Source organism: Balearica regulorum, chromosome Z (assembly GCF_011004875.1).
Source record: "Balearica regulorum gibbericeps isolate bBalReg1 chromosome Z, bBalReg1.pri, whole genome shotgun sequence".
NCBI lineage: Eukaryota > Metazoa > Chordata > Aves > Gruiformes > Gruidae > Balearica > Balearica regulorum.
In genome coordinates this window covers 29,857,193-30,145,550 of record NC_046220.1, presented here as the reverse complement: position 1 = coordinate 30,145,550, position 288,358 = coordinate 29,857,193, and the positions used below count along the sequence as shown (strand labels likewise).

General features: G+C 38.3%; 3 protein-coding genes across 6 annotated transcripts; 2 read left to right on the top strand and 1 right to left on the bottom strand.

Moving 5' to 3' along the window:
- Window positions 1–70,033: 70,033 nt before the first annotated feature.
- ADAMTS19 (ADAM metallopeptidase with thrombospondin type 1 motif 19) lies at window positions 70,034–224,984 on the top strand. 3 transcript variants are annotated; one of them, XM_075740363.1, is made up of 23 exons: window positions 70,047–70,460; window positions 71,464–72,074; window positions 104,896–105,061; window positions 112,754–112,926; window positions 113,870–113,953; window positions 114,993–115,150; window positions 124,527–124,570; window positions 148,928–149,033; window positions 163,943–164,083; window positions 165,253–165,403; window positions 175,778–175,879; window positions 178,443–178,573; window positions 180,149–180,318; window positions 184,488–184,615; window positions 186,618–186,738; window positions 188,734–188,814; window positions 195,643–195,800; window positions 196,643–196,796; window positions 199,655–199,790; window positions 202,105–202,309; window positions 204,339–204,491; window positions 221,269–221,446; window positions 224,504–224,984. In XM_075740363.1, exons 1-23 carry the CDS (start codon window positions 70,376–70,378, stop codon window positions 224,653–224,655), a joined length of 3,588 nt encoding a protein of 1,195 aa, XP_075596478.1. In that variant the 5' UTR covers window positions 70,047–70,375; the 3' UTR covers window positions 224,656–224,984. The 3 variants fall into 3 exon arrangements, with proteins under 3 accessions (XP_075596480.1, XP_075596478.1, XP_075596479.1); XM_075740365.1 differs by lacking the exon at window positions 71,464–72,074 and having other exon boundaries at window positions 70,034–70,460; XM_075740364.1 differs by lacking the exons at window positions 221,269–221,446; window positions 224,504–224,984 and adding an exon at window positions 206,055–206,200.
- A 6,773-nt stretch (window positions 224,985–231,757) lies between these two features.
- MINAR2 (membrane integral NOTCH2 associated receptor 2) lies at window positions 231,758–240,398 on the top strand. The gene is made up of 3 exons (XM_010303703.2): window positions 231,758–231,976; window positions 239,174–239,419; window positions 240,219–240,398. The coding sequence occupies exons 1-3, from the start codon at window positions 231,812–231,814 to the stop codon at window positions 240,396–240,398; spliced, it is 591 nt and encodes a 196-aa protein (XP_010302005.1). The 5' UTR covers window positions 231,758–231,811.
- A 20,370-nt stretch (window positions 240,399–260,768) lies between these two features.
- On the bottom strand, window positions 260,769–276,540 carry TRIM14 (tripartite motif containing 14). 2 transcript variants are annotated; one of them, XM_075740469.1, is made up of 6 exons: window positions 275,874–276,280; window positions 270,434–270,529; window positions 269,296–269,529; window positions 268,040–268,202; window positions 266,700–266,792; window positions 260,769–262,080 (listed from the first exon to the last, which is right to left on the bottom strand). In XM_075740469.1, exons 1-6 carry the CDS (start codon window positions 276,054–276,056, stop codon window positions 261,545–261,547), a joined length of 1,305 nt encoding a protein of 434 aa, XP_075596584.1. In that variant the 5' UTR covers window positions 276,057–276,280; the 3' UTR covers window positions 260,769–261,544. The 2 variants fall into 2 exon arrangements, with proteins under 2 accessions (XP_075596584.1, XP_075596583.1); XM_075740468.1 differs by lacking the exon at window positions 268,040–268,202 and having other exon boundaries at window positions 269,343–269,529; window positions 275,874–276,540.
- Between the last annotated feature and the right edge of the window lie 11,818 nt (window positions 276,541–288,358).

The following is a 288,358-nucleotide window of genomic DNA, read 5'->3' as shown; positions in this document are numbered from 1 at the left end:
AGGCACGAGCCTTCTGCAGGAGATGCACAAGAAGCTGGGAAGGGACACAGCCAAGACAGCTGACTCAAACTGGCCAAGGGGATATTCCATACCATATGATGTCATGCTCAGTATATAAACTGGAGGGGAGTTGGCTGGGGAGGATTGCAGCTTAGGAATTAGCTGGGCATTGGTCAGTGTGTTGTGAGCGATTGTGCTGTACATCACTTGTTTTGTATATTATTACCAATATTATTAATAATTATTATTATTACCTTCCTTTTCTGTCCTATTAAACTGTTTTTATCTCAATCCATGAATTTTACTTTTTTTCAGTTCTCTTCCCCATCCCACCGTGGGGCAGGGGGTGAGTGAATGGCTGTGCGTTGTTTTAGCTGCCTCCCAGGTTAAACCACAACAAGCATCAAGTCAGTCTTTGATAATTTAGAAATATATTGACTTGAGTTTGATTTAGGACTGTGCAAATTTCAGAGGAATATATTTCTATTAGATATGACTTCTCTTTCTCTACTTTTTATTCTATCTCTCTTTTAATTTGTGGTTTACTATCAGATGAGAAAAGCTCTCTAATTTCTAGGATTTACAGACTGTGCACCTGGTCTTTGCAGAGCAAGTCTTGAAAGTGGTAAAAAAATGAGAGGAAAGGAATTAAGGTCTTTTGGCAAGTTCAGAACCATTGGTTGAATTTTATTTTTGAATGCTAAATTACAATAGGACTTAATTGCCACATTCTGGAATAACTCTTCAGTATAGAGTAGCATAAAGATTTTCAATCTTACAGTTTGTTAGTTGAGGTTTTTTGGTTGGGTTTTTTTTTTCTCCTTTTTTCTTTTCTTTTTGGCAGAGGTCATTTTGATAAATTCTCTTCCCTCCTTACAACTAGGAACAAAAATATTCTAGAAGTGAACACTGAATTCCTTCACCCAGCCAAAGTCTTGCAAAGCAGCTAACAAAGCAGCCCACAATTTCCTTCCAGTTCTTCAGCTGGTGTCTGGCAAGTCTGTAATCCAGTAATAACCTAAAAATCCCAGTGAAATGAGAGGTCAGTACCTAGAAAAGAATAGAACTCAGCTACCACTTCTTAAATGATCCTGTACGCTCCATGACGTCTGGGAAATGCCAAGATAAAGGGGTCTGCCATCCCCCAAAATATTTTTAAGTGTGGGGCTGAGGAAGATTAAAACAGTAAAAAGCCACAGGACATAGAAAGAATACACCTGATTCCTCTTCTTTTTCTTCCTTTCTTTCTTTGCGTGTGTTCCTTTCTCTCTGTCTGTCCCTTTTTCTAAAGTAGAGAAATGTAGTAATGTGATCAGAAAACATGAAGTAAATAATAGTTCAAAAGATTTCAGTTCTAGGGTTGAGTGAAGATTTAGCAAAGAGACTATGATATTTTGTGTTATGAGTTCACCCCATTAGTATCATGTAACACTGTGGAATCTGCTATAAACCAGTATTCCAATCCATAAGATAAATATTTTTTAGTTCTGTAAGCAATATTGTGAATGAGAATATGTGGCTGAAACAAATGGTCATAAACCTCTTTTTTCACCAGGTCATATCAGCATGAAATATGTGTTCTGTCATTTATAACAAGGGTTTTCTTATTAAAGAGTTGTTTATTCACATACATTACAATTTTATATAAAAATCACAAAAAATTGGCTTAAAAGAACAAATAACATTTGCAAACACTATGCAGCTGTTAATGTCAGTTTGTCATTGTGATTTTGTTTTGTTCATTATGTGGCAGCTGGAGATTTGTTCTTCATGGGCTTTGCAGAGGTCAAAAAACTCTTTCTTGTGATTTTTCAAAGGTTCTATTCCTGTCTTTAAAAAGAGCTTAACTTTCAGGACACAGTCCAATTTGCTAATACCAAACTATTCTGTACAGGTATATAGTTCAGATATGTTTTCAGATGAGGTATTTTTCATATATATATGTTTATATGTAATGCTAAAGATGGAGATTCTTAAGCAGTTTTGATTCTGATTTTCTTGTAGACTCTTAAAAATCTGTTTCCCTTACCAAACATCATTTTCGAGTTTGGGCTTTATTTTAACTATTTATTTGAATGGTATAGTAAAGCAGTGGGATCAATTGGTTATATGGCTAAGCAACTCCATTTGTATTTCATACTTGGTTCTTCCTTACAAATTTGAACTGTAAGTAACTGAAACTCACAAAAAATTTAGATGTTTCTATTTCTTTTGGAAAAGATCTAGTATGGTGGAATGAGTACATGTGATCTCCATTCCTTTCAAAACTGGAGTAATAATAATGCGGTAAAGGATTGATCTAGCTATAATAGGAAATGAGAATGAAACAACTAATTTTAGTTTCCAGATTTCTTTTACAAGTCTCTGAATGTGCTTGTGTGTATACACAAAATAAATACTATTATTTTCAGAGGTTACCTGCAAATGAGAGAGACTTTGAAGTTTTCTTTAGGAAGCAGATCGAATTTATTTATTTATTTATTTATTTATTTATTTATTTATTTATTTATTTATTTATGTAACTCCTCACATTTAGGAATGTCATTTTATTTTAACATTTTTCTTCCTTATTTTGCTTTGAGGGCCAGAAGAACTGGAGACATTTCAGATTTTTGTTTTTTCCACACAGACCAAAACATGTAATCTGAAGTTGCTCATTTGAGTGTAACCTATATCTTCAGTGGAGAAAAGAGTAAATTTCCCATTTAGTTATTAAGTAAGGATTGTTTTCTTCAGAGGGACTTGGAAGCTTGTGGGGTCAGTTGCTTGCACAAACATAAAGGTTACACTTCTTTGAAAACTTCACACTGAGTATGTGTAAGTTTGTATGAATTGTTTTCAGAAGAATTCTGGTACAAAATAGTTAGCATTTTCACAGAATTAAAGCAACGCAGGAGAAAGAAGAGGCTGTTCTCCTATGTAGTCTTAGATCATATTCTCTGTCTTCTTGACCTTTGTTCATTCAGCCTATCAGGACCCAGACTCTTGCATACTATAATAATTTGCAGCATTTTCCAACTATTTTGAGTTGTTTGATTTTTGTCAATTTCCACTGTAAGTCCTAGAAAGAGTTTTCAAGATGACCTTTGTATTTCAACTACTATAAGGAATACCTCCCCAAGGAATTACACACATACATTTCAGCCTAACACTTTTCTGAGACACTCTTCATCAACTTCTAAAATTCCTATCTGTGACACAATTTTAACTTTTGAAGGGACTTGGCTTATTTGTTTGATTATTAGCCAGTGATGGTAATGACCTAATTTTATAATAAACATTTGGATACTATGACATACAACAAGATGACTGTATTAAAGCAAATAAAAATGTTTCCTGAAATGAAGATTATAATATCAAAAGCAATTAGTTTTCCAAGATGTACCTCTTTCTAATTATCATTGTTACTAGAAATCTGGGGAATATGCTATTTTATATAGAAGAATGAAAATAGGCCTAAAACATTAATGTCCTTCAACTTTCAAGAGTATAGAGCAACAACTTCATTTGTTAGATTTCATTCATTTTCAAAATCACTAAACAGTTCAATCTTAATTTGTCTTCCAGATTTAACAGTGTGAGCAAACTAGCTTATCTTTTTCTCTGATTGTTATTATTTTCTTTTTTTTCAAAGAAATAATCTACTTTTCTACTTGAGACACAAAGTTTGTATGAGGACAAGCATAACTTTTGTTCCAGATTGACTTTTATTCCAAGTATGTGACTACATTTATGTAAAGCACATAGGAATACATAACTTGGATTAACATTTAAAGATCCTTTTTTAGCAATACACATACCTTACATTTCCATACTCCACATTTTTCACATTTTTACAGGCATTATTCAGTATTCCTTCAATAATGCAATGGAAGGAACAATCAGTTTCTTTGCTGAACACCATTTCATCTAGAATTCCTAGTATACATTTTTTTAACATTGTGTTAGAGTGTGTTGTAGCAGATGGCTCTAAAAATACTTGAAGAACATATATTTAGAGTAAACCGATTCTTCAAAGAATACATAAATAGTATATTTTGCCAGGCAAAGCAAATTAATTTACTGTTTTATGTATACATTATGTATGTGTTTACATGTTATATTTTGGCTTTAGAATCAAGAGGTCCCCCACTATATTGTCAGATGTCTGTGTGCTCTGGAAAGTCTAATTCCTGTACATGCTTGATTCTGCTTCCATAATGATGTTTTAAGTGGCATAGTAGTGTATGTACACATTTTTAATTTTTTTTAATACTGATATGCTGAAAAAATGATGTTACTTTATTATTCTACTTTCTTGTTAATAGGCTCACAAACTGGACAGACAAAAAAGTCAATAAGCTGTTTTCACTATTTCTTTCATGATGCATCTAATCAATCTCAAAGTATTCATCAATGTAAACAGTAATTTTTAAATCAGTCTTTTAAAAGATCTGCAAAAAATTTCATCAGATACATACAGCCTTCCTTGAATTTATTAGGATGATGCTAAAATAATTATACCCACAATTACAGGAGATTTCAAAGGAACACTGCTGCTTTGATCTCTGATTCAGTGGAGTACATTATACGGTATTGCAGATTTATACCTAACAGTTCTTAAATCTTTTGCCTAGGTTCCTTGTAACTTGAGTAATTTGCAGTATCACTGAAATACAGCAAAGAGTATTGAGCAAGTACTCAATACCAATCTTAGAAAATGTCCTTAGGAAGTGACTATTAGTAACATTTTGATGTTACAACTCTGAGCTATTATTATGTGGTATCAAATAATTTCCTATTAATTAAAATTTTAAAATGTAAATGCACTTGCTCGTTACCTGGCTCCTACTGCTTGTAACTTACATTATAAAAATTCCCCTTTTTTTGTGAAAGGAATTGTAAATTGTGGTATCATTAATATCTATACAAATCATGTGAAATTGACTGTCTTAAAAAATATTTCTTTATCAAGGAAAAATGACTTTGTAAATAACTAGGTAAGCCCTATATTGGTAGTCATAAAAAATAGATAGAAATAAAAATATGTTTCAAATAACCATGTCTTCATGTGCAATTAAAGCAAGACACAAAACATTGTAAACAACTTTTTAATCTGCCAAAACATGAGTTCAGAGCGATGCTTTTCTTTTGTAATAGATGACCCCACAAACATCCAAAACACCAATACAAATTTGCTTTTCATATTTGCTTTGCATATTAGAGATGCCATCAACTACATCTGGAAAGAAAAAACAAAACCAACAACCAAAAACCCAGAGAACCACCAACCACATTCATTACCTCAGGTTTTGGTATTTAAACTAAGAAATAATAAAACAGCTTGCTTTTTAAATGTATTTTTAAAGCATCTATTAGTGATTCTAAATTTGGCTAAAACTTGAAGATCTTTTGCATTTTAGAACAAAAATACTTTAGTTTACCTTGAAATTAAATTTAATGGTATTTGCTGCCTGAATATTGAAAGCCACTTTAAAAATGTAGGAATATGACATCAAGTCCCTTTCCAGATAGGTAAGGCAGCAGCTGTCCCTGGCAATACTAGCACAGAGCGAGGAACTCAAGTAAATGTACCCTGCCTTCAACAGCTCCAGTGTCCCTGTTGTGCATCCCCTACACCAGGAGCTCAGTATAGAAACAATCCTAGGCACTTGGGCCAGAGGTACATGGGCCCAGTTCAATTAGTGCACTCTCTGCACCAGCTGCACTGTATTGCTGAATAAATGGATGAGGATGAGAAAGAGATGATGGCCACAGCAAGAAGAAGGGAAGAAAACAAGCAAGGAGTGGCAGATGCCCATGAGCAGCTATAGAACATTGCTTGTTTTCTCAGGTTACAAAAATGGCTGGAAAACAGTGCTGTAAGGCTGCTTGCATTTATCCTTGTTTTGCATATAAGGGAGGTCTGAATACTGTCACTTGGGAAGTACTGAGTGTGCAAATGATTTGATAGATAGGCAGACTGCTATTTCAAAGTGCTGGTAATCATAAGTATATTCTCTGAAGATGAAATTACTGAGTACAAATTAGAAATTTGTATATTTCTTTTTAATTTCACAGTATTTTTATATTTTTGTTTATTCAAAGTGTAATAAATAAAGAGGGTATATGGGCCTTGGACATTGAATATTAGCATATAGTTTAAACATATTTAAAAGTTATGAATTTAAATATTTATTGTGGTCTATTTATACTGCCAACTGCAATAAAAACTTTCAGCAGTGCTGAAAAATCACAGTAGAAAGTTCATAGATACTTCTGTCTGAAAATTATTATTTCTTATTCTTTGCTTTTACTCCTGCTTTTCAAAATCTGCAGTTAGAAATATAAGTCAGTTGCTCACAGTAGGGAAGTGTTGCTTGCCAATGTTTTCTGAATTCCTTTTAATAGCATATTTCTGCATATCTGTATTTTCACATGATTGGGATTTCAGCTGTGTGAAAATCAGCACAGTTGTGGAAAAAAAAGGAAAAAATAAAATTCAAAGTGGGTTTTTTTGGTATATAGAATGAATGTAAAAGAACTGGTGAAATGGCACATTATGAATCTAGTCTCCCAATAATCTAGTGGCAATGTGTATGTTAAAATCACATGGGAATTAGACTATGGAGATCTAATATAAAGTAATTAAAAAAAATACGTAAGAGAGAGCTTATATGTACCTCATTTTTACCCACAAAAGGCACAGTGGAGTCTCAGAGAAATCCGTGGTTCTATATTCTAACGGACAAGCTAACTAAACAATCTCAGGTATTTTTGCCTCTTTGCTTATGCATTTTCCTGCATATGCATGAGAATTCATACCAAAGAATGTATACTAAGGTAAATACATTTCAAAGTAAAGTGAAATGACTAATAAAAGTGAATCTTCTCATCAAATGTAAATACTGTAACATAGTAAAGGGAAGAAAAATTTCCACTAATTTCTCTACAGGCTACTTGGAATCGGACACCAATTCCAAAGAGTTCTACCACCTTTTCTTGTAATACAGTTTTCACTGCAAATTTGAGTGAACTCCTCTCTGCTTTGCTCAAGCAGAGTTGTGAAATAGCTAAAGGCACACTACGAGCTCCAAAATAAGGTAGCCAGTTTTTACCCTGAAGGCTGAACCTACAGATTCAGTGCCTGCAGCACACTTGCTGTTGTTGTCTATCCATGGAGCCTGCAGGACATTTACAGGGGCCATGGGAATTGCTGAGATGTGCTGCAAGTTCTTATCTGCTCCTGCAAATTTTTCTGAGCTATGTGATTATATTTCTACATGTCCTTATTGCCTTTGAAATTGTGTTTCTTTGAAGAAAAACTGCTTTTTGCTGTGCCAGCTTGTCCACAGCAGGCTTGAGCACTATCATGTGCCCAAGTGTAGACGTAGGGGCTTTATTTGTATTACTAAATAAAATAAACGAGGCTTCATATTGTGGCTCCAAAGGCAAGTAGCAAAGCCTGGGATGAGTCCACACATCTAAACTTTCCTTTTCCTGCATGCAGCTAGATCTCCTAAAACAGGACAATCATGCTGGGGTCTTCCTAACTGCAATAGTTATTGGAGTTTGCTATTTTCCACATTATGCTTGGGAAAGCACAAGCTGGCTTCATCCAAAACAGTGCCAGGGAGCATCCTAATGACAAAACAGAGCAGGCGGGTACAGGATAGAATTCACACTATCTCTATATTAGCACACAGACCCATCTTTTTGCCTTTGGGGTTCTTTCAAACTTGCAAGATCCTTGTACAGGACTCATGGAAGACTGGCCCCTACTGAAATAGAGACCTTGTGGAAAACACTGGGACCTGCTACTTTACTCCTCTCTTGCAATGAGTTGTTGTAGTGCTATTTGGACCTTATTCTGAATTATCATCTTGTTAGAAAGAAAAGTCATTTGTGCCTACTGAAATGTAAATATATAATAGAAAAGAATAAATTATTTTCCAGCAATAAAGCAGATTGCCTTATTTCTATACCTTATACTTCAATTTCAGATGGAGTGATCTGTTACTAGTTCATGGTAGGCATCGTTTCCCAGGTAGGGCTGATCAAATAGGACTCAATTCTATTCCTTTAGCAGGTGTGTAACTAAATTTGTAGATTATTTCATTAATGTCAATAGGATTGTTCACATTTTTAAAGTTATGAAGATATAAGGCAGTAACTTCAGTGTATGCTTAAACTCTCTCCCCTCCCCATTTTTGACAGTTTTCAGTCATAATTTGATAACAGGTGCATATTTGCATTAACACTTCTTGAGACAATATGTCTAGACAGTCCCTCTCATATGAAAAAGAATATTCTTTCCTCTATGCTTACTATTTTTTATTTCATATTCAAGATACATTAGCCTTCTCTTCAACTAAAAACATAACATGTGATCTGTAAGTCATGAGCAAAAACCACAAAATATCAGACATACTATAGAGTGAGTACTGTGCAGATACTTTTGTAGAAATTGGAGGCATCTGTAAATATTTCTGGAAGAGAATGAAACCACAATGTGTGACAGAGAATTTATCTGGGACGACATTCTGAGCTGGTCTAATAAGAACAACCTCTCTTCAGGAAGAGATCTGCTATTGCCATGAACTGGTTTATAAGAATTGATAATTAATAGCCATTTATCATTTTTGCAGCTATTGGTGCTGATTTCATTCAACTGTAAGTTGTGGAAAGCATTGACACTCCAATCCAAAATAATTGGTTTAGATAGAATGGGTTTTTACTTTTCTTCTCATTTTGTGCATTGAAATCTTCCTCCAAACAATAGGTCATGTAGGTATTTCTTCTGCTCATCTTGAGGACTGCTTAACAGTTTGGGACATTAAACATATATCTCTAGGCACATTTTTAGCCTGGTTTTCTGAGGAAACAAGAGTTAGGCAGTCCTGCTGTCTGTGTGTCTGTGTCTCTCTCGCTAGTACCCTGGCATCCCTTGGACAAGTTCAAAAAAATTTGACAAGGACATCGAGTTTTCAAAGATACTAAGCTCTATCAACTGGTCTGCACAAAATATTGCCCAAGGACCTCATTCAGGCTCCAGAGCTGTTTGTCTGATCCATCAAAGTTGAGTTATTCTGTTTAGGCTCACGCAGCAGCCAAGAAACTGCAACCAGCGGGGCAGTCAGGTCATGGAGAGCTGCCAATCACTCGGCATGGCTGCAATTTTCACCAAGCCACAGTTGCCAGGCTGTCAGGCCAAGAAAACGTAGATAAGTACCTAATGAATTGTGGGCAGGCTCATGTAAGAGTAAGGATATGGCTGTATAGGCCTGTATGGAACTGTAGAGCACTGGGATTCAACCATTCTCTATATTAAAAAAAAAAAAAAAAAATCAAGAGCAAAACCTCTATAGTTTTATTTGTCTCTTGTCACAGAACTACTTAAATCATGAAACAAAATACAGGGTTCAGCACACACTAGCTAGCATCCCAATAATGATTCTCAAAACTGTGTGCACAATGCATGTTAGGAAGCAAACAATATCTAAAAGCTAGAGGAACAGACACACACATCCAAAATATGTGTAAGCACGTGTGTGCATGTAGATATAGATGCATACTTGCATATGAATGCATTAATCCTAGAACCTTCATAACCTGAGGTACATAGTCCATATAAAGAACCTCAAATTCTGTGTTCTTGTTATTTCCAGTGCATTTTAGCAACAGCACACTCGTTTGCTAATTCACCTATAGATGGTGGAGTAGAGTATTTGACCACTAAGACTAGGGTCAAGCCCATCAATTTTACTGTGAAGCTTACTGATTTGGTTTGTGTAAGTAAGATTTTTGGATAAATTATGTTGTTTGTGACCAGCAGGGCTCATATTACATAATTATGATTTAAGCTACAAATAAGTTTTGCAAGGGCAATTGTGTCACAGAAACATTCTAGTAGTTCTAGTAAGCAGCTTTGTTTCAGAAAAGTCAGAAACTATTTCACAAAATTTTTTCATTGCCAAAAGTCTATCTTAAAATGTGTTAACCATTTGCCTTTACTCTGTACTGTGAACTGCTGTCTGTCTTTGGTTAAGAACTAAGTGATTGGAGCCAAATGTTTAAGGTAACAATTTAATATTTTTGTTTCATTTCATGAAAAGTCCATATTAAAAATTAAGAAAAAATTGAAGGAAAAAAAAAAAGCGCATTTGGAGGGCACAACAGAGTGGACAGCAAATGTCCCGTAAGTAACGCCAGCAGGCAGGAAATAACATCTATTCAATTCAAAGCAGCCATTCGTGTCTTCACTCTCTCCAAGAATGCTAGTATAAATCCAGTTGGCACCTCAGGTAGGTTCTCCAGCCACATCTGCCTGACGCATTTGGCTGTGTCTGATACTTTTTTTTTCTTAAGGAAAAGTCTGAATGCTAAGAAAAGTGTAATTCATTTATTTCAGGATTTCAAGGAACAGATAATCCACCACGTGGCAACATTTCTCCTCATCAGCTTTTTCCTACTGTTGTAATGCTCAGCAGGAACAACTGAACAGCTACAACTGCCACCCTTCATATTATTCAGAGAGGCATGGCTGTATTTCTGTCATGTATTTGCACTGTTGTTTTCCTTATCCAGCAAGATGCCCATTTATTATCCTGAAGAAATGTTAAATTTTTGATGTTGCACCTAGAAAGCCCTGAAGCAAAGACAGTAGTACATGAGCAAACAGGTGCTCATTCTGACCACATAAAGCACTCGCTGGTTAGCACTGAGTCAATCCAAAATGTTTTTATACGATACTAGAAATCATTTTACATCCCAAATTATTTGGCTAGATCCATCCTTCATTTAATTCTGTTGACTTTTGGCTTAAAATCAGGAATGATTTGGATAACTCTGGCTAGGAATTTGCAGCCTCAAAATGCAAATCTTGATTTTCAAATTCCTCTAACTTGGAAGGGGGGATTAGTTACAAGCTGTCTGTCTTTGTAACAGCAGGACAACATGGGATTATAGAATTTAAATGCTTTGTATTTTGGTTATATATTTTTCAGCTCATGAAAGTACAAGCTATTTTTCTACTTGAAATAAATGTCTTTTGTTTATCTTCCTGCATGCAGTCACCTTGGAAAATTATATATAAATTCCCAGTTCAGTTTGAGTTACAACAATACTCTGTTGCACAAGAAAGAAACATTAACAATGAAGAAGTGCATTATTCAATCCATTTCTTTATGTCTGCACAGCATCAGGCAAAAAACCAGCTCTCAGTAAAACATAAGAAAAAACAAATAAACACAAGAGAGTACAACTGAAGTAATCCCAAAGAATTAAGGCCAAATAATTACAGCTTTTTAGATATACTGACTATAAAGAAGTGTTTTCCTTGAGGAAACTTGAGGTTAACCATATGGCATACTGACCTAATCTTCAAAAGTAGAAGAATGAGAGGCTTTTCATGAAGCATGGCATTGCTATCTACATCTGTGACACAGGATAACAAATTATGTAACTCTGTAGATAATTTGGTAGTCTTTATTAATAATAGTAGTTATGTAAGTTAATATGGCAAACATTCAAGTATAATGTTTTAGGATATAAACTGAGCAGTGATGTAACCAGGAAATAAAGTCCCCTATGTAGAACAGTGACTCACTGCAGTATGAATCATTTATGTCTAAAAGCAGAACTGGTCCTATTATGTTTTGCATTGTGCCAATACTTCCATGGTAAATCATTGTTTTCAGGGCTTCTAACCATGGAAAATGGATTTTTTTATTAAAATTGGTACACAAAACAACAACAATGTTAATTACTGTAAGTAATAGGTGTTTTCCCATGCAAAAGCACTTTGGGTCAGTTGTATAGATGCTCAAGACAAATTTGATTTTCAAATTAATATTTGAACCATATTTAAATTTTGTGAACTTGAAAGAAAAAAAATCTGTGTATTTGACTGTATCTCATTATTTAGCATTTATATTTTTGTTCATTCTTTCCAGTATTTTTCTCCCAATCTTTTCTACTTTGTATCACAGACGTGTTTGCTTCAGGATTTGTTTAGCTACAGGTGTAAAATCAGTGAACTTCTGAGGGCCTTTAGTCAAAACCAGCAGACTTTTAGCTCCCTGTGTGTTTCTTGTCATTGGATTTATACTCATGGTTGATTTCCTAAACATTTAGTAACAGGTTTAATGAAAATCTGGGCTGCAAGTCTAAATGTTTTTAGTCCATGGGTATCAATCAAACCTTCATGATGAGAACAAATTCTTTCTCAGTAATGACAGTACATGAATAGTCCTACATTTGCCAGACACACAGTTTGAACCCAGATTTCACTGGTTTCAGGTTTGCATGTGACTGAGATAACTAAAAATTCAGGTTTGACAAACTCCTACTCCTTAGCGAAATTATAGAGATGGAGGTGGAGCAGATTTTTCCATCCAGTTTCAGAGATGGATAAACGGGACATTTCTATGTAAGCCAGTTACCCATGTATTAAACATCAGTAATACATCTGTATAATTTGAAGATTTTCCACCATGAAAATTACTTTTTTTCTTACCTCCTTTTCTCCAGATTTCAGTGCTTTGGGCTCTTGTATGCATGCATTTCACTACCGGGCACCTATCCTGAATTAACTAGGGGCTCCCCGACACAGTTTGGTGAAGGTAGGGGGAATCTAATAAATGTTGAAAAAGATTACTAGTAGTAGGGCATCATTATATTCTGACCCCTGTGAAATTTATTATAGTACAGTCTATGCTGTGAATATTTGAAATGTTGTCTAATTCAATGGAGTTTTGTCTCTGGGGTTCTATTTTGATTCTTTTACTTTTTGGCATGATGCAAAATAACTAGGTCAAGTTTATGCAAAAAAAACCCCAAACCTACCTTATACAAATTTTTGTCAAGATGAACTTTTACCTGTGAAGATATTATGGGGTTTAGACACTTTTTTTTTTTTTTCTCAGATGTGCTGGTTTATACTTACAGTCTGCTTGTTATAACCTTCACCTGTCCCAAAACTTTAGAAGCAGTATTGTTTTGACAAAATAAAGAATTATCTTTTCGTCCATGACTATATCTATTGCTAAGGCAAATAAAATTACCACCTCACAATTATGACAATAATTACTGAAATTAATAATACCACTCAAATTATCATTAAAATGTGTTTGGAACAGCAAATCTAAACTCTAATAAATACAGAGGACAAAATTTAATGATAATATTATAACTAAATACTGGTATTCTACCACTTGCCGTACAATATGAGAAAGTCAGGTCCAGAGTTAGAATGAAAGTACAGAAATCTAAGAGCAGTTAGCAGGATTTAATTTTGCAGTCCTCAGATAAAACCCACACAGAAGAGAGAAAATGAACTTGCTTGGGACTAGATGTTTCAGTGTTTCCAAATAATTAAAATAAGACTAAAAAGAATCCAAGAAGTATGATCTGTAATCTGACATTTTTGCTCTGATTCCAATGTTATCTTGGAGCTCTGAGAATGGGGACAATTATTCTTTTGTTATTATTATCTGATTTCTCAGCATGAAATGATGGGACATTTTTTTCTTTTCTTCTAAGATGGACATTTATAGCTAAGGTCTGCCTAGATCCTCCTCTTTGTGCCATCTGGCATACCATGACTTTCTTTTCAAGCTCTTCTCATTCTTTCTTTCGAGAAGTCTTATAAATTTCTTCCACTGAGGTTAATACTAAAACATTCACTGTCTGCAATATTAAGAGCTTTAAAAAGAAAACCTTTTAAGTTTTGGTAAATGAAAAGAACAACACAAAATGACTACATAAATCTGGTGACTTCACCTTCATCATCACCTATTACCCATCCAGTCATCTTCTATCACTTGTCTCATATAGTTCCCTCTATTGCAAAGAGATGTGCAAAATCCCAAGGAAAATAATGAGGTTTAAAGATCTGTGGTACAGCTTTTTTATGTAGGGTGCAGAAACTCTGTTCTTGGTTTGTAATCTTCAGTGTAGATTGGGAAATGTTGGCAGTTACAGCTTCTTTCAGCTAAGAATCAGATCCAATGTGGATAACCCGATATTTTCCTTGTACATCCATACTTGTGTAAAGAACAGGATGAGAATTCCATAATAACAAATTAAGATTATATATTTACTGTACTTAATACTTTAAAATAATCTGATTAATTATTTACTAAATGAATAGGTTACTGAGTGGCTCTTTGAGTGAGGTATGGGAAAGATTACTAACCTCAATTTACTCTGGCCATTTCATAGTCCGCGTGTAACCACAGGGAGGTAAGATGGCCCTCAATTGAGAACCATTACTAGTAAAACTTTCTTCTGGAAATTACTGACGCAATTTGGATCACCCAGATAATTAAGCCCAAGAATTGCAATAGACTTTGATTCAGATATTCAGAATCACCTGCACCCCCCACTAACTGGCAGGCAGTTAAGAAAACTTTTATGCATCCAGCTACAACCGGGTGCAATTAGCAGCTGAGGTGCAAACAGTATGGGGTGCAAATATGTACTCAGTTATTTTTCCACACAAAATTGAATGCACATTTTAAAAATCTATTTTTGTTCCTTAAAAGAGAATTCCATCATCTCTGGAACCAATATGTATGATAGTAGGATAGTCTAAAATTTACCATACTTTATTAATTTGAAGTTGTAGATTTTTCCAAAATTTCCTTTTTCCTTGTACTTCTCCAAAAGTTATTATGAAATAAACAAGCTTCAGTAACAAAAAAGGGAAAATACAGAAATAAAACAAATACCAACTAATGACCACTGAATAATTGTTTTTAAAGTGTCAAGAAAAATATTATTTTATGACTAGATATTCAAGTGTAAAATTAAGAAGAAGATGAAGATTTTTTTCTAAAGTTGCCTTTCTTGTCTAAAAAGCTAACATGTTGAACTCTTACTGCCACTTCTTATTTGTGTGGGAGAAATCTTATCTTTCTGGTTTATTTTTTTATTTTCCTATTCTGGCCTAAATGTAAAAGTATGAGTTCAGGTTTTAACCTGAAACAACTCAGGGGAGAAGATGAGAGAAATCATCATCCTTCCACTTCTTGGAGTGGAAGATTACTGACAACAGTGCACCAGCCTACACAAAACATGTGGGAGAAACAGATGGGAGTAAAGATCATAATATTATTTTCTTCTCTCTATGAGTCAGAAGACCAATTCCTTGCGTGGGTGATATGTACTTCATTCGAAAGGACGTAACATTTCCATCTTGCCCTTGCAACACAAGAGACAAGAGATGTACATATGTCACAAAGCTTCTGATCCAAACAAGGAGGAGGTGGTCGCAATGAAGAGAAACAGATAAAAGTCTTCTTAGGTTTCCTGTAGTATACTCACTGTGGATACTATGAGAAAATATTTCACACCTGCTATAGTCGTTACTTTTCCAAAAGGAGAAAATTTTCTCTGAAGTATTAGTCAGTGTCCCATGGATATGTTATCTCTGGCACAGATTATCTGACTGCATCTGTAGGGGGAGGTTGCTCTGTAACCTTTTAGCAAAGGTCTCACAAGAGACACTGGGAGCTCCCTCCAATACTTTACTGTGTCATTTGATTATTTAATCCTTGAAGCTGCCAAGTGGAACTTTAGCTAATGCCTACAGATGATTTAGCATTATAATACTTTGCCCACTTCACTCCATGACAAGGCAAGCCTGCATAAGCTAGGATTTCTTTGGGATAACTGTTTATTTTGGAAGCTTATTGCCATTAATAGGAAACACTTTCCTGCCCTCTAAGGTATGCATGATTCTTGCCATACCCACGTTGCATTCAGAACTCTGTCTGGAGTTTGCAAGTGAGTCCTTAGTCCAAATTAGAAGTGTTTTATGCTATATTCATAGAGACCTGAGTTTTCTTAAGTGAAGATTAACAAAGCTATTATGGATGCCAAAGAGTGTCAGCTGTCTGTTCAGGTGAAAACTAGGTATTCAATAACAGGAGTCCCTGTGCTGCAGTTTGCTGTGCATAAAAGGATGTAGGTGAAAAAGGATTTATAATGTCAGCATAACAGGCTCTTGAATCAGGTGAGGTAAACGAAAGAGTAAGTACCTACTACTTGTGTGCCTCAAGGGGAGGTCTGTTATATAAATGCACATCTATTAAAATATTGAGTAATATCTTCACCCTTGGAGATATCCAAAGCCTGACTGGACACAGCTGTGCCCTGAGCAACCTTCTCCAGCTGCCCCTACTTTGAGCAGTTGGGTTGGACTAGCTGATCTCCACAGGTCCCTTCCAGCCTCAACCACTCTTTGATTTTGTGTAATACCATGTGATAATCTGCAAAATCCAGTGGACTATGTGTTTACTTGGATGCCTGTCCTTCCTCACCTATATTCCAATTGCTAATTAATCTCCTTTGGGATGCTTGCAAAAGAAAACAAATCAAACTTTGTCTAATTCTAGCTTCTTTCAATTTTTTAAAGCTCTAACTCCAGATAAAAGCAACTTGGGAATTGTTGTTCTCCCAAAAAACTTAAAATGCTTTCTGGTTTTTTGTTATTTACCTTTTTATGTAATTTCCTTTCAATAAAATGATAATTTTGTTAGTTGTAATTTGAATATCTCCTCTGTATGCCATGCATTCACATATAGAATTCAGTAGCAGAATTAGCTCATTTGTGGTTCATAGTTAGCAATATTTGTCCTTGAGCTTCTGTAAGTTGTGCCTTGCCAATTCTTGTTGATCCATGTCCGTCTAGAAATAGTGGATGAAAAACTAACTCTCTTTCATTCTTGAAGTGCCAGTACTAAAAGGCCAACAGTAAAAGTTCCTGAGATATGAGATTTTATAGTTGTGGTTTTTCTGGATGAAAAATATAGTGAAAGTCATTCTGGATTTTTAATAACTATCTAATTTTGAGCCCAGGGGAGCTGGTTTCACAGTAATTAATGTACTGGGCCTTAAAAATTCAATACAGAAGCTGTACACTAAATTAAATTGAACTTCATGCTCAATTGCAGTAGGTAGTTGGTATATTTTTGTTCCAGAAATTTGCAGGCTTCTCTTTTAAAGATTATTGTTTCAAGTTGTGGGTTTAGGGGTTTGTGCATTTGCACTTAGCTAATTAAGAGCATTGCATTGTGGAAAGATACTGATATAAATATTGTAGGCAATGGGGCTGGATAAGCTATCCTAAAAAAGCAACCAAATGGCCAGTTTCATATGTGTATCTGGGGTATTTTTCAGGTTTTAGTTGTTGTTGTTTTGCTGCAGTTTTTTTAAAAATTACTTTATTCTATTTAGTTCATGCAGATATTTTGCCTTTCAAGAGTTAAATCAGACACCACACAGACTTTTATTGACTAAAGTGTCTCCCCCATCCTGCTTCCATTAGAAGCCTTTGAACTCAGTTCACGGCTGCATCCGACTTTCATTACAAAGTAATGTCAAGATCTCTGCTAAGATTGTGTCCTGTTTAATGTCTTCTTTGTCACTTAGTTAAATCCTAGTGTTTGACATTTAGAATTATCTCTAATAGCTTTACCACTTTCCTAGGATCTTTGTCCCCATTCAGCATAGCCTTTGTATAATCTCTGCTAAAATACTAAGCCTAAAAAACCCCACCATGTATGTTACATAGATTTTAAAATTGTAAAAGGCTATGTAAACATCAAGTTCATGGAGATTCAACTACGTAATTTCAACTCTAAAGAAAAGAAAACAGATGCTATACACTAAACTACCTTAATCATAAACAGAAAAGATTAAAAAGGGAGAAACTAGTTGTTGCTGTTACTATTACTCCAATCAACTTTAAGATCACTTCCCCCAGTTCTCCTCTTTTTAAAATCGAATTTTAAAAAGATCTGAGCAGATTACTTCTAATGAAGAATTTATACAGTTTCTTTTCTTAATATACACATTCTTTAGTAAAAATGCTTTTCCCTGTTATTTCATTATCAATATGAATTAAGTGAATATTTCCCACTACACTGCAGACTTGATTGTAGAGTAGTTACATTAATCTGATATCCAGACTAAACTTCTATTGATGAGATTAGTCATTTAAATCACATGCTGTTTTACTCTGCAATCTAGATCATATTTCTTGGGCTAAAACTTCACTATTTAGATAGAGAGTGAACTTGTTTGTTAGAATGTATTTTTCAGAATTTGTCAGAAGCATTTGAGACACAAATCCGTGACTACTTCCTTCAGGGAGCAAAGCTGAATGAAAATGTACCCTTCCCCTCCCCTAGCCTCCAAATGGTGCTTCTGTTTCTGTGCTCCAGCATACCTTGGTTGTTCCTCCGCAATTCTTTGTGGGATAGCATTGAAAATAAAGCCAATGAAATTATCTGTGTTTAAAGTGCAACAGACAAACTTGAAAGACTCATCCATTAGCAAGTATAACTATAGTGGTGGTGAGGGACTCGGCATCAGGGACATCCTGGCTTCTTGGTGTTGTTCTAACTAGGAACAGCTACGTGTTTTATCTAGTGACAATAACATACAAAGATTGTGGTAAAGCATTCATTGCAATACAGTGACTCAGTCTAAAATGCAATGGAGAAGTACTTGTTCCTGTGTTTACAGAAATAGGAGTGGCCAGAGAAGAGAATAAAAGTGTACATCATGTACATCAAATTTATTTTTCAGCCATGAATAAGGAAACCCATGTCAATAGAGCTTGTTGTGACCTTCTGTGGGTGCATGATCTGCAATTAGCATGATGAAAATGCCTTCTGAATGGCACATATTGCCCCCTGAATCATAGTGAGATGCTAACTTACACCAAAATAACTAGAAACAGCACAATCCATGTCTGTGGCTGGCTGGCTGCTTTCAAATAACCCTGGCATTTCTTTGCCTAGCAGAAATCTCCTGTTGGCTAGCTTCCTTACCAAGGTAGAGTGTTAAAACTGATGTCCACGGGAACAAGTTTCCTCAACCTGACATTTTCCCCAGACTCTGAGATTTGTGGCACAGTCCTCTGCCACCCACCCTGGTACAGAGATTTGTTGTTTTATTTAAGCTTTTATTGACAGCAGTGTCTGACCTTAAAAACAAAGCCAGTTCCTAGGATACCCATGAGGAACTAAGTCAAATCATCAAGTCAGGAGGGCAACCATACTGATGGTGATAGACTGAGCATCACAGACATATGGGGTAAGACACTACCACCACCATGCAAGATGAGAACAAATGCAAGCAGTCAGGGCCATAAGGGACAATTTTGTGGCAGATACTACACACAAACACTTCATTATATGCTTCATCTAATGTATTCAAAATACACCTATTCCAGATTCGGTTTATATTACCCAGTGATCAAGCAGTGCAAATATCTGATATCAGACATCATTAGATCTTGTCAGGAGTGGGAGGGAGGACGCTATAAGGAGCACCTTTGCTTGCACAGGAGAGATTAATTGTGCTTAAGGAATGCATTTTCCATATCCTAGGCTCAATGTTTAAATCAATTTTCAGCAAACTTTTGAAAGTTTATGAAGAATAGAAATGAAGAAAATTACCTTAAGTGGCCAGCTAAATTGTGTCTGGCTTCAGCATTGTTGAAGTCTGGGTATGACTGCAAATACTCTGGAGAATCTATTTTTGGTAGTTCTGTGCTGTGGAAGCTGGACATGATCCTTTGCTTTGAATCAAACACTATATATGGAGCTTAAGAGCAGTAAAAGAATAGAAACGGAAATCTTCAAAGTGCCTGAGAACTGATCAAAAGCTAAAGGAGAAAAGAGCTTTATAAACCGAGAAACAAAAAATTAATTAACTCATTCTCTCCATTAGAGCTAAGAATGCTGCAGTTGTGTTGGGGTTCAATCCAGGACATATGGTATTAGTTACAGAGAAGTATCTATATGATGTATCACAGAAGCAAATGTAGCTGCTGCTGGTCAGTGTTTTTTGAAGTATGATTTGTATTCCTGGTCACTATGCAACACAGTAGGAAAAGTACCATGAAAACTTTACAGAAGTTGTTTCTAGGGAACTGCCTTTGGGCAAGGTGACACAACTGATTGTACAAGCACATACATTTATTACTGGAAAGGTACTGAAAGAGTACATTTACTACTCAGAACTCATGTTAACTCTGACAAACGCATACCCAGTACAATCAAATTAACACTATATTCTATATAGAATACCAGAAATTGTATGGAAATGTGTTGTTTCCTGTATAGACAACAACAAAACACAACTTATAAAATAACAAAGCCATGCAGCACAATCTACTCAATTGTCTTCACTGCCTCTGTCTTAAAATGAGAGACTTAACAAACTCGGCATTACGTTGTATCTGGCTCACAAAGGGGAAGCATGTAAAGCTGAGATTTTTTTTTAAAAAGAACAACTCCCTGCCGAAGTTCCCTTCTGTAAGAAATGAAATTCCAACCTGAGATCACTCAGGTTGCAGCTGAGGCTGTACGAGCTGGGTGGCAAGGAAGCCTGAAGCAGACTTGGGTTCAGTGTGCCCCATACCTTCCGCTCTGTCCAGATGCACAGCAGAGCCAGAGCACGTTCTGCAAATCGCTGTCCCTAAAGGTTCTAGTGGGAAATGCAATCTACCAGCAAGCCCTGAAAGCCTTTGCATTCTGCTCTGTGTTGGAGTAAAACTACAGTAACCTCATATGCGGCTACCTCACAGTCACAGAACTAGGAAATCTGCCTACAGTTTCCCAGTATTGGGAATTTTTTGATGAAAGGTGCACCCACCTTGTATCGAATGCAGAGTAATCAAACCCAAGCAATGCTTTATGTAGCCTTTATCTTAAACAGACGATAAATTGCCATTTCTGAAGTGAGGCTGACCACTTCAGTCCGGCGGGGCACCTGTTTACCATTACACTTAGAATGAGTCCCAACCAAACTGAGCAAAAAGAAACTAACAGCAGCTCTCCTCAGCCTAGTGGAGACCTGTAATTTCGTCAGATTGACACACTGTTGAGCTAATCCAAGCCCTGCTCTTTTATCATGGGTGTTCAGTCACCCTCCTTGACTGCATCTCTGGCTGCCTTCTAGCTGTCAGCTCAGTAACTGCGGTAATGAAATACCTTTGGTTTACAGCATATAGGTAGGTATTAGGACTCCCCTGTCGGGCTTTCCATTAATTCCTGTTGTCTTGCTGGAAGCAACTTGGTTCATCATGGTCTGCTGTGACACAGCCTGCAAGGAGATGGCAGCAGACTTATGCTCCTAATTACCCTTCCAGCCCTTGGGAGAGCTGGCATTTTGGTTGTAAGAGGAATTTTCTGAACCACAAAAGGAATGCCATCTGTAATACAAGTTGAGCACAACACTGCAAGCATTCTGCTTTGTTCAGTAGTTGGCAATGTTAAGTATAATGTAAGAGCAAGCAATTATGTGTAGCAAGAAATGGAGACCTTATTGCAGAGCTTTGGCCTGGCATGTTAGATTTGCTTATTTAGAAAGCACATGTCAAATCATAACAAGTATTTTCTTTCTCCTGTTCAGATCATCTGCATGTAGTGTATGTATAAAACAATTTGTTTTTCTGAAAATTTAGGAATAAATTATATGTAAAATTATATAAAATACTAGTAAAATTATTATAGTTTTTAAAAAATAATTTTTAAAGCATGTGCTTTTGTTGATTTCTGGCATTTTACCCATCTCTAACATTAAATCTCTTTAACATCTCAGTCTTTCCTACTAAATATGCCCTGCAAGTCTCACACAATTCAGCCTTTCCCTACTTTTAAGTCCCTTTTCTATCCCTCACCTATTCCAAGACAATGTGAGTTCTCAGATTTTCTTGCCTTTCTACATTAACCTGTTTTAATGGGACACTATTGCTAAATAGCAAACCTCTGTCTGCTTTCAAAACCCATTTCTGCTTTCCTTTTAAATACAGTTTTGTTGACTGTAGAGACAAGCCAAGCCATGAACAAGCTTGCCCTGAAGCACTGTACTTATGTCTAATACTTTTTTGGCTATTACACGCCCAACACAAGACCACCCTGCTATCTATAACCAGAATAAAAGAGACTTAGAGCATAGAGCCAAGGCTTATTTCTGCTTTAAAAAACCCTCTAAAATATTTGTGCATTTTTATAAACATAAACTGCTCCGTACAATTATTTAAAAAACTGCCAACATGTCAAGCCTGCCCAGTTATCTGGCTCACCAACTTTGCATACCGTCAGTCAGATTATCCATTTTCTGCTGAAATGTCCCTCTTCTTCAGCTGTCACTGTAAAGTCCTTACAGAGTCATTTCAGTGTATATTGTCTGATGTTCCACATATCTCTTAATTGTTAGTTCTCTTTGTACAAAGTATTTCAGTCAAACAGATATTAGAAAAAGCTGTACCAATTTTAAACTTTTGCAGATGGAGAAGGGAATGGCTGTTTGTTTTTTCTTCCATAGAAGTAGGAAATATAGAATCATGTTTTCATTCAAATTAATGACCTGAACAAGGAGTATTCTTGTAAGATTTTTTTTCAACATCTACTGTTTGACAATGTTAATGACAATCAATGAAATCATTAAGTGATAAGACTTCTTTTGCAGATAGTTTTTTAAAGTTCTGTGGTGAAGAGATAAATTTGCTCTGAACAGCTTGGTCTGTTTCTTTTTCCCAAGTCTATGTGAGACTATGAGATGCTAAAGTGATTGTGATTATTCTTAAAGCACTTTTAGTTCAGATAGAGAAGGTTATAGAATTGATATGGCACGGCTATATCACATATTACTGACAGAATGGATGGGTATATTTGGGGGGGGGGGGGGGGGGAAAGGCTTTCATATGAAAAAGGGAAATACAAAAAAAAAATAAATCAAATTTTCTCTAGCTGTGTTCTCCTAGCATTGAGAAAATAGGAAGGGCAATCCATGCTGAGATTTTCTGTAGACCTGGGATTTTTCCCTAGAGACTTGTTGGAAGCCATTTTTTCAGCCAACCACTGACTGAAACAAAAAAACAAAACCAAAACTTTTATATTTTTAAGTTGGTATAGGATAAAACTCTGATTTTGCAAAAAGAGAAAATTAAGTTTCTAATGTATTCATAGTCTCAGAGTACAAATTACATTTCATACTTAAATGAAAACAGTAAAGAAGCTATGGGAATAATTCTGGATGTGTGTACAGAAAAAAGAGCAGAATCCAGAAAACACACATATTTGTAGACAAAGGTTAATGAAGAAGTAACTCAATGAAGACAAATTTGCTCTAAATCACAGAATCTAGAAATAACGGTAAAATAAACAGAAATGACAATTCATTTAAAACCTTTGAAAAACTTGCCCTTTTGAATTTTTTAGATTAAAAGGATCAATCAGAATGATCTATTCAGGGATTCAGCACAGAATTCTCCTCTTTTTTTGCCTACACTTGCAAACTGATGATGATTCTAAGTGGTAAGGTTCAAAAAGCTGAAACTAAAGTATCCTTCAGATCTTCAGTATCTGCAATAGCTTGCCTTTAACCATCTTTCTAAACTTTAAAATCATTCTAAAGATGTTTTTAAAACATCTTTCAGACATCCAATGCGACTTAAAAAAAAAAACCCAGCTATTGACCTCTATCAATACATCTGGAAGACTGATGAGGGGGAGGGATACATACAGGAAAACCAAATGAGTGGAAACTTGTAATGAATAAACAGAGACTGGAAATTAGATTTCTAAGAATTCAAGGAATAAGATTTTGGAGGAACTTTCCTAGAGGGATAGAAAGGGACAAATTAATTTTAAGTGGAATTGTACATGTTTATGGAAGAGAGGACATAAGAAGATTATTTGCAGTAAAAAGGGACTAGGCAATATTCCAAGAGGATATTTCCAGTTTTATGTTCCTACATCACATTAGAGAAAACTGCAAGTTCATGAGTTGCATGATTTTTATTATGCAATTGCTAAAGCTCTGCACATGAAAAAGTGTTAAGTATTTAACCCAAGAGAGTCTGAGTTTGTTTTTGTAAGGGATAATACTCAGCATATTACACAATTGGAACTACTGTTAAAATGTTGAAAAGTACCAAAATGAAATTCCCCTTTTTCAAGAAATTACTACTTAGGAACTTATATCCCACTGTCTTAGATAAGTAAGTCACTACTAGAAATAGGATTTATTTTCTTAAATCATCTGGTTGCTTTTGAAATCTGTACTCATTAGTTCCTGTAGGTGCATGATCAGAGAAACATTCTTTTTTTAAAAAAAATATTTTATTAAAAGCTCAACATAAAAAGATAGATCTGGTTTTTATTTCTATGATTTACTTTCTGGGTTTTATGATTCAGCATAAGACTTGATGTGATGTATCAGCTTCTTTTTATACATCTAAAAATTGGATAATTGTGAAATCTTAGTTATCTATCTTGCCACAGTATAAAGTCGGTGCCTTTGAATGAGAAGCACTATAGTTATGTAATATATTAAGCAATTTTACTATTTCTGTGTTTATTCAATTCATCAGAACAACATATCAAAGTTTGTTGCTGTTTTAACTTTGCCAGTGACTATCTGTTATTTTTAGGCAATTTTTTAACTGACAATTTAAGCAAATTATTGCTTTTGCTGACAATACTCCATAAGTTGTGGCTCAGCAGACATTTACTACATCTATATGCTTAAATAGTACAGCTTGTGATTCTTAACTGAATTGATGGTTAGGCAAGGTATACCTTCTAAAAGAAAAAACACAGGCAATTAAGCCAGGTTGCAACCTTGCATAAACCCTTAATTGAGAGTAGCCATGACGAGGGAGCAAGTAAATAGTGTATCAATATTGGGCTCTTTTTTCCTGTGAAAAGATCTATTTCTGCCTGTGAGTTTCACTTTTCTCCTTCCTGTCCCAGTACATCTGAAGGCGAGCAGTGGATGCCCCAAGGGACACTTTCTCCTGGTTTCAAGGCATAGTTCTATCTCCTATTGACAACAGCTGACAATTAATCACAAAAATCCCTGTGCTATCCAGACACATTTATATTCCAGGTGTCCTCCTGCAAATTTAGGCTGTGAATGAGATTATGTCTGCCTTTTTTATGTTGCTTGCTCTGTTGGCTTTGCAGTACAGTACCCCCAAGTGGCCTGTTTAAGTCAGAATTCAAACACAATAGTTCACTGATGGTTTTTAAATGAACAAAGCTAAAACTGATCTAAGATTAAAAAAAAATAAAGTATCAGGGACCACTTCAAAGAATCCTATGCAAACAAAACTACAGGTCAGCAACCACGCCAAAGGAAATTAATGTTTTACTTAAAATCATACAGAAGACAATTACCCAAATTTTCAGTTTGCAATGCCTTTCAGTGGCCTGTGGGTCCTGACTCATGGTTTTGTTCAGTGTCTGTAAAGAGGTACACTAATCTTTGGAAATAATTTTTTCCCCCTTCATGGAGGTTTTTTATGATCATGAGCCAAGAAGGACTGGGTAGAGCTCAAACATTTTATCATGGTTATCACATGGCATATAAAACAGCAGGGCAAATGGTAGACTGATGACAATGACACCGAGATGATGACAGGAAGGAGAGGAACAAGGAGAGGGAGCTTCATCAGGGCACTTTTTTTTTTTTTTTTAATTGACAGTTCCCCCTAATGTTTATTCATGAACTAAAATGTAGTACATTTTCTACTGGCAACTTCTGCTTCAAGTAGTCAGTCAGCCAGCAAGTCAGTCAGTTCAGCTTTTTACTCTGAAGTAAAAAATTTTTTGGATAGTTGTCATCAAGTGTTTTGATTGAAACCATGTTTTTCTGAACAGATGCAGGGCTATATTCTGCAAGGAGCTGAGTACTTAACAGCTTCACTGAATTTACTAGGAGATAAAGTCATGCTGGTATCAGGGAGCATGCAGTACCTTCTTCAACATGTAGCCAGTCAGAGGTACAGGCTCCGTAACCGGCTGGGGACTGCCGAGGACGCTGAAAACACCTCTTGCTGTAGCATTTACTGCCCAGTGAGAATTATTCTGGACCTGAATGTTGAGGCAGAGGGCAGGGGAACACTTGTTATGAGGTCTGCTTGGCCCACGTATGATAATAAGGATGTTTGCATCTGATTCGTTCCTACCATTGGCATAATTATTACATAAAAGCTTCTACATACTGCAGTCACTCTGTCTTTCACTGCAGTGACGTGGTTTAGGCCGAGTCGGCAACTGAGTACCACGGGCCGCTCGCTCACCCCTCCCCCGGCGGGACGGGGAGGAGAACGGAAAAGCAAGGGCAAAGCCTCGAGGGTTGGGATAAGGGCAGTTTACTGGGACAGCAAGGGAGAGGGAAAACAATCAACAACAGTGCTAATAACAGATATTCACAATGGGTGATAACAGAGAACGATTTACTAACCCACTGACCCGATGCTCAGCCCGTCCTGACACCACGCCGCCCCTCCCCTGCCCGACTGGCCCCGTTTTATGGTGAGCATGACGTCACATGGCATGGAATAGCCCCCGGCCAGCTTGGGTCACCTGTCCTGGCTCCTTGTAAAATTAACCCTGTCCTTGCCAGAACCAGGACATGCAGTATGGTAGGTTATCATGCCTTGAACTGAGGTTTCTGGGATATAACCCTCTTTAAAGTGTCAGTCAATTCAGCTGACAGAAGGGCAAGATGAAAATGTAACTGCAAACAAAGGCTTTCATGTAATATGATACCTTTAGAATTGTTCCTCTTGTTTTAAAATATGAAATATATAGCACTGTGTGTGATTAGGATTTGGTGTCAAAGGCATATTTTACCTCATTGAACACAATGGTTGAATAATACTGCCAATTAAAATAACCAAGTTAAAATAAACCACATATTCTCAGAGTCCACATAGTGGTTTATACAAGAACTGATATGCTGGGTTAATATTGCTGTTTCAAAGGTGATACCAAAAATGGCTGGATGGAATTATAGTAGCAGTAGTTACAAGTTAGCAGCAACTTCTATTTTAGATTTTGTTTCTTTTTCACCATGAAATTATATCAATAAATACAAAGAAAATAAATAGCAAGCTGAAAATAAATGGAAGACTTAGGAATTGATACACTACTATACACCACTCTGAGTGCTCAAGGGTCTTCTATTAAGGGTCACATTCAAGAAGCTCTGTTCAGCTTCCCCACCATGCAGCTCACGCACAGCCAAGGCAGCATGGCTTGCATGGGCTCCTGCAAGCAGAACTGGTGAATCTGCATCTTCATTTTTAGAAAACTGTGCTAGTCCAGAAATCTCATAACTTTCTGACAATGATTGCAATAATGATAATGAAATGTCATATGGTAGATTAAAGGGCAAAATATTGAAAACTGTGTGGGGAAGCTATAATCTACCCTCTCCATTTCTTTTGTTATCAACAGTGTTACCGTTTAGATGTTGCCAACATACACAGGAAAATAAATTCTCTGCCCCAAAGCGCTTACAGTCCACAGACCTGATCCTGTGTACTGTTGTATATGACTGTACAGAGGTATATATGTGCTAGTGTATATTTTCTGTTTGCCTGTAGACTAAGATGCCTAAAATTACAGTTTATTCAAGAAAAGCTACTACCTATATCAAAGGTAGTTCTGATAGACTGAGTAATGCATTTTTTGAGTACTAGCTAGTACTAATATCTATTTAAAAATCCATATAAACTGACTAGCAAGTATAATGATGTACATCCGATTGTAGGTTTGTACATCTGTGTAATAAAATGAGCATTTCCAAGTAGTCCTATAACTACTTATTTCAACTGTTTTGATAATGTGGGTTTTCTTTTGTAAATCACTTGGGTTTGCTGGTTTGTTAACTTCCTCAGTTTAGATTTCATTATATGATTTCTATAGTTTTCTAATTTTACCTCCCTGCTACTGGATACTTTTCCTTCTAGAGTCCTATCATTTCACTGAAGGGGATATTAAAGGGGAGATTACACAATTTTGATTATGTTATTTGTTTGGGTTTTTTTCTGTTATTGCTGTATTGGCTAAGAGGGCCTGCATAAAATATATTTATTCATCAGAACTGAAAAAGTATAGCATTTCAGCATTTTTAAACGATTCCTGTAATTTTTGTATAATTTCAGCCTCATATGAGGCTGGCAGAATATTTTCTTGCATCTTGTAATGGAAATCTAAAATTAAATGTTATTTAACTGGTATAGCAGTCAAACATCAAATTTTCGAAGGGTTTTGAAGTTGAAGATTCTGCAAACTGTAACAACTTGCCTATGACAATTGGAGAGTGAATGCTGCATATTCTGTCCTTTAAACAAGAACTCATGAAGAGAATAGTAGTTGTGTAGAAGCAATTATTTTCTCAGTTTGTAGTCTTTGTTCATGGACAATCATACACGGTGGTGTTCTTTAAGGAAAATGTAATAAGCAGTTTGTATGAGATAGGAGTGTAAAAGCTCTGTCATGCAAGAAACTTGAGTATTCCATACGATTTTCTTTCAAGCTGTCCTGTTTAAACAACATAGTCCTAAAATACATAACTGTCTTCATTCTTCTTAGTTTTCATATTTAGATAAAAGAGCTGTGAATAATCTTGGTCTTCCAAGAAACTTTTTATCTTTTTTTTTTTCTGTAAATTTTCCACCTGTGGAACATTGCCTGCACTACCTTTCATTTGCTGAAATTCTCAGTCACACATTAATCAATTCTTATCTGAACTATTGTTATTCCCTCTTTATTGTCTTTATAAATCCTTACTGTCTCAACTTCAGGGACTGAAGTATCATAGCCAGACAGTTCTGTCTACCCATTGAATTCACTGTATCAGCTTCATCTGCCAGACCATTCCCTAACTTTCTACTTAGACTGACCTTTTAATCAACCCCACAATGGTGCTTTTCAAAGTGTTTCATAAATTATTCTAATTCTCTATATTAACTTCTTGTCAAACTACACCTAACTTTGTTCTTCCATCTTGGTATCTTCTCTGTCTGTGCTCCATAATTTGATCTGACTACTAAGGTGTCATTCAAGATAAATGAGGTTCTCCATCTTTGCAGTGTCTCTGTGACCAAGTAATTTTAAAACTCACATTACATTTTTTTTAGCATAAGTTGCTTTATTTGGTACAAATCCTTGTATGATATTGCTTTATACAGAATTGTATTTCAGACTTTGCCAGTATGAAACTGCAGAATAAAACAAGAAGATAATCCTGTGTAATTCAGTAGTTTATTTCATTTCACTTCATACCGGATGACTTAAGCTGACATATGTGATTTCAGTATAGCTTTTGTTTACCTGAGTCTCCCCAAAATGGTCCATAATATTTGTTCTTTTTAATCCCCAAAATTGAAAAGGGAGTATACATTAAAAACACACATATAAAAATATAAAATCTATAGCAGCATGATTAATTTGAAGGTTTTCAATTTTATAAACCAATGCATTTTAATCGTATTTACTGCATTTAATTTCTGAGTCTTAGGCACGAAAATAGAAGATTTGAGCAAGCAAGTTTGGTGAGGTTTTTTTTGTTTGTTGGTTTGGTAGTTTGGGGTTTTTTTAGTTTTCGCAAGAACGTTTAAAAATCTTTAGCTCAAGATATGAAACAAATTTGACAAAAATTCTCTGGTATGAAGCCTGATATAAGTTGTGAGAAATGTTTTATAGAAGGAGAAACTAATTCAGTGAAAGAAATTAAATAATAATTCTTAATCCCAATGCTAAAATCAGCATTAGCTTTCTCTAATACAGAGGGGTTTGTGACTAATTCCCCTCCAAGCTGAGTAAATGACCACTCCTCTCTTCATAAAAGCAACAAAACTTTGTAAGGCTGTGCAAAAATGACATTTTAGTACAGCCTGAAAGAACAGATTTATGACTGTTCAAAACCACTTCATACTGATGGCAAGCTGTAAATTTACCTCAACACCCACTTTTTGGCAAACTTACACTTATATTCCAATAAATGGAAAGGCATATCCCCGCTTTGAATCATCCTTTGAGGGATTTTATTTCATTCTTTCTACTGGCCACATTTTGAATAGTATATTAAAAAAAATACAAAAATTCAAGTGTAGATATTTTGTTTGATGAATTCTCATCTGTGTCACAATAAAGCTAACTTATAATATGTGAGCTCTGATTTCTTTCATTTTGTAAAATGTTGACTTGTGACCTGAAGTAGGAAGTAATTGCACTGTTGCAGGCACTTTCCACTGTTTTACTGGTTATACATAGTTTTACAGGAGAATCCTTCTTCTCACCAGACTAATTGGAGGGATTTTTAAAAAAAACAAAACAAAACAACAACAACAAAACCCCCAACAACCAAACACTTGGGTTATTAAATACTGTATGATTTAACTTGAAGAGCTGCTCTGTAAGATCTAATTTAAAGTCATAAAGATGCTAAAATCCAGGAAACTGTACTTATGAAACACCATGACTTTTCAATGAGGTTCAAATGTCACATGGTATATGAAAGCTGCCAGTAGAAAAGTAATAGAAAAGAAACAGAAAGCAGGGACAATGTCAAGTCCGGAATATTTCAGAGACTTGGGAAATGACAGATGAGTGTGATAGAGGCATGAAGGAATAGATTCCTGGAAACTTATTTTATAATTCGAATATACGTCCTGAGTATCTGGTGGCCACTCTTCAACTACAGCTAGGTTATCAGCTTAAATAACTTGTATTCTTTTAATATAATGGCAAGGTCACCACAACTTCTCATGTTCAAATCGCATTAAGGCACACAGAGTAGTGCACTGTTCACCATTTCTTTTGTAATTCAGACTCTCCTGACTAGAAGACAGAATATTGGACACAAAATATCTCAACAAAAGGAAAAAAATATTAGAAATCAGAATTGTGTGATTTCTCCGGAGGTTGCACTGTACACATTTAAATTAAATGCCAGTGCAGAGGCTTGGGTGATGATTTTTCCACCATTTAAGAACATGTTCTGACAGATTCAAAAAGGATTTAAATAAGATTCTGTGAATGCAGGTGAATTTAATCTGTAATTAACACTTCATAATTTTAGAACTACCAACCGGGAAACATGCCAGTCTTTTCCATAAAACAATGTGATTTAGAAACTTAGTATTTTTCCCTCTCTACCTTTCTATTTCTCTACCACGATTTCTAGATAAAGCCATGTGATGTGAAGAAACATACCCAAATGCGAAAACAAACAGAATTTTTTAATAATAAAGACAGGAAAAAAAATAATTTGGAAAATTAATTAACAAATTATAAGATTTTCTAATATACCTAAGAAATAGGTTGAAAGAGACTTGTTGATGTGACGATAGTACAACTCAGGGGAAGGCTCAAGAACCATTAGCTTAATGAAATTTATTGACTATTGCTTAAGCAGTTGCTGAGGTATGTCTGTAAGCTTTCCATCTACCATGAAATAATGAATTTTATGAGCACTCTTTCAGTGCAGAGTTAAACAGATTGGTTTCCTTGGACCATTTCAGCTTCAATCCCCAAGGAAGCCAATTTGAGAGGCAGCAACAGTGAGGAGCCCCAGGGACAACAACTGCAATTGCAAAAATACAGCAATTAGAGTGAGAATTTTGCAACAGAAAATAATTATTGTAAAGACACCAACAAAAGACATAAAGATTAGTTTAAACATGAACAAAAGTCAGGATCTGCAATTATCTTAAAAAAATATTACAAGTCCAGATTACTCAGAATATAGGCTAGAGAACAAGCAAAATACTCTGCTGTCATTCCACTCTATTTCTCATCTGAAAAATAAAATTAAAAAAAGACCACCCATGCACTCTGTTACATTAATTAATATGTTTATTACATGAGGTATTACTAAATGGTATGCTACAACTTACAGGAGCAATCTCTTCCCAGAATTTAAGCCAACAAGAGCCATTTAACTGTCATTAGAAGGTCACAGAACCCAAGCTAATAAGCCCTGCTGTGAGAGCACTGTATATTATTTTAGGAATGATGCCATGCTAATGTGGCATGGCTTGTATTGGTTGAGAGTGCAAAAGAACAAGATTTTTTGCTAGCTAAACCCCATGTAAACAGTCATAACTACAGCAAAGTATTTAGGTTGCTCAGGTAGCTTAGTTGTATAATTTTAAAATTAATATTTTGCACAAGTATGGCCAGAGCTCCATCTAAGAAAAAAGATGAGTTACTGCCGTGTTTCCATACAGAAGTCATGATATCTGCTACCTAACTGATTTAGAATTAACTTAATTAAATCCCTTTTTTTTCAATGGTAAGCTACAAAATTCCATTGCTTTTTAACTATTGTTAGACATGATGATAGAAATTTGGGGGAAGTGAGATTGCAGAAAAGTTTACCTGATATTTCTCCCTCTCTTAAAATAATTGAGATCCCCCAAAACTACCATAAATGCTAAATTTTTTTACTTTGCTAAAATTACATGTTTTAAATTAATATTGATTTGCAAATAATGGATATATATTCTTAGAAAATATACTCTATACTTAGAGACATTGCTATGATTTTTTAAAAACTCTTCACTTCGGAGGATAATATTACTTGCTGTGGAGTCTTATGTAGCTTCAAGGCCGCTGAAACCGAGATACTGAAGGAAGCAGATCTGCAAAATCAGATTGCTGCAGAGCATTTCATTCTGTACTTACATTTAAATGTGTACCAGTACAAGCTAAGATTTTCAGACATTGGCTTTATGTTTTAAACTCTCTTGTACTAAAACATATATTGTGTTTAGTAGTTTTCCAATGCAACAGGAAGATGTAGGAAGGTATTTACATTATGTGCTAGCACTGTCTTCTATAGTAAAGGAACATATGTGTAAAAATACAAAAGACAAGTAAAATGGAAGAATCTGATTCTTAACCTGCATTAAATAATTTTGTAATTTTGTCCTGGTCTTAGCCTTTTTAAGGCTGAGATAGACTACTCAAAAACAGGAACAGAGAGAGATTTCTAGAACATCCATAAATAATATTTGGCAAAATATTTAGAAGAAGTTGTCATAGTTTCCTGCATATGCCATAAATGAAGGGAAAATCAAACAAAATAATCTGGTTTTGCAGTCTGAGCAAAGACTGACAAAACCCAAAGCTAAGCAGACAAAAGCCGGTACCTTGACTGGGGGTATTTGGGAGCCATACCCAAAGCAAATCTACAGTCCACACCTACAGTAAACTTAGCGTCCCTAGAACTTCCCCAAAAGGCCATAAATGTCACTTTACAAAGGTAAGTTTGCTAGAAAACAGAGCTGATTTTGCACTCTATTTTTCAAGACATGGTATATCTAACATAGCTACAATGTATAATGCACAGACCAGTGAGCGTGACTTCAGGTACTGAAGTTTGGGGTTAGGTATAAGATCAGTCATCCCAATCCAACAGGAAAATTATGTCAAAATAGCAAAATACCTTTAGAAAAATGATGTGGAATCAGTCACACTTTGCACTATCAAATTATATTTTGGCATCAACCAAGTACAGCTGTCATATTTAATTGAAAACTGGATGCAGTGAGCCTGTAAAATTTAAAACTGATGCCAGAGGAAATGAGGAATTGCAGAAGTACAAAGAAACAAAAAAGTCCAGACAGAATAATATGGTGCAGTATCTGAAGGTCTTTGTCATACAGAAAAAGATACCATATATCTTACAGGGGAAGAACAACAGTAATAGATGGTAGTGGGGTTCCCAAAATTTGGCAACAAAAACTGAGGAAAGGTAGGTCCTATCATCCCACCATCCTGCAAAAAATGAAGAGAAGGCGTAATGGGAACCTGCCAATTTGTACAAGAACGTCTTAAATAACAGTGATAATAGGTTAGGACTAATGCCTCTACTAAAGCACAGATCCATTAAAGATCTGTTTCAAAAGTAGTGTCTGGGCCAGAAGGGGAATCCACAGATCCAAGCGATCAAGACATATCACAGATACATCAAAAGTACCTGATATGCTTTATGCAGTGCTCTGCAGTCAAACATCTTGCGTTAACTACACACAACATGCCGTATTATTTGTGTTTAGCTGAGTCTGAAAGTCTACTACTTTAGCACAATATCACCAACAGAGCTGTGTCCGTAATAATCCTCATAAATTGTTAGTAAATGCTGCCTCTGCAGGTAGATTTCCTGCAACTATCAGCAATGTTGTGCCTCATAAAAATATGACTTAAAAAATCCAATTGGGCTCCTACTGGGTTTTGGTATTTCTTTGTCTTGGACTGTCTTGGACTGTCTGGACTGAATTGGTTTGTTCTGCCTTTGCGCTCATCTTCCCTGACATCTAGGGAACCACAGTATGTGCTCATGTTTTTCCTCATGAGATGTAGCTATTCACAGAATGGAGCTTTTCAGTCCTTGCTTCCCAGTTACCAGTTATATTCTCAGTTGATTCCGTTCTGTGTGGCTCTTTTATGAAATGCAATCAGCTTATAAATGCTGCAGTAATGATGTTTCACTTGTTGCTTTCATGATAAGCATCTATGCTGTAAGTTCCCCTTGACAATACTGTGGAAACTTTTACTAAAAAAAACCCCAAAAAACACAACCAAAGAACTTCACAAAGCCCTTAGGAGACAAATAGATCATGATTAAAGACCAAGTAAACTTTTTCAGGCATAACATAGCAAATGAATGTATTTTTATAAAAGGTGTTTATTATATCTATAAACACAAAGATTTTTGGAATATACTGACCACATTGTCACTTTTCAGATTATGTGTAAGTTTGTGAAACAGATTTACTCCATTTCCTCAGGGGTAACCGAATAGTTGAAAACATGAGCATTAACTTTTGAGTGTTCTTGCTTTTCGCATGTGACTTGACCTTGTTGCTTTTCTGCAGCTGGGTGAACATCAATCCTGCAATTTGGGGGAAAAAAAAAATTGAATACCTATCAAGGGGGATGAATTTCTTAGGAAAATAAAATTCAAGAATTTTAAAAAGAGGGAACAGATAATCATGATTAGATTGGGTTCAGAATTGTTCAGGCTTTACCTAAAGCATCATATCTAAAAATAAAATACAGCTACTGCTGCGTTTCATTCAATTTGAACGTAATTTCTCTAGCCAGATGTGTCGGGTTTGTGTGGCAAGGTTTTGGTAGCGGCTGGGGGCATGGGCTACAGGGGTGGCTCCTGTGAGGAGCTTCTAGAAGCTTCCACAGTGTCTGATAGAGCCAATGCCAGCCAGCCCCAAGATGGGCCCGCCCCTGGCCAAGGCCAAGCCAATCAGCGCCTCTGTGATAACATATTTAAGAAGGGGGGAAGTTTTTTTGCAGCTGGAGGGGGACGTGCGGAGATGTAACATAAAGGTCAGTGCGGGAGGAGGGAGGCGCGAGGCGCTCCAGACACCGGAGCAGAGATCCCCCTGCAGCCTGTGGTGAAAACCATGGTGAAGCAGGCTGTCCCCCTGCAGCCCATGGAGGAAGGATGAGGGGGTGTAGAGATTCCACCTGCAGCCCGTGGAGGACCCCGCGCTGGAGCAGGTGGAGGCACCCGAAGGAGGCTGTGGCCTGTGGGAAGCCCGGGCTGAAGCAAGTCCCTGGCCGGACCGGTAGACCCGTGGAGAGGGGACCCCACGCCAGGGCAGGTTTTGGTGGCAGGACGTGTGACCCCGTGGGAGACCCATGCTGGAACAGTTTTCTCCTGAAGGTCTGCACCCCATGGAAGAGACCACGCCGGAGCAGTTTGTGAAGGACTGTAGCCCGTGGGAGAGACTCCATTTTGGAGCAGGGGAGCGATGAGAGGAGTCCTCCCCCCGAGGACAACGAAGCGGTAGAAACAACGTGTGCTGCACTGACCGCAACCCCCATCCCCCTCCCCCCATTTCCCCCCCCCGCCGCTGAGGGGGGGAGGAGGTTTGAAGCCGGGAGTGAAGTTGAGCCCGGGAAGGGGGGAGGGGTGGGGGGAGGTGTTTTAAGGCTTGATGTTATTTGTTTTTTTTCATTCCTCTATTCTGCTTAGTAATAGATTAGATGAATCCCTTTTTCTAAGTTTGTTTTGCTCGTGATGATAATTAGCTTCCCTGTCCTTATCTCGACCCGAGCCTTTTGTTAACTTCTCCTCCCCATCATGCTGGGGAAGGAGTGAGTGAGTGAGTGGCCGCGTGGCGCTCAGCTGCTGGCTGGGCGTAAACCATGTCACCAGACTTGCATAAAAGGGAAACATAGGTATATACTGTCCAGCTCAAAACAATACGGCCACCTCTTTGTCTGGTTTATTTAATTGCTTTCCTGTCAGGGATTGTGGGAAGTCTCTGTCTTTCCTGAATGAGTGTCCCATGCCATTTAAAATACACCAAATGTTTTAAATTTACTGATCTGTAAATGTCTGTCCAACCCACAGCTATTGACACTAGAGAGTTACATACGCTGTCTCCTCTGTGGCAGGCTTGTGCTGCAGCCTGTTTAAAGTTTGCGTTCTATGAGCATCCACTGAGGGCTGTTTGTAATAGCCTCCTCATACATGTTCATGCTGCTAGACACCAGGCCACTGCTCACATCAAGCTGAAGTAAAGAACCATAAGCAAGCTTCTCAGTAATTTGTTTTTAAATCTATACATCTCACAGAATAGCCCAGATCTGGTTTTGTACCTAAAGCATGAAGAGGGTAAGAGTTCTTCTTAACAATTGAAATTGGGTATAGTATAGGTCAGGATTTTTAGATGTTTTTGAAAAACTGTCAAAGGAGCAGATAATTGGAGCATGACACAGCATTGTGAAGCAGGCTGTGCAGAGAAAGACAACAGAAGACTATGAGAGAGGAGCAAAAACAGAGGAGGGCATGTGAAGGACCATGTGCCAGGTTCCTCATCTACCACAGCACAGCAGTGGTGCTCAGCACTCCCCATTTCCTTCTTGCGGTGGCACTCTACAACAGATAGCTGGCAAGACTTGCCGTTCTTCTGGGAAGGTCCCTGAGGTCCTTTCATAAGGATTTTTAGCAGCTTGAACTTGGCTTGGGTTCATCCTGTTTGCAAGAGAAATGGGACTGTAAGGTGGCTGTAAAATCACAAATGCGATGTAAGTGTAAATAGTTTCAATCGGATGCTTCTGAGCGAGAGATGTGCATGGAGGAATGCACGTCCTTCAGCTAAGGTGAAGCTTAATCAGTCAATATTTGTACAATTAAAAATGTACAAAGTAATAGAATTATCACGAAGACAAAGCACAAGTAAACTAAAAGATCCCTGTTACCTTCACTGGACATAGTACTGGCCCCATGAATAAACCCATTTGCTGTTGTTGCAAGCTAGCCCTTTTTGAATTTTAGGCTGATGATAGATACCTGCTTGCTTACATGGGCTTGAAAGTCTTGAGGCTTATTACAGAGTTGCATTTCCCCGTCATGCTTTGTGCTGTGTTGCAGCTCTAAACAATTGAAGGCTACAGTTTCTTTACCCTAAGAATATGACAAATCCTGTTCTTACTTAGGACATTGTGTGATTCAGCACAACGAAATCAACCAATAGACCAGGATTTATCCTATGAATTTTCTAAGAGAACTACAAGCAAAAAGTGAAGATTTATTAAGAAGGGAAATTGTTTGTGGTTTAGCATGTCATCTAGCACTGTAAGTGATAATTCTAGTTAATTTTGAGTAAAGCAGAAATAAAATGTTTAGTGTATAGTAAATTCCCAAATGGATGTATTATGCTGGTGTTTAATTTGTTCATGTCAGAAAAATTAGATTGGCTTGTCTGGCAAATCTTAACAATAAAGCTACACAATGACTGTCATTAATCATTTCCATGTTATACACACATTTGTAAAAAGTTTATATATGCCTGAAATTAACCTTGCATGTATTGTTTTGGTTTCATAGTAGCATGTTTGAGTTGGTTTTTTTTTTCATTTCCAAATGGAGAAAAAACTAAGAAGTTGTTTTGCAGCAGGGCTTTTTTTTAAACCTCTGTTCATACTCCTGTGGTCTGGTTGGCTGCTAAGAATGACAAACCCCTGGTTTTTGGCAAGTATGAAAAAGAGCACCACCCTGTCAAACAACTTCATACAAATATCTGTACATATAAGGATCTTTTCAATATACATATCAAATGCTGTTACTATTCCTGCTACCTCTTCACTACAGCCTCACTTTTCCAGTGCCATACATACAAGAGTTTTCCTTCCTGTTCCAACACTCTTACAGTTGAGTATGAATAATAAGGACAAGGAAGCCGAGGAAGACATCAGGGTGGAGACAGGACAAGGGACAGGACTTGAACTGGGTGAGGAAAATGGCTGCAAGGGAAGGATTTCTTGGTTAAAACAAGCTGTGGGAGATAAACCAGTCCGGTAGGGCAATGATGTGGAGGAGGGGAAAGGCTGCTGTGATGGTGAGAGTCAGAAGGAATTTGGAAGAGCTCAGGAGCTGACAAAAACTACTGACATCTGTTTAGGCAGAGCTTAAAAGGGTAGAATTTCAGTAGTTGGCTGCACGTTAACCATTCTGGGAAACACTTGTCTTTTGCTGGTTGGAAGAACCCAAAGATAAAGAAAAAAAAGATGTTAGAACAAGGACAGTACTTGTGGTAGCATCTTCAAAGATCAGTAAATACGTCACCAAAGTAACTATGCAGCAAATGATCCCACCTACCAAGTGTGACTTTGCTACAACTGCAGAACGAATTCAGGAGGTAAAGTCTGCAACAGGGAAGCAGCCCTACTTTTAGAGTTACATTCCAGTGCAGTTTGAAAGGCAGAATAACTAGTGACCTTTCTTAACTTCAGGGAAAAAAAATACACTTCTGTCTATATCTTGGTAAAATGAAAATGGAAGGTAAGTCAGTTGAAGAACCATAACTAACTGCTACTACCAGAGCTGCAAGCTGTGAACAAATCAGACCCAAAGCAAACATTCAAACCATTAAGGCTTTGGGATGGGCTTAAGTGTCGCCAGTATTTTTCTGCATCAGTACGAAACAGGATATTACTAGTACCAGTGCCAGTATGTATTTGAGAGGAAGATGGTGTATGAGGTGAAGCAGTGCTTGTAAGGGTGAGTTCTGCAGCATGCAGGTGCTGAAGCCAGCTTAGCAAATGTGGAAAGTAAAAGCTGTGTCCTGTCGCTGTGAGCTCAGCCTCCCCTCCAGTGTGCTCCCTGGGGTGACCACTGTGAAAAAAAGGGGTGCCATCAATGCGGTTCTGGCTAGAGTGAGAGAGGCAGATGTTGGACTGCTCAGCCTTGTAGACACCAGCTGTGTTTTGGGTTACAACTATTTGCTGAGCAGGGTAAAGGAAGTCGGCAGCCTTGCAATGTGTGAGGGAACAGTTTGTCTAACATGTAGCTTGTTTTTCACGGACGTGAAGTAGTGGCAGCATTTTCCTTATTCCCCATGGAAATGAAGGAGGCCATCAGTGGACTAGCAGCTGCAAAGCATAATTGCTATTAGTCTCAATCTCAAATGAGGTCATAATAATAAATAGCATAAACATTCTAGAGTACATTTGATGGTCTCCTTCAACATCTGCAATTTGCTTAGTACTTGTGGCAGCCATCGCTTTTTGGAACAGGAAAATATAAATATTTTTGCTAATAAAAATTGGTCTAGTTTTTCTCTGTTTCCATCTTCCCCCTTCTCTATTCCTACACTAACTCTCTTAATCTTTTCTTGAAGTAATTTGCTGTTCAGATCCTTTTTGCTAAGGACCAGTATCCTGCTAAGAAAACCTTATGGAGGGAGAGGGAGTAAGAGACCACGATATAGGGCAGACACTGTTTTGCAGCAGAATTTCTTAGATTCTGGCATAACTGTTTCTCTGCAGTGAATGTATGTTTTCCATCAGACTTTGCTCTACCATATGGCCTAATCTTCTTGGTATTTTGCCCAACATATTATGAGCTCAAGCTACTATTTCTTTCCTTTGTACAAGCCAGTAATATAAATGCTAGAGCAAATGGTATAAACCCCAATGGAAAACACGTATCTATTTCATTGAGGTTATTAGTTGCCAATGGGAATAAACAGATTTTTGTCTTTGAAGAGCTCATTAGCTTCTAAGAAAAAAAAGCAAAACAAAAAACTTTTCTAAACTTGTAAATCCATTGGGACCCAAACCCAAAACTTCATTTAGCCTTTTTTGGGAGCGTCTGCTGACCTTGGCTTCAACAAACCTTGTGAGCTGTAGTTTAGCCCACACAGCTTTAGATCCTCACAGTTAGAAGATATCCATTACTGCTTGTGTCCAAACTGAAAAAGGGTGTTGGTTTATAAAACAACTGCCTGAGCTTTCACGATGAACTCTTCTATTAGATCACTCCTATTGCTACCTTTTTCCTACTATTTGAATACTTACCATTTCTTCAAGGTTGGCCAAGGGAGTATCTTTCTTGGACAGTGTAAGTCATCCATCAATATTCTCTGAAAATCCTATCCCTATACAGAAGTACAGCGTATGCAGGAGGTGTGAATCCCCAGCTACCTGTCTCACTCTCTTTTTCTATTTAAAAACAAACAAACAACAAAAAACCCACCAAAATCCACTAACAAGATATATTGGGTCAAATATTCTGATCCTTACTTGATCTAAATCGCTACTGATGTTGAAAGGAGGATTTTTCAAGAAAATACCAGGAAATCTACTGGTTTTGTTTTCCCAGAAAGCAGTCACATCCTGTTGGTGGTCTTGTCTCCAGACTGAATCTCTAGAGGGAATTCTAAAGAACCACTTTTAATCATATGTACTTCAGAATACAAATAATTTTACAAACTGGAAAAAGAGGCTATGGATAAACAGCAGATATCAGAAAAAGATGGGAAAAATATTTTTTACTAGATATCAATTTTAGTAGTTCAATACAACTTAAAGTAATGGCTTTAGGATGAAGAATACTATGTAGAAAGAATCAAGTACTTAAACTTAAAGGGAATGGTTTTCATCCAAAATATATGCATGTGAGCTTGGAAATGCTGGCAAATTAATTAAAACTTCCAGACTTGTAAATACAAACCCCTGAATAAATTTTGTAAAATTTAATAAATAAATTTAATTTTACTGCTAAATCTAATAAATCACATTTTCAAATGGATTTTCAAAGCTATCAAGGGTGAATGAAATGTATTTGAATCTAAATTCAACTTTCATAGTCTAGGCTAAGTAGTAATTACAACACCTGAGTTGTTCACAGTTATGTATACGAATGGCTGTATGAAAATATTTATAAAGAGTTTTAAGCACTTAAAGAATATTTTCTTCTGTATCAGTAGAACTGGTCAGTGAATATAACTTCAGGTTTTATTGAGATATGAAATGGCCATAGATAGTGTGACTATTAGTGCTCCAAGAACAAACCCATGGTAACCTCAGGATTCAGATTTCTGTCAATACCATCTCTACATTGTCTGTCTTGTGGCTGCCTTACACTCCCACACGCTTGACTCTCTGCTTAAAAATAACTGTTAAAATTAATTTATTACTGCAGAACATGAACAGGGTCTTTCTTTCACTTCAACTACTGTTCATGAGTTTGTTTGAATTTCATGCCCCGCCATTCTCCTAGCACAAGCATTGGATTTTTTTTATATATGTAGTCTCATCCTCACTGAAAATATGGCAATATGTCATCAGCTGTTTCTTTTTTAATGTAATGCCATTGGCTGTTATTAAGAGGATCCCAGTAGTGAGCACTGAAGGAACAAGATCATGTTCATCAACTGTAGAGAAAAAAGCATGAGGGAGAATTTGCCTACCATGTTTGAACCATGTTTTCTTCAGTAGTGCTGATATTTTTCCTCCCCCTATCAGGACAGTGACAGGATTGTGTTCAGATTTAGTGACCCAGCTCACTGCTCACTGTCAACTGTGTGTTGTCATGAAGCAGAACCCTTGACACTTTTATGTGTTTGCACAATGAATAGTAATAGTCCTGGGCTGCATCAAAAGAGGCGTGTGACCAGCAGGTCGAGGGAGGTGATCCTGCCCCTCTACTCTGCTCTTGTGAGACCCCACCTGGAGTACTGCGTCCAGCTCTGGGGGCCCCAGTACAGGAGAGACATGGAGCTGTTGGAGAGAGTCCAGAGGAGGGCCACGAAGCTGATCAGAGGGCTGGAGCACCTCTCCTATGAGGACAGGCTGAGAGAGTTGGGGTTGTTCAGCCTGGAGAAAAGGCGGCTCCAGAGAGATCTAATTGCGGCTTACCAGTACCTGAAGGGGGCCTAGAGGAAAGCTGGAGAGGGACTGTTTATCAGGGAGTGTAGTGACAGGACAAGGGGTAATGGGTTTAAGCTGAAGGAGGGTCGATTTAGATGAGATGTTGGAAAGAAATTCTTTACTGTTAGAGTGGTGAGGCACTGCAACAGGCTGCCCAGAGAGGCTGTGGATGCCCCCTCCCTGGAAATGTTTAAGACCAGGTTGGATGAGGCTTTGGGCAACTGTCACGTGAAAGTCTGAAGTGTGGCTGAGGGAGGCCCTCCTGTTGAGTCACGAGGTTCAGAAAGGACCCCCTTGCTTTCTAAACTTCTCAGAGAGGAGCCTAGGTGTGGCTAGGTCCAGTCTTAGTCCCAGACTTGGTCAACGGTTTATGTCTAAAGGATTATGTGTGTAGCCACATCAGAGTCAACATTTTCCTGTCAGAGCCCCACTAGGACTTTCACTGAAACAGTTTCGCAAAGTTGAAAAGAAAAATAGGTAATTTATTGAAGCGACAGATATAAAAGTTCAGAATTGCTGTTGATAAATGCACTTACTGCAACAATTTTGAGCTCAAGTTAATCGTTCAGCACTTTCGTTAATGATAGTTTTCCCGGGGTAACATCCGACATAATCGGAGGCGCAAGTCTTACCAAAGAGGCATCCCTGCTCGGGGAGGAGAGAGGTCCAGGCCCATCAACTTGTCCGGATAGTTGGAGTTGGCTCCCCCTCACCCCAGGCATCACTTAGTTGATTGAGGAGTAGACCCATCAGGCACTGCATCTTGTTAAGATGAACAAATTGCTCATCTCCTGCCCCTGTTCAGGTCCAGTGCTTATCAGTGCAAGATAAGCAAGTTGCTCAATCCCTGCTCTAGCCCAAGCTGGACTCCCCCAGGGCCCCTTCTGCTGGCTCATAATGGCCCTGTATTCGGCACCAACAAGCCTGGACAAGTCTGGCATCCCACATCATTAACGTGGTCTAGTGGAGGGTGTTTCTGCCCATGTCAGGGGGGTTGGAACTAGATGATCTTTGAGGTCCCTTCCAACCCAAATCATTCTATGATTCTATGATATTTTTTGTAGACCAGGCAACTTTCTCTCTCAATTTCCAGCTATGTTAAAAAAAGTGTTTACCCTTCAGAAAAATATTCAGCATTTTGCAGCATATCTATGTCAATACAATAACTCCACAACACCTTAAACATCTTAATAAAATAAAAGAAATATAATCATAAATAAGTATTCACATGCAATCCCTTATCGAGGCTCTTTGCTTCTGAACAAATACAGTGGTTTCATGTGTACCATAGTCCCAGAGTTTACATTTTTGTATGGAGACAAAAACAGAATCAGAAGATCTTGCACAGAAATTTGAATCCAATGATAAAATTTCTTTAGTAATGTAAACAAAAAGAGCATAAAAGTTGTGACATTATGCAGTGAAGATGGAATTAAAAAGGAGCAAAATAAAGCCAAATTTAATTAGTATTTTAGCTTTCCAGAACGATGTTAACATTGAATTCAAGGGCCAGGACAGGAAGACTAGACAGCATGAGAGTATGGAACAAGAAATTATTATGTTAGAGATAAAAATATAATTTCACTAATTTGCTGTCCCCGAGTCAGGGGAACTTCAAAATCTTCACTGCAGAATCCTGAAAAGCCCTCCCCTATAGTATAATAGGGCTCAGAGGAAGGTCTTTAATATAAGATAAAAATCTAACCTGGTTTTTTGTGTGCATGTGATTCATGTGCTTCATGTTTTTGAATTATAACAGTTTTCCTTTTTAAACTGGAGGCTAAACTTTTGGAAGCAGGGAAAAAGAAAAAAGGCATAAAGCTTATTGGATTACTAATCATAGCAATGTGATGGGATACTGTTGCGGTTGCAGCAGATGCTATCCCAAGCTTTACTAAGTAAAGTTGTTTCCAGCAGAGATCAAGAAACGCTGTTGTTTTTCAGTTTATGCAGAGTGAGGTCCCACCTGTAAGGAAGATGGATGCAAAGTGAAATAGGTGATGAGAAGGGATTTTTTGACGAATTGAATAGAAAGTGTTTCACAAAATAATAATTGAGCCTTACAGATACATAAGCATTTGTGGAAAAGATTACTTCATGTGCTGAGCAGATGGCAGGACTCAATGCTGCATTAGGACCCCCTTAGTCATATGCTTTTCAGAGTGTAGAGACCTGTTCTTGTCTGTTATAAACAGTGCAGTCAGTGAATTTGTATTTCGTGCTTGCAAATACTCTTGTAAAGTTTCTTCCACACAGTACAAGATACTTTAAAAAGAAGAGAAATAATTTCTAGTCTAAGTGTCTGTGTAAAAAAAAAAAAAAAAAAAGAGAATCTAAAAGAGAAAAATCAGTAGAGTTGAGTGAGTGAGGAGTTGTCCCCAGAATCTTGCTGAGTCAATGATATCTTAGTGTCTGAAGGAAGAACCACAGGTAGACTTCCAGGGATGTGGGATGACACCTGTAATTAGCTGAGTTTTTTGGAAGTGTGCATTAAAGAAGGACAAAATATCAAAGGTACCAGGTTTGAAGGTATAGCAATCTCAATCAGTGGACTCATACTAGCATATCCCTAAAAACTGCATATTTAAGGATATCTTAAGGTGCTTGCATCTTTCCTGAGTATGTGTCATGGTTTAACCTCAGTAAGGTTAAACAGTTGGGGTCAGTTGTCCCAGCTGTGTCCCTCCCAAATCCTTGTACACTCCCAGCCTACTTGTTGGCAGGGCAATATAAGGAGCAGAAAAGGCCTTGACATTGCATAAGCACTGCTCAGCAATAACTAACACATCCCTGTGTTATGAACACTTTGTTTTCATCACAAACCCAAAATGCAGCACCATACAAGCTACGATGAAGAAAATTAACTCTGTCCCAGCCAAAACCAGTATAGTCTGTCCATAATTTCTATCATTCATCTGTCATCTATTTACTAAAAATATTTTCCTTTTAAGGCATAGCTGTCAACATGTAAATAAAGACAGGTACTGCCATTTTGGGCATGGAAGCCCAGTTTGGGATGGTTTCCAGTTCAATAAATAAATAAATAAATAAATAAATAAATAGAAGCAACAGATGCCTCAGCATTTCTCTGTCACATTCTGAGGATCCAACCCTGCAGGTAGACCCCATGGGCAATTCCTGTTGAAGTATGAAGTACTTTTATAATCCATGTGTGAATTGCTTATATATAGGCCTAATCAACTTTTATAGTATGGTGAGAAATTCTTTGTGGAATGAATAGTTCATTCCTTGAGTCATATGCATTTTCATTAAGTTTATGTAAGCTTGACAACGTGATTCAACAGAAACTTGTCGATTCTGTAGGTACTGTGATTATTCCAGTGTGACATCTTTTTTCACATGGTAGAAGTAATGTACCTCAGTGGTACTCTTAGAACAACAAAATTAAAATTTGAACACATTCATGTCCAACTGAGTCACTTTCTGTTGCTTATTAGGCTGACTGCATCAAGATCCATCAAACACAGGTTGCATTACAATCTCAGCAACTTTTTTAGCTGCTGCTGCTTCTTTTCCTGCTGGGCTTCTCCAGAAATCCTGATGCCAAGCCCAAACTGCTGAGCCCAACAGCCTATTAATTCCGGTTCCTCTTCACACACACTGTATCTCATTTAATATTAGGGTGTTAGGTTCATTGGAAGTAGTGATCCAGTGGTTTAATATAACATTATAGTTTCAGGTACAATTTTTAAGCATTAACATTCACCTTAATGTTAGAGACAGACACCACTTGTCAAGCAGTGGTACACTGTAAGCACAGTAACTTCACTACTGCAATTGCATACTTTATCTACAGTAATAACCACGAGATATCCTCAGCATTTCTGAATGGCCATCATATATTCATAGCACTTTGCTGTCAATTTATTGTGCACTTTTAGAACTACTTACAACACCACGGATGAAATCCTGGCCAAATGAAATGACTGTGACGTGGTTTAGGCCCAGCCGGCAGCTGAGCGCCACGCGGCCGCTCACTCACTCCTTCCCCAGCGGGACGGGGAGGAGAACGGGAAAAAAACAAGGGCAAAGCCTCGAGGGTTGGGATAAGGGCAGTTTACTGGGACAACAAGGGAGAGGGAAAACAATCAACAACAGTGCTGATAACAGATATTCACAATGGGTGATAACAGAGAACGATTTACCGAACCAACGACCGACCGACCAGACACTCAGCCCATTCCGGAACCGCGCCAAAACTGCGCCGCCCCTCCCCTACCCGACTAGCCCCCCCCCCCCTTTTATGGTGAGCATGACGTCACATGGCATGGACTAGCCTCCGGCCAGTTCGGGTCACCTGTCCTGGCTCCTTGTAAAATTAACTCTATCCTTGCCAAAACCAGGACAGACTGATGAACTTTCCCTGCTCCAGTAGGTTACTGAAGGTATTTATTTTAGAGTTTTTCAGTTTTCTATTTAAATAAATAGCAAGATTTTGTTTAAAAGTAAATATTGAAATAATTTCATTTACCTGAGGAAAATACTTCTACTTGAGCTGATCAAATGTGAAGAAGCTTACTGCCCTGGGCAACTGTAATACCCATATGAACACCAAATCCTCAGAACAACTTCAAAAATTCATAGCAACAAAAGGAATAATTAAGGTCATTACAGACCATGCATATTTAGTGTGTCTTTCTCTGGATCTTCCTTTTGATATAGGACTGGAGATAGCAATGGTGCAGTATACAGAGTCCACATTCTATATAAACTGCAATTAGAAATCACCCTAATACGTTATGATTAAGGATTTCCTTGTTATAGTCTGGACCATTTGCTGATTCAGACTGGCTGTAAATAGCTCTGAAGAAGATCTGTTTTGCTGCTTATTAAGTTACTCTTAAATGGATGTGCTCACAGCTATAGGTGCAATGTTGCCTAATAATCCCTTTCAAGAATTAGTATAGCAAAGTCCTAAATTATCACAGGACGTAAGTAGAGTGTCAGTGACAAGGATGCTGGTAAAGACTATGTTTTATGCCACAACTACACACAAAAAATATATGAGTTTTCTTTTCCATGACATCTGTAACGTCTCAGTCAGTGACTCGTTCCAAGTAATTGTCTGCTCTTGGGGTCGGTTGAGTGTTTCATGATGAGGAATTTTTGTTATACTTGGATAAACTCACTAAAACTCAGACTTGACTTTTGGCTTGCAAAGAAAAAGACTGGCTTCAGAAAGGACAGATTTTTTTTTGGCTTAAGTTTTGGTCAACAGTATCTCTTGGTGAGACTCTGGAAGCACTGGGGGAGTTTCAAGCTGATACATAATCTAAACACACAAGTTGCTTTTGATCAATGAAATTACTGAGAGAAAGCAAAATACCATTTCATTTGTAGTTAAAACTGGTGAAAACTTGCTTTAGTTCTGATTTCTTTGTGCACTGACAATTCTGTAATTACCAACTTGCTATCAAATATTCCTTCTATGACAGCACAAGGAGTCAGAGGGAAAAAAACACCAAATCCTTGTTTTTCTCATGTTTTGTGGCACAAAACTGCACTGGTCTTTAATGCCTGTTTGCCACCTCACAATAAATGAGAATAAAGAGTGTAAACTCTAGCCATTGATGTAAATGAACAAAAGGGATTATAATCATAGTCCAACATGACAGAGACAAATCCAACTTTGAGTATTTTTTTATTGAATTATTTCATTAAGGCTAAGAAAAATCTAGGTCTTCTACTCCTGTTTTCAAGACAATTTGTGATGCTGATAAAATAGTAGTCTTTGTATCTATTACTCAGATTTACATTGTAATTTACTAGGTACAATACCAGTAGTCATCTTGTCTCTTTTGTTCAGGACATGTATGCAGTTAAATTCACAGGAATGAAAATAAGCAGAATAATCCTTGTAAAAACTCATCAGAAGAGCTAATGGCATTGTCCTACTTTCTGTTAGGAGGGGTTGTAATTGGAGACTCTGTCCCAGAGCTTTCAGCTGAAAGGATTACAGAGACTGTTAGCAAGAGTTTCTCAGAAAGCAAACTTCTGCAATGTTCAGCTTCCACTTAATTTCCAGATGTAATACAAAGTTTGGGTTTGTATTGTGTTATTGGTTTTGGTTTTGTAATCCTTTCTCCTTAATTTCATTGGTTCCTATGTGACTCAAAGAGAGCTACTCTATCTCTGAAGAGGGCTACCAAAGCAGATGGGAATGTCTTCAGTGGCCAAGCTAAGACTGACTGTTTATTCATGAGAAATTGGAAGCAAAGTCTTTTTGAATGAAGGGATTTTTATAGTTAAAAATCCCAAATGGGGTTATTGTAGTCTTTTGAGAAGATGCTAACTTCTCAAGTATATGTGAACTCCTTAAGAAATTTCTGTTTTTCACAAAAGGAACTCCAATTCAACTATGCTAAATTGTAATCATTACTAGGATAATCTTGGCAGAACTAACAAAGATAACTGATATATTTTGCCCTCTGATCCCTGATGTGCCTCTTGTTTGGGTTACAAATGATCAATGTCCTGTCTTTGCTGTGCCTATAGTGAGACCAAAAGGCCTAGTCCTTTGACATAAATTTTCAAGCATAATACTCAGGGACTCGCCAGTCTTTTCCATATGGGGTTAGACATTGCTGCATGCATGCAGTTCTACTGCCGCGTGAGTGGGTTTGCCACTAAGCATAATTTCCAGACTCTTTGTTGTTGTACATATCCCCTTTTGGAGTAAATCCTGTTGTTGCAGTGCAGTTTACTTGACTTTCATTTATTTGACATCTTCTAGTATTAGGTCTGCTTGCTCAGTCATTATTACAATTTTTCTCTCTTTTACTATAATGACTGTTTCTTTGTTTTCCTTCCTGGTCCCTTATTCACTACTCATAGTGCCCAGGGGGACCTCTTCTCTTTGCCAAGGAAGATAAATCTCCATTTGACTCTTCCTCCTTACAGCCTTCTGTTTCAATTTCTTGCCTGATATTCCTCTGATTTTTCCTCCCTGGGACCCTCAAATCATCCTCATTAATTTTAATTATTCAACACATTCATCAGTTGAGAAAGGGGAACCCAGAGGCTGTGTTTGTGTGCGGGTGTATCCACATGTAGTACAGGTGCTCCTTTTACTAACAGGCCTGTGGGTTTGTCCATATGCTTGGGCAGTGTTCCCAAATACCTGGATGAACCAGAGGAACACAGAGCAGGTCTCTGCTCTTGGTAACCTCCCTGGAGCTGTATTTCAAGCCTAATGCCTAGTTTGCCGTTGGTGTCTCTGCCTATCAGTCCATTAATGCATGGATCCTCCCAACCTATTACAAATTCCTCTACAAACTCTAAGGTAAAGATCCCATTTCTTCCTTTCAACTGAATAGTAGGATGATGTTTTTCTGTGTGTGAGTGTGTGTATCTGTCTGGTCCAGATGCCTTTCACAATCACTTACTAAAACCTACTGAAAGTATAGTATTTGGGGGTGTGCCTGGGGGGAAACTATTCATGATCTCAGTGGATTTTAAATTGTTCCTGGTATTCTTGTTTTTGTTGAACATGATCTAAGGCAAGCTTCAAATATATGTCCCGAACAAACCTGGACATTGAGTTTACTCTAACTTTCATGGCACAAATTCAAAAACTTGTTATGATTAAAGGGGAAAAATGGCAATTCGCACAAATATCTTTCTGTGCAATTAAGCCATACCTCTCGATTGTTCCTGGCACCCCATGGCCAGAATCCTCAGTTCATACTCAGAAAAATACAAACTTCTTGGTCTGTGTCTCCTCACTGTGAACAAACACATTATGTTCACTGCTGATTCTATATTGTTGTTGCTTAAATGAAAACTGAATCTTTCTAACTAGTCCACATCACTTAAAATTGAAAAATGTCAGCATTTATTGTCACCAAACTAAAAGCAAGCCCACTGCATAAAGCAATACAGCTTTGGTATGGGAAATTGAGATAATAAATCTTCAAGGTAAACCAACTTCATTTCTGATTTAAGAAATCATTTGAAAGAAATAACATGTTAAACAAACCCCCAAAAAACCCAAATCCATTTTTCTCCTACATTAAATGGTTTTGAAAAGATACCAGTGGATGGACCACTCGATGGATAAGGAATTGGCTGGATGGTCTTACTCAAAGAGTTGTGACCAACGGCTCAATGTCCAAATGGAGAACAGTGATGAGTGGTGTTCCTCAGGGGTTGGTACTGGGACTGGCACTGTTCAACATCTTTGTTGGCAACAATGGACAGTGGGATCGAGTGCACCCTCAGCAAGTTTGCCGACTACACCAAGCTGTGTGGTGTGGTCGACACGCTGGAGGGAAAGGGATGCCATCCAGAGGGACCTGGACAGGCTGGAGAGGTGAGCCCATGCGAATCGCATGAAGTTCAACATGGCCAAGTGCAAGGTCCTGCACGTGGGTCGGCACAATCCCAAGCACAACTACAGGCTGTGCAGGGAATGGACTGAAAGCAGCCCTGAGGAGAAGGACTTGGGGGTATTGATTGATGAGAAGCTCAACATGAGCAGCAGTGTGCGCTTGCAGCCCAGAAAGCCAGCCATGTCCTGGGCTGCATCAAAAGAGGCGTGTGACCAGCAGGTCAAGGGAGGTGATCCTGCCCCTCTACTCTGCTCTTGTGAGACCCCACCTGGAGTACTGTGTCCAGCTCTGGGGGCCCCAGTACAAGAGAGGCATCGAGCTGTTGGAGTGAGTCCAGAGGAGGGCCACGAAGCTGATCAGAGGGCTGGAGCACCTCTCCTATGAGGACAGGCTGAGAGAGTTGGGGTTGTTCAGCCTGGAGAAAAGGCGGCTCCGGGGAGATGTAATTGCGGCTTTCCAGTACCTGAAGGGGGCCTAGAGGAAAGCTGGAGAGGGACTGTTTATGAGGGAGTGTACTGACAGGACAAGGGGTAATGGGTTTAAGCTGAAGGAGGGTTGATTTAGATGAGATGTTAGAAAGAAGTTCTTTACTGTTAGAGTGGTGAGGCACTGGAACAGGTTGCCCAGAGAGGTTGTGGAGGCCCCCTCCCTGGAAGTGTTTAAGGCCAGGTTGGATGGGGCTTTGGGCAACCTGTTCTAGTGGAGGGCGTCCCTGCCTGCAGCAGGGGGGTTGGAACTAGATGATCTTTAAGGTCCCTTCCAATGCAAACAATTCTATGATTCTATGATCCTATGATTTCTTTTGTCCAAACTGTTGTGCTTGTCTGTATTGTGGAGAGTAAGAGACAGTAATTGTGATCTTACTGTGTTACCATTCAATGCCATGATCCTATTTAACTAATACAGACATACCTCTACTGCAAAAAGAAAAGTAAATCCTCTTTGACTGCCACCTGCTCCAGCATTTCACATACACTTCTAAGCTTGTATCTGGTCCACAGATCATACACAATTTCTTTTTGCTATTGAATACATGCACACGTATCCATGTGTGTTGTAGGCAGACAGTGTATCTCCACCAAAGGCTACCAAACAGGTTAAAGGATAGAATTATCTGATTCTGTGTTAAATGCTTACTTTAATCACTCTGCTGCTGGATGCTGCAATGGTGAACCAGGAAGGTGTTCTGACTAGTTTCTAGGGAGAAATGATGAAGCAGCTCAGCAGCCTTACTAAGCCATTGCTGAGGCCTCCCCTTGTAGCAAGAGGGAACAGAGACAGAAGGTTGGGACACAGAGGAAAATGTAAATTTATAAGAAAACAAAAGGATGATGAGTAGGAGGTTTATAACTACCCTTACAGAGCTTGAGAACCTGACCTTTCCGGCAAAATTATCACTTTCCTCCAGAGGGTGGCTCATGAAAATATGCTTGCACTATGTTAGCACATTTATTCTGTGTTCTTGATTGCATGACCCTGAGGTTGAGAAAACCAGAATAATAGTTGCCAGTGAAATTAAGTTTGGGTTACTTTCACATGAGCATCATGTGATATTTCCAAAAACCACAATGCCAGCAGTAACCACGATGTTTTTAGAAGCAGACATTTGGTGATATCATTATATTTGCTTTCAGTTAGATTAGATTAGGTGAGATCATTATAAAAACAGGTGATTTTTAATTTTTTTATTGTGAATTTTCTGCTCTCTGTGGAACTACTATGCTCTGACTATTTAAAAATTGTAGTTTACAGTATCATATTTTTAGAAGTTCTTTCTGTTTGTTTGTTGGCTATTAAATTGAGAGAGAGGTTTACTAAAATGATTGTACCTACCATTTCTACAAGCAATTGAAACTGAAGGCCATTTGGAAGAACCAAGTCTTATAGCTGTCACAGGTTAATAAATTCTCACGTGGATAGGCATAACTTTTTGACTTATGACTACAGAATCTGCTAAGGAGAATAACAAATCACCATAATGTTTCCTAACGCTGAATCTGAAAGATAGGAGAAATCATAGGGAGGCTGATAACACCCTATCAAATATACCTTGAGGAACTTTATATGCAGTTTATTCTAGCTAATACCTCACGCAGACATAGTAAGAATCCCTCATTATCATTCTTAATTCCACTCTGACAGCAAAATAGGGGACATCAAAGAGTGCTCTGTGTGCTAATTTCACCCTGCTCTCTTCCCCTCACCCACCCCCCCGCCCCCCTGGCCCCCTCATTTTCCTTGGTCTTTTGAATATAGCAAAATCTATCATATTTCTATGTGTCTTTACTTTTGCATAACTTTTACTATAGAAGAAGAAATGGTATATTTTCCTGGAATACAATGTACCAATACTGACTTACATCACTTAGTCATTTGGGAATGCATCTACTATGAAACAACACAAGATAAGTATGTTACATAGTTAGCTCTCACACTTACAAAAGATTTAAGTCATGAGAGTTTTCTTGTCTGGGATCAAGACCAAACTCTATGTCAACAAATTTCTATAAGGGTTGCTGGATGCCTTCTTGTAAGTCCTAAGTTGTTGTGCTTTTTTTAAAGCCAAGGAAACAAAATATTTCTAAGCGCTTTTTCTTCAAGTGTGGTGTTGATGAAGAAAAGCATGGGGAAGCACTGAAAAGAAACTGAACTGTGGTGTAAGATCCTCCTGTTGAACAGAATTGTTCATCAAGTCCAACAGTAGCAGAAAATAAATGAAAATGTGACCTGAATCAGCAGCTGAAAAAAAGAGTAGAAGCCCACTAGAAATGCTTCTGTCAGGTTTTTGGCATAGTTCTGCCCCTATATTATATGTCTAAAATACTCAAGGTATGTTCTCAAAATAATAATAATAATAAAACTGTAGCAAACATTAAAGCAATTTTTCTTGAAGAAGCAATAGAAGTTTAATTGAAACCATCTGTTAAGATCCGTGGACTCAAGAGGCCATTGTTTTAGCTGGTTTTGATCTTTTTCTGTGATATTTTTAACATCAATTCTTTGCAAAACTACCCTATTTAAATAATTTCTAAATTAGAATATCTGTATTTTCCCATTTTAAGGGGGGAAAAATACAATCATGCTGTACTTTTATTTATTTTATAACTGCTTATATGCTGACTAATACAGAAACTCTTGTTTTTTCTCTCACCACACACTTAACTTCGTACTTTCCTTCATTTAGAGGCTATCTGTGCATAGTATGACACTGTAGTGTACAGTCCCCTGAAACAGGCCTTCACTAGTAGGTTTCAATTTTGCTAGCAACACAGTTATAGTGGTTAGAACATTTAGCACAGGTAAAATGCCAGAATGTTTTCCTCCTCCACACAGGTTTTGCACTAGGGCCATTTCACACAAGAGAATTTTGTGCTGCCTTGACTGATAGCAATGCTAGGGCATGCTAATGCAAAGCAGGTGCTCAGAGGTTGTGGCAGCCCAGATGTACAGAGGTAGCAAACGGAACAGTGGGTAACAAGGTACGCTTACCTAGAGAGGAATGAGCAGATGAAGTGAACCAAGACAATTTGACTGTAATTTATAGGCCTAATCGAGAATAGGAGTTGAATTCTTGATCAACTTAAAGCACGTGAGTAGAAATTGTAACTTTTTCAGAGCTCGTATATTTTGCCTGGTTGTACCCTAAAACCAATGGATATTTTGCCTAACACACAATCAGGCTTTTCACTGCATTTCTTGTACAACAGCATGTTCTCTGTCTACATTTATGTTTGAAAAAAGGAAAGTTTATTCCTTATCATACAACAGTATTCATGCTCTTGCATCCATAACAGAACTACCATTTAAAGATATTGCTGTTTAAAAGCAGACTCATATTTGGTAACAAAAATAATGTTCAAAGCAAAAACTATTTTTACAAGTCATCAGTAACCTAAATGCTGTGGTTGGGATGACATACAATATGTGTATGCTATTTGAAGTTCACATTAATTTATCATAACTCTGTGTAGTGTTATCAAAATTACGCGTGGCAGCCACCATAATAGGGTTTGACTCTAGGTTTCTGAAAAATCAATAAGCCAAAAAGAGATTAAAGTCATTTTTATTAATACCGCTACAGCTCGAGCTGGGCACCTCCAAAGAGGGACCCCAAGAGAAGAAATCCCTGGGCAATTATACCCTTGCAATCTGAGTTCCGCACTCCTCATGTGATAGCTCGGACCAACAGTAATATTGGGGTCTGGTGTCTTGCTTTTTTTATTACCTCAGTGGAAAAGAATATTTCTAATGAAACTGAAATCTGAATGCTATTGAAGCCTATTAAGCTTCCAAGGGAAATTACTGTAGTACACAGTCCAGCTCATACCAAAGGGTCTAATGAAATTGAGAGAAATATTAAAATTACTTGAACTTTTGCTCAGGTAGGTTTGAAATGGCCTGAAGTTTTAGGAATAGTACTATGGGATATTGAGAAATGAACAATACCCCTTGTTAACCTCTAGGGTTGTCACCAACCGAAACAGTGTTTGGCAGACACTTAACTGTAGCCAGGACCTTTGTCCTCACTAGGACCAGCCTCTTCAATGGAGATGAACAATTTACTGAATTTTTATTTGGGATACAAATATCTACAAAAAAGTTTCAAAATTAAAAGGAATCATGCTCAGTGGTACCAACTTAGAGACACTGGTACTGTCCCTTTAGAGACACTGGTGCATGATTTGCAGCCTGGAGACAAAGTTTTAACAAAAGTATATTCCTGTAAATCTAAACTGGAACCCAGGTGGGAGGGGCTGTATACAGTCTTACTAAGTTCTTTGCTGTAAGGGTTACAGAGAAGGAAGCTTGGATCCACCACCATTAAACAGCTATCTGAGGATCATTCAGTAAATGAACAACAACCAGTGACAATCAATACTTCGGAGACCGAAAGAATTTTAATTTCTGAAGGATGAAGGAGTTCCAATTTCTTTTCCAGAGCTACTTGTTCATGGGACTCCTCAGACACCTGGTTAAGTGAACCATCTGAGGCTGTTAATAAGGAATTTTACTAATCTTGGTATACATATCACCCTTATAGAGCGATTATGGAAATATTATGGGTGAAGTTACTAACATTCACTGTGCTTATTACACAAGTAAAGGGAATATCTAAACTTATTCAGCCCCATTATGAATGGAGAGAAAACCTCTATTTTAACTTCTCACGAACCATAGTCCAAATTACTAAAAAACCTAATTGTTGGATATGTACTCATCTCCCACGTCATTCAGCTTCAAGCATTCCCCTGTTAGGGCACACTATACCAAACAACACATCATGAGCTACCTTATGGACAAATACTACTTTCTGTTGAGACCACATCATTGATTCACAACAATGGGAGGTGGCAATCCCAGAAGCAAAGAACAAATATGCAACATGTGTAAAACATCAGACCCTCCCCAGTCAACTTAAACTCTTACACAGTAGTAAAACCCTTGTAGGCAACTTTAATGATTGTAACCAAACAATGAAAATAGGAATAGTGGGAATATTTGGGGACTTTTCCAATGCACCCTGGCCTGTACTAGAAGGAAAAGAGTGGTTTTGGGTATGTTGTAAGAGAGCTCGCAAAATATTACCAGGAGATTGATTGGCAACTTAGGAGCTGTTGCTTCTAATATGTCTATATTCCCAAATTTGACTATGGAATCAGGGTCATGGTTATGAAGAAACGTAGTAATCTGCTAGTAGAAAGGCCAACCACATTCCACTCCTTCACTAAATAGTTTCTTCCCTGATCGGGAGTGAGTGAATTAGAAAAGGCTTAGTTTCAGCAGCAATAGAAATTCTTGGCAATAATACTGCTGATGCAATTACAGCATTACATGAGGAGATTTCACAACTCTCCAAAATTACTCTTCAAAATAGAATGTCATTAGATACTTTGTTAGCTTTACAAGGAGGAGTATGTTAGTAATAGTTGTTGCATGTACATTGACCAGAGTGGAAGGATTTCAGCTGATGTCTAGAAGATGTGGGAACAAAGAAAATTAATGCATAAAGTACAATAGAACTATACTTCAGCCAGATTCCAAGAGGTATGGTCTTGGCTCACCTCCTGGGTATCAGATTTAGGAACCTGGGCAGAACAAATTCTTTACAGGTTATTAATTTTTATAATAATTTTTGTAATACTGTTTGTATTCAATGTTGTAACATTTGCTGTGTTCAACTGTGCTCACAATTTAGAGGCTATAAGTATTTTGCTCCCATATGGTTACAGGAATGTTCATAAAAACAAAGGGAGGACTGTTGTAGACAAAGTGGGTTGAAACTTGGAGCTAGCAGCTTAAACATTAATAATAGCTAGAGTAGACAAAGCTTGTAGATCAAGCCATATGAACTGTAATAACTATATTACAACATGCCAAATAGCTAACTACAGAACCAGTCGAAACCAACCTAAGAGGTTGTGATACTGTATAAGAAGATGACCACTTAACAACCACTGAGTACGAGAAAGGAAAACAAATCAAACCAATAAAAAGCAAGAAGACCCCAGGCCCTTATATTACTTGTAATTTAGTTGTTACAGTTCATATGCCTTGATATAGGCTTTGTCTACTCTAGCTATTATGAACATTTAAGCTGCTAGCTCCAACTTTGTCTACAACAGCAGGTAGATTGCAAAATCTTGCAAAGTTCCCTTCTTTGAGTAAATATGTAGCTGCAGAGCTCCCTCTAGCAGAGTTTAGTTATTCCTAGTAATTTTATCCAGTGTGTCCTCTGAAGTGCTTCTACAACTGCTTTTCTCTTTGTTTTCTTAAAATAAATTGCTTCATATATATATATATATGTTTTCCAGAAGTTAAGGCTAGATATTCTGGGAATCAAACTTATTTGGAAAGAGATCTATAGCAAGAATATTATTTTCATCACAGACCTAAGAGAGGAAAAAACCCCAATTTTATCTTGAAAAGATACCTGAAAAGAGTTTAGAAATTTGCATTCACCGTACCCTGTTTTGAACATGTCAAACATGCTTTAAAAAGACAATGACTATGATATTACCACCAAAAAAGACAGATTATTCTTTTTCACTGTGTATAAAATTGGGAGTGGTTCTTAAGTTTGGTGAATTGGGAAGGTTCACTAACTATAAAAAAGCAAGTTTAATCTTTATATGAAAGTTGTTTTTATAGAAAATATATTTAATTGAAATTTCATTTTCTACTAAGTTGAAAATGCATTAATCTCACCATGAAAGTTGACTGCAACACTTAATTGATAGCATTTGCTTCCTTAATAAAAGGGTTTTTACTTATCTTCATTATAACTATCCCCTTTATGATTTGCATTTATTAAAATATATTCGATATCATGATTTCTTAAAATCACCATTTGCTTGCTGCTTTACTTTGTGTACTACAGAAATATATTTGTTTTTCTTAATTAAATAAATTAAATACATTCCTAACAAAATTTTCTACTGAAGGTGTAGGAAGAAATCAAGCAGAAAAATAAAAGGATAATAAAAGGTATCGTGACCACTTTTGACCAATGTCCCCCTGGAGCTTTGAGGAACAGAAACTGAGCAGTCTCGTTAATGTATGTCTGTCTCCACTGAACTATTAAAACACACAATTTACATTTGAATAGTCAGTAAAACAGAAAGGAGGGTTTTTTTTTAATATCAAGCCCCAAGAACCCTAGAACTTTAATATCTACTGATGATTTACTATAACTGGCATATTCATTTGTCTGAAAACAACGACGTTTGTTTTTCTTAAACAGTATCAACTACTCATGGATATTAGGAAAACAAACAATGTAATCTACTGATAGATGCTAAGGATTTTAAATCAATCATTTGAAAGATGGGAGTGAGATTCATTTTATTTGGATGGGTGTTTCTCTTTTACTAGAAACTGCTTTAGAAGAGAGTGTACAGAAGTTTGACATAATGCCTTACATGCCTTAAAATAGTATGCCTTTTGCAAAGCACTGTAGGTTACTAAAGCAGGAGCAAAACTTCAGTAGGCTTCAAGCTGAGAGCTGCTATGTCAGAAAGCCAGTGCAGGAACCTTACAGTATTTGTAAACATTAAAGGGAAAAGGATGTTCTCTCTCCTTTTTTCTTACTTTCTTTTTTGTTTGTTTGTTTGTTTCCTTTTTTATGTGTCTTTTCATTCATTCTTCAGTTTTGTTTGTATTTATGAATCACAATTCTTAACAGAAGAGACACCTGATTTTGCATACTGGCAAGTATTTAAGAAAGAAAAGTAAGTAGGGAAAAATTATGATGTGTTAATACGGGCAAGATGACACTCCACTGCCAGCCAGATCTGAACTGCACATTCATGCTGGTTCAACAAATGCCGCTGATTTCCTGTCCACTAAGGACTGAACAGTTTATTAAATTATGTTTGCAGTGCCTAAAAGAGGAGGGAGATTTTGCCTCTAAGTACACTTTTTGAAAGAGGCTGTGGTCCTTCTCTCTAGTTTTTTCAGAGACCAAAAGGGAGAAGAAGAGGAACAACTTGCTCATTTGGTGCATTTCCACTGCTGAGATGACCATTTCATAGATCAGGAGGGACAGCTAGAGGAAGAGCTTGCTTATTTGACCAATTTCTACGTAATTTCCGGTTTGATTTTGCTGTGCCTTTATTTCTTTTTTCTCTAGAAGTCATACTCAAGGAGAATATAAACTATATGGTCCTCCTAGCATGTGAAAACACGTATGTTTCTTAAAGCACTCTAACCTTCATGACCTCAGGTCAAAAAGGAATCAAAATTGATCTACCTTTATATAAATATCAAGTGGAAAACAGGTAATATCAATTATACTTTTATATATACTGTGAAATATCACTGATAGATACCAGGGTACATATATCCTAGATACAACAATATTCACCTTCCTTGCCAGCACCAAGCTAAGCAACCAATGGTTTAAAACTGCATTTAAAATTTTGATTAAATGGTAAGACTCCTATCTGTGTAAGTTTTTGCTTTCATAACCTCCATAGCTTTACCTGAATTCATAAAAGACCATTTGTGCTGGAACACCTGGCTACTAAAAAGGAAGTTGTTTAACCAGGCAAGGCACCCCACTCTTCCCTTTAATCTGTAATAACTTGAATTTGTTGACTCACAGGTTGTATTATAAAGCCTCCTTCTCCCCACCCCCACCCAGGTTTCTTCACTGCTTTGCAAAAAATATTTCTTCGGCTCCTTTTAACATCTGAGAAACTTTTCCAGAAGAGCTGTCTTTATTTCCAAGATCAAAGGAAATCTTTCTCCTAATATCTGCAGATTGATGAATGAGGGAATAAGTAATGTACAAAGAAACGTTGCTACATTATGAAGGAAACTGGAGGTGCTACTTTGGCACCAATGTGCAGCTACGAGACATAGGTTTCCTGAGGCAAAAAAATTCTGATCTGTATTCTGCAAATACCTTTCCTAGGTAACTGGAAGATGAAAAAATATATTCCATTTGTTAAAAAAGATCACAGGCCAGATAGGTGTAACACATTTAGAATATGATATTCTCCCTTTAAAGCCATCTTCTGAGTATATTTATGAACAACTCAGTTTGTACAACAGGTTAAGCCAGTTTCAAGTCACGTTTAATTCACACTTGCACAAAGGTCCTGCATTCTCTGCTCAGCAGCTATAATTATATCTGATTTTATTACTACATGTCTCTCCTTCTAAGGGTAAGATATCTAATTGAGTTCATGTCCTATGGCACCATTATTTTGGACTGAGAAGCTTGAAAAGTCTAATGGGGGTGCTTAAAGGCACTATTTTATCTGTAATTCCAAGACTTTATTAGTTCTTACTCTATAAACAGAAAACCCTTATTCTGATTTCAGACACAAAGGGAAGTCCGAAACATCCCTAGAGGCATTACAGACTGGACTAAGGCCTTCAGAACCCAGAGTTAATATTTGCTCTTACTTGCTGAGAAGTGGTAAGGCTTCAGCAAGAAACCGTTAATGGGTAACTGCATTTCCTGAAAGATGTGGGCTACTTTGAGAGTCCAGGGGAGAGCAACAGTGCCCATCAGAGGTCTAGAAAACATGAATCTGAAAACATAAGCAGTGGGGAAATACTGAAAAAATGTGTTGGGTCTAGAGCACAAAGACCTCAAAGAGCAGTGATAGATGTTTGGTAGGCTGCTGTTGAAAAGAAAAAGGGAAACAAATTTTCTTCCTATCTACAGCTAGCAAAGTAACAGGTTGAAAAAATTTAGATCAGACCTAAGGAAAAATAGGCTTTCTAACGTTATGATAGTTTAATCCTGGAATTCATACCAACTAGAGAGCAAGGATTTTTCATCTATGAGGTTTTAAATCTGATTGATTTGATGAATAGCTGTCAAACGGCCACTGGCATTATAACTGTTTCTTGGGCAGGAAGGTGGATAAATGGCCTGCCCAACCCTATTTTTCAGAATTATATGATGCGGAGAGGTGAAGGATAGGGAAGCTCTGTGGTATGCTTACCCTATCTCTCCTTACCATCATGATGAACAGCTATGTAATTGGGTTTACTTAAGCTCATCTTCCTTAGGAAAAGAAAAAGGGAAACACATCTAAGCCTTTCTTTGATGACCTTTCCACATTTTTGCACTTCCTTGAATCTGTGAGCTACTGGAAAACAAGCTAATAGTCAGAAGGCTTCATACTTCTTGTAGGTGTGTTCAAAAGCTCTGGCTGGTAGGAAGACTTATGGAAAGAAAAAAGAGTGAGGGAATGCTGTATACAAATCAGATCACTCTGAGTCAGAATTATAATTGCTATATGGGTGAGCTTATTTCCACTTCATGGATGCAATTCTCACAAAAATTCTTCCATGGAGGAAGAGCTTGACATTTTCATGGAGAGACAACCCTCATGAAGGGAAAGCAGGACTCAGTTTTTGGATGGCAGTATTTCACTGAAAAAATGTTCAGCTGGATAGCTTAAAAAGTTGGTGGTGATATGCAACTAAGAATTCAAATCAAGACCTAGATCATTACCGATCAAAGTGAGCAGCAGTGATGTCATTAGATGCTATCTCTGAAAAACTGTAACACTGACACTGGCCTTGTCAGCTCAGCCACCACTATTGATATGCTTCTAGAGCCTGGTCCTCTCCTTTTCTTCACATCAAAATTAAAGTAAAAGGTGGGAGGGGAAAAGCGCGCATAATCCTACTTGATTAGGAAATGACTGAATGCATAACAACTTGGATTAAAATTATCTTCTTTACATAACATAAATATCAAAATAACTGGGTCTGGTATCTAGGACATGAGCCTGGGAAGTGAGACATCATAGAATCATAGATATGACTTTAAACTCAACTTTTACTACTTTCTCCTTGCGTAGCTTTCAGCAGATGACTGGATTGTGTCTAGGTTCTTTGTTTCACCAAAAATAAAGATAAAAATATGCTTTCCTATCTTTCAGGCATGGGATTAGATTAAAAGTACTGAAAACTGTAAAAGGCTATGATAGTAGGACCTTTAAAAGTTAGGGTTAGGTACCACATAAAAGGTTTTGTAACTTTGGCATCCTATGGGAAATATTTCCATTGACAGGAAAATTCCTCCATGTATATCTTATTATCAGAACAACTGGTAGCCTTTTCTTCTGTTTTTTTTAGTGATATCTGTCCCAGATGTCATACAGTATAGTACTTACTTTGAATTCTTCATATTGGCCATGAAACAGGCTTATACTGCTAACTAGGCATGGGAGTAAAATCCTTGATCTATAAGCTCTTACACTGGCCGAAAAAATAGGAACAATCATGGATACCAGATTTATATCAGCTGGTTTAGAAAAAATACTTATAAATAATCCCAAGGTTTCCTGACAGTACATCATAGTTTGCATTTGACTAGACAGCAGAGCTTTTTGGATAGTAATGACATATAGCACTTTTAATCTTCCTGCAAACAGGAACTAATGTCTCCTCCACAATGGGGATTTTTTAGGTCTCTGTTGACTGACACTTCCTGGCTTTGGCCAGGAACATGATCACCATTGCACAGCTTGTCAACTTGTTTATTTCTACTACCTGACCTCACTTAAGTACAGCAACTTTTGTGCTTTTATTCTTATCTGTCTCAGCATAACGGGAGAGGAAGATGGAGATCAAGAATAGAGGAGCTAAACTGAGAACATCTCACAACACCAGTATTTTTTTTTCCACCTCAATTCAAGCAAAACACTACTACAGAGTAGCTTGGAAACCCTTTAGCCATGTGTATTTGGCTTTTTGCCTGTTTAACAGAGGTCTTGCACAATCTGTGTTTTATGTGCTGTCACCTTGATTTCTCTATCTTTTAGCTGGTCTCCTGGTGCCACTGTTTGCCTTTGGCCTGTCTTCAAAGCGAGTGCCTGTGGACAGTACTCATACAGTATGTAACATACAGTAGGCTTTGACAACTCATGTGGTCTTAATGAGTTTCCCAGTTACAGAGGCTAAAAGAGCAAAGCAGCCTGGTTTGCAGGCTACCACATAGCAGTTCTTATGAATAAATCCTTTAGATAGGAAAAAAATAAATCATTTCTACAATGTTTGTTTTTTATCTGGTAGATATAATGAAGTCTTTCTCTCCTGCGGCAGGGGAAAGTGCAAATAGGATATCCGCAATGTCATCTAAATGAATAATGACTTGGAGACTAGTTAACTTCATTTCTACAAGGCTTCGTGATATCTTCAGTGCTTGCAGCTAGGTGACATGTTGAAGAAGGATGTCTAGAAATCAGTGATACCTTTGTTCAGCTATCCTGTTGCATGCTTTCTTTAAATCTATATGGAAAGAAAGATGTGTTTCAGAAAGCAGGGTTATTTATATGCCTTATGTTCCAAAACAGCAAGGAAACAAACCTTGCTGCATGGACCACTTCCTTTGATTTACTTACAGCTTTTGAAGTGGTATGTCATTATCTTCTCTTTATCCTCTCTTGTTTTCCTTGACTTTGTTATCTTGATTAGCTTTCAATCACCTCTACACTGGCCTCTCCTGATCCTGGATGCATTCTTCTGCATCTTGTCTTCTTTTTCTGCATGTGCATTAATAGTGTAATATATACACTGTTCTATAATAAAAATAGTAATGCATCTACAGTGATAAACTGAAGACCATACAGAAATTCAACTGCCAGAATGTCTAAAACTCATTCAGTTTTTTAAACCTCTCTTGGAGCCATATTTCATGTTACACAAGATTTGCCCCCATTGCCTTTCGTATTTCTCACTTACTTACATATTATCATTCCTATTCCTGTATTCTTCATTTTTATCTTCAAGTTTATACGCTTTCAAGTTATACTGATTCCTTGACAAAAAATAGGGGGTTTTGCTTTTTTCTGAAGCTAAAGTAGTGTAAATATATTACAATGGTAATACCACTCAGCCATTTAAATTGTATATGTGAGTAATGGAAAGGTATTTTTAACTCACACTATAATTCTTAACATGATTGCTCCATTTCTCTCCATAAAATCAGAATAAATTCTGAAACAGACCAGTTGCCTAGTAGGATTGGGATAACTATGGCTTATAGAATCTTTTAAACTTACTACTTAAAACATAGCAAACATCTACCTAGCATTCACTAATAATCATAGAATCATAGAATGGTTTGGGTTGGAAGGGACCTTAAAGATCATCTAGTTCCAACCCCCCTTCCATCGGCAGGGACATCCTCCACTAGACCACGTTGCCCAAAGCCTCATAATCATCTAATGTACTTGTCAATTATTCAAGTTTGATCATAAATGCCATTTAGTACCCAGTCCCAGATGTTTGTAGTTTCTACCAAACACTTTTCTTTCTTGTACAGGTTGTATTCCTGCCTGCTGTTCTGACAGCCTTTTAATGTGGGGACATGTGGGTAGGGAGAGGATGAAGTAGCCTGGTCAAGTTTCCTGAATCTGTTTCTGAGATAAATTAGGTTAGAATTTTTTAGAATATAATTGCTACAGTCACAAATGGGATAATTTTCTAACAGGAAGCAGAACTGTAATTTTCCACTATTTTTGATGATGCAAAATTTATTTGATCTTCTAATCTGCTCTTACAATTTGGCAGAAGAGTCAGTTTAATTATCTTTATTTCAGAGAGAGACTTCCTTCACTATGAGAATTCATGTCCATCAAGCTATTTTAAGGTTATTTTCTGTTATTGCTTTTTTCCCAGTAGTTAATGTTTCCATGTTCTCATATACATTTACAATGTATACAATTACAAATTATAATACGGTTGTAAACAGTATTTTTATTTTGAAGACATGACTATTTTAAGACACAGTTACTGTATTATTTTAAAATGCAATTGTCAAGAAGAACCATGCAGTGTTAATTAATAATCTAAGTGTATTCTCTGTAAGTAGTCTGTGCAATAACATCTCTTGTACACCCTAAGATAGCAATAGTGATATATTGGTTTCAATGGTAAAGTGTAAATGCTGTTGAGTACAGGCAGAGTTTTATAAAGATTGGAACAAGATTTCAATAGCACCTATAAAACAACAACTTTAAGACTATGCACATTGACCTCAAAAGGATTACCCTTCTAAATTCAGGCATGCATGTAAACCACGGAAGTGTTGAAACCTTAATTCTTACTGAATATCTGATTCAAAAGGCAATCTCAAAAGTTCTTAAAAACTAATGTCTTTATCTGCTTTACCTTTTGAATAATAAACTGTTGAAATTACAAAGGACAAAAGTCTAAAGGAGAGACTAATTAAACTGTTACTGTTTCCAAATGTCTTTTATTATGCATGTCATTATTTTCTATCATTCTCCCACCTAGTTCTTTAAACCTAGTAATTTCTTTTAGAATCAAAGGAAGTACATTTTTATGATCAATGTAAATAATTGTTATCAGAGATTCCCAATGCCACACAAAGTCCTGAACTGTTATTTTTGCCTTTTCTCTCGTTAAAGATAGAAGTTTTCAGATAAAACTCTGCATTTGTTTGTATGTTTGTGTGTTCAAAGTTCTCAGCTATCACCCAAAACGCAAATTAAGCTGTCCTTTGCCATCTTCGTAATCAGGAAGAAACTCAGAAAGATGTTCTTTTCATACTCTTGAAAATTCAGCAAATACACTTTCTTCTTAATCTGTTGAATTTGAAGAAAAACTCAGAAATTTGATGGATTTGCTTTTGTATTGGAAGAAAACAAGCAGAGCTCTGTAATGTTTAATGTACAAAAGAAACTTTACTAACTAGGTCACTACCCATGGGCAGGGTTTTAAATTTGGAGGAAAGAATCTGTGATCAGGGTCTTTTTAAAGACCTGTTGTTTCTCTTGTTGGTTTAACTTTCTTTTATTGTTCAAAAGTGAGAGATCTGATTTCTGCCTCAGAGAAGTTTTCTCTCAAATTAGCAAATTTTTTGCTCCAACAGGTGACTTGCAGGTTTCAAATTTGAAATCTTGTTCTTTTACAGTGTTCCAGAAATAGGAACTGTTTGTTGATAATTCTGGATTAGCCTTTTTCCCGTAATTGATGAAGTGATGTATTTGCGTGATAGATGGTTTCCAGTTTAGAAATTTGAGGAAGCTCCTCTTTGTGGGAGACTTTAGCTTGACAAGTTGTGCAGGACTCAGCTTCACAGAGAGCACCTTGCTGCCTTTTAAATGGCTTCAACTTAAGCAGGGTACTCTGGTACCTTCCATTGTACAGATTGAGCTTTCTATCAAATTGTCAACAATTGCCAGCCATCATTTTTTCTGAGAAAAAAAAGTCACCAAATGAAAAGGATATAATAAAAGACTTGTGAAAGTCTGTTCTGGTTAAATGGTGACTGCTAAACATTCTATATAAATAGTGTGTTGGAAGTGTATTTTTACCTGTATGTGCCATCCACAAAGTTTGCGGTCAATTTCACAATATGACTTTGTGAAGTAACTCATAAGGTAACAATGGTGACTTGCAAGTAAATTTCACTGAGTTACCTAAATTCAACAAGACCATAAGAACTGGTGGTATAGCATAATAGCATTGAGCTGCTATGAGCTTAGCTTTGAACTTTTAAAGTTTTTGCACTTTAAACCAGTACAGGTATTAAGCTTACAATAGTTCAATGCACATCTTACTCCACAGGTCATCTGATTGTAATACTGAGTTTAGATGTAACTGTGAGATTTGCTCTGAAGCAAAATCTGCTCAAGAGAAGTTGTTTGAAGTGCTCTTAAATACACACATTTTAAATAAACCCTTCATTTTGAGCATGTAAATAACAGTATAGAATTACAGACTAAACATTCAGAGTCTGTGAGCTAACAGGCAGTGGAAATTCACTGTTGGGTTGAAAGGATAGGGAACACAACATTTTCTAAAATGGAAAAAACCTCATTTCATTCATGCTTAAGTGGAGAAAATTTGCATTGGTTCAGATATAGCTTGCAGGGAAAAAAAATCAGTTCAATCTGCTTTTAAACAAGTTTATTTACACTGAGATAACATTTGCAAAGCACCCTAGAAACAGGAAGATTTGAGTTTCTGTTTCTAATCTCAACAGTCATATGATATGTGGCCTTAAGGTGGTAAGCACCATTCAAAACAGAACAGATTTTTTCCATTCATCTAGCATATTTTGTTAAGTTGTAAAAATTTGAAACAAATGTACTCAAAGATTTTAAAAAAATCAGTGATATCACCAATCAGATATATATAAAGCATATGCACAAATAATTAACAACTATTTCCCTGCGAAGAGGATTAAAGGTTTGGGGTTTTTTAGTAACAATTACTTGAGGCAATCTTGTATATATTGTAAAGCTGAGGTAATTTTAAATCACTTTTATATGGATAAACTTGATAGCTTTTACAGCTAGATGGTTAAATACAGAGAAAAAATAAACCAAGGTAAGTCCCTGACTGATGGTGGTGTCTGTATTGCTAGAAGCTGACATTTTGAATTCAATAGTATCATTTGTGCATTCTTATCTTAATCTCCAGAATTAAATCACTGAAAGAGATTCACTATGAGATGGAGGGGGGCGGGGGTGGTGTGCGTGTAGAGTGACATTCTGGCCTTGCTCACGTAAGGTAAGACAGTAACTACAGCAGAGATTGAAATAAAACCATAATTGTGAAGGGTGTGGAGGTTGAAGAACAATATCCATGTCTTCAAAAGATGGCTTGAGATGTCTGTGGTATGTCACCAGGCATTGGGACACTATCATGAATGATCTTGGCACACTGAAGAAATGATAAGTCAGCCTGTGGTGGGGCCAGGGAGAGCCCTTGCCCTGCCAGCCCCTAAGGAACCAATGACACATTTCTGTATATTTAACATCAGGGAGGACTAAAAGAGAGGAAATTGCCAGATCTTTATTGATTTCAACAAAATTAGGACAATTTATCTCAATCAGGAAGGATTGATGAGGACACATTCTTTATCTCATTTTCTGTAATTTTTTTCTCATGTTAGTGAGATGGTCTGGATCATTGTCATACTTTACAAATCAACACATGCTTCACTTAATGCATTTGTGATTCTGCACGAGTCCCTTAGGATGCCGAAAGGCTTAGACCTTTCAGATAGGAAGCACAGTTTTAAGAATATACTGAAGCAAACAAAATGTTTCTTTTCATTTTGCTCTATATTGTGTTTGAAGATACTATTTCTTCCAGTTTTAGGAAGGCATAGTTAATACTAGCCCACATGAAATATGTTCTGTAACATAAAAACTGTTTTGCAAAGAGTTTTGGTGGCTTTGCGATTAGGAAAATAAAGTCTTTTTTAAAGTACATGTGGATACAATGTTATTCTCTCTGCAAAATAATTGCAGCATGAAAGCATTGTTTTGTTCTGTTAATTCTTATTCTTTTAGACGTAGACTTCTCTGCACTAGTTTCACAGTGCCGACAGTTAGCATGTGGTGGGCTACAATAGCATCTACCAGTATTAACCTATGACCAGACTCTTTGTTAAAACTAATGAACACCAGCAGGGGCTCTATTTTATAGTGCACTTTCCCCAAAGTTAAACATAGACAACTCCCTCCTATATTTTTATTTTAACTATTGAAACGATAAAAAGAAAACATAAAATGAGCTAAAGAAATTTGTTGCAGCTCCACATTGACTTTAGCTTGCCTTGTATTCATATGTGGAGACTTATTTGAAATCTTCCTCTTTTTTTGGCTGATGATAAAGTCAAACATATTAAAGTCTTTCTCAATTGGGCTCTTACAGTCTCTTTACTTCCTGCAGCTTGTGTTGAAAAGGCCAAATTCTGCTTACCTTACTGACAAAGCAGTTCTTTTGCCTTTTTAGTGAGATTACAAATGTGAATAAGAGAAGTAGAATTTGGTCCAAAGGGACTAACTCAACCTCAGCAGATTGAAAAGTTACGGCAATTCGCAGTTTTAAAATGAGCAAATCCACATGCCATGTCTTTTTTCCTTATTCCTGCTGGTTGTCCATTTATACCTTTTGGTATGTAACTGCATCCACTGTAAGTAAAGATTTTCTCTGTGTATTTTTGCATCTTGTCTATATATTCTGATTTGTTTTTAAAAAATACAATCAGAATTTGTAACTAGTATTTGTACAGGAGCCTATAAATTGCATCTTACTGCATTTCCTAATCAGTTGTAAGGAGAGTTTTGACTGTGAAAGGTTGCAGTATTGGGCCTATTAACTAATTCCACTGTAAATTAGTATGTATGTTGTTGTTTACTTGGGAAACAAAGCTTCACTTTAAATGTCTTTTTAAGGTAACCTAATTATCAGGCAAATACTGGTTTGCAGCTTCTGGAAAACTACCCGGTTCCTAAATTATTAGATGCAAATCTGTCATCTTGTTTCTACTGTCAAAAATACTGTCTGGAGGTAGTTGAGAATACATACCCATGCAGCATAGGTTTCAAGCAGCTATTGAACACAGCAGAGAGCTAACCCCAACTGCATTTGGCTTCTATGGAATCTAAACATGGTTTTTATTTAGAGTCCTAACACGTGATTTTTGTTTGTTTGTTTTGCTTTTCATTTTATACAACTAACTTTTAGAAAGAATTCTTGCAACTCCGTAGCTTACACTTCATGCAACAGATGGCTTTCCTCTCCCCACTAGATTTGTCTGCTTTCCCTTAAGGCATCATACTAACCTTTGACACCACCAACAGTAGGTAGAGCAGCACAAGTTATGATAAGAAATCAGGATTTAGAGGGACATGTTTACTTGTTGCCTCTGCAGTTTATGCTGATGCTAGATTTGCATTGAAAGCTTTTGCTCGACTCCTCATTTAATCATTCCTCTACTGACAAGGGTTGGGGTGGACAGCGATGGGTTTCCATGGAAAGCTGTGTAATGCAGGAAAAAGGAGTTTGGAATCAAATTACAAAAAAACCAGGCAGAAATGGTCAATCTCTGCTACTCCCTGAATTTGAGGCAAAGGCTGTGCGGAACGCCTTGTTGGCGGCGGGTATGAGAGAAGCCCTTCCTGCTGTCGGGCTCCACGCGGTGTGTGCCACTGCACGGCCGGTGGAAGTGGGCGGGGTGCGAAGCGCAGTCTCCCGAGGGCCGCGCAAGGTGCCCGCGGGGCACTACCAGCACCTGGCTGCCTGCGGAGCTGTCCGGGCGCCCGCCCGCGGCGCGGCGGCGGCATTGGCGGGGCGGGGGGTGGGGAGGGAGGGAGGAAGGGGGGCCGCGCCGGGGGCCCGCCCGGGCGAGGCGGGGCGGGGCCGGAGGGGACGGGGCCCGGCGCGTCCCGCCCCGTGGGGGCGAGCGGCGGGCGGGGGCAGCGCGGTTGCAGCCGCCGGGGCGCAGCTGCCCGCCCGCCGCCGGGCGCTGTGTGCGCGCACGGGCTGCGTTCCTGCCTGCCTGCGCCCACACGCGCGCGCGCGCACACACACGCACACACACACACACACACATTCCAAACCCGCCGCGCGCTGCACGTCCAGCGCTGCCCGCCCGCCCCGCTGGGACGTGAGCTTCGCGCTCGCCTGCAGTTTCGCCGCGGGCGCCCAGGTGGCTTCGCGCCGCGGCGATCCCCGCCCGGCCCGACTCGGCCCGGCCCTCCCTGTCCTGCCTGCCGGTGTCCCGCGGGCGCGGAGCCGATGGGGATGGGCGGGAGGATGCGCCTGAGCCGCGTCTGCTGCGTTTTCTACCAGCTGTGCGTGCTGTCAAGCGGGCTCGCCGCAGGTAAGTGCGCGCCTTCCGCGGGACTGGGCCGAGCGTCGGGGCGGCCTCCGTGCCCCGCCGGCTGCGGTAGCCGGTACCGGACCACTGTTAAGCGCTCAACAGATGTGCCCGTCCCCTGTGACCGATGCTTGATCAGATAATGCGTGCCTCCACTGTGAGGGTGCATTGCATTGTGCTCGTCTGTATGAGATACTAATTCTCACGGCGGCCCTGTCGTCTCAGCACTGCTATTCCTAGCGTGTGTAGGATGAATGTGTAAATAAAACTGTCTTCTGTTTCAGGCTGGTGGAGATTGTATGTACTCATGTTTATAAACATAATGCGAATAGGCTGGGAATTTTGGTTAAATTGTGATGTGTGTAATACACAGACATCACTGATTAGTGATTACCGTGCCATTTGATTGTAATTATAATGATGATACAGCATGTGCATGCATCTGCCACTTGCACGTGCACTTGCAAATGTGCAGCCATGGGGTGTGTGTGCATTTGGCTGCACTATTGAAATCGTAGTGGGTCTTGCAAAACATGCTGAAAACAAGGTTGAAATTTTCCTTTTTTTTTTGTTCAGGTTTTCCCTGCTAAAATTACTTTTTTTTTTTTTTAGCTGTATGAAAATATTACCACTTTGTCTAAATGATGAAAGTTTTGTGCAATTCTCCTTGCGTGGAGGTGATAGTCATGATGAAGAACATCCCCAGCTACTGGTACAAACACAACTTGTACCCAGCTTGAGGTTCAGCTCTCCCTCAGTCTTTACCAGGACCGTGGTGTGTCCTAGACACCTGAACAGGCACAGAGACCTCTAGCGGCTGGCCCGTCTGCCATGTGTAAGGACAGGATGAAAGGGCCAAACTGAGCCCACTGTATTTTGGGTGGCATGCTTGGTGGGCTGGGAGCCAGCAGGAGCGTGTCATAGGTGGCATAGGACAGGTTTCTGGCAGGTGCTGTGAGCTGCTGGGTGCTGCCCTCATTGAAAGCATCTGCTGGCCTTCCCACAGGTCTCCATGCTTCAGAAGAAACTGAGGAGTGGGAGATCGTCTTCCCTGCGCTGTGGAGCCGGGGCCAGCAGGAGCCAGTGGGTGGCAGCGGTGGTGGAGGGGGCTGTAGCACCGACCCCAGTTGTGGGAACCGAAGCAGCACCCTCAGTGCTTCCGTCACACCTAGCCAAGTGGCCGGCAGTTCCCGGGAGGTGCGTTCAGTCTCCTCCTCGGTAGAAGGGCAGACCCAGGCTGTGGGGGAGGCAGCAGAGGAAGACAACACTGAGGATGAGTATGAGTCTCAGGAGTTTTACCACTGGTCCCCCCTGCCCCAGGGGTCTGGTGCTGCCTCTCAGTTGCCACCACCACCATCCCCTCCACCACCACCTCCAGCAGAGGACGGAGATGAGGTGCTCCTGAGGATCCCAGCTTTTGCTCGAGAGCTCTACCTGCTGCTCAAGAGGGACAGCCGCTTCCTGGCTCCGGGCTTTGCCGTGGAGGAGCGGCTTGGGGGTGAGGGCAAAAGCCCAGCCGGTGCTGCACAGTCGCAACCTGAGAGAGCTTGTTACTACAGTGGTGCTGTCCTGCGCTACCCAGGCTCCTTCGCCTCCTTCAGTACCTGTGGTGGATTGGTAAGATGACCTTGCATGCAGGGGTAGCAGGAAGGTCTCCATCCAAGTATCAGGTTTATCTGCTGCTTTTTACTTCCATCCCTTTCCTGAGGTCTTCTTTCTTTCATATCCTCTTGGGTTCTATCTCTGTACTTATCCTTATTTTTAACCATTGGGCCATTCATACTTTTATTATCCCACTCATAATTTTTTTCAAATGCTACTTCTGCTTTTATCTTGTAGAGTTTTGATGTTCTTTGTACCATTTCCAAATACATGTTTGTCTCTCAGTCCCGTACCTTTTTTGGACTCCTTTTTATTCTTAAGCCATTCTTTCTTCAATTTTTCTCATCTTTATCCCTAATTTTATCTTGGTCTTCAGTGTGTGCCTGTAATTAGTTACCTCCACGCTCTCTCTCCTTCCTTTCCCCTGTATCAGCATCTCTTCTCCAGTCCATCTGTAATCCATTTGTTCTTCATTCCCATCCGATATTTTAAAGTTATCTTTCTCATCTGTGTTATCTTCCTTATCTCCTACATCATCCTACTGTTCTGTCTTTTCTACCTCTACCAATATTTTATGTCTGCTTTATCATCTTCATTATGCCTTTGCTTTCATTCCTCTCATCCCTTTAGCCTTTTTTCTCTACCTCACAACTTCCAACATGTGATACCTGTAGTTACTTGAATTTGGCACTCCATACCCTTCTTTCCTTTCAATTCCTCCATAAAAGTATGCAATGAGTATGTTCTCAGCATAAATGTTAATACAGTCAGACCTTTTGAATGGTTATTACTTCTGTGGCATACCTCCCTTATTTAAAACAAATTTCACCTGCTATAATTTCTGTTGTATCAGTCGTGATTTTTACCAGATAAAGACCAAAACTGGGCACACTGACAACATCGGTGGTGATCCAGTGTGTTGCAATCCCAAGATACTTGGGGGTGGATGGAAAGAGTAGAAAGCAGCTGGGATGATGTAAAATGCTGGCAGGATTTAAAACAAAAACAATTATTACGACTATTATTCTCATTTTGGGCCTTTATATAGCATCATAAATGCACACGCCTGCAGCACTTTACAGAATATAGAATACAAAGAGTAATGGCGCTAAGGCGAGTTAACATCATCGTGACCCTGGGTTTTTTGGGTGGCTAGATGAGTGTAAATCACCACAATCACATGGTAGATATTTTCTTGTATTTCTTTCCAAATTTAGCATCTGACTCGTTCCATTGTTGATTCATGAAGATATGCCTGCCTGATATTTTATTTGCATGGTCAAATTTTGGCTGCTTATTCATTTGCCTTTTTGGACTTATTCAAAAGTCAAAACCTAGACTGAAAGTGGTGGAGAGGGAACATATGTGGATTGACACCAAATAAAATATTTGCCTGCACTCCTGCAAAGTGAATCCGCCAAGTTTCACACAACTCTAGGTGGTTGGCATCTAATTATTGACATTTTGTCAGATTTTCCAAAGCATGGTAGCAGAACTAGTTGTGAAGAAAAATACTGGAAGTCAACTGAAGGTGGTTTGAAAGCAATCAGGTAAAGAATTTCTTAGTTCTGGAAAAGCATTTGACTTCTGTACTCCTTGTTCTTGTTAGAATTTTACTTTCTTCTACATTGCGTATGGGTAAAATTAGGTTAGAGAAAATTTTGCAGAGAAATTGGTAGAGGTAATTATCACAAATGTCTGCTCAAAAGTGATGTACATCATTGCATATCTGTAATTGTTTCGACTTGATTTATAGATTGAAATTCACTGTTTAAACAGATCCCAGTTCCCCAGGAGCCCCATTAGTAATTTTTTATTCAGTCGGACTTCTAGGAGAAGCGGCTTACTCCCAGCCTACTGGCTGTCAGCATGCATGTGCCTGCATCATGTTCCCCATTCAGAAAGCTGCAGCTGAAATATAAACTATTCTATGTATCTCAAGTAAAATTGGAAACTGTTGTTGATGCTGACTGGTGTTGCCATGATCCTCAATTGCATAGTCTTGTTTGCAGTGAAATAGTTAAAGCATCTGTTCTTGAGAGTGTTGCTGCATCAGACACATAGTTAAAAAAATTGCAGAGTGCTATTATGTCAAAGTTGTCATAACAAATCTTAAGTTATTTGTCATTCTTTATTCAGTCATTACTTGCGCTCTATTACATATGTAAGTTGCTCTGTTTCCAAGAGTCTTGAAAAAACATCATACATACATTGCATATTCCACTCTTTCCTCTAGGCCTTGCCCTGCAAAAAGAGCCAAGCAATATTTCAAACTACATTTTCTCTTTTAAGATGTAAAAATCCATTGAAACTTGAACCTACAAATATTTCATTGTAGTTACCTGAATTACAATTTATTTTTTCATTTTAAATATAAAGAAATTTCAGAGAAAATGTGGTATGAATGTCTTAGATATACTCTCATTTCAAACCCTTGCGGTTAGGATTACTAGGCTGCATACACTTTGGAAAGCCAAACAAGTGGGCTATAAGTTGCTTAACATGCAGCTTAGATTCCACTCAGCAATTTTTCTTTTCAGTGTGAAAAACAGCATCTCTATCTAACAAACAGAACTTCCAGCATTCTACTCTGTAAATAATAGCCTTTTAGTGAATCTCTTATTCACCAAAGAGAGTAACTGTAGTCTGACAGACAACAGTGATTTTGCCATACAGGAGGAAGTGTGAAGAGGTGTGTGTTGGTTTTGCGTGGCAAGGTTTTGGTAGTGGGGAGGGCTACAGGGGTGGCTTCTGTGGGAAGCTGCTAGAAGCTTCCCCTGTGTCTGATAGAGCCAATGCCAGCTGGCTACAAGACGGACCCGCCGCTGGCCAAGGCCAAGCCAATCAGCGCCTCTGTGATAACATATTTAAGAAAGAGAAAAGAACAGTGCTTTTGCAGCCAGAGAGAGGAGTGAGAAGATGTAAGAACATCTGCAGACACCAAGGTCAGTGAAGAAGGAGGGGGAGCAGGTGCTGCAGGCGCTGGAGCAGAGATCCCCCTGCAGCCTGTGGTGAAGACCATGGTGAAGCAGGCTGTCCCCCTGCAGCCCATGGAGGATGATGGGGAGCAGAGGTTCCACCTGCAGCCCATGGAGGACCCCACGCTGAAGCAGGTGGAGATACCTGAAGGAGGCTGTGACCCCGTGGGAAGCCTGCGCTGGAGCAAGCTCCTGGCAGGACCTGTGGACCCATGGAGAGAGGAGCCCATGCCAGAGCAGGTTTGCTGGCAGGACTTGTGACCCCGTGGGGGACCCACGCTGGAGCAGTTTGCTCCTGAAGGTCTGCACCCCATGGGAGAGACCCACGCTGGAGCAGTTTGTGAAGGACTGTAGCCCGTGGGAGAGACTCACGTTGGAGAAGGTCGTGAAGGACTGTCTCCCATGAGAGGGACTCCATGCTGGAGCAGGGGAACGATGAGAGGAGTCCTCCCCCTGAGGAGGAAGAAGCGGCAGAAACACCGTGTGATGAACTGACCGTAACCCCCACTCCCCGTCCCCCTGTGCCGCTGAGGGGGGCGGAGGTTGAAGCCGGGAGTGAAGTTGAGCCCGGGAAGATGGGAGGGGTGGGGGGAGGTGTTTTAAGATTTCGTTTTATTTCTCATTCCTCTACTCTGTTTTGCTTAGTAATAAATAAGATGAATTCCCTCTCTAAGTTCGGTCTGTTTTGCTTGCGATGATAATTCGTGAATGATCTCTCCCTGTCCTTATCTCGACCCGTAAGTTGTTTTTTCATTGTACTTTTTCTCCCCTGGCTAATGAAAGAGGGGAGTGATAGGGTGGCTCTGGTGGGCACCTGGCCCTCAGCCAGGGTCAACCCACCACAAGGTGTAAAGGCCAATAGGAAAGGTTTGGCCATCATGTGCAGGGGACGGTCTTATATAGCAGTACAGATGTGTGGCTGATGCAGTATGGCTAGCTTTGTGAAATATACCTGGTCTTTAATAAAATGAAAAAAAGGCCTTGCATGAAGTTGTTGTGCCATCCAAGTTAGGATATTGGTGTTAGTTCCAACTTTTGAAGGCATGGAGAGACTTGACATGCCAGTCACATTCAGAAAATACAAAAAATTGTCTGCGTAGAAGTCTTAACTGCTCCTTCTATATGCAGAAAGACAGAAGAATATTGTTGCAGATGTTAGGCACCTTATCCTCTTGAAGTGGGATTTACATGCTTTTTGAATAGTTACTGATTGCAGTTGGGTGAAGCATGCAATGTACAGCACAACATTAAAGCTTCCTCATATTTCTTATTTCACAGTTCTTGAGAGCTTCAGTAGTGTGTTTTTTCTTGAGCTATTCATCAAAAGCCAGTATGGATGATAATAATGGGTTTCATAACATACCATGTTAATCATGTGAATATACAAGTGAAAAAGGAGACCTCTACTCCCAGATAATTACTAACCAAATTCTGACTGTCAGCATTGATTTCATTTGACAAATGAAGCAAACATAGCTCAGTGGATATTTGCTAATCGAACTAAAGACTGAAGATATATATGGACCATCTAGAAACTCTATCACCATGACCATGGTGTAATCTCAGAGCTCACATGATGAATGGTGATGGCCCTGTCCAACTGCTTGGTAAAACTCTTGTGGATTCTTACATCCTTTTGTAGCTCAATGGGATTTACTCTAAGTACATTTTGGGATTCTCCACTGGTGCTGCAGGAAGATTAATAAGGAGAGATTTCCAAGAATTCTCCATCTGTGTGCTGATTACCTACTTGTTGTTCATCATTAGCCAAATACCAGGATGTAAGTAGTCATGCTGATGCCAATGAGACTGCTTTTCTGAAAGTGATGAATTGCAGAGCTGGACTATTGATTATTTAAGTGGTTGTTTCTACTGCTTGCTTGTGTTTTGCCATGATATTTGAAATAACAAAAAACATGTCAAATGTTGTTGAACAGTTTTATTTGTAGCTGGTAAAATATATAACTTACAACTGGTAGTTCTTTTAGAGCATGCTGTAGGAGAAACTTACTGTGGACTTAGAATTAGAGAAATTTGGCTACTTGTTCTTTACCAACCATCTGGTCTGCTGCTAGCACGAAAGTTGAAGTAGTCTCACTGCATTTCGCCAAAGAGAGCTGTAAACACGGCAAGTGTGTGCTTTATGTCCTACTCCTATCATTTCAGAAAGAGAGGCATTTAATGTTTTTTCTCAGCACTGAATTGCCTAGGTAGTATTGTATGGCTATGTGGTGACAGGCAGGTGTTTTCCCAACATTTTTCTTTTTTTTTAACTGAAGCAGTCTACAATAAATAGGTGGAGAAAGGATTCGGATGTCTTCTTATACCTAAAGCAATGGGATATGTTCAGACTGTTAGGAAGTGCAAACAAGAGCAAATGTATACACAGAGGATAGACAGGACAGTGCAGCTCAATATAGCTACGCTGTTCATCACAGCACTTAGCAGATTGTCTAACAAAACGTGTGGAGATCTGCCTAAACAGACAGCATTGCCAGCTGAGTTAATTCACTGGAAAGAACCTTTGAAATTCCTCTGTGTGGTTCTGTATTTTCACTGGATCTTAAGAATGCGAAATGGTCAATAGCATATTTATAGTTCTATAAATCCCTGAAAAAATCAGCATTAAATACTATTTGCAATGAAAATTAATGTGCATTTTCCCAGTGATTTGAGTGGGAACAAGTCTTAACACATCTCCAATCCAATACAGAGAAAAGCTGTCTCTAGAGAAGTATATGGTGGCCTCATTGCTGTTAACAAGCAGGTATTTAAAAATGTGATCAATAGTTTATAGACAAGTGGTCACAGATTTACTCCAGCTGTTTTACATGCATTTAAAAAGCACTGTCCAAAGCACTACTGCCTGCATCAGCAAAAGAATGGATGTCAGTAGTTCTGTGTCATGCAGAGATGTGCCAAATATCATTGAACAACAACATTTTAACAAACACTTCTGATGGTAATGCCCTACTTAATTAAAACCGAAATATACTAGGATGTCAAAAAACCTGCATTCTTTGGCTAATGGAATGCTTGTATGGTACTTTTGGGAAAAAAAAAACCCCAAACCCTGAAGCACCTTTACAGGAAATGTATAATTTTTTTATTTCTGACACAAATAGTGTTTTGAAGATTAGTGCTATTTACTAATAGGGAATGACACATGATGCATTCAAAATATTTTAGATTGTTTTAGGATACTCAAAATTCACATGATCCTTAAATTCAGGACACATAATAGAGCGTCTATAAAACTGTGATTTTTTTATTTTGTACTTATGCATAGAGGATAGTCTGACCTTATAGGTTGTCTCAAAATAAGCAGAATGAAATTGTTGTAGAACAATAGTAATAAAGTAAAAAATATTTTCTGTAGTCCTAAAATTCTGCACACATTCACTTTTAAGGATAGGATTCCGCCTGAGAAAAGGCTGAATCCTTGTTTTGACATCTTTCCTCCTAGGGAAGGATTTTAACCACAGTGTTCCAACATTTTTATGTGGGAAAACTGCCAATTAATATAGTTCTTAGTTACACTTCCTAGTGATTCCTGCAATGAGAGTAGTGTCTGACATGGCAAGTACACTTGAATTTTTGGACAGCTTGGACAGTTTTGGAGAGCTGTACTTCTACATTTTGATTGTACAGCTTCTTTCAGTGGCAGTGCAATACTTAACCTGCTGCAACTCCTTTCCTGGCATAGGGTTAAACTGATTGGGAATGCACAGATTGTATTGGGTGTGAGTAGTGAGCCTGACATTTGCTTTGCAGTGGAAATGCAAGGTAAATCCTTGCTTTTGTGAGCATCTCTGCTTTTGTAGGGCTCTTGGAGGAGGTGGTCAGGAGCAACTCACAGTGTTCGTCAATTGCCCTGGGAGGCTATGCTATTACAGGCTGTGAGGTGTAAGGCTGAGAAATAATAGACTTCTTGCTTCTATCAGGCTGGAGCACAACTACCCCATTACCCATCCTGGACCATAGCGTAGCAGCCAACCCTGAAACGAGTTAAATACCAAGCCACTCGTCAACCAGAAATAGCACCCCTGGCTCCCCACTTGAGTGATGTTGCAGTTACACATTGGTATTGAGTAACTTCCACACCAGATACTTTTCGAAAAGAAATTTGAGACAATTACAGCTTCTTTTGTGCTGAGAGTAAGCGTTAGAAAACAGTTCACCAACAATTTTTCATAAAAGGGGAAAGAAAAAAAGATTGGTAGCAATATTCATGGTCCATTTGATACATATAGGCTGAAGTTTGACATTGCAGAAGGAGGATTATAAAATTAAATAGGATTATTCTTAAAGGCTGCCAGGATGAAATGAAGTACGCACTCCTTCCTTCTACACATCTAGCTTCCCGGGATACTTGAATGGAACAGGACAAATGCAAGCAGTAAAATATGTGTTTAGATACCCTCTTTTTAAAAACTAGGGCTAACTCAAGACAGAAAGATATGGGAAATCACAGGTAGGTTTATTGGGGATTTTTCCAGTTACTTATTTGGAATGCTAAACTCTATTTCTTAGTGCACAGTCTACCTACTGTTGTGTTGCAAGTTCGTTAAAGAAATGAAACTTTGCAGAGAGGGACAGAAATAAATATGTGAATGAGGGTACTCTGTGAGTATCCCTTTCTGAGACGTCACAGGTTCACCAAGTTTTGCTTTGTTGACTTTAACTTATGCCTTATTTGTGTTTTAAATATCTTTAAATGGGCAATATGAAATTTGTCATCAGTAGAAATAGGTGGGCAAAGTAGGGCAAGAGTGGAAATGTCAGCCCTGAACAGAAAGCAGCTTTGCTCTGTTAGGAAAGTGAGTTTCTTAGCAGAAGAAACAGAAGCACCCCTGGGAAACTAAAGCGTTTTAGCGACTGAAATTTGGGCTTCCTATCTCTGCATAAAGTGGAAGAACCAATGAAATGTGGTGGTGCTCCTGGGAGAATACCCATACTTTCAATATATGTATTGAATCTAAGCCAGGTCATTCCTGCTGGATTTACATGGCAGTGGAACATGGGAGAGAGGAGGGCAGCCAGACCTCTAAGAAGTCTGGTCACCAACTGAAAAAACAAATTGTTTACATGAACTTACTTTGGCATGCTTAGGCATGGATGCATCTTCTTCCAGCGTAGACTTACCTGCTTTTTTTGTTAATTTCTCTGTTATATTAAAATCTTTTCATTATAATCTGACCTTGAACATCTAATGAAGCACAACTGAAAACACAGTAGAGAAGCCAGAGAAAATTAAAATCGAGAAAGTCACTATGGCCAGCTGGAATAACCAGCATATATGTACAAGTGAAGCACTATTAACAAACGTTGCTTTATTCTACCTGACCAGCAAGTTAATTACAAACAGAACTACTAAATATGGTTGCATTGTGTTTGTTTCTTTTTCATAAAGGTGTACTGAAGATGGCATCCCTTTAAATGTTTGATTAGTGTAATTAAGAGCCATAAACCAATAAAGAGCTATGTAAAGATAAGGGACTAAACCCTCTTTGTTTCTATTTTCCTTCTTGAGCTCTGATACTGCAGTCTGTTGCTGTTCATCTTTGCCTTTCTGGATGAAACATAATTTGGTTGGATTTTTGTTTTGTGTATCTGAGAACTCTTGCTAATTGATAAGAAGGATAAGTCTTTTAAACATAGAAACAGTAGCGTTAATGTAAAGCTGAAAGTTTTAGAAAATCAGTTTCGATTTAGGCCGAGACAACATTTGAACCATAATGATCTCTGTTTCCCTTAATATTAAACACTGTGGCATGGTATGCAAGATGTTGGGCCAAGGTGCCTCAGACCATGTGGTAATGATTCCTTTCTCCTTCAAAGAGCTATCCTGTAATCATGTAATCACTCCATCCTGAGACAAGTTTGATTTGTGATACTAATCCTGTTTATAGTAGCCTGCTGTTATCCTAAAGTGATTAGTTTCAGTACAAATACTTCCTTTGCAACATATTTCCATGCCATAATTAGAAATGAGAAACATGCTGTTTCCAGAGTAGCTTTATTTAAAAAAAATTGAGACTGTTGTGCATCACTTGAGGTCTCTACCTCAAGTAATTAATAAGGATAAAATTGTCGAGGTTATTTTGCAATATACAGAGGTGAGATGGTAAATCAGAAAAACACAGTATTGTGGATGAAGGTGCTTAACACAGTTACAATTTAGTCAATTCAAAATTTTTTAATAGTATAAGGTAAATAAAAGGTTGCATTTTAGCAGCACTTAATGACTAATTTTAAAGATTTACAAGTAATTCAGTAAAATATATTATGATTAAAACAACAGCTTAATTACAAATTCAAAGATGACAAGATTCACACTAATTTAAATCAAAGTATATAGATACATATATGTACATATATATAAAAACATAAGACTTAAGACAAACAGGTATAAACAAACAGAAATATTTGGGCCCAGTGATATATGCCCCTCACAATCATAAAGGCAAATGTATGTATTTAAACACATATATAAGTAGACAAGTGGATGAAGGAAGCTAGCTTATAATTAAGATTTCCCTCTTTGAGTTTAGAGTAAATACAATGCATCAGCATTCCTCAGCAGGCAATAGTTGAGACTGGAGAAGGCTGGCTTCACCCTGACAGATTATTCTCATGAAGTTTGCACCTGAGAGGTATCTCAGCACACAGGAGATACTGGTCACAACCCAAAAGAACTCCAAAGGGTCTCACTTAGAATCACTATTTATGGGGATAGGTACAGGTGTACCAGGTTGTCACAAGGTGATTATCACTATTGTTCCCAAGCAATGAGGGAACAAGAATGTCACAGTTCAAGCACAGATATACCAGGCTGTTCTTGCTACCAAGTGAGCAAGAACCAAGCACATTAAGGGGGTGCCTTGATGCACTGGTCTGCTGCTCAGGTATGTGGCTCAAAAATAAAGGGACAAATTGTGCCAAGTAATGAGTGGCTCAAGAGAGGGGGGGGGTTTCAACAGCACACTGGGTAAGTCCATTAATGAGTAAAGCTTTTGCATTAATTAATTACTAAAATTTTGACCCCCTAATTTGAAGGTAACTGCATTAAAGAGAAAAGACAAGACACAGCCTCTCCCAGCTACAACTATTAGTGAAATTAGAATTTTCTCCAAGTCTTCTATCTCTGACTTCTATTGATATCTTATGTGCCAATTGTTTCTTCTATAGCAAATGAACCATTATTTTTAAAAGAAACACATGTTCTCCATGTTGCAACCCTTGTGATTTTATTTTAAAAGCACTGTTCTTTGTTTTGTTTTTTTTTTTTTTAAGATTTCTTGAACCTGCAAGAATGGAGATTCTTTTTGGTAGTTAATGACAGATTGTGACAGGGGAAAAAACAGGAACATCCATAATTTTGAAGATGTAATACCATAAAAATAGGGGAGCTGAGAGTTAGGGAGGAAATGGAAAACAGGAAATAGGGATAGAAAGGATCCGGTGTGAGAGTCATTGTGGTGTTGACGGTAGGTGAGGATATTGAAGGAGGAGTCTGTGAAAATTGATGATTATGTAGAGGTAACATGCAAATGATGCACATCTCTCTTTGCTCTCTGAGCTGGCAGGGTAGAAAGGGATGACATGAAGCCATTTGGATTTGGGGGAGAATGAGATGTTTGCAGGAGTTCTGTAGAGCGTGTGCCTTTCATTGTTTTACTCTGGTGTCTCACTGGTGACTTTAGGGACATAGCATGAAGGTTAGTTTGTTGCTCCTTGTTTAGCAGAAGCTGCAATGTAATGGCAATAGTGTGAGATATGCTGAGGACATGCATGTGTGTGTTATATTGCATATCCAGATGGTAGTTGGTCAAACTTTTGTAAACCAATAGCCCAAAATATCTATATTAGATTTAAAATCAGATGTACATCTGTTGTGCGTTAGCAGTTCACTTAACCTTTTTGTTGTTAACCTGTTATTGCCTGGACAATCTGATCTTTGTGGCTATTTCTACTGCTTCTAATAATGGCAAAGAAATATTATTTGAAAGGGAAAGAATTAAGAATTCTAGTGTTAATTGCAGAACAATCTATTTAGAATGATAAATCAATATTCTAACATTAGTTGCTAATAATACATGCATCTTCACGTAAGTGAATAAGAAGTAAAATATTTGGAAGACTCTGCTGTGAATATTTTTCTTGGGTCTACCAGTACTTAAGTCAGAATTATTTTCTGAATGAGTTTTGCATCCAAAAATGTAGGTATGTGCCCAAAACTGACTTGTGAAGTGATTTAGTTTCTGTGTGATTATTCTCCAACAATTGCACATGCTTGTTTTATGATCTCAGCTGTGCTACCTTAAGTTCTCATTAGATGTCAGAAGTTTAACTGGGTCAAGTCGGGTCAAACTTACTTAGATAGCAGTACGTTAAGGAAAATACAGATATTTCTGCAGGTGATGTTAATTCAGCTGGGGACAACTTTTTATGATTCAGTACAGAGTAAACGTCCTGTTATGTCTCTCTGGGCTTAATGGGATGCTGGCTGGGAGAAGTGCCCAAGCAATGGCTAGAGCCATTACAGTAATGCCATCTTTTATGTAAAATGTTAAACTGTGCTTCAGATGTGCTTAAACTTCTCAGTGCTCTTTTTGTCAGTGAGAACGCTGATTAGCCTGGATATCAGATTACAACCTTGAAAACTCAGGTGTAGCTCTGCTTCAAGGCTTCTTGTATGAAGTGCTTTGCTGGAAGAGAGGAGAAAAAAGAGACACGAAAACTCACAAAAAAAAGGCTGAATGCTTGTTATTGTAGGATACAGCAGTGGGTGAAGGGTGAGTTCTTATTCTTGGTTTCTGCTCGGTATGTACAGGCAACATAAAGCCAGGTTTGTACACATATTCTCAGGATTTAATATTTGTGGTCTTCTTAATTTGTTTTCTAAAGATACTCTTTAGGGATAAAGCTGTCTGGATCTATGCTTCTGTTGTAAGCTCTGTGTGAAACTCTGCTAACTTAGGCAATTTTTTAAATCTTCTGAGAATTTACAAGCTTGTTGCAAGTTAAGGGGTGGGAAATTTTTAGGTTTTTTTATGCCTAGATAGATCCCCAATCTCTTTTGTCCCTGTATGATGTAAATGGACCTCACCCCAAATATTTCTTAAGTAACATACAAGGGGTGTGAGGGAGTTAAAAGTAAACTTAGTTTTCCAGTTTCTGGCTGATAGTCCTAGCATGTTTCTATTTTTTACTCTTGTCACCTCTTTGTTCTGCAGTAACCTATCTAAGGAAGCATAATAACAAAGATTTCTTCTATGTCCCTTTGGCGTTTTTTTGCTTCTAATACTAAATTATTTGCATTGGAAATAATGGAAGGAAATAATTCCCTTTCTTATTTCATTTCTGGTGATAAATCTTTTTATTGTTTCATATAAACAAGTTTGCTTAAGTTGCCCAGATGGACTGATGCTACTTGGTTCGATATGCTAATATCAAAACTCCATTCTGCTCACCATTTGTATTCTTAAGCACATAAAATCAAGCTCTCTAGCTTTTAAAAAAAGGAAAATAGCCTTTTTCCGAAATTTTTTTTTCCTTTTAGTTAAAATAATAGTTCTTGAAAAATAATTAGATACTATTCCTTCTTTCATAATAGTAGCAGAACTTTAGTTTCTATGTGTAACAAAAGGTAGATTAATTTTTTTTTTTTCCCAAGAAGGGGAAGGAGAATCTAGGCTTAGAAAGTAAAAGCAAAAGACTATGCATAGTTTGGAAAAAAATTAGATATGAATTTCTGTCAGGAGTGGAGTCATAGAAGTATATGACTTCTATATATTTTTAACTTTTTTAAGCATTGTGAATCTAAAATGATAGTAAATTGTGAGAGTCTTATTTATTTCTCTTAAAGCCACCAGTTCTGCATTCATGTAATTCTAGATAGAATCATAAAAAGCCTAAGCATAACTTTATTTTAATGTATTTTTAATATAACTTTATTTTTAATATAATTCAACATGATTTGTTGAATTATAGTTCTATGCCCATAAATATAGTTTATTTTTCTTTCTTGAATTACTGTTTTGCACAGTTACTAGTTTTGGCAAATTGTAAATTTGAACAAAACTGATTTTCATGGAGCATTGCCTTGAATTAAATAGTCTTTGAATGCAGTTCAGCCCTTCTCTCAGAAGAAAACCAAAATAATGGACTCATGGATAGTTATTTCAATAAGGATTAGCAGAGATTAAATTTCTCTATGGGCAATGGTGGGGTGGGTTTTGGAGCTGTGCCACATCCTTCTGTCGCTGCAATGAAAGCACATGGGTTTCAACAATGGTAGCTCATTGGTATGCAGTATTGGAGTGTTTTACATGGATGAATCAATTTAAACTTAGATCCCTTGTATTGGTCTTTTTGGTACTAGTCTAGGTATTTTATCTAATGTAGGTTACATATGCAGTTGCTGATATTTTCCATTTAACTTTCCTGCATGAGACTCAGTGTAGAATGCTTTGTGCTCATCCTTTGTGTACTATTACATTTTTGCCTGCATAAAATAGCATTTCAGATTCTGATGGGGTTAAATCCAGGCTTGCACTAAAGAAGTGGAGTTAATGCAGTTTCATTAGGTAAAGGTATAGCAGTTTGATTCATACTTCAGAAGAGTGTGTTTTAGTCTTATTACAAAAAGTGCTGAAGTTATTCATATTACACCAGAATGCTCTAAAGAAACACTTACAAGCACTGAGTCTTTAATTGCAAGGATTTTTTTTCCTTAGGTGATATATTTCCATAGGTGTTGCTTTTTCTAGGACTAGTTGTGTTTAGCAATGCAAAGGGAATTTCTTATACAATATTAATAATTACTGAAATGTTGTTATACAATAAATAATCTGGAATATCACTAAACCAGTTTATTGTAAAAAATTTTTAACTTAAGTTTTATGGAATAAAGTTTTTTAAATCCTGGCTTACTTTAAAGAAGCTGTTGGATTTATTTTGGAAAAGGGATATGTTTGGGTTTGTGAATTTTATTTTTTTTTTAATAGTAGATCAGTAACGGTGTTCCATTTAATTTAGCATGTACTTGATAAACAAAACAAAGTGATTGTTAATATCATGTATCACTTAGTTATGACAACTTGACATAATTTTTTATGTCTAAAAATTTTTTTATGTCTAAAAAATGAGACATAATTTGCAAGTTAGGTGGCTGTTTTAAAAATAGATTTTTATGCCAGTTCCATCTTGAATTGTGCAAGTAAAGGGCTGTATCATGCTTGTTGAAGGATGATTGTATCTTCATTTTCAGTTTGATTATAGTTTATTTTATTGGTCTATATTAACATTCCATGGTTGGCTGAGCATGTTGCTCCAGAATACTTTTTGAAGCAAATAAAATAAGGCTTTCCAGAACACTTCAGACAACGGACAAGAAGCAACTTTATTCATTAGTCAGTTGGTGCATGCACCAACAATGGAATTGAAGTCATGCAACCACATAAAACGTGTTTATGTATGATTGTGTAGGGATCAAAATGAAGGTCTTTGTTCATAGGACTCAAGCATTTGATATCTTTGAATTTTTTCCTTTGGTTTGGCAGCCTGGGTAGTTGGTTAATGCTTCCTTTTGTAATGGTAGTTACTTCCTTTAGTTCATTTGGAAACTGTGCTTGAATCATGGTCAGCTCTGATCATTGTGTTTTTGACGAACCAAACTGAAAGCGTGGCCCATGTGAGTTGCTGTACTATTATGGTGTCTTCCAGCTTCTTGAAACACAGGCTTATGTGAAAATGAGAACTCATAAAAATAAGAAGGTAATTCTCTAGCCCGCATAAGGACAGATCAAAACATGAAACCTGAAGGCCAAAATGCTGGGAGACCACTGACAGAACTTCTTTAAAAAAAAATAGGTTCTGGTTGTAGTTGACCAATTAGAGCTGCGAGAAAGTTTATGTTTTCTCTTAGTAGAATAATAAATTCCATTTTAATTAAATTGATTTCTGTTTTGTAGTATTTTTTCATGGAAGTGAAGAGGAATAAGCTAGGTGACCAGTTCATTAATATTGCACACATATTGCCTTCTAGTTTTCTTCTCTTTACTAGCTCTAGCTCCATTTATTAATTATTATTTTAAAAATAAGTTCATTTTGTAACATAACATATAGGCAGTGTTTTTTTCCTACATACCATAAAATTAGAATTTTGATTATATAACATATTTTTTATATTTATTATCACAGTACTACGATTGATCTAAATTGATTTGAAAGCAGATGTGGATCTGCTTAGGGTTTAGACAGAGAGGGTGAAATACTGTATTGACCTGAGCAGATTGAGAGTTTGGAGGGTTTTATCCATGAAATGATTTTTCCATAACAACCACCTCATTTGTCTTCCCTTTTAACATTCTAAAATTGAGACAGTCTCTTCTGATCTTAACTGTAATATGATTACCTTCTTACTGTAATATCAGGGCTTGATCATAGTTGAGATAAGCACAGTGGTTTTGAAAGAGACATAGGATGGTCTTTAATATCATTATTCTTAAAAAAATAATAAATTCTTAATGTTAGGCAAGGTTTGTGGGCAAAAGATACCTATTTTATTAATTCAGTTTATGTCACTGGAACAAATAGACAAACTTTAAAGCTTTCTGAGATAAAGAGTAGGAGCTACTGAGTGAAGGGAGAAATGATCAGAGAGAGACCAGTAATATATTACGTGGTGGGCTGGCAGAATAAGTTATGTTTTCTTTTGTGACATAGACATGGTTGCTGTAAAATCTGTATTGTTTTAGACATCTAATGTTGAAAATATCATATTTATTTTCTTAAGGATTGCAGAGTGTGCCTTGTGTGCACACACACACAAGTTATGGATATTCTGCACATTTAATAGCTGCACCACTGACGAAGTTTGGCTTGCCAATCGTTGTCTCTATTCTTAGTGATATTAGTCAATCCTTGCATAGTTACCTGGAGCAAATGCATACAATACAGTTTTTTAATTTAAGTTAGTTTAAAAATCAAGCTTTTTCAGTGTGCCTTCAACCCAATGTGTCTTGAAAATAGGTTTTAAATCGACTATCACATACATAATGTAAAATTTTACTTCCATTTCAACAGTGAAATGCACTTGATCAGAAATTCTAATTTGATTTTTAAATTTTATAAAATTAAGTCACCTGTGCTAAGAGTAGTAGGCTTTCTGTACCTCATAAACTGCCCGAGTACTGCATAAAGAAAAGCAGTAAGGACGTGCCTGTGGTAAGTCTACGTTTCTTAGTTTGTAATTTCTAAGCATAAATCTTTAGGTGTTAATAATTTTGAATTTATGATTTTAAAGATACATCTGTAGAATACTTTTCTTGAGTGAACATGAAACTGTGCATGTGAAAGAAAATGGAATTTTATGTACTGCAAACTCAAAATCCAGACCATCTCTATAGTCTATTCTCTCTCTGTCTCTCCTCTGCTTTTTTCTCCCTTTGTTTAAAGGATATAGAGCCTAAACACTTGATAGATTGATAGATGTATAGCTGTGAAGAATGTGTATTTGGAATCTGGGTAGCTGCACTTCAGTAAAAAAAAATGTTTATTTACACAGTAATTTTAGCTGTGTAACATGGTAACAAGAAAAAAAAAGAGGCATTTAGAGTATTTATGCTTCTGTCAAACAGTTTTCATGTATGTTTGTTGGCATGCAACTGCAATTGTTTGTTTTGTAGATGTTGCAATTGAAAGCTAGGCTTTAAATTGTGGTTTATGTCCAAATTTTAAAATACAGCCACTAGTTTAGAATTTCTCAGATTATTAGTATTTAGCATATACATACACACTCACCGAACTGAATGCTAGTTAAGAATACATGAGCATAAATATCTGGGCCAAATTTATATTGCAAGTCAGTGAGAGAACAAGATTAGAATTCAAAACTTAAACCAAAGACAGAGAAAAAGTAAATAATAGAATTGGACTAGAATTCAGAGATCAGGACAGTATCAACTTAGTACAACATCACAGCCAAGTACATGTCCCCATTGTGAGAGGTGATGATGCTGGTGTAAACAATGGTGTAGATCAGCTGTTATGACCAGAAAAAAACAAATTGCAGCAGAACAGAGGTGTAGTGATTATTCACCCTAAACCGAGGAAGTACTGAACGAGCTGTTAACATCTTTTAGAAATTGTTTACACAGAAATATTCTATTATTCCTGCAGGACTGCAGCACTGATGATTTTTTTTTTAATACCTTGGACAAACATATTTGAGTAAATTTTCTTTCTTTCTGAATGCATGTTACAACTCAGTAGGTAGGTTACGTAGATTTTTCATCATGCTTTTTCTCTTTATTTGCATACGTCCCTTTGTTGCATTCCATGCTCCACCTACTGCTCACAAGGACCACAGGGTGCATTTTAGCAGATCTGCTCACCATCTATCCGTCAATCGATCCATTCATCCATCCACCCACCCACCCAATAGGAAGCCCATACTAGTGCAGAGGTGAATCTGTCCCAGGAACTGAATCCTTGCTGAATTTAATGAGGTTCCTGCTGATAACTGTTCATAAATATATATTTATACATATCTTTTATATGTATAGGTTGGATGGCACTAAAATGAGGTCATGTGAATGACTGATATCTTTGAGACCCACATTTCCATCATTCTGTGGCTTCAGTAAAGATGCTGGAGCTCTTGTTGGCTATGCCTGTTCTTTTTGTTTTTATCTGGCTCAGAGATGACATTCTTTGTCCAGTCACACCTGTTCAACCCCCCCAATTTTAAATTATCTGAGGGTGTGGTGGGTTGACCCTGGCTGAGGGCCAGGTGCCCACCAGAGCTGCCCTATCACTCCCCTCCTTCATTAGACAGGGGAGAAAAAGTACAACGAAAAAAAAGCTCGTGGGTCGAGATAAGGACAGGGAGAGATCATTCACGGATTATCATCGCAAGAGAGGGAATTCATCTAATTTATTACTAAGCAAAACAGAGTAGAGGAATGAGAAATAAAACCAAATCTTAAAACACCTCCCTCCACCCCTCCCATCTTCCCGGGCTCAACTTCACTCCCGGCTTCAACCTCCGCCCCCCTCAGCGGCACAGGGGGACGGGGAATGGGGGTTACGGTCAGTTCATCACACGGTGTTTCTGCCACTTCTTCCTCCTCAGGGGGAGGACTCCTCTCATTGTTCCCCTGCTCCAGCGTGGGGTCCCTCTCATGGGAGACAGTCCTTCACGACCTTCTCCAACGTGAGTCTCTCCCACGGGCTACAGTCCTTCATGAACTGCTCCAGCGTGGGTCTCCCCATGGGGTGCAGACCTTCAGGAGCAGACTGCTCCAGCGTGGGTCCCCCACGGGGTCACAAGTCCTGCCAGCAAACCTGCTCTGGCATGGGCTCCTCTCTCCATGGGTCCACAGGTCCGGCCAGGAGCTTGCTCCAGCGCAGGCTTCCCATGGGCCACAGCCTCCTTCAGGTGCCTCCACCTGCTCCAGCGTGGGGTCCTCCACGGGCTGCAGGTAGAATCTCTACACCCCCTCATCCTTCCTCCATGGGCTGCAGGGGGACAGCCTGCCTCACCATGGTCTTCACCACAGGCTGCAGGGGGATCTCTGCTCCAGTGCCTGGAGCACCTCCTCCCCCTCCTTCTTCACTGACCTTGGTGTCTGCAGAGTTTCTGACAGCTTCTCACTCCTCTCTCTGGCTGCAAAAGCTTTCTGTAGCTGTTTTTGTCTTTCTTAAATATGTTATCACAGAGGCGCTGATTGGCTTGGCCTTGGCCAGCGGCGGGTCCGTCTTGGAGCCGGCTGGCATTGGCTCTGTCAGACACAGGGGAAGCTTCTAGCAGCTTCTCACAGAAGCCACACCTGTAGCCCCCCCGCTACCAAAACCTTGCCACGCAAACCCAACACAGAGGGTTACCAGTATCAATAGTGCAAATCATTAGGTAACAGAATTATCTTCGTGTGACACATTGGGAATAAGTTTCTGCAGTTAGACACAGTTGATTTGGGTGCCATCTAATTTTTAGAAAAATAGACTTTACAACAAGAATGGTACATTTAGCTTTAGAAGTGTAATTCATATTTATTACTTATCTATGTGAAGCATTTGAAAACAGCACTTAGAATTGCTTTATGGTAGTAGTTTACAATGAATTATTATTAAAGATACTTCAGTTACCTCAAACTGGAACAGATCAGACTTGTCTCTATGGAGAGAAGGAACAGCATACACACATCTAGTTCATGGGACAGTCTGTGTAGGGTGGTGATTGTTTATAAAGATTTCTGTAGTTGCTTCGGAAAGAGTCCTCTTGAGAACTGTAGTGTTTTGCTCAACACCAAGACACCACCTTTTAACATTTAATATTTTGAAATTTGAGTTATTGTGCACTAGTGATTTTGAATTTTTTTTATATATGTTTAAATTATGCTGTGCCTTCTCAGTGCAAGACTTAAAAGGGTTTGGGATGAGTTCTGTGTTTTAAAGCATTGAGTCTCCTCCAGTGTTTTGACACAACTAATTTGACTAGAGCAAACTACAATTAAACTATGCTTCTGGGTAACTGCTAAAAAAGAACGTATAGTGGAGTTTGTTTACAATGTGCTGTTGAGGCAGTAAATCTGTGAAAAGAATTTCATGTGTTTAATTTCAGTGAAGTTCTTTTTAAAGTTTTTTGTGGGGTTTGTTGGGGTTTTTTTAGGGAGAATCTATGAAAGCTTATACATTATTTTGTAATGAACCTGCTGGCACATTACTTAGGAGAAACAATTTTCACCACCATATCTAGCTAGTAAAATGTTGTATGCCTTACAATACAGGAAAAGTGAGTAGCATCAAAGACTCACAGACAAAACTAGTTAGATCTAGGAAACTGAGATGGAAAAAAAGGTATTTTTGTAAAAACAGAATGTCAGATATAACGATGACTTTAAAATAACAAATGGGAATTCTGTTATACCTAGTAATCCTATTATGTGTTTGACTGTTCTGAGCTTTCTCACTTCTTAAAGACTTAATTCTCCATGTGAAGCTGGCTGTCTTTCAATGGAAGATGCACCTTTGGTGTAACTTGGTGTGATCATTCTGAAGTCCCACTCTCACAGATTTAGCTGACATTGAGAGACAGAAGTCCAGTAAATTTTGCCTGGTTTTCAGTGTGACTTTTGTTCATATAATAATCTATGGAGAAGGCAGTGTTTTAGATGATAAAGAGCATATTCTTTTTGATGATTCACTATTTTTGAAGGAAAAAGCTCTCTTTTGCTGGAAACCTCCTGGCCAGTTCCAGTCATGAAGAACCTAACTAGGATGCTTTGTATGAACAGGAGGTGAGATCGGAAGTAAGACCTGGGGAGTTGACTTGGCTTTAGTGGTAAATTCAGAGCTTGGAGACACAGGAGAATTAAACAGACTAAAGGCTTCTAGTGTGACTACTTTTATACTGCATTTATAGAGTTGCTTTATAGACTGATGACTTAGCTGGCACTGACAGGAGGAGGAAAAGATTGTGTATTTGCTGATCACAGGATCATTATGAGCCATCAGGCACAATGTGGGTGTGAAAGATGCATCTAACTGGTGAAGGACATTAGTGGGGATACAGAAACTTTATTGTCATTTCACGAAGTTGCAGTGAAATGATAGCTGAGATATGGCTTGCAGTTCTGTTTGCTGATGTTCAGAGAGGAATTCAGTTGTGGCTACAAGGATAATTATAGTAGTAAAGCCTATTTCATCAAGCAACAGTCAAAGGCTGGTGTATTCATCATCACACAGCAGAAACTGTGATACAATATGATTACCTTTTACAAAAACACTGGAGTGTGTATCAAGGAGCCTGGAAAGCTGGCCAAGGAGGGAAACAATGTAGACCCAGGATCAGATGGATCTAAAATAATGGCCATGAATAAATTAAGGTTACAAAATTGGAAAGATATCCAACTATTAGAACAGAAAAATCTGAAACAAATTTCAACTAGGAATAATAAAATAATAGATCAACAGTTCTATTGAAACTATTGAAAATACTTTAATTAACAGTAACAAGAAGGAAATACGTTAAAAAGAAATGTAGGCTTATAAAGGATCTGTGTTACAAGGGTAAGCTTTATAAGAAAGCCTCTCTTTTATGAAGTCTTGAATGCATAGGGGGCTGGACTTGATCTGTGGATCTAACACATCTAAAATACAAAGGTAATTTGCATTCTCTGTTCTAGACTGTTTCTTACCCTTTGTTAATTTTTCAATACTACAGGACTTAAGTAGTGAGAATTAAGGTAGTACAATGAAAATAATGACATAATGCATGCTGCACGTGACATAAAGAGAAAATTTGATTTGCTTTACCAAGTTGAGTTTAGCTGAGTCTCTTTTTAATATTCAAGTGGCATTTATAAGGAAACCTACAATTTCACAAGTGATGTATAATTCTCTTTGTTTGATTAGTATAAGATCACAAAGTAGAAAGATTACATAGCTTTTTATGATTTTGAGACAGTAATAAAAAAATTGAACTTCCATTGTGCTAGGTAAGTCACTAGAGGAATCAGCCAATTGTTCTCTCAGCTGGTGCTTCTTTCAAGACAATGTCATTTGTTAAGAAAAATACATATGGCCTGTGTTAATAACAAGTCCTCCAAACAGCACTGGAGAAGTCCAGATGATTGACTTGGTAGAAAGTGGTCTTTGCCTGCCTGCATTGTCTTTCACAGAATACACAACTTTTTTGTGTATTGGGGTGTGTTTTCCTTTGTCACAGGTGCTTCTTAAGTTTGGGGATTTTTTGATCCTTTAAGCCACATTTTTATCAACCAGAACCTGGGCAAGAGCTTCTTGGACAGAGGAAAGGAAAGGGGGCTTAACACATAATTTCAGCATTTGACAATTGCTCTCTCAGTTCTACTGAATTCTTCTGGAGATCAAAGGGCAAGCATACAGTAGTTGGAAATGCACTGACTTTTCTGGAAACAGTGGCACAAGCTGAACAAGTGGACTCCCTGAGTGATGTGACAGTATTGTTGCAAGAATCTATAGCCAGTTGATATTTCTAATAAGAGGAACAGTGAGTAATTGGCATGTGATGAGGTGGTCACTTGAACCTGATAACCAGCCTGTTACATTGCACAGAAAGCTGTGGCACTTGGAGGGACTTGTGTTAGGTTCATGAGTTTCACTGCTGATGAGTGTACCCTTGTGTTCACCCTTGTGAATTGTGTACCACTACATAACACACCCTTTTGTGTAATATCTTGATTACAAAGAATCTTAGCCATAAATTATGAAGGCTAAAACTTATTTGGTATAAAGTCCATGAAATAGAAATATGGTATCATCATTACACATTTATGATGATGATCATGTATTGTATCGTGGGGAATATTTCAGCTTTTTGTCTTTGGCATGGATTGTTGCAGAGTTAGAAAACTCCATGAGACAGAAGAAAGCAAAAGAGATGATAAACCCAGATACTATGGGACCTATGATAAAAGTGACAAAGCTGAAACAAAAAACAGATGTAAAACATGGATAAGGAGATTATAACATTGTAGGAATATGGGTAGGTTTTTGACATAGGCCCTTCTTGATATTTATGCCTTTACAGCTTTTCCCTTTCTTTAAAGCTGGAATTCATTGAAACACTTTAAAGCTTAGTGCTGTTGATGAGAAGTTTACCTGAAGCATTGAAAAGCTTTTCTGAAATGATTGGAAAATCACAGTTTGAACTGTCTATGCTTATGTTGATTTTATAATATCCATTTTTGTTGGTTTTTCACCTTACTATAGCTGTGCAAAATGCATCCTCTACCTTAAGGTATTGCAGCTGTGCAGACAATTAAACTTCAAGCTGTAATCTGTCTCAGACGTGACAAAAGAATTTCCCAAACTTCCCTGCAAAAAGTCTGACTTTTGAGTCTTTATCTTGGAGGCATGAGTACTGATCATTATAACCTGTGGACTTAATCGCCTAATGATATAACTTATACTGAAGCATTTTTGTCTAACTTCCAGTAAAATCTAAGTCCATCACAAAGAATACATTAAACAGAACTGAGACATTTATGCATATGCTTTTCGCATAAATTAAAAACACATCCCAAATGTGAAAAGCTAGCCATGTAACTTTAGGGTATTTATATTCGGTAAATGGCCAGTATGTAAATAAGCTTATGTAGAATTTTTTGTGCCTTTTGTATCTTAGAAGTGCAGTCTGCAGTTTAGAGATATGTGTTCTCATCTTAGAGGTTTATCTTCTAATCTCAGATGTTTATCTAAGGAAAAGAAATGTGAGCTTCTTATTCAACAGATTGGGATCATTTGGGTGAGCAGGTTTTTGGAGAGAATACAGCCTGTCACCAACTTTCCAGCTGAAACTCAAATGCCTTAGCTTAGCTGTATTGTGGCAAAATGCGCTTAGAAGAACCCAAGTCATTCAACAAGATAAGCTGCACGCCATTGAGAACTGAATAACTAAAATTCAGAACCTGTAACTATTATGGGAAGCTTGTAGCCAGTGAGTTTGGAGCATGGCTGTGAAACAATATGTTGCTGGTGGGATGTTCTTATCACCATCTAAATGTGCTGCTTCTCCACCACTCTTCAGTAAGTAGAAAATGGAAAGGTATAGAACCTTGTACAGGGCAGATAAAAGGTTTTGTTTTCTAGGTTTGGCAGGAAGAGCTTTCTCCACAAGGAGATGCATCTTCTTTTTTACTTGAAAATCTATTCTAAGTTTTTTTTTAAAAAACTAATATAGCATTCATGTTGCAGAGTTGATAGAATGTCAGTCTGAGCAAAAGTTAATGTTGCTGTTGGAACTTTATTTTGGCAGTGCTGCAATATTTGGTATCCTGTTGGGTTTTTTTTAAGTTATGACTTAACTACACATACAATAAAATAGGCATGTTTCTAATGGAGCTGATTTAACTTTGAGTTGTAACTTTTAATTTATAAGCATAATTCAGAAAGTATAGGGAAAAGTTGAAGTAGGATTAATAGATTTCCAAAGCATTTTTATGAAAAAAGGGGTTGAAGAATTAATTCTATCTGTATCTTGTTGCAATACACCATGTATAATGGGATATGTCTTAAAATGGTATTATTGAATGTTGCATAGTAATCTTCAGAGTGTACAGCTATACTGAATTGATCTTAAAGTCAAATGATAGTTCATGTGTTTCCAGTTGGGTTTCATAAATATGAAATGCTTTATATATGTGACCATTAATAAATATTCTTAAGGCATTTTAATAAAAGTTACAGAAGTGGCTACTAAACTGCTAACATGTTGCCATTTTAGAGACTGTCTGATAAAATTACAGGTGATGTAACTTACATCCTCCAGACTAAACTGTACCTTGAATATCTGTTGTCTTACAATGGCAGTTGAAGCATTAGGAAATTCTACCTTGCACAGAGGCAAGATGCCAACAAGTAGCTGAATAGCAGTGGCTCATGTAAAGAAATTACTTCTTGTGCCTCACATCACCTGCAAGATATATGGGCAGTCCAGCTGTCCATAAGGGGAGAGGCAGTGGAGGCAGGCAAGAAGTATTGCTGGTAAAAGTGTTGGAGGTTTTAGGGGTGAAGGTCTGGTTGTGGTGCGTGCTGATAAGAAAGGCATTTGTGGAGTGGGATGGAAGAACTGAGATATGCGAAGGAACTTTAGACTGCGAGATACAAGTTGATGTTCAGTTTAATGAGGGAAAATGTGGGTGTATCAAAGCAGCCTTTCTTAAGGTCGTAGTGAATGTCTACAAACTTGAATAAAAATCAATAGGTGTTTCACAATCCTGCCAGTTTCACAGTTGTGACCATGTATCATGCTGCCTCAATTGCCTTGTTTCCAAGGTATGTTAAATTTGTCACAGCATTCAAGTGATATTTAGGAGGCTGTCAACCTTTTACAGATTGTGAGATTGCTAGTAAATATTTGACAACATTGAATCATTTCCAAAGCTATGAATCTGTTCGCTTCTTTGAGTTCTGGCCTGCTGAAAGACAGCACTGGATGTAACCAACAATGTCTGTAAGCGCTTGCAGTGCAGGGATCACAAGAACAGTGTTTGTATGTAACTCATTATAAAGTGGGAAAAAAAGAATGCTTTCTAAAATAATTGTCAAAGCAAATAGAGTCTATAAGTCACGGAAAGTTAAATAACCCCCTCTCCACACTTCAATATGTTAGGATCTTAGAATCATAGAATGGTTTGGGTTGGAAGGGACTTCAAAGATCATCTAGTTCCACCCCCCCCCGCCATGGGCAGGGATACCCTCCCCCAGAACAGGTTGCCCAAAACCTCATCTTAATAGATACTTTTCCATATTTTTCTTACTATAATTTTTATTAATGGTCTTGATATATTTTTGAGATCTCATTCACTGTGGTTGGAAAAAGAAAGCTAACTAGTTTTACTTTTGTATCTTGTCAGCCTTTTTCATACTCTAGAACTTCAGTCTTTCTTGCATGGAAAATAACTCTTTAATAGTGCTTTTTGACTTGTAATCTTCTAATGAGAGGAGGAAGAATTGTTCTTTTTATTTCCGCTGTAGTTAAAGTTTATGCCTACTGTAAAGCTACTGGTACCAGTTCCCTACTGTAAGCTGTGAGCATGTAAACTACATGTTTGTTCTGTTCTTATGTTCTTTCTTGTTATCTGTTATGCCCTGTCAGAGAGAGGATAATGTACAGGGTGGACCTTTGTTCTGACCCAGTCCAGCTGTTCATATGTACTTAACATAGATGTGATTGCGGTCTTAATATTGTCAATCAGAAATTTTATCAGTGGTGCCAGTGATCAGCCAGCCTGTCAAAACAGGGAGAAGACAACTTTGCTAGATGGAAAATTTCCTTGACAAACAGTGTTACAAAATAATTTATTGCATGCACAGCATTATTAAAATATTTTTATTGTGGAGGTAATCAATGATTGTTTGTGGTCACTTCTTAAGTAGACTGTACTTTGTTTAGATATCTGCACTGTGAAGACAGTTTAAAAATTGTAACAAATATTAGAATATGGGCAATTTAAGCAGCGCTGGTACCAAATACAACAGTAATTTCTAATAATGTGTTTATAGAGAGAGACTTAGGTCTAAAAAAGGAAATATTTTATTTCTGCTAGGAAACATGAAATTTGGAATCTGGAGAAAGTGCCAAACATCTTAGGGTTTGGCTGACAGTGAATTAATAGGCAAATGGAAGTTTGAGTGCTAACAGCCACAGACCCTCTGTGTGGACCTGATTTCTATAGTTTCTTTATCTATTGGTATTCTTAACTTAATTTTCTTTTCCACAAATCAGATTCCTTTTGATTTGTGTCCTTTCTGTGATCAGCTTACACTTCACTCTCCACTGTCATCTTGAGAGATTCTTGCTCAGTTGAGTAAGGTTATGTCAATAATAGCAAGCTGTTGAACTCTGTCAGTATGTGCAAGCCCATCTCAATTTTGTGTGCTTCACTATTCTACTTCATTCGTATCTAACAAAAATGAAGAAATCCTTTTGCATGTGCAACATCAGCTTGTTTTGATAAAAGTATTCACCATCTTAAACGTCATGAGAGCAGCGCCTTATAGAGAATGATTTTCCTAAAGATTCAAGGTGGTCTATATCTTAAACTAGACTGGAAGCTGAGTAGTTTGGAAGAGTTTAAAGGCCATGGAAAAATTGTTTCTACAGATCTTAAATTTGGGGACCAGTACCTGAACGCATGCTTTTAACTCAGTAGTCTGCATTACAATCTGAATGATTTTCCTCTATCAGGGCTATAATGTATGGTGTTATGCATGTATGTGTATTTCCTTAGGGTGCAGCCCTACCATTAAAAATAAAATCCCAGAAAGGATTGGATTTGGATTGAATGCTATGTTGGCCACTGAAAGCCAGTCAGCAGAGATAGTACTGACTCTCTCCCCACTGTCACTTTTCCTAACTCTACGCAGCACAGTGGCGTGAGCAGGTAGACAGAGAAAGCATCTAGAAGTACAATGTGTATGCCGTCCAAAGCCCAGAAATGCAGTTAATTGAAGGCAGAAGTTGCTGGCACTTATGAATTGTTTCTTCAGCCTTCAGCAATGAAGGTACTTAAAGATGGAAAGCTGTAGTGTGTTTGAATAACAAGAACGTGTGATGTTCTTACCTTGTTATTTATGCAGTTTGAAAAGTTGTTTGAGCTTGCTTTATTATATGCATTAGTAAGAGCTGGAGACTTTAATTTTTATTGTATTTCAGCCAAAGTCAGGTCTTGATAGCATTGTCAGAATCATGATACTAAATTTAATCTGGACTTTTAAAATCATGGGGGAAAACCTTCTTCAGAGTGGGATACTGGTATGCAAATCAAAACTTTTGCCCCTTTAGTCAAGAATAAATCTTCAATTCTGGGACTTTTTACAAATAGTACAAAGTCTAAGATTACCAGAATGTGTTTCAAAAGTAGTACGTATTGAACTAGTAAACAATAATTGTCTTTTGCACTGTATATTGAAGAAAACCTTTCATTTTTGTACTGCAGATGATATTATTATTTTGGTGCTGATGGTCGTAATATGTTTATTAAACTATATGTACATTTTCTAAATCCGATGGGGATGCATTTTTCCTATGACAGTATGGCTGCTTGCCTTGGGCACTATGGTGAGAGTTTCATACAGCCTGTCCTTGCACACAAGACAGCAGAGAGTAGACTGCAGGGAAAATTTTTATTGGGGTCATGACATGGCAACTCTATGTCCATTTATTACTGAAATCTAGTTTAAGATGCCTGTTGAATGGATGAAGAAACAAAAGAGTAGTGAGAAAACAGAAAATAGGTAACATGGTGGGAGTTTACATCAGGTGAGAAAGGTGAGAATTAGGAAATTTTGAATCTACCGATCATTTAGGGGAAAACACCGTTATTAGGTATGCCTGCGTGCATGCAAGCATGCAGTGGTAGTAGTAACCTGCAAGAGGGGGGGACAGGTATGTAGCTCTGTACAGATGGCCTCTGTGGGATGACAGCAGGGGCTGCCCTGTGCCGGCCACAGCCAGTTCCAGTGGGCTCCAATGGACCTGCCGCAGGGCACGGCTGAGCCTCTCATTCAAGATGACAACACCCCTGGGAAAAGGAATGGGTAAAATTCTGCCCAGCACTGTGAGGAATGAGGGATAAAAGTGAAAGAAGCATCCCTGCAGACTCCAAGGGTTGAGGAGGAGGAGGAGGAGGAGATGGAGTTCCAGGTGCCAGAGAAGATATTCCCCCTGCAGGTGCTCCATGGGGACGCCCAGGCCAGAGCAGGTGGGCATGCCCTGGAGGACACTGCAGGCTGTGGAGACCAGGAGGCTGGAGCAGGCTTATCCTGAAGGACTCCAGCCTATGGAGAGGGAGCAGGGGTAAAGTGTGAGGATGAGGGAGCAGCAGAGAGAAACTTATATGCTGATGATACCCCCTGTTCCCCACCCATCCTGTGCCACTTGGAGTGAAGGGGAAGGTGGTGTTTTCATTTGTCTTTGTTTCTCACTATCCAAATCTGGTTTAATTGGCAATAAATTAAATTAATTTTCTGCAAGGCAAGTTTTATTTGCCTGTGATGGTAATAGCTAAATGATCTCCCTGTCCTTATCTCGACCCATGACTTTTTTTTTAAATCTTATTTCTTCCCTGTGTTCTGTTGGGGAGGGGGAGTAGGAGAGTGGCTAGGTGAGGCTCAGGCAGCTGGCCAAGGTTAACCCACCACAGTGGTGAATTGTTTAGTGAATGAAATATTTTGTTTTGACATGTCAAGCCTCAGGATTATGCTACTACATAAGCGACTAATGATAAATTGTAGACTACTGAGGCTCATCCTTTGGAGCTGGCAAATACTGTTTAAAAAAATAAAGCCTTAATGTTCTGACATTTCTTTTGGAGTCTGTGTTATGTAGTCTGCATTTATTATTGCATTTCAATGAATCTCTGTGACAAAAACAACACAATATATTGGCAAAATGCTATTTCATAACTGTCTTGTGGTATGTAAGGTCTCCTTGTTGACACAGTATTATCTGTGCCCCATCTGTTCTCTGGGATAACAGACATTAAGTCATTCCCATTTTGACTGTTGTACATGCTTGTGGATATTCTTCTGTCATCCTGGGGTTTTTGCGATAATGAATAACAAGGAAAATATGTTTTCTTCTTTTGTTACTTCTCAATTCCTGTTCTTAGGAAAGCATATTCACTTTTCTTACATTCCTTTGCTGCCTTATTTCTATGAATTTGGCAAGAAATAATATTATGTTCAAAATCCGCATTGTTTCAACTTTGAATGATAACAAGCTGCCACTCTGATTTGGTATGCAAGGAAGAGTATATAAGAATTTAAAGAAATGTTTGCCAATCTTGACATTTCCTGGCTTATACCCAGTATCTGGTAACTATATGCATAGGTGGTCTTCACAAATTTACTTTGCTTTTATGTTTGTATAACTTCTCAAGGTAATAGAACTTTATCAGAAACAGTAGATTTACTTCACGTTTTCATAGGATGCATGACAGAATGTAAAATGCTTATATATGCTCCAAATAGGAAAAAAAGAAATTGCTGTCCTTTTAGGAAAGAAGTGCTGGGCAGAAAAGATTAGCTTGAGTGCTCTAACATAGGTGTTAGAAATCAGATGACATAGCAGTTTCCGTTATAATATCTTTTATCAGATGCAATTGCCCAAAATATTCAGATATTTTTTGTTCTTCATCTCTCATCTATGATATTTCCAACTGGATGTATGAAAAAAACCATATTTCAGAAGAATTCTGATCTGCTTACTTTTTGTGATTATTGGCATATTTCAGATATGAACTATTTTTATTTTAGATGAGATAAAAAGTTCATTTTCGTTCAGCACTAGTGTTTCCACATGGCCTTTTTGTGTTTGTTTCTTTTAAGAAAGTGAATATATGTTGTGGAAAGCTTTCATTTATGAGGGCAAATGTCCACTTTAAAATACACGTAGTGGATGTGAATCCCTTTCAGAGTGTCCATACTTAGTCCCATGTAATGCTTTAAATGCTCATTTGATGAAGTCTGCCCTCTGCTTAAGGTCTCACACTACTGCATAAAGTAAATAAAATGCAGAGCAAGTATCCAGTTGATCCTTACTTAGGAGATCTGAAGAAATTTTTTTTGCAAAATGAAGTTGTCTTAGGCTTGAACTCCACCAAGATGTATGTGTGCTACATTTAAGTTTTGCTTATTTCAGGTAAGAAACTTGAAAATGCAGGGATACATGAATGCAGGGGAAAGAAAGGCATGTTATGTTACATTTTCATGAAAGGAGACCACCATCCTGGTAGCCTTTCAGTTGCAGCTGTGGGCAGTGGTAGCTTTTCTGATGAAACTGGTGGGAGAAGGATCAGTTCTTCAGAACTCACACTTCTACCCCAGATGCATACTAATTTTTTTTTATATATATATTTGAATCTTTGTTTTGCTGTGCATTGTCATGGCATGGAGGTTTTGCCATTTGAACTGCCTAAAGCCTGTCTTTGGCCCAGTCATCCAATATCTGAAAACACATTGAAACTGTGGTACTTTAATGCATGGCTTTGATTTTCTCTGCTTTGTGTGTTTAGCTTTACGGTAGAAGATCTTAACTCCACTTCTAATGATTATGAAAACATAAGGGCATGGTTGGCAAGGATACAGCTTCATCTTCCCTTTTCTACCCATGAAATTGTCCGAGGGATGGAGAAATAGTCACCTTTTTTTTTTTTTTTTTTTCAAAATCAGTCAAAATGATGACAGAGATTATTTGGTTATCCAGATTTGTCTGAAAATTACCCATTTGAACATATATAACTGAGGTTAATTTTATTCCATAAACTTTACATCAATGTCTAGTTCTTTAACTGCTGACTCGAGAGACTGGTAATAATTTTTGGAGTTCCCTACCAATAGATTAAACTTCAGTTTATGCAAGGAGCTGAAAGAAAACATAGCGTTAGTGGTCCTAGCACAGCTTCTCAGTATGTCTAGTTGTCAATCTGAAGAACAGCATCTTAAAGCCCTGGTTTCATTTTGCAGCAAAGAGAATGAAGACAGAAATACAGCAAATGTGCTATGGTTGAGCCTTTGTTCAAGGTGGACTAAGGCCTTGGTTTTTGTAGGTGGAAAGGGGAAACATGCAGCACCACCTCATGGGCTCCTATTCCTGTTCTGTATCCAAAGTTTATCAGCATCTTTCATAGGCTAAATAATGATTTTTAAAACAACAAAAAAAATCTATGCCTGAGTGAAATTGAGCATTAGATAAAAATCGAATCTAAAACAGTTTAAGCATTTTACTGGTATTTGAGAGCTATGCTTCTAAATAAAATTTCATTTAACATAATTTATAGTTTATATTAGAAAAGTTAATTGTTATGTAAAGGTTACATTATTCAAGACATATAGAAGTGGTATCTGGTAAGTGTAGGGAAGTACCTGGCAATACATAAGTAGCTAATTTTCTAAACGTGTAACATTTAAAGCTTATGATGAAGATAAACTGACCTAAAAAGTAAGTGCAAAAAGGGAACAGAACAGCCAAACCAACCCAGCTACTCTTATGTTTCTATACAATGTTTATGATGACCTTTCAATATCTGTTCAGCATTCTGCAACTAGTGTAGCTGATAGAAAAATTAAATACATGTATTCACGTTTATTTAATGTGATAGTACAGAGAGATTGTTTTGGGTTTTTTCTTTTTAAAGTAATGCCTACTTATGTTTGAAGGAAATTGTATTTTGTAACACCTATAAAATCTTGTTTTCTTGCTTGCATTGGCATTTCTTTCTGATGATTTATTCATAGGTCAGGCAGGATATCCAGTGTGATAATGCCATCTACGTACTTCCAGAAGAAACAAAATTAATTTTGTTTCTTTCCATTCTTACTACAAGAAGACATACAGAAAAGCTCTTTGCTTCTGTTAGCGAGATGAACCACATTGTTTTCTTTACGTAGCAAAACTGTTTAATAGGTTTTTAAGTTTAGAGAATGAGAAAGGTCTGTCTTGCTGATGGCAGTTTCTACAAGGAAAAAAAACCCACTAAACCTTGCTGTCTCTAGCTCTGCTCTTGATAGGAACTTGTGTGTATTGGCAGCTTAACAATTTGAGCCAAGTTAGATTCGTATGGTATTTATATACATACATTTTATAGTATTTTTTTTAACTTTGGCCACACTCCTATAATATTAGATATGCATCTGGTGTGTTAGCTTTTTATGTATGTTAGTGTGTATAAATATGTTGGTGTAGGAGGGGGGAGCTAACTAACTAAATGGCTGTATTAAAATGTTTTTCTGTTTTAGCTGCTGGCAACCAAGGAGGGATTGCTGCCTTTTTTTATACTACTTTTTTTTTTTTAAAAAATTTTTAAAAAAGTGTAAAAAGACACACGATGTCTTTTCCAGCTTCATAACTATTCAGGATATATTCTTATGTCCTAAATAATTCCTGTAATGTCAATAAATATAGTTATCTAAAAATGTGTCAATACACTGAGTAATAAAACTAGTGTATAGACTTTTCTGTACATGCTGTACATACTTAAATGACCCTATGGGTCTCCCAAAGCAAACTTTTAACATTCCAGATCTTTTACCGTGCATCTGCTACTGGCGTGTAGCCACCCACCCACTCAGATTTAGTTGAAATAAATGCAATTTATTCTAGTTCACTTAAATAGAAAGGCATGTGAAATATAAAGGTAGTCACCTTACTGGTAAGGTGACTAAGGTTATTAAAACAAAGGTTATTAAAACAAAGAGTTTTCTTAAATGGAGTTTTGTGGATTTTTTTTCTTCTGCAGGACTGTGCACAATTTCATACTTTCTTAAATTTTTATCTTATGTGTTCCTTTTGTTTTCCTTTGCAGATGGGGTTTATACAGATTAATGAAGACTTCATATTTATTGAGCCACTCAATCGCACTTTGGCTGTGACAGGTCATGCACACAGGGTGTACAGACGAAAAAGGTCCGTAGAGGAGAAAATTACTGAAAAGCCAGCTTCTCAGAATCAGTACTGTGGTGTTGTTACAGGTAATATACAAATCTCACTGTGAAGATCTACTGTAGCAAACATTTTTAAGATATGTAGGTAGTAGTTAAAAACAACCCTCAGCAAAAGCATATCTGATTGTTCTTGCAGCAGTAACTTACAGTTGACTGCAAGGTGGCACGATGAGGCTGCCATTTCACCTCTCAGAAGAGAGAACTGTCCATTGAGGAACAGACATTGCTTCTTAATGTCCAACTATATTTGAAAGTAAAAATCTTTGGGTCGGTTTTTTAGTTCAACTTAATAATTACAATCGGTTTCTTGTACCTCTCTGTCTTTGTAGTTGCTTAATTACTTACTGCGTGCAGTACTTAATTTTCCATTTTAAAACATTAGCACAGTTCATCCCAGTTTCACTTAGTAATATGTCTTGAGCTTCCATATGGGTCTGACACTGAATTGAAATTATTTTCATAACAGTGTTCTTGTTCTATGATTGACACTTAGAAGAACTGTATGAAACAGTCCTAATGCATCTTCCACAATGGCAGGTAGGAGAAGGTGTTGAAGTACAAGGGTTTCAACAAAAATTTGGCACATAGTCATGACTTAATAGTTTTCAATGGACAGGGGAAAAATGGCTTTTGTGAAAGATGACATTGTGGTGTTCTTGCTTCATCATCAGCTCCTCTTCATCAAAGGATAGAGGACATCTCAGTCTTTTGACATCAGCATGAACTGAGGGTGTTTTTAATGTTGTTGTGAGAAATTAGTGTTTTCTCAGGAAACAAACCATAATGAGTGCACATTTATAGGCATTTTTTTTTGGTCTCCTAACGGTATAAGTGAGATACTGACAAAGTGGAAAGAAATAGTGGAGGTGCACTGACATGTCTAGGAAGCTGAATTATATGATATTTGGGGTGAGGCAGAAGGAATTGGGTTATTTCATAGGTAAAGAAAGGTAAACAGAGGATGCAGCTGCAGTCTTCCAGTGCCTCAGGGGCTGCAAAGAAGCCAGACTTTCCTTAGAGATGTGCTATGACAGGATGAAAGACAAGAGTTGTAACTTGCATTCAAGGAAATTTCAGTTGGGCATAAGGGAAAAAATTTCAGCAAGAATGCTTAGCACTGGAAGAGGTTGCCGAGAGAGGCTGTGGAGACAGACATTTACAAAACATAGCTGGAAATGGCTCTAACAGAGCTGATCGATCTTCAACACTTGCCCTGACTGGAGCAGAAGGTGGCATAGCTGATCTCTGGAGATCCCTTCCAGCCTAAATTTTTCTGTGGTTGTGTGGTTATTCCTGAAGACTTACACTGCTCTTATGATTTTATATGGTTACAGAATAAATGTGACAGGGTTTTGGGTTTTTTTCCATTTTGAAAGTACTGTGTTTATAATTAGGCATCTATCCATAGGTTGAAATCAAAGATGAATTAGCAAAGCAAGGCTCTTTTGTTTTTATTAATAGGGGCTAAATAAATGACATGTAACTTCTTCCATCAGGCTCTATATTTATCTTCTAGGCATTGTATTACATTGTCACTGCTTATCTAAAAGTGAAATCTTCTGTATTAGCAAAAGTTGTTCACATAAAGTAAAGCTGGTTGTTCTTCTTTATTAGTGATAAATGAGTTAGAGCACACATGACTGCATGTGTTTGGGAGTGAGAAAATGAGAGAAAATGAAAAGTATGCATGATGTGTGCACTGGGAAAGGGGAGAGAGGTCTCTGATGAATAGCAAACCATGATGTGTATGAAAATGAGTGAAGATGCAAACTCTTCTGTAAGGACATTATTATTCTGTCATGTTAATTTCCTGTCATCCTTTCACTTTCTCTTATGCTCTAAAATGGGAAAGTCAGCTTATTCTGTTCTAATAATCTTATGGCCAAGACTCTGAGTTAATTCAAATAGTCTGTCAACAGAGATTCAAATATTTGCTTGAAGTAAGTTTCATTATCTCTACTACTAGCCTGAAATTTCAAAATAACTCAAGCTGTGCATAACTGATTAGCACATGCTGGCATAACCGTTTTGCCAGGGGAGTATAAATATCTGCAATTTCTAACTGATACTGTTGTACCAGCAAGACCAGTTCCTTACTCTGCTGCTACAGGTCATTTTATTAAATGGGACTGCAGTAAGTTACATGCATAAAAGCTCTGTCTGTGCTAGAAGCAATTTGCTGGTGTGACATACGGTTAGATAATATCACCAAAACATTCATGGTATGGGCATAGCCTTAAAGGGGTGTCGAAGCAATAAAAAATATGACTTTACAGCAATATTTGAGAATTTTAAGTCAAATCCTAAACTAACTAGATAATGAAACAAAGATAAAACACATGATTATGTGGGGCTTTCTGATACTCTTGGGTTATGCACAAGCTGCCTTTGGTAGAGTTGTAGCTGTGTGACACCAAGAAACTATTCTCTCAGCAATATGACAACTTCTCAGCAATATGAGGAGTTACAACAGGATCTCTTGCTTCTACAGTACTCCTGTATCAGACTAGGTGTTCTGGGACAGGTATTTATGCTGCTGGTTTTGAAACAAATTGGTATCAAAGACTGGCTACCTATCAAGAAAATGTGTATTGCCAGTGCTGAACTGTAATTACTAGAAGGAATGAATGTCTGTGCTGAAGGTGTTGAAGGATGACTATTGGAAATAATAGCTTTTCATGCAGAACTAGAAGAGGCAATCTAAGTAGGTATTGTTTGTTGTCTGCTACTGTTGTAGGCTGGATTGAAAGATGCTACACAACCAAACTTGTTTGGAGAGAACAAAGAACTTGTTTTTGTGAATGGGGTAGATTTATTCTTATTAATTAGGGGAGGGAGAGAATAGTACCAACAGAAGCAGATGCTTTCTGGATTTGTGAGAGTGTATGTGTATATAATTTTGTTGAATGTGTGTATGATTTATTTACATATGTGAGCCAGTTGCACATAGACAGACCTCACGCTCCACATCTTTCTTTAGCACATGGCCCATGAAACCTTTCAAAGCAAGTAGTTCACAAGTGTGTTACAGAGAAAATGTGAGAGAAGCAGTTGCTATTAGACCAAAGGGACACATTGAAAAACTAAACTTTTTTCCTTCTACCTAATCTGAAGCGCTTGTTCCAGGCTGAAGTTGTTTGTACAGTGAAACTAACTCATGATAAAGTTGTGGGGCATTTTGGGGAAAAAAAAAAAAATCATCTTCTCAAATGGTCATTCTTTTTCACACAGACTAGAGAGCGAGAGCTTTTATGCAGGATACAGTAGATCTGAGTTTTGAGTCCTTTCTGTATTTAGGAGATGGGAAGCCTCCTCTTTTACTTCTCACTTCTGGTAATAAACAATATACTGTTCTGAGTTGTGAGCAGATTGTGCCTCTCCTCTTAGAGTGATACCATTTTGCAGGAAAAAGCCTGCTACTTTGACTGGATCAAAAGCAGAAGTTTGACTTTATGGGGTGTAAGCTGGGCAGTTAGCTGGGAGAGCCATGTTGGTTCTTGCTCTACAGCCTGTTTCCATGTGATAATCATGAAATAACATGCATAAATGATCTTGGTCTGGGTCTCAATGTCCAAACAATCTTGGACAATGGCTTGATGTCCGAGTGGAGATCAGTGACAAGTGGTGTTCCTCAGGGGTCGGTATTGGAACCGGCACTGTTTAACATCTTTGTGGGCAACATGGACAGTGGGATCGAGTTTACCCTCACCAAGTTTGCTGACAACACCAAGCTGTGTGGTGTGGTCGATGCACTGGAGGGAAGGGGATGCCATCCAGAAGGACCTTGACAGACTTGAGAGATGTGCCCCTGTGAACTGCATGAAGTTCAACAAGGCCAAGTGTAAGGTCCTTGTTGGGTCAAGGCATGTGGGTCAGGGCAATCCCAAGCATAACTATGGGCTGGGCAGAGAATGGATTGAAAGCAGCCCCAAGAAGGACTTGGGGGTATTGATTGATGAGAAGCTCAACATGAGCCGGCAGAGTGTGTTTGCAGCCCAGAAAGCCAACCATATCCTGGGCTGCATCAAAAACAGCATGGCCATCAGGTCAAGGGAAGTGATTCTGCCCCTCTACTCTGCTCCTGTGAGACCCGACCGAAAGTACTGCATCCAGCTCTGGCGTCCCCAGTACAAGAAAGAGATGGACCTGTTGGAGCAAGTCCAGAGGAGGGCCACAAAGCTGATCAGAGAGCTGGAGCACCTCTCCTCTGAAGACAGGCTGAGACAGTTGGGATTGTTCAGCCTGGAGAAGAGAAGGCTCTGGGAAGACCTTATAGCAGCCTTCCAGGCTACAGGAAAGGCAGAGAGTGACTCTTTATCAGGGAGTGTAGTGATAGGACAAGGGGTAATGGGTTTAAGCTGAAGGAGGGTAGATTTAGATGAGATGTTAGGAAGTAATTCTTTACTGTGAGGGCAGTGAGGCAGTGGAACAGATTTCCCAGAGAAGTTGTGGATGTCCCCTCCCTGGATGTGTTTAAGGCTAGGTTGAATGGGGTGAGCAACCTGTTCTAGTGGAGGGTGTCACTGCCCATGGCAGGGGGGTTGGAACTAGATGATCTTTGAGGTTCCTTCCAAACCAAACCATTCCATGATTCTATGATTCTAGATCTATGAGGTTGCACTAGATGGAGAGGTATTGCTTGAGGTATTGGTTTCTGTTCCTTTGGTCAGAAACAAGTAGTTACTCTGCATTAAGACATTTAAATCCCTATCCAAACGATAGTGGAGGTACAGCTCATGGCTTCCTAGGCTCCTGAATATTTCCTACCTAGCCAGAATACCGCAATTTCTGTACGGCTGGGTACCCATTTTCTTTTCCAAGAAAGCCTTGGGAGTTACGGTGATTGCTCTGTAGTCTGGGCCTCATGTGAACATACTTGGGGAATGCTCTTGTGCCTGAGGACTTGTAAGTGTCCAGGAGACCTGTAGTCATAGCATGTTCTTAACGTTGGCTCAGGTATTTTGTGCAACCTGTGGTTATAATAGCTGGAGTTTCAGGTCTTTTAGGTTTTTTGGAGGAGTTTCATTGTTTTGTTCAGCCTGGAGAAGAGAAGGCTCTGGGAAGACTTGTTATTTTCTCTTAATTGCCTATTGAATATGACATGTACTTGCTGCAGTATTTCTAGACTTCTTGCTGCAATGCTGGAATATTTCTAGCTTTCCTTTCAGTCAATTGAGTTTAAGTAATAAATTGATATGGAATCTTCATATTTTCTATAGTTGCACAAAACATAGAAGTCTTACTGCTCATAACTCTTCTATAGCATTTATTTTTTATTTTGCCAATGTAATTAAATTTTTAAGATGAATTTATGCATCTTTAATCCCAAGAAGCAATTTTTCCTGACTTTTATCTTGTTAGCACATGCATTATTGATGTAGGTATGTTTTTTTCTGCAGGAGTTGTTATCTCTTATATACTGTACCTTCAATAATGAGTAATTATTTGTAATTTTTACTTACTTGTGAGTATGTGAAGAAAGATGTGTATTTGCCTAGATCATGGCAATTTTGAATACCACTGGTATCAAAATTACTAGTTAAATTTGTTTAAAGGTCTTAGGAAAGAGCTAAAATTTTCAGATAAATGAGATCTCATGTGATGGGGAATTCTGCCAGCAATTTGGAAGGGGTTGGCTGGCCAAGAACAGATTGTCCTTTGATTTGTTAACCCAGCAGATACCTGAGGCAAATGACAGGCACTGCCCCTTGCAGCCAGCTTGTCTACAGAGCTGTGCAGTTTTCTTATCCACTACAATCCCAAAAGACAGAGATTTCAACAGTTTATGGGACTACAGCGACCTTAGTGTTTAGCACGATGCTGTATTTTACTGTGGGCTGTTTACTGTCAATTCTGAATAAAATGCACTGCTAGCTAAAACTTTTGGAGAGATGTGTTAGCAGACTTCTCTGAACAGCCATGCTAACAAATTTAAAGTGTTCAACCACTAGCTGCTGTTTTTATGAAGAAATGAACAATGAATAAACTGTGTTGCCGGAAGCTTCACTGGAATCAATCACTGCTCCTCAGAGGAGGGCAAATTGACCAGATGGCTCATGAGAGATCTTTTTTGATCCAAATGAGTTTACTATTTAAGCTTAGATCTATAGCATTAAATGCTTGTATGGTAAGTCATAGTTGTATAGCTTATAGGGTGTTGGTTTTTTGGCACAAATCCTGACACTGAAGTTTCATTAAAATTTATTCTCAAAAGAGTGACAAAAACACACACATGTTTTATAAACTAGGCTGTAGATCCACAGTTAGTGAACACAAGTAAAGCTAGAGGCTAGCTGTATGTATAAGGCTAAGCAAATGACTGAAGGATCAAAATGGAAAATATTTACATTGGAAAATATATATCTACATTATATTTACATAAAATCTGTATTGTGCATACATTTATATTAAATCACAGATCCTTCTTTCACTGGTACCTTATATTTCGAAGTTTATTTTTTAGTTCAGTGACTTTTAAGGCAGATTTTTAGCACTTTCCTGAAGAGTGACTTATTTTTTGGAGAGTAGTCATGTGTTATGAAATGAACTGCAGGAACTTTCCTATTAGAGATGAGACTGATTAATTGCAAAATATTTCCTCAGAATTTCTGAATATTTGGTTGTTTCCTGAACATATGTTTATAATTAATTGCCATCTCAAGCATCACTTTTGTTGTAAACAGAGCGCCTGAATATTCCATTGTGGAAGCTGGAAAAAATTTCACTTGATTTCAGTGACTTCAATGAGATCAGTCCCAGACGTTTTATGTCCCTTCAACAGGATCTAATGAATTTGGCTGTTACAACAGGGAGTTTTATTTTATATTTTATTTTAAATTAAATTATTTTAAATATCTTTGCTAAGTGCTGTATGCATATCTGATGAACTCCTGGCTTGAAATGTTTTTGTGTAATTAGTATTCCATATGTACTGTAGCAGTAATGGGGATTTGGTCATGGTTTTGGAGGGGAAACTTAAAATTAACAAAAGCAGTAACCTCTAGCTTACCATAAATGTAACATGGTTTGATTTGGAGCTTTCTGTAGGTTTAGAAGCCTGTTTCCAGGGTTTGGTTTTGTTGTTTTACTTTAACTGATTATAATGACAGCAGCACTGACTTTAAAGTCATGTTAGTAAAACTTCACTTTTTTGTTTCCATCAAACCTATATCCTACATATTGTTTTCTGTCATTCATCTGAAATGTTATTTCATCTTCAAAAATCACTGATTTGTTCCATGTATTTTCTTAATGTTGAATTTGTGGCAAATCTATATTTGTCATCTTTTATGCTAAGATACAATTGCATCAAGATGTTTTCTCTGTGATTTATGAAGATGGGCAGATAACAATTCTGCAATCTCTGTGAGACTATTTTTCTGTCAAACCTAACACTAATTTAGTTTTCTCCCACAAACCAAACTAGGAGGCACATATTCTTTTATAAATATATTAGATGAAAGGATGCAAAGAATATGACTAACATTATTTGAGCAGCTGGATAAGATTCCTGTTTTCTTGATGTGAACTAAGATTTCTGTTGTACAGTCCTTCAGTCTGAGCCTTAGAATTGGCAGTGCTAAATAAGCATGTATTAGCGTTCATAGCTGTTGCCTTCCACATAATCAGAATTATACCATAATCACAGGTAACAAGTCCTAAAAGTACTGTAGAGGTAGTTTGAAGGATGAGTTAATCAAGCAATGCTTTATGTTACAGATAAAAGGAAATCCCGGAATCAAAAAGTGTCAGAAAGTGGAAGAGGAAAACGATACTCTTACAAGTTACCTCAGGATTACAATATAGAAACTGTTGTGGTGGCAGATCCAGCTATGGTTTCATATCATGGAACAGATGCTGCCAGAAGATTTATTCTGACCATCTTAAACATGGTAGGAAATTTAAAATTAATTTTGGCATTTTGCCAACAGTGCCTGCACCACGGGCTGATTTCTTTGCTCTTTTTAATTATTCTGACTGAGCACCTGTAAGGGACAGTCAGTACATGACCATCAGCAGACTGTCAAGACTTATTCTATGTATTTTGCAGCATAAAACCTTGGTGCTGCAAACATGTCTGTATTCTTTTCGTCTTCTATCTTGAGCCATGAAGCCAGAAAGTGAGAGCTGAACAAGATGATTTTTTGGTTAGAAGACTATGATGTTGTTGGGAAGGCTGAGGCACTGAATGATTTCTCATTATCTGTGCTTATTAGGAAGAGATGACATTGTTAAGAAGGATTGTGTGATCATTAGTGGCTGAAAAAAAACAAAGGGTAATGCAGGCAGACAATTACATCCCCTTCCAGCACCATCTGGAGCTTCAGTGCACCCATTTGGTGCATAAGGCAGTGAAAACTAGCATTGTAATGTAATATACAAGGAAAGATTGTTCTAAAGAAGGAGCTTAAGCTGAAGAATAAATAAAATCTTTTAACTATTCTGAATGATAGGAAGAGTTATTGCCATATCCTGGCTCAGACCACTCAGAACACAATCCTGGATTTAACTGAATAGAAATTTTCATGTGAATAATATTATATGCATGTGTAAGTATTTGGAGAAACTGGCTACAATTTATAAAGTGATCATGGCCATTGAGGAGAAAAGGTCTCTTTTGTGCTCCCAGAATGAATGCTGCCTAAGCTCTGTTTTCCCTTCAGAAGATCAACACAATACATTAGCTTAATGTTCTGTTCAAATTATGGAAAATTCAAGCAGTTACAGTAGAATATGAGAATTTTTTTAGGTTCTTTTGAGGTTCTGTTATTTTTAGTCTACAGTGTCTTGTGTGCAATACAAGCACCTATTTTTATTTACTGTTTTTTATCTTAGGTTTTTAACCTTTTCCAGCACAAAAGCCTTGGACTACAAGTAAATCTTCGGGTGACTAAGCTTGTCCTTCTTCATGAGACTCCAGTAAGTACATATTACCTTTCTCTTAACCTGTAGAGGGTAATGCTACTTAGCTTGTTGCTCATACTCCACAAAGGCTTGCAATAGTCAGCATCTTTAATGGCTGACAAATGTTCTCAGTTAGCTTTTGTGCATTATTTAGTTATTTACACTGCTGGGCAGCCCCAGTAAACATTAAGCTTCTCCTAATTTATGTGCTGCACATACTGAGATTTTTCTGTGCTTGCAGTTGGAAATCAATTAAACAAAGTTTCCTTGTGGAAATCAGCTAGTTCTTAAGTAAATCTGCTTGTGCTCTGCTTTTTGTGCATTCATATAGCTCAGTACAAAAATCATCTCCCTTAAAAACAGTGAACAATAGGAAGACTGATGTTCTTTGTCAGTCAATCCCTAGACGAACAAAGAGTGCCATTATATAGCACTATTCTTTCCCTGTACGTTTCAGGCATTATCTCAAATCCTGTTCTTTCTTTCTTTCTGAAGGAAGGCGAGTTGGCTGATATCTTGATTTATACTTTCTATTAACCCATGGTTTGTATATCATATTTCAAGACAATGTCAACTTGATGTCTTGCTTTTTCTACAAAATATTATGGAAATCCTTTCATGCTTTAGTTAGTTCATACTAAAAAGAGATTCCCTTATCCATGTTTCTAATTTTAAAATGTTATATTTTTCCAGTGGATCAGAAAGTATTTCTTTCTTCAGTGTCCTCTCAGCAAGTGGAGAAGCCTCATTTCATATTCAAATTCTGGATTTTCGCATCATTAATCTTTTCTTCACTATGGATAGTGAAAAATCAGCAAATAAATGAGACGAGTTCAGGTGAACAGATCTATTGTATGCCTTTCAGTGCACTGTCTTCACCTGTATTTTTAACAGGAGAAAAAGATTATCTCTGCTCCTGAAGTTCAAGTCATTCTGCTTGATAATATATTATGCCATAAAAAGGAGAATATTTTTGCTAACTCTGTCAAAAAATTGTCTTAATTCTACTTACAGAATCATAATTTTAATAAAATTAATTCATTTTTATTTCCAGACAGATATGTATATTGGACATCATGGGGAAAAAATGCTGGAAAGCTTTTGTAAATGGCAACATGAAGAATTTGGCAAGAAGAATGATATACACTTAGAAATGTCAACAAGCTGGGGAGAAGACATGTCTTCAGTTGATGCAGCCATACTGATCACAAGGTAAAATACTGAAAGATGAGCATTAAAAAATAGGCAGTGGCCTAATATGAACATAGATCAAAGGAATGATAGACAACCAACGCAGTTACGATTTAGTTTTGCAGTGAGGAAGAATGCAACCTGAGGCTTCTTTCCAGAACTCAACAGTGGTGGTAAAGATAGATCAGAAAGCCATAGTTCCCAGATGGTAAACGTGTGAAATGACAAACAAGTCACTCTCTTGTTTCTTCTTTGGCTATATAGCTAAGGCCATAGGTGGATGCTTCTCTCCATATGCCTTCATTTAAAAGAGGCAGCACACACAGACCTGTAGATACTTTCATTCAAAACACAAAAGCATATTTAGACCATTCAGAGCTGGATCAGCATGACACTAGGCACATTGCTGAGTTGTGCTTCTCTCTAGTGAATCTAGAACTAGTGTTCTTCATTGTGTGCTGAAGGTATATCATGTACACAGTATGTGCTCTACAGCCATGGGGTGTGATCCCAGATCTGCAGTTCCTTATAACTCTTACCAGGTGTTTCACGCATTCGGAAGGAAATATGACTCCAGCTCACCTCTTCCTCCCAAGAAGACACTGTCATGGTTTAGGCTGTAAGTGGTGCACAGGGGGATGCATATTGATGTTCAAACAGCATACAGCCATTATCTAAATAAAAGGACAGAACGATGGTTCAACTGGTCGTGGATTGGGCTTAGTCCCATTTTTGAGGTGGACCTTGGACTGAATCACCTTCAGAGTTCCCTTCCAAAGCAAATTCCTGTGATTGGAGATAGTAGAATACTAGTGTGCCGTCCCATGCTAGTTGATGACATGGTATCCTAAAACCATGTGTAATCTTTAAATATATGTGTAGCCTTATACCATTTATTCAGGGCAATCTCACTAGGAGCTATATGCATTTTTTTAAATTAATTTACATTGTGATTACTCCAATTTCTATAATGTATTTCAGTTTTCAGAAGCAGAAAAATGCTTCCTTCCTAAATTTCCAAGTTTTGGAGAGCCAGTCACATACTGGAAGCAGGAAATGAAGACCAAATTGTCTGTGGTGACAGCTTTGTTGCTACTTTTGCTGTTTACCCCCTTACCTTTTCTTAGAAAAGCTGACACCCATCTCTTCTTACCCTGTGCCATCCTCCTCTATTTGTTGTGTTTGTCTGGTTTATGGATTGTTGGGGCTTTGAGGGGGCAGATAAGTTTTTGTAACACACTTATATGTTAGCTAAGCTGTAAGTCCCTCACACAGGCTCTTCTGAACTACTGTGGAAGGCATGAGAAATAACGTCCATTAGCTCATCAGAAAACATACTTGGCATGACAAACTGGAAAGAAATTTTTCAGATTAAGACCTAAGACTGATTTTAATAGCAGAGTGTGTCAGTGGAGGAAGAGTCTAGATGGAGAAGGAAAGATGTGAGTAGTAGAAAAGAGTGAACTTGGGCCAAAGCATAAAGGATGGCCGAGTATCATAGATGGCATTGGGTTGATGAGCATAGCTAACAGGGAACAAACCTTCTTACATGTGGATGTACTTTGTGACTGTCGAAGGATAATCAAGCGATTGCATACTGCTTGGTTGCTAGAAACGTGAGGTTGTCGAGTGACCTCTTGTCTATGTCGCCTGGCTCTCTTATTTGAGACAGCTGAGAGAACAGTATCTGCAGCAGCCACAGCAGCTTGAGGGGGCATCGAACCCTTCAAGCCTGCATCTCAGGCACTGCCAGGAGAGTGAGTCTAGGGTTGCATTCTTCAGTTCGTGAGCTGTATCTATCTCACAAGAAGTAAGATGCTATGAAATAAAGCACGTAACACCTTTTTCCTCTCACTTTTCCATCTTCATCTTAACCAGCCTTTATGGGAAGAGGCAGAAGAGTTCTGAACTGATGCAAGTGAAGTGTTAGTTAAGCAGTTGAGAGGTAGTGGTCTGGAGATGTTTTTAACATTTTCTGCATTCAGCCAGAGAGCTTTTTGAATTTCAATCAGCATTTCAAATGGTTAAAAAAGCTTTTGGAAAGTCTAACCATACATTAAGATGTGCTTTGTAATAATGATATTCTGATTTGCATTGCCTACAATTTATGCATGTCAGTTTTAATAAGTTTTTTGGAGTAAATCTCTGATCAGTGTTAAGGAAATTGAAGCAGAGAGCGAGGAAGCGATTGCTTGGATGTCAGATAGCAAGTCAGTGCTGGAGCCAGAAATTAAAGATCTGTTCTTCTGACATTTTTATTTTTTCAGTGGTGCTGTTCTCAGGACTATACTGCCTCCCATCTCAGAGCTGCTTTAGCTGCTAATAAATCATACCAGTGCAGTTTCCTGACTGTGGGAATATTTTGCTAATGCAGGCTCCCTCTGCACATCATCAGGTTTATGGTATAGCTAACTCCAGTGTGGCTCCATTTGTTAATTCTGAGTTTCATTCTGTTTTGCAAACACATAACAAGTTCCTTTGTCACAACTTCCAAACAGCTTTATTGAAAGAAATCATTTTGTTTAGACAGATAAATACCAACTGCTTGGTATTTTTCAAGTAAAAATGTAAAGTTTTGGTTATTTAACACATTCTGTGGCAGACATCCTAAAACTTACCACACCTCCTTTTTTTGTCTTGCATGGTAGTAGAACAGCAAGAATGCTTTGAAAAAGTGTTCCTGTGTTTTCACATGCCAGTGGTGTCCAGTAACCAAAAGAGTTAGAAATGAAGCATTGAGTATTGTGCAGAGCTAATTTTTAATGCCTAACTACAAAGAGCATGATGTGTATGTAACCGAGATTTATTCAACAGTCAAAGAGCCATCATAGCCTTTCCATGAAAAACATACTTTTCAAAACTTATTTTTCCATTTGTTACATAGAGTGGAAAGCAAAACCAGTTTCTCCTCACAACTTTCTCTGCTGCCCAAATAAGCTGTAATGATACATATGAATATGCTACCAATTTGTAAATTTCACTTTACTGTAGTCCTATTTCAGCCTGTGAGGTTTGTTTAGTTTACCTTTAAATTGGTTTATTCTGATGAAGTAATATCATGCTTAAAATGTGGTGCCATAAAGTAGAAGGAAGACAGAAAGAAAAAGTTTAAATAGTGTATTTAGAAAAGATCCCCAGGGAGGTTAGGTATAAGGAGAATGTAAGAATTAAGACAGAAATTGTTTTAAGGACTCTCTTAATAAAACTATCTGATTCACAGTTATAAATTACCACTATTACTTTAGAGATATGCATATCAGGAAGTACTTTCCTCTAAGGAAAAAACATACCATGGCACATCGATATCTTGCTTGCTTTTTAAGTTACAGAATGCGAGTGCAGAGATAAGCCCTCATTTTGGTGTCCACTGAGATGGTATTACCAGTTGCTATCTGCATAGGTTGTCTGACCTGAATGAGGTAACTGAAAGTAAGGCAGGAAAAGGTCCATGGCATCCACAGTTGCTGACAATACCTAAGTTCTTATATTGCCCCTATTGCCAACAAGGCAATGAAATCTTTGAAGTATATTAAAAAAAAAAAAAAAAGAAAAGAAAAAAAAACCCAAGATACAAGAATGAGGCAGAATCTACCTTCTCTTAAAAATTTTGCATCATGCTGCCTTTCCAGTCCATAGGTCAATCTATGTCACAGTGGTTTTTAGAATGTCAAAATAATAATAAAAAATCAAGTTCTGTATTCTCCTTCTCAGAATTGCCATTTTGACATGTGCTTGTCATAGAAAGTAGATCTCTGATTCTCTGATATTCAGCAGATAGACAGTGATGTTTCATGTTCACAGCTGTTCATTCATAATGATCTGCAGTATCTGAAATCTCTTTGCTCTGGGTGATATATATTTGCAACAGTGCTGTGAGGCATTTTCACTATAAGAAAGTGACTCATTCTATAAAAGTAGACAATTGCATAAACAGCACTTAAATTTGCTAAATATTATTTCATTTCCAATCGTTCCAACCAGACAGAACTCTACCCAAAGCTTGGACAAGAATTTCTTAAGCATTTCTATTCCCTTCCAATGCATATAAAAAGTACAGTTCTTTTCCTGACTTTGCTTTTTATTTCCTTTCCGGTGTTAATGGTTTGAACCAAAAATACCTCCTCAAAAAAAAGTCAGAGGTGGAAGACTGTGAATGACTCCTGCACAGAAACTCACATTACAGGTTCACCCCAAAAGCTTGAAGTGTTTGGCAGTCCAAAATTGTTGAAATGTAACAGGATAGAGATTGGGTTATTAAGCTGCTACTACTGTCCTTAAATTTCTGGTGAAATTCAGCTCTGGAAAAATGAGTTCTTGAAGTGCCCGGTAAGAGATAAAATTATTCTTAATTTTGTCCTTACAGTGATGAAAACATACCACTATAATGTCAATACTGCCAAGACTCCTCATATCTTTTGCAAAGTTTTACAGTGTTTACTGGGGTTTTTTTGACATCAGCAGTAGTCATCAAGGGAGTTCATGACAATCTCATGTGTCCTTACTATTAGTTATATAGTAATAGCCTTGTAGATGCAGAAGGAAGCATGGAAACATGAAAAGAACATACTGTAGAATCAAAGATGTCTTTTAAAAAAACCACCCCACAATCTCCTGTATTAATTATACATTAATGTATAAGATTCGTATTTTTAACTTGTGTATTTAAAAAATCCCCCTAATTTTAAGTCATCACATGCTGTGTGTTTTGGGTTTTGGGTTTTTTTTCTTGTCTAAGTTCAAGGTGTTTGAGTCTATGAAGTGGCAATGCTTGTAGTAATACATGTGAGAAAAATCTGCATGAATTTACCAGTTTCTGTCAGCTTGTTCTTTTGAGCTTTAGTGCTCAGGCTACATATGTTCTGTTCACTGATAAAGATCTGTTACATAGCGTTACACAGACCTAAACTAAATTTTAATTCTCTGATTATCTAGTGCAAGTCCCTAACATTAAATCCATCAGTTATTTTTACATTTTATTTCTCTGGTGAATAAAAAAGGTAGACAGTCTTGAGATAAAGATTTAAAATAAAGGAGGATTAACTGTGTTCTGAAGTACACCATTGCCACAGTTACTTATATTCAGAATGGAAAGTTGTGTCTTATTTCTAATTTCTGTTACTTCAGCTTTCAACCGCAGATCTCTTCGTACCCTTTGCTGCTAAAGAGCTGTTAGAAAGCTCCTCCCTACATAAATACTTGCAGGCTGTGCTCAACTCACAACTCATCTTTCTCTTCAATTAATTTAGAGAGGTTTTTAAGCCTGTTTCCCAGACATGTAATCATTCTCTTAGCTGTTTCCAGACCTTTTCCTATTTTCCAAAGTGTTTTTTGAAGCATAAGCACCAAAATTGGACACAGTAGTGTGTGAACGGTTGTACTGGTGCCATGGCTGATATTTTCCTGCGTCTTTATCCAACGATACTGTTCACTCCTACTGGCTGCTTTCAAATGCTCATTTCTTTTTGTTGTTGTCATGCTGTTGCCATATCTGATCAAGTTTGGGGGTCCAGTTTTGGCTACATTAAAATAAAAGTTACTCAGATGAGTCATCTTTAAAAATGGATTTGTCTTCATTCCTATTTGTATTCTACCAAAACTCATTTAATTTTCAGACCTTACTAGTAGTGCTCTCTTATTTTCTTCCAGATAATTGTTTAATGCTTATGCTGAGTCTAGATTCTGTTGGACTCCATAGTGATGATAACTATGTAAAATATTTAAATATAGTATTTTCTGATTTACTAAAATACACTGTCCAGTGCATACCGGTGCATTTGAGGTTTACCCTCAAAATACTAAAAAGTTTCTAAAATACCATTTACGATAGTAACATGGTCAATTTGTTTAAATTCCCAACTGAATAGTAAATGTGTAATTTGTCCTGTGGTTCACTAACCTCAAAATTTATTTTCATTTAATTATTTTTAAGTGTGTTCATTAGTTTGTACATGCCTAGTTTATATACGGAAACCATCTCAGAATGTCCCAATAAGTGAAAAGACAAGAACATCTGCAGTATTGTCATTATTCACTTAGCACAATACAAACGAACACATCTGCAGTATGATGAGAATGGTTTTTTGCCAAGGAGACCATTAATTGCAACTATTCTTTATAAAAACTTTATGATTTGAGAAAACTGGTTGCTTGGGCAATACACCTCAAATATATCTTAAAAAGTTGTAAATACTACAGTCAATAACAGCAGGAGTTAGACTGCCATTTCAAGCCTACACTACTTTTTTTTTCAAAATTATGAACATAAGAGCAGTTAAGAAATTGAAAGTAGAGTGAAAGACAGAATGAAAATTTGGTAGACTGCTAAAATCCATTATCTGTCCTCTGTTTGTTCTTTTCTCCAATCTAGCATATGGAAGGAAAATGATAAACTGGCTTGGACAAGAAAACAGTCTTTTGACTAGTATGCCTAAAATAAGTGTTAAATTTATCTGAAGTGACAAATTGATGCAAACTATTAATAAAACATAAGTCTGGATTCTTCTTTAGTCTTCTTCTGCTGCTCTTGATGTCTTCTGTTGTATATCCCATCATCTACACATCAGGATTTATTTTAGCAAAGAGAATGTAATGAGATACTTTATATTTAGAAACTGGATAGGTTTTGTTTGCTGTGAAGGCTCTTCATAATGCTTTATGTAGTCAATTAAAAATGCATTAACTAAATGTAATTTTATGAAACAATGGATTAGTAGTTACCCATTCTTGCTTAGAATTCTTTTCTAGGGTTAGCCAACCTATTCAAGCTCACAGATCAGTCCTAAGTGTCATGAAATGTCCTCTCTTCTCTCATTAGAATAAGGACATGCTTTCCCTTCCATGTGCATGCAAAGAAACCATTTAGAGTAATGGAAGTTGTGGGCTGGATACTGGTTAGAAGGGGACTTTAGTGTGCTTTAACCAGTTTCTTGCTTTCAGTGTTAGACTTGGTTACTACCTTGCTCCGCAAAAGTTTCTATCTGCATTAATGGTAATGCTAATACCTTTGCCCTGTTTTGCTAAGAGAAGGGAAGAAAACAACAAAGGCAAATCATCTCAGTGGCTTTCCTGAGGGCTTTGTATTGTACTTTATTGCTCTATTTTTATACCTCCTCTTACTTGGAAGAGCCTGTATCCTCTCTTTTGTTTTGTATAGTTTCAGCATGCCAGTTCCATATATATATATATAAAGTGCAGAGGTGTATATATATGTGTGTGTGTGTGTATGTTATATACATACACAATAACGTAGTTATAATATGATGGAATATTTCAGTTACCATGTGGGAATTAGAGAACTATTTCTGTAAGAGTCATTGGTAGGTCTAGCTAGAGCTGTAAATCTTTACTAAGGAGCCTAGTCTCAAATGTATGCAATGCATTCATATTCTTGGAAATTAAAGGTGGTATTATATTCTTTCAATGTAGATCAGGAATTAAGAATATTTTATTGTACTTCTCTCTTGCTAAGTCATAGCAACACCATTTCCCCCAAGTCCCATAATGAAACTCTGGATGCATAGCATAACCATAGTCTGAGGTTGCCAAGAAGGGAAAAAAAACCAAACCAAAACCAGCTCAGTAAGTGTATGAGAACAAAGCTATTACATAAGCAGGAACCTCTTGGATATTGGCAGTTTTAAAATGTCAAATGGTATTCTTGTACATTTGAAGGTATGCGCTCTTTTTTCTTTCTTTTTTTTTTTACTTGTTGTTACATCAGTTAATATTTCTGGTAGTTGTATGAGTGTTCGTGGAAGACAATCCATGTCCTTAGATTGTCTTTACACATGTTCTCTTGCTTCACCACAAGTGCCATATTTCTAATTGTTCTGTCATGTTGCTTAACAAGACAATAAGTCCCCTGTGTCACATAACACGAAAGAAAGAATTATGTTACAACCCAGTGCATTAATGCAGTTTGTTGCAGGTTTGAAAAAAATACAAGAACTTCCTTCTGTATCTGATTATAGTTTCTTGTTCACCAGGACTCTTCTAAGTGGATTCCCAGAGTTTCTTTATCAGATTACTCGCAAGATTTTTTCTAGCACTGTTGTTTTGCTTTTCTACTCTGTAATTATCTGGCAATGGTGACTGGAGAATCAAAAGCTCTACAACCCCATGTCTCTGGCTGTGTAGCCTTTAACAACTGTCAGAAATTTGCCAGCCTCTTGAGATTGCTTTTGGGTCTAAATCACTCTGTGGGAATAGTCTCTGGGAAACAAACAAACAAACAAAAAGCTCTTGGAGTAGTTACATTTGTAAAAATGATAGGTATCACTAGTCTACTCTCTCATCTCAAGCACCAAACAATTCCTGCATTTTGTTCCTGGAAAATGAGTGTTTATGTACGTGTGTATCTTTTTATCAGTCTGTCTGTATATCGATGTAGCTTCCTGGACAGAATATAAAAATGAAATCTCTCTGTCTCATATAGTCCCTCTCTAAAAGCAGAGACTGTTACTCTGTGGTACAGCTAAAGAACAGAAATATCTTTATTTGAGTACATGTTGGAATGAAGTTCAGGTAACTTCGTTGTATTTTGCTTAGATGCTCAGTGTGGGGTTTTGTTGTTGTTTATTCCCCATTGATTCCCTCCCCCCCCTCCCCAGTTCATGTATACCTCAGTAGCCCTATTTTTATTTAAAATAGAAAAATATCATCAGTTATAAACACTCCAGTAAAAAGAAGCTTTTCCTTTGCTCTTTTGATACCTTTTTTATGTGTGTCTCAGAACAGATAAAATAGGTGTGGAATTAAAATGAATCCCAAGCAGATGTTGTTTAACACAGACATGAAATATTTATTCCACTTCATGCAATTGAGCAGTCTTACTTACAGAGCTATGGCTGGACTAAAATCTGTGTTGGAGATAGGATAAGCTTCTCCCAGCAAGTTAATTTGTAAGTCTCCCATGACTAGAATGGGATGTGCTAGCAGAAATACTTCACCAGAATGTATTCCTATTAGTAATTTTAACCATGAACTTTCTGGCACAAAAACTTTCTGACTCTATCTACGATCTAAATGCTGGATTACCATGCTGCTTTTGGAGCTGATATTAAGCACTGAAGATATTTTCAAATGAAAGAAAGACTAACTTTACAGTTCTTATATTTCAAGATACATGGGGGGCAAAAACAGAAATTAGGTACAATGCATATTAAAAATATGGTACATGTTTTATCACCTGACTACTCTTAAATCTGTTCTGACAATTAACTGAAATCTGAGTGTTCTGAGTAATCCTGGCCTTTGCTTTCCCGTGCTCTTTGTTGAGATAATGGTGTTCTGTATTTATTCATTGAGTCATACAAAATATTTGTAAATAGGTCACACAGCCGTTACTAGTCTGACAGCTTGGCTTGCTTAACATTTTTCTTTTCCCCTCCAATTCTAGGAAGGATTTCTGTGTACATAAAGATGAACCATGTGATACTGTTGGTAAGTAAATAAATGTAAGACACTGTGTGTATAAACCACTTCATAAAATAAGTGTTACATAAATAGAGATGTGAAGCTAAAAGATGACAACAGCATCAGTGATGGATAGCTGTAACTAGCTAATATGCAAAATACATCTCAAATGCCAATAATACTTTATTAGATTTGTGTATGCTTCTAGCAAAATAAAATGTTTTTAAAACTTTTTTCTTTTTGATCCCACTGGCAGTTTAATACAAAAATGTTTTAATATTCTGAATTCAGAATATGAAGCTAAACAAGTGTGTTTATGAGTCTTTTTTTATGCAGTGGGCTTATCTTTGGTGAGAATATGTCTGTGATGTTTAAAAACCGTTTCCATAAGAATATAATGTAATATAGTAGAGTGTTTATGAGCTGTGCAACTTCAGAAGAATACAGGATGTGAACTATTGTGCAAGGCATTTTCTGATATCTTCAAATAAAGCGAGTGCTGGCTGCACCGAGTTTTTCTATCAACAGTCGTTAATTTAGATCACACCCTTTTGGGAAGATAGTTTTTCAGTATAAAGGTCTGATGGAAAAGGTAGCAAAAGGAACTTTTTTCAAGGGCATGTAGTGATAGGAGAAGGGGTAATGGCCTTAAGCTGAAGGAGGGTCGATTTAGATTAGATATTAGAAGGAAATTCTTCACTGTGAGGGTGGTGAGGTACTGGAACAGGTTGCCCAGAGAGGTTGTGGATGCCCCATCCCTGGAAGTGTTCAAGGCCAGGTTGGATGGGGCTTTGGGCACCATGGTCTAGTGGAGGGTGTCGCTGCCAGTGGCAAGGAAGTTGGATCTTTAAGGTCCCTTCCAACCCAAACAAACAAACAAGAAACAAACAAAGTAGCAATTATTCTGTTCAGTTATAATTCTGTGTAAAAACATGCCATGACACTAAATGAAGGAGAATTTTTTTTTTTGGCTAATAGAAGTCTTTAACGGTTCTATTTGTAAACACAAGTATTCAGAACCTAAATTTTTTCAGTAAGGTTAGGATGATAGTAATGGACTATTAACTATTGTCATGCTTGTGCTCCCTCTTAGATAGAGGAGAAGTAGAAATTTTTTTTTCTCTTATTTAATATCCATGGCAAAGGTTTGAGAAGAATTCTTATGTAAGCTGTATTACCTCACTTCTTGCTAGTCTTTTTACTGCTGTGTCATCCCAAGTCTGTGTGAGTGTGTCGGTGGGGTAGATATCAATAAAGAATCTTTCTAAATGAAAAATGGAATGTTTCTCACAGCAGTTAGTGGTTAAAAATTCATAGTGTTCTTCCACTAATTGGTATCGTGGTCTTAGGTTAATCTTGTATGAGTGTTTGGTGCTCAGAGTAATTTATTTTTGTCTTGTAAGTGGAAGAATGTTTCCTTCCAGCTGAAAGAGGAAGCGATGTGACGAGAAGTGTTCAGCATCTTATGCTGATCTAAGCTGAAGATCAAATCTGGAGTACTTCCAGTATATCTAAATCAGGATAGGCTGTTGTCTGGATTTCACAGATGAAGTGAATGTATTCAAGGATTTTCCCTGAAAAACATTTCCTCTTTAGTTGAACCTTGGAAGTATTAGAATAACTACTTATCTCTGAATTTGTCCATGGAATTGTAAATGGCATAAGATTGAATTGACTCAGGTATCAGTCATTCACGTTTCTATGATGAAGAAGCTTGGATGAAACTTGAAATTGAGGCAGTGGATTAATCATAAGTGCACAGGAAGTTAAGAGTTTGCAGTCTTAATACAATGATAAGCAAAATGAAGTGGAGAGCTTAGCTAATTTGACATTTTGTGAAATGGTTGTTGTGGAATTTCCCACTCTGGGTGTTGTTTAGTTTTCTTCAGGAATCGAAACGTAGTTCATATGTGTAGTTTTTTTCCATGTAGGTACAATTGTGCAGGAAAAGCTAAGGTCATTCTTTTCCTGTTGTTCCATCAGTTTTTATATGAATTTAATCATTAGTTTTCCAGATGAATATAGCACCTTTCCATAAATTCAGTGTATAATTTCTTCCATACATATTTACAGTACTGTGGGTCCATGCTCACTCTTAAAAAGATAATGTCTTTCTGAAGCTCTTGCCTACCATCATCCATGAGCTGATCTAAGGAAGAGTGTTCAAAAACTTAGGGAGAATTTGGTGCATTTCTTTTGAAGAGAACTTTTAAATTATCTTGCTGGCATGGATGTATTATGTCAGTATTTTTAGGATTGTGGGTTTATATGCAAAATTGTTGAAAGGACGTGTTGGTAGATGGTGGCTTCATTTTGTCATCTTTTCTTCTACTTTTGATTTCCCGAAGAAAAACCAAATGGTCATTTTTAGTTTTAGATTAGATCATGAGTAAAAGTTTGCTGAAAGGTAAGGAAGAGCAGTTTGATCTTACTATAGATCTTCATGTAACTTCTTTACAGGCAAAAGGAGACAGCACTTTCCAGGCATGTTTAACATGCTGTAAATTACAGAATTTGCCAAAGAAACTACATGAGAAATGCTAATGTAGTATCAACTGTACAATTCCCAGCTGTCTAGAGCTTGCCCCTCCTTCCCCTAAAAAAACCGCAAGAGAATACACCACAATACAGACTTTTGTCTATCATAAAGAGTAGAATAAGGCAATCCTCTGTGAAATGTGAACATAACTGTACATGTATGTGAGGCAGTCAATGTGATCTTTGTAACAGCTTACACAATTCAGAAATGAAAGTCACGAGAAAGGAACATTTACAGGACAGACCTCATTACTGGAAAGCTTTGTCATGTTGGGTCGTGGTTCTTCCCAGTGATGGATACTAACAGACAAATAGTGGATTTATTGTTTATTCAAGTGCCAAGACTCACAGTTTTCGGACTGAATGTGAGTATCCACTTGAGCCAGATTGTGTAAGTTCCAGTATTCTGTTATATAGAAAAAGTTTTCGTGTATTTAAGTGGCAAATAATAAATTTCTCTGTGTTTCCAGTCTTCTTCTACTCAAAGTATATAGGTCATGCACTCTTCAATTAGTACTTTTTCATTGTTTCTTAAAATAACGGAGTGATTTATATGGAGACTTAATGGTTTAAAGGTAATATTAACCGAGAACACTGTTAACTGGAAAAAAATGTTTCCTCAAAATCACAAACATGTGTCGAAACTCCTTAGAAATATATAATTTCATTCTTGATTTTGAAACAAAATACATGATGTCAATCTCCCAAATATTCCTGCATGAAAGCATTCAAAGTGGACAAATACAAGACTTTTTTTCCATAAATATGCTTTGGAAAGTTTGTCAGATTTTTACATTCTTAATCAGGAAAAAAAGGTTCTGGCTATCTTGCTGATGAAGCACAAAATGTATAACACTTTATATTTGATAGATTTGAAAAGTAGACAGAAGTAGAAGAATAGACTTCTGGAATTTTATTTGATTTCCCAAAGTGTGTTGAAGTTTAGAAAGCAGAATGTCTTTAATGCTTTTCAGAGTTATATTAAATATTATACTACTGCTAGAAGTGTTTGGAAAGCTCTACTGTAGCCAGGGGAGTTGTGGGGCTAGTTTCTTACTTCACACTGTAAATCCAGAGTAATTCAAATGAATGACTTCTCTAAGTAATCTCATATTTCTGTGGAACAAGAAGCTAAATTCTCAACTGGTATCAGTCAGCCCAGGTCAACTGATTTCAGCTAAGCTATTCTGATTTCAGCACTGTCAATTGTCACAGCCACTATGAAATTCCTCCTGGGTGGAGCACACAAGGCAATTGTTTTAAGCTCAAAATTGACCATACCCAAGTGTTCTTGAGGTTCCTCGGGTTGGTTGGCTGCTGCACTCTTTTTCCTTCCCCCCACCTCCCTTGCTATTCTGCTCATGTGTATGCTCCCTATCTCCTATTCCTGCACAAAAGTGAGATCCTGTGTTTCCGCCACTGATGCTCACAGCTCTTCTCTAGCTTAAAGAGGGGTTTCAGACCTTGCTTTACTGTATGATACATACTATGATTAAAATAGAGGGTTTGTCTGGGGGTGGAAGAATATGAAGCTATTTATATACAAATTAAATTTAATTTAGCTAGTGAAAAAGTTGTCTTAGACCTGTAATTATCCAAGATTCTTTTGCCCCAGAAGATAACTGTTCTTTGGAACCATAGCATTTCTGTCCTCCAAACAGGTTTTGCTAGCTTAGTTAGAAGGACCTATCTTTTAAATTTGTGGTGATTTGGAGTGTTGTTCTTTTACTTGTGCTGTGGACAGGTAAAATTATGAATATAGATGTCTCAACAAATTTCTGAAAATTCTAAGAAATAATTCAGTTGTCAATTTTCAGAAAATTAAGTCTGTACTAAAAGAATCATCACAAAATGTAAACTAGGGGCTTGTACTTGCTGTACTCCTCTTGTGCATGCCCCTTTTAGTGTTACTATACTTAAGTAACTGAAAGGAGCAATGATTCATAGGGCAACTTGTTAGTGGGTTATTGCACAAACCTTAGGACCAGCAGATAGAAATCAACAGATATTTTCTCACTCCCTTCAAGGATTAGGCTAACAAATAAATACCAGAAGACTATTTCTTATGGCAAGCATATGCACATTTGAATTTCTCTTCCTTTGTCTAGCTTTCCACTGCAGCAATTAAGATTTTGAGTCTCTGAGACATGCTTATTTTGGATTACATTTGTTGTTTGCTGCTAGCTAATGTCTTCTGTGGAAACACTATAATAGTGAGTTCTTAGTATGAAATGTTACAGGCATGGGCAGAATGTAAAGTGATGCCCATCTTGTGCTGGCATCTGTTTGGAGCCTTGTTAATCTGCAGGAACTGAGGGAATGACCGTTTCTAAGGGAAGCTGTGTCCTTTCTGGGACTGCTGCGCTTGGTGGCTGCTAACTGACTATTTTAGCATCTCTCTACCTCATTTTCCTGCCTTTCCTTGTGCAGCAAAATGACTCAGCAAGTCTTAACACCAACATGCAGTTGTGTTTAGTGGAAATTGTGATTGTTTTCTTAACTAGCTGTGCAATTTTGTTTGTAGCTTCCATGTAGCTCACTATTTGCATCAAAGATGTAGGTTTAGATTGATGGGTAGGTTCTAGCAGGGTGCTTGGGAGCTTGCTGATGCCCTGGGCAGTGTTCAGGGATGCGTAGTGGTGTAATTTGCAGCAGCAGCATCTCAAAATGGTTTGCAAAAGGCATAGGAATGAGCATAATTGCTACAGCTGGCAATACGGGCAGGCTGACCCACACAGATGAATGAATTAGCAAGTGAGAGAATCAGGAAGGCTACCCAGCATGTTCTTCCTCTCTGTTCAGCCTATTAGGTTGTCTGCATTTCTAGTGCGTGTGACATGGCTTTTAAGAAAATCTAAGATGTTGGTATGCTGTCATATCACTGTAAGTTGTAAAGCTCCAAGTATCCTTAAAGAACATGTAGAATTTGAAAATAATTTGCAGACAAAAAATTTTCTATTTTAAAGTTGTTGCTTTAGTAATACTATCCTATAGTGAATATTAATTGCAGTTCCTGATGGTAGTTGGGTTTTTTCCTATGTCTTTATGAAGATAGACTGTTCCAGATAGTAGACCCTAAGCGCCTGAATCCTTGTATTATCTCTTGTCTTATGCTATCTGATTCTTCAGGTAATATCTTCTCTCATCCCTTGTCAAAAGTCCACGGATGTACAATACGTGCTCTGTAGAATGTTCTGACTATAGCTATTGTTTTTAAAGATTTATGATAGCTGGTAGAATGTTCTAGTAACACTGATTGCAGCAAAATGGAAAACAAAAAAAGTAGTATTTCCAGATTCAGTTACCTGAATGCCTTTACTGCACTCAGTTAAAAAAAATATGCCTCTGTCAAAGGAAGGTCAGGAATTTTCTCAGCATGTATAAACTGAGTTCCATTTGACCTAATATGTCAGAATTATGACTCATTTCAAAGATAGCTTTTGCCTTAAATAGACTGACCTCAGCTGATTGTTTTAATACTATCTTCTTACTGCAGCAGAGTAGGCTTTTTTTTAAATACATCTCTGACTGACACACCTATGTTCTTCTGCACAAATGTGTTTCATTTAAAGCTGATACCATTTGCTTTTACTCTGTTGTGGCTGAAATTCACAAGTAATAGGATGTTTCAGGAATAGTAAATTGAGCTTTTCTGATGCTTTATGAAAGACAGGGTTTCCAGCATTTCATTCATCTCAGAGGAATGTAAGTGCAATGTTCTGATTGCGGTCTACTAGAGAGATGGTAATTAAAGGCTGTTTTCAAACAATATTTTGTATCTTATGAAATCACAAAAGAGCAATCCTTCCTTAAAAAAAAAAATAATTTAAAAACCTCATACTGTATTATTTGATCCTGTACTTTAAGATACTGTTTTCAGTTAAAACATCAGCTATAAGAACATTGTTTCCCAAAACCATGCTTCCGTCTAAACTGTTTACTGGAAAGCATTGCTCAAGAAAATGCTGACATTGCAGTCTCTAAACAGAACCTTAAAAACTCTTGTCAGATTGTTTTAGGGGTATGGTACAAATCTAGTGTATTATAAATTTCTAACTCTGGTAAGAGCTAATGTTGCAGAGAGAAAAAAATAGTGGAAACTTGAGGTGACATCAGGTCTTCATTCTGTTACAAAGGATCTAAATAGTGTGGATACAAATTATGACCGGTAATGAATCAGACAAACACCTACACAGTAAAGACCACAAAACGAAGTGAAGAACAGGTCTTCCATCCAACTTAGTAGAATGTCAAAGATAGATTTATTTACTTTTCTTTAATAACGTGAAAGCTGTAGATCTTTAATACACAGGACATGACCTTTTCCTCCAAAACTTGTCCCCAAGTCCAAAGGTTTAGTCCAGCCCTATGCATTAAGAGATATGACAGAAGTAGGGAATTGGACAGGCTGTCATTGTCCAGTGTAGGTCAATACTGGAAATATTGAAGCTGAATGCTTAGGGCTTACTACCAATGAACAAGAAGCCAAAGAAGTTGTACAGCACACAGGCAGCAGCACCGCAGAAGTAAACTTAAGAAGTCTATTTCGCTGTGCTTCCTTATCTGTATCCATCTGGTGTCCCTCCTCTTATCCGGGAAATTGGTGTGTTGTAGTCTTGTGTAGCTGCCCTTAGCCTAACTTGCTAGGGCAGTGGTAACGGTTTGCTGAGAAGGAGGGTGAGCTCTCTCATGCTGAGCAGCATGCCGCTGTGGCTGAACTCCTGCAGGCGCTTGACGTTGCTAATTTAAAGTTAGTTCAAGTACCTGTGCACTGCAGAACAGGAACCCTTGCTATGTGTGCCCAGTAGGCAGGATTAGTGTTTCTGTCTCTCTAACACTTTGTGTGGCTAGACAGGGTGAGATTACTGGACCCTGCACTGTGTTTCTCTGGAGCAAGGGAAAGGAGGAAAGAGGTGCTGCCACTGCACTTTCAGTGGGCATATTTGGGATATTTTCACTGGGATAAAGAAGCAAGGTAAAGTCTGTCCCCCCTCTTCCAGGCCCTCCCATCATCAGAACTGGAACCCATAGCATGTGTCTGTTTTTTCTAGAAGATACTAACAAGGACCCCGGTTGTTTATATTCACTAGAAAGGGTTGGTTTGTTTCTTCTTTTCTGTTGAGGTACAACTGTGGAAGAAATGCACTTTAAGGCAGTTACAAATCAATACTGTAGGTTGTTCAGTTGCTGACGCAGAGGGTGAGGGAGACTTCTGATTGGCCAAAGCAAACAAGAATCCGTAAGCCCTGAGGGCTGCCGTTCACTGTATGTCCTAACATTTACATGCACTTTTGGGAGCAGGTTCCTCCACAAGACAGATAAGGCTGACAGTAGGGGGTGGGCCAGAACTACTTCTACAAAGGATGGAGTATAGAACTTATATGTAGGTTCTGCCCTACATATAGCAGAGGGTGTGGGAGTGGGGGCTTGGTAGTCCTGTCCACCTTGCAGAGGGAAGTGTAGGAGGCATGCCTAGAGAATGAAATCAGCAGAGGTTAGAAAGATGAGTTTTGTAAGGTGTGTGCATACATCTGGTTTTGGGAACATTTTAGCATTGCATACAGTCAGGTTGGATATTGGTGAAAAGTGTTATGTTTTAAGTAAAGAAATACTATTTGATGTTGCCATTTTAAAATTCTGTTGACTGAAGTTGCCTGTAGCTGTACACATAGCCCTCCAGCTGACCACTGTGCCCAGCATTTTTTTCTGGTACTCATCACTAGTGTAATTAAATCTTTCTTTTGCTGTGAATGTTACTCTCCCAGTGGCTGCTGTGGGGAATTCAAAGTGGGAGCACAAACCGACTGGATGAGGAGAAGCAATCACAGCAAGTTTCTCCCAGTGAAAGTATAGCTGCAGTCTCTTAAACTTTCTAGGTCAAACACATTTTCTGACATATCTCCAAGCTTGCTGCTACAAAAAACTTGTGAAAGCACTAAGAGCATTGCAAGCTTTGAGGTTTTGCCCTGTGAGTTGGTTTACCCCAAAATACAAAATATGTCCTGAACAGGAGATACTCTAAACGTGTCCTGTGTAAAGGAAAGATAATTTTTGTCAGCAAGATTGCTGACATTCAGAGAACTGCATTCACCATTTAATCTGCAAAAGACTTCCTATGGAGATTTCCAATGTGTAACAATCTAAGCCACTCATATAACTTTTACAATACATACAATTTTACATTCATACAACATTCTTTTTTACAGCAAGATCATGATAATAGGTTCACTGACCTGTATATAAAGGAACACCTCATACAGTGAAAGCAGGAACATCTTTTAAGTGCTTTTGTGCAAAAGCTAGCCATAGAGATCTCACTCAGTTTCACTTCATGAACATTTGCTTTTGTTAAAAGTACTGTAGCTCAGGTGCATATCCAGTAGCTGCAGCTGCCTGAGTACAATATTCACATGTGGCTTCTCAACATTGATTTCTCTTGTGACATTGCTAGGATATTTTATTTAGTAGAATTTGAACTATGCAGAAGTGTAGAAATACAAAAGTTCCCTAGGAACTGATATCCATATGATAGTACAGTACGTCTGGTATACAAATACCTTTAACACACAGGAGTTTTTTAAAGCATCAAGGAAATTCTGACTTCTACACTCTACAGAATAAAACTTGCTTTTGTCAGTAAGTTACATGTCTGTAAGTACAGCAAATCAGAACCTAATTAGATGTGAATTCCAATAAATGTAAAACCAAACCAAAATAAAGAAACAGAATTTAGTCTATCTCATGTATTGTAAAATGTCAAATGAATTATGCATGCTTGGTGCAGTTTCTCAGAAAAGCAGAACATAGGACTACAATGCACATGCTCAGTCATCAAATCCAGACATCTGCTATTGCAAGCCTCAACTTTATACCTCTTCTACATATATTAAATTCAGTTTTAAAAATTAAGATTCTTGATTCCAGCAGAACTCTTGAGATGCAGTCCCATCTTATTTTGCCTCTTGTTGCCAGTTAGTCCAACTCAGTAAAACACTCCGGTGAGACCAGAAAGCTAGGTTTTTACACCAAGGCAGCCAAACCTTTGTTTTCAAGCTGTATTGTAACTCAGACACAAAATGACTAGACTACAACAGATTAGATTGTCTACTTTTACAGTGTTTTATTTTCAGTGTTTAAAGCTTAATTAATCTCAACAGTAGTAGGGTAACACAGACTAAATCTCTCTGAATGGACTTTTGATGGCAATTTCATGATCACTGAGCGTGCTTTTAATTACTAACCTTTTATCACACTTAAAAAACAAGTCTGAAACGATTGAGGATTTACTGCTTCAGGCAGGTTTTTTGGGGTTTTTTTTCGTGGTTTTGGGGTTTTTTGTGTTTCAAAGCAGTTAGCCAATGCATTTAGAGAGCTGAAAGTGAAGGGGGAAAAATTCTTTTCTGTTATTGTTTTCAGATTATACCATAGAATTTACTGCTTTCTTACTAAGTATGTGTTAATAATCTGTCTTAGGAAACAATATGGCCTTTGAATGTGTTTATGAAGACTAGAAGGTTAATTTTCATGTTTCTATCCAGCTTCACAACCTAACAATGAAACCTCTAAGTTTAGATAGTGCTCAGAAAATCTATGACAGCTGTATTGAACTTACATTAGCCTATGGAGGGTCTGGTTCAAGGAATAATAATTTTTGAGAATGAAACAGTCTAACATATTTGATATGCAGGATATTTTTGTTCATTTGTTGATAGTGTTGGTATTTATGGTTGTCATTAATAGTATTTATTTGTTTAATAATTATAAATTAAAAATAAACACAGGACAGTTAAGGTAGTATTAAAGGCACAATCGTTCTCAGTTACAAAGAAATCACCTTTTTCAGATATTGTGGTTTTCTTAAAATATCTCTGAGGTTAGCGATTTTTTTTCTTATATTATAATAATAACTATTACATCCATTAAGACCCATGTCTAATTCTTGTTACACATTCCAGTTCAGATACATTCAGTTGTGCTCTTTCTCATTTAGGTGACATGCTATGATTGTTCTTAACATATGCTTAAATCCCAGCAGTATTAACTACATGCTCAATTGCTGAATTTGCTTCTTGACCTCAGTAAGTGGTTCTGTAATATGCTGCAGTAGCATCCATAGTTCTTCATAATTTCATGTGTAGTCATATCCCTTCTTTGAAAATGTAATATAACTTTGTCATTTTCTACAGATTATACTACTTCATATCTGTCTTCCTAGATGAAGTAGTATAGTTGTATTTATTTTGAATTGTTTTCTGTATTTAGTCTCAACTTAGTAAGATGTTTAAAATTCTGTCTTAAAGTGATTTAAAATAGACTTAATATATGTAAAGAATTTTAACATGACACTTCATAGCATTTAGAATATTTGTGCTTGGAGCTGGAACTTTAGTTTCTTTCACAGGCAGAACTCCTGTGTCCATCAGAAAAAGGTATTCCCAAGCAAAGACAAAAGGATCTGTAATATTATAAGTGCATATTTGCTTTATGTTAAAGAAAACAAAAGGAAATTGCAAGCTAATTATCACAATAATTTGTGTTTGTCTTGTCAATACTGTGTACTTTCTAACGCCATGTACGAATCCTTCAGCTGTGCATGCCAGATTCAAAAGTGAAAAATCAGTGAAACATCAGAGCAATACTGCCATGGTATGCAAGAGATGCTTATGTCAAGGCTAGGGAAGGGTGATGAGACACAAAGCAGAGGACAGAAGTGGGCATGGCTTAACTAAGCTCAGGTCTCTGCTGGCAAAAATGTTTTCACCAGAAGAAAGTTTATAGTTTTAGCTAATCAGACTGCAAGAGATAAAGGAATGAGTGATTAGTGATTTAGTGATCCTCTCAGTGCACTGAACAGTGAATTATGTCCTGTGTCATTTTATTCATCCAAAGTATTTAAAAACTAATTAGGCCCAAGCAGCTGTAAGCTCTTAAAAATATCTTTCATTGTCTCCTGGATTTTAGAGCTTCGATACTCCTCTTTTATAGCTTGCTTTTATGTGGAAAACATTTCGATGAAATATTGTGTACATTCATAATAAAATGATGTGGTTTGGCAACACTAAATAATCTTGCATCGATAATCAGTTTCTATCTATACTATAATACTGATTTATACTCTGTATGACTTTGTATAAAGAATTGCTCTTCATTTCATGCATCATGCATACAATTAAATTTTAAAAACAATAAAATTTGGTGTCAAACATGACAAATTTAAGACATGCAAAATATATGGCTGTAAAGTAAGGTATACCTGTTATCTAGCTAGCCAGTTGTTTCTCTAATATTACAGTCCTGTGTTTAGCTCTTGGTAGATACGCTTGTGTATGGTATTTTCATCCCTTCAACAGAAACATTAGCAAAGTTATATTTTAATAGACTAGTCAACCTTGCATAGTATTTTGCACTGAAGTTTTTTTCAAAATAAGAGAGGTCAGGTAGCTCCTCGTGACTAACGCTTCAGTTTCTGTGTGCCATAGCTATGTAATGGGAAAAAACCCATCAGTGTAATGGAATTAGACCATGTAATGAATGTGTATTTTTCTTTGGGTTTTGAAGAATGGGATGGGTAGGCAGTGGTACATGGGTCCTTTAGGAGAGGAGGAAGCAAGAAGAGCTCCGTATTTGCAGAGACAACTGTGGGTGATCCATACAACTGCATCTAACTGTTGTCAAAATAGAAAGAAAAGTGCAAGCAAGCAGGAACAGAGGGACAGAGCCAAGAATCTTTCTTCGTTTGGATGCCCTTGGGCAGATTTTCTGTTTGAATCCATCTCTCTCTTGTAACACTTAAATGGCAACAAATTATTTTTTAATTCTGTTTTGAGTCTGTACTGAAGGTTTTATGTTCTCAGGATGATGGTACCCTACCCTGAACAAAACATGAGTTTCTCATCAATTCATCCTTTATTCAGCTTGCTCGAGCAAGCTAGTCAGACTAGTCAGAGTCTAGTGCTGCACATGTGTGATACAGGAGCCTCCCCTAGTTGTTGATTACCTTGCTTCTCATAGACTTTGTAAACGTAGTTTGGATAATGGATTCCCTGGAAGAAGAAAGACCTAATACTCTCAGCCTTTTCAGCTTACTTTCATAGAGTTCAAACTTCCTGAGGACCACCCCAATAAACTTTAGAGAATTTTTGAGTTGGAAACAGTTTGCCAATGTTGAGATATGGTCTTGAAGAAACTTATGAGGTGCATGTACGAGTTGGACCACTGATCAGTTAGTGCTGACTCTTACTTAGGCAGCATAACCACTTTCATCATGTGTGCTAATACAGCACAAAACAATATATGCTTACTTACGCTAATGAAGATGGAGTACAGGATGGTTATGTGGAGATGACAATAGTAACTTTCAACCAAATAATTTTAGCTGAAAAGAGGCGTTATGGAAGGCTCTTCTCAAGATAGCTCTGGCTTTGTTCTCATTTGTCAGAAAAATACTAGTTAAGCTAGCCATCCACATCTAGACAGTGTTTTCTATATAAAGGAACAGTTAGCTATTTAATTCACTTTTCCTAGAAGGTGTGCTGCTGGTGTGTACTGTAAGCAGTCTCAAGATCAGTCATTTTTTTGAGTGCATCTCTGTCATAGTGAAACAGAGTATAATTTCTTCACATGAAAAACTTAAAAGGTCACAAACTTCAAAACCTTGGCCATAGAATAAGAGATTATTATAAAAAAAACAAACAAAAAGCAGACTAATACCTCTTTCAATCCCCTTGTCTCACATAAGAGACTGCAGATGCTTTAAAAAAAGAAAAAAAAAAATCCAGAATATTTTCTTTAATTGAGGTCTCAACAACAGTAAAACAATCACTGTAATATCACTTTTACCTTGATTATCTCATAAAAACATGAGAAATCTTTTACGTGAATCACCCAGATTGCAGAAAATGAGGAAATGAGTTACTGCACTGAAGCACTGTTTGTCAAGGAACAATTTTATGTTTCTACCACACAATGTCTTTTCCATAACATGGATGTAAAACAATAAATTACAAAAGAAAGCAAGACAGACATGTTTTCCTCATATTTTGTTGTTGAAATAAAAATAGGTCTAACGTTGTGTTAGACTGACAATGGTACGGTCTTATAAGTGATTTCACATCGATTTGTTGCACAGAGAATGGTACCAAGACAAGGGAGAGAAGGCAGCAGAAATTAAATTATAGGAAAATGAGCTTAATGGGGTATTAAGGCTGGAACCTTTGTAAGACCAGGAAAAGCACTGGTGATGTATTGTGAATAGATCAAATTGGTAAGGGGAGTTGATGTTACACAAGGCTTGGAAGCATATTCACAAAAAAAAGAAATGATTTAATGGAATGAGACAAGAGGTGAATTCAAAAGCATTGCAATGTGCATAGATGTACAGAACATGGGGACAACTTTAGCAGCTGCATATTTTATGAATGTGAGAATTGCAAGCCAGATGTCAGGAAGGCAAGAAAAGAGATAAGCACCTGGGTGAATATTTTCACTGTTTGGGTGGAGTGACATAATTCTTAATTACCTCTATTATATATTTTACTCTGTGATGCTAACATATTTTGACCCAAGTGTTCAGAGTTATAGATTTACAGTATTTTAAAATATTTTAGTGAAGTCACACAGCGGTGGAAGGAGTTCTGACAACAAATTCAACCATCTTATGCAGGATAAATTCTATTCATGCCATTTCTTAGAGGAAGAGTCAGATTTTTCTCAGAAGCAGAATAAGAGACGAGACAGTTCCAAATTTACAGCATTTGCATTAAAATATGCAATAAGTATTTTCTGTTTGTTTGGGTTTTTTTGACAAATTGCAGAAAACATTTAATCATCTTGAAATGACATATATGCTTAAGTCTTAATTTTTTTAAGCACAATTTTTTTTAAGGTTACAGAAGGTATGTAAAATTTCCATTCAGAAAATAGAGACTACCTCAAAACTGATCTTGAAAACTAGGGGAACTTTTAAAGTACCTACATGGTAATGGAAGTCTAAAGTCTACCCTTACATCAGCATTTTCATAAACATGCTGTTATGCGCACTGTGCTTCCTGTTTCCTTGGGCTGGTGCCCTTGACATTAAATGATGAGGCTTTTTTTAATATACTTTAAAATAAAATATTGGGGGTTTTTAATGTATTCCAGATATTTAAAATATTTTTAAATCAACTAAGCCTTTCTGTACATTATTTTTAGAAAAGTATGTTTAAAATATTGCTTATATTTAAAAAAAAAAAAAAAGTAATTTAAACAATTGGCCATGGCAAGAACATATACAATAGCAAAACTGTAACATTATTAGAAAAGGTCATCTTCGTAAAATTAGGTCAGTTTGTGTTTCTTAATGCTAGCAAGTATTCAAATTGCAATTTCTTGTGCTACTCTGGTATTATTGGCAAACTAGAATTTCACTTGCCTTTTTGGCAAAGGTACCTCCCTTACAATTCAGTGTAGTGTCTGCAATTCCTACTTTTCTTTTTAAAGTCATATTGTAGCAGAAGCCTCAATGTCCAAGCTTCTAAAACGTTTTGCATAAAATATTTATACTGGGCTAGAAAATTAACTTGTTCCTCTCTTTCTTTGAAAGATAACTGGTTTTAAATACTTGTGACAGTAAGTCTATGCCATCTATTCCTTACAGATTTTTAAATGGACAATACCAGATATAAGTCACCAAATATTCATCAGGCTGTTTAATTATCTAAAATATTTGTTCCCATATTTCAGGTGGTTTATTTCTCAAAAAATGTTTCAGAAGGAAATATGTAGGCCTGATAATAATTTTCCATTGTTATCTGTTTTTGCATGCATTTTAGAATGCATCTGAATGGTAATTTTTCTCTTTGAAGAACATTGCAGAGAATTTCCCACTTTCAAGAATGCCTCCATCTCTCAGGCTTTTGTGTGGCACTGTTAAACACAGATAGCCACTTCATATTCCAGATGTTCACAGCAGTTCTATTTGCTTCCTGACAGGTTCAAGACCTACCATATGCTCTGAACAGAACGTGACTCAAACTGAAAACAATAGGCAAGAAAATGTATTTTAGAAAAGGCTAATTCTGTATGCATGCTGTATAGATCAGTATTATTTTTACTTCCATCATTTGAAAGAATATCCTCTGTGGGGAGTAATGAAATGCAAGAGTATCAGAATCCAATCTCACTAGGCTTTACTACAGATTCCACATGAGGAGGTTTAAAATGAATTTGAGTTATATGAAGACATTTGATGTTACATGGAATTTTGATTTGGAGTGACACAGCAGTGTACTGAAATCACAGTGCAAACACAGTATAGCCATTGCAATATACAGTTGGATCACAGTACAAACCTGATTCCCACTACCAGCCTTTATATGCTCACCATCATGATGCTGGGCATCCCCAGGTGCTGGGAAGGAATATGTGAGTTAAAGTTAGCTCAAGCCCAGTGCTCTGTTCAAAGTTCATTTTGTCAGTTACTAAGTTTTTATACTCTCTGTTGGCCTGAGCACTTACGTACTATCCCTTGCTGGGCTGGCTAACTCAAGAAGCCATTCACACTGTTTTGATTAACTTGGGAAAAACATTTACACAAGCGATTGATCACTGAACTGATGTTACACTTTTATGTAAAACATTTATGTTACATATATGTAAAACAAACTCTCCAGTGCCTTTTCTGTTGAGGTAAGTTTAGCTTTCTTTGCAACAGCTGTGGTCAGTCACTCCCTACATTCTTCCCTCAGCCTCATAAACACATTGCCCTTGCCCATCTGATTTCAACTTTCTTCTGTTTTAGGGGTTTATTGACCAGACACAAAAGGTAAACTTTTTTTTTTTTTTAATAAGTTTATTTAAGTAAAGCAGGTGTGGAAAAGAAAAATGAAAGATTGGCTAAATAAGGATCAAGAGAGCAGAAAAAAAAGAAAAGTGTATATATATGTACACAGAAATCTAGACACAATTAGTCAAAGAAATAGACCATACCATGTGCACACATTCCATCTTGTAACACTTTATACAACTGTAGGTGCCAATCTGGAATAGTGGTGTATCTGGTCACAAAGTTAAATAAGTAAAAGGAAAATGAAAGCTTTGGTTTACATATTTTCTAGTCATAGTGATGATCCATTAATAGCAGTCTTTCCTTAGCTTCTAGGTTAGGGTTCACGCTATCAAAGAAAAGCAGAATTCAAGCTCAGCTCTTTCCTATCTAGCATAATGTTTTAAAATATAATTCTTCCTAATGGTCTTTTTTATGCTGTATGTGTTTATAAGAAAGTAATGGACAATAATAAAAATTTTTCTTTGTAGAATAAATTCTTGTTCCTGGTTTGCTACAGCTAATCCCAAGATCAGAAGTGCAATATGCTTAGATATCATGAGGACTGGAAATGGCTAGTTCACACAAATAGCTTTCCCTGTTCAATTTTGCCCCAGGAAAAAATATGATCCCCAGGAGGTGTTGGTAGAGAAAGCTACAAATACAGCCAAAAATGACATTGTCACATTGCCCTCATGTAAAGCAAATGTAATTGTAGAACAAGTTGGAAAACATAGAAAGCAAGGTTGAGTTCTTAAAAATACTTCTTGTGGTGTACCACAGTGTTCACTATCATCATCTTCCCATCTTGTCTGTAGAGCAACAAGAGTTTTGTCAATGTACAGAAACAGCGTTTTATGGTAGGAAATGGGCACCAACTCTTTAATCTGAGGCATGTGATGCTCATTTGAAGTAAACTGTGTCTGTTATGTTTGTCCAATGCATCAGTGAAAAGCATATCCTCAAGATGAATTTATTTATGCATGTATGTGGTGAGAGCTGTTCTGAAATGGCTGGTGCTCAGCTTGAAACCCATTTCTGGCTTTTTAAGTAACAAGCTTCTGCTTTACTTTAGAAAGCCCCATTCAGTTTTGTTGCCAAAGAAGTGACATGTCTCCTTTTCAAAGTCACATCTTATTTGATTGTATACAGCAGAGTTCCATGAAGCTTTCATAAGGCACTCTTACATAAGGACTGAAAGTCTTCATGGTGTAAGTCCTAAAGATAGACTTTTCTACTTCTGTCCAAAAGTTAAACTTGTAAATGTAGATCAAGATTATTAATAATTTTCTATGCCATGTAAAACAAATATTTAGAATAATAGTTCATGCAAATCATGCCATGAGGAAGTTAGAGTAATCGATCAAACTGACCTTTTGACTGTAACCACTTTTGTCAGAAAGACTGTAGTAGAACAATAGAAGTTAAGGTATGCAGAGGGCTATAAGATGTTAAAAAGGTGTGATTGGCTTCTGCTTGAGGAGTCACTAAATGTGCCAGAGCTTCTCAGTTTGTAATTGGGATAGCTCACAGACATCTAGGAAGGCTTTGAATAGATGAATAGAGCTTTTTATTTGAGTTAGAATACCCCCTATGCAGTCTTCATAACAAGAGAAAAATGTATTGTTGTAGACAATTACACTCTGGAGCTATTTTCCATCATGTGTTGTGTACCCAAACTCTGACGCAGGTTAAGAAGGAATAGCCAAATTCAGAGAATAAATGCTTTGATGGCTGTTCAAGATTACAGTATGGATGCAGCCGTTAGCTCTAGGGATCTCTATGACAATTGTCAACAAAGGCCAGGAGTGGACATAGGGAAAATTCACTATGTCTCAGTTGTGTATTATCTCTGTAAGTGTTTTCTATTGGCCACTACTGAGGACAGAACATTAGTCCAAGTAGACCTCTGGGCCCAGTAATGTGTCAGTTACACATCTTGAGAGAAGTGTTTTCTATGTGGATTGTGTTTTAGAAGAAAATTATACTAAAAAGAAAATCATACTAAAAGTAAATTATACTGCAGTCTTCCAGCACTTCTGTTATCCCATCTCTGTAACCTATTAGACATCTGTGGACTGTTCATAAGGTGCAAGAACTGAGGACCTAAAACCATACAATCATACATCCAGAACATACATTGATATGCCCTACCTATTCTTAGACTTTTTCCCCACTCTAAGGATTAAGTTGCAGCAGTTTGTTTAAAGGGAGACGAGTGAGCTTAGTAGTCTATTCTGAAAGACAAAATCAAGTACTTGCTAGATATTGATAAAGTATTTTTCTGGAAGCATTAGTTTTTCTAAGATGTAGTTTGCATGAAATGCAGAAGGTGATTTGGTTTTATCCCATTGTTTTTCTAATGTCTTCCATTGGTGTGTATGTGCATTTGTATATATACAAACACACGCACATGTAGGTATAGTTATCATCACTCTCAATCTTTCTCACTTTAAAAAGAAAAAAATATATATTTCTAGGCTTTTCTGTTTGCATTTGAGATTCCTGTTGTTAACTGTGTTTTGATTCCTGCCATGCTTAAAGGGCTGCTAATTCACTGATGACTGACAAGACTTTTTTTTCCTGGCAGTCCTCAGTGTCTGGGACTCTCTTCAGAGCACCTTGTGCTAATTGGACTTTCAGGTGTGTCAGCTCTGTGGAAAGCTTTTTTCTCCTGCATCTTAAGAAAACCATCTAGCTTGCTAAAAAACCCCATCTGTTAGATTAGTAATCAGATCCAGTTAAGCACTATCATTTATGCTTACAGGCCCATTGATTTGCCAGTTCAAATTTAAAATACTTATGTTTGAATCAAAAGCCAGATGCATGTGGGTATTAAATTATGTTTCTATTGCAGTTTCTTGCTAGGTTTGTGCATCATCAATAATTCAAACTAAGGACTAAGGTTATGCTATCAGGAGTGCACGGCTGCATGGCACCTTCTGAAGGTGAAATATTTTGGGGTGGAAGTTTGTGATTCAAATCATCATGAGTTTTTCTGCATGTTTTCTATCCAGTTCAGGCTTACCTATATTTCATCAGTGATTTACATGACTGTTTATGAAGATTGGTGTAGAAACTTTAGAAGAAAATTCCATACATAAATAGCACTTTTATTCGTAGTATGTGCTTAAGCAATATCAGTTGTATGTATACTAATTTAATAAAATAGATCCATTGTTCATGAAGTTCATGAACAGTTTCAGTATTTTTCAAATTATATCTAATGTGCATTCAGTAGTAATAGTGTGCTTCATTATTTTACCTAGATGACAGGGAATGCAGTAGGCACTGGGAATCTGTTCTGTTTTACTGGTTTTCATCTTGCTCAAATTTGAGAATTTTTACTGGTGGATACATAGCACAACAAGGGGCATACTATCCCTAGATTCCTGAGAATATAACATGCTCCTTCATTAGTAAATGCTTTAAAATCAAAATGCTTTTTTTTTTTTTCCTCCTCCCTGAACAGTGCTATACAAACATACGCTCTCTTTTCAGTTCTTTCAGCTTTTGTTTCCAAGTGTTGGAAACGGAACGTGGTTTTTATGGAATTTTGGTTTCCTGTGGACTGGAAATTCAGTAGTAGAAGGGATATCTGAGTGATCCCCTATCCCTCTTCATCAAATAATATGTTACAGGAACTTTCTTCTGTATTTTTGATGGTCATTACTGTCTTATAATCCAGGAAAAAAAATCTATTGGACAGAACATTACTGTTCCCAAAACAGAAGCTGTGAACTAGCTCAGGAATGTGTAGAGGTAATCCAGGTGATATCAACAGATGAAACTAGTGGTATGTGGAAGAGTCTCTCTCTCTTTTAAGATCATCCAAAATTAGCAAGTAGATTTTGGAGCAAGTATGAGGGAAAGGATTCAGAATAAGCACATAGCTAATGGCATGACAAACCAAGTTTGCATGTGTTGTGAAAACAAGTTTCAAGTTCGGAAGAAATTAAAATGTGCTAAGTGATGAATGTGTGTGATTAAGACTTTCAGAATATGAACTCCATTTCATTGGATCGCTATAAAGGGAAAAATAATAACCATTCTGTATCCTTTTAGAATGTAGTATTACAAATGCAGCCATATTCGAGTCATACTTACATGTTGTAAGAAAGAGCAATGTTTGTATGTCTGACTGCATATTTCTTAATGCGATTTTTGGGTTTGTTGCTGTGGAGTTTTTGTTCCTGTGGGCAATGCTGACAGTAACCTTTCAATATAGGTAGTGGATTTACCTTATGGGCAGCAGGCCATGAATGAGTAGGTAAAGCTGACAAATTTGTTTGGATACTTTAGTTGGTAACGTGTTTTGTGCAACGTCCCTGTGAGCTGAAGCATGGCTTTTCAACAGAGAAGTTGTAAATGTGTGCCTACTTTGAAAAAATGAATAGATTGATGATGTGATGAGGATGTTCATTAAGAAACCAGAAAATGTATTGTATTTTGTAGCATGAAATACCTATCTCTATAGGTAGCAGTAATGGTAGTAGTAGTAATAAACCACTGCTATGACTTTGGTAAAAGTTCCGCTTTTCTGAAGCAGCATGTGCTTAATTGGATACTTACATGTTTAATAAGAAAATGTAGTCACTCGTGGTTCTTCTGGGGCGCAATGGTAAAACTTTTCTTAATTGATATTGCATGTATTTTCTTCTGAATTAACTAGATAAATAGTTATCTACAGTGTGATGTAATTTTAATATTTTACATTTGACATGTATTTATTCAGTGCTTTTTTATGTCAAAACACAGCTTGCTTTATAGATAAATAACAGGATCCTTCCTTAAATTGGCAGCCAGATGATGTTACCCCTTTCTAGCCAATACTTTTCAGATATTAAGTGTATTAATTTAAAGCTGTGTCTTGAGACTGCGGGGTTCACTAGGAATACCTTAATCATAACAGTGAAGCAATTGTTCATTCTTGAGGGTTTTTTTCTTGTGAATTTAACCTTGGAACAGTTCCAGCTGTGTTGATAAGCTACAGGAAGCTGCAGTGAACATATATATATTTCAAGAACAAATTCCTTCTCTTACCTAATGCAGAGACAACTAAGCAAGAGCAGCTTCTTAGTGAAGTCAGTTGCTTTTTCTCTACATGTGAAATTAATAACCAAGGACAAGACATGAAACTAGTGTTTCATGGCTAGTAGTTGACTGATTTACACCCAGTAGCTGCTGTTGGATGGAGCTTCCACATATGATGTTGACTTTGTTTAGTATAGGAAAAGTCATAAAGCGTTAATTGCATTTGATGCTTTTGGCCTTTTCTAGAATCAAAAATCTAATTTAATCTAAATGAAACTCAGGTTTTATATTTTGTATGTTACACTTTAAAAGGTCAAACATAATCAATTCCCTTCAAGGAATACCAAGTCTAAAACCAGTATTGGTGATATATATTGAGTGTTGTTGAAAATCCCTACTACTGCTGACTGCTTCTTCTGCAGAATAGATGTGAAACTTGGAATGTGCATAGTTCTTTGGAAATAAATTATACTTTGGGGGCAGGCAGGATCATAGCAACTGGTATTATGTTGTAGTATGGAAAGATACTGCTAATGTACTTGAACCTGCCATTTTAGAGGTCAAAAGAATGTTTGGGGACTTCTTTACCCTACAGAAAACTAGAATGTCAGACAGTTTTCAGTTAGTACTCAGCATCAACAGGTAGAAGGAGGTTTGGGGATTCTCTTTCTGTAGATCACAGCAAGTAGGTTTTATTGAACTGAGGATAGCCATCATCTGGTAAGTGTTATGGTTTAACCCCAGCCGGCAACAAAGCACCACACAGTCGCTTGCTCACTACTCTCCAGCAGAATGGAGGGAGAGAATCAGAAGGTAAAAGTGATAAAACTCATGGGCTGAGATAAAACCAATTTACTAATTGAAATAGTAATAGTAACAGTAATAGTAATAGTAATGAAAAAGCAAAATAACAAAGAGAAGTAAAACCCAATAAAGACAAGCGATGCAAATGAAAACAGTTGCTCAGCACCAACCAACGCCCAGTCAGTCCCCAAGCAGCGCGCCCCCCTGCCAACCTCCCCCCTAGTTTTGTTGCTGATGTCATATGGTCTGGAATCCCTTTGTTCAGTTGGGGTCAGCTGTCCTAGCTGTGTCCCTTCCCAACTTCCTGTGCAGCTCCAGCTACTTGCTGGTGGGGTGGTGTGAGAAGCAGAAAAAGCCTTGGCTCTGGATAAGCATTACTCAGCTGTAATGAAAACATCCCTGTGTTATCAACACTGTTTCCAACACAAATCCAAAACATAGCCCCTTACCAGCTACGGCAAGGAAAATTAACTCCATCCCAGGCAAAACCAGCACAGTAAGGAAGGTATTTCTGAACAATTTGCATTACATAATAGGAATGCCCACAACACTTCAAAATGCAGCACTGGATTTTGCCTATGGCAAGAGTAATTTTCCTATTTTGTTTTAGCACTTTGTAAATTCATTGGTGTTGGCTGATGTCTGCTTCTGGTATTGTTATCAGCTCTACTACTTACAGCTATGTTATTAAAAGCAGCTCGATCTTCTTCAGTTTGGTCATCAAAACTTGAAAGAAAATGCATGGAATTGTGGAACTACAAGGTACAAGATGGTTTTAGAATTATTTTTCTTTTTATTTCAGCCACTGAGGCATAATATTTGAAATAAAACATTACATTTCAGAGTGTTTCTTATGTGTCTTATTTTCAATAGAGTTAATATAAATGATACGTACGTTTAGTATGAGGTGTCATTTGAAGGACTTCAGGTTTTTTTGCTTTGAATATGTTTTGCCGTTTTCTATATCCCAAATTACTTTTACCCCTGCTCCATTTTTTCTCCCTTCTTTGGAAAGAAATAGTAAAAGTTGAAATATTCTGCCTTATTCAAATCTGATTTGTAATTGTTTTGTTCAGTCTTGAGCAACATTTTTTGTCATGGGAGTTCTGTGTCCAAAAACTTTCAGCCAGCACTGTTGAGAGCAACACTGCCAGACTAGCGATGGGGTTACTACTTGAATTTCATGTTGTGGATGTGGCGTTGTGCTCAGAGACTGACAAATTCTTGGAGTGTAAGAAGAATGAATTTTACCTTGTTAACTTAGAATGATAATTATGACTAAATTTCCAACACTGTCGAACATTTCAAACTTGACCTTTACATGCAGACATCCACCAGACATGTTGATCCAGAGGGAACCATTCCATTGAAAGGATGTTCCTGGGAAGAAGGCCAAACACTTGAAACAGTGTTTTGATTGCTTACTCCAAAATGTCAAAAAATGAGTGACAATAGGTCCCCCGCTAAATGTATCTGTGGCCTGAAAAAAATTACCATTACCCAGATTAACATACATATTCCTTGAGTTTTTAGAACTACAGACATTCTACTTTTTAGAAGCTGAACTTTGAACTCAAAAATTCAGGCTTCTCTGTTTTGAAAACTTAAATATTATACAGTAGAGGCATTATAGCATCTACAATGAATGTGTTTGTCAGGCTGCAGTCTCCTATGAAATCTTCTAGTTCTGTGACACCTGACTCGTTTACGCATTTTTAAAATCATGAACATGCTGAACACTGTATCAGTACTTAACAGTGATAATGTAGCAGCACGGCTCAGTGCTTTGCATTCTGTTCTTCTGAGTCAGAGGAACTACCTGTTCAGATTTGTGCCCTGTTGTTGTAGAAGTCTATTTTCATTTATGGTAGTATCTATAATCATATATGTGTTCACATCTCATTTAAGGTACCTAGCAATGCTTTTGAAGAATACATTTTCTGCACGTTGCAGTCTATGTAATAAAGTAATATTACTATCAGGTAATACTACCACTGCTTGCAATTTCTTTGCTCTCTTTTATCCACTTTTGTGCTATAATCATTATAGTTTATGAGTAAACAAACCTTTGTTAGATATCTGTTTTTATACCTAGATGGCTCTGACCACAGTAAGGTTTCAGACCTGTTTGGGGTCAATAATGGCATGATACACACAGTTAGTAATAACAAAAAATAATTTAATGTGGTGGTTGTGTTTCCTAGGTATAGCATATCTGAGTGGAATGTGCAGTGAAAAACGAAAATGTATAATTGCAGAGGACAATGGTCTGAATCTCGCTTTTACCATTGCCCATGAAATGGGTCACAAGTAAGTATGTGGATAACAAACCCTAGTATTTCTTTGTATGTCATGTTACTATGATTTGATTAATTTGATTGTGTACTTCATTTTTTCCTTTTTTCTTTTAGGAAAGCTTTTACATCTAATGAAAACTTTCGAAAACAGTGTTCTTGTTATTAATAATAATAGTGACATGTATTGATATATAGTGTGAAAACTAAGAAAATGTTTACAACTTGGAGTAATACAGGAATCTTTATAGCTACACAACATCTAGGTCAGCTGGAAGTACTGACATTGTCTAGAGGAAAAGCTGGTGCCCCAATATGTTTTTTTCTTTTGCGACTGTGTTATCGTGTATCAGATCCAGCTCTGACTATTGTTGCCAAGAAACATTTTAATGCAATCATGAGTTGGAAGAGCCCTTATTTAATCTGGCTTTCTCAGGATAGATCCCATTGAAGTGTGTAATGGTCATTGGCCATTGCAACATTAATATTTTTTTTTCCTCTCCTTAATAGAAAAGGACAACAAAGTGAAGGTGAAAGTAACTGTCCTTCACAATCAGATTGGATGTTTTTAGTCATTCCATGAGGAATACTTCGAAGCAAAAGTGAAAAATTCTCATGTTGCAATAATCAAATTTGTTAGTAAGAGTTCCATGTGATTCTTGGCTTCAGTATGTGTTAAAGAAAAATAAATAGGAGAGTTCTTATTATAAAATAAAATAAAATAAAATACTAAAAACTCTTATTATAAGAGTTCTTATTATAAAATAAAATAATGTATTAATCTGTCATTTTTACCTGCAGTGTCTGCTCCAAGTATCTGTGCATACATTTTTAGAGTAGCAGCTTCAGAGTGACAAGAGAGAGGGATGTTTTGTTAAATCCTTTGAACCTCTAAACCTTGAGGTTAGGTATCTTAGGACAAACACTTTGAATTAAAAGTGATTTGGTTTAAATTTGGTCAAAGCTGTTTGTCAATGGAGGTCACAACATCTAATGTTGAAACATGCACTTGATTACAAGAAAGAATTAGAACTTTAAATATTTCTATTTAAAATTTGTCCTGGGTGCAAAACAAGGAAATTCAGAGCAGTTCTAGAACTTGGATGGAAAGGGTTGTATGAGTATGAGATGCTGTATGAAATTTATCTTTTCTGTCTTTTGGAGTTTTTTTGAGTTTTCATAACTGCAGAAAGAAACTCCAGGTTACCATCAGCCAGCCTGTTTAAGTGATAGTTATGATAAAGGAAAGACTTCAAAAGAAAAATTTTCTTGTTTTATAGCCACATGTTGACCTTCTTTTTTAGACTGTTGTGTTTTCTAATATTAGAAGGGGGTTAGGTAGAGGAAAACTCATTTTCTGTATGCTTGTTCTTACGACAGTAAACCAAGGATAAGGGGAAAGAAACAATAACTGACTATGATCTGCAGATAAGTTCACTACTGGAGTAAATTAGAAAATTGTTTGAGGCAGGTATGATAATACCAGATAATTTAGAGAAATATAAGTACTGCATTATGCCTGGCACAATGAAAATATGTTTAGAGAATAAAAAGTTTGGCAGTGGAATTATTGGATTTGAAAAAAAGAGGCATCTTGATCAACAAGAAATGTAGCACCTTATGCTTCCTGAGAAATAGTGATGTGCAAAATCCTAGATGTGGAAAGCAGGAAGCAGGTATAAAATTTTTGCAAAGTTGTGGGTGACGTGTTGGTTCTGCACTAGCAAATTTGAGAATACTGATCTTATAAAGACAGTTTTGTCTTGCAGCAGACAAGTCAGACCTATCTTTGACATTCTAAGGGCTGCTGGATGCCATACAGAATCTGGAACAATTCCCTGAGACAGGGAAGCTCACTGTTGCTGCATAGCATTTCTTCCAAGCCTGCTTCACAGGCCAGGCTCTAACCCTTGTTGCATTCAGTCCTCAACTTGAAATATTTTTATGGCTTTGCACTGCTGTCATACTGAGGAAGAGAAAGGATTTAGCATGGTCTTCCTACAGGGACATAAAACCTAAATTGCTGATACATGAATCCTGTGAAAAAATGTTAAAGGCTACAGTATGAAATTTCAGAACTTTCAAATCCCTCCATATTAATTCAAATAAATTTGGAAAACAAATCATGATGATAACCCAGCCATTATATTCTCACTGTAATAATGCTATTTAGATGTCCTTATGTTTCTCATGTTTCTCTGCAGGTACTGTAATAGACATTTGAAAACAATGGAAATAAATAAACCAAATCTGGTTTCATAGTAAAGGACAGGATGTTATTTGAACCATACATTTCTTCTGGAAATTCAATCTCATGAAGGCTAATAACAACCCGTATAGAAATTAGGAAGTCTACCAAAAAAAGTGAAAGAATAGGTAGCCAGAGATATATAAACAGCTGCCACAAAACATAAAACATATGGAGGAACTGCCAGTGCAAAACATGCAGAGGCATACAGCTTGATCCCTGCTTCATTATCGAGTCAGAGTCCTTAGCCATTGCAACCTGAAATAGAGTGGTCTTGCCCCAAAAAGAGTAAGGTCATATTCCAGAGACATTTGTTTTCTCTGCATGACTGAGTCTATCTGCCAGCCTAGGCCTGGCGATTGCAAAGAGCACACTAGAAGTAGTTGATCCTTTGTGGAGCGACAAACATTTGAATGAAGATGTCATTGGATAGGACCTCAAGAGATTCAAATGTAACTAGAGTATTTCTCATAGAGATTTGTCTTGCTTGTTCTTAACTGTTTCAGAAATGGAGATTAAATGATCACTATCTAGATCACTCGTAAGTCTTTTCCTCTTTCAACAAGTCACATTTTCTAGAAAATTTTCACAAACTCTTTCTGAATCTTGAAGTTACTTAACTTTTACCCTCTTCTTTTCCCTAATATCATTAACCATTCTAGTTGTTCTCATTGTTGTGAAGAGAGTCGTATTCAACAGCACAGGAGAAGCAAAAACTTTATCGAAGACTTTGCCTCTCCAAGTACAAAGAAAAAACCCTTAATTTTTTTGTCTTCTGTACAACAAATAATATACTTGCCGATAAATTATCATTCAAATACACTCAAAATGTATGCAGTACAGACTCTGTTGATTTTCATTGATCAGCCTGAGAACATAAATAAACACATTTGCAATTGCCATTGTTTTGTTGAGTATAAAAGTACCTTTGAAAAAGATAACAGTTTGGTTTTTTACATCAACCTCCATGCTGTTATCTATATATTTGAAATTCATTTGTCTCTGATAAAATCTCATGATCATTTTGCAAACTCAGAACAATTTGACAGACCTCTAATGTCACTGGCATCAGTTGCATAATTATGGGTTTAGGGGACTTTGCGGGGGATGGGGTATACCCCCTGTGCTGAAATCTAGGTTTGCTTGCACAGGAACACAGTTGAAGAATTACAGTTAATTATATTGAATACCTCCAATGTTTATTAAGTGTTGTGTTGTGAGTTTCTTAGTTTTTCCAATTAAAACAAATATTCTCAATGAAATACAATGGCAAACTAAGCCTTACTTTGCAGTATGAAATGTCTTTTTTCTAGCCATGTATATCTGAAAGCAGATGATCTTTTAATGACATTGACAATTAATGTTGTAAGTCAATTGATTTTCGAGCTCCATCTTAAAATTTTAGGAGCAAGTCTTTGTAATCAGAGGTTAGAAACTATAACACATTGATGGATTTGTTTTTAGTAATCAAATCCTATTTATTAAAATAAATTTAATGAGCAATTAGATAGATAACTATGTAATGAAGTCACATTACAGAATAAGAACTAACAGCAATTAATTAAAAGACATTGTCTCCGCATGGAGAACTGAGAGAAGAAGAGATAATGTTATTATTTTGGTTTTCAAATAACAATCATATCTTCATTTTACTTACATGATTGCTATCTGGGGCATAGGACTCCTTCCTAAGTATGGAGAAATAAAGGATAGATGTAAACTGCAATATCTTAAAATACATTAATTAACAATTATTACGTGCTCTAAGTGTACTATAAAAGTTACTCTAATAGTTGAAAGAGATACTGGTGGGATATCTCAAAGTCAATTTTATACATATCTGCATTCTTTTTCTGGTAAGCACTTTGTGAAATATGAAATTTACCTATTGCTAAAATTCAGGTTATTCTTCCAGGTATTCTGTAGTTCCAAATGGGAAGTCTGTAGAATTTTTCAATCACTTACTTAATAACTCATAAGCAAACAACATCTATTTTTTGTGATGATATTAAACAACCATGTGAAATCCAGTGGAACTTGGAGAGCTTTAAATGGAAGATTAGGAAATGATCGTGAAGCATCAGTTACTTCATGTGGTTTTGTTATCACAGTCTAAAATATGGTAACAGAACACAATAAAATCAACACGAATAATAAAAAATAATAATTGTCTACCAATCTTTGTGAATGAGTTACTAACATGGAGTAGGGAGTCTCATGAAAGTAGCTAAAAAAAGGTGTCGATTTTTATAAAGTAGAATTTTACAATTTAATTTGTGTTTAACCAAGAATAATATTAGCACATGGAAAACAAAGGTATTAATTAGGAGAAACTTATTAATTAGGAAAAGTCCTCTTTACATATTGAAAATCATCTATTCACAAGTATAATGGAAACTTCAGGAACAGTAGTGGTAACTTCCACTGATAAACTCTGCACAGTAGGATTCACAGTAGTAAGGATCATTAAATTAAGGCATTTGACGCTTGGCATTTTGTCTCAGATGTTAAGTCAAAGTATTTGTTTAGTATTTATTTTGATCCTTTATTGTTCAGCTGTGAGAGAAAGAATGAAGCCTTACTTGATACCTGGGTACCCACTGCTTAGATTTTAATGGCTTTTCTATCTTGAGAAAGAAGCATAGAGAGGTTTTACAGGATAGTGGCACTGTTTTTCTCTTCCCAAAATACCTATCTGTGGGGTATACCAAGAATTTTGAGTTTCATACCAGTTAGTCCAGCAACTTTTTCAAAGGTTAGCTTCACCAGGAGAGGGGTTTGGGGATTCATTTGGGGAAAAAATAGAATAAAACTCTCTGACTACTTAGTCAGCAAAAGCAGCCTTTCTTATGAACAAGGAAAGAGTCCCTCCTTTTCCATGTGCCTTCCCTTTTTCTGGGAGAGACTACAAAGGCAGAGTTTGTAATTCCTGCTAACTCATGATAAGCATAGCTTTCTTTTGTTTCCCCAAACAGAGAAACCTATCTATATTAGGCCTGTAATTATTGGTATCTGTATTAACAGAATACATTTTTCATTCCTGAAAACAGAATTTAGATGAACTATCTGTGATTTGAATCATACTGCTGAAATTACCTGCTTCCACAGTACTTTTGTCTTCTTACATTAGAGAATTGTCTTCTAGCCATGCAACGGATTCTTATCTTATTTGGATAATTATTTAATTACATTTCTTTTACATTCCAGGATGTGGGATAAGTATTTTTTAAAGAATAAATTGGAATGTAAAAAAGTGATACTTTAATGCTGTTCTACTACAAAAAAAGAAAAATACTTTCTATCTGTAGTGCAATTTTTTGCTCTGAGAAGGCAGTCAAATTAATTTTTCTGAATGCTCAGATCATTTTAGTTGATGAAGAAATGAACTATAAATGAAATAATGTATGATCTCAGGACAGTCGACCACAGTATGAAATTATGAGGTAAGAAATTGTTGAAGTTGAAAACCTGTTTCCTGCAGAAATAAATGCAGGTGTGGTAAGTTGAAGAATAGTTTTGAAGCAAAAACTGGTGAAAATACTTAGGAGCTCATGCTGTAGGAGGTGGCATTTGAGGTTCCTCAATTGCAGAAATGTTTCAGTACAAGTACAGTTCCTTTGCAACTGCCTTCATTAGTAGAGTATGTTTCCCATGTTTGTCCTGCAATCTGTTACTCAGGCTTTTGATTTAAGTGAAAGAATAAAAATATGAAACTACTAGGTTCAGCATGACTATATTTTATTTCATTAATGTTTTCAGTGATCTTTTTTTCCCAGCTTCAGGCCTTCTCTTCTAAAGTATCAGAATATTTAAGTCTCTGCTTTAATTTTTTTATTTTTTTTTCACTAACACTGACTTATAAATTATTTCTTTGTAATTAGTAAGTTAAGAGCCCATAGATTTTCTAAATTCGTTGATCTATGAGGCTGAGAAATTGATTTCTTGGCATCCATGAAGGCTTTTTATTTATTTTGGCTTTAAAATACCAACTTTACTGTTGTTCAGGACCTTCTTATTTCAGGTTATGCTTTTCAATTTCCCGTTCCCTTGATGTGAAACTGTTCCTCCAATTATGTCTGCAATTCCTATACAGAAAGACATATACCTCCTAATTCAAATACACCCTCTTAAAATTTTGGATGTTTTTTGTCGTTATTTGTATAATTTTTCTACTAGCATGAAGGAGACAGGCTAGCAAAATTTTGGAGCACTGGAACATCCAAATGTGAGAAAATCTCTTCGTAGTTATAAGCATAAACTCTAAGTGAATGAATATCTAGGAAGTACAGATGGATCTCAAAACATACCTATCTTTCATATGCTGTGCATAGCATTTCTCTTAAAATAGGTCTGTGTAAGGGAGATAACATGATGTCATATATTTAGCCAACTCTGATTTGTTGATAAATTACTGACTTAAAAGATGTTTGCAAAGTGCAGGTTATTTAACCAAGGGTATATTGAGCTGGCATGTTAGCACAATTGCTCCATTTACTGATAATTAAGCTAAGCCTTTATTCAATAACGGCCATAGTATCACTCTGGGGTCTCTTTGTCTCAGAATTCTTGCTTCCCAGCATCATGACTCAGGTTATCTTGGGGCACTACAATGTTAGGCGTTCGCATGGCAGTGACTTCTGAGTAAAAAACAAGCTGCTGCAGAACTGTTGTGTCACTGGTGACCATGCCGGTAACCTGTCCCCAAATAATCTACTCGCTTACCTCTCTTCCATAAATCCCTTATCCTGTGGGCTACAGGGGAGGTGAATAGAAGGTGCAGGGGAAGTGGCTGTCATTGTGGCCTCCTCCCAGCTGCACAGACTCTCTCATTTTCCCCTCGTTGCTTCTTTCCTTAATTTTTCTGTCCTTTTTGGCTAACAGTCCAAAGATGGGTTTCTCAGTCCAAGTTTAGATACGTAGATGCAGATATTAATCTATCTGTAGATACAGAAATTTCCAGTGATTTGGGTAGTTGGATACAGAAGCAGCCTGACTGTCAGAGATGTTGAGCTTTAACTGTTTTGACTGATTTTCATCATTACTGAGTTTTTTTGTTCAAAATAGTTACCATTGACTGTCAACTGAAGTGTAGACGTGGGAACCTAATTTTGAGCAATACCATTTGAAAAGCACAGCTGTAGTTAGGAAAATTGAGCTTTATAATGATTTTTAAAATACATGCACAACAAACTATTAGAAATTATCTTTCCCATACACATATTTGTGTCACTGACAGATTTACAGAGAAATGGCTATACTTCTTTGCAGTTTGTGGATAGGTGCGTAAAACATGAACATATTTTTACAGTATTTTTGGTATTGTTTTACTGTCTGTGGTAACAATTTCTGTCCTGTTTGTTCAAAAATACTCCCTTTACAGGAAATATCTATAAAGCATAGCACTTGTTTAATAAGAAATTACTTTTATTAAATTTACTCTTCAGAAATATACAATGTTTCCACTTTTCCTTGTTGCTTACTTTATTGTTTTGATAAAAGGTAAGTTGGTTTTCACTTTGTATTGTATTTCAGCATTACATATTCTTTATTTCAAACATGATTTGTATGACAGTCACCCCAATAGTTTCATCACAAATGCTGCCTTTTTTCTGTTAGATTAGGAATAGAATCCATAAGATAACTGTTCAAAACTTTCACACTGTTCAAAATCGTGCACTGATTGATCTTTAAAGCCTTTTTTGAAATCTCTGTCTCTTATTTTTAACTTATTTAATGAAGTTCACAGTATTTATTAGTTGTTCAACCATACAAGTGGGACATTTAATACCCCACCAGTAATAGTAAACAGAAAGTCATGGCAAAAAATAGCATTGTCCCAAAAAAACCAGTCCTTGAGGTTGTCTTAGATTCTGTCATTCAGTTTTCATGCTTTAGTAGGTAAGTTCTTTAAAAATTTATAGTCTCTGGACTTTCTGCATGCATATCAAAGTAGGCATCTGTGTTCCACAGTCATGAAGTTATGCTGAATTAAATAAGCCTAAGATCTTATTGGGCAGATAGGTATATCATACCAAACTTCCCAGTGGCCTGGAAATTGTCCAACAAAATACATTTGCAATTGGAGATGACAGAAAAGGATGCAGTTTATTACATACTTAGCATTTCCATTTACTCTTACTCTCAAAATTTATATGGTCATTCAAAACCATGACAAAAAATAGTTTTGCTTAGTCCAATTCTAAAAACAGACAGAGGACCAAGAAAGATTTTTATGCAAACACTTCACAACAATGCCTAGCAGAAATCAAGCCTCGCTAGCCTTTTCCTAGTAGCTAGACAGCTGAAGAAAGAAACAGCTCAGGAAGAGATGAGACAGTGACGTGCACTGCATCAGCATTTTTAGTAATGGTAAAAAATATGGGAATTTTGTACTTGAAATTTAGAAGATTGGTCAACTCTTTCTCTAGCAAGGTTTCAAGGCTTCCATTTCTGCCAGACTATAGTTTTCCAGGATGGATTTATAGTTAATTTTTCTTTGAATAGCATTTGTAAACTGAAAAGTTAGTAACTGAACAACAGCCTACAGTATGCATATGCTTAATTGAGAGTCTGACACATTTAAAATTTCTGTGAAAAAGTTGGCAAAAGATCATAATTGTGTCAGTGTTTTTTGTTAATAAGGAAGCAACTTTTTTTGTCTGTTCACTGAGTACATGATAGCTCAAAGTCTTTTTCCTGATTACGTATTTTCTTCAATTTGAAGACATGTTATATGTCAATGTTTTTCCTTGGCATAAGATTAAAGTCATAAACTGTAGACATACTGGTTTATCTTGAAATACTGCAGTTTGCAGGATGTGGCATGGGTATTGTATTTGCCAGAAGTGAATACTTTTCCTGTATTATATACTCTCTGTAAAAAACTTACTCAAGGGGAGATAGGTATCTTTATGTTACGATGCTAAATACATCTGTCACATCAAAGCTTTAAATTATTTATATACTTCAATCAAAGGACCATGACACAGTGCTATGTCTAGATCCAGCTTCTTAAAGCATGGTGGTAGAAGTGTTGGAGTTGAGAAGAAAGCAGCTGTTTAGCGAAGGTGGCAAACTCAGCTGTGCGATACATGTCAATGTCCATATATTAATAAACATGTTGTAGTTTTTACCCAATTGTTTTAACACTGAAAATGTAATCTGAGTTACCAACATCCTAGAAAATGAACAATTCACAAAAGAGAAATAGTCATTGCCTAAAGATATTTATTTTGATATTTTTCTTTCTATCATCAAATTATTAAAAAAAGATTAAGACAAAGTTTTTCCAAAGAAATTATCTTCTACCTTTTACTCTCATACTTTTTCTGTAGCTGGGTTACTTGCCTTTCAATTCACTTCAGGCTAAATAATTCGTTTACAAGTAGAACCATGTGTCTTATCCCATTTATGCAATGATCTGTGAAACCCTCATCTCTCTTAAAACACTTATTAAAAAATCATACAATAATTATTGTTTCACTAACAGGGATTTTAAAATAAAAAAGCCAACATGTAGTAATACAGATTTTTTTGTGTTAATTCTATAAAATACATGTACCAACTCACTACTAGTCTGTTCACATAATTTTCTCTATAAAGATAGTAGTGTGATAAAACTCTTTTTATTGAAAAAGTACAAGTACTAAGAAAGTAATGCAGCTTCTGCCTCCGTCTGTGATAGCAAAATGAGCGGTGTTATTTTCACTTATCAAATACATCCTTGTGATACTGTGATTTGCAAAACTTTAGATTAGACATTGTTGGGACAATAATTGTTCTATTAAATGCCATGTCAGCTTTAAAACCTTGTCATTTCCAAGTCCATATTAAAGACTTTCTGTCATTCTAATATAGTATTGTATGCAATGATGACAAAAAAGAAAACAGTGGAAATAATGGGGAGGATAACACTTTGTAATTAATAAAGATTTTTAGATCTTATTTTTATTTTTGAAAGTAATATAATCCATTATATGTTTGTGATTTATTTGCTAGAATGGAAAAAATTCTATGGAATAATTACCTGTAGGATTATAATTGCAGTAAATTTACAAATGCTATTTAGCTGTCACTTATAAAAATATGAATTTTGAAAGAAATCAGATGGCACTCTGATCCCATCACACATCATAGGTATAAACTGATAGCAGCATTCAGAGGTTTACTATCTTCTTCAGAAAGGGAAAAATTTTTCAAAAATGATCATTCTGTCATGAGTTTAAACTAGTACTGTTATCCTGGATCTGCAGTTTACACTCAGCATTCCTCTGCTGCTTATATCTCTTGGGCTGAATTAATATCTTAGGATTTGGGAATCTATTTATTATACTGAATATTCAACGACCTACCCCTGGTTCCTTGGGTACTTGCTCTTGTGGTGTTCCTAATCCATCTCATTTCCTAACCTGTCTCATGTTAGTGACTGTAAAACTCTGAACAACAGCAGTTCTCTTTAATCTGTTAATTCTAGCTCTTTTTTATTTACAGATAGACCCAAAGTAATCTCCACATCTATCTGAACTCTCAATTAATTGCTCCAATATTAAGTTTTTGATACTACTTGGTCTTGGTGCCTGCATTGCCTGTTTCTATTTCAGTAGCATCATTCTTGTTTAGCTGCACTACCATGCATTTAAGTGGAACATGATAATCAGGTCATCATCTGCCATTTGCAAAGTACAATGAAAATAATGAATAAATAATAAAAAGCTTTCCACTTGGAAAAATGTGGGGTTACTGAGCAAATCCATGATGTAGGATAATTTTGGAGTCTCCTACAGTGACAAGAAATATAAAATAGCACTTTACAGTGCAGACCTAATTCTTTCCAGAAGGTATGTGCATAGCCTTATTTAACTTATTTAAATATACTATAGAGACTGAGGACCCTTTGCTGAGGTTAAAAGAGTTTTTATTTCTTAATACTTGGCTGTAATCAAATCAAAGTGTAGTACCTGGTCCTTTTCCAGTACCCATTCCACTGGGTTGACACTGGAGTGCATTTTGTGTCTGCAAGAGTATAACCTATTTCCTTGATGGCAGGAGAGATGCTGTTGGTTATCTTGAATCCAGCTGAACACATATAATGGCAGCAGTAGTGAAAAGAATTACTTTTTAGCTGAAAAGCAGAACTGATATTGGTCTCCCACCTTCAGTTGCCTGAGTTGTTATTTCTGACTTCTCAGCACAGAGAAATTAAGGATTTTTCTTTGTACTATTCCTATTGCAAATTAAACATCAACAGGGATCATCTTCAAAATTTAGCAGAGATTGTTACAACTTTCTGCATGATATCACAACAAAATAATCTGACTGTTTTTTAACCAAGTTTTACTGGTTTTATTAGATAAAAATATTTTTTCAGTTGACTTGACAACCATGTATAGTGTTAGTGGAGTTTATTTGACCAAGGCTCTTTGTCAAAATACTTTTAAACTGAGATTACTAAAATGTAGTTTAGTTGCATAGGGTGAGTTGAAATATTGCTAATATTTCAGTTAGGGAATGCATTCCATAGGATGCTTCCTACTTTCATGTCTGCCGTATATAGTCTTTAACCAGAATGGGTGGAGCAGTTTTATATATCAGTGAAAAAATAATGCTTCTCTTCCTCAAACCAAATTTGATTTATTTCTGTATAGATATGATCTACTATTTGTTAAAGAACAGCACCATCATCTTTGCTAATTATGTTTTTTCAGACTGTTATAAGTTATCCTCTTACCCCAAACTCCCTTGTCTTCCTCTCACATGCATATGGTGTTGCTTTACTCTTGCATGAGGTTGAAAAAATCACAGCTGTGGGAGACAGCAGCTTATGGACAGAGGGGGCAATGTGCCCAATGCAAGCATAATAAATTGTATAGGAAGAGCACAGAACAGCACCTTACACAGACACAGTTTCTGTGGGCCTTTCTTTTAGTGAAAGGATGTAGTTGTCTCTTTCATGTAGACAGTACAGCAGGGAAGCCTAGAAAATATCATGATCACCAGTGTGAGCATCAAATATTGTTATATCCTTGATTCTTAATGAAGAAGTAGATATGCATGCATACATTGCTTATTCTCATGCTAGATAGGAAAGAGAGCAATGACTGTTCAGCTTCTTTCTTTCACCACCCACATAATGTGATGTGGTGAAAGAAATCAGAAGTCAATACTACTGCATACCTACTTTAATGTGGTGTTGTAATTGATACAAGGTCAGATAAAAGTATGCAATCATTACCATGCTATAGAAGAGATCAACAGTACATATTGAGGAAAAGATTTCTGAGAATGTTTAAAAGCAGGTTCTGTTGCTACTTCAGCATACTCCTCATATACTGTCTTGCAATTTAATTAGTTGATGTTAACATAATGACCTGTACTTCCCTTTTGAAGTAACTATTCATTCTGGTAGTCAAAGGCCTTAACTGCTTGCTGGGAATTTTGTTACATGGACTTAACTTGGAGGTGGAAGCGTATTTAGGAATGAACCCTATTGGATTAGTGCAGATACTTTGAACTACATTTGAATGTCAAAGAAGAAGAGGGGAAGGGTTAGAAAAGTATAGCAGATGAATTATCTGCAGACAGTTGGAATTAGATTTCTCTATTAGTGCTTACTGTTGTTGATACACACAGTTGTTATAAATAAAACATTTTTTAGCACTTCTTACCTTGAAAGACAATGTTGTCCTCCAAATTCAGGTACTGATAGACTGTACAGAATGATTTTGTGGTAGTAGATTGGAAAAAGGGTTACACTGATGTTTGTCTGTAATGGTGGCTAGTGCAATGGTTTTTTAAAACAGCAAAGATCTTGGTTCAGCTCAGCACACATTTTTCTGGGTGATTTTATAGACCGGTTGTCTGTGTCACAAAGTCTGACTTCAAGAATTGCTCTTCAGAGTAGTTGGGAAACAACAGTAATCAGAAAATATTTCTTTTTTTTTAATTTTTAAAAATGTTTTAAATAACATATAAATGCATTGATTCCCACTCTGCATACATGGGGGCCATCAATTCTATAACAAATTGTATCAACAAAAGATTTTTTTTCAAATCATTGTGTGTGTGTGTGTATATATATATGCGCCACTGATAAATGAGTACTTCTGCAGTAAAGAAGTATATAACTTAAAGAGCTATAAGCAAAATCTATTTCTTGTGCAGTCAGCAAAGTGTCATTAGATTTTCTGTGTGTTCTTCCATAATTCTTATGAACTTTGGCGATAAGAGTGTCTCACATTCTGCATGCAAGGCATGTAAGAAGAATGTAATTGGTTTTGTTTTGTCCCATTTGGGCAGTTCAGGAAAAGACAGAAGCTAAGATGAGACTCAGACAGATTTGTTTACCTCAGTTGCACTGTTTATAACTAACAAAATTATCCAATTCACGCAGAGGCATCTGTTCCAGTGCTCCAGATTGTGGGGTATACACATCACTGTAAGAGACTGAGCACTCTTATAGGCAAGATGAAGCCCAACAGGGCATTTAAATTAATTTCATTAGCAAACACAAGGTAATGCAGCTTGCAAAATGATACAAAATTTGTTCTAGTTGTGAGGGGGGTTGGGATAAAGTGGAGAAGAAAAGTGAGTTAGTGTTTTCGGTGATGGGTGGCAGGCCTTTTTTGTCCTTTGGCACTGCAGTGTGGTGAAATACTGAGAAGCATGATATACTCTAGTTTTTCTACAGAAGCAGCAAACTTCTCCCATATTTGCAGTTTCTAAGCAATTTGCTCTTTGGCTGAAGGAATCAATACAAGTTATAAAGCCTATTCACTCTAAAGTTTTGCTTTTCTGCAGGGCAGACTAGGGCTGCAAAATTCCCACACCATTTTGAATGCAATACTCTGGAGAGCAGTCCCATGTTCATTTACAAATCTTCAAAAACAGCTGAGAGTATTCCATTTATTTCCCTTAATGCCAGTCAAGCATGTATCCACTTAGCTAATTTTGCAAATTTTATTTTTATTTAAGTCTATCTTCTTCCTCTCTGTTTACTGGCTGTGAATGAGAGTGACCCTGAGTCTTGACTTCAGTTAAAGTAGCAGCTTCAAGCAGATTTTTAGTAGAATTTTTCATTTCGGTGCCTTATGTGAGAACTCACTGGGATGTATGTGGATGCTGAGTCTTTGTTTCATCAATGTTATTTCTAACAGTAGACATTGAAAACAAATTTAGGTGATTTTTCTTTAGATATAGTAGTCATACATTAAACTAGTAAGCATTTTACTATTCTGTAAAATTTCAACAAACCAGTTCCATATGGAATTAAGATAGAATCACTGCCAAAATGTTGAATAATTCACTGATCTCAAAAAAGTAGAATTCCAGTATTTTTACCCATTAGCAAGAGAAGTACAGTTCATTAAACCTGCAGTAGTTGTGCAGTTTGGAACATTCAAAAAGTTGCCTGAAGTATATGTTGAATAGCTGATTAGAATGTAGTATTTTTCATCAAACGAATGAGGCCTCACTTTCTACTTTCAGTATAGAATTGTCCTCCCACACAGTTCTATGTACTTCTATGAAAGATATCATGGAAAAAACCAAAAGAGATTTCCTACATGTAATAAACATGAGTTTTTCATAGCCTCTTGGAAGAGTTTTAACTTATAAACGTTTTGAAAACAACTTGTTATTTTGTTGTGCTTTGGTTTATTTTTGATAACTTCAAAATTCAGCATGGGGATAAACCACGACAATGACCACCCATCCTGTGCAGATGGTCTCCATATCATGTCTGGGGAGTGGATTAAAGGACAGAATCTAGGAGATGTTTCATGGTCTCGCTGCAGCAGGGAAGATCTGGAAAGATTTCTCAGGTATATCATTCAAGAAAAAGAACTTTACTGTATGTCATTTACAAATAGCTCCAATAAATATCCTGAAATAACAAGTTTTCAACAATTTTTGCCACTTCTGTGGAGACTTGTGTTTGTATAGCTTATCAAAATAATTTAAATCATCATGACTTATTGATTCATTACTGACAGATCGATTAAAATTTAACTATTTGCAGCAAATATTTTTATTTTTCATGTGTTAATGTACATGATTATACTTACATATTTATAAACACATTATATATGTAAATATTTTAAAAATATATTAATATGCTCTGTATTGAAAAATGTTGGACAGCGAATGACCTATGAACATTATGTAGATTCTCTGATCTCTGTTGTGCCATTCAATATCAAACCATATAGTATAATTACATTATGTTATTTTTCTAAATAGAAATTTACTATGAGATATTTAATAAAGAATAGTATACCTAGAAACAAAAATAAAACATTTGGTTTAACCCCATATGTCTTAAATAGAATCTGTTCCTTGAAGCTCTGTTCCTTTATTAAATTTACATATATATCTGTCCTCAAAAGGTCTACTTTATGACACTGGAATAGTTAGTGTAAGTTAGATGTGTCAGTCTGACACATTCGTACTGAATCTAGACAGAAATCAAACTCATGACTTGGTGCCTTAACACGTATTTTCAAAACTTCAGTTTTTGAGAAAAGTTAATTTTCTGGTTACCAGCTCAGAAATGTAGGTATTTTAAAATGTGTGTGTGTGTATATATATATAAAATGAAGTGATGAATTTCAGGTCCTGCTAGATATGAAAACTAAGCTATACAACTACCTATGCATTATAAATTGTCTACTTTTTTATTATTGTTTAAATCTCTATTCAAACCTTAATCAGTTAAGTAAATTTCACACTGAAATGTTGTCCAGCGCTTTCCTGAAATTCCTATTATAGCTGATAATTGTCTTTCTGCAAATGTGCATCAGAACACATCGCTAACTTATATCAAGTAAGCTGTATTAATTTATACAGAGTAATTTCTCTGAATAACTGCCAAATGCTGACAAATAAAAAGATCTTGAGTCCCCATTTTTCTAATGTTAAATGCATGTTTAAGTCAGCATGATGATCAGACTCTTTAGGATTGCTCAGCATATGAATCTCTGCATATTGCCAGGTCAAAGGCCAGTAACTGTCTGCTACAGACGAATCCTCAGAGCCTCAATTCTGTGATTATTCCCTCCAAGCTACCAGGAATGACGTACACTGCAGATGAACAGTGTCAGATTCTTTTTGGACCAACTGCTTCCTTTTGCCAAGAAATGCAGGTAAGGATGGGTGTGTACTTCAGAAAATACACCTACCAACTCATTTTTCTGTGAGAGATATTTTTGTGAATGTGTTTTAGAGAAAGAGACTATAGTGCCTTTGAAACAAGAAGTGTACACTTTTATTTCCAAAGTTAATGTGAACATTTTCATCTGTTTATCTTGTAAGGCTTGCTTTGGATCTCCAAACATAGAATGGTTTGGGTTGGAAGGGACCTTAAAGATCATCTAGTTCCAACCCCCCTGCTGCATGCAGGGACACCCTCCACTAGACCACATTGCCCAAAGCCTCATCCAGCCTGGTCTTAAACACTTCCAGGGATGGGGCATCCACAACCTCTCTGGGCAACCTGTTCCAGTGCCTCACCACTCCAACAGTAAAGAATTTATTTCTAATCTAAATCGACCCTCCTTCAGCTTAAACCCATTACCCCTAGTCCTGTCACTACACTCCCTGATCAACAGTCCCTCACCAGCTTTTCTGTAGGCCCCCTTTGGGTACTGGAAAGCCGCAATTAGATGTCCCTGCAGCCGCCTTTTCTCCAGGCTGAACAATCCCAACTCTCTCAGCCTGTCCTCATAGGAGAGGTGCTCCAGCCCTCTGATCAGTTTTGTGGCCCTCCTCTGGACTCGCTCCAACAGCTCCATGTCTCTCCTGTACTGGGGCCCCCAGAGCTGGACGCAGTACTCCAGGTGGGGTCTCACCAGAGCGGAGTAGAGGGGCAGCATCACCTCCCTTGACCTGCTGGTCACACGCCTCTTTTGATGCACCCCAGGACACGGTTGGCTTTCTGGGCTGCAAGCGCACACTGCTGCTCATGTTGAGCTTCTCATCAATCAATACCCCCAAGTCCTTCTCCTCAGGGCTGCTTTCAGTCCATTCCCTGCACAGCCTATAGTTGTGCTTGGGATTGCGCTGACCCACGTGCAGGACCTGGCACTTGGCCTCGTTGAATTTCATGCGGTTCGCACGGGCCCACCTGTCCAGCCTGTCAAGGTGCCTCTGGATGGCCTCCCTTTCCCTCCAGTGTGTCGACCACACCACACAGCTTGGTGTCGTCAGCAAACTTGCTGAGGGTGCACTCGATCCCATTGTCCATGTCGCCAACGAAGATGTTAAACAGTGCCGGTCCCAGTACCGACCCCTGAGGAACGCCACTTGTCACCGTTCTCCACTTGGACATTGAGCTGTTGATCACAACTCTTTGAGTGCGACCATCCAGCCAATTCCTTATCCACTGAGTGGTCCATCCATTGAATTGATGTCTCTCCAATTTAGAGACAAGGATGTCGTGCAGGACAGTGTCAAATGCCTTGCACAAGTCCAGGTAGATGGCGTCAGTTGCCCTTCCCTTATCCACCAACATTGTAACCCCATCATAGAAAGCCACCAAATTTGTCAGGTACAATTTGCCCTTAGTGAAGCCATGTTGGCTGTCACCAGTCACCTCCTCATCTTCCATGTGCCTGAGCATAGTCTTCAGGAGGGTCTGCTCTGTAATCTTGCCAGGCAGGGAGATGAGACTGACCGGCCTGTAGTTACCTGGGTCTTCCTTTTTACCCTTAAAAATGGGGGTTATGTTCCCCCTCTTCCAGTTGGCGGGAACTTCGCAGACTGCCAGGAGTTCTCAAATATGAAGGAAAGTGGCCTGGCCACTTCATCCGCCAGTTCCCTCAAGACCCACGGATGCAACTCATCAGGTCCCATGGACTTGTGCACCTTCAGGTTCCTTAGATATTCTCGACCCTGATCCTCTCCTACAGTGGGTGGTTCTGCATTCTCCCAGTCACTGCCTTCTGTGACCTGGGCAGTGTGGCTGAAGCACTTGCCAGTGAAGACTGAGGCAAAGAAGTCATTGAGTACCTCATCCTTCTCCATATCCTGGGTAACCAGGTCACCCGTTTCATTCATGAGGGGACCCACATCCTGAATCATATTGTATCATAGCATATCACTGATATATTCCTAGTACTTTAGAAATATAAGATGTCATAGAGTGAAGTCACTTCGTTGCAGCGAATGGAATATTTGCAATTTATTCCACTGGGACCAGATTTTGCATGTAGGTTCCGTTTCATTACATTTTAGGTATTGAACCTCTGTGTCTGACTTTCAGTGCAGTATGCTGTGCCTGTCCATGCTCCGAAGGAGAGTAGTGGTGTTAGCTGGGCTCTCTGTACTGCTGAATTTAGCCTGCCTCTTAGCAGTCCCCTGTGAGCCCAGGTGGAGCTGTGCAGTGCCATAGCAATAGGAGTTCCAGTACTTCAGTGACTTTGCTGACATCATTGCTGCATGCCATTGCATTAAACAGTGTGACTATATATTAACCTTGAAAAGACAGATTAACAAAATTAAAGAGGTCTTCTTAATTTTTGTGATATAATACTAGTAGACATCTGATTGAGGCAGCATTTTAACAGAGGCAGCATTTTAACTGTCCTTCTTTAACATCAACAGGACAATTACTAAACATGTTGAATGCCCTTGATAAGGTAACTGAGTCAAGATGGATAGACGATATTCATAGAATTATAGAATCATGGAAATACAGAATAGTTTGGGTTGGAAGGGACCTTTAAAGGTCATCTAGTCCAACCCCCCTGCAGTGAGAAGGGACATCAACTAGACCAGGTTGCTCAGAGCCCCATCCAACCTGAGCTTGAATATTTCCAGGAGTGGGGCATCTACCACCTCTCTGGTCAATCTGTTCAAGTGTTTCACCATCCTCATTGCAAAAAAGTTCTTCCTTATATCTAGACTAAATCTACACTCTTAGTTTAAAATCATTACCCCTTGTCCTATCGCAACAGGCCCTGCTAAAAAGTTTGTCCCCATCTTTCTTATAATCTCCTTTAATTACTGAAAGGCTGCAATAAGATCTTGCCAGAGCCTTCTCTGGGCTGAACAACCCCAACTCTCTCAGCCTGTCTTCAGAGGAGAGGTGCTCCAGCCCTCTGATCAGCTTTGTGGCCCTCCTCTGGACTCGCTTCAACAGGTCCGTATCTTTCTTGTACTGGGGACCCCAGACCTGGACACAGTAGTCCAGGTGGGGTCTCTACATGAGTGGAGTAGAGGAGCATAATCACCTCTCTTGACCTGCTGGTCACACTTCTTTTGATGCAGCCCAGGACATGGCTGGCCTGGGCTGCAAGTGCACATTGCTGGGTCATGTCCAGCTTTTCATCTACTAGTAGCCCCAAGTCCTTCTACACAGGGCTGCTCTCAATCCCTTCATTACCCCGCCTGCATTGATATGAGGGGTTGCCCCAACCCACGTGCAGGACCTTGCACTTGGCCTTGTTAAACCTTGTGAGGTTCACATGGGCCCACTTTTCAAGCTCATCCAGGTCCCTCTGGATGGCATCCCATCCCTCAGGCATGTCACCCACACCACTCAGGTCAGTGTTGTCTGCAAACTTGCTGAGGGTACACTCAATCCCAGTGTCTATGTCATTGATGAAGATATTAAACAGTAAAGGTCCCAATACAGACCCCTGAGGGACTGTCGGTTGTCACCAAACTCCATCTGAACATTGAGCCGTTGAGCATTATATTAGAAATGTGTAAAGATCATGGAACATGGAACATGGGTTGATAGAACGGGGGCTAGGAGGAACTGTGAAATAAAATTTCATCAGAGTCAGAGTGGAGAGATAGCCTGGAGAGATCAGGAGTATTTAAAATTTAAGCATAATTCCTCACTCCTTTAGTTCTTCAGTTCTCTTCATCTTTTCAGCTTGTACTCTTTCTTTAGAGACTTTCAGTGAGAGTAATCTTTATCCTAAAGATTCTAAAAGGAAAGATTGCAATACATGTATGACTACCCCATGCTGAGAGTGGCATAGCTGAAAAAAAAAAGGAGCTGTAGGTTAGTGGTTATTGTTTTAACTCTCTTACTATAAACATTTTTACTCAGAGATGAGCTGTAGAACTCAATGTAATGATTCTACTAATGTTCTTCATTACTTCCAAGTGCTTTTTTCATTAATTGCAATCTGTTTCTTGTTTTTTTAGTATTTTGTTTTCAATGAAAAATGTGATTTTGGGTTCTTATTCTCTAGAAACCTCTTTTGAACAAGCATTAGCATTAGCATATTATTTCTTCAAGGTCATCTTTACCTAGGTAAAAGAATTTCAAAATTGAAGAGAGGGTCAAACCTGGAGACTTGCTGTTGCGTAGTACCTTTTTATGCTTTTAATTTCTCTGGGCACTTCCCCTCCTTTAATAACCTTGTGTTTAGTTCTAATTCAGATAGCCAAAAATTAAATCTAATTCAGATTTCATTCATTTAAATTCAGATAGCCAAGTGGTCCCATGCCTGTTGTGTTTCATTCACAGATGCAGTGAATATTCTTGTCTTGAATATTCTTCTCTTAACTCCAAGATTTCTTTGGTTTTCATTATTATTTTAGAAATGTTAGGAAGTTAAATTCAGCTAACCCTACCCTGGTAATGTCCAACTGTTTGCACAGAGAGTACTTAGGCTCTGGGTGTTGATACCTAATCATTGATTTCTAATCATCTTCAATAATTTTCTCCTCTTCTGACATTTTGTATGTAAGAGGACACATTTCAGCTAAATCACTTGTACTATTCTTTTTTTCTCACTTACTGGATCATTACTTTATATTAAAATGGTTAGTTTAACAAAAATTCCGATTAAATATTAGTATTAAGATCCTATTGTAACTTAAATCCAAAGACTTGCTTTGAAGAAAGAACCTGGTAGTAATGCAGAAGAATACAAAAGGCCAGTGGTCTTTTCAACTATTCTTTTTTTCTGAGAAACTGCAATTTAATTTTCAGAATTCTTTCAAGTCCATTCCTTGATAACCTTGTGGTCTTAACATGAGGAAAGGGAGAACACAGTAACATTTTCTGAGAGGAGAGCAAGGGAAAGAACCTTTGGCAGTTACACCAAAATCGTCTGCAAAACTGGTAACCCTGAACCAGAAATCATATAAGCAAATACTAAACCACAAAGTTATTGTAATGCACCTTTAAGAGCGTTGGACCTATTTGAAATTACATAAAAATGAATGAAAGACACTAAGGACAGAATTGAGAAAATCTGGTGTGGGCACTGAGGCAGAAGAGTTGTTCTCCAAAGCTCCACTGCCAACTGTAAAGTCACCTTGTTGGTTCTCCTCTGCGTTCCTTTGGAAGCAAAAGTTACACTCCCAGCTTCCCCCAACAATAAAATACAAGAAATTTGATCCTCAGACAGTAGACCTGAAGAGCTAGTTACAGCAAGCTTAGGCACTATAATTCAGATCTGCTTTTGTTGCCTGCTGTGGGTCTTAAATTTAACTCTCCTGTTAGGGAAGTTTACAGTATCCTATTCCAGTTAAATAAGATTTCTGCAGTGAAGAGGAAACTCAGAGCAATGGATATAGCACAGCCCAAAGGATAAGAAAGCCACCCTGCTCTTACATATATTTCTCCTATGTATGAAGAGAAAGAAGAAGGAAAAAAAAAAAAAAAAAGATGGATTTAAATGGAATTTAAATTGGGCTAGTACCAAGCTGTATAAATTTTCCAGAAATCCTTCATGGGTTCTCGTACATCAGCTGTGCAACACCAACATTAACAGCAAAGTGCTGTTAGTCAGTAGCTAATGTTATCATATCCCTCTGAAATATGAGGATGTTAGATGAAAATAACAAATAAATTGAATTTAACCTACCAAATAATTGCATTTTACATATTATGAAGGTAATTCAAAGTTCACTGTATTGACTGTGGAGATTATCCTGGCTGCCATTAGACGTCAACATTTAGAAGACTTTTCTAAATTGAATGCAGTATTTCATTAGTTGCAGTATTACTTTATTAAAATAATTCTTTTATTATACCTTGGCAACCACTGGATTTTCCCTTAAATCAGAACTACTTTCTTTTATCTCTGTATACTCTCTTCTACTCTGCCAATAACTGGCAAACTGTGGCTACAGTTGTTGTCCACAAGCCAGGAAATGAGAGAGAAACATACACCTTGAAGGTGCTTTTCAGCTTCAGTAAATCCAAGAATTTATAGCCTAGGATTTCTTGGATACATTGTACTCACTGAACAGTTCATGCACTGCAGTGTGACTATGTAAAAGATAAATTATGAACTGTGTCACAGAGTCTTACATTTTTTGTGACTGGAAGATAATTTGATGACCAGACTTCCGTGCAGTCTTTTACATTAAGCAAGCATGTTTCATATACAACAGCTATTCAACTAAGAAAACAATTGAGTAGTGATGGAAAATAATTTTCTTAATGATCTAAAAATAATCTACAAATATCAGTGGTACAAACAATAATGCATTTCTGCTGAGATGTAATTTTCTACAAATGTTATTACTGAGCAGCACTTTAGGATAATTTACAGTTACATTACATGGCAACCTCTGAGAAACACTGCAGATGACATTGATTTTCCCTTGCTATCGGGAATTCCTCTTTATAATTTAATGGCTAAAGCAAAGGACTGAAGGGACCATTGAGGGCCTACTCACATATTTTCCTAAATGAGCCCCTCCCACTCCTCTTTCATGAATGGTGTCCAGACTTATTTTTTCCTTTTCATCTTTATTTCAAAGACTTTTTTCTCATGCCCTAGGCAAAATTTATAGAGTCTGAGAAAAGTGTGAGTGGATCGCAGAGTACAAGTTTTATACCATGTCACCATGCTTATGTTGTAAGGGAGCCAAGTTTGCTTTTATGCCCATGATGTCTCACACAAGAATCAATTAGACCCTAACATTGTTTCACATAACAGATAGTGAGATCATGGCCCAGAAGTAGTTCTTCATGATTAAATGTGATTGTAGAACCTAACAATTTAATATAATTGTTGAACTATGAAATGTTGGCTTTTAAGATTAAAGTCCAGGATGCGAATGCTATCTAGTCAGTTCCACTAAAACAATTCTTGTCATAACACAGCTGTGATCTTTGCAAAGAGGTAGGAGACTGGTTATATTTCATTGTGATTTTTAAAGCATTTCAGGGAAAGATCACAATGAAAAGAATGAAAGTCATGGAAATATTATAGCCCTGGTGAAATATCTGTCCTCATCTCCACCACAGTCTTCATTTTGCACAAATACAGTTCTGAAGGACTCTTTTTGTCTCCATTCTTTCCTCCCAACTGGACCTTCTTTCCAGATGCTTATATGATTGGAAAAGTATCCCTCTGATGCACACAGAGCTGCTTCACTTTTCATTCAGAAAAAAACCCCAAAAGCTGGAATGACCTCTGCTATTTCTGTAGTACATTGTGACTTCCATGTTGTATTTTACAAGCTTTTGCTGTTAAAAACACATTCTTTCAGGAAAAAAATCCTTTGTGCATGCATGGCAATATTTTGTTTTCCAGTGAAAACTCAATGAAATATTTTACAGATTGTTAATAGTGTAATACCAAGAGCGTAAGTTTACCATCTCCAGTAACTCTTACTTCCCTTGGCTAATCTAAAAAGCTGTAATAGCTTCTGATAGGTAACTAGTAAATGTCTGTGAACATTAACTTAGCTATCCTGATTTTGACTGAATGAAACTTTCTCCTCTGAGGAGTAAATTTCTGGGTTAGAAGTTTGTGCTCTGATTTTGGAGTGACGGTAGTATTGGCACTAGCCTCCAGATTTGTGTTAGTTTCCAAATCAGTCCTGATCTGCAGCATTGCAGGTTGCTAATGAAAAAAAACAAGTTGTGCATCATGGGTTTTCCCCAGCCACATGCAGAAATCCCCAAATGTTAAAAGTTAAATGGTAACAGTAATTTCCATTTCTCCTACTTATGCAGCAGAAGTATAATCTGAAGAGGAACTAAAGAGTGTATTTGTGATTTGACTAAAATGGAAAGCCCAGAAAAAAACTTAGAAGTCATTCTCCAATTTTAGTAATTCCATATCTCCATTCTCTTGGGTTTGGGGAATCTCAAAGTCTAGGATGGAATGTCATAGGAATATCGAATGCTTACTTTAAAAATTGGTCAAGAGAAGTGAGTGTTTTTTAGAATACATTTCACTTAAGGTTCAACAACGTTTCTAGCTGGGGAAGTTAGGTTCATGGTTCATAAGGAGGTGGTATACAAGTATTTGCGGAAACATGCAGATGTGTGCAAAGCACATTAGCAAGTCAAGCATCTTGATTTGATTTACTTGATTTACTTTAAACAGCTCAACTGCATCTGTGTATTCAGGCACCAAAATCCTTGCTAATCTGACTTCATGTCTTCCTAAGTTTAGAAGAATTATTTCTGGATTTGTAAGGAACTGTAGGCTTGTTGTCAGCCATTCTGCAGTCATATGCTAGTGAAACTGAACACAAGATCAAAGCATTCAGGAAAAAACCAAGGATAACATACTTTAAAATGTGATAACATAAAGGAAAATTTGACTTTTATTTTTTGAAAACCTGGGTGGCTTTTCCTGAAATGTAGTCATTGACAAATGTAGCTTTAGGGATATGAAAAAAATCATTTTAATTAGGAATGTTAAATTAGCATGTATTTTTGTGGAGTTGTTCCAAAAGTATAGTCTAACGTTTCATAGTTGGTATGGAAGCGCTTTGTCATGAACATCTGATACTCTCTCTCGTCTACATTGTCTTCCAAAACTGGCACTGAAGTCTTCTTGATAAGTTTAGTTCTCAGTTCTGAAGTTATATCTTAAAGTGCATATTTAAAAAGAATTTTAGAAGAATAAATTCTCTTTCTCCCTTGAATGAGAACAGAAATTACAGTTTGGTATTTGAAAAATGCTTGTTAAAATTATCCAGGAACAGGATAGGACTTCTGTAGCTATATTTTAAGATATGCATAGGCTAGCTGTTGTCTTGTTAGTTTAGCTTCAGCACAAAACTGTTACAGGATGAATCAGGAGTGAGTCTAACTGCCGCCATCCTGTCTCTTGTTTCTGTACAATGCTTCAGACCATTCTTTTTGAAAGCTGGTGTTACAGACATTTTTACATGCAAGACTCCCACTGGAACTGTTCTGTTCTTTGGTTCAAACACAATCTTTTGTTGAATTACATGTCCTGTGCAGTACGACTTTTTTCAAGGTAGCATAAGGTTTATCACACATTTTTCATGCATAGTGTAAAAGGCACAGAGACTCATACAGGGTTTAACAATGTGACAAATCATTTCAGTCAGAAAAAGCAGGTCTTCTGGCAACCCTGTTTTCAAAAAACCAGCTGATCTTTACTTCTTATTCCCCCTGCAACCCATCCCCCTCTCCTAATCCTTCTTTCCCCTCTTTGGGGATACTTACATATTTGGGGGAAATCAGTCTGCACATGCAATTACATTCAGGCCACAGTTGAGCCCCGTATGCCCTCTGTTCACTTCCACCCAGTTTACCAGTAAGGGGGAACAAGACAGAAGGAGAATGAAGTCATGCCTGAAAATTATGGGAGAAGGAGGACTTTTTAGAGGAAAATAGGGAAAGTTGCCAAGGACGTTTGGGGAAATGTGAGCCAGTATACTTCAAGGCTGTACTTCTTCTTTTGAAGAAGGTAAGACTATCTTGTACTGATGCTTAAGAGGAACAGAATAAGCAGGTTTTCTTTCCATCTCTAAAATTCACTACTGACTAGTGCCCCTCTCATCTCCCTTCTCTCCTTCTTCCCAGCAAAAATATTTCATCCTGATTTGTTAGTTTACTTTGTATCTTCTTTGTGGATATCAGGTTTGATTGCTTTTTTGAGATACTTCTAGGATTCCTACTGAGGAATTATGAATCATTGGAAAAGCGTAAGATAGCAGCAGTCATTGGGATGGTATCAGCAAGGGGGATTTGGAAGTCCTAGAGAAGCCTCGAAGTTTCTAACAAACACATTTTTACAAAACTCCAGTGAACATAGTTCTATGTAGCTGCACAAAGACTCATTAGTCCCTGTAATAGAAATCGACTCATTTTAAAACCTTGGTTTTTGTTGCTAGTGATAGTGCTATTTTTCTCTCTTTCACATGAAATGAATGAGCACTAAATAAAAGGAATAAAAATATGAATTAATTTTAAAAAAATTTCCCAGAAAGTTCATACCTCTTCCAGTCTCTGGGGGAGTGCACCTGTGCAGTGGCTGCTGCACATCATGGGGCAAAATTGTTCCTATGTGCTTTGTCAGATCTGCCATATACAAAGACCATTACCCTTAGGATTCTTCTCCCTCTTTATCACCTCACCAGCTTGACTTGTTCCATGTAATTATAATTAGTAAAAGTCTAAGCAGAATCTGCCCACTTTGTTTTTTGTGCATGTTAACTTGCTTCAGTACCATCAAACTGGTAACTTTATGACAACCTTAGTGGACTGCATGCAGAAAGTAATTTTGCATAGGATAGGTTTTTTGCTTACCTGTGTGTTTGGTTTTCAGCATGTCATTTGCACCGGGTTGTGGTGTAAGGTGGAAAGTGAAAAGGAATGCAGAACTAAGCTGGATCCACCAATGGATGGAACAGACTGTGACACTAGAAAGGTTTGTTTCTGGTGGAAAAGCTATATAAATTATAGTGAACACCTAACAGTTAAAGAAACAAGGTGAATAGGTCTTTGCACTTGTTAAAAGTTCTTGCTTACCTCATTTATCATAAAAATCATACATATTGTTGAATGTATTATATATTATATAGTATAGATATGATAAAAAGGTACATTTCGCTAAAAACACTGAATTTTTTGAAAAAGTTAGCCAAAGCGACAGAAGTTTTAATGCTTACAATGTTTTATTTCAAATTTGTTCTGGTTTTATAGCCTATTTATGAATGGAATGCCATCGTTGCACTGTTTACTGTAAACAGAAACATAAGCTTTCAAAGATACAAAGTTCTTAGCTATGATTTAAGATTTTCATTGTGAAGCCATTGCCATGATGAACTTTGCACCCGAAATTAGTGTGCATTTTGCATTAGTGTCTGACTTGCAAAAGCTGATAATAGCAACTCATTGCAGGGGACTTATTCTGACTTTATACTTGTGCGAACATTATGACATGCTAGTGACATATATCCTGGGAAAGTCCAGTGAGGAAGGTAACACCATTCTGTTCATTGTAGAGCTTTGCTGCTACGGAGTAAATAATTAGTAAGGGTAAGACAAAGTACTGATTCTAATTAGAACGGCTCATTGAGTCTTGTGCCAGGCTACAGAGAGCAGTAAAAAAACAAGCAGACATCACTGAAACATCTCAGAGGATTAGAAGGAATTATTCTTCTTGTTTACTTATTATCTGTCCAAGATGAGCTTCAGATTATACAAGTCACTGGCTTTGTTTTGTTTTACTTATATTGTAGAGATGGAATATTGTTGTCTTGTGCTCCTCTTAGGATCTTAGGAAGTGATGGAAATATCATTTGCATAGCCTGTCCAACGTCATTGTTTTTAAGTCAAGGATTTATAAGCATCCCTCAGACTCTACATAATGCAGATGTTATCTCTAGAGAAAAATCCATTTTGCCTATTATATCTGAAGGAATATCTTTAAATAAATATGAGTATTTTTGGTCTGAAACATTACAAAAATTGTATTTTCTGATTGCAAATCCAATATAAAGATGGATCCATACTATATGAAGTCTTTTCAAAGGGGGTATCACAGACTCACAAATTGGTAGGGGTTGGAAGGGACCTCTGGAGATCATCTAGTCCAACCCCCCTGCTAAAGCAAGATCACCTAGAGCATGTTGCACAGGACCATGTCCAGGTGGGTTTTGAATCTCCTTCCAGAGAAGGAGACTCCACAACCTCCCTGGGCAACCTGTTCCAGTGCTCTGTCACCCTCGAAGTGAAGTTTTTCCTCATGTTCAGATGGAACTTCCTGTGTTCCAGTTTGTGCCTGAACGTTGTATAATTACGCCTTCATTGTAATTCCATGATTTAAGAGAGAAAGTTAAATTCAACTGATCAGTGAAGACCAGTTTGAGACTGCAGATGAAGTTTAATATCACCAGACAAAGATTTAGCACAGACATGCAAGTAATGGAAGTGTATTCTAAAAGTGACAATGGCCTCTATTGACTGCATTAGTGACATGTTTTGGTTTGCTCAAAATGTGAGACTTTTTCATGTACTTTATCTATTGATAACAGTAATTCACCAGTAATCCAGAGTGCAAAGAGAAATGGATTACATTACTGATGTTAATGACATTAAGCGTTCATTGTCTACTTGTAACCTTATTGCTTTGCAATTGCTGAAATTTCATCATACGTGGGACAGATATGCAGCTGATATAGGTTGATAAAGTATTAGTTTCTGCAGAGTTATGATGATTTATACCAGATATGGATATAGGTTACAGAGCATAACAATAGTGATTGGATAGGTTTTGAGTGAGAAATTGCAGTTACCCTGGGAAACGAGATATGCATACAAGATTATTGAGGTGATTATTATTATTTAATTAAATGCCAGAAATTCTCTTTACTTTCTCAGCACTAGATTAGTGAGGCTTCCATTCTCTCTTTGAATACAAGTTGTGAATAAAATCTCTTTTTCTCTGTTACTTATAATGTATCCTTCTATTGAAATTATCACTGGATAATCAGTGACAATGCAGTGGCTGCTAATTATGTGGGAACTGTAATAGTGAACTAGACAGGTCCTGAGAACAGCCCTGAGCACTGTGCTTTGATCATTTATACAGTTCAGCTGGAGGATGATCCCTGCAGTGGGTTTGGACTGAACTCAAAAGCACTTTCCTAGGCAGTGCTTAGGCTCAAATGAAGGGAACAGCATGGTCTAGGGACCATTTTTAGCATACTATTCCAGGAGGCATCCTTTATTGGGAATGATCTTGTGCTTGAGCTGGTGGACAATAGTTGAATCTGCCCCTTTGACACTGAGCTGGAGAAAGGTGGTATTTACTAGGATGGAGAAAAAAATCACTATGGGGAACAACAGGAAAAAATGTATCATCTGACTTATATGAAAATTATGTATTGAGCAAAATGTTTATGTTGTGCTTCCCATTTTCTTGTGGAGTGGTGAATTATTTTGCACATGCTTTGATGTATTTATCCAAGAACTAAATTTTCATCTAGTGGTGTAAGGCTGGAGAGTGTATCAATCGGACCTCTTTTGCGGAGCATATGGAGGGGGAATGGAGCGCATGGAGCACTTGTAGCCGTACTTGCAACACTGGAATCAGCAGTCGACAACGCAAATGCTCTGGGTAAAAACAAGTTCAGGTTTCTATTGCTGTTCATCACAATTTGCGAACAGAATTTAAATCTTATGAGTACAGAAACCCATTAAGATATAGTTGTCCTACATAAGGAATTAAATTTTTATGAATACTGAAAAAGACTTAGGAGAATAGGTATTTCAGGGTTTTTTGTCAAAAGCTTAGATAATGGGAAGATACAACTTTCTTTTTAAACTTCACCTGAAGAAGCAACAGAAAATTAAATTAATAATTTTTGACTTGCAGAGCGTCAGTGTGTAATTCTAGTCTTTTAGTTTTTTGCTGGAGAGAATTTACTTCTGTCTCATTTGGAGAGCCAAGGAATTGCAACTTTTACAAAGAGGTCTTTCTCACAGTTTCACAGACATTTAGATAGAATGTCTGGAAAAACATTTCGATACTGTATCTTGTGAAAATGAAAACCTTTTGCCATTGGGGATAAAGGGAGTTTTACCATTGGCTTCGATGGAGTCTGTTTCACCGTATCTCAGTGGTCAGCTAAAAGATGCTTTTCTTTTAATTACTCAGTACCATATGTCTCTTTTGTGGGTCATTTATACACCAAGAGAAAAAGAATAAATAGGCAGAGAAGTGGCACAGAGTAGACCTGAGTAATGAAGAAAAGTGTAGAGAAGACTAGACTAGACTAAACCAGAGTAGAGTAGAGTAGGGTAGGGCAGAGCAGAGCAGGATAGAGTAGAGTAGACCAGAGCAGAGCAGAGTAGAAGATTGAGGAAAATAATAGAACAAAAGGGAGAAATGAAGAAAGATGAAAAACAATATAACAGATTTGGGGCAAAAAAAATGTGACAGGAAAGACAAGGGATGACAAAAGAGAAGTTTGCATAAAGAAATGTGAGGAAAATTTGGATATGGCTATACAAAAGCATGGTAGTTTAACAGAAACCTTAGATATGCAGAGTGCTTTCATATTTCCTGCCATCTGAATGCCATTTCCAACTGTATGCCTAAAAGCTGTTTCTAGAATTTAGGGATGTCTTAATTCCACTTTCATTCATTCATTTTTCCAGGCAAGGTTCCAAATAATTATCTGCAGTTTCTGCAGTTCACTGTTCTTTTGCATTTGTTCATTAGGACCTGCAAGCACAACTGGAGCGACCAAAAAGAAATAAAGCATATTGTCTGCACTTTGCAATACCACACTTGAAAAAAAAGGAGAGGTAGCAAATCTGCAGGTGTTACTTCCTTTCAGTGGCACTTTTGGCTCAGTCCAGCTACAGAAAAATCATCTGAAATATATCAAAACTACAGCTGACGTTCTTGTTAATGAACACTCCTACTAGTCCTAATGCTTTTTTGGGGCCAATTGTAAATCATGGTTTAGCACCCATGACTCTTAATATGTAATGTAACCAATACAAACAGAAAGCAAATATGTTTTGTTATGTGGCTTTGATTTTTTGTGGATTATTTCTTAATGTTAGGTGTCAACAAAAGATCTGCTATTTAAATTGAGTTTGTGTATAGCATAAATAAACTGTGCTGTAAGTTTGACAAAACATTACCAACAATAAAGCATGATATTTATGCCATCTTTTCTAGTTCAGGCCTTGAAGGAGAGTGTCACAGTCCTACGATGCAATATAGAGTATGTGAAAATCCTTCTTGTCCTGCTGGTGTGCCTGCCTTCAGGGACTGGCAGTGCCAGGCTTTCAGTGTCAGATCTTCATATCAGAAGCACGTGCACCAGTGGCAGGCTGTCATCGATGATAGTAAGTATAAACCATCTTCCATGTTCTTATCATCTGCTCATATGGCTTATAGCTTGTTGGTATTGTTGTGGATTAAGAAAGACATGGTAAAAACTAAAGCAAACAAACAAACTGTAGCCCAAGATTTTTGGTAACTAATTTTTATTTCATAGACAGGATCAGGTGGTATTTTCACACGCTCTGGAATCTTTTGTCTTATATTCCTATTGAATTTGTCTTTCTTGATATTTAATGACTACATTTGAACTGAAATTCAGTACCGGTTTGGTCCTGTTTAATCCGAAATGTAGCATGAAGTGACTCAGAACTAAACCTTTCTAGACAAATGCTGCATCATTAAGCGTGCATATATCAGCTATGGTTCTACCTACAAGGCCAAAAAGACAACATGGATATTGTGAGCTTCTAATTTTTGAGGAAGGAGACAGCACTTTTAGCTTAACACTTGAGTATTTCTCATACCAGTGTTTTATTCTGGCAGAAATCCATATGTAATGCATACTACTGTGGTCGGTTGACCCTGCCTGGGGGCCAGGTACCCACCAGAGCCGCTCTATTACTCCCTCCTTCACTAGACAGGGGAGAAAAAGTACAACGAAAAACTTATGGGTCGAGATAAGGACAGGGAGAGATCATTCACTAATTATTGTCACGAGCAAAACAGACCGAACTTAGAGAGGGAATTCATCTAATTTATTACTAGGCAAAACAGAGTAGAGGAATGAGAAATAAAATCAACTCTTAAAACACCTGCCCCCACCCCTCCCATCTTCCCGGGCTCAACTTCACTCCCGGCTTCAACCTCTGCTCCCCCCGCCAGTGACACATGGGGACAGGGAATGGGGGTTACAGTCAGTTCATCACACGTTGTTTCTGCCGCTTCTTCATCCTCAGGGGGAGGACTCCTCTCGTCATTCCCCTGCTCCAGCATGGAGTCTCTCCCACGGGCTACAGTCCTTCACAAACTGCTCCAGCGTGGGTCTCTCCCACGGTGTGCAGACCTTCAGGAGCAAACTGCTGCAGCGTGGGGTCCCCCACGGGGTCACAAGTCCTGCCAGCAAACCTGCTCTGGCATGGGCTTCTCTCTCCACGGGTCCACAGGTCCTGCCAGGAGCTTGCTCCAGCATGGGCTTCCCACGGGCCACAGCCTCCTTCGGGTGCCTCCACCTGCTCTGGCGTGGGGTCCTCCACGGGCTGCAGGTGGAATCTCTACACCCCCTCATCCTTCCTCCATGGGCTGCAGGGGGACAGCCTGCTTCACCATGGTCTTCACCACAGGCTGCAGGGGGATCTCTGCTCTGGCGCCTGGAGCACCTCCTCCCCCTCCTTCTGCACTGACCTTGGTGTCTGCAGAGTTTCTTACATCTTCTCACTCCTCTCTCCGGCTGCAAAAGCTCTCTCTGTTTTTTTCCCTTCTTAAATATGTTATCACAGAGGCGCTGATTGGCTTGGCCTTGGCCAATGGTGGGTCCGTCTTGGAGCCGGCTGGCATTGGCTCTGTCAGACACAGGGGAAGCTTCTAGCATCTTCTCGCAGAAGCCACCCCTGTACCTCCCCCACTACAAAAACCTTGCCATGCAAACCCAACACAACTACAAACTTAGATAATATTGCTATAAATCCTAAAAGCTATTGTATGGAAAGTCCTGGCATACTGCATGAATGCTTCAGTGTAACAAACTTGCTTAGATACCATATCATTAGGAGCATGCTCGGAGTAGGCGTATAGTAATGTTGAACTTACTGTACCTGCAAAGATAATGTTGGTGTAAAATATCAGCAACTAGAAAACAAAACATTCTACCTGAGTTCTTACCAGGAATGTGAACAGTGGTTGCCATTCCACTGAGTTTTCTCTAAATTGTTTTGATGTAATTTCTTTAATTAAAAAAAAGAAGAAAAAGAAAGCAAGAAAGCAACAGAAAGGCTTCAGTTATGAAAACAGTTATTGAAAAATTAGCAAAATAATAGCAACTGGTGGTAAAGAAGAGCCTGGAATGACACAGTACTGTAAGTATGTGTTTCCACATTTTAAGTATCTCATTATTGCCATTTATATTTAACTCTTGAAACAAATAATCAGAAACCATTAGAAAGCATAGATTTTAAGAAAACTATTCTGCTGAATCCCAAAAAATGTGAATTTATTATCAAGAATAATATATGCCTAGCTAAACAAGGGTTTTTTTTTTCCTTCTTAGCCTTTTCACAGGGTGCCAAAGTGAAAACTTGTAAGAGTGTTTTCATTAGGCTTCTATGTTAGCTCATTTTGCAGTAAGGAGAACTCTCTCCAGCTATTTTATAGGTGCTTATCTAGTGAATTAGTTTTGGTTTGTTTTATTAAATTTCATTTTAGCACAGGAACACATAATTTGTATCATAAGAGATCAAAAGATCTCAGCCTGACTTTGAATAATTCAGCATCTGATGAAGAATCTTCACACTCTCCTACCCATGTTAAGGAGTATGGATGGTTACTTTCATCTAACTTTGTTCTGAGAGATCCTGTTGTCTTGAGGGGTCCCTCAGGAGACACAAAAGCGGACACCAGCTAAAGAGTTCCAGTGTTACAGAAATATATTGTTCCCAAATCCTTAATTATTTGCACTCTTAGCCTTTAGTAGACACTAATTGGGTACCATGTCCAAAATAGTTGCTGCATTTGAATGAGGTCAACTATAGTCTGTTGAAGTTGTCTGGTGTTGTCAAATTACTATCTCTTTGAGTTCATTGTCCTTCAAATAATGTTTAGGTTGTTAATCTTTTATTCTTTGAAAAAATGGTGATACATGCTTAAAGCTCCCAGGGAACTTTGGGATTACTATTGAAGGAGTATAACAGGAATGAAGAGGGCACAAACTTGGGCAGAGACTCACGCTTCTCAGCTGGAGGAGGCTGGTGTCTTCACATGTTGGCAAAAGAGATCGAGTCTGTTTGCACTAGTCCCCTAGAGACACCCAGAGGCTGTGTCAATTAGTAAATTAAATGTACCCAGACCACTCTGATGTATAAGTGGCACAGCTGGCACAGAAATCCTGTGTCTGTACTTTTCAACTCTTTTCCACTCTAAAAAGGATGGTGACATCCAAACTGCTTTTTGGAAATAGTCCTTTGCACGTGGCATTTTCAAGTCTAGACCTAGCTAGTGCTAGTTAGCACAACCAAAAAAATGTGGCATAGACTGTTTCACAGTTCAGCTCTATAGACAGTAGAATTCCAGTGCCCATGAACATTTCCTAGAACTGTTTAATTTACTAGTAAAAACACACTCCAGGAATCTAGAAGTCAGTATGTAGTCAGAGTGCCTTAGTGAAATCAAGTGAAATCAGTTTCAAGTTCAGGATTTGCTTTATCCTTTCAAAACTCTGCAACAGATTTAGGAAGAAGTTCTGAGTCAGTAAACTTGCAAATAAAGATATGAAAAAATCATGTCATTTTGTACTCAGCTCACCACTGAGAGGCAATTTAGTTTATTTTATTTGGTATTACTTTGGCAGTGGTGAAGCAAATTTCATTATTTATAAATGATGTCCATTAGGAATACACGGATATATAGGACTATTACTTTTTTATTCTCTTTGAAAATTAGAAATTATTTGCAGAACATTTTAGAAATGTAGTAGAAAATTGTTTGACCTTGGTAAAGATGTTAGAAAGAATGTGTTCAATTTTTTGTCCTTTTTTTTTATGTGGACTTTGTAAATCTAAATATTTTTCTTCCCAGGGTGTCTCAGCTACTTAATTTTTTTCTCTTTGACCTGCATAGTTAGAAAATCTGGAAAGTGTTAAGTTTCTTTTTCCACTAATATTTACGATCTGCCAAAAATATAGTAGAATGAAAGTATAGATGACAACCAAAATATTCCAACAGCTGGAATGTGCATATTCTTAATTGCAACAATGAACATGACATGAGTACTGTGTAGGCCAAGTTTATAGCACCAGTATGCTCTGGCAGGAAAAAGAACTTGAGTATTTCAACCAGCTGAGAAAAGAATTAAAATCTTTTTTTTTTTCACCATATCTAAGATAACTTGTTATGCTAATGTAGATTCATGCCACACAGATAAGGAAATATCAGTTTAAAAATAATGTCAGTAAAAATTCTGTATTTGTGAAGTGATCTTTCACCAATTTGGTGGGTTTTTTTCTCTCAATTGCTACTACAGAAAAGCCATGTGCCTTATTCTGTTCACCGACTGGAAAGGATCAACCCATTCTTCTAACAGAAAAGGTGATGGATGGGACTTCTTGTGGCCAGCATGGGTTAGATGTCTGTGCAGATGGTAGATGCCAGGTATGAATTACTTGTTTTCGAACCTGGACACACAGGCACATGTATGCTAGCACATACATTCGTTATGCATATGTGTTACTTCTGAATGGCTCTTTTTGTATCATATTAAAATATTTTAAGATACTTTCAGTCAGTGGACCACAATATGTGAAGCAGCTGAAGGGTTAGCTTGGGGAATGTGTATCTGTGATGACAAGGATGCTTATGACAAACTGCTGTAGAGTAGAAAATGAGTAGAGATTGCATCTTCTAAGAGAAGCTGCAGCTTTCAATAGGTTGGGAAATTTTGTCATGTGGTATATGTATGTCTAATTCTGCCTTTTTCAGCATTACAAAAGTTCACATCTAAATAAACCAAGACCAAAGGAGCAGAATAACAGATAATTAAAACGGAAAGCTTGTGCTATTCCTGAGCCTCAGAATTCATTTGGTTCACAGAAGTTCTTTTGTCACTTTTAGAGTGCCTCATATGGAAACCCTTCTATATAAAAATCCCACAGGACTGGTTTTTTCCTTTGTCCACTTCTCATTGTGCACACTGAATTCAGTAGAAAACCCAACCTTTAACACAGAAACAGCATTGCTAGCTACTGTGATAACATCAACAAATTAACTTACAGATGCAGGCATGCATGTATATATGCATATAAATGCATACAGGTACATATAGTTTCCTTTCTTGAGTGACTGAGTGTGTACAACAAGAATACTCTTAAATACTTTGCTGAATTGGGTCTTTAGTTCACCATGTAACAGTTACAGTTTTAATCACAAAGATGATATATAGCCCATTTTTATTGAAAAAATGTCATTCGCTTTTCACAACTGATTAATAAAGACCGAAAAAAAAGCCTTAAACCAAACCCACCTGACTGAGTTGGCTTCTTGGCGTATCAAGGGTCAGAGAGATAGGTGTTATGAGATTTGAAAGTCTAATTTGTATGGTCTTCCACATTTTACCCTGTCTTCTTAGACAACTCATTAGGAAGAACTTTTGGGACTACAGCTGTAGAGTTAGCTACTTGTACCTTGTAGATGTTCCATTTGGGACATTTAGGATACACAGCTTTTTGAATGCTTATGCCATAATCAGCATTTTGAAATCTGTATTGCTTTTTTAGGTAGAAGAACTCTAATAAAAATTCAGTGCATAAAGTGAAGTAACAATCTTAATATGCTTGGAAATGAGTGGCTCCTTGATAGACCATGGTTTCTGTTCTTAAAGAAATTCTTTATTTTCTCTTTAACCTGGCTTTTATCCTCATTATTTAACAAACTGTCTTGAAGTTTAATTGGTTTTATTAGATGCATTTATACAGTGCACAAGATTACCCTGTGATGACTTCTAGGCTTTAAAAGGCTTCTATTTCATATCAGGCCAGCATATGATATTAACTGTATTCATATTGTCAAGCTACCACTGATATTTATTGATAGAAATGTGTCTAACATAGTAATGTGGAAATGAGTAAACTTAATTTGTTTTAAACTGAATGCTTTTTAGCAAAACACAGATACAATTTATAGTTACATATTCCAGACTTCTTCACATCCTATTCAAAATAAGATAATAGGTTGACATTAGACAGCACTTTACCATTGTGAGTGTGGCAAAGAATCTCCCATATTTTGAGTAGAAAGCACTAGACTTGCACACGTTGCAGTCACTGAGCAGGAGAGCTTCTGGAGTGTGTGTTGCATAGTGGCTCAGAAGTGCCAGAGGTCGTGGAGGAAAGTGGGAACACAGTTGTGTTCTTCTTGGAGGGCAGCTGGTAGAGTTAGCCAACCATATAGGAAGAATGAATGCAGCAATCTACAAAAAATCATAGAAAAATTACTGTGGGAGCAATCTCTGCACATGAATTAGTGCAACCCTCATTCACAGCAGGGCTAAATCATGTTGGTTAGGGTGTCTTGCAAAAGGGTGAGATGGCCACTGCTAAAAGCAGCTTTATGAAAAACATGGCCTGTGTCTCAATGGCTTCATTTTCTTCTCCCACAGAAATTTGGCTGTGATGGCATATTGGGATCTTTGGCTCGTGAAGATCATTGCGGTGTATGCAATGGTAATGGAAAGTCATGCAAAGTTATTAAAGGTGATTTTAACCATACCAGAGGAGCAGGTAAGTCTATTTATTTCAAATACTCGGGAAACCAGTACCTGTTTGATTACTTCGAGCACTGGGAACTTTAAAAAGCTATGCTTCTTAAAATTATACAGTTCCTCACAAGAACTTCAGATCTATTTTTTTGAGATAATAACTTTAAGATAAGAACACATGAGTAATTTTATATTTAATTGTTGCAAAATTATTGCAGATTGATTCAATTATAAAATTAAGGAATTATCTAATTTATCTTCCATTAAGACACACATTATTTTAAAGAAGAGCCTGATTTTTAAAAAAAATTTGAAATAAAATTTGTATTTTTAGTAAATAAATGAACTGTAAATTCTTATAGTGTTTAGATTCATTTAGTGTTCTTCAAAATAAATATTCAAATTATTATCTGTTACCTAGAGTAGCATCATTTAACCAAGCCAGGCAGTGGGACATCATAAAGCCGAATGTGTGAAGAAGTCTTACATCTCTTCATTGTTCATTGTTTTATACTAATAATAACATATCATAAAAAGCAAATAGATTTTCTGATGCAGAATGAACCTGAGATTTTCAAATACTGCTGTGATCTGTTCCTTGAGAATAATTGACTGGCTCTAGCACAATACTGTTGACAGAGTAGAGGACTGAAGTCCTAATAAGGTGTGCCATGCACCATGTATACCTTTCTTCTTCTAAGAAAAGTCTTTTCTTTGAAACAGCATTTGGACAACTGTTTTCAGCATTTGTTTGCCATTACATTTTCAGTTTCTTGAGTAGAAAATGTGCAGAATTTCAAGACAGTAAGTAAATCACATCCAAAAATACTGTAATTAGAAGCAGACTAAATCAAGGACTTCAATGCATTATAGGCTAAAGTACAGAACTTTAAAAAAAAAAAAAAAAAAAAAGCAATCTTCAGATGTTTATATCTGGCTGTCTCTTAAGCTGAAAGTAATGCAGAGCAGGGGTCCCAAACCATGGATGAGTCTGAAGAACTACAAGATCAAAATCTACAAAGAAGGTGGCTGCTAATAGAAATCACAATGTGATAGCTCTCTTTTATAGCTAATGTGAATATCCACACACCTTCAAATTTTCTCAAGGTTCTGTGTCAATCCACAATATTGTGGTATTGCCCTCTAAACAAGTGCGTAAGTTATTTTCCTTCATAAGAAGCTGGACTGTCAGTAATACTGTGTTATTAATAACACAGCAATAAAGTGTTATTAGCTCTTAAGGAAATTAAAGATAAATAATGCTCCTTTGCAACAATTTAATTTTCATGTTTCAGAATTATTGAAAAGATGTTGTAAATGCTCAGTATTTTGTTATAGAACATTACATAGCTACATGGAATAAAAACTTGCTTTACTGCCCAGTTTTTGAAGTTCACCAGGATAATCTAAAATATTTTTTTATATATTACATTCCTGCTTGCACAGTGGTTTTTGCCTGCCTTTTCACCCCTTTTTACTCAACAGCATCTCTTAGTCCCACACTCTAAGGAAGCAATTGTAATGTAAAGCAAATAACTGATAAGGAAACTGCAAAACTAAAGGCATTCCTCACTGGGTTTGAATGTATTAAAGCAAGAAGAAAGAGATGGATCACAAAATATTTTAAAAAATGAAACAAACCCAGAAACCAAACAGTGGGAGGATGTTTGGGTTTTAGTGCAATATCATTTGTCTCTACACACTGAGCAAAGTTGGAATCCTATTATGGTTGTCTAGTGGTCATGATGACACTAAACTACTTGGCCAGAGACAACTTCATCTGCTCCAGCCCCAACTTGCCCAGCCTCCCTAGTTCTTGTTATGTTTTACTTTGCTATACTGTCTTAATTGTATATCATGTTATGTATTTTACACAAAATGCAGAGTTTCATAGCTGGTTTCAACAATTTGCAAGAACCCTCAAACCATTGCTACATAAATTATAACTTGTCACATTTAACAAGTGAAATAGGGGAGACTTTTGGATTTAACTCAGGACTTCTGGTCTCATGTCTAGGTTATGTGGAAGCTTTAGTGATACCTGCAGGAGCAAGGAGAATCAAAGTTGTGGAAGAAAAACCAGCTCACAGTTATTTAGGTAAATCTCGTATATTTTAGCATTCATGTCCTGTTTTGGTCAGAACTGAAGAGTGAAGCTAAACATGCTTTTGCGATTAAACAAAACTCTGGGTGGAAAAAAAAATCTTTAAAGAATATGTCTAAAGAAATTTTGTAGAATTAACAAAATAAATGAATGCTTATAGCATCATTCTTCAGATAGGTTTTATTTATTTTTAAAAACTTTCATATAGGTTTTATTTATTTTTATTTATATTTTGAACTTTTTTCTCATCTCATTTTGTTTAGAGAATGTTTCAAAGAATGAATTTAGATGATTTAAGAAAAATTCTGCATACTTTAACACTTTCAATTTTTCACATGAAAAGCGCTAAAGAAAATACTTCACCTTAAAACTAGTGAAAAGAGTTTTATGCTGAAACATGGAATAATTTGTGCTCAGACAACAAAAAATCCACACTGACCAACACATCACCAGCAAAATCAAACAAAAGTTCTAAAATTAGACTAAGAAAGATGAAAAGTATTTCTTTGCATTATCTTGAATTGTTGGAATGTTTTAATGGACAAATTTAATCACAATTTTATTATTTTTTTTTTTTTTTAGTTTTTTCATTTATATGAATTTATCATTCATTAAAAAAATATTTTCCCTTTTAATGAGTTCTAAAACTGTTGTGTAGGAGAGTATAATTTGTTACTATTCTTGTTACAGGGTTTAAGTGAATATATGAAATATCATAATTGGTACTGTTCCATGCACTGCTTAAGTTTAAATTGAGAGACACTTAGTATGAGAAATAGGATAATGTAATGAAAAACTCCCTGGTTTGATTACTCTTCTTAGTTCTGCTCATAAGTAATATCTACATTTAAAAAAATTCTTTACCTGAGTGTTCTCAGTACTTCAATTTAGACAATGTTGAAGATGGTGAATATTAATTATGACAGATTAAGTTATCACTGGGTGACTCTTGGGTTATCATGGGGTCTGCACCTGCCCTGTGAAGATATTACAGGAGATTTAGAGATCTGGATTATTTCATTGCTCCCCAAGGGACCATAGACATGGACATGTAAGAGTGTCAAATTGGTAACTGAAGTTTCATTGACATATTTTCTAAATTTTCCAATATTTTTTCCCTCTGTGTCTACTGTGTTAACATATGTGTACAACAGAAATACTTTTTTTTTTTTTTTAATTTTTAAATAATACAAAAATGAATAAACGTTGAAACTGTATTTAGGGAAATTAATTCCTTTTTCATGAGTAGCAAACTGATTCACCTTACAAAAGGCAAAAATAATGTCATGCTTTTTATGGCCATAAAACAATGTCATACTGCTTATTTTTGAAAGGTGCTAATTAACACATAATCAGCTCTTAATTGCTTTTGAATACAAGTAACATAGGGAAAGTTTTAGGGAGAACACATAAATCTTTCATCTCAGAAATAATATGTTTCAAAATGCTGTGATTAAAAATGTGAAATGTAATACAGATTAAATTCCCTCATGTTTCTGATTTGCTTTCTGTTTTACAGGTCTGTATGCTAATTTTATGTTGCATAGTACTTTCGTCTCTGGATTTCTGTACTTGAAATGAGTCAATACAGGCCAACACTATTTCTGTTTTGCTAATTATCATATACATATTTTAGGATTAAGGTTTTTAAATACTATAACTAATTATATGATTAATTAGTTAATTATAATAATTATATTATAATAATTGTGTGATTGGGTTATATAATATACTATACTATATTATAATTGTGTAGAGATATAGCTGTAAACACAGTTTAATCCAGTGTACACTAAGAGCTGTGGCTTACACAGTAGAAGCTAATTTAAACTGAGGGAAGATTTTATTCCTGTTGTACACACAGGTGAAATAGAGAGTCAAAATGAAATGCCCTTCTCTGTTTATAACCATGTTGGTATAAGATTTGGTTCATCGTCAGTTACTTTAAAAAAATTATTGTAAGAACAGCTATAAAAAAGTTGTTTCAAGCATTATCTAGATTTCAGTGGTCTAAGATAATGCCTTTTCTGTTACTAACTTTTTTATATTTGGCAGATGTTAAAAGTTTTCTCAAAAAAAGTTCTTAAAAAGGAAGTTTACAGCATTTTGTATAAGAGATGCACTAGGCTTTGAGATTAGAGAGCTCATTCATGTGACACCTGTATAATGGCATGACAGGTCCAAGCCCCACAACGAATTAATAAGATTGGTTAATGGTACATAACTATACAAATAACTTACAATCTAAAACCTGAATTTTTTCCGTGCTAATTGGAAATGAGAGACATTATTTGGTTTTAGCTGAACTATGAAAGTAAATTAGCTGTATCATTATTCTCAAATATGTGATCAAGCTGCTTCAGGGATATAGACCCTTTGGACATGCAATTTAACACTGCATGGCATTATTCTCTTATAGGTATCATAGAATCATAGAATCATAGAATGGTTTAGGTTGGAAGGGACCTTAAAGATCATCCAGTTCCAACCCCCCTGCTGCACGCAGGGACACCCTCCACTAGACCACGTTGCCCAAAGCCTCATCCAACCTGGTCTTAAACATTTCCAGGGATGGGGCATCCACAACCTCTCTGGGCAACCTGTTCCAGTGCCTCACCACTCTAACAGTAAAGAATTTCTTTCTAACACCTAATCTAAATCGACCTTCTTTCAGCTTAAGCAGTATCAAGTCCATAGGTGTGTTGTCTTCTGTCTGATTTTCTTTATGAAATATGTTTCCTAGTTTTAAAAAAGAAAAAAAAAAAAAAAAAAAAAGCATGTTGACCACATTTTGGTTGAGAAGAGTGTGGGAAAGCAGATGGGGTCTGACAAAAAGTACAAAATTTTGAATCCCTCATTTCTGACAATGTTAATAGGTTTAAAATGCAGTGGACCAAATCCTTAGACTGTGTAATTTCTAATTTCAAGAGAAGCCAGTTGAGGACCTTGTCCCATACCAGCGACCAGAGTCCACTGAGACTGAGCATGTTTTTCTTTCATATATAGAGGGCCACAGATGATGGTTAATAAGTAACACCTTTTGAAACCATTTCACATCAAGATGCAACAAATGCTTTCTATATTTAAAAAAAATGGATTGACTTCACAGAGCTGCCTTTGAAAAACAGCAGTGAACAGGTTACAAGCTTATGGGTAGAAATTAGGGGTCAAGCCAACACAGGAAACTTCGTGGTTGATGTTTACTCAGGCTGCCTGACCAATGGGAGCCTGTTGATGAAGCATTCTTACTTCAACTACAGCAAGCATCACACTTGCAGGCTCTGATCCTGCTTGAGGACTTCAATAACCTGACATCTGCTGGAAAAGCAGCACAGCAAGCTGTAAACAGTCCAGGAGACTCTTGAAGTGCATTGAAGATGATTTCTTATTCCAGGTGATCAACAGCCCAACCAGAGAAACAGCATTACTGGACCTTGTTGGTTGCTTACCAACACAGATGTACTATTTAGAGAGGTCAAGACTGGTGGCAGCCCGGGCTGCAGTGATCATGCCCTGGTGGAAATCATGGTCTTGAGCATTCTGAGCCAGGTGAAGACGAAAGGTAGTACTGTGAATTTTAGGAGAGCAAAATTTCAGTTGTTTAAGGAATTAGTGGATGGGACCCCCTAGGAAACTGTGGGTGGCATCTCTTTAAGGACATTTTTCCTAGATTGTAAGAGCTCTTAATTCCCACATGTAAGAAGTCAGGCAAGGAAGGCAGGAGACTAGCATGGCTGAGTGAGAACGTCCTGGTTAAACTAAAGTGTAAGAAGGAAATGTATAGGCAGTGGAACTAGGGATATATATCCTGTGAAGCATATAGAGATGCTGCTCAGATGTGTGGGAATGGGATCAGGAAAGCTAGGGCACAGTTGGAGCTAAATTTGGCAAGGAATGTGAAGAATAGTAAGGGCTTCTACCAATGTGTTAGTCAGAAAAGGAAGATTAAAGAAAATGTATACACACACAGAAACACACATGTGATAAATAAGATAGGAGAACTAATGATAACTGACATGGAGCTTTTTGCCTCAGTTTCAATGGTAAACACTCTTCCCACATCTCACAAGTCCCTGAACATCAAGGCAGGGACTGGTAGATTGAAGTCCCTATCATCAGAGATCAGGTTTGAGACTACTTGAGGAACCTGAACATACTCAAGTGTATGGAACTCGATGAGATGGATCCCAGGGTCTTGAGGGAACTGGCTGATGTAGTTGCCAAGCCACTCTCAAGTATATTTGAAAAGTCATGGTAGTCAAGTAAAGTCCGCTGTGACTGAAGAAAAGGGAATATTGCACCATTTTTAAAAAAGGTAGTAAGGAAGATCCTGGGAACTACCAACCAATCAGCCTTATCTCATTTGAAACTTTCAAGAAGTTATTCAAATCTCAAGTCTTAAGATGGCTTGAAGGGACACATGATAACCTGAATGGAAGTGAAACAATGATTTCCTTGACAAAATATATCAGTGAAGGTACTCTCATTCAGAATTGAATTTCAGATATTTTCTGTATTTTCTTGAGAAAAATAAGAGTCAGTCAAAATGATGTTGTTCTGGTACTTTTCTGGAGAGTATGACTAAATTTTGCACAGAGCAAGAGGCAAAATTCACAATTCATATACATGCCTCTTATTTTAGTAAAAATGCCTTTTTTCTTAACCTCTGTAAAGTGTGGCAATTTCAACTTAAGCAAAAATTTCAAAGTTAATAGAGTGGTGTAGCATTTTACAGTGTTCCATAGAAAATAGTAAAAGGTTTAGTAGGCACAGATTTACCAAATGGAGGACCAGGACCTGAGCATTGTTGATCCCCACTGAGTACTGATAGATGCAATAGCTGAACTATGAAATGTTGTATCTCTATGGCTGTGTAGCCTCTTGCACCTCAGTACAATTGCAAGAGTGTATATCCCTGGTACAGTCATTAAAAAAACCCACTTAATTGTCATTGTGATGATGGTTATTTTATGCTCTGGAGAGATACACTTGAAATTAGCTCACTTTTTTTAGCACTGAAATTTTGGTCTTGGGTATACTTGCAGTAGGTTTTCCTAGTCTGAGTTTTCTTTGTCTTTTGAATTGTAGATGTATTGCTCGATTTGTTTTATAGCCTAAGACAGGATACACTGTACTGAATTTTCATCCTGTATTGCATTACTTTGTACAAGAAATCTTCCTCTATCAAAATCTAAGCAGAGTGGGAGTACATGTGTGGTGTGGGATAATACTCAGTGGACTTGCTTACAATACAGAGTCAAGAACAGAAGCTGGACTGCCTGAATCCAGGCCTAAATTTTAGGCTTGAGGATATTCTTTCTTACTTTGTGTAACCCCAGTGGCTCACGTGAGGAATCTGAAAGCAGAAAATGCAAGATCTGGCATATTTCTGTATTCTGGGGCTGGGATTCCAGTCCCCTCCATATGTCTGCATGCTGTGGCACACACGTTCATTTTAAAGACAAGACAAAATAATGCAAGGTCTGCTACTCTCCAGGGAGAGGATGCTGCTCCATCTGAGCACCATGACCCGACTGGACCTCTGTGCTTTCAAGTACATTTTGAATTTTTTGTCTCCACTGGGAAGAGGATTAGCCCCTACAGTTTAAACACTAAATATAACTTAATTACAATTAATAATAGAATATTTAAACCTAAAATACCAATTTTGAAATCTTGTAAAATCACTGGCTATTTTTAGTACAGGGCTGTTATACTGCGTTAATGGAGTTTATAGTCTTAACATTTATTACACAGTGCTGCGGTGGTACACATCAGTCGTGTCTTATGCAATTGTATTTCTGCCAGTTCATAGACCTGTTGCCGTTGTTTCCCATAGAAACAAAACATAACAGTATAAATATGAATAGGAGAGATGATGATTACAGGAGTGACTCACATTAACTTACAACTTTAAAAAAGAACTTTTGGACAAGCTTAAATTATTGAGGTTCTCTTACAACAGTCTGATGCCAGACATACAATTTCAATGAAGAGGAATGTGTAAAACTTCTTGTCCAGACGGTGACTTCAAGTATATTCTACTTCATATGATTATTCACACCTGATATGAACAAAATAAAATAAAGTAAAATAAAATTGCAAGTCCTTCACAGAAGAATTTATTCAGTTTGCTGTTGAAAACTAATGTAAAATCCTGTGTTCTCAATGTATGAAATACATCTTACCTATCTTGATGATGCTTTCGAATATAGATTAGATCTACAAGAGGAATGATTCAGTCAAAAAAAGCAAGCTTTTCCTATTTGTTAGAAGCATCAACTTATGTAATGAAAGTGTATAAAATAAGTGTTTAGGTAGGATGACAGTAGTATTGTCATTTCTAAGGTGGAGAAAAGGGCAAATGTAGTTAGAGGGGAAAGCATTCTGAACTAGAATTTTTTTACATTTTAGCCTAATTCCACAAATCTTGAAGAGTGTCCTGTGAAAATTTTGTTTCCCATGCTTTTATGGATGTAGAAATGACCACCCTGGGAATAGAGAATGGTTGCCTTACATTAATTCAGTGAAGAAATTATGAATTATGCTGGAGCCTGTCAGTCTCTTCAGGCATTAAAACACTGATGTTAACTTCAAATAATGGCAAACACTCATGGTTTTGCCAAGCATTCCTTCCAGAAAATGTTTCTGAAGCATGTTCCAATTGAAGTTCATGTATAGTAGGATCCATAAATATCTTTGTAAAAAGAGTTAGGTGATTTCACCTACTTGTTAAATTATCCAAACAGAAACTGAAAGGAGGCCCAAATCACTCCTGAACAAACACCTTCTATATTGGTCTTTTTTACATATATTTTGCAGCTCTTCGAGATGCTGGAAAACAGTCAATCAATAGTGACTGGAAGATAGAGCATTCAGGAACATTCAATATTGCTGGGACCACTGTCCATTATGTTCGGAGAGGTCTCTGGGAGAAAATATCAGCCAAAGGTCCCACAACATCACCTTTACATTTACTGGTATGACAACACAGATTGTGTTTTTTTACCTGATTCCTATCATATAGCATGATAACATTTTTTTTCCAGGCTGCTGATGATAATGAGATCTAGGTAAGATATACTTACTTTTATATATGTGTATACACCTGCTTTTATATATATATGTGTGTGTGTCTGTTAGCTCACTTCTAAAAAAATGCATTTCAATGTAAGAATAATCTTTATATTGTTGAGGCAGGATAGAAGGTCTCAGCATTCCTACCAGTGCCATAAAAACCTGATGTGCCACTTAAGGAGAGAGATTCAAATTAATACGAGATGGTTTTTGTTCTGGCTGACTGTAGCACAGCATCACCATTTCAGGATTGCAGTCATCAAGTTCTCCTTGAAGAAGTAGAGTTTTGATGCATTTCAGTGTAGGGGAGGAAAAGTTGATAGCCACCAGAAAAAGAGAGGGAGAGATGATGAGGAAGTGCTTTGCAATTCAAAATCCTTCAAATGCAAGAAATTGTCTATTTATCTAAAATAGTTTTAAATCTGATGCATCTAGGACATTCCTCCTTTATTTTAAAAGCATTGAAATCACATGACGTAATCATCCTTCAGATTTCTGGTTAATTTTGTTTGCTCATTTCACATGGAGAGCTTTTCGACCTTTATGTTAAGTAAAAGATTTTTTCCCATTGTCTTGATTTGGATATTGTCATTAATTTCTTCTACAAAATCCATCAGGAGGGTTGAAGGACTATAGAACATTAAGTCATTTCATCATGCTGTTAAAGATTATCTCCTCATAGTTCCAGTTTGTCTTCCACAGTGTCTGTTTACGTAGGTAGGTTTTCCTTCTCTGTATGTTGCAGGTGCTGCTCTTCCATGACCAGAGCTATGGTCTGCACTATGAGTACACAATCCCACTGGATCCTCTTCCTGAGAATCAGAGCTCTAAAGTACCAGAGCCTCTTTTCATGTGGACTCATTCTGGCTGGGAGGACTGTAATGCTGTATGTGGAGGAGGTAAAATAAAAGAATAATGTACAAACACACACACACATATATTAAAAATTTATAAGTGCATATACAATATGCATCTATATACATAATACATATATATGTGTGTATACAATATGCATATATATGTATATACACGGTGTGTGTACATATGTATCGATTAAAACACTTGGTGTATTAATATTTACGATTCTGATGGTCAGTGTTGTATATTTAATAGTAATATCCTCACTATGGATTGTATGGTTCCATAAAGTGGTGGACATACTTCAGTCTCATGCTTCCTGATTATATTAAAAGAATAGTGATAACTCCAGGAAAAGATTCAAATTACATAAAGTAAGTAGAAAAAGATGGTAGTGAAGGAACAAAATCTAGATTGCAAAGGAAATTCAGGACACAGTTTCCAAGAAGAAATACAAATGTAAAAGCTAGAACAAGAATAGAAAATGCATGTGCATTCCACTCTGTATTTGGAACTATTGAAGATAAATGATCTGTAAAAGCCATTTCAAACTACAGAAAAGCTGAACCCCAGTCTCAGATCAAATATGTACAGTTAGTAACACAAGTTGAGGATGATCCAGAAACATATGGAACAAATATTACAACAGCAGATATTAGTATGCTAATGTAATATTTTTCCTCTGTTTATAAACCATAAAAAATGTGAATTTGGAAGAAAAAATACGATTATGAAAACAAATATTGGAACATGAACAGTATTGCTGTAACAAAATTCTTTAAAACTGCTGTTTAGAAGCTGGTTATTTAAATAGATAATTACACTGAAAAAGCACTTCAGAATTTTTAATGAATGCAACCTATAGAGATCTGTTCATACATTGTGCAATTAGCAGACTTACACTGTGAATGCTCTATTGATTTTTGATACCTGTCTTTCCTGCTTACAACCTTGCTCTGACCAGCAGTTCCAAAAACTGTGTGCACCTTGTGATTGAATAAGAAGGCCTGGAAACACTTTACTTTCTTATAACAGCACCATGAGGAACACAGTGTTCTAGCTCCTTTGACTCTGTGAACAATCCTAGTGTCATGACAGATTACTGTAGTTTCCATAAACATGCTTTTTGTGGTTTGGTAAGAAAGCTTCTTCCCTGAAGGTATTTTGTACGTGGTGCTAGTAGCATCCTCTGTTTCTTACTAGTGCATTCCTATTCACTTGGAATATTCATGCTTTTTAAAGTTTCCTGAAGTATTTTTAGAATAATTTTAATGCTACCACAACCTCTCATTATTACCCCAAATATTTCTAAAGTTAGCTATCATCAGAACTCTTAAAATGCAGTATCTTGGTAATTTAGTCTACATTAATAAATTAAATAAATATTTGTTTTACTGTAATGTTTGTTTATTGTATTTTTCTGTTGTAACTGGCCTTCATTTTATATTTTTGTCTAAAATAGCTGAGTTAATACAAAGTTCGATAAAAGGTATTTTTACTGCAAATATTTGGAAAATGTTCTTACTTTAGACAAAACCATTTTAACTGTTCTTTTAGTTCTTGGCTTAAATATGAAGCAATAATAAAACTAAAATGCTACAGCTTGTACGCTGTGTAAATATTTGTGTTTCAATTTTTAACATCAAAATATTGATGAATCTAATTAAAGAATATAACAATTAGCAGTAGTTTTACTTAAATGCTTAAAGGGCATGTTAGGATGAAATTATGGATGAAGCCATGTGGTTTCACGCATGTTTATATATGTAACTGGTCTGTGACCTGTGTTGCAAAAAAGCTTTCTTTATGGGGAAGAGAATACGAATACAGAGAATGTATATGTAAATGCAGAAAGAACTGTCAAACATTCAAATGCCGTATAGGATAGATTAGTTTCATGTGCTCTTACGTACACAATCGTCATGTAAAATGTCAGCTGTGGTCACACATGTAATGCACATTTATAATTTAACTGCTCCATCCACAGGCACATTTCTGACTGCTGGTGAACACTGCACGCTTAAGTCTGCCCTGCTCCTGCACACATCCTGTTTGTCAGTAAAATTCTAGATAGAAACACAATGTTCAAATGTAACCATAGGAACAAATGATTATGAACTTATTTTCTACTAATTGAAGTCTTTAATTCAAGGATTTCCAGTTTTCTAAAAATTAGGCTCCGGTCTAATTCAAGTTACTGCTTGTGGCAGGTATTATGTTAAATTCCAATTTCTAATGCTTCCAGCTTCAGGAGACACCAGGCTCCAACTCACCCATCAGGGCAAGGTTTCTGTAAAGAACGTGCACTAGGCAGATAGTACCCAACTTCCTAAATGATTACCCTACACATGAGGTCAGTTAGGTGGCCTCTTTTGTTTATGGGGAATACTGCAGGTTCGTCACTGAAGGTTGCATGTGCTGATTCCCTTTAGCTGAGCGCAGCTACGTCTGCCAGTATACTGCTAAACCAGGCAGAACTACTAAGCAAGACAGAGAAGCAGGACTTGTCATTCCTTATTTTATATACTAATTAACAACCATAATTTTCTATGTATTTTTTCTGCAAGCTTTTCTCAATGCTGGGGTCTCAGTGATTGAGAAAAAAAAAATTATTCCAGTAAGACTAAGCGTTTGGCCTATGACTAGTTACAGGAATAAAGCAGCAAAACTCTGTTGATGGGCTGCAAAGATTCAATCAGAAAACCACATTGTTCCCTACAAACTTTAATATCTCTCCTAGGCTTCCTGCTAGCTTTGATTTTCTTGTACAGGTTTTACAGTTCTTTTAGCCAAACTACATTAAATAGCTTTTATCTGATAAAGATACCTTTGTCCTTCCTTTTTTAGCAAAGTTGCATACTCCTGGTTTCCCCATATACCTGCTTTATTTTTTTACTAGGTGAAAGAAAGACAACAGTCTCTTGCACAAAGATTATGAACAAGAATATCAGTCTTGTGGACAACAAAAAGTGCAAATATTTAACAAAACCTGAACCACAGATCCGCAAGTGCAATGAGCAGCCATGCCAGACCAGGTAATAGTGATTTGGTTAAATTAAACTGTAATATCTAGATGTAAAAATCTTATGAGCTAAGAGACATGACTGCCTCTAGCAGTGAATGTGCAGCAAATACATACACCCAAAATGTTACAATGCAAAATGCAGGGAAAACAGAAACACTGACTCTTGTTTCTCCTGAGTTTTAATGAGAGTGAGCCCTTAAGCACCATGCCTAAATCAATTCTTATTTAATAAAGCAGCTCATTACTTTCCTCAGGAAGTGTTCTTGCAGACTGATATGTACTGTGAAATTGAAATTTAATGCTGTTTATATAAAGATGGATTTAATTCCATGCTTTTAATTAATGATATATTTTAGTGTTTTATTCAATCAAGGCTTCACTGCTTTAAAAGCTCTCAGCAAGATCTGGGTGTACTGATAAATAAATAAATAAATAAATAAATAAGACTCAAGTTTCCTATATTGATTCAACTGCACTATAGAGAGCCTTCCCCTTGATCCTCTCCTCCCTCTCCCCCATCCCCCATCCCTTTGAATGTGGATCGGTAGGGAGAACTAAACTCTTACGTGGAAGAAGCAGGAGGACCTTTTTTCTCCTCACCCTAGGAGGCAGCTGCAGCATGCAGCCTGTGCCCTGCAAAGCCCACCCCGTTTGGTGTCCCTGCAGCTGAGCTGGCAGTCTGCTCCTTGCACTGGCTGGCCAGGCTGGCACAGTGACCCATTTCGGAGTTTGCCATCCTGTTTCCATATGGCAGCTAAGAGTTATGACTAAGGAAATCCCCAAGTATTGTGTGGACTTGGTTAAAGTATTTGCCACCTTTCAAGGGAGGGGAGAGCAGCTAGCAATAGTTGGCTAGTGTCCCCAGGAGTAACCACTGGGATAGGTCTACTGCAGTCATCTGGAGGAGAGGTAGATGGTATTTTTAAAGAAAACAATACGAAGTAAATAAAATGCAAATATTGTTGATGAAAGTATAAAATGAATCAAAAGACATAGCTTTCTTGGAAGGGATGAAATGCTGAAACTGATAAAATGCAAGGTATGATACATTTTAAGTAAGACCAAACCACTGAGGTTTGAACTTCCCCAGACTATTACCCCAGGGTATTATTTTGGAGGAATTATTAGTATTTCATGATATACATACTTGAGCAGATCTTTATTTTATTTTATTAACATCACAATGCATTCAATGGATAGAAATGGAATAGTCTAATCTTTTTCTGAGGCATTGTCCACTATGAATATTCACTGTTCTGTACTTTTCCAGCTTATTAAATGAAACATTTTCAGTGTTGCTAATTGCTACTCAGAGATGCTGTGCTGAGAAATGTAGAAAGATATCATGATCCTTACCATATATCCATTTTTAATAGAGTGTTAGTGATTATTACAAAACAAATATTGTTAGCTTTCAACAGAAATGTAATTAAAGCATACACTTGCATAACTAGTTGTTTGTTATTGGCACTTGAAATATCTTAAATTCTATTGCATTATCTTGACAGGCTGTGATTTGTAAATTGAGTCTCTGGACTGATAATAAAAAAAACTTAGTTAAATATGTTATTTTCTTACCACAAATGCGTGACAGAAGATTGGAACAGATTTGTTAAATCTCAGTTTCCTAAAAACTCTCCCTTGCAATCTAAGTCTTCTGGGATACACTTATGTACTGTATCAGTGGCAGAGTTGTTTGATTTTTTAAGGGCACATGGCCACAGTCTGGAGCTGCAGAACACTTGGGGAAAATTATGTTCTAGAACGATTGCTTTCCAGGTATGTGGGCTCTGCCAAGCTGCATCAGTCTTCTTGCTGCTGTGATTTGAACCATGCAACCTGAGTTAGGCCTGACCCTGAAAAAGTCTGCGCTTTTATAGTTCTTCCAGAGCAAAGAGCCTTTCACACCAGAGTGATTCTGTCTTGCAACTGAGTATTTTCAAAGAATGCTGGACTTTACGTGCATTGACATATGGTCATATAGATAGAGTGTAACAGACAGACTGAGCAGTGATCTGTCATCTTTAAAATGTATGTGTATTTTGGAGCTTTTATAATTGGAATTATAATGAAACGAGAGTACTCTGAAAACATAGGGACAATGGGCTGGGGAATGAAATGATGCAAACATTAACACCTTATTTAATGTAAAATATGTTACATTAATAAGTAGTCCATTAACAAAGTGAACTTAAAAGGAGGCAGAAAATATGCAAGTTTGTCTTAGGGGGGTGTGTGTACTGGTAAGCAAGACAGTAAGATGATGTGACGGTCCTTTTCCCTTCCTGATTTCTTGTTGCTGCATTGCCTGTATTTCTTTGCAGATGGATGATGACAGAATGGACTCCATGTTCAAGGACATGTGGAAAAGGGACCCAGAACAGACAAGTAGCCTGCACACAGCAGCTCAGAAATGGAACCCTGATCAGAGCTAGGGAGAGGGACTGCCTTGGGCCAAAGCCTGCCTCTGCACAGCGCTGTGAAGGCCAGGACTGCATGACTGTGTGGGAGGCAGGAGTCTGGTCCGAGGTGCTGCATTTATTTATACAAATAGTCCATAGTGATTATTTATGCGTTACTATTTTCTGGGAATATGATTTTTTTCAGCGGCAAGTGGCACAGCTCAGCCTAATGATTTTGACGGTCCTCATGCAATGATTTGGCAAAGGGATCAGGGACTAGGAAAACCAGCCAAGCAGAACTACTACATTTTACCTAGTTAATGTCCTGGAACAGTTTCTTTTGGCCAGTTCTCAAGCACATATAATCAAGTATGTCCTGACTGTAGTAGTGGGTAACTAGGGGTAAATGGAATTAAGGACATCACTTATCAGCTACCAGACCTTGGGTTCAGAGTGGCAACATCTCTGACATACTTTTGTACCAAGGGATGTTGATCAGCAGATGGTTGCTGCCATTCTGTTTTAGAGACACTATGAGGGGGAGCTGCTTGCAAAGCAGGATATTTTCTTCCCTTCCTCTCTCTTCTAACCTTTTTCCAAGAAAAGCACAAGCAGTGGGCAAAAGGGCTTGTAAATAACGCAGTTTCGCATGCGTTGCATCCTGAAGAGTTGTTGTAGAATGTAATTATTATTCAAAAAGCTATATTAATTTAAGATCTTTTAATGTGTAGGTCTGTTTGGTTTTCTTCTTCTAAAAAGCTATACTACTTCTAAAAGTAATTGACTGTGGAGGAAGAGGGGTGTTGTTATCACTGCCACCTGGACCAGCTGAAGGGGTTATTTGGAGCTTCTCCCTCCACTGGAAGAGCAAAGGCAATTCTGATGGCCTCCCATACCAGAAACTATGCTATGGGTCCCTCTGGGTTCAAAATACAAATAGCAGCTTCTAAATGTGGGTGCAGTCCCTTCTTCAGGGTCCTCTTCTCAGCAGCACCCCTCCCATACCAGAAACTATGCTATGGGTCCCTCTGGGTTCAAAATACAAATAGCAGCTTCTAAATGTGGGTGCAGTCCCTTCTTCAGGGTCCTCTTCTCAGCAGCACCCCTTGATCCCCAGGCAAGAAAGAGCTAAGACATAGGGAGTGTTTTCAAAGATGAAAAGCAGATGCTAAGATAGAGGTAAGAGGAGTAAATAGCAGCAGTTCCTGGTTTGATACACAGAAGTTTATAATGCAAGGGCTGGTTGTGAGAAGAATGGTATTCACTTACAGAGGTGCAAGAAAGAAACCCGGATTGTTGAGCTGGTTTGCTTTACTTGAGAGATGAGAAATACGTGAGCATGTTTTTGTTGGAAACAATAAATATATTTTGAAGAGTGAGGTGTTTCCCATCACCATTCCTACTATCAACTTTATATTGGAAGGTAGCCATTACTGCTTCCTGCCATTATAATCAGCTTGGCAAAGGAGAGTTTTGATCCGCAAGCAGTGGGATGATCAAAAGTAGTGATAATGTTTTGAGAAGGAAATGGCATAATTTTTGGCACTGTAAGTGGGAATGGTGGAAAAAAACATAGATTAAGACCTTCTGTGCAACTTGAATAGAGTTTTCACATGCTGTATATGCAGTGAATTTGAATTTTCAAATTCTGTCCGGATTCTGGCATAGTTTTAGAATGTTTACTTTTCCATCTTAACTTTCTTCCCTCCCAAAAAGGTCTATTAAACACTAGCAGAGTTTTTCTGAAGTTGGTTCATATCTTATGAACACTATTTAGATTTTCTTTCATTGTATTTCCTTTCATTCATAGAGCAAAGATTGCCTAGTATTTTCAGTATTACATTTTGCATTCACTTCATCATAACTTTCAGATCTTTTCTTATCCAAAAGCCTAGTTTTTCCTTCAGCAAATAATTTCTGATCTAATTATGTATTTTTAGCTGAAAATGCAACAGTTATCATGCTGCCCCCTAAGGAATTTTTGTTTATTTGTTAGATTTTAACAAATCTGGTGTCTCTGCAATTGAGGATTGGAAGTCAGGAAGTCACTGAAGTCTTGAAATATTTATGTTAGCCTGGCAGAGGTCATTAGAAGGGGATAAAATGGGGTAACCATGACTTTTGTAGAAACCTGAAAAAAAATCTTTTTCCAACAGTGCTCTGTAAAGTGTGGTAAGGGAGTACGGCATCGGACAGTGAGATGCACCAATCCCCGCAAGAAATGTGTTTTGTCCACAAGACCTAAAGAAGCAGAGGACTGTGAGGACTATTCCAAATGCTACGTCTGGAGAATGGGAGACTGGTCTAAGGTGAGACATCCTTGATACTAGTGGGCCTCAGCATAATACATTTTTCAGGCTGAGTTCTTTGTAAGAATTGCTTTTATCAGAAGTGTAGGAGTCTCCCAGTTGAGGGAACAATAAGGCTACGAAAAAAAAAAAAACAAACAACCCAAAACATGTAGTCACACTGAGACCACAGTATAAATAAAAATCAGAAATATGAAGAAAGCATGAAATGAATCTTCAATATCATGCAAATCTGGTATGAATTTACTGTTGTCAGTAGGCAGGCAAACAACTCCAGAAACTGCAGCTCACTCCAACCTCACAGTTTGCATATTTCATTAATTTGTGTTTGCACATTTTATTGTTTTTTCCAATAACTTACACCCTCCAGCCTTACAAGGAAGCACCTTAAGCCTATTAAATTTCCACATAGACCATTTAATATCTCGGAAGCATCTATTACTGTCTATTCTGAACACTTGACATAGCTGTCAGTACATTGTTTCCTTGGCATATGGGTTTTGATTTCAGTGAGGTACATAAGCATAGGCCAAACTGTAACAGAAAATATTCGTTAAATCTCTGATTGAGTGTGTTATTGGACTGGGACCTTGAACATCTGATACAGTTTTGAATATCCAAAACATGATGAAATACTGAAATTGAACCTTGTCAAGGTTTTCTCTTGCCGTATCACAGACCACACTTCAGCAGGGAAATTGTAATATTTTTATCCTTGCTTCTCTTCATAATTTTGTACACAACACTTCTACTTTCTGTGCCTAGCATTATTGCAGCAGTTTTTAACTTGCTTGTATGGAGAAGTATTTAATGTATTTTTAGTTGTCTTTCATGTGATGTAACAGCTGGAAACAAGGACTAAAGCCAGCAGTGTATGAGTAGTCAGCCTTCCAAGAATTAGCTGCAAGTACTCTGTGGGCAACTAGTGTTTCATAGAATTCTGCTTGGGAGCTCCCATTTTATGATGATGGGGTACAAATTGTCACTATCATGTTACTATTTATTCCATTTTCTTTACTTTTTTCGCATTTAAAGGTTAGTGTCAATTGTGGGGGTTTTTTAGTTTTTTTTATAGTGGTGATCATTTAAAGTATTTGGAAATATCTTGGAAAAGCCTCACAAAACCTACAACATAATCCCCCTACCTTAGTTACTTCAAAAGCACAAAGTAGTATAACTATTAATTTTTTAAACAACAGAAGCAACTAACCTTCAGTAACAGGGTCACTTTTACAAGATGTGTTTGGCAGTAAAGTTAGTATTTGCATTTGCATACCACAGAACTGCAGTGAAAACCTGCTAGCACCAGCAGGGAGTAGACTATGGAGAAATGGCCATATGCTTTCTTAGTTGAAGCAGTCATTCAAATCAGGGTTGCTGAGGCTGTGTTGGGATCCTCAGACAGTTACAGTGTGTTCCCAGTGCCCTCTGGAGAAAAGAAGAGCTTTATTGTCTAATTCAGTAGTTTTCACAAACATCTATGTCGTAGATGAATGTACAAGAGCTTACTTCTTCCTGTTTAAAATTTACTGACAACTTGTATGTTCTGCTTTCTTCCTACAGTTAAAGCTGTAACACTGTCACCTCAATTGTACTTTAAACTTCAAAATTAGGAGATGAGGCAATATTTCATATGGAATTGACAAAACCTTTTGAACAGTTAACATACAGCCTGACTGTGACTTCTGCAGCTGAGATTTCCCAAGATTTATACCTAGATACTTTAATTTCTCTAGAGAGACATGAGTTCAATTTAAAATACATTTGGATTTCCTTTTTTTTTTTTTCCCCTGTTACTGTACTGTTCCATTGCTAGGGTACATATCAACATGAAGTCATGGCATACATGTTAATATGTCTGCAATGGAGGAAACAAATGGAAAGCTCAGATAAATGTTAATCTTTGCTCACTGTTTCTAACTCAGAGGTTCAGTGCAGCCTTCTGTGTTCACTGTTTTTGCTCTTCAGGATTGTTCTTGACATTGACAGAAGGCTGTTCCTTTGAGCAGACCCAAAGCTAGTGCCAAGACTTGGCTTGAAAAATTTAAATGACGCTTCTCACACATTGAAACAAGAGGCTTAATGTGATCCTTATTGGCGTTGCTGCTCTCCTTGAACTCCTAAGGCACTATTACTGAAAAGATAACATTATTAATAATCATAGTAGTGCTGTAATGGAGCTAATTTGTTCTAGAGGTGCAGTCATATAGAGATCAAATAATTCTTCTGCTCAATGTTTTAACAATAATCCCAAGAGCAAAGAAAATTTGATCAAAATTGCAAGCTCCAATAGGTCAATAAACACATCAATCCTTCTAAAACTCTGACTTAATTTAAAATTATGCTGTTTAACCTGGCCTGTATTCAGCATTAAACTCCATAATAGCTCTTAAGTCCGCAAGGTGGCTCAATATGCTAAACATTGCTGTTCTTAACATCAGTTGGGCTGTGTGCCTGCCCTCATCAGAAAAACGAGTATGAGAATAAAGTCTCAAACTGAGCTTCTGGAGCCAGCACCTAGTAATATTAGCAATTACATTGTCTTTTCCCAGTGAATGCTGTCCTTGGAATACCATGCTTAACAATGTAAAAGTTACCTTCGTATGAGGAAAGCTCATGGCTCATAGCTACTATCACGCCAGTTAGGGCAAGGCATAGCTTAGTCTTATTAGTAGCAGTGTCCTTTATTAAGCTGCCCATTGCCACCCACATTTCAAGGCTATATGTGGACAGGGTCAAGCTCAGAGGAATTCATCATCTAAAGAAAAAGAAGTAGGCAGGGGAGAGGTGAAATCAAATGCATATGAACTGCATATTTACACATCTGCCTGGCTTACTAGAGAAGTTCGGGCAGTTCTAGGGCACTTTATGAGGTGTATATGTTTTTTTTGCTATTATCTAGAATCTTCAGAACATTGGTGGAATAAATGAAGCATGAAAGGCAAGATGAAGTTCGGAAGGGAGAATAATTTGGAGAGTGGGTTTTGAAAATAATAATTAAAAGCTTAAGTTTGATAGGATAACATACCAGAAACTTTTGGAGACATTCAGCAGGAGATAATAGGATCAAAACACTGGGCAACAGAGTGGAATTCAGGAGTAGCCATTTGAAGGATGAAGAAATATAAAGTATATGTGTAGGAGACCAGAGGAGATAATATGGTTTAAGTTCTAAAAAGACATTTGGCTATGTAAGCTGGAAAAAGGATGCATTCAGTAGAAACTAAAGAAGCAGCAGCAAAATTTCTAAATAGTATCTATGTTTTTGACCAGAGATGTAAAGGAGTTATATATGACATCTGGGATAATGCTGTCAAAGCTTGGGATGGAGTTCACTTTGTCTATAGTTTGAAGAAGTGAAAATAGGGAGCAAAGGTTGATCTGCTAATTTTTTTCCAGTGAGTCTGAAAGGACGTGTGAAGCAACTGCTTGGTTTTGACACCAATAAGTCCCAGAATTCATGGCCTATTCCAAATTATTTACTTAAGACAGAACATACAGTGCTGTCTAGAAAGTATATGTGTGTGTCAGGGGGGAAATCCAGTCTCCAGCTGTTGTGGGGAAACAGAGTGAATGCAGCAGGTCACAGAGACATCTCCCAATTGAGTGGTGCAAAAAGCAGCTGTCAGTGATGAGGATTGCTTCTCTTCTATCCCTATCAAAGAACATGTGAAAATGGAGAAAGGGAAAAAACCTTTTTTTTGCTAACTATTCAACAGCACAGGGTATTCAACTTTTAAAATGTGTGCTTAGACATTTAAACAACCCCTAAATTTCCATAGCAAATAGACTCAACTGATTTCATCTCCTTCAATTAAAAAAATAGAATTTGGATAATATTAATGTTACAGTTTTACTGACAAGGTAGTTAGTTAGCCTTGTTTTTATTCTTTGGATCCCCATCCAAAATTGTTAGCTCTTTTAAATTACAGGAATGGAACAGTGCTGGCCATGAGGCAAAATATGACACTATTAATAGATTTATGGACAAAGAAATTATGTGACTTTTGTGAAATAATAGAAGTCAAAATAATACTGGCATCATGTCAATAATTTTTATATTGACTGAATTATACAGGTAATTTCCAGTAAATTATGTCTTTGTTTCAGAAATGAAGTATGAACAAATCATATGGAAGATGTCAATATAATGAAATGCGAGTGGGGAGTTTTTTGTGCATTTCTAACCAATTCTGTAATATTACCATAATTTTTTTCAGATAAAGTTTTTTTCATAGACCACTGTATTTTGCCTGGAGTAAATGTAATGTCATGTTAGTTTCTAGAAAAACAGAACAAGACCACCCTCAGTAATAGGCAAAAGCACTGATAAGACTGGCTTTTAAAAGCTGACTATATTCATTTAGCATACACAAAAAATCACACATAAATGGGAACTTCTGGTATCTGTGTCACACTTAGATTTGCTGGGATATCTTTGCTGGTTTTCTGCTACAAGCCTCTTTAGGGTAAGCAAAGTTTTTGGGAATGCCAAACTGGAATCAAAAGGCAATTATGGGTCGATGTTGTGTTGTCTCATCAATTGCATTATCTGTAAGTGGAGTTATAATTAGATAAAATTAAGTCGTGGTATATCAATAGTTCCCATCACAATTGAGCCTTGTTAGGCCCCATAGAAAAACAAAGCCAGAACAAACAAGAACAAAAGAAGCATACAGTTCCTGCTGAAAGATGCTTTGCAGTCTTATCTGACAAGTGACATAGTAGGGGGAGAACTGTATGATCAAATAGATAATGAAAAGGAAAAGAAGAAAAAAAAAAATTTTAAAACCACCTGATAACAGTTACACTTTTTTTTCTTATGTGTCCTAGGAGAGGGTCTCAAGCAGAAGGTACAGCCTTTATACATTTGTTCTGAACATTCCCTTCAAGAAGTAAACAAGTGAGTTCCCATAATGACCTTCTCATGGAGTACAAGAGATGGTATAATGCAAAAAGAAGGGGAACACATAAAAAAACCCCCAACCTTCATAGCTAGAAGATGCCTAGATGATGGCAGCATGTAGCAGAGGCAAATACGAACCCATGCTTGAGCAGGACTGTATAGCCACAGTCTTGTTGCACAATGTACAGCATGCTGCAGGGTACCATCTGAAAGAGTGGTATGAGGGAAGAGGAGATTGACTTATACAGCCACTGTTGTTGCCTAAGAAAGAAAAGGGTAATATGGATGAGTTCAGCAACTGTATGAAATTGCTTTGGGTTGTGCTGATTTTAAATAGTGTTTTTCAGGGAGGCATGCTGAGATGCATGCTAGGGACACAAATCAGCAGTGAAAAGGTGGACTTCTAAGTCACCTTCATAAACACTAACAGTTAGAGGAAGTCTAGGAAATTTCAAAAGAAACGCAGATTTGAAATGTATCTGAACAAGCTGTGTTTTTCTTACTCCCTGGTAGTAGAAGTAAAATTATAAAAATGCTGCTAAAATAGATAAATTATGTTTTCTTCCACATATGCCCAGCACTATTTCAGAAGTAAATAGAACTTTGAACCCTTGCAAATTTTCTGGGTGTTCCATCCAGCCATACCCTCTGTAGTTCTACCTACAGCACAAAACCATAGCTATAAGCAAAGCAGTCTGTCTTACTAGTGTTTGGCACTCCTTATAATTGACAGGTATGATTGACTGGACTCTGGCTTACTGGTGTGAGAAAGATGTGTCTATGCCATTCAAAACAGACTTTTATTTCTAGTGAAGCAGAAATTGCTCTGTCAGTTGGCATGAATTTTAAAAATCTTTTCACATTTTATGTTAAGTTGAATAGACTGTAGGTATCTACACTATACACATGATCTCTATTTTGCTGTTTTCTATTGTTGACAACTAACTGTCCCTTTAGCTTCTATAATTACCTTCTGTACTGGCAGCTTGTCTAGCTGTTTATTGAATTGCCAGATTAGCAAATCTGCCCAAAAAGATAGATAGCTGTGATATAGGTATTTTAGTGGTATACTGGATTCAGAGATCCAGGGCATCCACTGAGCTTCTGGATCTGACACCTTTCCATACAAATTGCTGTCTTCAGAGAAATTACTGTTCCTACAAGCCTTACTGAAGAGTGCCAGTGTGGATGTTTGGTAGCCTGAAAAGTGCTGATATTGTTTGTTAGCATTAATGGCCCTTTTCAACTGTTATGAACAGAGTCAATGATCTGGACTCAAAAAACTGCATATATCAGATTTCCAAAATGCTAATTTATAACTATTTTTTGGTAATTTTAAAAATTGTCTTTGACCGTACACAATAAGGTAAAAAAATTGAATATATAGAATAGTAAGAATATTTCTAAAGCATTCTTTAAAATTAAAAAATAATTGCTTCAGCTCCCAAAAATTAAGCTGAAATGTTTTCATGAGAAGTGGATTGATCAAACAAGGTACTGTCAACTGGATAAGTTCTTGGAATGGCTTTTTTTGGACGAACTAGGTGAAATGCTTTTTGAAATTATACAGAGTAATACAAAGGTATAGCTTCAGAAAGTTTGGTTAAACTGTTAAGCATCATGGCATTTACTGAACATCTTAACAAAGAGAAAATCGTATATGTGAGTTTGTATTGCAACATTAAACTTTGATACTGGATCTTATTTTTATAAAAGGAGATGGGGATTACCTTCAAGGGAAAAAATGAATTACAAAAACCCCCCACCTTAGCTATAATTATTAGACCTAGAAGTACAAGTAGGATGCCTTTGAGTAATTGTGAAGTGTTTCTACTACAGAAGATAGCAGTTATTTGTGCTGAGGCTTGCTCAATGCTGTCTTTCAACATTTTGATGTTGTAATCTCTTGGAGCAAACAAGGCTAAGCAAAGGAGACAAGTTCATACATAGCAGGACATGTGTCATGCACCTACAAAGTCAGAGGTCACAGAGGATAGCAGTAGCAGCTTCCCATCACCTCCTTTGCCACTGTTGCTGTCTTCCAAGCCATTCTAGTGCAGTCTAGATCAGGCCAAATACCAATTCCCAAACTTTTATGGTTGTGAGCCTTATGGCACCAGGCCAGGCATTACTGCTGCAGGGGACTTACATATAGATATGAACACATATAGATATAAACAAAGATTTAAATAAAGAAAAACATTCTTGGGAATTGCTGAATAGAAGCAATGTTCTATATCCAGGACTTCACTATGTGCTTTCCCAGAAATGCCTACCGATTTTTGTTGAGGGCTGTTGGGATCTTTGAACAATGAGTCTTCTGAAAGGTTGATGCATAATTCAGCAGGTAGATAAATGGTGCTTTACCAGTGAAATCTTTATTCTAACACTCTACTACACAACCATTACAATGCAAAACTTTATAGCCCAACTAGCAGGATGTATATCCCAGAGTACTCTTCTCAATGCAGAAGAGTAGTAGGGCCAAGCATACCTTCAGTATCCTTGTGCTGACACTAATTCTTGCTCAATCAGGCTCAGTTTAAAAAGATTATTCTCAAGAAAATTTTACAAGATAGGAACTACACTGACCGTCAGAATTTCAGTGTCCCAAGGAACTATGCTGAATTTATGTTAAAAAAATACCATCACATAACATCACAGGTAAGAAAGGAGCGAATGGATTAGAAGTAACATCACACAGCAAAGGAGAAGACAAGACAAACAAGAGCAGCAACTTCTGTTTTATCTTCTCTTAATTTCAGTTAAGTGAAATTCTTGTTCCCATTCTATGTAAGACTATCTCAGTAAACAAACTGGAAAAAGTCAGTTTATCTGACTTTTCATGACTGGTCCCAGAATTTGGAGGAGAACACCTGATAGTTTGAACCACATACCTTTTTTATCTTTTCAGCGTAGGCTTTTGCTGCATGTTCATTACTCTGTCTTGTCTTAATGTTCTTGCTTTTGCTTAGTGACACACATCATTGAGCAAATAATTTCATTGGTCTGTTCATGATAGTGCCTAGATTTTTTTCTCTGATAGCTGACAAGTCATTCCAAAGCTGTCAATGCATGCAGGAAAATTCAAATACCCAATCCAGTGCTGAGACTCAGTCCAGCAGGCATTCTTTTGCCTGGTGTATCTCCATCTCTAAGATCATCTCTCTCTTTCCAAATGTTTACCTCAACATCTCTGACTGTATCTGCCAACATGTAACTCATTTACCTGGTTCACTTAGGTTCTGTTAGAATTTATGTAATGTTTCTGCTTGTTTGGGATCTAATTGATTTTTGTGCATTAGAAAACCTTTTTTCTTTCATGCATTTTGTTATCCTATCTTTCATGCAGTTAATGTATATAATGCTGCTTCAGGTGTTCATTCTTGGTGATAAACTTCATTTCTATGAAATCCTCATTTTGTCACCAAAGTATTTATTGTTGTTTATTTTTTATTTTGTTTTAATCTATGTGATTCTCACTTTTTACTGTTTTCTAATAATTTGTAACTAGTTACTAGCTGAAAATACTTTATAATTAATAACTAATTCTTTAAAATTTCTTTTGAAATAATTGTTTCAAATTAAAGTCTGTGATTTCTGACTTGCAAGACAGAGTCAGAATAATTCATTATTCATGTACCAGTTTTAAAGAATTACAGGCAATATTACATATTTTTAAATACTGTATGAAAGATTAACTTTTCTGCTTTATCTGTGCTGTTTCATGCTGTTGTTCATAGATTTATGTTTAATCCCCAGAGTTCCCTCATGTAATCTTGCCTCAAATACTTCCAATAATGTTGACATAAACCAGAGTTCACGCAAAAGTAATGATCATTCTTTCATAAGTTTATCACAGAATCACAACAACTCAGTTCAACATTGTCTATCTCCTGACCCTCTGATAGTTCTCTCAGGACAGTCATGCTTTTGGGTGACCTCATCATACATAATGAAAGTGTTACACTTCAGTATGGTTTTCCTACTAATAAAGCAGTTGTTAGAATAATTTTCTGGAAATCCATTTTCTTCCAATGAAGAATATGTTTAGACTTTTTGAAGAGAAAATTAACCAGTGGAAGTTTTATTGATAGTTGTAAGTAATTCTTCTGCTTCATTTTCTCTGTTTTAAGGTTTTTATTCCAAAAATAATGACCCATATGCGGGATCATGGTATTTCAGAAAAAAAAAAAAAACTTCCTTAGGCTTCCATTTCCTCATAAACTCTCAATTTGTTGTGGCATTTTTTTTTTTTAATATCTTTCATATGCATTTAGCTGAGTTGCCTGCTATCACTTCAGATCTTCATGATTTAAAACTTGGTAGATATAGTGAATAGAAGTAAAATCATTGTTAGGGATGAGCTCTTACTTTTACTACTGGAAAAACTAGAGAGTGCTACATAGCATGATGCTATTTAAAGACAAATAGTTAATTTTATGTAATACAAACCAGCTTTTTGACATATGTTTCTTTGATTTCTGAAAAGTAAATAGATAAATTAGTAGAAGTTTTGAAGAGAAAGGGGTTTCTTAGAGGAGTTTTTCCCCTCCTATGACAATTCCTTTATGTCCTTAATGGGTTCTTTGAATTGTCTTCTCATTAGAAATGCCATAATCCTTGAATTGTTTTTGTGCTGATCAACTATGCTTTTCCCTGGAAGGTTTTCTACAGAGCAGCAGGCCAGCATTGTGATACATGCTAACATTAAATTATATACTCAAAGGCTAATATTTCAAATTCTTTTCAAGACTTCATTTGCATCAGTCCAGAATGACATACACCAACTAATATAATTGGAAAGATTAGGGTAATTACAATGTCGTCAAATCTAACTGCTTCCAGATTCTTGTTTGTGTGTTTGATAGTTACAATCAATGGAAAGTCATCTTCTGCCAAAATACCATGCAGTGATATCTCAGATGTAAATGTGTGTGATATAATAATGTCTTATTCATCACTGAGCACTAATGGCAGTAATATATACAGTATGCTATATAAAAGATTTTTTACAAAGTGTTGGCAGTATAATATTGAGTCTAATCCTATAAGTGTGAATCTTCTTACAGAGTTATGACTTGCATCTATACAACTAGTTTTATCATATGGCTCTAACAAACAATTGTCTCTTTCTGGTTTCTTTGCTGGCATACTTCAAAAGTAACATACAGCCTTAGGCAAACCTTTAGTATCTTTGGAATTGGTAAAATATCCATAAAGACATTGAAAACAAGCCATAGTTCTGTAAAAGTGCTGTTGACTGGAGCTGTTTGTTTCCTTGGCTGGAGGGTAAAGATCCTAAAGAAATGGTGCTCATACGGTTTGCTTTCACTTCCCTCATCTCAGAATATCACAACCATCACAGATCTATTTTATCAAAAAAATTAAGTTGACTATTTGTTTTCAGCTCTATATCTGTATTGCCTTTATAAACCATGAAGGATAAATACAGTTTACAGAACTGGGAAAATAAAAGCTAATGCTTCACATCACTGAGAAGCATGGAAATAATTTTATGGTTGCCCTATAGATGTATAAATAGTAATGGTCTTCAGTCAATTTAGGGAGTATATCACATTTAAGCTTAAACAGGGATACACATTTTGCTGGGCACCTTTCCCTGAAAAATATAGATACTAATGTGCTGGTGCAACTGTTGACTAAAGTTTTGGACCAATTGCCTAACTCTTTTTTCATAGACAAGTCAAGCTTGGGAAGATAATAAGGGTTTAAAATTTTATTTTTTTAAAAAAAGGAAAGGAAAGAAAAGGAAAGGAAAGGGAAAGGAGGAAAAGAAAAGAAAGGAAAAGAAAAGAAAAAAGAAAAGAAAAGGAAAAGAAAAGAAAAGAAAAGAAAAGAAAAGAAAAGAAAAGAAAAGAAAAGAAAAGAAAAGAAAAGAAAAGAAAAGAAAAGAAAAGAAAAGAAAAGAAAAGAAAAGAAAAGAAAAGAAAAGAAAAGAAAAGAAAAGAAAAGAAAAGAGAGAAAAGAAAAAGAAAAGAGAAAAGAGTCCAGATTCTTGAGATGAGGATAGGAAACCATAGGAACCCTATCTCTAGCCCTGCTTATGAAAGGTAAGCTGGGGCTCTGTCTATCTTACTTTAAAATCTTACCTCTTGTGAACAGTTACCCAGTACTAATTATTGCTCCAGAAATAAGAGCCAGAAAGAAAAATGAGGGGGAGGAAAAGAACCGGGGGGCGGGGGGAGGAACAGACAAGAAAAGTAAAATAAATAATAACAACTCAAACTTTTTAAACTTAGGAGAGACCAACAGCAGATTTTTTTCAGCTAAACTTAGCACAAGTTCTGAATTTTAAATTTGGCATTCACATACTGAGGTGTTGGGTGTGTCAGAAATGAGAGAGGCAAAAAGACCTTCCTGGAAATGATGCATGGGAGAACTCAGACTCCATCTTATGTTTGGATCCATTACTCCTTCTTTTTGTATCAGTTACACTATTCACAAATGCCAATATATATGTGTGTGTGTGTATATATATATATATATAAGTTCTTAAATAAACTGCAGATTATTTGCTTTCTTTCATAACCTTTAAGAATATTACTGCATTCAGTATAAAGTCTGTTGAAAACAAATGCACCACTTTATCTACTACCTGCCTTCGAAAGTACACTTCATAAAAATAGAGGATACACAAAAAGATTGCAAGTGTGTCAGCAAATATGAATTCTGTTGCTACAGTCTGATTGCTTGCTATCCTTGTTTCACACTCACTTTATGAAATGGTTGAAATCACTTGACTGCTGGAACTGATGAACCTATACATAAATGATTAGGAATGTTCTGCTAATAATTTCCAGTAGAACTCATCACTGAGTTTCCTTATGAGCACATCACTCTCCACTTTGAATGCTACTTAGACTTGTAAAAACTTTTTATTGAACAATCCATTTATTATTGAAAATAAATTGTCCAAGTCAGTTCTGTTAACATTGTCACAGATGGGGTTTTTCATTGTGAATTGTATCAGCCTTTGCAGTGACTGACTGTTGTCTTGGCAGAAAGATGCATTTTGACCATTACTGTCTGCCAGTGACAATTTTTCCCTTAATTTAGGAATTCCTACTTCTTATGAAGGCCAGCTGGAAGCAGCTAAGGCATTACAGCACCTTCCTCAGCTGTTGGCCTTGGGAATATGTATTCTCTCCAGAATATATATTTTTGGCAGAGAACAGAAAGAAGGAATCTTGGGTAATGGGTGTGCATGCCAAGTGTAAGGATTGTTATATTTAACGCCTAGGTTTCTGTCCTTGAAATTATAGCTAAAAGAAGTTCAAAAGTAGGACAAAATTCAATCAGGGTGGGTAGATTTTATTTGAAAGAAAGTCTGTCAAAAAAAAAAAAAAGGCTGTTAACTATGTTTATCCAGGAATTTTTGGTAATCTTTTAACAGGAATGTTTTACATGTCTTGCTGCTTGAATGGTTTTACAGTACCTTTAGGCCTGTTTCCAAAATGCACAGATTAACAGCCACATAAAAAATATCTGGCTGCGTATTAGAACATTTAGTCTAAACCTACAAACACAGTTGTCCTAGAGGAATTTTTGCTAATCAGCTACATGGCCTTCAAGTGTAGGTCATCTGAATAGTCAGAAGTAAAATGTAATTAACCATCACAAAAATAAAGTGTAGTATGTGCAGGAGTGACATTTAGGAGGTGGAGAGGGTAGGAAGAAGAGCTATAGAAAAGTATTCTTCATTCGCTAGTAATAAAAGATGTCGGATTAAATTACTCTGAGATCTGCTGAGTTGATGCAAATTGCTACAGATTGGTTTGGAGTGGGCAATTTTGTAAATTTTATATATGTAAGCTTTATATAAATATATATTTATATATAAAATCATGGAAAATACAAGCATTTTTGACAGATAGATTGCTTTCTCATTAAATTCACTGCTTAATATGTAAAAATTAAAGTATTTTTTGTTTCCTGTAAGTTGAAAGCTCTGGTACAGTTTTAAACATGGAAACTCCAGAAGTATACAGAAGCTATGTAGCTTTAGCTACATACCACATGCGCTACCTAAAATGTAACGGCTGCACACCAGTGAAAGGTATTTGCCTCAGGTTCAATATTAGCAGTGAGAGATATCCAAAAGTGAGGCAAGCTTAGGAGACAGTTTTGCAAGAGTCTGCTTCAGCTAGAAGATACATGTGCATATGCAGTAAAATGAGTATCAAAATCGGGGTCAGAGCTGTTGCTCTGAGTTGCATCTAGCTGGCTTGCAGAAGTTGACGTGTCTCCTGGTGAAACTGGACCAAGTCCATACCTTTGCAGAGTGAAAAAAAAATAATATTATGGATGCCTTTTATCTTACAATATTCAGTGGCTGTTCTCTGTTATACCAGCAGTTGGCTGGTGTATATGCAGCACAAATTCACGTTTAAGACCACTCATGAAGACAGAATTCTCACTGTCTGTGTAGCTAGCAAATACACTGTTAAATGCCATACCTGAAGTGTTTTTTCCCTATTTCATACTACTTTGAATGTGAGATAATATAAATATGGTTAAAAGATACTATTTTTTTTTCTGGCTTCCAATCAGTAGAAGTCTTAATTCTGAAGTCAGACACTGATGATGGTGGTGATGTGTGAACAGGGAAGAGCACCACTTGACTATCAGATCCCTGGTTGATTTTAAAACACTAGTGGTTTGGAAAAAACCTCTCTTTACTTGTAAGCTGATCAGGCTGGCTTTGAAAGTTTTGGATTGCAAATCAGTGTGGTAGCCCTGCCTCTTCATAGTTTTCCGCAAATGTCTTACAAGACTTAATAAAAGTTCTCAATTTTCTAAAATAAGAATAAATAAAAAGTTAAAAATAAGTACCTTTCTGTGAAAAGAAAAGAAGATAAAACAGAAGGCACATTTCTTATTTCCTGCTTTGCCATATGTTTCCAATATGAACATTTTGGTTTATCATGCTTTAGTGTCAGTTTCTTCCTCTAAAGTTGGGATGTTAAGAAGTAGTACTTTCGAAGGCAGGTAGTAGATAAAGTGGTGCATTTGTTTGTAAGATGTATACATCTCAGGGTAGAAAAATACCTTGTAATGCTTCATAGCGCTCTTTGAAATATCTCAGAAAGGCCAGTAGCTGCTTCGGTCATTAAAGGGATGTTAATTCACTAAATAAGATTTTAATGTCAAAATCTTGCCAAATTCTGCATAGAAGCTCAGAGTTTAAATACTGATTAGCCAAGAGAGGGATCTGTCTGCTTGTTGCATATTGTCTCAGTTGCAGTCATGAGAAGCATTCAAGCCAAGGCGCATTTGATATAGGGAACATATGACTGCTGCCAGAGTGCTCTTCACAAAGGCACATGCATACATGAATTGTTATGCATTATCAATTAGTAGATAAACCAGTGGAGTCCATTCTGTCAGCAGAAGTCTTATGTTTTCAAATCCCGTTCTCCCCTCCAGTACTCCAGATGGCTAGCTTGCACCTGCTCATTTTAGGAGAACCAAAGGCTAAAGGCAGATAGATAAATTATTTTTAGGAGATCTTATGTACTAGATCCACCTGCCTATCATGACCTCCTCCACTGTAGCTGATAAAAGAAGATATATACATACTACAAACTCACACATACTCTGGCATACAAGTGTTTTACTGAAGGGAAAATACTGCAAGCAAAATTACTCTAAATTAAGATCATTGTGATAATCTTTAAACATTATCATCATCTTATTAACTTCATTGCATTATCTTCATCATATTACCTTCATCTTTCCTTCATCCTCAGGTTTTGGGGGGGGTTTTGTGGTGGTGTTTTTTTTAAAAAAAATTGCTATCCATTCTCTCATTTGCTATTCCATTAAAATATTCCAAAGAAAAACCTCTCTGAAATTATGGAGAGAGGAATCCTAGAAGTGGCTAGAATTTTGGCAAGATTAAGATCAATGTTCTGGCTGCTATTGGTGATTGAATTTGGCTGCGTATATGTGTGATTATACACGTTTACCATGTACATAATATTGGCCATTATAGGAAGTCAGATTGGTTTTACTTGCACAGGGAAAAGGCAGAGAATTCAGGAAAAGGAATTCTGTTGAGAGGCTCTTTCTCATGCAATTTAAAAGCAGTATACTATATTCAAAGTTGATGACAGATTTCTGCTTTGAAAAGACTTCAGTACTAGCTGAATTCCTTCCTGTAAACAGCATATTTGTTCATATGTTAAGCTGTGGCTGCTATTGAATAGAAAATTACGTATTCATAATTGAGTATCTTTGCATGCCTTGGCTCACGCAGGCTGTATCTGATTAACTTTGCAAGAACTTACAGTTATTTATTGACTTTATGGAGTTACTCCTGATACGCATCACTGAGAACAGAAGCAAAATCAAGTTTGCTACCGCTATAGAATGCCAGTGTTTAATTTCATGTCGTTACAAGTTGAAGTGTGCTTTGGACCTTGTTCAGTCTCTTGTGCAAACACCCTTCAAGTGTATATCTTAGTCTCTTGTACCTCTCTTGGAGTCTCCTAAGTCCAAAAGACATGAATGTCACTTCTTTTTAAGTACATATTTGGGTGCAAGCCCTCTAGTTCCCGTTTGGCATGTGTAAATCTTTCCTCCAAGTAACAGCATTTAAAATGTCACTCAAAAGCACATAGATAGCAAAACTAAAGGGTAATAACCCCTTTAGTGTTTCTTACACACACAATTTATTCTTTCTTTTCAGAAAACTATACTTCTCCATCTCCATCTTGAGACAGGATCCTTGGGAAGCCTCTTTTGTTATAGCACCCTCTCCTTGTCTTTTTCTCTCATTTCAATATTTTTTCAGCTGCTTCTTGAAGTCTCCCTAGGAAATGTGTTCTGAATATTTATGTAATTAAGATTTTTTACAATAAAAATATTTTCAGGATTATGTGCATAGTAGTGGCATAAATTTTCCACCAGTGCTCATGTCATTCATTGAAAGAAATTAATCAATATTTGAAGATGTCCTCTATAGTAAATTTCTCCAAAACTTAATGAAATTTATAGGTACTTGAGTCAAAATCATTAGCAGGTAGGAGCAAATTGCAACATATAACTTTTTTGAATTAATTTGTAGTTAAAGCAATAGAATATATGTCAATGGACACAAAAATAAGTCATGCCCTGTGAAATTTTGTTGACAAAAAGTGAAGGCAAAAGCATGTATTTTGTTGGTCTGAAATAGGTTTTATATGCATCTGTACAGCACTACCCAAGTTTTAATTCTAATATATGTTACTGCAAGAGAAGTAGAATGTTACCATCATTACAGTGCTCAGCTGTTTTATTTTCTCACCTCATTCTCTGTGGCAACAAGACAGAAAGGTTGATTAAAGACTAGGCAGCTTGTCTCATGTGTGTTTCATTTGTGGGACACACAGGAAAACATGAAGATGTGACGCAAAGACAGGAGGCATACACTCTGCTCAGTAGAAAGAGTACTTTTGCATGGGCAGGAGTAATGGTTTAATTAAAAATGCTTCTCTCTGTCAATGTCTGTGAGTATTTTCTTTTGTTCAATCACTTTCACCTCTAATAAGAGTAAATTAGGATACAGATACAGCAGAACAGCCCTTGCTCCCTTCAGGCACATTGCTGCATTTCAGTTTCATCACAGGCTTTACAAAATGGACCTTGACAGCAACAGGATGCTGGACTCAGTCCTTCAATAAATGTGGCCAATTTATTTGTACTTTTAAAATTTATTTTCATTTAGCTAACAGAATGGAGGGCAGAAATCTTGGAATGCTGACAAGTGAAGGAGCAGCCACTGACTTCACCTGGGCTGGCATTTCACCTTCATGTTTACAGGCAAAAATACCTTTCAAATCAATGTGTATCTTCTGTGTGTTCCAGTGCTCCGTCACCTGTGGCAAAGGGATGCAGTCCCGAGTCATCCAGTGCATGCACAAGATCACGGGAAGGCATGGCAATGAATGCTTTTCCTCAGAAAAGCCTGCAGCCTACAGACCCTGTCATCTCCACCCCTGCAATGAGAAAGTTAATGTTAACACAATAACATCACCCAGGTTAGGTAAGCAGTCAAAATGACACATTCCCACTGGAAATCTCTTTTTAGTTCTTTCTCTCCATAGAGTAATGATGATCCCAGTTTAAAAACAGAGGGCTAGGACTCAGGAGATGTAAATTCTATGAGAGACTCATCTCTCTGCCTCAGTTTTCCAGTGTGTACATCAGAGACTGTGTCTCAGAATGGTGAAGGGTTTTGTTGTCCAAGGAGGGACCATATTGTGGGACTGTATGACATTATGGACACAAAACATCTGAGATGAAAGTATTAGAGACATTATAAACATAATATATATGTTTATATATATTTGTCCACTCAATTTTATCAAACATTTCTGAAGTAAGAAAATGCCTTGTTTTGTCTTTAAAAGCTCTGCAAACTATATTCTCATGACATTTGTGAAATCAAGTTGGCCATTATTTGTTCCTCAAATACAAATAGCTCTTTCCATTTGTCTTCTTTAGTTCAAATACGTACAGTCTATGCATGATGGATTAGGATGCATGAAGGAAAATTACTAACATGAAAAGATTTGCTGTTCCTGGAGGAACTCAGGAACTCATCTCTGTCTTAAATAAATTGTGTTGCTGCATAACTGCAGAACTGTTAATTCTGTTAATTGTTCTTTCCTAGTGGGTTGTTGATGATGGTCTTACCATTAGCTCCCCAAATTGTTCATCTGCATCTTGAGCATGACTGGGGAATATTCAAAGGCTTGCTGTAAGACAGCATACCCTTTCCAGATGATTTTCCAGAGCCCTTGTTAAGATAAACCCTCCTGTCAAATAGATTACTCCTGCATGGAAAGCAAGTCTTAACATTTCAGGCTGTATGTAATCCTTTAAGTCAGTGAAGGGTATTTGTCTTTGAAGTTTTTAACACTTAAACATTTCTGTGTAGTAGTCATTGTTTCAGTTTGCTGGATGAGATGGCAGCTGTTGTGTATGGCCCTCTCCTCTGCTATTTCACTGTTGTAAGGTTGCCCTTCATACTTTATCTTTCTTTGTTCAACTGATCTCTCAGAAGCAAGAGGCCATCACTCCATCACTTGCACTTTCCCTTGGGTGAGGTATAAGCAGCTTTGTGTCACAACAAAGTTTCACCAAAAAAATACAGCATCAGATGCATTAAAATTTGACTTAATGTGAAGTGCACAAAAAAGGGTTGGACTATGTTGTCATCGTAGAATGGATTATGTAGCAATGTTGTTAGTAATCTACAGATCAACCTCATTCAGCAGGAGTCAGAATCCAATCCGGTAAAAACAGTAACATCTCCAAAATACATAATGCAATGCTTCTCTTGAATATATTGATCATTTTGACCTCCAGTTCCATTCCTATTATGCAGTATAGATTCTCTGTAGTTGGAACTAGAGCTAATGGAAGTTGAAGTGGATTGCACCATCTCTATTCTTTTATGCATACACTCTCAGTTTCTCTTTCCCTTCTGTTAAAAAAGGAGAGTAACTCAAATCTTCTGTGAGATGATTGACATTTTTTCAGTTCAGTGTTTATGATGATTTTTGGATGATGTCTGTTTCTTGTGCCCTATTTTTCACTGTTTCCCATATTAATTCCATGTATGCAGTACAGCTTGAATAACTGAATGTGAAAAGACTCAAATTTGGTACCAGGGTCCTTCTATGACAGGTATTGTAAGAAGCTTTCATAAGTGAAACGAGTGGATTAACAGCTGGCTTCAGAAGAAAAAAAGACAACACACGTGAAAATATGCCTGTTTTGTACAAGAAGCATATAACAGAAGTCAGGCTTCTGCATCTGAATGTTTATGACTGCTAAAGAGAACTAAATAGTGATAGCAACCGTGGGACGAGGTAGAATAAACAAAGCAGTGGCTTTTCAGGCTAGTGTGATGTCCTTGTCATTTTAGAAGTTTCTGAGGAAGAATTTGGTAATCAGAGATTCCCACAGTTAGAAAGCAGCAACAGACTAGAGCAACCTGAATAAGTGGGTGAAGATAAGACATGAAATATATGAAGGTAGGAATTAATAGCCTGTCTTTGACATGGAGGAGGGAAGACCCACTGAAGTGATTAAAGAGAGGGTAATGCAGTCAGACCAATGTATTGGAAGACAATTTGAAAAAAAAAATTAATATACTTGGAGAGAAAAGAAAAAGGTCAGGAAGGTAAGTATTTGTGCATTTCAGAAGCACAAAATATGATAATTGGGCCTGGACAAGTATATTTGCCAACATATCAACTGTCATTGATTCCATACTGTTAAGTGTCATTTTTCTAGATAAAATGGATTTGCATTATGAAGTGTACCATGGGCTTGCTAACTGTCCTCAAACCGTATAAGGGTGCCTCACGGTGTGGCATCTGCAGTGTTCAAGTAAGCAAGACAATATATTTCTGTTCCTTTGAACCAACAGGCAAAACAAAAGGTCTAGTGGATTATTTCACTTACAAAGATGATGTAAGACATCATGTAGTTTTGTTCAATTTCCATTCATTGACAACACGGCACAAAGTCTTGATTTCTTGAGCAAAAGCTGATCAGAAAACCAGCAGCAGTCTCCATGCTTTAATTCCTACATTTCCATAGCTGCCTCTGATTAAAAAAAAAAATCATAGGTGACCTTGAGAACCCCATTCTGGTACTACTCAAACTGAGGCTTCCTGTTTTTCCAGTGGCAACTTCCATCTCAGACTGAGGGCCATTTCAGCTGGAACTGTTCTGCTGCAGCTGGCTCTGCAGTCCCCACATAGCCCTCACTCCAACCCCAGCCCACCTTTATATAGGGCAGAAAGATGGGCTTCACTCTCTCATGATGAGACAACTGCATGACATTAAACCAATTAGTTTCAATGCAGCTTAATCCAATTTATAAATTAAGCTGACCTTAAAAAATACTAATGTTGAGAATATTCACAGCAGGAGGATTTTTTTGTCTGTCTTTTCTTGAATATCTACACCTATTCTCCTTTCCCTTCCCCAAATACACTTCTGTTGTCTTTGTCACCTTTGCTACCTGATTCTTCACTAGTAAATGTAACAGTAATGTATATTTGATTTTGTTGTTGTTTCACAGCTGCTTTAACATTCAAGTGCCTGGGAGACCAATGGCCTGTATACTGCAGGGTGATAAGAGAGAAGAACCTCTGTCAAGACATGAGGTGGTATCAGCGGTGCTGTGAGACCTGCAGGGACTTTTATGCGCAAAAAATGCAACAAAAAAGTTGACCTCTGTTAGGCTGGCTGGCTCTCAGCTCTTTGCAATTGTATTATTTATAAACAGACACATGTACACACACACACACACACACACACGCTTCTTCAGACCAGATATTATGATTGCATATAATTTAATCAAATTAATTTATTTTTGCCTGCCAGATATCCTTAATTGTTTTGGCTTGACAGCCAAATTGTTTTATCTTCTGACATTTTTGTAATTAATTTTTATACGAACAATTTTGGATACATGTATCAGAATTTAAAAAAAAATAGTAACTAGTATTTAAAATGTTTATTTTCAGTAGGGTCATCTCTCTGTTGCAAAAAAAAAATAAATCATGTTATCTTGAATTTATTTTAATTTAGGTGCATAGTTTTGTTGTATATCAAAATAAAGACCTTTTTAATTTTATTATATTTTTGGCATTCAGAGTCAGAATGATCTTGTGTATTTTGCAACAGATGTTGAGGTGAGTAAGCTAACATTATTGAACAGGCTATAACAGAATGTATTGTAAAATCAGTTCATTTGATTTAGAAACATACTGAAGGGGATAATCTACTGTAACTTATATTATAAACAAGAAAATTAAAATAGCTAAGTAGGGATTTTGATCATTCTCATGGACACGTACTTGAACACAAGTATTGAATCAATGAAACACTGTAGAGATTTACACTGAATCACTGTTGCACTGTTTGAGGTAGTGTAGAGAAATGCAGTCCTAGAACTTGTACCATCCTATGAATCCAAGTCTGTACTGTTTTAGCATGTCACTTGATTCTAATTATTTTGAAACAAAAAACCCATGCCCCTCTATACCATTGTGTGTCCTCTTGCGGATTTACAAATGGAAGAGTCCTTCCTCCTGCCACTTGTATGAATTAATCTGTTAAACATTTTCAGTTCTCTGTTGATGATTTAGAAAATAGCTTTGTAATACTACTTTAGTTTTATCTTTGTTTTATGAAAAAGTCTTTATAAAAATGAAATGTTTTACAGTTTTGTGAAACGTTATGGAACAGCTAAAATTTTCCTTATGAGAAAATATTGTACATGATTCACATGATTTTTACATTTTCAATAAAAAGTAAGGCTTCTTTTGTTATTTGCATTTTTCTTCTTTTGGCCGTGTCTGGTAGCCAAATCCATTGAGCCTGCATCGCAGCAGGTACAGCTACAGTAGTCCCTACAACAAATGCCTCCTGCTTCTTGACTTAGGCACCTTTCTGCAGCTGCAGACACAGAGGTCTGTGAGCCTTGATGTACGGAAAGTTGGGGATAAGAGAGTAATATTCAGTGAAAGAGAAGTTCGTTATCTCAGGTGAGTTTTATAACCACTGAACATGGCAAGAGAAGGGTAGGTTCTCAGCCTCCATTTTGTGATGCAAGGCTTTAGGCATGCTCCGAGAATATGTGGGGAAGCAAACCCTGAACACAAGACAGCCAGAGAAATGAGTCTGAAAGTCATCACAATTTCTACTCAAAGCAAAAAGGGAATGCATCTTTATTTGAGTGATTGTTCCTTTTAATTCTCTGCAAAGAGTCTACTGTATAGATGTGATGTAGATATCCACACAATTTAATAAACTGATGTCGTGGTTTAGGCTCAGCCGGCAGCTGAGCGCCACGCGGCCGCTCACTCACTCCTTCCCCAGCGGGACGGGGAAGAGAAGTTAACAGAAGGCTCGGGTCGAGATAAGGACAGGGAGAGCTAATTATCATCACGAGCAAAACAAACTGAACTTAGAAGAAGGGATTCATCTAATTTATTACTAAACAGAATAGAGCAATGAAAAAAACCAAATAACATCAAGCCTTAAAACACCTCCCCCCACCCCTCCCCCCTTCCCGGGCTCAACTTCACTCCCTGCTTCAACCTCCGCCCCCCCTCAGCGGCGAGGGGGGGGAAATGGGGGGAGGGGGATGGGGGTTGCGGTCAGTGCAGCACACGTTGTTTCTGCCGCTTCGTTGTCCTCGGGGGCAGGACTCCTCTCATCGCTCCCCTGCTCCAAAATGGAGTCTCTCCCACGGGCTACAGTCCTTCACAAACTGCTCCGGCGTGGTCTCTTCCATGGGGTGCAGACCTTCAGGAGAAAACTGTTCCAGCATGGGTCTCCCACGGGGTCACAAGTCCTGCCACCTGCCCTGGCATGGGCTCCCCTCTCCACGGGTCTACCGGTCCGGCCAGGGACTTGCTTCAGCCCGGGCTTCCCACAGGCCACAGCCTCCCTCGGGTACCTCCACCTGCTCCAGCGTAGGGGCCTCCACGGGCTGCAGGTGGAATCTCTACACCCCCTCATCCTTCCTCCATGGGCTGCAGGGGGACACCCTGCTTCACCATGGTCTTCACCACGGGCTGCAGGGGGATCTCTGCTCCGGTGTCTGGAGCGCCTCCTCCTCCTCCTCCCCCCTCCTCCTGCACTGACCTTGATGTTACATCTCCGCACTTCCCCCTCCAGCTGCAAAAAAAAAAAACTTTCCCCCTTCTTAAATATGTTATCACAGAGGCGCTGATTGGCTTGGCCTTGGCCAGGGGCGGGCCCATCTTGAAGCCGGCTGGCATTGGCTCTATCAGACACTGTGGAAGCTTCTAGAAGCTCCTCACAGGAGCCACCCATGTAGCCCATGCCCCCAGCTGCTACCAAAACCTTGCCACACAAACCCAACACAACTGAGGCCCCCATATCAGGAGTGTCATTCTGTCCAGTAAGAATACTTAGCTGCAGTCTTAGCCCCATTGAAATCAACGCATGTGCTTTCAGGTAGCTGTACTGTCAAAATCTTTGAAAGTTTCGCATCTTACTGCTGTGTATTCAAAAACTGTAACTTTAATGATGTAATAATGTATGATTTTAAATTAAGTATCTTCTGATTTTAAAATGTAAATAAGGAAAGTAACTGACGTGATGGAATGGGACACTATATGTTGTGTAAGTACAAAGTTTCAATGCACAGAAAATTCAGTTGCTCTTGGGCATAACTCCTCAGTATCACAGTCACACATTTGAAAGTCTAATGGATTTACTGTAGTTAGCAGGCAAAAGAAACAATCATTATTTTGAATTTTCTTCATACTTACTTACTACCAAGTCCTGCTAATACTCTTGTACTCACTTGAATCACAACTAAAAATCAAGCGAAAGGAAAGATGTCTCCAGACTAGGGCCAAAGGAGAGTCTTTCATCAGTCAGTGATATCATCTGCACAATTTTGAATGTTTATGCTCTGCTGTTTCTGAATATTCCACTAACAAGAGTGTCAGCTTTATCTCAAAATGGAGAAAGACATTTTAACTATGCCTGTATTGGTTGAAAATAGATGAGTGACTTGTGCTGAAATCATCCTCCCATCACCCTTATACAACGTCATAAAATAAAAGATTTTTGGATGGGAACCAGAGATGAAAAGTGTCACAGTAAAATGACGTTCTTTTTCAATATAATGAGTGAAAGCAGGATGTTATAATGCTGATAGCTCTGGCTCTGATTCCTTCAGCATGTGTGGTACAGAACTATTAGTTAGATGGGTATGAATAATTTTGAAGCAGTTTTGTGTCTACATAGCAAAAATGCCTCTTCCTTCTCTGCATGAATTTGAAAGCAAGTCAATTTTCCTGCTACTATCATCATTCAGAGAAGTAGCAGAGACCAAAATACCTGTTCTGTCAGAAAATGGTAAGAACGTTTTGAGAACGTGGCCAGCCTGTGGCCCAAGTCCCAGCAAGTTGTTGGGGTGTGCACACATGTGCCTGCCCTGCAGAGCTCTACCACAGCCCTGGGTGACAGCAGGCTGCAATTTCTGCTGTGTTCTGGGAAGCAATAGCCTTCTGCACTCATAGACATTACCACCCGAGTTTATTTGCTTTTTGAATTTGGTCTTTCTTTTTCAGCAGCAATCCCTCTGCATTAATATGTTTTCCTTCCAGCCTGATGAATATGTAAAATTTCAACTAATGAATGTCAAATCAGCCAAGTGCAGCTGACAAGTAAGAGTGAAATCCACTCCAGCTCACAAAGGCTAGAGTAGACCTCTCTGCTAATTAAACCCCATTTAGACTATTTTGTTGGATTAAGGGGGATTTAATGGGTGCACAGGGCTTGTGCTGGGCTGGTGTGCAGTGGGCTTATTTCTTCCCAGATACATGCTGGCTAGCTACAGTAGTGACCAAAAGTTAGAATAGTTATCACTTCTTATACTTTTCTTAAAGAAAAGGAATACCTGAATTTTAATTGTGTTGTCATTTATTCTGGAGGAAATTTGCTGCTTTGTTCTGGAGGATGTGGTTTAGGTTTTGGATTGTTTGGGATTTTTTCATTCAGTTTTCCTTGTCATCTTCAGTGACAGAGAAGCAGCCATTTGCTTATTGTAAAAATATATTAAAAATTGAAGGCTTGCCTGCATGAGGAGACCAATGAAGGCCCTAAAGTCTAGCTCATCAACTGTAAACAGAAAATTAACAGCACTCAGAAAGAAAGGAATCATGCTGGGTTTATTTTCAACATTTTCATCAATTTCATGAGGAAGAGAGTAAAAACTCAGATCTTCAGCTCTGCAGGTAAAATTAAGCTCTTCTGGTTAACCAACTGTTGCCTCACTTGGCAAGAAGCTCACAAAACTGAGTGATTAGACAAGACGTTAGCCAATAAACTTTGATGTGGGTAAATGCAAGGTAGTACAGCTACGAAAAATAGTCTAAACTATTCCTACAAGACACTGAACTTGCAACTGGCAGCCAGAGAGGTGCAGAAAAATCATAGTGTCATTGGTTACTGTAGTCTGAAGTTATTAGCTCTATGAGAATAGCAGGAAAAAAAGCCAAAAACTGATGGATGTTGTCAAAAGAGAGGGCATCATTCTTCCCATTTTTGGAACTGTGGTGTACCCGCAGCTTGAGCATTGCATTCATTTATGTTTGCTGTGTTCTCATGAACAATGTAGTGGAATTGCACTGTAACATATTAAAAAAGGCAAATAAATGAGCAAGGAGATAGACTAGGTGGCTTAGGAGGTGAGACTGAAAAAGTTGATACTTCAGGTTGGAGAGGAAAAGGCTGAGATGAGCACCATCAAGGTTTAAAAAATCCTGAAGGTGATTGATAGGCTGCATGTAGAGCTCTTGTTCTTATAATCCTACAATACAACAAATAGGTCATCCTTGGTAAAAATAGTATGAAAATTAGTTTAAAACACATAAAAGTAAGCACTTTAGACAAATGACCATGAGGTACTGAAGCTTGCTTCTCGAGGAGGTAGTATCAGAATATTTGAAAGGCAATTAGACAAATTCATGGACAACAAATCCATAAATAGATAATAAAAGGCGTGGGAAGAGACACTTGCACAAAAAATTGTGTAGCTTCTGAGGGAGTAAAAGGAGAATGAACTGCAGAAAGTAGCCAGCTGTACACAGTCTCTCTAAACAGCATCTCGTCTTGCCTTTTTTACACACAGTGATAGACTCTGGGCTTGGGGTGGTTCTGACCTAGTGAGGTGTATTTTCTGTTCTTACGTCATGAATGACTTTGTGTCTAATGAAACAAAGTAGTGTTGGTAAGTAAATTTACACAGATGCACACCACATCTTATGCTACAGTAGCAGAGAAGAATACTGCGTTCAGAGAGACACTAGAAAGGATATATATGTCTATGAAATAAGGCACGCTTGTATATACCCAGCTCTTTTAGAACACAAATTATTACTGTCTTAGTTCTGCATAGGCAAAATAGGGGACAGCAGCTTCATGGTAGTCCCTCAGGGTACACTGTATACATCTGTTAGTGTTTCAGGCCTTCACCACACTGGGGAGAAACAGTTCTCAATGTAGCAGCAGGTTCCCCAGAAGTACGCACGTCCACTTGGAAACACGGTCACTACTGTCTCTTTTGTGGCTACTTACAAATGCTCTAATATGAATATCTACTTGAAAGGTGACAGATTAATAATTTTTAGCAGATGTGCTGTGAAATAATTGCCAATAAATACATGCAAGGAAAAATCATGCTCTTTCTAAGTAGATAAGGGTTTTAACTTTTATATATATAGCTCAAAGTATTCATTTATTACATTAGGATGTCACATTAGTAACATTTAAAAAATAGTTTACTGGTTTTACTTTCTTTTTTAATTTCAGCAGTCTTCTAGAAGGGAAATAGATCAGTCTGATTCTTTGGTCTAAGTACAAGGCTAAAATTTTTGTGATGCCCTAGTTCTCAGCAGTAGTTTGATCCAAAATAGGTTTTTCTTGATTTCAAACAATGAACTTTCAAAAACCCATCCTCTATGGCAGTGTCATAAAAAACAAAACATAACTTAGAAAAACAGAAAGGTTTGCAAAAAAGGTTGCAATAAAAACAAGGAGACTAATTTTGCCAGTTGTAAGTAATGGCCATGATTAGAAGGGGAATTTCATTAGCTGAAAGTAAAAGAACTTAAGACTTATAAAATGATGATGAAAATATCAAATCTCAGTATAAAAAAATAAAATTGAAGGGACTGAGAATATGCCGTTCAAGTCAGTAAGAGTTTTTTCCATTCACTTGAACAGGAGCAGAATCAATTTCCCTGAAAAATTCTGTTACCAATTACTTGAAACAATTTACTATTTCCCAGGGTCGAGAAGGATATACTGTGAAAGAAATCCCTGAACCTAAAGAAGTGTATGTCATAGCCATCGTGGTAAATGGTACTGACCCACACAGCACAAAGGAGCCTCTTAGTACTGCCACAGAAAAGGAGGACTTGCTTTGCACTGAGAGCTGCTTCTAATTTTCTGGGAAAAGGGCTTACTTTGAAGTATTGTAAACTTGACATTTTTGGCAGGTCACTTGAGGAAGTGCTGGTATGCATTTAAGTGTCTCATGCATCTACTCACTGGTACTCTGTTAGCTTTAATGAGCACATATGTATCTATCAAAATAGACCTTGAACTTGAAAACTTAAGCTAAGCACTTACAGAAACATGTCCTGTCTGCTCTCCACTTCTAAACAATCTTTTATCATTGGTAGATGATATAAGTGAGCCTGACACCAAACAGGGGTCAGATACAGTTTCAGGAAACTGTCGTATCCTTCTTCACATCATTAATAATAGAAGGAGCGTGCACAGCCAGGAAGCAGAAGCTGGGGCTGTTTTCATTATTACTCTACAGGACAGAAACATGGACTTCTCCGTTTTGCCAAACAACAACCATCCTGATAAATTCCTGCAACTGGAGGTGAAGTCTTTAGTGAAAAACTCTGCCTTTCTACAGGCCAGCCTGGCAAAATTCCCAGAAGCAGCTTTACCTGGTGTGCAGCAGTGGCACAACAGAGTCTATTTACAGGTAAGGTCTAAAAGAGGCTGACATCTTTCCTGATTTTTCTACCTTGTTTTTGGGATCAAGAGACAAATTACATGAGGTTGAGACTTCAGCTGTGCATTCAGCTTCCTGCATCTCTGAATCTGCGTCACTAGTACACCTGTAAGTTTTCCCACTGACATCAGTGAGGATCAGGCTCCAAGAGGAGAGTTACTCTCTTCAGGATGGTCAGCTGACTTTATTCCAGTACATTAGGCTTTCTACTGCTCATTGAAACATTTTCATAGCATTTCCCAGAAAAGCTACTGATGTCAAATACAAATTGTACTAAAGGGGTGAATGGAACACACTCTCTGAAGAAATTAAAAAAAAAAACAACCAGACTTAAATCTGAAAGCCAGGTCATATTCCTTAAACTTGATGAAAAGGCACATTAGAGAGAGCATTAGAGATTCTTGCCAGTGCCTCACAAGCTTGTATATGTCTACGTAGTTCACTGTAGCTTCCTCTTTATTTTGCCTTGTTTTTCTCATTCTACTTTGACCTTCCTGTTATATCCTGACGGACAGCTGTTGAAAGTGTGAAACACACTGACTGTATTGATCCAGGTCATTATATAGAGGTAGCAGCAGTTTCTTGGTAAAAATTTAAATATGTGCTGCCTAGTAGAGGCCCTGGAGCCAGTGGATGAGAAGTTCATGTCTGCATCAGCAGCAGTACAGCTGCATCAGCTCACAACCCTGGGCCCCACTTGCTGTTCCACAGTGCTCCTTTCCTGCTGCCCGGGGAGCCCCTTGCCTTTCTCCACCCCTAGCACGAGCGAAAGCTCCAAGGTCTGGTTCTTGTCAAGGGATGGAGACACACATAAGTGGCTGGGGGCGGGGATGGAGAAGAGTCTGCATCCTGAGAATCCTTAGGTTGGGAGTCTAATTCCTCAGAGGAATGAGTGGGAGCCTAAAAAGACATCAGCCTGGGGGAGGGGAAGAGAAAGATCTTTAAAGTCTCCCACAGCTACTTCCAGTTGCACTCTCAGACGTTTCTCCCCATCAGTTCCCCAAACCCTTTTACTCCCTCCCAGAGTGTGTTCCAGTCCTCATCCACATGTAAGAGTCCTCCCCCTCCTGACACCCACTTCCATGACCCCCTCTTACCTTTCCCAGCCTCTTCCCCACACCAGACACCATTCCCTCTGCCTACCCCAATGTCTCCAGCTTCCCCAACTCGTATAATCTTTGCTGACATTTCCCCAAGGACAGCTGGGAGGGAGGGATGCACGGTCACCCGTTGCCTCCCATGCTAAGAGCCCTGACCAAGGGAAGGAGCCTGTGGGATCCCAAACAATGGGGTATGGTGCAATGCTGGCCTTGCTCCCCACCCCTCCTAAGACCCTCTTTTGTGCAGGAGGGAGGCAGCCACACACAGAGCCTCTTCCACAGCAGGGATCCTTCTCCCCATTGTTGTTAAACATGACACACTGTCACTAAGCCAGGGCTGCAGAGCTGCGGGAGGATTAAAAATGTGTGGGCAGGCCTGTGCTTTTTCAACTTGTGCTCTGCTCATTGCCACCAGTGAGAGGGTTTTCCTGGAACTCTGTTCCCAGCACCAGGATGGCCATTTCAAAGAAAATTTCAGTGCTCACCATGTCTCCAGAAATGCAGTTTGCAATGCAGTATGTTTTATAAATGTTAAACATAGAGCACAACCTATACTAAGTGTAGTCATTAGTGCATTCAAGCTGTCCAGATAAAATTCATTGTGCCTTATTCTCTCCCTTAGGAACTCACCTCCTATTTTCTTTTGCTGACAATCAAGTAAAGGGAAAAGAACTGATGAGTTCCAGACGTTAGAATAAGCACAATGGCACAGTGAACTAATGGCGCAGGAATAACATGTTTTGCTTTAAGATGAGAGAGCTAATGGGATTAAGGGTTAGTTAATTCAGAAACGGAAATGGGAGGGGGGCAGCGAGGGAGGAGAATTCATTTCAGAACATATGTGCGTGACGTACGACTCCCAAAGTCATCAAACCTTGAGAGTAGCCTAAATTCTCTCTTCAGAAATTCATTTTAAGAAACTATTGCTACTCAGGGCTCCCCATGTAAAGTGCCTTCTCAGTGGCATGTTGGTGGTCTCTTCCAGACCTTTATTATGTGATCATTTAAATTCAAGTGCACTTAAGTGCCTATGTGTTTTCTCCACCTGTAAGTTTTTGAATTTATTTCCATTATAAAAAGCAGCTTGAGATAATGAACATATTGCTGAACAAAAAGTTGCTGCTCTTTCTCCTTATTTTCCTGTTCTGTATCAGGAAGACTGAACAGCTTCCCTGCTTAGCGTATATTTTCATCATCTACTTTGAATAAAACAAACTATAAATCAGTGCAGGCATCTTGGCCCTTGCTTGTGAAAATCAGCATAAAATGCATGAACTGTTTCTCCTGCAAATGGGTAGCTACTGACCGCTTTCTGATTGCCCTGAAAATTTCCAGTCCCACTAGACTCTCTGCCCCACAATATGGTTTAGTGCTCAACATACACCAGATTGTTAATCCCCTATAGTTGCTTCTCATAGCTGAGCTGCATGCCTCCCCTGTAGTCTACCTGGTAATTTTCTGGAATTCTCGGACTTCTCTTTCCTGTTTGTATTTCCCTTTTTTCCTACTTCTGTAAGTCAGCAGAAAGCATTTGGTCTTTGAGTACCATACTACTTCTTGTCATGCTGCTCTTGCTTAGGAATTCACAACTTCAAATAAATTTTGGCCTGCAGGTATTACTGTTATCATGCTAACTGTACTCCTAACCCCTCCTGGTCTCTTATCTGACTGAGCTCATTTCTGTGTCCTGCCTTTGATTGCTTCTCAGTGTATCAGGACAAGAGATTTGTTTTACCTAAAAGTTAGGTGCTGGGCTACAGTCACTTGTTTGCCCCCTGGCTCTTATGTGCATTACATACTTTCACTCTTTCCCTTATTCTTCCCTAGACATCTGCAACTGGCCACAATCAGAGCCAGCTGCAAGGTCGGCAGGAGCTTTGGTCCGACACCATACAGAAAATTTTATATAATGCACTCACAACCCTGCAGAACTCCATTACCCATGACAGATAAAACACTTTAAGTAAACAATTCATTAAAAGGACAGAAGTATTCTCAATGCTGCACAATTAAAATAGTCCGTATGAATATCTACTTTTCTCTAAACATTCCTGTCATTTCGGCTTAAGTGCTTATAACCATCTACTGATCTCCGTCCTATCCATGTCAGGTGGCTTCCCAGGTTCCTTTGTAGTACCTGATGTTGCCTTCTGTCTCTGACAAGCAATTCCAATCCCCTTCAGTTCCTTCGATATGAAAATTTGCATTCTCAGGAATCCTTGATGTGAGCTGTCTGCCATACTGTCTTTCATATCCGCTTACCTACCCTTGGTTATTCCTTGCCTTCCTGATTGCTTTTCCACAGCATCCCCTATAAGATCACATTTGTTCAGGAAATTCTAAAGAGCTAATAATTACTTATTCTGATAAATGAGGGGGGTTTATTGACCAAATGCCTAGCAATACCTATACAGTTGTTACAGCCATCACAGGGAAACAGAAACAGGTCTCCACATCAGAAAAATGCCCTTCCAAGAGCTGGGAGAGTCCTCCAGGGTGCATTTCAAGGCTTTTGCACAAGAGAGGGTTATAGTTTTAAACAAATTACATGCAAATATAATAATCACCCTGTTACCCACTTTCATTAGGATTGAGGAGGTTATTACAAAACAAATTCTATGTTTCTTAAAGACTCCCTTGGTTAAAACTTGTAGGCATAGCTGCCCATCAACAGTGTTTGTCACTTTTGTTAAGTATGTCTCCCAGCTGCAGCTGGAAACCATGGCTGGCCATGGGACAAGAGAAACTAACTCTCTTTGGAGGGGGGGAGTAAGGAAAAAATTGCCTTGCAGGAAGTAAATGTCCTTAAAATTTTAGGCATCTCTTTGATCTCTTCTTGCAGGTAGATAGGCTTGAGATCAAGGCCTAGCCTTAACTGTTATGTCTTGGTTTTAGTAGGGGGTCTCTCATATCACAGACCAAGGAGAGAAGAGTTAGACCCTCTGTTTCAGTGGTAACAGCAACAATAGCAGGAACAAAAGGATGGAGATAAAATATATAAAAATGTTTCTTAGCAATATAGATTAATTTATAATTTTAAATTATATATAGTAACATATCTATATGCATAATTTGCATTATGAAATAATCAGCAAGAAAAACCTGTGGAGAAAGCACATTTTGACCCAGGGATGAAACTAACATTGACTCTCTACAGATCTTCTGGCTTTTTACAGAGTCCTCGTCTGGGTCAGTTCTCTGGGTCTGTCAAAGCAGGATAAACTGTTCTCAGTGAAAAACGAGTTACAGCTTTCTTGCTTATGAGCTATATGTAGATCACACACAGTTATGTGTTTGCAGAGAGCATTTTTCATCTTGTTAAATAAGAATTTCAACAGCATATTTCAACTGCAGTTTCTCAGAGTTCTTCGTAACTATTACTGCTTTGAGGATTTGCTATTCCCTCCTTCCGTTCAGTGAATAGTAATATAAATTGCCTTCTGTTAACTCTGATTTGATCTGTTCCACCCTCATTCACACTGCCTTCACAGTGTATACCATATAAATTCCATAACACATATGGATATCTAAGTTTACAATACTTTCCTCTTCATTTGAACCTTTGTTTTATGAAGCAGAACCAAAACATAGAAGTCTGAAAACTGTTGGGAAATATTCTGAATCTTAGAAGAAAAAATATGTAGGTTTTCTATAATTATTACTAGCAGGCATATTTTTATTATCTAACCTCCTTCTGTTTCTCTGGTTCTATAAATCCATATGTTTCATGCAATCTTCTTCATATTTCTCTGTATCATTTCTTAGACATAAACCTTTTGTGTGTGTGTGTGTGTGTGTCTATGTGCTTGTGTATGTCCATCAGGCTTCTCTCCTTCCTTTTCCCTAACTAGTCTCTAGGACATACCTATTGCAGAAGTTTCATAGTTTGCCTGCACTCAAGTGTATTCTCTCCATTAGCTTGGCACTTCAATGTTTGCTCTCCAAAACTTCTGCAAACCATTTCCTACCCCAAATTCCCAGCCAGTTCTCACAGTTGCCCCTCCCATCCTATTCCCTCTTTACTTCTATTCCAGGCTACCAAAGTCTCCTGTTCTCATGCCCGTGAAAAGGAAGGTACTCCAGACAGAAGGGGCAAAAAATTTTGCCACAAAGTACTCCATGTACAAATTTTGCATCATGTCATCTGTTCCAAGTTTTGAAGCATTTTATTTAAAACAGCTTTAAAAACTGCTGTCAAGTCACAGTCTTTTCACAACATTTTAGCCTAGGGAGACCAAGCATCCCCTGGTGAGACAGCTCGCATTCTTCAACAAAACGTTCTCCAAGTTCAACTATCTAGCATGCCTAAGGGAAGCATCATTAAGGTCACTGACAAATTTTAAATAAGAAATAAAATAAATAAAATAAAATGCAGTCAGAAAGAAACAACAGTTAAAAACACCAGCTCAGCTGAAATCTGGCCAGTACAATCCAGAGGGCTTCTGTGCCAGCTGCAACTGCAATGCAAAGAGTAGTATTATCGGGGGATATGTCAAGGCTAAGGAATGACATATGGAAATTATGAACTAATAGAGACACTGGGAGGGCACTGAGGATCCACCCACTTACTAATGGTAATTACTGATGGGAAACATGCTTAGTCACTTGTGCACAAGATGCTTCCTCCTAGGTTTACTTAGACAAAGGCTATTGTTTTTGCTTCTCCCTCTTTCCTTTCAGAAGGAAACCAGTCCTCCCACTTCCTTCTACACCTGCCTGTCCCAGAACAACTCACACATGTCTATGCATCTGCACAGGCACTGAGGCATAAAGTAGGCAATGACATGTAGCAGCTGGCTTCCACTGAAAGTGGATTTACCAGCCCATGAAGGGGACAGAACATTACTCAAGCAAAAGAAGCCAACAGTTTGCTATCAGCTTAGGGACCTGCATTGGCTGATGTGGGATCTGAGCAGCTCCAGAGCCAGTGTGCAGGAAGAAGTGGGATTCCCTAGGGTCCTACCAGAAAAGTGAAAGGAGAAGCAGGATGTGCTGCTGAAGTCCATCCAGCCCATGGCCTTAATGGCTGAAGATCTCAATATAAATGAAGTATCCTGGGAAAAATGTCTTTTCATGGGAGGAGGTTTCTGAATTTGCACTGTGATGATTCTGTAGAAGCAGTCTTGAGACACGGGACAGGCATTAGCGTGATGTAAGGGCTGTGCCAGAAGCAGGTCGCTCAGGAAGCTGACACACCGAATAGAATAATTCAAAGTCTCTGGGACAGAAGGTTGTGGTGAATCAAAATGTTGAACAGCTTGATTTGGAGCATCTGATTGCATTCCTCCATGCAATTACAGATCAAAAAATACAGTAACTATCATCTTACCATCCCCTGAAGAGGCTCCTAGTGCTAAGTAGCAGCTTGTGAGCTCTCCAAAATTGTGATCCCACCAGGGATGTTGTTCCTCCTCCCTTATCCCCACATTCTAAAAGGTCCAATTTAATGATTGTTGTTGCTGGCAGGCTGGTCAGATATTTCATTACCTTTGAGTTCTGACAGTGTCCAAATTAAGGACTTTACCCTGAGTTGAATGAAGGCCCTCTGACACCCTTACATGGGTCTAGCATTCAACAACGTCAGCAGCGCTGGAAGTCACGTCCCTGCTGTCACAGGTGCAGCTCCAATCATGGCAGTCCCTTATACTCCAGTACCCCTGTGCTTCATTCTGCTTTGTGCTTACAGCTCTGCTTCTGCATCACACACCTATGGCTTTCATCAGAACTGCATCTTCTACCGCAGTGCTTCACAGCACTGTGTTGCTAAAGCAAAGGCTTTCTTTCAGCGCGCATTATAATGCCAGTTCACATTTGCAAGAGTTTAATGTTCAAATTGTACCTATGTGCTTTCCCCAAAAGGAAGAAATCTGCCCAGGGTGAACAGTCAGGCTCCCTTACTGCACTGTAGATGTTTGCCAGAATGAGAAAAAATGTTGCATGTGTAATTTTAAAAATTATTCTATTGTATTACTGGATGGATCATCCCAGATGATAATTCTGAAAGGGAACTTGTGTCATAGGTAAATGAAGATGAAAGCCAACTTCTAATCTAACTTGTGCCTTACAGAGAGAAAAGAGAAATGTCACTGAGCTGCCAGGCTTAGACTCAAATGGAGTCAGTCAAGAAATGATAGACAAAGCCCTCCGGAAACATATTACACCCATCACCCTGAAATCCACAATCAAAAGCAACCCCTTGTATAGTGACATCCAGGTGGATGATGACTGGGAGGAGAAGAAAAAGACCCCTTCCTGGACCGTGCAAGACTATGACAGACACTCACTGCACTCTAACTTGGCCAGTAACATACAGGTAGCATGCTGTTGCACTGCATTTGAGCAAAGTGAATTGCTATGAGCTGTGTGTGCATGAACCACTGCGCAGCCTGCTTGGTTCTTTCGGTGGGATTCCAAAAGTAAATATGGACATATTTTCTAGTACAGACATGGCACTAACATGAGTCTGATCATGAAAAAAGTCTATGTATTCTGTTAGACTCAAAGAGCTTCAGTTCTACAGAACACATCTGTGACTAGAGAAAGTCCTAAACTGCAGCACTCTGTGACTCAGCTTCTCCATTTATATAGAAAAGAACTATAAATGATGCACTTAAATACTATATGACTATGTTAATAACTGTTCATAACATTGTTCTGTTATCAAATAGCATACATTTTCTCAGCCTCATCCACATCACATAGGATCCTCAATCCTGTGGGTTGGCACAAATCACTTTTAGGGTTACTTTTGTGAGGTTTTTTCTGCTGTTCCCTTTTTTTGGAAAGGGACTCAGATCTGAGATTATAAATTGACATCTCTTCTTGAGAAGACAACATGATTTCTTCTGAGTTTTTTAATCACATTTCAATGGCTGGTGTCCTACATCTGGTTCCTGGCTAAAAAGCGTGGTTTTAATTTTCCCCAGTGGAACATTTGCAGCATCTGGCAAGTAGCACAACCTATGTTCAAGTGAAAGTCTCTTGTACTTGTGTTGTGATCCCTTAAATTCATTAATCATTATCTGATGATAGCCAAAATACTTCTGGCTATGTTCTAATGACTTTATGTGCAAGACAGAGGAACTGAGTTCATTTTCTGATTTTTCTTTTAGGAAAATCCTAATGATCTACAGTTCTGGATGGGGGATATTTATACTCCTGGGTATGATACCTTGTTAAAAAAGAAAGAGAGACAAAGAAAGCATTCCAAATGTCGCCGAATCATCCTGTTCATGGTACTAGCTGTTTGCATCCTGATTACCATAGTCACGCTCAGCATTTTACTTACTTAGTACAGCCAAATGATGTTGATGGGAATTTTTTCAATAAATATTTTTATTAAGCTATTCCCCTCCCTTGTTTTATCTGAATTCCAATTTTTTGTCACAAATACAATTTGTTTGACATCACTATTTTATGATGTTCCTTTTCCACATAAGAAATCGATCCTGAAAAGATATAACTGCTCCGAGCATGGCAGAATGTCTCCTTATGAGTATAATTAAAAAAGAAAATTATAAATATACTACTTCTCTTAGTGCCTTCTTCTTTTGACTAGTGATTTGGGTCAGTATATGTGGTATGGTAAATACACTATGTACATACACCCACCTGACTGTTTGTTCTAACACCTACCATCCTGTTCATCTTTTTATGACAGCTATTATTGGTATATAGAAAAGTATGGTAAAGAGGCATTCAAGATATCCCAAAGAATTCCAAACCAAAAATTTATGCATTACTTAGTGACTGAATGCATTGCTGCAATGATGCAGCACTTAATAAAAAGCTAGCCTAAATGCATAAATGTTTCCTTATACTTTTTCAGAGAAGAAAAACAAAAAATAAATTGCTGAGCTTCTATCAGAAGAATTCCCTAAGACCTGAGACAGGGTTTCTTCATGCCTGTGTCATGTTCTTTGAACATGTAGCATGTCTAGCACCCCAAAAGATAGACTGCCAATACTTTTTAATCTGCCACATCAAAAATTGGTGAAGTACTAGAGTATAAACTGGCATTAGAATACACCTTAAAAAGATTAAAGGTATATAGCCATGGTGTGAGAAAGGATCTTTGCAAATCAAAGGACCAAAATTAAATGGTAAGAGCACTTCGACAATTGAGTTCATACACCTCAGAACAATTCAGGAGAATGAAAGTATCAGCTAAGATTACAAAACAGTGAATGAACAGAGAGAGAAGAATTTAAATTTCTTCTTTCCTTTCTGAAAAATACTCTGAGTGCTGCAAACCCATTATACTCTACACTAGGGCAAGAGGCTATGAATACTATTGAGATGGGGATCTCCCTCACTCACATGAGAGAATCTCACAGATGCATGAAAACTGGAAAGTTGGGATTACACCAGATCTACATTTCTTAACACAAAAAATGCTTTGGAATAGGTCAGGCATAGGATCAAGGTAGAGGGCGTGTATTGTACCCTCTGAATTCTAGCATGTCCCCTAGTTACAGCAACTTTGCAGTGCTTTAACTCAGGTCAAGGTGGATTCACCTTCAAGTACAGTATGACAATAAAATCAGTGTGTTTAATTCCTTCCTTCCTCACCTGGTCCATGTTTGAATCTTATTTGTGTTGTAACTACTTGGGCCCTAGTCTAGCTTGTACCGTAACTGGTTTGATGACCCAAGCTAAAACAGCTTACTGCTTTAATCTGGTCACCAGTCAACAGCAAAAGTCTAGCAGCATTTTAATGAACTGGCACAAAATTAGTACCCCTATTACAAAATTGAACATTGCTACAAATATACAGGGGTACTCCGTCTCCCAGGTTGCTGGAGCTTCAGTGTGGACAGGTGTTCTTGTTTGAAAGATCAGATCCAGTCAGCTTCTGAAAGTAAGAACTTGGGAGCATTTTACAAGACTAATAGCTGACATTATGAAGCAATTGTTCACATTAAAGCAACAATACTTAACTGTTTTTTTCCAACCCAAGTACATTTGCTTTAAGTGCATTGCATACAACGCAGAGACATATTTTTGGAAAGTATTGAGGCCTGCAGGCAGGAAGCCTAAAAGCAAAAGGCTCTGTAATTTCCAGGAAAACAGCCAATAATGCGAGTTTCTTAACTGCATTGCTCTCTGAGGTTTTAGCAGTAAGGATAAAAACGTTTTCTCCATAAGCCCATTACTGGCTCTTTCAGTCTGGTTTCGCTGCTGTCATCTAGCGGAGAGTCACAGAAGAAGAAAAACGTTTCAGGCACAGAGTTGCCGGTGTGGAGTAATTTGCCTTGCCCCGCCGCCCCCCTTTATTTTTTAGGGGAGTGCCTTTTTATTTTCCTCTCGCCTCGTTGCGACGCGCGTTCCTTTGCTGACACCTCGTGGCAGAGCGCGGCCAGCGGACGGGCGGGAGGAGAGACGCCGTGCGCTCCGCGCTGCCCCGCCCTGGCGGCAGCCCGACCTCTCCTCTTAGACGTGCTTCCAGGTGTGGGTGCGTAGCGCTGCTAAAAACTGGAAACGAGCAAAAGACCCGTTCATTCTCCGCGGGAGCGTCTACCTGGCCCTTCAGAAAGGGGCCTGCTGCTACTGCAGCGCACTTGAGAGAGCATTCACAGGGGAGTAGCTCACTGCCTGAATGTGTGTTCTAGGGTGTGAGAAAATAAACAATTTGATACTTTGGGGGGAAAAAAATAACTGATTGAAAGACAAAGACCTCTCCTCAAGGGGGACCGGTGGAGCATCGGGATCCATTGTACAATGTGGTTAGTCTAAAAACAAGGAGACACCCCTTCTTTAACGTCTTGATGCAATATTAGGTTATGTCTGTTGTACAAGAATAATTTTATCTTTTGGTTGGTAAGATTGCTTTATATTGCCTCTTTAGCTGTGTAATTTTTTTTTTTTTTCATTCATTTCATTTCATTCATTAGTGACAGGAACTGAAGCAGAAACATAACGTAACACTTACAAACTACAATCAGTACTGGAGTTTCGAGAGCAGAATATTTAGTGTATTCCAAAAGTGCCTTTTAAATTGGATGAATAAAACAACTCTGCTAGGTAGTGACACTAAAATGGGACATACTTATGTGGCAAGTAATGTCTGAAATCTACAGTCATTGGTCTCTTCCTGGCCTGAGAGAAGCTTATGCATACACTTTGACTTCAATAGGATTTAAGCATGTACTTAAAGCTGAGAAAGTAGTCACATTTGGATCAGAACAGAAACAAATCTTGGTATGGGTCTCAATTTTTAATCCAATGGTAATCAGCTGTAAGGGCAGCAAAGTCTCCTGCTTAATAGTCAGTAAAAACTGTAACATGCAACAGCAGGTTGATACATCTTACCAGCACCTACTCATAAGATATAGAACAAGGATATAACTGCAGTAGAATACTACCTCTGACTGGGAAAGCTGGCATTTGCAGTCAGCTGTGGCAAGGAATTAGTTCTTAGAAACTGTACAGTTGCAACCTGGAAGCAAATAAGAGCACTTGTTCACAGATCCTGCCAACTTATAATTGTGCTGGGTGTTGCTGTATTTCACAAGTGATTTTAGAAAAATTAACTTCCTTCTCTACAGCGAATAAGGGTTAGCTTTCAAAACTACCTAAGTGATTGAACTCTCTTTTTTATTGACTTTTAGAACAACTGTTCTCCCAAATTGCTAGTGCATCTTGAAAAATTCTGATGAGGAAATTCCCAACCTTCCTCTTCCTTTGCTACATTCTTCCCTTCCCAGAAGCATCCATAAATACACAACTGAGTTCTCATGTTATTTGTTTTTAGCTTGTGAAGTTGAACATGGGCTCCTGCTTGGCTCTGGTGCTCCAACAGGCACTATTTGGGGAAATTGCAGCTGCCACTCTACTTCAGTAAAGTACAGAGCTGGCCCATAGAAAGCCCTTGCAGGGCTTGTTGCTTTAGCAGGGTACGTGTTTTTGCACTTTCCAGCTTCATTTTTTTCCTTCTGCCAATGCACTCAATAAACAAGACAAGGTCTACAAGAGGAAAAGGAGATGGAAAGAGACATTTTTGAGTTTGCCATGGGTAAAGTTACCTTGGATTTGAAAAAGGAAAATGCAGTGTGAGTTGTAAAATGTCATACATTATAAAATTCTCTGGGCAGGGCAGAAGTTACTCCTTCAGTTATGATGTTCTGTTTTGTGAGTGCTGAATTAATATTTATTTGAACAATAAAGAACCTTAACAGCGGAACCTGTGTGGATGCTAAACATCTCTGCTATCTATCACTGAAAGATCAGGAAGATCCCAACAAATTGCCGTATCCAAGGAGAGTGTCCACCAGTTAGTTCAGAGACAGAAGTTTTGAAGCAGATCAGACTACAGAATGCACTCTGAGGACCTGGTTCTGCATGGTTGTGTCTTGTAAACAGAATAATTCACTGAAATACAAATTAACAAGGATACTAGTCAGATGAACAAAGCTTCAGAGAGCCTTCCAGCACAACAAATGTGATGTTCATGTCAACTATTTTCTCATGTGATTTTACTGCTTAGAAGATGCCTCTAGATTTAAAAAAGCCAGAGCAGCAGTTACCCACTGTAACAAGCGACAGGTCTAACATAAGGGTACTATCTCTTTTTGTTGCACAAGGTAAATTTTAGAAGTTTTTAGCACACAGTATTTTAAGTGGATTATACTTTTTGGTTTAACAACAGTACTTTCCTCCTATGTACTTTCCTTTATAAAAAGTGTTCTTTGCACTATATAATTTATTAATATTTTTTTTTTTTTTAGGAATTCCCAGAAAGATTTACCTCAAATCCAGAGCATTTTTGTGATTCTTAGTTCTGCTGTGACCTTACCTGTACAGCCATAATGTGATTATTTGCTTTGCGTAGGAATGCATTAATAAATACAGGAGAGGCTTTTGTGTCTGACATCAGTTCAGACTGAAGTCTGCTCCATGCAGACTCAGGGTACCTGTGTAAGAACATGACATGTGCCATGGTTCAACTCGTTTCTCAGCAGCCTGGTGGCACTACAAACCCAGAATCATAAGTCAAATTTGACAGGCTGTTTCCAGTCTGTTGGCTGGAAGGAGAACAACAGAACAATGTCTTAGAGAAAAAACAATCTCTTCATTAAATACTTGTCTGTAAGTCTATGCATTGAAATCTACAAAAGATTTAACTTGCAAGATTCAGGGTTTGGGGGGGCATGCTATCCATCTTCCCCTCCCCTCCCTACTCTTCTCCTTCCCTTCCCTTCCCTTCCCTTCCCTTCCCTTCCCTTCCCTTCCCTTCCCTTCCCTTCCCTTCCCTTCCCTTCCCTTCCCTTCCCTTCCCTTCCCTTCCCTTCCCTTCTCCTCTTCTCTCTCCTCTCCTCTCCTCTCCTCTCCTCTCCTCTCCTCTTCTCTCTCCTCTCCTCTCCTCTCCTCTCCTCTCCTCTCCTCTCCTCTCCTCTCCTCTCCTCTCCTCTCCTCTCCTCTCCTCTCCTCTCCTCTCCTCTCCTCTCCTCTCCTCTCCTCTCCTCTCCTCTCTCTTTTGTTCCAAGTCTGATTTCTCTTTTTCACACCCTCACGTGCTTTTTTGTTTTCTGAACTGCAAGCAGGGTAACCTCTTGAGTGCTGAGGATGTAAGACAATCTGGAGTTAAAGATGTAGGAGCTGTAATTGAACAATGTTCTGTGTATGGCTAGCACTGTTAGTGGTACATTGCTAAGGGAAAGACTGTGTGCCTTATAATAGTAGCTGATGATAGGGTAAAATAAACACAGGGCCTTCAATCTTTAAATTTGGACTAGTTCTCTTTCTTTTTAATGTGCAATTTCATAAATGCTGTCTCATCTCAATGAGAAGTGAGCTGAACCAAGCATTAGTAAATTGGCAATTGTGTAATGTACATAATCAGGACCCAAAAGTGCTGTTTCATTTTTAATTTAATTTTTTTAAGGCTGTTTCTTAAGATTAACTGCACTGAATTTCAGAACCATTTGTGTTAGGTATGTGGGGAAAATGTCAACTCAGGATTCAGAAAGCTCTATTTTGCTCCGAAGACTTTTTTACTCTAAAGACTTACCACATTTTCATTGCAGCCCACAAAAACTTCCAAGATACCTGCAATGTTAAGTTGCCATATAGCAGCACAGTTTTCAGTACAATACAATGTGACAGAGCTTTTTAATCAGACTGTTTAAAAATAATAAGAAAGAGGAAAACTCCTAATTTGTTAAGATTAAGCTGAGAATGAAGAGACAGCTATGACCATTGAATCAGGCTTTGTCCCTGGTTGAAATGTGACACGGAAAGTGATCTATACTAAGTGATCTATACTGAGCCAGCCTTACCTCCATCCCTGGAAAGGTGATGGAACAGCTTATTCTAGGGGTCATCAATAAGCATGTGGAGGAAAAGAAGAGTATCGGGGTGGTCAGCACAGATTCACCAAGGGGAAGTCATGCTTGACTGATCTGTTAACCTTCTATGATGGCATGACTGGCTGGGTGGATGAGGGGAGAGCAGTAGATGTTGTCTACCTTGACTTCAGTAAGGCTTTTCACACTGTCTCCCATAACATCTTTATAGACTAGCTTAGGAATTGTGGGTTAGATGAGTGGACAGTGAGGTGGCTTGAGAACTGGCAGAGCTCAGAGGGTTGTGGTAAGCAGTGCAGAATCTATTTGGAGGCCTGTAGCTAGTGGTGTGCCCCAAGGGTCAGTATTGGGTCCCGTCTTATTCAACATACTCATCAATGACCTGGAGGAGGGGACAGAGTGTGCTCTCAGCAAGTTTGCTGGTGACACAAAACTGGGAGGAGCGGCCAATACACCAGAAGGCTGTGCTGCCATTCAGTGAGATCTGCACAAACTAGAGAGTTGAGTGGAAAGGAACCAAATGAAATTCAGCAAGGGCAAGTGTAGGGTCCTGCACCTGGGGAGGAATAACCCCATGCACCAGTACAGATTAGGGGCTGACCTGCTGGGAAGCAGCTCTGCAGAGAAGGACCTGGGAGTCCTGGTGGACAAGAAGTTAAGCATGAACCAGCACTGTGCCCTTGTGGCCAAGAAGGCCAATGGTGTCCTGAGGTGCATTAAGAACAGCGGGGCCAGCAGGTCGAGGGAGGTTATCCTCCCCTTCTATTCTGCCCTGGTGAGGCAACATCTGGAGTAGTGTGTCCAGTTCTGGGCTCCCCAGTTCAAGAAAGACAAGGAACTACTCTGTTGCTGGAGAGAGTCCAGCGGAGGGCTATGAGGATGATTGGGGACTGGAGCCTCTCTCGTGAGGAAAGGCTGAGAGAGCTAGGTCTGTTTAGCCTGGAGAAGAGAAGAGGGGATCTGATAATTATTTATAAATATCCATTGGCGCATGTCAAGAGGATGGGGCCAGACTCTTTTCGCTGGTGGCCAGCAACAGGACAAAGGGCAATGGGCAAAATTGGAACACAGGAAGTTCCATCTGAACATGAGGAAAACCTTCTTCACTTTGAGGGAGACAGAGCACTGGAACAGGCCATCTAGAGAGGTTATGGAGTCTCCTTCTCTGGAGATATTCAGAACCTGCCTGGACGTGATCCTGTGCAACCTGCTTTAGCAGGGGGGGTTGGGCTAGACGATCTCCAGAGATTCCTTCCAACCCCTACCATTCTGCCATTCTGTGATTCTGTAAAGTGCACTCTCTCTGGTATCTTCCCTCCCTATTCTAAACTGAATTCTTATGTCTTTGGTGCTGATGCATACCAGTTCACAGCCAATGATCAACCAGTTCACACATAGTCTCTTGAGTGAAAATTAATGAAAAAGATAAATATGGTGGCATTTTAAAGCAAAGAAAGATACAAGGAGTGCTCACTTGCATGCCCTCTGCCCTGCTCAGCATTATTGCTTTCCTGACACACACTTTCTGCGTTACCTCAATACCTGTTGTTATCTTGTGTCATTTTGGACCCTGGATACTTGATGACATTTTCATCCTTGTCTTCAGCAATTTGGCTTATTTTACACTTTCTGCATCTAAGGTGCCTTTTCTTTTTTTTTTCTTTAAGGCATTAAAGAATGTGCAATTAAGTCAGGTTAGTCTGTTATTGCACATAACAATGGGTGCACTGGAAATACACATAACAAGAAATTTCTTGTTTCACAGCAAAGGGCAAAGTAACCCTGATTCCTTGAATGCTTATTTACTATTACTGGTGAAATAAAGGCAAATATAGCTAATAATAGACTTGAACCAGTACCTTTCATATAAAAGTATTTTTAGATGAAGATAGCAATTATTGTTTACTGTCCATATCCCAGGAATAGGGAGGAAAGGGTTGTATCCCCATCTCAAATATTTTCCCATTGTACTGCACAGGTATGCCTTCATGTATATCTCCAGTCTTACAAAGTTTAGTTTGGTTTATTGTTGGCTTTTTTTTTTTTTTTTTCTTCCTCTCTTGCTTTTTAAAAGATTTGATCGAGGAAAATGACAGAGACTATATCTGAAATTTATCTTTCTTGCCCCAGGGGAAGATTCCCGCCTTGATCCACAGAGCACTCCACAGATCTTCTGCAGCCCCCTTCTGCTATGGCTGCCACGTATGCCATAGCAGCATGGAGGCACATGATACCACATGGCATATAAAGGGTGTTTAAATAATGGTGGAGTACAGTGATTAGTTCATCACCTCAGCCAAAGGCTGCAGTTCTGCTTAGGAGAAACCAGAAAAATTAGGAGCCATTTTTCTAGCTTACATGAGAAAGTCTGGATGCTCACAGGAAAACACTAAGAAGTATGCTCACTGGAATGGATCTGGGTTTTTCCACAGCCCCAAGAAGAACAGATCTTTATCCACTCTCTTTGTGCAAGCTTGCTAACACTTCACCCTGTGAGGAAAATAAATAAATGTTGTATTAACGATGATATTCATACATTGAAACAAAAGGCCAGTTTGGCCACATGCTGACAGTTAAAGCCTCAGGTTTTATTTTTCTTCCATGTTTTTCCTTCCTCTTGTGGCTAATGTATTTCCATGTACAAACACACACATGCATGTCATTCTGTGTTTGCATCTGAACTGAAAGCATTGCTGGCATTTGGGAGGGATTTTTATTGCTACTTTCAATGGTGAAGAAAACTGACTAACTAGACTACCTTTGAAATCCAAAAGCTTTTTTGCTTTAATCCAAGTTTTGCATAGCTACAGGTCTTGGAGACAACCAAATTCAAGATAATCCAAAAGAAAATAAGACCCATAGGCACATCAGAGGAATTTATTCATGTTTGTCTTATGATCACCTGGAATTTTAAAAGCTTCCCCTTGTGGAGGTACCTCTTTGAAAGTTGTGGCATGAGACTCTAATCTGTAAATTCTCTGCACTCTCACCCCAAGGCCACAAGCTAAACTGATGAACTAAGAATTCTGAGTCCCAGATGTTGTCTGCAATTTGTTATATGATGACATTCAACAGCAATGTAAATGACAGTTTCCCAATAAGCAAGCTTTTTTCTCACAATTTTTGCATAAAATACAAATAGCTATGTAAGCAGCAGGATTTTGCAAAGCAAATTTGCCAGACCTCACACTGCTCTGAGTTGCTAAATACATATGAGTCACAGTGAATTTCATAATGTGTCTCTTCACTATAGCCACTTAAGTTCATTCCACAGGTAAAATTCATTCCACAAGTAAAATTTATTTTGAGCTATGTTTAAATGTGTTTAGGCTTAAGAAAACTATGAACTTTCTTATTTAAAAAAAAAAAAAAAAAAAAGGTAAATTGGACATAATTTCACATCCTTTCCATAATCACAACCTTAATGCCATATTAATGATTTGGAACTGTTGCTTCTAAATGTAAACCAGTACTTTTACTTCACAGCACCTTGGAATTTTTCAAATGATACAACCCTTATAAAGCAACATTTTATGACTTCTTCTTAATTTTATGCACAAAATAAAGCTTCTATACTTTTTTTTTTCCAGATGTCTAGAATCTAATGTCCTAGTTCCATTAGCATTGTTTCTGTGCTAAAATGAATACATTCTACTGAATTTGGGTTACCATGTGCTGGTTAACTGAGTAGTCAAAATATGCCCCAAATGACTTGTTAATCAAATGAAAGGGTGGAAAGGAAATATGGGATGATTCTTTCTTTAACTGTTGGGTTCTCTTCAGCCAAATGCAGGTTTCAAACATTGCTAATCCAGTCTCCTATTCCTACTATTAGTAAGCAGTGATGGTAAAAATCATCATGTGTTATTTTATATGATGCATTTTAAAAATAGACCAACTGTTTCCTTGTAGAAGTTTGCTGAACTGATTTCATGATTGATATTTCATACACATACTTTTACTCAAACATCATATCTTTCAAATAAAAGAAAGCTTTTTTTAAATGGTTTTGAAGGTTTTTTTCTTCTTGAATGTAATTATAAAATGATAAAACACACAATTTAATTTTTCCCTTAGAAAATTCCTGATCCTTGTAGAATGTTTGTTGGTTTTTTCCCTCAAAATTCTAGATATTCTTGACAATACACTTTATATAAATTGGTTACTATTTTTCCCAAAGACACAATTATCTTGGAAAAAAACTCTGCTATCAAGAGCTCTGTACTCTTTGCACAACTTACTCCAGCTACATATGGCAGGAAATCAGCAGGTAAAAGATAATGTTTTCAAAACTCTAATGGAATTTTCAGCAAATAATTCAAAAAGCAAGTAGAGAAGCAGCTTCTTTCAAAGTCTTTTCTAACAAAGGGTGTAAAATAAAATGATGTCATAATAACTTGGTCCTGAACATTCTCCATGATGGTTTGAATTATAATGAAATGCTGCCAGAAACCATGAGACTGCAACCACAGTATTGTTTCACAAGGTGGCACAATTTCTCTTCATATTGTGCAAGTACATTTTTTTCCTCAGCTGCCAATGACGTGGTTAACATCCCAGTGTAGCTGTGAAAGAGTCTGCTTGTATTCAATCTCAGAAAGCCTAAGCAAGATAGTCTTTGCACCCAGTCCAATGGTTGTTGAAATTGAGAAGCTTTCCAGTCTCTTCAACGGGAATTTAATAATTTACGCACAGCATGTTTAAAATTGCTTTTAACTTTCAACATTATTTTTACAGACATAATTTTCTGGAGGACACCTTACACTGGGTGCACTAACCTACCTTTCTGTCTTTGTTCAGAATTTGACAACTTTTTCATACCATAATGCAGCAGACAGGACACGCTTTCTGGTATGATACTTTACTACCTGAACCCACTTGAACTAATTTGTGTAGCAGTCTTGTCTCCTGGACTTAACAATCTTACACAGGCTGAGTAGCTCTTTTCTTAAAATTTTGGCCATCACTCTGAGAAGTGATCTTGGAAAAGCAAAATACACTGTTCATCAAGCATTGCAATTGCAGTTTTAAATGATAACTGTACCTAGTAAAGCAGAGAGGTAATTTTAGTGAGAAATAAAGGAATACCATGAACAAGAAATATTTGCCTAACTTAGCTTCAGTTCTAAAAAATTCCCTCAGCTGATCAATGGCAGGCCCTTTGAACAATTCCCTTTGGAATAGGCATCTAGACACAAACATGCCTTTTAATGCATTACTTCTATGGAAATCTTTATCATAGCCAACAGGCTACTGAGAACCTAACAGAATAATCCAATTAATATCTCTTTTCAAATTTGACATAGAATTGTTAAGTCACGTGAGTTTCTGATGCCACTAATGCATGGAATGGATGTGGTCATCGCTCAGTAATCATCACCAGGTGCTGATTTGACAAAACAGAAAAAATGGTCTTCATTATATTGAGTGTCTAGATTACGATTGTATAGAAAATTATTTCGGAGCAGGGCGGGTGGAGGGGAGGAAGGGGGCAGGGGAGAAGAATCTAGAGTTACAGTTCTTCCATTTTCCAATCATATTTAAAAGCTCTCCTGTCAGCCTTTCTAATTCTGTGCATGGTTAGCTACAGAAGACAACATATTAAACTCAGAAATAACAAGCTCATAATGCTTACTTCTCATCCAGCTTTTTAGAACTATTAGTAGGATTACTAATAAACTCAGCTAGTAATAAGAACTAGAAGCTGAATTGAAACATCCGTAATCCTACCAAATTCAATGAGACTGCTTCTAAGTTGTCCTGGCTTCGCCAGGGATAGAGTTAATGATCTTCCTATCAGCTGGCATGGTGCTGTGGTTCAGATTTAGGATGAGGATAATGTTGATAACACAGTGATAGTTTGGTTGTTTCTAGGTAACATTTACACTAATTCAAGGACTTTTCAGCTTCTCATACTGCCCTGCCAGTGAGGAGGGTGGCAGTGCACTAGAAGCTGAGAGGGGACACATCTGACCCAAACTGGCCAAAGGGATATTCCATACCATATGCTGGGGATTTAGACTGTGGCTCAAGAACTAGCTGGGCATCACTGGTCTGCAGGTGGTAAGCAATTGTGCTGTGCATCACTTCCTTTGTGTACTCTTTTATGATTATTGTTATTGTTGTTATAGAATCATAGAATCATAGAATGGTTTGGGTTGGAAGGGATGTTAAAGATCATCTAGTTCCAGCCCCCCTGCCATGAGCCGGGACACCCTCCACTAGACCAGGTTGCCCAAAGCCCCATCCAACCTGCCCTTGAATGTCTCCAGGGATGGAGCATCTACAACCTCCCTGGGCAACGAGTTCCAGTGTTCCACCGTCCTCATCGTAAAAAATTTCTTCCTTCTTTCTAGTCTGCATCTACCCTCTTTTAGTTCAAAACCATTACCCCTTTTCCTGTCACTACATGCCCTTCTAAACAGTCCCTCTCCAGCTTTCCTGTAGGCCCCCTTTAGGTAGTGGAAGGTTGATATAAGGTCTTCCCAAGCATTCTCTTCTCCAGGCTGAGCAACCCCAACTCTCTCAGGAGGTCTTCATAGGAGAGGTGTGCCAGCCTGCTGTTTATCTTTGTACCCCTCCTCTGGACTCGCTCCAGTAGAATCATAGAATCATAGAATCATAGAATGGTTTGGGTTGGAAGGGACCTTAAAGATCATCCAGTTCCAACCCCCCTGCTGCACGCAGGGACACCCTCCACTAGACCACATTGCCCAAAGCCTCATCCAACCTGGTCTTAAACACTTCCAGGGATGGGGCATCCACAACCTCTCTGGGCAACCTGTTCCAGTGCCTCACCACTCTAACAGTAAAGAATTTCTTTCTAATCTAAATCGACCCTCCTTCAGCTTAAACCCATTACCCCTAGTCCTGTCACTACACTCCCTGATAAACAGTCCCTCACCATCTTTCCTGTAGGCCCCCTTCAGGTACTGGAAGGCCACAATTAGATCTCTCCAGAGCCGCCTTTTCTCCAGGCTGAACAACCCCAACTCTCTCAACCTGTCCTAACAGGAGAGGTGCTCCAGCCCTCTGATCAGCTTCGTGGCCCTCCTCTGGACTCTCTCCAACAGCTCCATGTCTCTCCTGTACTGGGGCCCCCAGAGCTGGACGCAGTACTCCAGGTGGGGTCTCACAAGAGCGGAGTAGAGGGGCAGGATCACCTCCCTCGACCTGCTGGTCACATTTCTTTTGATAACGTCGAGGATATAGTTGGCTTTCTGGGCTGCAAGTGTGCATTGCTGGCTCACATTGAGCTTTTCACCAACCTATTATTATTATTATCATTATCATTATTATTATTATGATACTTTTCTGCGATATTAAACTACCTTCATCTCAACCTGGGAGTTTTACTTTTTTTTCCCCGATTCTCTCCCCCATCCCACTGTGTGGGGGTGGGGATTGAGCGAACGGCTGTGTGGTTGTTTTAGTGGCCTACCAGGTTAAACAACAACAGTCCTTTTGGCACCCAATGTGGGGCACAATGAGTTGAGATAATGACAGATCTGATCAGAGGACATTAGAACAAAATTGTTATAAGCATTCGTTGTATAGGTAGATAGTTGCTGGTCACGATGTTGATTCCTTTGCTCTCCAAGTTGTTGCACTTGTTCCCAGAGCTGTGTTATGCAACAACTTACTTGCCATATATGTTCCCTGCTGTGCTGTTCGTAATCTCTGCACACTGGATCAAGGTTATTATTATGGTGTACTTTCTAATACTTACTCATGCTATGATATGATATACTTGTTGGTAGCGAGACTAATCTCAGCATTGCTGTCATCTTCATACTTAGGGAGGTGTCTACCAGAAACTAATAATTACACTTCTCAGAAAGCCAGTATGCGGGGGAGACACCTTTCTTTATCTTCCCCTTCTCCTCCAGGCTAGTTACAACAGATCTTGAAAATATCAAATATTCTTGGGATGGCCAAACCAGCATGTTTCTATTGCTATGTATCCTGAATGTGGTTCAGGTCTTATTTGGAGTTAAACCACTGTTTTCTAATACCACCTAGAGATTAAGAGCAGTAACAAGCACTGTGGCTACTCAAACCCCAGCGACACTTAGTTATAGAACTACTGAGCAGCTCAACTTTTCATGGTAGGATTGAGGCCTGAAAGCATAAACTTTTGGGGCAAAAAAAATGTATGTTTTTATGGGACGTGGAATAGAGTGACACAAGTCTTGACTGTCAGTTGCTCTTGAAGGCCCTAGGTCTGTATAGCAAGAATGGAAAAAGGAAAAAAAATAACCCTTAGATATTGTAATAGTAGTTGCTCATTTCTGGCCAGTATTTCCAACTGTTGGAAGAATCTTTGACTCTGTTGGCAGTACAGGAGACACTCCAGAAGATACAGGTGATTAAGCCAAAACTGCTTAGGATGCTATGCCAGCGTTAAATCCATGTGGAAGGCAAGGAGCAAAATAGGGTGTCTGGAGAGAGAGAGCTTGCATTCATGCAAATGGGGTAGGTTAGTAGGTTAGTGACTTTTTTCCTAGAGCACTGGAACTCTTCCTGTGTGCTTTTCCATTCCTGCCTTAGATCAGCAACACTCTGTGTGTGCTAGAAGGGGAATTATTCCCTCTTATACACCTGTGCAAAAAACTAAGACTGGGGCCAGGACTTTCTGCATAGCCAATTGCACTTCTGTCCTGCAGTCTTCTTACTGTATCTGAAGTGTTAAACCTAGTCCCATTGAGCTGTAAGATTGTTGTAAACTTCACTACATTTGGGAAGAAGCATGACTGTATTTCTGATGCGTTGCTGAAGAATATATAAACTGGAAACAATTCCTTTAAAATTCACAGAAGCAGAAAAGCTCTGGAAGAGTTGAATCTTTGTTGCATCATGTTTTACTAGATTTCTTTTCTAAGAACTGGAATGGAAAGTCTCTTTTTTGGTGAGGATGAAAGAAATCAAAGTGTTCAAAAGAAAACCTGAAATGTTTGATCTTTGCTGGGTGGCTCAACTGGTGTAGGTAAAATTGGCTGCCTGTCAGGGTTTATTCTGCTGCCATGCAGTGTTAACTAGTAAGCTGTGCTAGCTAATACGTGTAATGTGCTTGCTAGCAAGGAAAGGGTTACAACTTTGACTTGGGGGGGGGGGGATTTTTTTTTTTTTTTTTGTCAGAATGAATAGGAAAAGAAGAGGCATACAAGGCTGCAATGAGCCACTCTTGTTCTTGGGGCTTTGCATAGTTTAATTCTTGTTCTGTCAGATTTGAGGCCAGGGCTAAAGGCTGGGTGTCCCACATACCAAATGACTTAAAGCTGAGGTGGTGTCTCTCTGTCTGTTCTGATGGAGTTCCTCCACTTTAAATAAAGCATTAGTCATCTAATTGGTGAGCGAGCGAATCTAATAGCAGGAATTTGACTGCAGGATCTTACTCCTTCCCAGAGCCACATGCACTCAGTCCTGCTCCATGCTGAGATCAGTGAAGTGCAAGAGGAATTACTGAAAGCAAAACCTTTCTGCCTTCCAGAATTATATGCAGTTCTGAAAAGCCAGCAGTACTCTGAATTTTAGATTCAAGATGAGTTTGTAACATCAGCTATTACCAAATCCATCTTTTACTTGTGAAACAAATGTGTTTGATCTGTAATTTAATGAAAGATAAACACACAACTCCTTACTCCTGTAATTTATTTTTTTATTAAAGCCAAAAATTGAAATAATGTGTGTCATAGGCTAGGCTGTGAAATCCGTGCTTATGAGTAGCCTTTAGGTTTAATGTTTGTGACATTTATTTAAAAAGAATTATTATGACACAACTTTACATTGGCAATTTATACATAAATTTTATTTAACCTGTTTTATTTTCCTCTTTCAAGCTGTGTATTTTTTCTGCATTTTGCAGTAGTTTTCTCACTCATCTTAGAATACAAATAAATGAGACTAAATCACTCTCTCTTATGAATAGGAGACATCCATACATGCTCCCACCTAAATGTGGGATACATTAGACAGTCCAATGTGGTGGACAGCAGTATTTACTCTCTTCCTTGAGTGCCGCAACAGCTGTGGACTCATATGGAAGGCATAGTCTCAAGTGGTTTCAACAGGTTTGGGAGATTGTATATAATTTCTCCCCAGAGGGGCTGACCTCCATAGGAAAAAGATAAATTAGGAAAGGTGCATCTTTCCTGGAATCACAGGTCCATTGCACTCTCATGCCGTCTAACTTGTAGTGTAGGTATGTTTTGTAACACACTGTGCACGCTTTTTTCCTGACACCAGATCAGGCACGTGGCTGGAACTGTGGCATCATTCTTCTTGCATGTTCTGCAACTGTCATCCCAAGAAGTGTGCTATGGTCTTACCTGGGTGGTTTGGGATAATATTCCTGAAAGAATCCCAAGTAGGGGAATCCGGAGAACGTTTCAGGGGAATTGAGGACCTGTTCACCCCAGGGGAACTGTTGGCAGAAAGAGTCTGTTTCTCATAGGTTCTTGAAAATTTCTGATACTAGAGAATGCAGCGTTGTTTCCTGTATTAACACTTTTGTCACATGTTACTGCCTATTATTCTAGTGGTAGATACAAGGATTAAGCCAAGTAATTTCTGTCCTTTGAAAGAAAGTCAGCAATGTGCTGCATCTCCATATGCTCTTAGGATAGACAGAAAGCCACATATATCAATCCTGGTGAAGCAGTAGCTACAATCGTAAAGAGCACAACAGAAAAATCTCACTTTTAAAGAGCTCAGCAGAAACATTTAATTCTCAATGTACTTTGAGAACTGACTGTATGGAGAGAGATTAAGATTGAGAGTAAAAGCCCTTCTTGCTTAACATAACTTGCCCACAATAGCTACAGTAGGAAAAGAAACCTTGTAGTGCTTTCTTCCAAAATTTTAAAATATGTTCCTAAGGCAGAAAAAGTCCTTATAATAGCTTTTACTAAGTGTTGTAATATCGAAGGTAACACAACCAAGTGATCAATCTGACCACAAAAAGTCTTTTTTTCCTTGGGAAAAAAAAAGAAGGTAAAATACAAGATTAATTTCTAATAGCCATATGTACACAAATACCATACTGGCTAATCTGCAGGCTGAAGTAACACGTGGGAGGAAGCAGCATGGCATATACTTTGTTGTGTTGTTTTGTGAAGGCAGGTGGAACTGCTTGAGAAGTGGATACTGAAACCTCTGAAGGTTGTTCAAGCCATTTTAAAAGAAAAATCTTGCAGAGGAAATAAAAATCTAAACTAAATTTAAAAAAAACACCCACACTTAGAAGACAACTCTAGAAAGGAAACAGGATGCCTATAGATGTGAGCAGTTACTGTTCCCAGAGGAAGAAATGAGTAGTTATCTTACACTATAAATCAGCCAAAACAAAAATGACAATTAACACATATACATGCCCTACTCCAACATTTAGTGTCACCAAACCATGTGACATCTTAAAAGGAAAAATTAAAAGTAGAGAATTGTGAGCCCAGATGTTTTTTTATACACACTTTCTTCTGACCCTACACATGTTGGTTTGTTGAGTTTCCCACAATGTTTTCTTTTACGCAGACCTTTTTTTAACAATTGGCAAAGATGATATTAACAAGTTCATAACAAACTGAACATTTTTCCAAATTTGCCAAGTATTTTACTCAACTATCACTTTTCCTCCGACTTGGCATCAAAGTAACCTAATTGAATGTCCTTCTAGTATGCAACTTGAAATATGTGGGTGAAAAAAGACTCATCCTTTGCATTAAATATTGCAACAATCTTATTCTGTAATTGTTATATAAATCTAGGGGGGGAAAGCTTTGATTTGTATATTATGTCACGTTTCCCTTGTGATCCTAGAGATGAATTTCCAAAGTTTGAATTAAGAATATAAAGAATTGTACTGAAACATTATGATCAGAATATGAAGAATTGTAATTACAACCCACTTCTGAAGTGTATACGTGTTTTGCGTTTACTTTTGTCATGGTTTGACCCAGCAGGCAGCTAAAACCACCACACAACCATTTGCTCACTCCACCAACTGACCCCATTTAGACAGGGGAGACAACTGGGGGCAATATAGCACTGGCCACTTTTCTCATTGTTAAAGAAAATCTACCAGACATGAGTTACCCTAGGTTTGCTTTATTGCAGCGCTGGATGCATGGGGGAAACAGCTTCACCAAACGTGCATACAGGTGATTACCAACACACAGGTTATATAGAATCAAAATATACATATTCATTATTTTTCCAAGAAAAGGCAGTCTTATGCTAATCATTTCTTAGAATCCATTTCCATAGTCTCCTCCCCATCACGCATGCTCAGTGATTTGAGTCGGTGGTCCTCAGGGGTCTCTGGTGATCATCAGTGGTCTTGCACCTGTGTCTGCTGGATGACCTTCTTCTTCCAGGCATGGGCAGTATCCTCACTGTGGATACACCTGTCCATAACAACTTACTTCATAAGATTAATATTCCCAGGCCTATTGTCCGGTTGGGTAGGGACTGTACAAGGAATGTAGCAGCACTGTACATTGCCATGGTCAGTCAGCTTCATTACCTTGATTAGAAACCCCTTTCCCATGATTATAGGCTTTAAAACAGTTCTAGGCCTTAAGCAGCTTTCTAGTTAACATAAGTTTTCTTATAGCTAAGCTTCTATATTTTTTACACTCATTCAGCCATGTCTAAAGCCAGATGGATGGCTTTCACTTCTGCAAACTGGCAAAATGGTGGTGCTGTGTTTCCACCTGTGGGACAGTCAGTTCCAGGGGTACTGGATGCCCCTCCAAGTGAAAGCAAACTGTGGCCTGCACTCTGCTGCCAAAGGGATCAAGCAAAACGCTGTATCAATTGTGGCGTGCCGCTTGGCTGCCCTTTACTCCAGTTGGTATTGAAATTCCAGCATGTCCAGCATGGCAGCACTCGTTGGTGGCGTGACTTCATTCAGGCCACGATAGTCTACTTACTGTCAGTCTCCACTCTCTATTGACTTTCACACTGGCCATATGGGACTGTTAAAGGGTGAGTGAGTTCTGCTGCTCACTCCTTGTTTATCATCGCCTTGTCCATGCCCCCTTCCCTGGACACAGATCCCAGCTGCTTGGCCTCCCTAACTTCTAATTCCAGGCTACTGTTCCCATCATCCCAGCATCAGAGCAGCCAGCTAACAACGTGCTCGGCTGGATGGTGGCTGCATCCATCTTTTCGCGTACGTTGCAGCTCACTCAGGGACAGGGATCGGGTGATTGCCTCTGCTTCTGCCTCTTCCTCCTGTTCTCATGATGGTTCTGGTTCATCATCATCCCTTACTAAGCAAACTGATTTGTTGGTGTATTTACTTCTTCTTCTGTATAGGGGCAACTGACACTGGCAGAGGTTCGTTTTCTGGTTCAGCTGCAGTGCTTGTCACTGGGGTTTGAGTAGCGTCAGTGCCCGTTGCTGGGGCTGGAGTAGCCGCAGTGCCTGTCGTTCTGTTTTCCCTCTCTTTCCCCCGATGGTGCTGCCTACTATCGAGCAGTGTTTGGTAGATGCTGGCCAGGGCCCAGCACAGTGTGGTAAGTTGTGCCTCTCTGGAATAGCCACAGCATTTTCCTTTCAAATACTCTATCACTTTATCAGGGTCCTGTAGTTGTTTGGGGGTGACATTACAAACCATTGGAGGTGAGATGGTCTCTAGATACCTGCCCATATTCTCCCACATGCCATGCCACCTGTGACTACTCAGCCTTGGGGCAGATCCCTGGGTGGTATTTTTAAAACAATACCACAAACAAGACCTGAAACACATTTGGGAGACATAGCAGTAGGAGCATGCTGGCTTGAACATCTCAAGGACATTCAAAATTCTCAAAAACTGTTGAAACCAGCCTGAAGGGAGAAGGGGAGGTAAAAGAGCAGGAGAAAGCGGTATCCTCCCCTGTCTTCCCCATAGATTGGGTGCAATTATTAATCAGTTCTGAGATGTTGTCCAAGGTATGGGCATGACAGCAATGCCACATACAAATACCAGCTTAACCTCATGACCATTGATGTTGTCATAAGTTGGTATTACACGGTACAGCAAACTGAGAATCCTGCTCCCTCTCCCAGAGGTGATGAACAGCGCCGCAGAGAATACGTGCAGCAACTATGGGTTTACATGTGAACAAACAAAACACCGTTGTGACCAGCAACTATTTAACTGATATAATAAACATGTACGCGTATTACAAATTTGTTGTAAGATGCTCTGGTTGGATCTGTTGTTTTCTCAACCCTTCGTGCCCCATGTTGGGCACCAAAAAGGACTGTTGTGGTTTAGCTCCAGCCGGCAGCTGAGCACCATGCAGCTGCTTGCTCATCCCTTCCCCCCAGCGGGATGGGGAGGAGAACAGGAAGAAGGTGGTACAACTCGTGTTTTGGGACAAGGATTGTTTATTAGGACAGCAAAGGGAGAGGAAAATAATAATAACAGTAGATAATAATAACAGAATACAGAAAATGGGTGATACACAATGCAATTTGCTGACTGGATGACAAACACTCAGCCCTTCCCAGAGCTGCCACTCCTCCCCAGCCAGCCCCCTTTATATGGTGCACATGTAATATGGTATGGAGTACCCCTTTGGCTAGTTTGAGTCAGCTATCCTGGCTGTGTCCCCTCCCAACTTCTTGTGAAAATTACCCTAGCCAGAAACCGGGACAATACCTAAGTATGAACTAATTCATTTAGTGCATTTATTACCCAAATCTGACCGTGTCAACTATAACACTACGCAATATAAGAACTTGAAGCTTGAACCAAACTAAACCTACTACCATACACAATTACAGCCTCTCCAGGCATATGAGAGGAGAGAGTTTATAAAAAAGATGGCAGTATCCAGGTTCAAATCTGATTTGTAATGGGCTTCGTTCAACAAGACTTTTTCCACTTTTCAAGTTGAAAAAAAGTATATACTATATATGGCACTTTAGGTCGTACATTAACATCATTGATAAAAGCCAGACCACCTTCCCCGACTGAAAAATGGATATACATTAAAAATTACAGTTGGTTTTCTTGAACTTAACTGTTTCCTTCTGAAAGCATCACAGTTACAACTTTCATATAACAGAGATTCATTCATGTAGCTCATTGCCAAAGTGAATTTCATAGGAAAAGCATAGTAGGTTTTATTTTGCTTCATTCCTTATGTTAGTTTGCATATTCCAATGGCGCCTTCCCAGAGCCTCAGGGCTGGGTAAACTGGTTCTGTGAACTTGCAGCGGAAGGTGTGCAAATGAGCCATGCCATCAGTAACATTGTAGAATGAAAGGATTCCTGCTTCATAATCCAGAAAAATGCCAATGCGATCAGGATCATCTTCTAGCTGGATAGGGATTCTCTCCCTTTTGTGAAATGCCCAGCATTCAAAACCAAACTTCTTAAGGCACCACGATGCTCTATTCCAGCCCAGTCGACACATTTCAGAGTCTCCTTTCCTGCCAATGGAAGGGTAGGCTATGCCAATCCACCATCCTACTCCAGCATGAAGCAGGTCCACTTCCCAGTAATGACTCCCAGAGAGGAATGCATCTCTGCTTAGCACTTGCCATAATTTATCGAATCTCTGGGGACCACAGGGGTAAAATATCCTCCTCCAATTACAGCTTACTACAAGACGGTCATCAGACAACTTTAGCCTTGGGTGAAGGCTGTCATACTCCCAGGTTGGTGATCTTGCATCTGCAGTCAAAACCATAAAAACACTTACTATATTTATCATGAGTCTTGAAAGAAGCCTGTTATAAAAACAAAACTGCAAAGGAGCCCCAGCTGGCAGCGTCTTGGAACATGCAGTTTTGCAAGGAAAAACCTGACATTTTTAATAGAAAGCACCACGATTTATATGGACCAATGCTTTAAAGTTGCATAGGTTTTAAAGCAAGTCAGTATGTAAGTCACTATATGCATGGTTCACAAATGAGAAGATGAATACAGCTAGGCAGGGAACAAACACTAAGAGCTTTTGCTTTAAGCAGAATAGTTGGAGACCTCTAGGCACATTACAGCCTAAGGGGTTTAGAGAGCACTGGAGCATAAAGTTCTTGGGCTGGGAGATCCCATCCCACCAAAATCCCATTTGAAGATGCACTAGGAGTCTGTTTCTCACAGAGTCACCACAGCTCTTAGCAGCAGAATTGTGTGTATTGCGAAGGAACAACTTACCAGCTCCCGGAGGATTTAGAGTAGTTCACCTAACCTGACATTTAGAAAATAAAAATCACAGTCTGAAACTACACCCCAGAAATCACTGTCTTGTTTGGCAGCACTTTGGAATATTTTTACTATGAAGCAGCTGTCACAGGACTGGAAATCAAAAAGCCAGGAATAAAAAAATCTATAATCAAATTAAACAAGTTTGAAATTACTCAATCACACAGGACAGGTCAAAAAGCTATAGGATTTTTAAGGTGAGATTTTTCTCTGAAGATATTGTCCTACAACTTCAATATTGAATTGCTGCATGTCTTACAAAAGTTTTCATAATATACTCTATCTCAGTAATTTAATGTGTTAGCATGCGTTTTCTGATTCCATGTTCTAGAAATAACCAAGATACTCCCTTTAAAAACAGGGTCTGGCATTCTTAAACAAACCCTTTTACTCCTTCTGTCAAGCCTGATAAAACCAGTGTGTATTGGGTCTGGCTGAGGTGGAGTTAATTCTCCCCACAGCAGCCCTCATGGTGCTGTGCTGTGTATTGGTAGCTAGCGAACTGTTATTAACACACCAGTGTTTTGGCTACTACTGAGCAGTGCCAGCACACATCAAGGCTGTCCCTCCAACATTTCTTTTTCCCCAGCAGCAGGCTGGGGGGGGCAAGATCTTGGGAGGGGACACAGCTAGGACAGCTGACCCAAACTGACCAAAGGGATATTCCATACCATATGACGTCTGCTCAGCAATAAGAAACTGAGAATAGGGGGAGGAACAGGGTGGGGGGCAGTCGTTTTTTTTACAATGTTTGTCTTCCAGAGTAAGGGGCATGCATACTGAAGCCCTACTTCCCAGGAAGTGGCAGGACATCGCCTGATGATGGGAAGTAGAGAATAATCTTTGCTTTTTGCTTTGCTTCCGCACACAGCTTTTTGCTTTAGCTACATTAAACTGCTTTTATCTCGACCCACGAGTTTGGGGTTGGTTTTTTTCCATCTTCCTTTCTCCCCTCCCTGCCTTGCTGAGGAGGTGAGTGATAGAGCGGCGCACAACACCTGTAATATGCCAGCAGTATTAATTAGTAATATTAATGAGCTTACATAAGGGTGAACAAGGACCTTAGGAGCCTGCATAATGAAACCATCCATGTCAAAACCAGGTAGAGAGAGAGATGTATTCTCCCATCATCTCCACAAGATAGCTCCCCCAGCACAGCAATAACATCGATGCCAGGGCCATGCACATAACCATTGTTTGTTACTAGCATGCTCCCAAGTTCCTTCATCCTCCTCACAAAATAGCTCCCCCAGCACAGAAAGACCGTCAACACCAGGCCAAAGCACAGAGCAGCCATTGTTTGTATCAGCATGTTCCTAAGTTTAGCAAAATAGAGATAAGCAGCACAGCTAACAAACCCCGTGACCTGCACAGGAGCTTGCAACTTAATAACTACTATAGCTGTAGCACCCTTAATACTAAACTGCCTTGTGGAGCCCCACATTGGGCACCAAAAAGGACTGTGGTGGGTTGACCCTGGCTGAGGGCCAGGTGCCCACCAGAGCCGCTCTATCACTCACCTCCTCAGCAAGGCAGGGAGGGGAGAAAGGAAGATGGAAAAAAACCAACCCCAAACTCGTGGGTCGAGATAAAAGCAGTTTAATGTCGCTAAAGCAAAAAGCCGTGCGCGGAAGCAAAGCAAAAAGCAAAGATTATTCTCTACTTCCCATCATCAGGCGATGTCCTGCCACTTCCTGGGAAGTAGGGCTTCAGTATGCATGCCCCTTACTCTGGAAGACAAACATTGTAAAAAAAAAAAAAAAACAATGACTGCCCCCCACCCTGTTCCTCCCCCTATTCTCAGCTTCTTATTGCTGAGCAGATGTCACATGGTATGGAATATCCCTTTGGTCAGTTTGGGTCAGCTGTCCTAGCTGTGTCCCCTCCCAAGATCTTGCCCCCCCCCAGCCTGCTGCTGGGGAAAAAGAAATGTTGAAGAGACAGCCTTGATGTGTGCTGGCACTGCTCAGTAGTAGCCAAAACACTGGTGTGTTAATAACAGTTCGCTAGCTACCAATACACAGCACAGCACCATGAGGGCTGCTGTGGGGAGAATTAACTCCACCTCAGCCAGACCCAATACACAGTGTCAGAGTTGGGTACCTAAAAGAACAAACATTGTCATGAATTATGGTACTGTCTGGAGTACTGGCATTAAGATGTAAACTTAACTTGTATCTTTAAACTTTCCAAATAACAAGCACATCTATTTTTTTCTTGTAAGTGAAGAAAAGAATATAACAATACATCTGGGTGAGAACTGAATAGAAAGATAGTTGCAATGAAAACTGGCTGAGTCATATTTCACTCAGTTCACAGCTGGTTTTTTGACAGAATATGATTTTAATCTTAGTCTAGATAAACTTTGAAGCTTAGATTTTCAAATGCCAGACGACAAATACCTTTAATATCCTGGAGCTGCTTTTCAGAGTAAATTTCTTTTTAAATTAAAGTTAGGGAAACAAGTGTTGATAATATCTTAAAATCCAGACTGCTTTGACTTCTCTGCAGTGTTGGGTATCTGAACTACATGTTTGAACCTGTGTTCTCATAATCTTTCACTGTGGTTTACAGGCAGCATAGTACTAAATAAACACAAAACAGGCAGCAACAGACCCATTCAAACAAGAACTTCAGTATTTTCCTTGCTCTTTGCTGTTGAACTTAAAAATGGTAAGTAATTATACAGCAGGTTACTGGATGAGTGAAATCTGTCTTTGCAACAGAATTAATCTGTGGTTCACTTGACTTTGTTGCTATTTCCTCTCCTGCGTTCTCACATAGAACCCTCTCCCATTAAATACATCTAGCCTGGGCTAGCTGGCATATTCCATAATCTAAAGCCCAGAAACTATTTTCATTCTGGCTGGAATCCTCCCTTCTGCCATCAGAGCAATGCAGAAACCACTCCACTCCATTCTCTGTTGGTCCTCTGTTACTCTCCCACAATTTCCTGCCACAAGCAGGGAAGGCTAAGTAAGGTCTCCCACAATTCACTGTTAAAGAGCACAGACATCTCACATCAACTGAGGGTCCATTCACCGCACAGTTAATTGCAACAAAGACTTACCCTCTACACTTATCTGTAATGTTTCAGAAAATAAAGTAGTACATGTGTTATGACTGCAAGATACAGCTGGACCCCAAATTTCCTTCTTTCCTCGCTGCGGCCCCTAAAATCAGTTACGTTTAAAATACATGAACCAGTGATGCACCATTATTAGTTGAGCCTTACTAACAGATCACTCACTGACACACAGAGCCTCATTAACAGCTCATCTTCATCTCAGTACCAGAAACAGAGCAGTTGCTTCGTTTGAGGCAAAGACATGTGGAAAGAGTTGCTGATGTGTGACATTTCATGTGGCTTGGGGCCTGCAGCAAATGAGGGCTGTAGCTGTTTTTAATCTCAAAGCAGTAACATTCCCTATTACCGTGGTACTTGGGGCAAAGGCCTGTTGTAAGAGAAGGTCTGTTTTCTGGCCTGGATCCAGCCCAATGGAGGCTGGACTGTGGCCAAGTGGACACGACTTCTGGCTGTTATTCAGTAGGGAGGGCAAGAGAGAGTACTGTGCTGGTAGAGTGGGTTACATGCTGTCCCTGCACCTCCAAGTTAGTGTGTTCCAAGAGGAGTATTTTTCATTCTATAAAAAAAAAATGTCCATGAGATTCCCAGCAAAGAATTGTAAAACAATACATTGTACATCTTTCCTACCAACACCAGAAAAAAAGACCACCTCTAGATTGACCCTTAACACATTACATGATGGACATATAATTAAAGACAGAGCACACTGGAGAATTGAAAATTCTTCAAAAATTGTATTAGCCACTAGCTGATTCACACACCGTCAGTTCTGAATAAAAACAAATGATCAAGATTTCACAGATAGAAAGTAAAATTTCTTTCCCAACCTGAAGCATGAAAAAGGATAATGACTTTCAGGCAGTGCCAAGCACTTGTTCCTCACAATCACTGTAATCATCAGAACCCTTTGAAGATAGTGTGAGGACACATTCTTTGACTGTGTCAGTGATTGAGCTGTAAGTGTTCGGGGTGCTTCTAAGTTTTGTTCAATCATACTTACGTTTTAAGAAAAGCAGCCGATCAACAGGAGACAGGGTTTTCAACACTGTTCCAGGATCCCTCTTTGCAGTGGCAGTAAGGCTACTGAAAACATCTGGGCAGAGAAGAAAAGGGACAATTTAGGGAGTCTGCCAGTGGAAGAACATGGTTGTACTGTAAAGAAGATTTTAAAAATAAAACACCGTGGGCAATTTTGCTGGACAGGGCATTTAGGTTTTGCCTCTTTGGTGTGAATTCCACCCATCTCCTGGGGAAGGTCATACTGTCACACTCCATTTTTCAATTTCATAGGACAAAGTGAGTTACTTTTGCTGGGGAAGGGCTACTCACTCTATGCTTTTGACCTTACGGTTTTTGGATAGCATGGAGATGATGGATCCCAGTGTTGAAAGGAGCTACACAATCAAGCACAACCTCAAGTAAGTACCTCCCATTCCTCAATAAGCACCCCTCTACCAGATGAGAACAAAATCAGGCAGCTGAAGACAACTGCAGATGCTAGCTACAGAGAACCTGCATGGTACTGTCTAGCAATTATCCACACATCCAGCAGTGTCCTTTCAGATCTGGTCTAACCATCTTCCCCAGCACCCTGCTGTTCTTGGTGGCAACTCTCAGAAAACAGATTATTAAAAGGTAGCTGGGTCAAATGTGATGGCCGGTGTTGCACTGCTTACCTGTAACTCAACAAGCATCAGGGTTTCTCTATGGTTATTTGGCTTTGTGGCTCTGTATTATTTCCTATTAGGAAACTCCTTGCCTTAATTATGCCAAAGGTCACTTAAGGATGAAATACCAGGTCAAACAAAAAAGGAGCTCTAAGCAGAACATGTTAACCCACCTTTACAGTACCAAAAAACAGAGAATTTTTCAGACTGCCTGAGACAGAAAGATCACCAGGTACATTGATGAGAAAAAGCTTTCAAATTTTACAGGTACCTGATGTTCCACGCCTGCCTTTCAGAGCACTTACACCCAGCAGTGACAGAAAGGAGAGAACAGCTACGTTGTGTAGGTGTGATGGTCTAACGATATAAGCAAGATAAGCTCTGCAAGCAGAAGTAAGCTGTATTGAAATAACTGATAGAGCTGGAAAAAAGCATCAGACAAACTTTGAGGCAAAAAGACCATCTTCAGAGTTAAAAGACAAATCTCTTATGTTCCCAAATCACCACTGCTATAGCAACATTGTACCAATGCTGTCAGAGAACAGTACCCATGCCAGAAAAGCTGCTGTTTTCTCCAGTTGATTTGGTAAAAAGTCTTGCTCCTACTTACAGATCACACATTATTTAAAAGGAGAGCAAGAGAAAGCAAAATTCACAGCACTCCCCCAGGTACCTTTTTTAAGCCGCACTTCTAGTGGTTTCTGTAGAATGGACTGAAGAACTGTCACAAAGTGCTTATAATGGTTAAGTATGTGTTCAAACGAGAGAGGTATCGGATGCCACTGTTCTAACAGGTGCATGGACTCCTGCATTTCCTTCTTGATTTCTGTGTACTTCTGAGGGCAGAAAGCCAAACTATGCAATTAGTAGAGACAGTGACATGAATGGACTCTTCCCTCCCAGATCCCACACACCAGAAAACAAGGAGAGCTTCATCACTAGGTATACATATGGGCCATAACAGGCAAGTCTTGCTGTGTTCAGCCTACCTATTAGCTCATTAGCCTGCCCATTAGCTCCTCCTGCCAGTGGAGCCAGGGGCTACCCCAGAGATAGAGAACCCAGCAGTCACAGCTAAAACAGGGGTCTCCAGGATACTCCAAGATGAGAATGAGTTTATCCTGGTTAGGACCCTTTGTGGGAAATCTCAACAATGGGAAAATTAAACCACTAAGTTTTAAAAGCAATCTAAAGAATAAAACCCAACCTCCTCCACAAAACAAATCTCTCCAGAACAATGAAGAGCAGCTTCCCATGTGGAGGTATGTTGCTAGCACACACAGCAGAATGCCAGGGCCATTATCCTTCACAACAATGCAACATTGCAAGGATGTAAAAACGCATCACAGGCCTTCCCATTTTGAATGGCATCCTTTGGCTTGTGTCAGGGCATAAGCACATGGCAAAACACCATTCCCAGGGAAGGTGAAGAAGAATATGGCGAAGAATATGAAGAAGGTGAAGAGAGGCTGACATTTATCTGTACGCAACAATAAAAACACTTCCCCTTCCAGTAACACCATGGCTATTGCTCAGTCATTAGGATCTCTTGTGATTAAAGAAATGAGACAATTTTGCCTTCCTTCTAAGGTTCCCAAGAGGGCTGCCTTTCCTCAGACCTTCATATTACACTGCACAAGGGAAGACCTGACACAGCATTTGTCTTCAAGATGAAGAGACACGCATAATTCTGTTCCATGTATGCTTAAAATTAATTTCATACAGATCTGAAATCCGTACTGTAGCAGAACACCTTACAGCTCAAAAATCAGGAACCAAACTGGTTCACCAAAATACCAACAAAAAGATTAAAAAGCAGTGAGAAAGATGCTGCTTACATACATAAGGATCTGCAGAAGAGACCACTAGAGCAGTTTACCAGGGACTATGAGGACAAGAAAGAGTTAGAAAGAGACCGTACAATACCACCTCCAGCAACTCAACAGGATCACTGTACTGTTGTATTTGTCTGATACGATGTGACAAGGTTTCCATGGCTGCAAGCTTTTCCTGGCAGGACTCCAACTGCTGATCATGTGCTTCAAGGGCTTGCTGAGCCTTTTCATCAATGAAATTTTTTGCCAGACGCTCCTCTTCCCGAAGTAGCAACTGGAGCTCAGTCACTCTGTCTGACAGCTGCTTTTTGCTAATAATGGCATGTGCCTACAGATTAAGCAGAAGAGTGTCATCCCCCCATAGTCAACAGACCATTAAAATGTCAGGCATTTCTCTCCCAGGCTTTCAATGTTACATTTTGGTTGAATTTTACTGATTTGCTGCATCTCTTCAGAAATCGGTGTTTACCCCTTAAAGAGTGCAGCAGGATTTACCTGATGATGTCCTGGACGAAAAAGCTTGAGGGCAGGTTGCAAGATGCTTATTTACGCAGAAAACGCTATTTTCAGCTGGAGTGTAACAGGGTCAGGTACTAACTGCTACAAGCAGCAGAGCTGGTCCTTTGGTAGCAGGACTTTGCCTCCTTTTAAAGCAAGCTAGGGACAGGAAGCTGCTAGGAAACGAAGGCCTCCAAAATGAAGTGACATCAAACTGCAGTGTCCCAAACCTCTACAGAGCTCCCTCCAGCTCTTACTGACATTTCTGTAACAGAGATGCTTAGAGATGCTCCTTAGAGCAAAAATGATTTCATGGTCTATAAATGAGGTGGAGCTTAGCATGCATTCCCATTCTTAAGACAGAATCAATAGAGCTCTTCCTATGTTTACTTAACTCTGAAGTCAGATTATTCAATAATGCAGTTCAGTGCAATGCAACATGCATCAGTGAAGCCAGAATAACATATGCTGCTGGAGCTATTTGCTATTCCTCTGCACAAAAATTTCAACATTGTTCTTTCAGAGATGTTCAGCTGATCAGGGAGTGAGGGCCAGGCCTTTGGAGACTCTTTCCCTCTTCTCTCCCTTTGATAGTAATATGTTGTGATGGATACAGGGAATACACTCTTATCCTGAGAAGCAATAGCTGCCTCAGTCTTTGAATAGCTACACGGAAAGTAAAATGTCTCTCCTTGGAAAATGACCATCCAGTGAAGAAGCAAATCATGTTTTACCTTCAGATCATTAGCAGCCTGCTCTATGCTCCTTCTGTTACCAGCTTCTTGCTCTTTTCTCTCTTCTAGATCCTTCAAACACAATGCCATGAGTTCCTATACAGCAATGAAACAAAATAAACCACAGTTTTGTAAAAACATCTGCAAAAAACAGAAATCAGTATCCAGCTTGCTTTCCATATAGGGGTGTATGTTACTGAAACATTCAGTTTATGAGGCTTATTAAGGCCAGTAGTGATGAAACATAAGGATTTCAACATTTCACCTGCTCCTGGTGGCTATACTGGTAAGATTAGGAGAGCTGTACAAATTAGTACCACCTTGACAATATTAGGGAAACCTATAGTGAAAAAAACCATTTTCATCTTTAAATCTATGGCATTATGCATTTCAAGACTACATGTTCATGCATTTAGCAGCTGAAGGGCAGCTAACCAAGTAATTTTATTCAAAGGATCAGTGGGAGGCTCTGTCTACAGTCAAAATCCAGTGAATATTCAGGATGCTTCCCAGTGTACCAAAAAGCAATCAGAAATTCCCCACTATCCCTACAGTGATGCTGTAGTCCAAATGCCTGCAACAACAAATATCAGCTTGGCTGGTAATCACGGTATCTGTGATACTTGTGGGGTATTCTGAGATGCACTGAGCAGCACAGCACACAGTTAATGTTGTGCTGTGTCTAGCCCCACAGTTTCTCACCCACAGCCCTCTGAAATTCATCCGTCCTTGGTGCAGCAGGTTGAACAGTCTTGGTGCACACAGTCATACATTTTTGTCATTAGTACCATGAAAGATCCAGGCAATGCAGCCTCATGCTCTCAGTGCACTACTGTATAACAGAGCCCCTCAGTAATCATAGAATCAGAAAATGGTTTGGCTTGGAAAGGATTGTAAAGATCATCTAGTTCCAGCCCCCTTGCCCCATCCAACCTGGCCTTAAACACTTGCAGGGAGGGGGCATCCACTCTGGGAAATCTGTTCTAGAGTCTCACCACCCTCATAGTGAAGAGTCTCTTCCTAATATCTAATCTAAATCTACTCTCTTTTAGTTTAAACCCATTAACCCTTGTCCTGTCACTACATTAACCCTTGTCCTGTCACTACACGCCCTTGTAAACAGTCCCTCTCCAGCTTTTTTGTAGGTTTCCTTATAGTGGGCAGCTATAAGGTCTCCCCAGGGCCTTCTCTTCTCTAGGTGAACAACCCCAACTCTCTCAGCCTGTCTTCAGAGGAGAGGTCTTCCAGCCCTCTGGGCATCTTTGTCACCCTCCTCTGGACTCACTCCAAGAGGTCCATGTCTTTCTTGTAATGGGGACCCCAGAGCTGGGCATAGTACTCCAGGTGGGGTGTCATGAGAGCAGAGTACAGGGGGAATATCACGTCCCTCGACCTGCTGCTCACACTTCTCTTGATGTAGCCCAGGACACGGTTGGCTTTCTGGGCTGCAAGCGCACACTGCCAGCTCATGTTGAGCTTCTCATACACCAGCACCCCCCAAATCCTTCTCCTCAGGGGCTGCTCTTAATCCATTATCCACCTAGCCTGTAGTGCTTGGTATTGCCCCAACCCATGTGCAGGACCTTGCACTTGGCCTTGTTGAACTTCATGTGGTTCACATGGGCCCACCTCCCAAGCCTGACAATGTCCCTCTGGATGGCATCCCTTCCCTCTGGCATGTCAACCACACCACACAATGTTGTTGGTAAACTTGCTGAGGGTGCACTCAATCCTACTGTCCATATTGCCAACAAAGATGTTAAACAGTGCCGGTCCCAGTCCTGACCCCTGAGGAATGCCACGCATCGCTGATCTCCACTTGGACATCAAACTGTTGACTGCGACTCTTTGAGCATGATCATCCAGCCAATTCCTTATCCACTGAGTGGTCTATCCATCGAATCCATGTCTCTCCAATTTAGACACAAGGATGTCGTACAGGACAGTGTCAAATGCTTTGCACAAGTCCAGGTAGATGACTTCAGTTACACTTCCCTCATCCACCAATGCTGTAACTCCATTGTAGATGGCCACCAAAATTGTCAGGCAGAATTTGCCCTTAGTGAAGCCGTGTTGGCTGTCAGCAGCACCTCCTTATTTTCCAGGTGCTTTAGCATAGTTTCCAGGAGGATCTGCTGCATGATCTAAATAATACCAGATAAGCTAGCTCCAGAGGTGTAGCTGTTATCAGTGTCCTGTTCTGCAGCTGGGATCCAGTGAAAAGCATCTGCACGCAGATGTACCAGCTTACTACAACATCCCCAGGTCAGCATGGCATTTAAACTCTGCATGGCTGACAAACTGAGCATAAGTGTTGTTTCATGGGCACCAGTTTGCATTTCTGGCATGTGCCTCCTTTGACAACACATGTAATTTTTTGTTTTATTACAGCAGAGTCTGAAGAAAATGGGCTCCCAGCAATAGCCAGAGACTCCACATTCAGCAGCCCCTTGGCACAGGCACACCCATGCAAGCGGATAAATGTTCTTGCACGGAGCAAGACACTCATGTTAAGCCATCCATGCCAGCCACAATTTTCCAGTCTCGTCCCTGAAGGACCAGAAGGGTTCTGCACCACCTGAAGATTCAGGAGTTCTACCAGGTATCAGCCTTCCTCCATTTATTCTGCAGCCTAGACCTCATTCCCTTCATCGAAGACTGACAAAGACCACAGAGCAAAAACCAATCTTCCTTCTCTGCTAGTAAAACACATCATGTCAGGCACTCACTGCTTCACAACAGTCATCATATGCAAATACTTATGCCAGCCGCAAACATTTCTGGTTAAGCTTTACTTTCTTTACAGAGGTAAATGAAAAAGCTGCTTCCTAAGAGCGGAGACACTGTGTCTGCAACACTGGCAGGCAACCCATGTCACTCACCCAGAGGAACCAACTCCAAAAACATTCCTTTAGGGATTACCTGGATGCTTCAACTCACTCAAGTAAAAACACTGTAAAAGCAAAGATTTCTGAGATGAGCTTTCTAGCTCCAGTCAGGCTCAGAGGACACATATCAGGTGCACAGCATGCTGATCCTATGTCCTGCATTCAGGAGCACATGGAATGTCCTTCCAGACGATTTTATACAACCTTAGATCCAGGGATGAACCAGTTGATGGACCTCGCACAATGGCTCTCATGTCTTCTTAGCATTCTCAGCTAGGATTTGCTAAAAGCACTGAGGAAAATTCTCACATGCTGCCTCGTTGATGTCACATCACAAGGGCTGCACAGAATAACTGCTCCCAGCAAACAAAATCACTAGCCAAATATCTCTTAGGCTATAACTACTTTTGACAGTTTGTGCCTTAAATCTGCGCAGCCCTACGCCAGTAGATGTCAGCAGAGACTTCCTAGGGACAGAGTGTCATGTGAGAACCCAAGTTTCTAATGTGCTTGTTTCCTGTTTTGGCACAAATAACTAGTTATCAACAGCACCTGCTCCACTGTGTGCAACAGACCCCCAGGAAACGGGCACAACTTGTCCCTTTGTGCACTTTACTCTGGCTCAAATCAGGTTGCTACAGTACAATACCTGCATCCACACATTGCCTGGGCATCATGAAGTGAATGCAAACACTGCAATGAGTTCCCAGCTGCAAGAGGGATGCTTTGGATGAAACCACACCAGCTGGCAGGAACAGTGCTCTGAGTTGCTCTGACATCTTCAGTGGTCTTTCCTCTGTGCTGCTGTTTTCCTGTGGCCTAGTATACTGCCTGCGCCCTGCCCTTATACTGCTCTCTAACATGAAGTGCAATAAAATGCCAGAAGAACTTGGCATGACCTGTGCATCTGCTGACATTCTGTGGGAACCAGGGAATTGCCCAGTAACATCGCTCCAAAATACCAGAGGAGTGGGAAGGAGCTCTCTGAAATTGTGGAGAAAAAAAGAAAAAGCTCCTGAACATCAAACCACTGTGTTCCTACTTTTTAAGCCTCCCAAGCTTAGCAACACAGCATGCAGACCTCAACAAGCCTGCCGGCAGGCTCTCTGGAGAAAAACAAAGCACAAGCAGGAAGTATTGGGCAAGCTTGCAAAGCCTCCTGGGGCTGCTCGATGGACAGCTAAACTGGAATGAATAAAAAAACTTAAGGAAGAACCCCTGTCCTGGTTGTGGCTGGGATGGAGTTCATTTTCCTCATAGCAGCTCATACAGTGCTGTGTTTTAGATGTGACTATACTATGAGTGCACAAGAGTTTGGGAGGGCACACAGCAGGCAGATGACCCGAACTAACCATATTCCCTGTCATACAATCTCATGCTCAGCAATAAAATGGAGGAGGGGGTTTAGGTGGGTTAGCCATCTTTTTGTTCAGGAACCGGTTTGGCATTCATCTACTCGTGGGAGGTGGTGATGACTGCCTTTGCATCACTTGTTTTGTTCTCTTTCTTGCTTCTTGCACTTCTCTTTTGCTTATTAAACTATTTTTACCTCAACCCACAGGTTTTCTTGGGGGTCTTCCTTTCCTCCTCCCCCGCCCCACTGGGCAAGGAAGGGGGAGTGAGCAGGTAGCTGTGTGGTACTTAGCTGCATACCAGGGTTAACCCACAACAACCCCTCCTTCCCATCCCCAAGGAGTTGTCAGAGAACAAGCTCTGTGCATGGGGACTCACTGTGGTCTAGCAAGCTACAGCAACAGAGGAAGGGGATAAACAGAAACAGCCCTTCCCCTTCCCATGTGGCACCAATGTTTCTGTGAAAAGTACTTCCAGCCTGGCAATGAAAACAAATGCCCCTGGGCAACCAAGCTCCCCACACAAGGACTGAGGAGGAAACGCTGCTGTGTGTGACCTGACAATCAATGTTACTTCCCCACTGTCCCTTCATTTCTACTCCTATTGCGTGTGCGTTTGGGGTGTGACTGGCTCTCTGCCTCTTATGCACAAACCATGTCTTTGAGCAGTGACAGCATGCTGACCCCTGTCCCTATGAGATTTACAAAACACTTGTCAAAGTACAGAAACTTTGTTTTGCTAGGCAGTACAGCTTACAAAACAGATGTGACAACAAAACCTGAGCTCCCCAATCTGTTCATAAGACAAGCAAAGCAAGGCTGAAGGCTGAAGATTCTCGGCCTACTGCCATCTAGTGCACTAATATGGCTGCCACCGTCTCAACCTGGAAAAAGAAAACCCCGCTGCACAAGTCGCAGAAACCAGGAAAAAAACCCGGCAAGACAGACAATCAAATCATTAAGATCTTTGCTTCAGCTCCGTGTCCTGTGGTGTCGTGTCGTGTGTGTCTGTGTGTCGTACCCCCCAGCTCCCACTCCCGTCCCCGCGCCCCGCTGGAGCTGGTCTCGCAGAAAAAGTCGCCGCCGCGACAAACACACAGCAAGGCTTGACTGCTCCGGACAGGCAGGGCTCCGCGGGATGCACAGGCCGGGCCGGGCATGTCTCGGCGACATCGCCCAGTGCCCATCCACAGCGCTCACCTGCTTATGGCCGACGGCGTGGGGCAGGAGTAGGGCGCGGTGTCCGCGGTGCGGGCCCAGGGCCGGGCAGAGGGCGCAGACGCAGAGCCCGCAATCCTCGCAGAACAGCTCCAGCGGCCGCCCCGCGTGGACGTCGCACACCCGCGTCCCCAGAGCCGGGGCCCACGGCTCCCCCTGCTCCATGGCGGCCGCAGCGCGGGATGCGAGGCGGGCGGGCGAGCGGGAGCGGCGAGGCGCGAGCAGGGCCGCCGCGAGCGCAGCGGGCGGGATGCCGCGCTTCGCCCGGCAAGCGGTGGGGCGGCGGGAGGCGTATCGTCCGCAGGCGTGCAGATGAGCTGCTGCCCGCGGCCGACGGCCTCGCCGGGCCTCTTGCCCTTCCAAGAGGGCGGGCGCGGCGGAGCGGGGCCGAGCCGCGTCACCCTTGGCCGGAGCTGCGCCCCACGGGAGCAGCGGCGCGTTGATTCTGCGGTCGGTGCGGGGCAGTAAATCTTGGCAAGGGCGGTCCTTGGCTTCCGGTGCTCATGGAGAAGCAAGAGGCAGTGCCATGGGAGCTGCACGGACGGGCAGCCGTCTTCGTCTGGTACCTGAGTTGGAAAATCGTTTTATGGAATTTCAGCTGCATCGATGAGGAGTGCCCGCAGTTTTATAGCTGAGCAAAACACTTAATCTGGTCCAAAAATGGAAAAATTCAGGGTATGCTTTTTTTTCCTATTTTTCATTTTGATTTTTGTCTTGTGTAGCATGTCATTTATAGAAATCAAAATAAAATGCTCACACTCTTACACAGTTTGCATACTTACTTACTTTCATTGGCTAAAACTTAGCTACATTGGGCCAAATTTATAAGGCTTTTTTATCTGCTTGTTTCTTTCTGTGAGGAAAAGCAATCCAGAATATTGACCCCGCCCCAAAAAAGTGAAAAAATAGGAAGACATTTAAAAATTAGCATTTTGGTGGAAAGTTTGAGAGTCAGTATATGCGTTAATACATGAGGATGTGGACATCTGAGGAGCAAGGGCCATCCCACTGAAAGCAGGTGGAATCTTCATGCCTGCCAAATAGTTGCTGAGATAATCAGAGATTTAGAAGGACTTTCCCCAAAAGTGCCTAGTACAGACCCCCATGCTAGAGTCATGGAATTACAAGGATCACTGGGGATGTCTGGAGATCATTCACACATGCACACCACCCACAGAAAAGCACTAGTGCAGGCTTTAAAATGAGTAAAGATGAGGATTTCACAACCTCGTTGGGACCCTGTTCCAATGTTTGACCATCTTCACAATGAAAACTTTTCTAGTGTCCACACTTTCCTTGTTAAAACTTCTGCCATGTTATTTCATTGTGCCCTTTTGTGGTCTCATCTTCTCTACTCCCATGAGTGAGTTGGCGCTGAGCTGTCTGCTGGAGACAACAAGCCCAGTTCTTTCCATGTCTCTTTGGACATGCTGTACTTCAGCTCCTTTACTGTCATGGTGGATTCTGCAGGAGAGTTTGCTTAGTGGAGTCAATGTGTGTCTTACCCAGGGAAGTGTGTGGCTTGGTCTTCCTCACCACAAGACCACACTGTTGGAAGATACTCAGCCCAGGACCTCAGTTCCTTTTCTGGCAAACTTGTTCCCCAGCCTGTTTGTGCCCAGACTTAATTGTTGCAGAGGATTCATGGATTCAATTCATGAATAAGTCCAGAGGCCTGTCTTGATGTTTGTGAGTTAAATGCTGGTGCATTTCTGCAGCCACTCTCATTCCTCATCTGCAGCTCCACCCCTCCTGGTTTGTAATCATAGCAAACTTGCTGAGGGCATATTCCATCCTATTGCCCTGGTTGTTGATAAGAACATCAAAGAGCATTGGGCTCAGCATCAGTCCCTGAGGAATGGCACTAGAACGTGGCTACCACCTGGACTTTGTACATCTAATGACAGCACTTTGCGCCTAGCAGTTCAGGCAGTTTTCCATCCACTTTCTAGTCTACTTATCCAACCAACAATTCATCAGTTTGTCTGTAAGAACATTCATGACTTGTAGTGTTAGAATTTGCAGGTGACTAGTACCTAAGGCATTATTTCCTATTTCACATGTGACTTTGCAAATGAACTTAGTGAGCTAGATTTTCTGTGCTTTTTAGTGTTTCTAATTGTTTACTTTAGAGGAGAAAGTTACAATCAAACGTAAATGTTTGCATAAACACTAGTGGATGGTCAGGTGATTATATCATGCACTAAAATCAGATGTACTTTCACCCTGGTACTTTACTGTCAAACACTCGCAGAAAATGCTGCTGCACTGTGGTTGTGACAGGTCAGAAGAGCAGGAGAGACCCTGGTCTTTGCATGCAGCTTCCAGATTCATCTTTCTGGAGAGAACCCTGTTAAGCTTTCAAAACAGGGCTTAAATGCTACAGAGCATGCCTCAGGCTGTTCTTGGCCAAGAAATGTTATCTTCCAGTACAGGCAGTGGACAGAAGTACAGAGTTAAATCAAGAAGAAAACAGGAAGTTGTAACTTTTTCCTGCTTCAGCACAATCTAAGCATGAAAGCCAGTTGGGGAAGAAGGGTGAGGTGGGCAGGTGGGATCAGAACAGATCTTCACATGTTAATTTTGAGGTGAAACAACACTTCCCTTTTCTTGACTTTGGATCTCATAAACCTTTTGCAAGCTAGGGGTGCATTTCTGCAGAGTTTGTGTGCAGAGCTGGCAGCATGCAACACAGAGAGACCTGGCTTTGGTTTAGCAATAGCATTCTCTATTTCTTTGTATAGAAAATTCCTAATACAAACTCTGACTCCATCTTCATATTTGAGTGTAGGGGTAAAGGTGAGGAGTGAAGTCTAGTTTTGTGTACCATTTACAGATTCTGGTGAGGACCTGGACTTTTTTTGCAGCCATCTACAAAAAAATTGAATCACCACTTTGGCAAAGATATTGAGGACTGTAATTTGAAATGGTAGTTACACACCACCTGTAGGCATTAAGCAGCTTTGAATCTCTGCCACACAAGCCACAAATATTAAATAAGGCGGAAGCCAAGAATCCTGTATCAAATGGAGGTGCTTTCAGTAGAAGCCATCCTTCCCTCTGGCTTGAGAAAATAATTTTTACTGCAGAACTCAGAGTTTATTTTGGTTTGGTTTTCTTCATGGTTAAGAATTTGCAGAGGGATTGTGCAGGGAAACCCTGTTTTATTCTGGGTCAAGTGAACCTTCTGTAATCTTTTGCATGTGTCTGTATATTTTAAGTAATCCAATTTTACAATAGGTTAGAAAGTGTTTTAGTAGAGGTACATCAGTTTGATTTTCATGCTCAAGTTTTCTTTTCCTGAAAAACAAATACAATTTTAAGTTCCTAATTTTACTGACACTGAATGTTCTTTGAGTGTTAACATTTTCATTAAGAAAGTAAATTAAATTAGGAATTATTTTGTGGTTTAATTGCTCACTATTTAATTTTAAAATATGGAAAATTATTCTAGGCTATCAGAAATGTATTGATCCATACATTTCTTGCTAACTTTTAGCAAAATGTACTCTCAAACATATAGTTTTCAAAATATACTTTATCCAACATTGTGGAAAGATAGTATGCATTAAAGAAGTGTCAAAATTATTTCAAACTGACATTATGAAAACTTTGTCTTTCCTTCTAGTGGTACTGAGTTGGCCACGTAGTGGCAAACCCTTTCAACACAAACATTTTAAAACATTGAAAAATAAAGTATCCCTGATAAATAGGGATGAAGAAAAAGCAGAAGCATTCAATGCTTTTTATGCCTCAGTCTTTAATACTGACAAAATAGGCCTTGGGCTGCCTGGTCCTCTGCGTTGGAGGACCACAACTGCGGGAGCAGTCACTTAATATTTGTGGACATTGAAATTGTAAAGGACCAGTTGTATCAGTTGAATGTTCGTAAGTCCGCGAGGCCAGATGTGCCAGATACATCCCAGAGTATCAAAGGAGCTAGTGCATGTTATGGCAGGACCCTTCTTGATGGTCCAAAGGTCTTGGGAGTCTGGTGAGGTCCCAGCTGCCTGAAAGCTGACCAAAGTTATTCCTGTTCACAAGAAGGGCATGAGGTAAGATCCAGGAAACTACAGACCTGTTAATCTAACCTCAGTACCTGGAGAAATTATGGAGAAGATCATACTGGGTGCTGCTGAAAGGCATTTAAAGGACAATCCCATGGTCAGGCACAGCCAATGTGGGTTTACAAAGGGAAAGTCCTGTTTAATTAATTTGATATCCTTCTACGATAATGTCACCCACCCAGAGGATGAAGAGAAGGCAGTGGATGTAGTTTTCCTGGATTTTAGTAAGGCTTTTGATACTGTATCTCACAGCATCCTTCTGGACAATTTGTCCAACTGCGACATCAGCAGGTACAGGGTGTGCTGGGTGAAGAACTGGCTGAATGGCAGGGCTCAAAGGGCTGTAGTGAAAGGGGCTACATCTGGTTGGTAATCAGCCACCAGTAGTGTTCCTCATGGCTCAGTTCTAGGGCCAGTCCTGTTCAATAGCTTTATCAATGATTTGCAGGCAGGAGTTGAATGCATCATTAGCAAGTTTGCTGATGATACCAAATTGGGAGGTGCTGTTGACTCTTTTGAGGGACAAGAGGTCTTGCAGAAAGATCTTGATAGATTGGAGCATTGGGCAATGATTAATGGGATGAAATTTAACAAGCCCAAATGCAGGCTTCTGTACCTGGGATGGAGAAACACTGGACACAAGTATAAATTGGGAGATGAGTGGCTGGAGAGCAGCCCTGCAGAAAGGGATCGGGGGGTGCTGGAAGACAGCAGCTCAATATGAGCCAGCAGTGTCCCTTGGCAGCCACAAGGGCCAACTGCATCCTGGAAGGCATCAAACACAGCATAACCAGCTGGTCAGAAGAGATGATTATTCTCCTGTATTCAGCCTTGGTGCAGCTTCACCTTGAGTACTGAGTGCAGTTCTGGGTCCCACAATTCAAGAAGGATGTTAAGGTACTTGAATACATCCAGAGGAGGGCGACAAAGCTGGTGGAAGGGCTGGAAGGCATGTCCTGTTAGGAGTGGCTGAGGACATGGGGTTTGTCTAGTTAGGAGACAAGAAGGCTGAGGTGTGACATTGTTTGCTCTCTAAAGCTTCCTGAGGAGGGGAAGTGGAGAGGGAGGTGCTGGTCCCTGGGATCCAGTGGTGTGTGGGAGTGGTTCAAAGCTGCATCAAGGGAGGTTCAGACTTGACATTAGGAAACAGTTCTTTACGAAATGGGTGGTCAAACACTGGATAAGGCTTCCAGGTGTTCAGTGCCCCAAGCCTGTCAGTTTGAGAGGCATTTGGACAATTCCCTTAATAACATGCTTTAACTTTTTGTTAGCCCGGAAGTGGTCAGGCAGTTGGACTAGATCATCTTTGTAGGTCCCTTCCAAATGGAATTATTCTTTTCTATTCTACAGTAAGACATACACTTTTCCCTGAGTACTTTACTTTAGATAGAACTGCAGTTAACTGTTGGTTGAACAGTGGTTCAAGGAAAGCAAGATGCCTTCAGGGTTCAAAATACAACAGGTACCCCTAGAATTTACTTGTTTGCAGCTTTACAGAATTAGTCTTTATTTTCTTATGTTAAAGGAAGAACTGCAGAAACTGACATACCAGAAATTCAGGTCATCTTTGCTTTGTGCAAGCTGAAAAGGAACCAGTGAAGTCAAGGATACACATGCATTTTAAGTGATACGGAGTGGGGGGAAAAATTAGAATTTAGTATAAGGCAATCCAACGATTATTATACATTATGGCAGACATCACATTAGAGTAAGCAAAGAAACTAGTATATATTGATACACATGGAGATACCAACAGCTGAGTCAGCCACAAACCACTTAATTACCAAAAAGAAAGCAAAATTTTTTTTCAAATTTCAATTTCTTGCCAGCAGGTTTATTTCAGTTTTTAGTCCAGTGACCCATAAAAATACCAAACTGGAGTGAGACACAGAGTGATCTGAGCAAGTACCCCATGTCATCACCCTGTTGCGTGGGACTCTGCAGAGTCGTCCCAGGGAGCTATCAAAGCCCCACAGCTGCCCTGGCACCTTCAGTTGAGATCCTCCACACACCCCAGCTTGCACAGGGGCACATTGGCCCCAGGAAGCATCCCAGGCACCAGTCCAGGTCAGAGGGAGCCTGCATCCAGTTTTCACAAGTCCAAGGTGGACGTGTCTGGCCCTCACTACATCTTTCCCTTAAAGTGCTCTGCCTGGAGGCCCAGCAGCCTTCTTATCCAGCAACAACCCCTGCTCTTGCCAGGGTCATCCTGCGTGTTGAAGGCCCTGGGCTGCAGCCTTGAGACATACTTTTGGATGACACTGATCTTGGCTATAGAACAGTTCGTGTAAAAGCCAGTAACACACTAGAGCTTGGGGAAGAGAGCAGATACTCATGTCAGTTCTGGCTTCCATTGTCAAAGAGATCTCAAGACTGGCCATCACAGCCTCAGAGACCAAAACCTACCAAAGCCTGTGGCCAACAAACCCAACAATGCAGCAATATCCTTATGGTATTATATACCTGTATCTTGAGTAGTATGTTTGATTAATGCTTGGAATTAGCTGTTCCTGATACATAAATAATCCTGCTTTTTAAAAATAGGTACTATCACCCTTTTCTGGAGACCGGCAACAGCTCCACATTTGCACAGTATCGTTAGAAGAACTGTCTCATATGTGGTTCAGCCAAAGACAATTATTTTCAAATAGGAGGAGATTTTTGTAGTTCACTCTGAAAAAACAGAGGACTGTACCAATACAGAGAAAGAAAATGCCTTACTCCCTTTGGTCATGGATAGAACAGTCCACTGCTGTGCCTCTTTCAGGTAAGAAAGGTTAAGGAGGCTGTGAATTTTGCAAAAGCTATAGTCCCTCCTAAAAAGAATGAAGTTACCCATGGGAGGGTACTTTCCTAGGGCAGGTCTAGCTCACCTAAGCAATCTGTGTGCTCTTGCTCCTCCAATGTCAGCAAGATAAAGATATGCTTATAAATATCTTAAGGGTGAATGTGTAGAAGAAGGGGCCAGACTCTTTTCAGTAGTGCCCAGCAACAGGACAAGGGGCAACGGGCACAAACTGGAACACAGGAAGTTCCGTCTCAATATGAGGAAAAACTTCTTTGAGGGTAACAGAGCAGTGGAACAGGCTGCCCAGAGAGGTTGTTGTGTCTTCTTCTTTGGAGATACTCAAAACCCACCTGGACATGGTCTTGTGCAACCTGCTCTAGGTGATCCTGCTTTAGCAGGTGGGTTGGAGTAGATGATCTCCAGAGGTCACTTCCAATCCCTACCATTCTGTGGTAAAAGCAACAGCTGCATTTTTTTACACGGAGGAAACAAGCTGGACTTTAAAGCAAATGTGAAGAGATATATTAGGTACTACACACAGTGTTAAAGATGAAAACACATTAACTTCCATGGCTGCTAGCTTATGACACTGAGCCACACAGCCTTGCAATGGCTTAGTGGGATTCTCTAGTGCATGGTGTTCTAAGTCTCAGACAGCATCTAGGCTGCATGGAGATGCTCAGCTCCAGCAGGACTGGGTTTATGTGGTTTGTTTGGAAGACAGCTAGAAAGAGGCAGCAAGTTTCAATGTAAGCACATAGTCTGGATATGCAGCTGAGCATTGTCACTTAGGGCTAGGAAATGTGGAATTTCTGTTTGGCATTGTTATGCATTTCACATGCCCACTCTTCCTATCTTGTACTGACTTTGTTTTGTTCTCTTCCTTTTCTCTTACTATTGGGCTTCAGCCACAGATTCTTTCTGCAACATCTATTTGCTACAGACAACCCTGTAACTAGCAATAAGGGGAAGATCATATTTTTTTCCTGGGTTGTCTTTTCCCATCTTCCTCTATTTATGACAACATTCTGATTTCACTTCCTATTTTTCTACTTTGCTTGTCCACCAGGCTGTTGATGCATCTGTTGCATCAACAAAACTGTCCTAGGACAGCCCAGCAAAGGTAGCAATGAAAACCATATGCATTCACTGGGAACTGAGATTTTCTGAAGAATAGGTGTTGTCTGTAACCTCTGCCCTTTGGTTATCCATGATGCTGTGCTGTTTAGCAGCTCTTTGTATACTTGCTCAACACTGCCAATTGCAGAGCAGGTGCTTCTTGGCTGTCTTTCAGGGGCCAAAGTACACCAGCTGGAGTTGCTACCCAAAGGGTACATTATACATCTCCCCAGAAAATTTCCAGGGAAGTAGAAATTGCCCCTCTAAGCTGTGGCAGATAACAACCCACAGAGCAGCTTTTGGGAAGAAGAGTCCAGAAATACTAGCAGGTAGGTAGATACCATTTACCTACTACCTGAGGTGCCATGTAATAATGGCAGCCACAGCTGCATATACTTAGGTCAACCATACAGAGGAACAGTTCCCTGTCTCACCAAGTAAGGTCAGGATGTAAATGCCTGCCTTGGTTCTATTCAAACACAAACTATTACATCTACATCTTAATCTGACATAGTTTAGATGCCCTGTCAGTGAAATAATGCCATTAACGTACAATTCACATTGAGACTGCCCTTTCAAATGAAATATCCTCCTACATGCTGTTTTCCTTCTCACAGAGCCTGCCTTCCATGAATATTGGTACCTATGGGGCAGAAAGGATGGTGCCAAGCAAGACACTCTCCCTGCCTGAGCAGCATGCCTTACACAGTCCATCTGCTGTCAATGTTTGCAGTCCATTTTTGCCACAATGACACTGTCCCTCCACACAGCCCCATCTGAGGAGAAAAGCACTTCCAATCTCGTTCACCTAGTAGCAGTGCCAGGGCCAGTAATACCTCCGGGGTGGAAGGATAATACCTAATGTCAGGGCTGTGCCACAGAGTTTCAGTAGGACTGTAAAAGATTCAACACTTTCTGCAATATTAATAGCAGCCATGAAGATTATATAGATCTCTAAGAAACAGCTTAGAGATTTCAATCTCACCAGGTTCCCCCCAGTCTACCAGCAGTACCATCTGGCAGCAAGGCAGAGCTGTCTGCTTGGCTGTAGAGTTACAAAGAGAGCAATTTGGCAGCAATATTAGCCTTAGCTGTGTCTGCTCTGTGCTCTCATTGCCAAAACTGCCAGGAACTGGTTCAGCTTGGCAATAACCTGTGACCCCTGCCACTACTGAGGGGGCAGCACACCATATCGGGAGGGAGGAAGACAAAGGGGAGGAGGAGGAATAGAAATATGTAGAACTCACTTTGCTGTTGAAGGTTTTGTGTTACAAAACTGCAGCTCTGAGACACAGCCAGATGCACAGTACGGTGGAGGGAATGCCCCTTCCATCTCCAAAGAAAGCATTAGCTACCATCTGTCTAGCTAGTGCAGTTCCTAGGGGGGCTAGAAGCCTTCCACTGGTTGAGGCATTTTGCCTCATGCAATGGACACAGTGCAACAAAGGCTTGGTGTGTGTGTACAGTCTTCTCAGCCATCTTCTGGGTCACTTTTTTCTTCAGGTCCTAAACCAAGATCAAAATGGAAGTGTATGTTTCTTCTCTCCTACAGCGCCATCTACCTAATTGTCCATGACCTGAGGACAGAAAATCCAGCAACCAAGCTGCAATGTATCAGCAACAAACCCAGAGTATTTCTGAAGCTCAAGGACACTGTGATCTAAGATGTTGAGATTCCCCTTGGCACCAGTTCCTGTAAAATCCATCAGAAGCAAAATCCATCAGGGCTCACTTTGGAGAGATCAATGGTAAAACCCCACTTCTGAGGCAATTCCCAGGAAGGCAGGCAGCCCGGGAGTGTTTGGTAGACACGGATTCCCAAGCATTATGCTCCTCGATCAGCATGAGCAAATCTTGTCTGTGCTCCAAATTTCTGATACTCTGAGAAAGATTTACCAAAGCAGATCATCAGTTCTTAACAGGACAGATTATGCCTTTCACTTCAGGCACAGAGTTCTTGCAAAATAGCACTTCTAGCTGCTGTCTCAGGATGAATTCAGCAGTTAACCTTTTTACAGTGACTTTTGGTTAACCTGAAGGCTTGTGCTTCTGGCTTTTCACTCTGCCCCAGTCCCTTGGGGTAAATTCAAGTCACACAACAATTCTCTGTTTTGCTCTTCTTCTAATAAAAAATTGATGAAACTTGACTTGTTGATGACATTACACAAAAATGAGGGTATGCAGAATTGGATGACCTACAAATACATTACTGTAATGAATATTTGTATTGTGTTCTCTGTCACTTTCTCAGCATGCGGTATTGATATTGTCAGTAAATCAGTAAATGTCAAACCTTGCAAAAGTTACATGATTTCCTGTCCTTTTGTGTACAGTTAATGTATAGGTAATGACTTTGTTCATTGCAGAAGCTCACGAAGTACAATGCTAATACCATTCATTTGTTGAACCAGACATCCAAGACCAAAGTTGACATCTTTATTTCTTGATGTTGTATCATTTGTAGTTATCAACTGCATTTACTCCTTTTGTTGCTAATTGATCATTCTCCATGTTGAAGTCTTAAAAATGAAGAGCAATCATTTGCTTTCATGCCTGCAACCACCTTTCCCTGCTCTGTCTCCTTAAATCTGCTGATGTTGGCTCAAGCTGCCATGGTGTACAGACGAAAATGAAGGGCAGTTTGCAGTAAATATTTCTTTTTAATTTGGCCTTGCTCTTTGGAAGGTCAGGTGAACTGGTTCACATGTTGAAATCATAGAGACCCAAAGTTCTCCTGGGTCTCCATGCTGGACTAGATTTAAGTAGAAAGAAAGCATACGTTGCAAAAGAGTAGTAATAATCCTCTGTACACAGAGGGGATATGGCCTATGATCAACAGCAGGTCAGTAAATTGCAGAGCAAGAGCAACTTGTAAGAGAACTAATACTTCAGATGTTGCAAAGCCACATGTTCTAGAAGCACCAGTATGCATAATTGCCTCTTTCAATTAACATGATTATTATATGAATTTTTAAAGAAATACTATTTACTATGTGAAACTAGCACAGCTAACTGTTAAGGGTCTTTTTTTTTTTTAAGATGGTGAGCCATGCAAACATTATGCTTTGTTATCTCATTTCATTGCTAGTCTGTTGCATGTAAAATGATTTCCATTCCAAAAAACCCCAAACATCCTCCAAACCCTACCAAACACGGTTCGGTGAATATGTTTGTCCTGGCCACACGCACTCAGTCCTGTCTAAAAGATTTAATCAGTTCCTGTACCTGAAAGAAACTCAATTTTTTCCTTAATGTTGCATATTCTTATTCTGACAATATGCTGTTGTAAGCATCTCAGACAACCTCAGTCAGGTGTTTTTATTTTTACCCCACTTCCTATCTGTAACACCACATGACTCAAAAATACTTGGAAACCTGTTTTCTTGACTGGATGCTTTTCATGCAGCAGTGACAGCTGGCTAACCTGCAGCAAGCTCACTCCCACTATAAATGTTGGGTTGCACAAAGGCAGATCTCCATGTGCCTCTCAGAGATGAAGCTGCAGGGGGTGCAGCAGTTCTGTGGCGAGTTGCTGTTTTCAGTGCTGCAGTACCAAACAGACTATTTCTGATAAAATCAAATAGACATTAGTATGTGGTATTGTCTATTTCAGAACAATGAGAGCCTAATCCAGTCAGAGCCTCACAACTTTCTCACTTGTTCTTGTCTGCTGACTTTCTATGGGATATTATGCTCTTGCAGTGGGATCCCTCCTGTAGCCTATCTTATCACCCCCTTAAGTGTAGGGCACTCGTATTGCTTCCCCCACTCTTCCCAGAGATAGATGGCCCCTATTTTTGCTGACCTTGCTACAAGAAGATTGGACAAACAGATGTTACAACCCAAGTTAAAATTCCTGCTTTGACAATGGTAGAGAGCAACAAGGCTGCAAAAGAATACATAGATGACACAGAATATGTAATATTTTTCAAATAGACACATACTTGCTGAGCCTACTACCCTAGTTCAGTAGGTGCATGGATGAGATAGGATACAGTACCTTCTGATCAGTGCTTTCCTGCTTATTATATCTGCAAAGACAGTAAGATTGGACTCGTGGTGGTTACTGAGGGCACAAACTGGCCTGCTTCCAAGAAGTGGAGAGATTGCTTCCAAGAAAGTACTGGATTAAGATATCCTACGGAAACAAGACATAGGTTCATAAACGCTACGTTTGCAAGGAACAGAGAACTGTATGTATTCCAAGGAAACAAGAAGAGAGATGTGGGGGAAGAAGAGAACCTCACGCTGCCAAAATTAAGGACAACTGCTGGGTTACAAGGTACCTGGTACTCACAGATTTATGGAATGGTTGGAGTTTGGCTTGGTATTTGTTTCAAGATTAAGGGAATTAGATTTTGAAAGCGGTTGTGTTGGGGACAGCAGAAAAAGCAGTATACTCAACAGGAAACAAAGGCAGAAAATCTACAGATTTGGCAGTGAGAAAGACAACTGTCTGGCAAGGCAAACTGACTTGGCCCTTTGCCTACCAG

Excerpts from the sequence above, each read along its gene's own strand:
- ADAMTS19 (XM_075740363.1), top strand. The coding sequence starts at position 70,376 with ATGGGGATGGGCGGGAGGATGCGCCTGAGCCGCGTCTGCTGCGTTTTC. Across the intron at positions 180,319-184,487 it reads GCAGGCTGTCATCGATGATA|AAAAGCCATGTGCCTTATTC; the intron begins GTAAGTATAAAC and ends TTGCTACTACAG. Across the intron at positions 188,815-195,642 it reads ACCAGCTCACAGTTATTTAG|CTCTTCGAGATGCTGGAAAA; the intron begins GTAAATCTCGTA and ends TATATTTTGCAG.
- MINAR2 (XM_010303703.2), top strand. The coding sequence starts at position 231,812 with ATGGACTTCTCCGTTTTGCCAAACAACAACCATCCTGATAAATTCCTG. Across the intron at positions 231,977-239,173 it reads ACAACAGAGTCTATTTACAG|AGAGAAAAGAGAAATGTCAC; the intron begins GTAAGGTCTAAA and ends TGTGCCTTACAG. Across the intron at positions 239,420-240,218 it reads ACTTGGCCAGTAACATACAG|GAAAATCCTAATGATCTACA; the intron begins GTAGCATGCTGT and ends TTTTTCTTTTAG.
- TRIM14 (XM_075740469.1), bottom strand. The coding sequence starts at position 276,056 with ATGGAGCAGGGGGAGCCGTGGGCCCCGGCTCTGGGGACGCGGGTGTGC. Across the intron at positions 269,530-270,433 it reads AGGCTGCTAATGATCTGAAG|GCACATGCCATTATTAGCAA; the intron begins GTAAAACATGAT and ends CTTAATCTGTAG. Across the intron at positions 268,203-269,295 it reads ATCCTGTTGAGTTGCTGGAG|AAGTACACAGAAATCAAGAA; the intron begins GTGGTATTGTAC and ends TTCTGCCCTCAG.